The 288358-nt window shown below is 37.3% G+C and overlaps 14 protein-coding genes and 1 long non-coding RNA gene across 29 annotated transcripts in view; 8 read left to right on the top strand and 7 right to left on the bottom strand.

Moving 5' to 3' along the window:
• LOC309479120 overlaps nt 1–176 on the top strand; it is a 1182-nt gene extending 1006 nt beyond the window's left edge. The window contains exon 4 of the long non-coding RNA XR_014199164.1: nt 1–176. This exon is cut by the window's left edge and continues 50 nt beyond it. This is a non-coding gene — a long non-coding RNA (uncharacterized lncRNA).
• A 1219-nt stretch (nt 177–1395) lies between these two features.
• On the bottom strand, nt 1396–8946 carry LOC309478971 (uncharacterized protein). Its single transcript, XM_082142817.1, has 3 exons — nt 8841–8946; nt 2055–8312; nt 1396–1526 (listed from the first exon to the last, which is right to left on the bottom strand). The coding sequence occupies exon 2, from the start codon at nt 8123–8125 to the stop codon at nt 2336–2338; it is 5790 nt and encodes a 1929-aa protein (XP_081998943.1). The 5' UTR covers nt 8126–8312; nt 8841–8946; the 3' UTR covers nt 1396–1526; nt 2055–2335.
• A 3068-nt stretch (nt 8947–12014) lies between these two features.
• Nucleotides 12015–30336, top strand: spdya (speedy/RINGO cell cycle regulator family member A). 4 transcript variants are annotated; one of them, XM_082143115.1, is made up of 16 exons: nt 12015–12153; nt 12291–12400; nt 12530–12616; nt 12973–14436; nt 14888–14979; nt 24952–25023; nt 25327–26101; nt 26209–26321; nt 26399–26482; nt 26571–27446; nt 27717–27960; nt 28108–28166; nt 28295–28380; nt 29225–29396; nt 29494–29779; nt 29963–30336. In XM_082143115.1, exons 11-16 carry the CDS (start codon nt 27756–27758, stop codon nt 30022–30024), a joined length of 870 nt encoding a protein of 289 aa, XP_081999241.1. In that variant the 5' UTR covers nt 12015–12153; nt 12291–12400; nt 12530–12616; nt 12973–14436; nt 14888–14979; nt 24952–25023; nt 25327–26101; nt 26209–26321; nt 26399–26482; nt 26571–27446; nt 27717–27755; the 3' UTR covers nt 30025–30336. The 4 variants fall into 4 exon arrangements, with proteins under 4 accessions (XP_081999241.1, XP_081999240.1, XP_081999242.1 ...); XM_082143114.1 differs by having other exon boundaries at nt 27563–27960; XM_082143116.1 differs by having other exon boundaries at nt 13328–14436; nt 26571–27960.
• A 139-nt stretch (nt 30337–30475) lies between these two features.
• trmt61b (tRNA methyltransferase 61B) lies at nt 30476–33944 on the bottom strand. The gene is made up of 7 exons (XM_082143097.1): nt 32879–33944; nt 32211–32313; nt 31874–32064; nt 31691–31782; nt 30949–31136; nt 30736–30819; nt 30476–30596 (listed from the first exon to the last, which is right to left on the bottom strand). The coding sequence occupies exons 1-7, from the start codon at nt 33545–33547 to the stop codon at nt 30562–30564; spliced, it is 1362 nt and encodes a 453-aa protein (XP_081999223.1). The 5' UTR covers nt 33548–33944; the 3' UTR covers nt 30476–30561.
• Nucleotides 33945–35236: 1292 nt separating this feature from the next.
• wdr43 (WD repeat domain 43) lies at nt 35237–49132 on the top strand. The gene is made up of 18 exons (XM_082143092.1): nt 35237–35484; nt 37354–37488; nt 39430–39551; nt 39673–39793; nt 39879–39997; nt 42956–43058; nt 43140–43204; nt 43294–43456; nt 43538–43624; nt 45702–45827; nt 45914–46057; nt 46168–46254; nt 46376–46407; nt 46490–46553; nt 46713–46826; nt 46931–46997; nt 48115–48173; nt 48258–49132. The coding sequence occupies exons 1-18, from the start codon at nt 35284–35286 to the stop codon at nt 48402–48404; spliced, it is 1956 nt and encodes a 651-aa protein (XP_081999218.1). The 5' UTR covers nt 35237–35283; the 3' UTR covers nt 48405–49132.
• Nucleotides 49133–53037: 3905 nt separating this feature from the next.
• On the top strand, nt 53038–56690 carry gjb10 (gap junction protein beta 10). The gene is made up of 2 exons (XM_082143119.1): nt 53038–53193; nt 54056–56690. The coding sequence occupies exon 2, from the start codon at nt 54100–54102 to the stop codon at nt 54898–54900; it is 801 nt and encodes a 266-aa protein (XP_081999245.1). The 5' UTR covers nt 53038–53193; nt 54056–54099; the 3' UTR covers nt 54901–56690.
• A 2010-nt stretch (nt 56691–58700) lies between these two features.
• gjb3 (gap junction protein beta 3) lies at nt 58701–62344 on the top strand. Of its 3 annotated transcripts, none has more exons than XM_082143112.1 (2): nt 58701–58885; nt 60343–62344. In XM_082143112.1, exon 2 carries the CDS (start codon nt 60403–60405, stop codon nt 61333–61335), a length of 933 nt encoding a protein of 310 aa, XP_081999238.1. In that variant the 5' UTR covers nt 58701–58885; nt 60343–60402; the 3' UTR covers nt 61336–62344. The 3 variants fall into 3 exon arrangements, with proteins under 3 accessions (XP_081999238.1, XP_081999237.1, XP_081999236.1); XM_082143111.1 differs by having other exon boundaries at nt 60339–62344; XM_082143110.1 differs by having other exon boundaries at nt 58702–58901; nt 60349–62344.
• On the bottom strand, nt 62166–71604 carry hmgcl (3-hydroxy-3-methylglutaryl-CoA lyase). 2 transcript variants are annotated; one of them, XM_082143107.1, is made up of 8 exons: nt 71450–71604; nt 71264–71347; nt 70775–70882; nt 70535–70630; nt 69816–69964; nt 69425–69677; nt 67650–67775; nt 62166–64793 (listed from the first exon to the last, which is right to left on the bottom strand). In XM_082143107.1, the coding sequence occupies exons 1-8, from the start codon at nt 71546–71548 to the stop codon at nt 64692–64694; spliced, it is 1017 nt and encodes a 338-aa protein (XP_081999233.1). In that variant the 5' UTR covers nt 71549–71604; the 3' UTR covers nt 62166–64691. The 2 variants fall into 2 exon arrangements, with proteins under 2 accessions (XP_081999233.1, XP_081999234.1); XM_082143108.1 differs by lacking the exons at nt 62166–64793; nt 67650–67775 and adding an exon at nt 68569–69253.
• A 514-nt stretch (nt 71605–72118) lies between these two features.
• zbtb8a (zinc finger and BTB domain containing 8A) lies at nt 72119–76407 on the bottom strand. Its single transcript, XM_082143093.1, has 4 exons — nt 75975–76407; nt 74190–75013; nt 73207–73376; nt 72119–72936 (listed from the first exon to the last, which is right to left on the bottom strand). Exons 1-4 carry the CDS (start codon nt 76265–76267, stop codon nt 72613–72615), a joined length of 1611 nt encoding a protein of 536 aa, XP_081999219.1. The 5' UTR covers nt 76268–76407; the 3' UTR covers nt 72119–72612.
• Nucleotides 76408–76474: 67 nt separating this feature from the next.
• gale (UDP-galactose-4-epimerase) lies at nt 76475–82040 on the bottom strand. 2 transcript variants are annotated; one of them, XM_082143105.1, is made up of 11 exons: nt 81884–82040; nt 81337–81466; nt 80830–80945; nt 78984–79097; nt 78623–78799; nt 78438–78551; nt 78290–78356; nt 77350–77435; nt 77183–77260; nt 76910–77024; nt 76475–76816 (listed from the first exon to the last, which is right to left on the bottom strand). In XM_082143105.1, the coding sequence occupies exons 1-11, from the start codon at nt 81884–81886 to the stop codon at nt 76752–76754; spliced, it is 1065 nt and encodes a 354-aa protein (XP_081999231.1). In that variant the 5' UTR covers nt 81887–82040; the 3' UTR covers nt 76475–76751. The 2 variants fall into 2 exon arrangements, with proteins under 2 accessions (XP_081999231.1, XP_081999232.1); XM_082143106.1 differs by having other exon boundaries at nt 80830–80942.
• Nucleotides 82041–82737: 697 nt separating this feature from the next.
• LOC309479168 (cytospin-A) lies at nt 82738–98388 on the bottom strand. The gene is made up of 12 exons (XM_082143096.1): nt 98131–98388; nt 96323–96383; nt 94511–94873; nt 93324–93397; nt 88051–88430; nt 86752–86836; nt 86599–86656; nt 86384–86462; nt 86169–86274; nt 84836–84952; nt 84689–84748; nt 82738–84216 (listed from the first exon to the last, which is right to left on the bottom strand). Exons 2-12 carry the CDS (start codon nt 96360–96362, stop codon nt 84127–84129), a joined length of 1452 nt encoding a protein of 483 aa, XP_081999222.1. The 5' UTR covers nt 96363–96383; nt 98131–98388; the 3' UTR covers nt 82738–84126.
• A 3713-nt stretch (nt 98389–102101) lies between these two features.
• On the bottom strand, nt 102102–108945 carry erich1 (glutamate rich 1). The gene is made up of 6 exons (XM_082143113.1): nt 108684–108945; nt 108424–108549; nt 107411–107551; nt 105726–106091; nt 104658–104849; nt 102102–103235 (listed from the first exon to the last, which is right to left on the bottom strand). The coding sequence occupies exons 1-6, from the start codon at nt 108700–108702 to the stop codon at nt 103156–103158; spliced, it is 924 nt and encodes a 307-aa protein (XP_081999239.1). The 5' UTR covers nt 108703–108945; the 3' UTR covers nt 102102–103155.
• Nucleotides 108946–109045: 100 nt separating this feature from the next.
• Nucleotides 109046–265854, top strand: dlgap2a (discs, large homolog-associated protein 2a). 3 transcript variants are annotated; one of them, XM_082143082.1, is made up of 16 exons: nt 109046–109154; nt 123564–123618; nt 188067–188099; nt 221898–223042; nt 235345–235538; nt 241222–241290; nt 241939–242098; nt 242901–243120; nt 251167–251226; nt 253208–253357; nt 254616–254854; nt 260524–260609; nt 260752–261206; nt 262533–262624; nt 263774–263926; nt 265531–265854. In XM_082143082.1, exons 1-16 carry the CDS (start codon nt 109137–109139, stop codon nt 265729–265731), a joined length of 3330 nt encoding a protein of 1109 aa, XP_081999208.1. In that variant the 5' UTR covers nt 109046–109136; the 3' UTR covers nt 265732–265854. The 3 variants fall into 3 exon arrangements, with proteins under 3 accessions (XP_081999208.1, XP_081999209.1, XP_081999210.1); XM_082143083.1 differs by lacking the exons at nt 109046–109154; nt 123564–123618 and adding an exon at nt 153074–153348; XM_082143084.1 differs by lacking the exons at nt 109046–109154; nt 123564–123618; nt 188067–188099 and adding an exon at nt 153074–153348.
• A 4143-nt stretch (nt 265855–269997) lies between these two features.
• Nucleotides 269998–274455, top strand: cln8 (CLN8 transmembrane ER and ERGIC protein). 2 transcript variants are annotated; one of them, XM_082142627.1, is made up of 4 exons: nt 269998–270172; nt 270532–270699; nt 270823–271182; nt 272346–274455. In XM_082142627.1, the coding sequence occupies exons 2-4, from the start codon at nt 270562–270564 to the stop codon at nt 272664–272666; spliced, it is 819 nt and encodes a 272-aa protein (XP_081998753.1). In that variant the 5' UTR covers nt 269998–270172; nt 270532–270561; the 3' UTR covers nt 272667–274455. The 2 variants fall into 2 exon arrangements, with proteins under 2 accessions (XP_081998753.1, XP_081998752.1); XM_082142626.1 differs by having other exon boundaries at nt 270477–270699.
• A 1945-nt stretch (nt 274456–276400) lies between these two features.
• The window catches only part of arhgef10 (Rho guanine nucleotide exchange factor (GEF) 10), a 48671-nt gene continuing 36713 nt past the window's right edge, over nt 276401–288358 (top strand). For 2 of the 5 annotated variants that reach the window (XM_082143080.1, XM_082143079.1), the window contains exons 1-2: nt 276401–276566; nt 285328–285431. In XM_082143080.1, the coding sequence (XP_081999206.1) occupies nt 285395–285431 (37 nt within the window). In that variant the 5' untranslated portion in view covers nt 276401–276566; nt 285328–285394. Of the gene's footprint in view, nt 276567–280317; nt 280338–285327; nt 285432–288358 lie in introns of those variants that run through there. The other 3 variants (XM_082143081.1, XM_082143077.1, XM_082143078.1) reach the window with 2 other exon arrangements.

Here is a 288358-nt window from a genome sequence, read left to right as displayed (position 1 = left end):
ACCTGGTTGTACAAAATTTGTGCGAAAATATAAAATTAAACTGATCAACGCGCTGATCTCCGGAGGCAATGAACGAACAATCTGTATCAAATTAAATTTGTGCAAACCGATGTACATGCAAACTATGTGAATCCTTCAAGCTTAGATTTGAATCCGTGTTATTATTTCTAACACGATTGAACATTTAAAAATGTAGTTCTGCTTCAAAAAAACTTTATGGCAATAAAGTTATATGTTTTCAGTTTTCTTGGGATAACCAAGATTGTACTCTACAGGTTATTTTTGCAGCAAATATCAAACCATTTACTTTATGACAGACTAAGAACGCTCCCAGATTATTCTGCCTATGTTGCATAGGCTACTTTTCCTTGCAGGATTAACATTTATATGCTTTTGAAAACTATGTCCCCAACACTTGCGGCCAAAGTGTGTCTGAAGCATTTTAATATAACAAAATAATATAATATATTATTTTATATAATATAACTAACATAACATTTTAATATAATATAACAAAAAGTGTAATGAAACTGTCTATAAACTCTTGACTTTCGAGTAATAAGGTGAAGTAATCAAGAAATCCAGATTTGCTTTTACCTGTTTTGCTAAATTATACATATTACTGTATGTTACCATGTATACATCATGATACGTATAAATATGATAACAAATTGTAGAAAAATTATATAATGATGATATAACCCTAACCCTGATATAAAGATCCTCCAGCCGTGATTAAAGCATATTCAAAGACATTGTCTGGAGTCTGTCTAATTATTGCTGCAGCAGGCTAGGCATATCACACTGTTAAAAATAAAGGTTCTAAAAAAAGAAGTGTATTTTGCAGCAATGCCACAGAAGAACCATTTGTTTCTTAGTGTGAAAAACATTTTTTAAATCTAAAGAACCTTTTTCCAGTTTAAAGAACTTTTTGTGGAATGGAAATGTTCCATGGATGTTAAAGGGATAGTTCGCCCAAAAAGAAAAATTCTGTCATCAATTTCTCACCCTCTTGTTCCAAACCTGTAAGACTTTTGTTCATCATAAGAACACAAATGAAAATGTTTTTAATGAAATCTGAGAGCTTTCTGTCCCTAGACAGCTACGCAACTACTATGAACTACCACTTTGACGCTTCAAAAAAGTTCATAAAGAGATCTTAAAACTAATTTATATCAATCGAGCGGTTTGTCCAAATTTTCTAAAGAGACATTATCTCTTTATTTGATGAATTTAGGCTTTTTATTCACATATACGATCTCTTACTAAACTTTTTGAAGCATCAAAGTGGTACAGTAGTTGCATGAGGGTGAGTAAATGATAGAATTTTTGGGGGAACAATCCTTTGAAGGTTCTTCATGGAACCATCAATGCCAATAAAGAACCTTTGTTTTGTTGATGGGAAAGGACTGTATAATTTGACTGGTCTTTAAAAGGTTGTGGCCACCAAGGGGCATCGATTAGAATGCAGACAAGATGTTCCGTTGAGGTGTTTTATTGAAATAAAAGTTTAAATGTGTGTGGTTCTGAAACAGAGATACAGGCATAAATCAGTAAATGTAGACACTCTATATAAATGGCAAATAGTTATTACAGGCCTAGCAGGTATATAATAAAACAAACACAATTAAGAGATTAAATTATAGTTTTGTTATGTATGACTTAAATGCTGTGTTATAATAAATGCTTATTACTAAGCACATACATACTTATAAATTTAGTAGTACACTATATCTCTGTTCAAAGATTAATTTGCTGCACATTAACTGCAACAATATACGTAGGCCTACAACATACTAAATTCAGCTGAACATATAATAATTATGAGCTGCAGAATTACTCCTTAAATAAACAACATTACACATTGTGCAATAACAACAAACATTATTTCAATTGAGACACATAAGGCTTGCAGAGCAACATCTCCATTAATTAACAGCGTTCTCAATTAAACACACGAGCAGTGCGAAGCTCCGCCATTATACAACAACGAGCAGCAACATGTCACGACATTATTGTGAGGTAAAAACAACAACAAACTTCAGTATACTTACTGGTAGTTGCACGCACACAATACTAGGAACTTGAGTAAATAAGTACAGCAACACTAGCTTATATTATCTATATAAAAATAAATATAAACTACACAGTCTTTCAACGCCAGCGCTCTCTTCCAAACGTTCCGAAACTGAAACTTAAACTGTCTGCTCCCGCGAGCCGCAGAGCGCAGTGACGCTCCTGATTGGCTGATTCTCAAGCAGACAGTTTTATCTGCCTGAAAAAGGTCGTCCTTCGTCACAGCCGCCCCCAAATTTGTTACACTATATTTGCCACTCTAAGAAGGACTGACCGTATCAGTGTCTGGTATGGCAGGCAGAGCTACAAGGCGAGCGACAGGCCTCGTGTAGATTTTGTCCTTAACTTTGACTACTGCAGTCCTGACTCTCCCATCAGTTCCTGGAATAACCTCAGTGACATGACCTAAAGGCCACTGCGCTCTTGGTAACTGTGGGTCCACCACCATCACTATGGTTCCAGTTTGCAGCTGTGCAGGGTCCTTGTGCCACTTGGAGCGGGTCTGAAGAGTCGGGAGGTAGTGTCGTATAAAGTGGGACCAAAACTGGTCAGCCAGCACCTGAGTATGTCTCCAGCGGCGGCGACTCAGGAGCTCAGACTCAGCATACACAGCCTGTGGTAAAGAGGGGTCGAGCCGCCCCATGAGGAGCAAGTTGGGGGTCACCGGGTCAGCATCAGCCACATCTGTTGACACGTAACCCAGTGGTTTGGAGTTTAAAATCCCCTCCACTTCAATAAGTACTGTCCGCAGGACCTCTTCGGGGACAGTCTGTGATTGGATGGTGGCATACAGTGCAGCTTTAACAGACCTCACTTCCCTTTCCCAGACTCCTCCAAAGTGTGGTGCGCTTGGAGGGTTAAACTGAAACCTAATCTGGTGTTTAGCCAGATGAGCCTGGAGTGTGGGGTGTAATGACCTGAAGGCCTCCTGGAGTTCTCTTTCACCTCCCTTAAAATTAGTGCCGTGGTCGGACCGGAGCTCTGCTGGCTTACCCCTTCGTGCAATGAAGCGGCGGAGGGCCATCAGAAAGGAATCCGAGTCCATACTGGACAGAACATCCACGTGCACAGCGCGCGTCGTCAGGCATTTAAATAGTATGCCCCATCTCTTCTCATGGCGACGGCCAACCTTCACTGTGAAAGGCCCGAAACAGTCCATGCCCGTAGAGAAGAACGGGGGCTTCAGCAGCCGTAGTCTGGACTGTGGGAGGTCTGCCATCTTGGGCACTACTGGAGATGCTCTCCATCTCTGGCAGTCCGGACAGGAGTGCTGGTGGCGCTTAACAGCTTCACGGCCATGCAGAATCCAGTATTTTCGCCGCAGCTCTGCAAAAAGGCGCTCTGATCCTGGATGGCAAAGGCTCTTGTCCATGTCTTGGATGATGAGCTGGGTCACTTTATGCCGATGGTCCAGGACCACTGGGTGAATAGAATCGGGCTCTAACTGGTCACTGCGGCGGAGCCTTCCTCCAACCCGGATGAGTCTCACAGTCTTGTCATACTCTGGCGCTAGGGAGATCAGCCTACTGGTGGCAGCTACTGGCTTACCGGTACTCAAGAGGCTAAACTCCTCAGCAAAGCTGTCCTGCTGGGCTCGTCTCAATACTTCTCTCTCTGCTTCTCGATAGTCATCAGCAGAAAGACTGACAGGGCTCCCTGATGACACAGGGCTGGATTGTGCAACCGCCTCTGTCAGCGCTCTGAACGAGGAAAACTGATCAACATTTGGTAGCAGAGAAGTCTGTATGCTTGTAGTGAGACAACAGATAGTGGGTTTTCGCAGCTCAGCAGAATTCTCTGTCACCTCTGTGGCTGGCTGTGTAGGCCAGACTTCAGGCGACTGTTGTAGGAAAGCAGGGCCCTGACTCCATCTGTTCTTACCAGCCAGTTCCAGCAGTGTTTTTCCCCGTGTTATATCATCAGCTGGGTTGTTGACAGAATCCACATATCTCCAGGCCTGGACCTCAGTCAGCTCCTGGATTTCAGCTATCCGTGTTCCCACGAATACCTTGTACCGACAGGAGTCGGACTGAAGCCATGTAAGTACTGTTGTGGAGTCTGTCCAGCATATAACATTGCGGATATTCACAGTCAGCTCTCTTTGAAGTAGTGCAGCTAACTGTGCAGCTGTCAGGGCAGCACACAGTTCTAGTCTTGGTATTGATTGCTGCTTCTTCGGGGCCACTCTGGATCTAGCAGCCAAGAATGACACTTCCACACGGCCGTGTGAGCTCTCCGTCCGCAGATAGGCCACCGAGCCATATGCCTTCTCTGACGCATCAGCAAAGATGTGTAGGTCTCTCTGGAGGTTTGAAGTGTTCATCTCAGGGCTCACGTAGCATCGAGGCAGTAGAATCTGGGAGAGATGCTGCAATTCTTCCTCCCACGTCAGCCATGGCTGCAGCACATCCTCAGGCAGTGATGGGTCATCCCAGTCTCTCTGTTTGTCCCACAAGTGCTGCACCAGGACCTTGGCCCGCGTAGTGAAGGGGACTATAAATCCCAGGGGGTCGAACAGGCGTGCCAGGACTCTGTATATATTTCGCATGGTGGGTGTGGGTTGGTCCAGCATACGGTATTTATACCTTAAGGTATCTGAATTGCAGAGCCAGCGGAGTCCCAGGGCGAGCTCCTGTGGGTCAGTGCCTGACTCGTTGAGCCACAACTCACTGCTCTCAGATCTTGCTTCTTTGGGCAGGTGGCTGATGACCTCAGGGTTGTTACTGGCCCACTGGCGTAACTCAAATCCACCTGTAGCCAACAGTGAGGTCAGTTTGTCGACCAGGTGATGGGCTTCTTCAACAGATGGGAGGCTTTGCAGACAGTTATCCACATAAAAGGATCGTTCTATCGACACTCGAACATCTTCACCTGGCTGACTGTGGTCAAACACATGTTTCTGCAGTGCGAAAGTTGCACAGCAGGGGCTACATGTGGTGCCAAATGGAAGGACTTGCCATGTGTAGATGCTGGGTGGTTCCTCTGTATTCAGGTCTCGCCACAAGAAGCGCAGCAAGGGCTTGTCCTCTGGGAGCAGCCTCACCTGATGAAACATGCCTTTGATATCACTGCTGACAGCAATTGCATGTTCTCTGAATCGCAGCAGTACACCCAGTAGACTGGAACTTAAGGTGGGCCCAGGCAACAGCAGCTCATTGAGGTTTTTTCCCTTATACATGAAGGAACAGTTGAACACAATCCTGTTCTTTCCGTTATGGCTCACCATGTGATGTGGGATGAACCAGGACTCGGCTGCTTTGCTCAGCTCCTCTTCTGACACTTTAACTGCATAGCCCGCCTTTTCCAGCTTTCCAATCTCTGCACAGTATGCGGCTGCTCTTTGAGGGTCTCGCAGCAGGCGCCTCTCTGTACTGCGGAGATTAGCTAGCACAGCCTCCTTAGGTGCCTGAAGCTGTGGCATGTTCTTCACCCTGAGGAGGGGGGTAGCGTAGCGCTGAATTCCATCAACCTCTACTCGTGTGGTCTTCGCCTCCAACAGGCGGACTGCTTCCTGATCCTGCCTGGAGCGTGTGACAAGCTTTTCACTCCTGTAGGGCAGAACATCCAGCTGCCACAATCTCTCTACACTCTGTAGAAGCTCGTTAGTGGGTGAGAGGGTGGAGACGTGCAGGCACTGTTGTGATGTTACCTGCTGCTTGCTGTACCTGGTCGGCCCCTGAAGTGTCCATCCCAACTTTGTCTTCACTGCGGCTGGTCCCCCGTGGGGTCCCAAACGCACAGGCTCCACTGGAGTGATTAAGTGGGTATAATCTGACCCGATTAACAGCAGGGGTTGCACTCTGTTAATCGTCTGGAGAGGGAGGCCTCTTAAATGTTTGTGCTTCCTCTGAAGTGCCTCCATTGAGTAAGTGTGCTCAGCCAAACCCAGTTGATCAGCAGTGAATGCTCTGTATATCTTGAAGGACTTCTTTGGATGGTCTACTGGGGAGATGGAGAACGACACTGCAGTGCCATGCAGAACCCTGATGTCCTGCCGAACAGTTCTGAGGATCAGATTTTCCGGCTCACCGGTAAGTTTAAGGCTCTGCGCTGCTGCAGGGAGGAGAATGGTCCGCTCCGATCCATCGTCAAGGATGGCATATGTCTCCAAAGTGTGTTCCCCGTTACGCAGCAGCACTTTACTCACTTTCAGTAAGACCTGACTGCATCCAGCCCGCCTGTCCATGTACAAAACTTCATTAGTTGTGCTGATGAGGCAGGATGTATCCTCAGCTGCAGGTTTTATATTCACTGCAGGTTTTATATTCACTTCATGCAAAGCTTGCAGGTGTCTCCCCTTACACTTGTGACATGTAATTTTCAGGCGGCACTGTGCAGCCTGGTGTGTGCGACCGCATCGCCAGCACCTCTTGTTGGTCTTGATCCACGCTGTTATCTGTTCAACTGTAAGCTGTGCAAAGTTTCCACACTTATCTAGGAAGTGTTGCGTGTTAGAGCAGTAAGGGCAGTATGCTGTCCTGTCTGGCTGCTTAGTGCTAGATGAGGCCTTCTCTACTGTCGGTGTGCTATCAGGTTGGTCTGTGATGTGCATGATGTTGGTATTCTTGCCACTCTTAGCGTCGCGACGGCGCTCTATCCTGGGTCCTGCTCTGCTCTTGTTTTCACCGGTTAGAGGCTCATACACTGTCTCTTGCATCTTCAGCTCGTAGTCAAGCCAGTCAGAAAAGTGCAATAGGCTTGGGATTGTGACACGCATTGGGTACAGGAACCTCTTAAATTCAGCCCGTATATCATGAGGCAGTTTGGACATCAGCCGTGTCACATGTGAACCACAGTGAAGCTCAGTCTTTCCACTGTCTCCAAGCTGGTCTAACATTGCCACGAGTGCTCTCACTTTCAGAGCGAATCGCTTAAACCCACTGGAGTCACCACGTGCAATATTAGGGGCCTCCATTAGATCAGCTATTTTCCTGAGAGCTAGCTGGTGAGGCTGTCCATAATGCTCAATTAGGCTGGTCATAGTGTCAGTGTAGGGCTGCAGTGAGTTAGTGTATGAGTCCGCTATTAGAAGAGCCTCCTCATACTTCAGGTGATCCACCAGGATCTGGTATTTGAAGCGCTCTGTAGCGTCCACAGGCAGTAGGTTCTCTAGAGCGACCTTAAGCCTGGCAAACTCTCTCGGATCCCCTTTGGTGAATGCAGGGATTGTGGGTTTAGGCCCGCGGTACACTGTCTCATGGTGGTGGGAGGGTCGCAGCTCTTCGGGCAGTGACTCACATCTTTGTGGGGTGTAGGGTACACAGTACTTTGGTGTCTGTACCCCGGGCACTGGATGATGGAGCTCAGGGTGACTGGGCGACTCTTGCTGACGTGTCATCCTAATGTCTCTCAGTGCTGTTATGAGCTCTGCCATAAGGTCCTGTGATGGTGGCTGATAAACTTTGTCTGCTACTGGGGGTGGTGGCGGTGGCCAGTCGTCATCATCCGTAGGCAGAGTGTGACCACCAACTTGCACAGGTGGCGGGATTGGCATGGTTTGGTAAGCACTGCCATCCTGCTCTTTGTTATGCTGCTGTTGGGGGGGGGCTGGTGTAGGGAAAGGAGAAAGGGCTGTCTGTCGCAGTGCTGGTAGGTCTGGAAGGGAAGTACGGGCATCAAGTCGCCTGTGCATATCCATCACCTGTTGCTGCAGCCTTTGATTATCTTCCCTCAGCTTATAAAGAGCTTCAAGGACCTCAGGCGCTGTTTCTGGGGCAGGCCTCGATCGGGCAGAGGCAGGCGTACTCTGAAAGAGGGGTTCTGTATACTCAAACTGGCGTGGATAGACAGCCTCTGCTCCCCGCATGACACTCCCATCCTCATGCAGCAGTGGTGGTGTGAGAGGCGTCATCCTGGCGTGTCTCTCTGGGAATCTCACCATGCTGTCGTAGGGCTGCTGTTGCTCTGACAGGTTAGCCGATTGATGAGGCAAACGAGAGGGCGGCTGCAATGCTTGGAGGGGGATGTCATAGTCTTCCATCCAGGCTGGTCGCCGGGTCTCTCGGCGGGATCGGGCATCTACTGGTCGTGTATACTGATCCGAGAACATCTCTAAACAATCCCACGGTGACCACGCGGATCCGGCTCGAAGGACCAAATGTTTTGTTGATGGGAAAGGACTGTATAATTTGACTGGTCTTTAAAAGGTTGTGGCCACCAAGGGGCATCGATTAGAATGCAGACAAGATGTTCCGTTGAGGTGTTTTATTGAAATAAAAGTTTAAATGTGTGTGGTTCTGAAACAGAGATACAGGCATAAATCAGTAAATGTAGACACTCTATATAAATGGCAAATAGTTATTACAGGCCTAGCAGGTATATAATAAAACAAACACAATTAAGAGATTAAATTATAGTTTTGTTATGTATGACTTAAATGCTGTGTTATAATAAATGCTTATTACTAAGCACATACATACTTATAAATTTAGTAGTACACTATATCTCTGTTCAAAGATTAATTTGCTGCACATTAACTGCAACAATATACGTAGGCCTACAACATACTAAATTCAGCTGAACATATAATAATTATGAGCTGCAGAATTACTCCTTAAATAAACAACATTACACATTGTGCAATAACAACAAACATTATTTCAATTGAGACACATAAGGCTTGCAGAGCAACATCTCCATTAATTAACAGCGTTCTCAATTAAACACACGAGCAGTGCGAAGCTCCGCCATTATACAACAACGAGCAGCAACATGTCACGACATTATTGTGAGGTAAAAACAACAACAAACTTCAGTATACTTACTGGTAGTTGCACGCACACAATACTAGGAACTTGAGTAAATAAGTACAGCAACACTAGCTTATATTATCTATATAAAAATAAATATAAACTACACAGTCTTTCAACGCCAGCGCTCTCTTCCAAACGTTCCGAAACTGAAACTTAAACTGTCTGCTCCCGCGAGCCGCAGAGCGCAGTGACGCTCCTGATTGGCTGATTCTCAAGCAGACAGTTTTATCTGCCTGAAAAAGGTCGTCCTTCGTCACAACCTTTATTTTCAAGAGTGTACGTCTATAAGTGATAGTGGCGCCCTAGAGATCTTATTCCCAAGTGATAGTGTTTAAAAAGGACGAGACGTCGTCCAACTCGAACATGTATTACTATAGGTGGTTGTCCTGTATCCTCAATTAACAAGCTACAATTAGTCCAAAATGCAGCTGCTAGAGTTCTTACCAGGTCAAGAAAATATGATCATATAACACCAATTTGATCATTTTTACACTGGTTACTGGTTCCATGTTGATTACAAAGTATGCTACTGACTATATAAGGGCCTAAACTGTTCAGCTCCTGTGTATTTAACCAAACTTCTATCATCCTACAATCCATCACGCTCTTTAAGATCACAAAACGTCTAGGTTACAACTGAGAACAGGGAACGAGACACTGCGTCGATGGGGGACGCCCTCCATGTGAACCGGTGTCTGAAAAGTTATCCAATCACGGCAATCGAATTTGACAGGTGACAGCCTATGATGTCACTACTAGTGCGACCCGGAAGTATAAAAGGGGCGCCTAGAGAACATGTCATCCTCTTTTTGTCTGAAGGGACTGTTCAGCAGGCATCCCCAAGGCATGGCTAACGACGCAGTGTCTCGATCCCCGTTCTCAGGGAACAGAGGTTACAGTCATAACCTATACGTTCCCTTTCGAAAGGGAACTCGCACTGCATCGATGACGCTATTGGGGAAAGAAGTACGTATAACTATGCCACTATGCTGAGGGGAGTGCATGCCAATTATGGCTCATGACAAAATGTCAGAACTGGCAGTTTCAACCTGAAGCGCCAAGAAAACACTCCCCCTTCGGGTCACATACAGGCTGTCAGTGACATTATTCCCTACGGTCACTGCCCAAGCTATAGCCTCAAAGAGGCCTCCGAACAATGGAAGGCCTACCAAGGCCGCTCAAAGGAAATGGAGGCCTCAGCTATGAGGCCAACGACATTTTCACCTTATGACTTGAAATTCAAGGGGCCTAGATATCCAACCTAAAAATTTGCTGGGAAATTCTAGCTACAATATACAGCTCTGAAAGCAGAGACCTCAAGATACTCTTGTAGAAAGAGCACGCCAGTACCAGGGAAAAAACTAGACCTTACAGAGATAAGCTGTAGATGATCTAAATCTAAAGAGCCTACGCTCAGATACTGAGGGGCTCGGGACAAAAAAGCTTCTAGCAGATCGTCTCCAACAAACTTCTAGTACATATGCCAAAGCCAGATATTAAGGCAGCCCTCGTGGGGATGGCACTTGAATATCCTATGTCTGAAGTCAAAAGCTGTAGTCTCTTAACAACTCTCTGAAGTGAGAGGAGACCTGCTATACAAATACAAGGTGGCTATTCAGGTGAACCAGTGAGGGCCAACGCTTGGTTGGTCGATCTGGAGCTTATACAAAGCGGTGGCCTCAGGAGACAACCCCAAATGGGAGGAAGCCATCTCATGCTGAACAAAATCAGTTTGAAGCTCACATGCACGGTGGCCTCACTAGAGAGTCCTCTATGAGATGAAGCCAACCTGTACATTTCACTGGGTGACCAAGATTGGCACCACCTACTACATAAACCTATTACTATGATATGGTATGCAAGCCTACCTATAAAAACGGGAACTTCAGGGCCCTAAATTCCTAATTTAATACCTATCAAACATACCCCTTTATACTTTCTAAACAGGGAACCGAGGTCTAGTGTTAAACAACCTCTTAATAAAGACCTACTAAGATCATCCTGCTGCTCGTAGAGCGGCAGCCTAAATGATCTATTCTTAAAATGAAGGCCTACAACCCAAAAGCTAGAAAGGCGCCACTCACTACCAAGCCCGACTTCAGACCGTCAGAAGCATTCCATTTAATTGGAAAATATCATCATCGGTCCAGGCCTCAGGCCAGATGTAGGAAACGCCTGGGGGAAAGAAAATAGTGGGGAAAGGAAGAAGAGAGGAGAGGATGGTTGTTATTCACCCTCAGAGGAAGGGGATCCTTCACTGACGCTGGGATCCCTCAGTTCCCTCTTCTTCCTTGAGTCGTGCCTTCTCTGCGACCTACTCCTTGTTGGAGGAGGAGAAGGAGCGCGAGAGGCGACGCTGAACCTCTGGCCCTGTCTACGATCCTCGAACCGGGATGGGCCAGGCCACCCTGGCTGCCTGGGCATGGATTCGGACCCCTCTGTCTCTCTCTCTCTCTTTGAAACGCCTTTGGAGACGGCTTATGGTCGAAAAATTAACATTCAAGTAACTAGAGAGTACGTCAGCTCCAGTTTGGAGTTCTGAGAAAATGGTGAATTGTTTCATGAATTGTGCATTAGCAATCCAAAAAAACCTGTACTTGCTTCTGCTGCATTTTCTCATGTGTTATTCACTTGCTAAAAGAAAAACAGTAGATAGGCCTATAGTGCCTCTCAAACAAAGCAACAAAAGATAAAGCAACCGTTTAGCACTGTGGTGTTGTGGTATTTTTTACATTTCTGTCAGCTTATTTACAGGACATGAGTAAACAGTTTTAACTCTTCAGAAGAAAAAAACTGCTAACACAGTTTCAGACAAAATAAAACAAAAATAAAATAATAATAAAAATGAAATAAAAGATATAAAAATAATAAATAATAATAATTAATAATAATAAATAATAATAAACATTGACTTCCTACTTTAAGTGCATGTTGTCTCATGTTCTTTTTATTTTCTGTATGATATTAATACTGTTGCACATGCAAGAATGTTCATCCTAATCACATTGCAGTGACTCCAATGACATGATTTTAGAAATTAGAAACCAATGTATTTAGTTGTAACAATGTCACATTTTTAGTTCTTTGACACTGGTCTGTTGTGCCTCTGCACAGTAAGAGAGAGAGAGAGAGAGAGAGAGGGAGAAAGAGAGAGAGAGAGAGAGGGGGGGGGGGGGGGGGGGGGGAGAGAGAGAGGGAGAGAGAGAGAGAGAGAGAGGCTGGTGAGAGCCTAATAAGTAAGCAAAAAGGAAAGAGAGGGAATCAGTTGCTGAATCTGATACAATGTTATCAATAGTTTATTTTGTTTTTCTGATCTCTTGCTCAGGTAAGATACATCATTTGTGATATTCCTGACAATACTGATTTGATTTGATTTACTTACTATGGGAATCACAAGACTTTATCATCATTCAGTTTATGTGAATTAAAATAATGATTTTATCATTTTCTTTTAATGGAAAGCCCTAGCAGAGAGTGAAAATGAAGCTCTTTCAGTTTGGTGGGAGCCAGAGATGCCTTCACATTCTGAAAACGTACACAGTTTGACGGACGACTATGGAAATGACTTATCAGTACGTACAACACTTTGTCATTTATACTCGTACATTACTACGGCCACTTTGCATAAGACTCACTCGTTCATGTCACTGACTTTCATTATTCTGATTTTTTTTACCTCATTCCCCATTCCTCGCATGCAGAGAAAGCGCCCGAACATCATCTTCTGTTGCGTATGCCAAGAGGCAATAAGACGAACTAAGACAGCAGTTAATCAAAAGATTACAAAGGTAATGTTCAGTTGTCTCAGAACAATTTTTTTCTTATGGCTCTAATGGCTATATAATCAATACATATAATGATGGGACACAATAGCAATTCACAAACTTTACTATAATGGAGAAAAAGCTCAAATTTAACTTCTTATTCTGGAGTAAAGTAGGCTAATTGTGATTATCCAATTTAATCAAATGAGTATTATATGAATTGTGAGAAGTAACTTCAATGTGAATTTATTCATTGACAGCTTGTGTCACACAAGGACATTTAATTAATAATGAAAAGGAATATAAGCTTTTTAGCGAACAGTTGTGTCTGTTTAATCATAAAGTTCTATTTTGTAAATTTTTTCCCTGTCATTTTACAGAAGATAAACAATGTCTGTTACAAATTCATTGAGGGTTTTCGAAAGATCTGCTTGCAGCGTGCAGGGAGATATCGGGACATCATCCTGCACAAACTCTTCCCTGGTGGGAGTGCAAGGGCCACATGTTTGAAGATAAAGTTATGCTAGTAACAACTGTGACAATGGCTGTAGAAGGGATACATTTACATTGACTGTTACTAGCTAACTTCATTGTAATCTGTTTTTAAAATGATCGAAGCTGTTTTTCATTATTTGAGAGAAAATTGTTAGTTGAGTATCAGTCCACTGCCATGTGTATTTTCAACTTGAATGTTTGCCACCTATAGGGTCTTCTGTTTTCCTTTATGCTTTTCAGAAAATCAATAAAACATGCGCTAAAAGGACTGCCCTTGTGCGTTCCTTCTGCTATTCTGTAGCCAACGGATACAAACATTCCATAATGAGGACCTTTTTTCCTGGAGGTACTCCTATAGCCACCTGCAGAGTGATGAGGTTATGTGATTACAGAGACGATAAGATCAACAAATGCAATTAAAAGTTATGTTTAATCCCTTTAAAATATAATTGTATAATATGGATGCTTATTGTACTGAAGATGCTTTTTTTGTGGATCCTGTGGTGTAAGATTGTGTTATGTTTTACATAAATTACACATTAAAAATCTAATCATTTTCATGTGACTTTCTACTTCTAGTTATTTTCTGTTGATAGTAATAAATAAATAAAAATTTGCATTAAAGTTGTTTTCTCTTCCCTTAGCAAAGACACACGAAGCAGTAATACCAATAATACCAATAATCAACCATCACAATTAATTAATGTAATGTAATCAATGTAAAATAAGCAATTCTATGAAATAAATATTTTTTTCAAAAGGTGCTTTAGACTTAAAACTTTTTGTTTGCTCCATTATTGGAGTTTATGATGCTTTATCAACCCAAGAGAGTTTTTTAGGTGCTGTAGAATAGTTTTAAAATGTTGTCAATTTAGTAGAATAGTAGAACATTATGACATAATTTATTATTATGTTAGTGAGGATTTGATAACACTGATGATTTCCATTCAATGAAAGTTAATGTAACCACAGGGCTGTCAAGCCTCAAAAATAACAAATAAAGTGAGTAAACTTTGAACACTGTTGAAGTTTAATTAGCATTGATCTATCAGGACTGCGGTTCTAGACCCATGAGTTTTAACGCAGAAACTGACTTGTAAACTTAATTCAATAATAGAGATCAGCAACGAGTAGCAACTGAATACTTTTGTTATATCATTAGAACAAATGAACGGTTGTCCAGGGTTAGAGGAGGGTTCAACTTACTTTGCTTAACACTTACGTTTAGCAGCTTTGTCTGTGTGCTCATATCAGCAAAACCAAAGAAAGAAAAAAAAAAACTAGGTTAGAGTGCTCTTATAGAACAATGTATCTAGCCTGTGTCGTTGGATCCTTCGTGATTCTCTTTGGTAAGAAATAATGTTTTAGTACTGCTTTGACTCATTTGTTTGATTTGATTACCTTGCAATGTTAAACCAGAATCGAATTTTGTCAGTTATGATTATAATAGTTATATATGAAGAGTTCAGATGCAAAAGCCTCTAAGTGCCGTCTGAAATTTTCTTCTAGAATAATAATTTTGATCAAGCTTGTATATTTAAGTTCAGTTATTTCACTTAAATGGCAATGAAAATTACCTATTAATTGTCATTTAAGTGAAATAACTGAACTTAAATATACGAGCTTGATAAAAATGATCATTCTAGAAGAAAATTTCAGATGGCACTTAGAGGCTTTTGCATCTGAACTCTTCATATATATATATATATATATATATATATATATATATATATATATATATATATATATATATATATATATATATATATATATATATATATTAAGTTATATTTTGTGCAGCTGCTACTGAAAGTTCTCCATATGAGGCCAGTCGTGAGACGGTACAGACAATCACCTTCTATGACAACAAGGAAGATTTGTGTAATGCCAAGGTAATGAAATGGATATATATAATAAAATAAATTAAAGTAAAAAAAATAAAAAAATAATAATAATCCTGTGGTGAATTTCAGAGGATTTTCTAGATAACCATCCCTTATTATTTCTCTTCCTAGATGGCCATAAAATGTTGTATATGTTTGAAAATGATAAAGACATATATACCCATTATATACGCTCTAATTAACAAGGTAAATACTACTTTTATTCCTGTTTTTCCATTTTTGTTTGTTTGTTGAAAACACAATGAATTTAAACTCATATATTCATTTAAAAAGATTTATAAATGTGATTTGCTAAGCCCTCAAGGGATATTTCTTATTAGCCATATTATGGCTACAGCTCTGTTATTTGTTTATGAAACTATTCACAGAAAATGTGAAGAAATGTATTTGTGTGTCTTACATTGTCTTACACTGATGTAAGTTTACTTTTTATTAAAACCATCTTATTTTTTGTTTTCTCTCTCAGAACGTGCGTTCTGTATGCAATGCCAACAAATTTCTCAGAATAAAATGTATAAAACTTGCCAAAAAGTTGAAAATGAAGGTCTTGAAAGTATATCTAAATCCTCTAAAGTCCTGTTTTAAGTACAAAATGTGCAAAGTAAAGGACTGAATAAACCTAAACTAACAAGTCAATCAAATATCGGCTGTTTAGAGAAGATTGTTTCCTTTGTTTTGTCAAAAGCATAAGGTAATAAAGGTTTTAAGCAGTGTGAGTTGATGATTCATTTGTTTTTTTAAATATACATCTAAAATGCAAAAAAAGGAAGCACATAAATTCACATCTGAAACACAAAAGTAATAACCTAATAATGCTGATGGTTATTTTACACTATTTGACTTATAGCGTAATCTAGCATTTAATCTGCACATCTGCTTTGATTAAGTATGTATTACTGATGGTTAGGTGATGAACTGAACAGACATACAGTGTTAGAAAATGCTGACAGGAGCTCCATTAAAACTTGACACTTTGGTCCACTGTGGTTTTGGTGCCCTGAACATCAGCACTTCAAAAGACTTGCGTAGACATTATCTTCAACGTTATACACATAACTGTGAGAAAAGAGGAGTACAGACAAACACAGAAGAGATAGTGTCAGAAGTGATAACTGAAAATCACCCAGACGTATAGAAGCCAAGCAGCTTTTTCTAAGGACAGGATCTGAAGAATCATGTCACCTGTTATTCATTTGGGACTGCTTATCATGTGCTCAGGTGAGACTGAAGGACTATATGAATTTAACTTCAAACTTCTACTGTGGCTCTTTTCATTATCTCACATTTGCTTTTACTTAATTTTTACAATCATACATATTCATTAAATCCTGCACATAAATGTTGTTGTGGCTCAGTTCTTGTTGAGTGTAGCAGCACTACTAACAAAGCACATTGGAAGAGCATGCTGGAGAGTAATGAACTGAACTTTCCTGAAGAAGACAAAAACAGTCGTGAATTAAACATAGAGGTAAACTGACGCACTATGTAATGCAATACAATAAAACAGATATAAAGTTACTAATGTTCACATTTGTTTCCTTGAAGTCTGATATGAACGTCATTACGTGCTGGGTTTGCAAGAAGTCAATTCATGAGATCAAGGGGATAATTCTGCATGAGATTAAAAAGGTAAACTAAAACTTTCTTCTACCTAAATTGATTACAGATATTTTGCTTGAAAATACCTGCCCAACCTTTAATTAAATGTGTTTTTGTTTTAGGAAATAAAGGCTGTGTGCAAAGCAATGAAAGTCCTCGAACACATCTGCAAGAAATATGCACATAAATATCAATTCCTGATATTCCACCTACTGTTTCCTGGTAATAGTGAACAAACCTGTCAGCATTTGAGCATGTGTAAATAAATGTTATTGCTCTGATATGGTAACACTTCATAATAACTTTCATTAATATATCATTAACAAGCATTATATGCTTAACAGATCATTAGTTAATATATATTCGCATAGCTAGAAATATGAGATAGGCCTACTGTGCTTGTTAATGTTTACTCATTTTTAATGAACTTATTAAACATTACATGTTGATTGATTAACATGTACATTATTTCATGTACTTGCATACAAATGTCATTAAACTTTCAAATCATTTGATCATGCACTTCAAATCAAATGCCTTTAAACTTCATTACCTAATGCACTTTTTTACATTTATGTACAAATGCAAAAAGTTGTTTGGTAGCTATGAGTGATCCAGATGTTCAACAGAAAATTGAACAATATAAAAATGACTGGTCCCATTTTAAATTAGGTGTCTTATGTACTTACGTCAATAAATAAATAAATAAATTGTTAGGTAGTACTTGTTGTGTTCATGTTCTATTGCAAAATACTCTTGCACTTATTGAGGTGTGATACGGGTAAGGTTAGGGACAGGTTTGGTATGAGTAGGTTTAAGGGTTGGTTAAGGGGTCAACAGTGTACAGGGGTCAGCTTGATTACTGTAAGGGAACACCGTTTAAACCATTTATATTACACTGTTTTGATAAATGAACAAGTATTTTCTTTAAAATGTATTTCTCCTGTTGATGTAAGATTCAAGGAATATCCTGTTTAAGGATATAGTACCATCTGTTAAGGCAATAAAACATGTTTTGCACCTAAATTACAATTACGTCGTGGTGTTATGTCTTTCACAATCATTTGGCTAAACTTAACTAACTGCCCTTTACACAAACATTGTTACAGTAGCTAAAAGTTCAATGCACATAAAGGTACTAAATGATTAATAGTAAACATTTATAAACATTTACAAATGATGAATAGTTTCAACTTTAGATTGGGTACTGCAAAAACATGAAAAATTAATGAATACATGATTTGTAAAAAATTTAATAAAAAATACACACCACAACAAATGAAGACCAAAATGTATGACCTTTACAGACTGTGGTTAAGTTATGAGTTAATGAATAATATTTAGTTCACCTCAAAATGAAAATTTCTCACCCCAGTGCCATCCAAGATGTCCATGTCTTTCTTTCTTCAGTGGAAAAGAAATTACGTTTTTTTAGGAAAACATTTCAGGATTTTTCTACACACAATGGACTTCAATGGCAACCAGAATGTTGAAGTTCAAATCAATGCAGTTTCAAAGGGCTCTGCATGATCCCTGCTGAGGAATGGGGTCTTATCTAGTGAAACGATCAGTCATTTTCCCCCCAAAAAATTAAATGTATATACTTTTTTACCACAATTGTTCATCTTGTGCTGGTCTGCAACGCGCCACACATTGCGTCATCACATTGGAAAGGTCACGAGTCACGTCATCTTATTTTCAAGTTATCTCATCATCAAGTTATTTGTCTGTGTACTCCGGTTCCAAAAGGTAGGGAAGGGCGAAAAATTCCATCTCATTTTCTCTTCCAACTTCAACATCGTCCGACATCTTTGTTTTAATTTATTATTATTATTTTCTTCTTTTTTTTTCGTGACCTTTCCAACGTTATGACGTAATACGTGGCGCATGCAGTGAACCAAAGACAGTCTCAAAAACGTGGTTTGAAATCGCTGGTGTTTCTGACGTCACAAACTACCCTTTGACCAATCACGTCAATGTGTGATCGTCAATGAGTGGATCTCTGAGCAGGGGCACGTTCAAGCTCAAACCGGTGTGCAACGTTTTGCTACAGTTTCCGGGTTGAACGATATGTTTCCTGGAAACGGTGTGCAACGGGGTTTGAGATACGTTTCCTCTTGTTTGGTGGGTGTGTCAAAAATGTCAACCCACTCAGCAGCAACATGTATGTAAACCACGCGGTATTATAGAGACAGTGGGTCCAAGTACAGTCGTACAAATGTGTCCACTGCAGCTCGGTATACGCAACAATTGAAGATATTAGAAGGCATGTTTGTCTTAAGAGTTTTATAGTAAAAATATAGCATATCAACAGTTTTAGCAATAATGATAAGCCTAATTGACAGTTCGCAAAGACCCGCCCCCTATAGTTACTGTTGCTATGTCCGACAAGCCACGCCGCTCTCACTCTACACCATGTTCTCACGCAGAGAAAAATACATCGCGGAGCAGAGAGAACACTGTCAACGTGCTGACAGAAAGGACAGACCAGGTTACTTCTTTTATATGAAACAAAGTCTCAACTTTCAAATTTTGTAATTTTTTGTTAAGAAGTTTGAACAATAAAAACCGTTTTGTGGCTCTTTAATGTGTCTGACAGATTTCTGTAGCACCTCAGTTAAAGTTGCTCATGAACCGATCATCTCTTCCCTCTAGTTCATTTTTAGCATCAAATAAACATGAATCAACATAAGAAGGAATGTTGAAAAGACGTCAGTACACTCCGTTTTTCAAGTTCAAATCCTCCAACGTTAATAACTCTCCTGACTGCTTTGTCGGACAAAAATGGTGGATTCGGCGGCTGGTGGATTATGATTGGTCAGATCGCCTGTCAATCAAACACCATGCGAAGGGTGAATACTCACAATAAAAATAATAAGGTCATATAGATCAGTGGTTCTCAATCCTGGGGACCCACAGCTCTGCACAGTTTGTATGTCTCCCTCATTTAACACACCTGATTCAGATCATCATCTCGTTAGGAAAGAGCTCTATGAACTGAACTGGGTGTGTCAGATAAAGGAGACATATAAAATGTGCAGAGCTGTGGGTCCCCAGGACCAGGATTGAGAACAACTGAATTATAGATCATAACACAGTCTCGGAGGTAAGAAGTGGATTATCCTTCACCTGAAATACGAGGCAAATGTTGGATCACAATAATTTGGAACCACAGATTCCACAAATCCCTTCACTCGATTGGGATGTTCTCTTTTATTATGGACGGCAAGGGCAGTGACTGTAACATCGAGCGTATTTTACAGTATTAAACACGTATTTATACCGGTTTCATCAGGCTGCGAAAAATTCTTCAAAAAGAACACAAAGAATGGCCTTCTCAGCTGCCATAGTTGCAACTCATGAGTCATCAGAACAGGGTGTTCAACGTACCACCGTTTCCATTTAAAAAAAATGTTGTGCAACTTTGTGTTGGGGCTGAACCATAGGGGGCTGAACGCAGCCCTGGTGTGCCAATATTATCCGTCTGCAGTCCCGGAGGCCCAAGCGGGAAGTAAGTCGACCGGAAGTTGAAGCCGGCCGCGTGCCACCATCTTGTAGCAGAACTTCACCTGCTGTTAGCATCCCATTGAATCCCATTCATTTTGGCGTCACTTTGACAGCGAATAACTTTACATCTGAGGCGTTTAAAGACTCCATTTGTCCATTATTTATTTCTAAAGAAACACAACAATGTATAAAATGCCCCATTACCTTGTAGCTTATGTTATGGCCCCGTAAAAACAGTTTTTGTAAAAGTAGGCTAACGATTGCGTCATAACCACACGACTCTCTGTCGCACAGTAGAGAGATTACCGTATTGACGGGAGGAGAAGCTCGCGGGCAATCGGGGAGATGTGGAGGCAAAATGACAAAATAATTAATCAGAATACCTAGCAAAAGTTTCTCCTGCTCCTAGCTCATGGATACCTCCTACTCACGCTCTCCGTCTCTGCAAGATTCGGAAGGGAATGATTCAGATTTCTCATGCCACAGCCACTAGAAGACAGACGGGTTGCTCACGTCACATATACGTCGTCAAGCTCAGTTTGAGTCTGCGCGTCAGGAACGGAAGTCCTAAAAAATCGCTGAAAATGGGCTTCACTTGCCTCAATTGAGTTCCAATGAGATGACTCTGTCCATTTCTTATACTGTCTATGCGGAGGCCGCATTTTCAGGACCCCATATCTAGGACCCTAGTTTGTGACAGCGCCACCTACCGAGTTGGAGAACCGCAGTCCCAGGACCCTAGTTTTAGAGGACCGAAAAAAGTGCCACCAAGGCAGTATTTCCACCCAGTTTTAACTACATTAGAGTTTTATTTAAAGTTTTATTACACCCAAATACTACTTTATTGCAACTAAACCTGGTTCCTAGGAATGTTGAAAAGATTATTGGGTCTAAGTAGCATAATATAATAACTCAAGTAAAATAAACAAGGAATCATGTTACAGTCTTTTCAGTCACTAGATCGACCACATTCAAGTACAGAGGGAAGACAAGGATGACTCTGGGGGTAGATTTAAGATTGTGTATATTTTACAAAATAATATATAACAACTGAACTTGAACACACACACAAATACAAATGTTCATGACGTGAACCACATAGACATAACTTCATGGACAACATCATCACTGACTCCTAAGAGAGAGAAAGAGAAGTGAATTAAATAAGGAACATTTAGTTGAACATGTTCTACTCTCCAATTTTAAATTTCATATTTAAAAGATTTTAGTTACCACAGAGTGCACACACATATATGACACAAAAATAATATCAATCTTCATTCCAATTAATGTTCATAATACTATTATTGCATACTGTTCAAAGATTTGGAAAAAAAATTATGTTGTGGGAACAAAGGTTCTAGAAACACTCATGTCAATAAAGCCCATCTGAACTGAGAAAAAAAATTATAATAGAGAGATGCAAGAAATCTGATTAGAAATTCCATCCATCCATCCATCCATCCATCCATCCATCCATCCATCCATCCATCCATCCATCCATCCATCCATCCATCCACATATAAATAAACATAAATTAGGCCTAAGCCTAGTACTTAACCAATTTATTTCTCTTTGGTCATTCTATTGCCTACCCTGAGCAGTGTCCTTGAAAGTACTTCATATAGAGTACAATACACAGTAAATGACAAATCTAACACATGGTATTTTAACAGTCAATTATTATGATGTCCTCTCTGTTATGTCTGTCTGACTATTAAAATGTCATGTCTCAACCAACATTATAAAGTCAATTATTATGATGTCCTCTCTGTTATGTCTGACTATTAAAATGTCATGTCTCAACCAACATTATAAAACCATGTCAAAATGAAGAGACGTACTCATAACATGTATTGTGAGTAACGTTAAACAGGCTGACTGTGAGCACGTGACAGTGAAAACATTAAGATTATTTTAACTGAATTAAAATGGAAAAACAATGAGTAATTAACAAGCTTTCAGAACAAACATGTTACAGTTTATTGTGCTGTCAACAAGTCAACACAGACTTATGCAACAGTTCCGTTAAATGAATGTGCTAACAATTCATTTTACAGCAGAGGCTAATATATGATGGCTATGTGTAAAGTTTGGGAATGTTTAGTTCAGGAAATGTGCTACCAGGATGGTGTGTCCATTAAAACACAGAGGTCCAGTACTCAGTCCATACTCATTTATTGTAACAGCTCGTGAATCAGGCCATAGAGTAGAATGGGAATCAGATTTGTATGGTTTCTATAAACAAATAAACAACAAACAGAATCTTAAATATAATTAACACCATAGAACTTCAACTAATAAATCATTAATCACATAACCCAATACTAAACAATTTAATATCAAAATAGTAAGAACTCTGAAACATAAGAATCATAATCACATAGAACATTTCAGAATTAGACCCAAACAGAATCTCAAAAATTAACATTATGAAACAAATCAAAAGAGCACAAACTTACATTGTCAGGAACACATCAACTCAACAAAGGCTCTCATTAGGAGAGAAAGAAAGGACAGTCTGCTTCCATTGCATATGGCACACACCAACACACCAAACAATAGTAATTTATCAATCATTAAGAGGAGACTTAGCTCCTCCCATGACTGCCTACGTCATGTTATCCATAGGAATTCTCAACACTATGCATGCAAGACTATTTAGCAAATCACCATCACGTTGGCTACGTTAACTTTCCAATGAAATGCATCCCAATTGTTTTTAAAGTTAAACAAATAAAAATTGATTCGCATTTGATACTCACACTCTGATTGTCATCCATCTTCGCTGGTCCTCTAATTCGGTAGGTGGCGTTGTCACTAAAAACCTAGGGTCCTAGAAATGCGGTCCTAGAACTGGGGTCCTGAAAATGCAGCCTCCGGTTTTGCAGGCAAGTGAGTGGAGGTGGGGCTAATTTGCATAGTCATAGAATTGCGTATACTAATTGAGAGTGTAGATTTATATTCAAACTATTTCAAGGCATCTAGATTTTTTTTTACAAAAAAAACAACCTTTAAATATGTAATTTTGGTGATCAAAGATGAGTTTTAAGGGATAAAATTATTGACTACAGGGGACTTTAAAATTATCTGTTAATCATTATATGTATTGATATTTAATCGTTGTGTTGCGTCTGGGTTTGTTTCATGTTTATGTTTTATGTCCTTTATTTTGTAATTCTTTGTTATGCTTCATGTTTGTCATGTGCCTCTCTTGCTCCTCACTTGCAATCATGTGATCATGTCTTGTGCTTCTCCTTCATGTGTCATGTTCTGATTGGTTGCTCTGGTCATGTGTCCTGTGTTCTTATTGGTTCATGGTTTGATTTTTCACAGGTGTACCTTGTTTAGTGATTAGTCCTTGTATATAAATAGCCCTCATGTTACCATTGTATCTTGTCTAGCTTTGTTCCCTGTTACTGATGTTGGTAAGAGTCCAGTCCATGTTTGTTTACATATTTTGTTTAATAAACTCCACATGGGTTCAGCAATTTGCCTTCAGTGACACATTGTTACCATCTGTTAAAATCATTTGTAGATAAAAAAAAAAAAAAAGTGCATGATCATATTATGAATGGAAAGTTTAATGACATTTGAAAGCATTTCAATTTACATTAAATTATGATCTGTTAATCATTATGTAAAGTTTAAGTTAATTAGTACACATTAAGAGCATTATCACATTTCTAATTATGTGAATAGATACTAACTATGATCTGTTAAGCATTATAAAATGTATAATGATTTATTCAAGTTATGATAGTGGTAAAAAAAAAATTCTATACAACTATTTTTAAATGCTGCTTTAGACTTTAAACTTGATCTTTTTTGTTTCCTCACCGTTCTTAGTCAAACAGTTGCTCTCAGGTAACTGGACATTGGAGTCTATAATGCTTTATCAGCCCTAGAGAATTTTTCAGCTGCTGTTTAGAATAGTTTAAAATGTAGTCAATTTAGTAGAAAATTCTGACATTTACAATTTATGAGATGTTAGTCAGGATCTGAACACTTCTCTTTTCCATTCAATGAATGTAAATGGTGACCAGAGGGCTGTCAAGCTTTTAAAAAAAAGAAAGAAAGAAAAATAGTAAACAGAACTTTTGGGCGTATGCTAATGTAAAACACACTTTGAACACTGTTGAAGTTTCAGAACTTGGGTAATTAGCATTGAACTATCAGGACTGCTGTTCTAGACCCATGAGGTTTAACACAGAAATTGACTTGTAAACTTAATTCAATAAGAGAGTAGCAACTGAATACTTTTGTTATATCATTAGAACAAATGAACGGTTGGTCCAGGGTTAGAGGAGGGTTCAACTTACTTTGCTTAACACTTACATTTAGCAGCTTTGTCTGTGTGCTCATATCAGCAAAACCAAGAAGAAAAACAGAGGTTAGAGTGCTCTTATAGAACAATGTATCTAGCCTGTATCGTTGGATCCTTCGTGATTCTCTTTGGTAAGACATTGGTAATGGTTTAGTACTGCTTTGACTCATTTATTGGATCTGATTCAATTCAGTGGAATGTTAAACCAGAATCGCATTTTGTAAGATTATAATGTAGTTATTATATACATTTATGACGTTGTATTTTGTGCAGCTGCTGCTGAAAGTTCTCCATATGAGGCCAGTCGTGAGACGATACAGACAATCACCTTCTATGACAACAAGGAAGATTTGTGTAATGCCAAGGTAATGAAATGGATATATAAGAATGTTGTCATCTCTCACGCTTAAATTAAAGTAAAAAATATGTACAAAATAATCCTGTGGTGAAGTTCAGAGGACATTAGTGTGGAGTATACATTCTATCAAGGATTTTCTTTAACCATCCCTTATTATTTCTCTTCCTAGGCCATAAAATGTTGTATATGTTTGAAAATGATAAAGACATATATACCCATTATAAACGCTGCAATTGACAAGGTAAATACTACTTTTATTCCTGAATCTGTTTTTCAATTTTTGTTTGTTTGTTGAAAACACAATGAATTTAAACTCATTTATTCATTTAAAAAGGAAGATATAATAATTTTTATAAATGTGATTTGCTAAGCCCTCCTGGGATATATCTTGGTATTATTAGCCATATTATGGCTACAGCTCTGTTATTTACTTTGTTTATGAAACTAGTCACAGAAAATGTGAGAATTTATTTGTGTGTCTTACATTGTCTTACACTGACGCAAGTTTACTTTTTATTAAAATCTTATTTTTTTTCCATCTTAGAAAATAAATTCCGTATGCAGTCCCAAGCTATATTTCTGGAAAATATGTAGACAACTTGGCACAATAGGGAAAAAATTGGTCATCAAAGGATATTTCCCAGGAAGTCCTCGAATGTCCTGCATTAAGTACAAAATGTGCAAAGTAAAGGATTGATTTATCCTTAACAAGTCAATCAAAACATCAGCTGTTTAGAGAAGATTGTTTCCTTTGTTTTGTCAAAAGCATTAATAAATGTTTTAAATGCAAAAGCAGTGTGAGTTGATTCATTTGGTTTTTTTAAATACAGGAAGCACATAAATTCACATCTGAAACACAAAAGTAATAATATAAAAATGCTGTAGTGAAAGTAAAAAAAGTAAAGTAAATAAGTGTAAATATTTATATTTACACTATTTTACTTATAGCGTAATATAGCATTTAATCTGCACATCTGCTTTGATTAAGTATGTATTACTGATGGTTAGGTGATGAACTGAACAGACATACAGTGTTAGAAAATGCTGACAGGAGCTCCATTAAAACTTGACACTTTGGTCCACTGTGGTTTTGGTGCCTTGAACATCAGCACTTCAAAAGACTTGCATAGACATTATCTTCAACGTTATACACATAACTGTGAGAAAAGAGGAGTACAGACAAACACAGAAGAGATAGTGTCAGAAGTGATAACTGAAAATCACCCAGACGTGTAGAAGCCAAGCAGCTTTTTCTAAGGAGAGGATCTGAAGAATCATGTCACCTGTTATTCATTTGGGACTGCTTATCATGTGCTCAGGTGAGACTGAAGGACTATATGAATTCTACTGTGGCTCTTTTCATTGTCTCACATTTGCTTTTACTTAATTTTTACAATCATATTCATTAAATGTTGTTGTGGCTCAGTTCTTGTTGAGTGTAGCAGCACTACTAACAAAGCACATTGGAAGAGCATGCTGGAGAGTAATGAACTGAACTTTCCTGAAGAAGACAAAAACAGTCGTGAATTAAACATAGAGGTAAACTGACGCACTATTTAATGCAATACAATAAAACAGATATAAAGTTACTAATGTTCACATTTGTTTCCTTGAAGTCTGATATGAACGTCATTACGTGCTGGGTTTGCAAGAAGTCAATTCATGAGATCAAGGGGATAATTCTGCATGAGATTAAAATGGTAAACTAAAACTTTGACCTAAATTGATTACAGATATTTTGCTTGAAAATACCTGCCCAAGCTTTAATTAAATGTGTTTTTGTTTTAGGAAATAAAGGCTGTGTGCAAAGCAATGAAAGTCCTCGAACACATCTGCGAGAAATATGCATATAAATATCAATTCCTGATATTCCACCTACTGTTTCCTGGTAATAGCGAACAAACCTGTCAGCATTTGAGTATGTGTAAATAAATGTTATTGATCTGACTTAATGAACATGGTAATTTTGAAATATCTGAATAAATCAAGCTATGGTCTGTTTGAGTACTGTTATTGGATATGTACTCTAATTTCCTGAGCATGTTCTACAAAAATACAGGAAATGTCTAGTGTTAGGCTAATCAAAAAAAGAAAAAGAAAAAAAAAGTGCATTATTCATAAATCATCATAAGCTAAATCTAATAGCAAATATGCAATAAATTTGTTTACTGGATCATTTGGCTACTGCTTTTCATTTGTATATTTTGTTCACTAATCACTTGAATTAGATCTTTGTTGTATTTAGTCAGTTGAGTTATCAAACTATTTCAAAACCAATTGTATAAATATATGTGCAAGTTTGTTTTTTTAAATGCAAATAAAGACTTTCCAAAATATTCCCAACTTGATCTTTTATATATCCATGTAAGTGTTCTGATCTCTGATTGAAGAATATTTGACCATGTGACTGCTGACATGATTCCCGCGCTGCCCCAAGGAAGAGCAGGTGCACGTGCGCGCTCGCGCGAATAGCGTATCTTCCATTTTGAAATATTTATTAAATGTTTATTTAGTTTTAATTTACCTTTAGAAAAAATATTATTAATGCTAAACACAACAGCAAAAATTGAATCTGACCTATTCCAGTAGTCTATCGAAACACATACCTGAGAGCGCGTGGCACCATGCGCGTGCCATTACTGAGCCGCGGTTTTTTAAACTGAGGTAAATCTGGTTAACAATTGAAAACTCGCTTATATAAAATACATCATTTAAACATTTGTATTTATATTTTAGTCCGATAGTAATGGTGAGAAATCCTTTTTCTTATCTTTCTTTAGGTGATAGATTTCAAGACGCCACTTTAAATTGTATATGTAGCAAAAGTCTGTGATTAACTTATAAACAAACAGGAATTCAATAAATAACGAAATACACTTGCCATTCATACTAAAATAAACATCGAATAATCATATAATGATACTATTTACACAGTGGCAGTTCTGTAATATCGGCTGATTTAATAATTGAAACATGATTAAACTGAGCCGACCATGGGCCGAAACCGCCCCATCTGGACCTACTCACAGCCTGCAGATCCGGCGAGGCCCGCGGAGAACGAGGCCGACCCCAACGGGTCGGAACCAGCCGGAGTCTTCATCTCAGCAGCCTCGCAGGAAGACCGGCCCGACCCTGCTGATCCAGAGGCAGGAGATGGCCGCCTTCTTCAGACTGTTCGGTGGGTTCAGGAATCCTTCTGAACAAAATTAAACCTCTGTGTTACACTGGTCACTTTTATATCAGGTTTATTACCAGTTTAAATCAAGATATAACTTATATATATAATTCCGTGGAATAATAACGCTTTGATTTGCTGTCTGCTCAGATGATGATCTAATACAGGACTTTCTGTGGATGGACTGCTGCTGCAAACTTACGGACAAGGTAGCAAGACGTATTTTGGTGTATTTATTAATATTGAGTGGTTTATAGATTGTTCTCGTTGTTGAATTTAGAAAATTGTATATATTCAGCTGTCTAAACCCAGTTGTGTATGTCTTTATCTATTATAGTATTTGTTGGCTATGACATTTGTGTACTTCAGGAGGGCTCGTTTCAGTCTCACTGAACACAACAGAATGAACTTCTTCCTTGCCCTGTGAGTTGATCATTATGTGCATGTTCTGTACACTGTAAAAAATATCCTGTTAAATTTATCATAAAAAAATAGCAGCTGTGGTTGTTAGAAATTCTCTGTAAAAATACAGTGACAGTGTTTTACAGGATGCATGCATATTTTACAACCTATCACCATTTTATTTTATTTTATAGAATGTTAATAGGCCTATACCTATTTTGAACTACCCAAATCTGCATTTTACCTTAAAGTGTTCTGATAACCACCATAATAACAACAATGTGTGTACAATTGAAAGCCACATGATGAATCAGAGTTCATTGTAAGTGTCCATAAAACATGGTCAAAACTCATTAGATGGTGCACAGGGTCAGACAAAACAGTCAGGCTAACACTTAAAATAATAATGCAAAAAAATATTAACTAAATAACACAAAATGTAGCATAGAAACACCCTAATACATTCCAGATAACAAAAATTGGAGGAGACAAAACTTAAAAAAATTATGTGATGTCATACAGGGACTTCTGGGAATGCCTTTTACTGTTTTTAACTGTAAATTATTTGGTAATTAATTCTGCAATTCATATTTTTTACTTCCAGAGGCCAAAAATGTTTACATATGTGGTTAACCATTTACAATTTTTCATGATAAATGGTAAGGTAACTTGCAGTTAACCAACTAACAGGTTTTTACTCTAGCATTTTTCTGTATTTACAGTATGTAGGGTTGTACTTGGGCTTAGCTATGGTAAAGTTCTTCAATAGAACTGCAATATGTTATTATGAGCACAACAGAGAAGTCCTATTTATGGGTACAACCTTAATTCCTAGAGTCTGTGTGTTACATTTTTCATACTCTAGCTATCTGGCAAACACAATGGAAGAGGATGAGGAGGAGACCAAATATGAGATCTTCCCATGGGCTCTGGGAAAAAGCTGGAGGAAAAATTTCCCACGATTCCTAAAGCAAAGAGACCAACTGTGGGCACGCATAGAGTACCGAGCTGCTGTCAGCAGACGATGCTGTGAGGAGGTACGCAGCTCACTAAACATGCACTGTAAATCATTTTAGAAGTTTCTGGTTCTGAAAAATAGCTCTAAATCACTTTGTGCTTGATGCATGATTGCAGGTGATGGCTATTGTGCCATCTCATTTCATCTGGCAGCGTGAGCGTGCAGAGCATCACAGTGGTGCTCAGAGGTTGTACCAAAACTGTGAGGGGATCCACATTCCCCGCGGGCCTTCTTCTTCTCCAGAGCCTTGTTCTCTCTGTGCTAAGACCTCTGCTGTTCCTGTGCCTCGTCCATCCTCTACTGTGGCTCGTTCTTCATCTGGACCCCCGAAGACCAAATCTTCACAAAGGCCCAGTAAGATGACCAAAGCTCAGCACACCTTTAACTGCACAACTACAGCAGGTAAATGAGTGTGTGACGCCCTCTAGTGGTGTAAAGGAAATTTATGGAGTGCACCACTACTTTTTATGACAGATGGGTACTTTTACTTAGGCCACTGCAGCTGAAATTCTTTAATTTGATCTGTACTTATCCCTCTGTAGAAATATTTACAATTGGCTTTTTTTCTCTTATGCATATTTAAAGGAAGTGATGGGGTCAGCGAAATGTGTCAAGATCATTCGATGGACTGGATCAATGAGGAGTAGCTCGATTGCATAACATTAAACCGATCATATTTGCCTGTTGTCTATATCAGAGGCACTTCAGCTGTCTAAGGGGCAGAACAGAATTTCAGACTCTAAACTGATCTTAAAAGAAATGTACAGCATTGGTGTGAAAAGAGTAATGGTCGCGTATATTGTTCATATAAGATCTAAAAAATGTGTCAGAAAATCCTCTCACTATGTGAAGGTTTGTACATGTATTTTACTGTATCATAATCCTCATTACTATTTATTTATTTGTTATTGTTGTACAAAGTACTTTTCTATTTCTGTAGTGTGCACTTACTGTCAAGAGAGTCTGTGTCTTAAAGTATAACATTTGCCTGATATAAATATGAATGTGAATGAACACCTATGAAATGAATTGAGCAGATATTTAGATTCAATATATGTCTTAAATACTCAAGAGCATGAAAGAAAAATTTACAATAAAGACTTTTATTGGACAAGTTTATTGATAAAGCGTATATCTGAGACACTGCAGCTTTGTACTCTTGTATGCACATTAGTAGTGAACATCTATTTCAAGATCTTTCGTAATTTTATGAGGAAGGCTGAAAAGAAACACATTCAAAATCAGGTACATTTCAATCACATACAAAATACCTAGAGAACGTATACTACTACTATTTCTATTAAACATGCATATACAAGCTATTGGAATACACACAACAATGGAGAGCTGTAACTCACCTGAATGACCAGTCTGTTCAGGATGAGGACGTGCAATGTATGGGACATCTCCAAACGGCACCGGATCTTGACAATTCAAATCCCCTTAAACACAGACAGGTTAGCATGATTCTAACCAGGAATGATTTGTGCTGATGTTTGAAGTTTTGTGTAATACAAGCAATGCAGAATCTGTGATTTGTATGATACGAGAAAGACCATGTTATAAATCACCTGCTGTGTCTTCACTTGGTTCTGATTCATCATCTTCATGTGGAGCTTTTCGTTTGTTAAATGTTCCATCCTTTTTGAGTGACGGGCCAACAAGCCAATCCCTGTACTGAACCTCAACAATGCGTTCACACACCAGAGGAAGGGCGGAGCATCGCAGACCCTCCATCAGATCAATGACCTGTGTGATACTGGCAACAAAATCAAGAAAACATTATTGATACATTCTATACACTACTGTTCAAAATTTTGTAGTCAATAAGATTTTTTTCTTCTTATAAAGAAATTAATACTTTTATTAAGAAAGGATGCATTAAATTGATTAAAAAAAAGTTTAAAATAAATACTGTTCTTTTGAACTTTCTATATATATTTTTTTTTTTTTTTATTTGGTTTCCACAAAAATATATGGCACAACTGTTATCAAAGTGGATATAATAAGAAATGTTTCTTGAGCAGCAAATTAGAATGATTTCTGAAGTGACTGAAGACTGGAGTAATTATACTGAAAATTCAGCTTTGCCATGACAGGAATAAAGTACATTTTAAAATGTATTCAAATAGAAAACAGTTTTTAAATTGTAACAATTTCACAATAAGTTTTTACTGTACTTTGATTAAAAAGACACAGCCTTGGTGAGCATAAGAGACTTTAAAAAAATCGTATTGACCCCAACATTTTAAATGGTAGTGTACGTATAAGGTTTACATTGTTGCTTTGTGTATGCACAGAATTTTGTATTACTTTGCTTGATAAACAGCACACACCGATCCAGGATGGAGATGAGGAACCACAGCAGGTAAGGTCAAATGTGGATTAACCATATCCAGAGCGACCTAACACACAAGAAGTCTTTCATATACAGACAGCAAATTATTCTCATATTATGATAAAACATAAAACACATCACAGGGTGTGGCTCCTCACCGAGTTAAAACCCCGCCCAGCCAGAAGAGGACCGGCAGATGTGAGATCTCCATGGTGAAAGTGAACATTATCAGGCCATTCCTCCCCTCGCCGAAGACTCCACGTGGATCGCCAGCGCTTGTAGTTTAATACAGCAACTCTGTGATGGTCCTCTCTTATCTCCACACTCAAAACACTTCCTTTATAACCCACTGATGACACAAGCATAAATTAATTCCTACAGTAAGTGATATACTGTAATGCAATAGTATACCCACTTCTACAATACCCTCATAATCAGGCGACTCATTACATTGCTTTTAATGAACACTTAAAAGATGGAGGAAGACTCACACACCTGCCCTGGACAGGAAAAGGCTCATAGCACCAGATCCAGAGCCTGATTCCAGAACACAATCTCCTTCGGTCACATCCATCATTGTCAACATCGCACTGGCGTCCTGCAGAGGGAAGAGATTCGAGAGACTCTTTTGTTTTCATTGGCATAAAACTCGAAAAAAAGTAATCACATATTTTCCTTACATCTTGAATGCATGTAAACTACCTTCAAACGTTTGGGGTCTGTAAGATTTTGATTTTTTAAGTATTTTATTTGATCAAAAAACAGTAATGTCAATGATATTAAATATTACAATTTAAAATTAAAATAATTAAATTAAAATTTTCAACTGGTTTAAAATGTAATTTATTCCTGTGATAGCAAAGCTGAATTTTCAGTATCATTACTCCAGTAATAAAATCATTTTTTTTAGCAAATAATTTTTTTTAAATAACAATTTAAAAGTCTTTGTCACTATTGATCAATTTAATGTATTATTATTGAATGAACATAATGACATTAACATAAGTAAATGAACCCGATCTTACGGTAGTGTCACTGTATTTCTAAAGTTTAAATAAATAAATGACCAGATTTAATAATCGTCACATCACTGACCCGTATGCATGCAAACAATGCAGATATTACAGATTCACTGATGTGTAGATGACTGATTCATTTCTTACTTTAGGGTATGTAATAGCTGGCCCTCTCTTCATGAAGAGAGTGAACTCATCCAGGCTGGGTCGGCGAATGAGAATCGGGATTCCCATTGAAGTGCGTATGATGCTTCCATCAGGACGCCCCTCCATGTCCTCATGAGCTATGAATCCCCAGTTACTATGGAGCTTCATGCCCTCCTTTAGCTGGAACATCTTCCGAAACTCTAAACGTCTCTTTCGACTGAACTCGGCCAGTAGAGTCTCTCCGAAAAATATTTGCCTTTCCCCAGGAACACACACATGATGTGGAGCAAAAGATTGAGGTTCCTCAGTTGCCTCTTCTCGCTCCTTCCCCAGACTCTGAGTGTCATGTTCAGCCTCATTGTTTCGAGTGTCCCGTAGTTCCCAAACCTCTTGACTCAGATTGTCTTCAGGCAGCAGTTGACTGACTCTCTCCAGTGGGGACAGAGGTCGACGTCTTCCAGACAAAGAAGGTCTTCGAGGGAACGGTGGGAAAGTGGACACAGGTGCATCTGAACCCTTGTCAGAATCATTTGGGTCAGTCCCAAAGCTCCTCACGCCACAGAGAAACGGTTTAATGCGAACCACATGATGTCTATACAAACACATGACATGGACTTTGGCAAATTTACGAGTAATGAATGAGAGACCCAAATGCAATAAAACCGTCATGGTTTTGAGCTCAAGAAAGAATGACTTGAAGGGTGAAGATGGTACACTTTTGAAGGCTTAATTGGTTCTTCTTACCACACAGAGATCAGAAACATAACACAAAAGCTATTGAGCGCTTCTACACAGACCAGAATAGACGTACTGGTAGGAACTCGCAAATCATGCATTATATATTTCACTACAAATTACCTCTACACAATAACCTTTGTCAAAAAAATAAAGTAAAACTAATTTGTAGTAGATAGATCATTTCAAACGACCTGTAATAATACCTAAATAATTATCTATATAATTATTTACTGGCAGGATTCTAGCGTAAATGGCAACTTAACCTGTGTCCATTATGTTAGAAGAAAAACAATCCAGCATGATTCTCAAAGGGCGCCGCCATGATAGAAAATACGTCACTGACAGATGCAGTACCACCTGGTCACCGGTAGATGGTTTCTTGTTCAGATTTGTCTGTCATTGTTGTCCCGATTCAGTTTCCCTAATAATAAATATCTTTAAAAGATCAAATATAGCTATTTACGAGGGTTGTATGATTAGGTCAAGGGAATTATTTTCTTAAAGCCTATATAATATATATATATATAGGCCTAGTCTATGTGTATGTTTTCTTTATTATAAATCGTAATCACCTTATTAGCTACTGTTAGGTTTTTACTGTTGAAACAATACATTTCTTTATACAAAATAAATAAAAATAAACAAGTAAATGGTAACACTTTACAACAAGGTCTAATTTGTTAACTTAGTTAAATTTGTTAATGTATTGTCTAGCATTAACGAACAATGAGGAATGCATTTGATACAGGAGGCCTATTTATTAATCTTTGACAATGTTAGTTAATAAAAAATCCAGCTGGTCATTGACTGTTAATGTTAGTTCAGTACATTAACTAATGTTAACAAATACAAATTTGATTTTGAAGTTGGCTATTAATAAATGTTGAAATTAACATGAACTAAGATTAATAAATGCTGTAGACGTATTGTTAATTTTTAGTTAGTTAACTAAAGTAGTTAACTAATGTTACCTAATGAAACCTGATCGTAAAGCGTTACCAAGTAATATAAAAAAATCTTTGCAGCAACATAAACAAATTATTGTAGGCTACTCGTGTATAAACGTACATCATATTTAAATAAAACAAATTAAGTTTTTTAAAATAAAACGGTATTGTTAAATGGAACTAAAATGCACATAAATGTTAATATTGGCTATTTAAATGCTAAATATACATGAAGACACATGACCCATAATTATTTAGAATAATTACATGTACAAAATAAATGTGTAACCGTTTCCATTATATGTTACAGAATGAGAATTTTGATTAAATGTCTATTTTTTCTGTAACAGTTATATAGTTTTTATATTTAGGCTACTGTTACAGTTAGTAAATACATATAAATACAATTTAAAATGAAATATACTTAACTTAGGTACTATTTAATAAAGCGCATTAATTTCAGTTATAGAAAGCAAATTAAAATTGCATTTGATGATAACTCAAAGATAATTCTCAATTTCAACTTCCACTATAACTAAAAAATTGGAGAATGAAACTTCCGCGTCCGTCTGTGGTTGGTTAAAAACAATGCCACGCCCACAGAACCCAGGAGGGCCAATTAGCGTTTCCGTGGCGCCTGTGCAGCTGCGCATGTGCGCTTTGGAATTTTCTCTCACACGTGTTTCCCGTGAAGCAGACGGACGCACGCGGACTGGTAAGATGGCGGCGGACGGAGGCCGAGCTGCGCTACCCTGCGCCTTCAGCCCCAAATCACAACAGTTTCTCGCTCTCTGCGCACAGGACGGGAGACTACGGATTTGGAATACCGAGAGCAAAACTCTACAACAGGAATACGTGCCTTCCGCGCACCTAAGCGCAGCCTGTACCTGTGTGACATGGGGACCGTGCCGAGCAGTTCAGGTAACACACAGTGTTCGGGGTTCAGTCGGGGGATGCGGCCTGTTGTATCGCAGTGCACCGTTGCAGAGTCTTCGGGTCGCTTTGACTGTGTATTTACCCAGCATATGATCATACAACTGAACACTGATAATTTGACAATGTAATTACTGGGTGCTTTAGAGCTGCGCTCGTGGAGTGCGCTGCGCACATGTTGCGTGTGGCACATGTTCAGACGCAGGCCGCGAGACGCGCAGATCCAACATTATATTCATATATATTCTCAACATAAAACCTTTAAAATCACTACATTGATTCCAGAAGTACAGCTACATGCGCATATTGGGGCTCGTAAACATTGTTATAGTCGTCTGTTGGTTGTCTGTGGCTAATAACGAAGGCTAATAAGTTGATGTTGGCTAAAGTGATGATTCCCTGCTATTTATTTTATAACTAAAAAAAGTAATGTCAACATCTCTTTTAGTGTGTTATTTTTGTGTAGTTTCAATTATCAGTGTTGTATTTAAATGTACTTTATCAAACTAGCACATGGTCACATGGCTGCACAACCCTCACCACGTCACTTTTTCTCTTTTTGCTGTTTGTAAAGTGTCTATCAGAAACCAGTCTTTGTTACTATATATCAGTTTGACACGCGGAACGTCATAGTAGTTGATTCTAGCTAGTGTTGGAGAAAGTTGGTCATAAACATCTTTGACAAGTAACTCTTCCATTGTTACTAGTAACATATATTAAATGTTTGACTTGGAGTTCTTTTCTGTTTGTGATTCAGATATCAAACACTAACTTACTAGTACTACTCACAGGCTTACAACTGTCCTTGTAAACTCCCTTTATCATTTGTTTAGCTGTCTTTTAGATATTTATCTTCTTGTACAGCACAATGACCAACTACTGTTGCTTTTATTGTGCTATATTGATTGATTCATTGGAAGTTTGTTTTCTAATTTTGCTTTGTACCTGTGGATTTGCTATTTATTAGCTATTACAAGTATGTCAGTTGTAACTGTGCAAGTGGTTATTCCTAACTGCTCCAGTTTCCTAGTGCAAATGGATCCTAGTACTTTTATAATAGATAATAGGCAATTACTGGTAGCTAGTAGGGGTGTAACAATATATCGTGTCACAATATATCGCAATACAAAAATGCAACTATGTATCGTGGATAGTGACTATGTATTGTGTATAGTTCACCCAATATAAAAGTTAGTGTGAGGAAAAAATTCAAGTTTTCAGAGTTTTAGTGTCAATACTACATTAAACTAAAATATATAATGTTGATTATAATGTATAATAATGCAATGGGGGAATATTGTGGGTCCTGAAAATGTAAGCATATTTGTCTATAACTTATTCTGTATTTAACGCTTCAGAATAATGAATATTTTTATTCTGGTGTCACTATTGTCCTGTGCTTTGGGTTTCAGCACCAAGTCCAAGCCAATCATTTGCACCCACAATGTAATATCAAATTTAGCATTTTAATCAACAGTTAATTTTTTGTTAACCTTTTATCATGTCTTGGAGTATCGCAATAATATCGTGAGTTCAGTATCGTGATATGTATCAAATCGTGACATGAGTATCATTACACCCCTAGTAGCTAGATATCCTTTTTTAATACTTAATAAATAGTCATTATCAAAACTTAATAAATAGTTTGTCACCAGTAACAAAACATGCTAGTTTTAAGTACCAGTATTAAACTAAGTTTCTAGTGAAATTGAAATTAATGGAAATGACTGGGTAAACAATGTCCAGTAGGAAATGTTTAAATATTATTCATAATTAAATAACACATTTTTCCTGTTGGATTTCACTCAAAGGCAGAATAAATGGTAATAATTTTCTTTTTCTATGTGTGTGCTTTAGGATGTTCCACAGAGGAAGAGGAGGAAATGTGAGGCCGGGTCGGCAGTTGAGCAGACCGATCTGTTGGCTCTGGGCACTGCTGCTGGGTCTGTCCTCATCTACAGCACATTGAAGGGAGACCTGCATTGCACTCTGGTAAGAATTCACCAACAGCTGGTCCTTATGATATTTGGCCAATGCATCTCAAAGTTTTAAAGGGTTAGTTTGCCCAAAAATGAGAATTGTCATCAATTACTCACCCTCACGTCGTTCCAAACTAGGGATGTTAACGATTAATCGACGATCGATTAATTGTTAATAAATTTAATTGCTAAAACGATCGTCGATTAAGCAGGTTTGTGCGTGTGCTGCTCAACCTTGAAACATGTAAAGCAGACACGAGGAAAAATTAGCGAGTGGTACAGAGTTATGTTTGGGACCATTTTACTACTAGTTACATCTTCATCATGACTATAAGTTTGCGTTTGCATTCGCAGCCTTTTATTTCGTGTAAATGTAAGTTGTAATATTGTTTATTTTCTGTTGGCCTATCTATATCTGATATAGGATGCATTTGGTTAAGAATTAACACGGTTTAAAGAGCACCGGTGATCAGCTTCAGCGCATGCAGCTCAAACAGCAATGCAGAACTAATGACTATGATTGGGACTGTCATATTACATAACATTATAGAGAGAACAATATTGTAATAAAACATTTGGGTTATTGAATTATTTGGGTTTAGTTGCCATGTTTCTTCGCGTTGCTCCAAGAGCGCGTCCACAACGTGAGTCACATATTCTAAATAGCATGTAAATTAGGTCAAGTTCACTTGTACATTCACGTCATTTTGTGCAGATATAAATTGTAATATTATGTTTATTTTGTATGCATCTGATTAATCTCTTGTAGGATGTGTTTCTTTAAGTAATATGCTAGCAAAGGGCTTCAGTTTACCAGTGTTCATTCAGTGCGCGCAATCAAACTGCAATGCACGACTAATAATAACTGATTGGACTGTCATATTACATAACATTAATGAGAACACTATATTAATAAATAGTTGTGAATTAATTGGGTTTAGTTGCCGTTTTCAGCGCATTGTTCCAGGAAGAGCGCGTCCACAACAGGAGTACACATTCTGATAAGCACGCATCTGAGGCGGCGTTGGTGACACGTTGTATTAGTTGATATATTTGATTATTAAGTAATTTAATAAATGATCAATCACATCGACTCATTTTACAATCTTACTAGCCCTTCAGTTAGATTAAAAACCCTTCTCATTCATTTGGTGAGGAAGTGGCGTTTTGAGCAGCATTTGCAGACCCTGTCATGCTGTTGGCTATATGCAATTGCAGTATTACGGCTAACGATTAATTGATCGTTAATTTAAATGACGATCGAACATGGGAATTTGTGTAAATTGACATCCCTATTCCAAGACTTTCGTTCTTCGGAAAAAACAAATGAAGATATTTTTAATGAAGTCCGAGAGATTTGTCAATCCATTGAAAGTCTATTCAACCAAAACTTGCTTCAAATCATAAAATAAAGAAAATATGGTTGAGCTTCCGTTTGCCACATTTGAGTGCTCTATGAATTTTCGCTGATCAAAGCTTATGTGAATGAGTCTAAATTTAATCTGTTCATCATATAGGCCTAAAGCAATTGTTTCTTTAAAAGACTTGCATTAAACCACTTGATTCATATGGATTTATGTTATGTCTTTATAAATGTTTTTATGCGTCATAATTTTGGGCGAATAGACTGTCATTGGAGAGACAGAAATCTCTCAGATTTTATTAAAAATAACTTAATTTGTGTTCCAAAGATGAATGAAAGTCTTATGGGTTTGGAATGACATGAGGGTGAAAAATTTAAACAATTTTTCATTTATGGGTGAACCATCCCTTTAAGTGAAGTTTGGTGAACTACAGTGGACTTGAAAATGGCATGCAAACAGCACACGTTACTTCCACAGCTTTGTAATACCCAGGGGAGAAAGTAGTTCACCTAACTAAAAAAGACACAAATGAGTGATTTCTGTTAATTTAGCTGAAATTAAGAATGTTTAATGATGTCTTATCCTCTCAGGATGGAGAACACAGTGGACCAGTGAACAGTGTCCAGTGGCATCCAGAGGACTCTGTGTTATACAGTGGCTCAGATGACACACACATAGCCGAATGGGACCTGCAGAAAGGAAAAGTTAGTTGGTGAGTGTGTGCACTGCAGTTATTTGTGCTGGATGTTTGACCAAAATGGGTTTCCTTTGGTTTTAGTCAACGTAAAAAAATGTGTGCATCTGATTTACAAGCAAACATGTTCTGTGTTCAGCAAATGGAAGGCAGACAGATCAGCCGTCAGCAGCTTGTGTATAAGTCCAGATGGAAAGCTGCTGCTCTCGGCAGGAATGATCATCAAGATGTGGAACCTGGAGACTAAGGAAGTGTACAGGGTGAGTCTGACCTCTATGCTATAAGCAGCCACGGATAAATAAAACAGAAAAGTTTCAGATTTTTCAATACCTCCCAAATTTGCAGAAATTCACAGGTCACTCTACCATGGTAACAACTCTCTGCTTCGCCACAACACGACCCCCTGACAGCAATGGGATGTACTTTCTGTCAGGAGCTGCTCACGACAGGCTCCTGAGTGTGTGGTATGTTACACCTTTACTAGCTAACCATAGCACACAGAAATAAACCCATAATGATCACTTATGGTGGGTGTACAGTTATTACAATTTGGCCCGTAATTAGGGATGCGCCGATCCCAATACCACCATTCTTTGTCAGATCGGGTAACGGTCAGTGGTGCGTTTCCCATGCAACGACGTAACTCGCTGTTTAACTACCATAGTACGATGCATCGTTGAAGAAATCAACTAGCTAGTCACGACTGATTCTCGAAACCGTATTGTCGTAAATTGGTCGTTCAACCACGTTCCTTAATAATGTCACGCAGGTGGAGTAATAACTACTTTTAATGAATTTGTTTCAGATCGAATTAATGCTAATGTTGTGCTATAAATTACGGACATGGCATCTGAGGACTGTTTTCTAATTTTTCTCAGTTATTTTGATATATTTTCAGATTCAAGCTAGGTTCATTCTTACGTAGTAGAGCATGTTCAAAAACGTCAATTTAAATCTCTTGACAAACTAAAAGACGTAAATGACATTTGTATGTTTTCTAAATAAAAGACAAAGATTGCACTGAATGTCAGCTTGCTTACTTTGCTCAAGATATAAGGATTTGAGTCCACATGTCATGCAAACAAGAAACTATGCTTCTAACCACAGGTTGAGAGCTGTCATTCCAACCACACAACTTTGCGATGCTGTTTGCGAATGTTTGTTGGAACGATGGTTTCGGGAAACACTGACTTGTTGAACTATGCTGATAACGACGGAACTTGTGACCATAGTTGGCTAACAATGCTTTTGGGAAACGCACCCCAGATGGGACCGATCCAAATCCGTTATTGTGCGTATACTATTCTGTGTTATTGTTAAGCCTCAAAAAAGGCACAAAAACATTATAAAGCACCATCAACTTTGTTCTAAAGCAATTCCATAGTTTAATGTGACATAGAGATTAATAAAGTCGTTAAATTCAAGTTGATGTCAGTGCTTCCCTCCGCTGCGGCTGTCAGTCATTCTCCATTCAGCACTCAAACTTGCTGGAGTTTATTGCTGTTCATGTAACTTTCTCCCGGGTGTCTTTTAGATCACAACACTGGAGTATAGAGCACTTTGAATTGGTTCTTCACGCGCATAGTAACTGAAATCTAAAACTGTTAAAAGAAAAGGCTCAAACTTTTGCAATGACATAAAATACTACGCATCAATATCTCTTCCCTTTTTGCTTTGAATTTTTTAATGCGATGTGCTTCGACTCCATGTTGCTTCAATCGCATCATTATGCGCATACTTGTTTTTCATAAATGTATTTTACAACAATACAATGTAACAATACAATCTAACATTTTACCAGATTTAGTGCTACACTTATTCACTTATTGGTTTTCCATCTCACTAAATGTTTAGATTTAATACAATTATTGTGCACTCAGGATTTTTCTAGAGTAACTTTTGCTGCAGATTTTTTCACTAATATATTTTATAACAGTATTTTGTAATGGGTTATGATCATAATTTTTTTATTTGTTGTTTTTCTTTATAATAATGTTACACTAAAGACTAATTATCAGTTCAACACGGGTATAGAAATGCTTCTTTTTTTTATCACGGCTGATACTCCGAATTTTTGGTATCGGTTCTGAAAAAATGGTGGCGGTGCATCCTTACTAAATAATCGTGTTCAATTATTGTGATAGTTCACCCAAAATGTTTTATTACCCCCATCACCCTCAAGCCATCCTAAGTGATGTTCTTCTTTCAGACAAATACAATCAGTTAAAAAAAAAAAAAAACTCCTGGATAATCCAAGCTTTAAAATGCGAGTGAATGGCTGGTGAAAATTTGTAGCCCAAAAAACTGAATCCATCCATTTAAAAAAAAATACTCCCCACGGCTCTGGGGGGTTAATTAATGCCTTCTGAAGAGGAGCCATGTATTTGTAAGAAAAATACCCATATTTATAACTTTAAAATCTAAAATAACTAGCTTCCGCCAGGTGACCGTACGCATACTATGCAAGTCGACTTGCGCCACAAGAGTAACCAGTGACGCGTGTATGTTGTAGAATGTTGGAGTATTGTAAGCTTAGATGCCTGTCGCGGTTTAAACAAATAGGGCTGTGCAACAAACTGAAGCTCCTCTTCTACTATATAGAAATCCTCCGACATTTCTCTTCAAAATTTCTAATTCGTGACCGATGTCTTGTTTTGCTCTTTCCTCTGAGCTTCTAGTATTCTCTATCCAGTATATATTTAAGTGATTTAATTAATAAAAATATGCAATTAGACTTATGGCTTAAATGAACAACTACTAATCGACTAGAAAAAACTTTAGTCAGTAATTAGGACATTCTGGGTTGAGCGAGCGGCGCTCAGTGCTCCATTCCCACCATGAAATGATTATTTTGCTTGGGCAGGACTAAGTGAGCGGAGCATAATCTTCAGAAAGGCACTCTCCGCTCTGGAGGAGATTTTACCACTCTGGTGTGAGACTTGGGTGTTCTTTCTCTGTTGTCTGAGAGTTGATTGACAGCTTTTAGGTTCTTTATTAGCGTCACCCTCTGGTTAAATGAACTTTAGTCAGTAAGTAGGACATTCTGGGTTGACATTCTGGGATGACATGCGTCATCACCGCATCAGCACCGAAAACACAGGGATTTTTTAAAGACAATAATTGCACAACCAATTCGATGTTCTACAATTAAATCAACTAATCAAATATTCTAAAATCGTCACTCATCCCTAATATACACCTAGGATGGCTTCAGGGTGAGTAAATCATGGGCTAATTTTTATTTTTGGATGAACTAACCCTTTAACCAAAATAATTGTTATTTATGATTGATTTTTGCCATAATCAAGCAGCCCAAATTACAACTAAGACTGCTGGTTCATGATATTGTAAAAAAAACAAGCTCATAGAAATCTGAGGCTCAATAAACTGATGTCTGATTTAGTTCCTTCTGTGCTCCTCAGGCAGGTGAGGTCCGATGGCAAGGACAAGAACTCTGTGGTGTCATTTACTCTGACAGATGAACCCCAACACATAGATCTTCAGACATCCAGCCACAAAGAGGAGGTGAGGATTTAATGGGCTTAATCATTATCCATGATTGGAGTTATGTGCTTAGGTTTTGACTCCTCTCTGTATGTTTCTCAGGCTATGAGGTTAGCAGTGGTGTGTAAGGATGGTCAGCTTCATCTCTTTGAGCACTTTCTGAATGGGTGAGTCTGTCCATCTTCCATTTATCCATGTGAATGGTTATTCTTTAAAACAGTTCAGTGAAGCTCATATTGATATTTTTCTTCCTCAGGATATGCAAGAAGCCACTGTCACCAGTGTGCTCCCTGCAGGTGTCCACTATGAAGGGAGACTCGCCTGTGCCAGTGCCTCTGCTCGCAGCAGCTTTGTGTGCAGACAGACAGAACCTAAAGCTGGCATACGGACATCACCTGCAGCCTGTCATTGAGAAAACGGTAAGTACAGCAGAAATTGATAATTGATTTAAGTGGTTTATTCAATTGGTCAATTTTCTAACATGCCGTCTCTTCCCACAGCCATTTAACACGTCAGAAAGACATGCGTGCTTAGTCCGAGATGTACTTTCCACACTTTCTCTCTCTGTAGACATGGCTGTCTCCAAGGTAAGACCCCATATGTGCCATCAATAAATGCTGTGTTACATATTGGTCATTTGACATTCAATTTCAAACAGTATCTGCAGTGTTGCATACCATATTTGTAAAACTAATAACCCTTTAATGCGTACGATCACTAGGGATGGGGGATATATTATTGTTCTCCTCACGATAAGAATTAGTCTTCCTGCGATAATAACGATAAAGCCTTCTTGACGTATTTCTGTTTGGGACCCATTCGCAGCTCATGTGCAGAGCGAAAACAACTATGGCGGAAGGCAGACGTGAAGCTGAGGCGGAGTTTATCGCTAAATGAGGAACTACCTCTGCAATATGGAACTGGTACACATATACTTTCAATCGCCAAACACTTAATGAGCGCTTGAGTTTCGCTCTCCGTCAAGTGGTCCGTAAAGCGGTGTGAGGCGCCCGACTCGCACAAATATTGTGATCTCGTTTTAAGTCCATATTTCCCATCCCTAACGAGCACACCGGTGTGATCAGTCTTGGCTGGTCCCTGGAGTGTACGATCATCAGTGCATCATCAGATCAGTTGCTAAGTTCAAATGTGCTTTCGTACGTTGGCTGGAGCTGAGCCAGAGACTCGCTCTGCGCTTTTCATATATCACAGGTATTCAGTGTTTTCAACCACATACGGTTTATTTTTGGTTTCAGACATTTAAATACTCATAAGTACTGGCAAAACAATACATTTATAGTTTGTATAATACACACTGATGTCTATGAAAGCGACAATAATAATTCTTTCAAATATTAATTGGCGAGGTGTTTTATTCATATCAGATACACATTGATAACTATACTGTAACTATACTGATAAACTATACTGGTAACTATAATGTTTACTCTATTATTCTCCCACTTCACTTGCCACTTACTTTCATGTATTTCGGGAGAAGTGGATGAATTTGTGTTGTAAATCTGACCCATCCGATTCTCTGAATTGCGGCACAAACTAACATGGCGGTGCCCATCGCTCGTTATAGATCAACTAACATGATCATTATAAAGGTTTTTAAATGACAAAATACATTTACTTGCACGTATTTGAGAATCGGAATATCAGGTAGGTGATGAAGGTTTACAAGTTTGTGAATATTCTGAATAAAAAAGGAAAAAGGATGTACAGCGCTATTGTGGCTGCGGTGTATCTCGTGACAAGCATGACACAACGCCATGGAAATATGATGCGTTAACTGGGGGCTTAGCTAGAATATTTTAAACTTGCGTGTGAAAGGGTTAAAAACTGCTTTGTTTCTGATTCTGTATAATTACACATTCCTTTCTTTAATCTGTCTTCCTGAGATATTTGCAACATTTGTCACACTGCAGAACAAATTTAAGTGAACCGCAAAAAGAATGAAAGGTGATTTTTAAAATAGTGAAATATTTTGAACAGGGGTGTCCAAAATCGGTCCTGGAGGGCCTTAGCTCTAACTTGCCTCAACTCACCTGCCTGAAGTTTCTAGTATACCTAGAAAAACCTTGATTAGCTGGTTCAGGTGTGTTTAATTGGAGTTAAAGTTATACTTTGCTGGACAGTGCAGGACTGGACACCCCCTTGATTTAGAAGAAATGGTAACCAGTTACAGCATATGAAATGTACACTACAGTTCAAAAAGTCGACAAGATTTAAAAGAAAAGTCTCTTATACTCACTAAGGCTGCGTTTGTTTAATCAAAAATAGTTAATTTAAAATATAATAATTTTCCACAACATTCACTATTTTAATAATTTAAAAGCTGACTTTTCAGCAGCCATTACTCAAGTCCCCAGTGTCACATGATCCTTCAGAAATCTTTTTATTTAGCTGATTTGCTGCTCAAGAAACATTTCTTACTGTTATTATCAGTGTTAAAAACAGTTATTTTTGTGGATAACCTTGGAAACTGATTCATTTTTACCCAAACTTTTGACCAGAAGTGTATATGTAAAGAAAAAAAAAATTCGCATCAAATTAAGTTCATGGACAAATTATGAAATCAACTACCCATTAACACTGGTACGGTAATGGTTTAAAACGGTTTATTGACTGTGCATTAATTTGAACATCATCTTCTAGGTGAAGACACCAGTTGTTAATCAAAAGAGCAAAGTTTTAATGCCAGGACTAACAGGACACAAGGCACCAATCAAATTAACTCCCAATGAAGGAGAGAAAAGGAAAAAAGAGGCCAGTACCACAGAGGTAAGACTCCAGACAATTTTATGTAAAATGCTTAAATTATATCCCCCAAGAATTCAATTAAGGAATTTCTTTCCATCATACTCTAGTTGTCTATCGAGGAGCGGTTGGAGCAGATTGAGTTGAGTGGAGGCAGGAAGGGTGCTGCTAAAGGCTCGTCCTCCCTGCAGACGGACAGCTTTGCTGTACTGCTTGTTCAAGGCCTAGAGAGCAAAGACGAGAAGATCCTTAATGTAAGTTACACTCCTCTCGCCTCAAACATCAACAGATTGTTGTTTGTTCATAGACCCTTTGTCAATGAATGCTGTTCTTGTTCTCATTCTGATTTGATTCATTCTAACAGAAAATATTTCAAACCAAAAAAGAGATATTGATAAAGAACACTGTTTCACGGTTACCACCCCCAGCTATCCTGCCATTGCTGGAAGAGGTATGTCGACATTGTTAAATAGTATTAAGTATTTAAACAAACTACAAAAATCTTACTGACCCCAAACTTTTGATTAGTGTATATTATATACATTTAAATTATTCTATGGTTGTTTCTTTAGCTGTCCAGAAGACTGCAGGGGCATCCATTCGCGTGAGTATACTTTTACTTTTTGTTCCTTTTAAGGTTTTAAGGCATTCAACTTTTTGTAACGTGATTGTTTTACTGTGTGCAGGGCCTTGCTTATAGTTCAGTGGTTTAAGGCTGTACTTACACAACACGCATCATACTTGTCTTCGGTAAGTGCGTGTGTACATCTATACCTGTCAATAGATTTACATTATCCAGATCTTAATGTTGCACCAGTGCTTATGTATTATTCTTTTATCCACGGTAGATAATATTTCTCATTTTTTGGGGGGTTCCTCATTTGGTCTGTTCATCTTGTTTCCCCATAGCTGCCGGATCTAGTCTCTCAGTTGGGCTTGATCTACCATATGATTGAGAGCAGGGTAAAGTTATATCATCAGCTCAACAGGCTTCATGGCAAATTGTTCCTGCTTATGTCACAGGTGAGCTGGTCAAACACAAGCACCCAGAACAAATGGCTTAAAGGAATAGTTCACCTAAGAATGAAAACATAGATTTTTCTAACTTTTGCATATTTTTCCACTAGGTGGCGACAAGCAGCAGCGCTCAGAAAACTGATGTTGATCGCACAGCAAAACTGGTGTATGAAGAAGGTAATGAGCCCTTTTATTTTTTAGAAACAGTTTGTTTTTGTAGTAAAATACACTCAAATATAATAACCAATAAAATTGTAATTTAATCACTTAAGAAGTTTAAATAGTTCTTGATTAGTATTTTAATCAAGATTAATTAGAGGGTATGGATTGACATCTCTTTCCCACCGGAACACGCCCCCTCAGCTGGACTGAGTGGCAAAAGAACTGCTTTTACCGCTTGAGAACTGCTTGATTTTATAGGGGAAACAGTAAAAACGCGAGTAAAACAAACGATTATCAGTTTAAACTAAAGGTTGGACTAGATATAGTGTTCCTTACAATTTACCCAAGATCCTGTAATCCATGGATATTGCCATGCAGCCATGTGCCTGATTTCGACACCGGGGAAATAAAGCAAATTTGCCTGTGAACGCTTTATATACATATATGTAGGTCTAAATCTGGGTGATCACTTATATCAATGTTATATACATGTTGTCCAGCTCTAAAACTTGTTAGTCTTTTTTTTTGTTTTTTTTTTTGTTTGTTTAAAAGCATCCAATTATGCGGAATATACGCTTATAAATATTAAATTGAGTTGTCAATACAATATTTAAGGTATGCTTTTACCCCAATATTCAGCAAATTGACAATGCAAATCCACATTTTGCTGCCTGCGTCCAGTTGTTTCTGTGAATTGCATTGATCCATTTGCTTCTCTTTTCTGTAGCTTTCGGCAGTCTGTAAAATACCTCAGATTTTGTCTAATCTATTTAGACCGTAAATTGTCAAAGCTCTTTCCCGTTTTAGATGGGGGGTGTGTGTTTGTCGCAGCATTCACACTGAAAACCAATGCTGCTGCTCTGTCTTTTTGCCACTCAGTGGGCAAAATTGCAGTCACTCCGGCCGTCGGTGATGCGCATACCCTCTATTGAGTAGCTGACTAAAATATCTTAATATATTTGATCATTGTGTAAATGTATTCAGTTTAATCTTAATTACGTCCGTGTTCTTTTGTTGTTCTTAATTATCTTAGTGTTTATTGATGTACCCAGTTCAACTGATTTTAGCCATCAAAATGGCATTGAATATCGACATGGCAAAAATAAATATACACTTCCCATTTTTTCTACAGAGTCTTCAGATGAGGATGAAGATTCAGGAGATGAAGGGCGTCCTGAGGATGACTCTGATGTAAGATGCTCTCTCAGTTTTTCCTTCTGGGGTCTTTGGAGTGTGTCATTATGGGATTGTTCTCATGTTGACTTGTCTTTTCAGAACTGGGAGGAGGATGAGACAGCAATGGAATTGACAGAAGACAAAAAGAACCACAAAGAGGAGGATGAAGAGGAAGATATGAAAGATGAATCAAAAGCAAATGGTGATTCAGATCTGGACCCTGAAAATGAAAGCGAGGAGGAATAATACCCAAAAAAAGCACCCTTGCATTTATATATGATTTCATTTTATTTTTCATTTTGTTGAATTTTATTGTAACAAAACAAAAGGTTGTTTTATAGAATTCCGATAGCCAATGCAGCCTGGACTTGTGGTTGTCTTTCTCAGAACAGTCATGAAGGGCATGTGACCCTCACTCTGGTTGACTGACAGCTCCTCGTGCAGAGAGAGAGCACACACACACATTTGAGGTTCATTCGGGTCACTTTTCCTTTGACCTCTTACTGCCTCTGTTTTGTTGCCCAGCTACAATGGGATACTGTGGTTTCCCAAACCAAATCCCCCTCGATCCCTCTGCTCGATTGCATCCTTACAGACGTCCAATGTCCCGGTGGTCCGAGCATATGAGCTGATCATGATTATGCTCATCAACATTGTCCTCTGCTCACATCTTTGATTTATCTGTCGTCATTGCTCTCTCTGTCACAGTCATTACTCATGTTTGATTTCTGTGTCCTGTGTGTGATTTCAGATGAGGTTTTTTTACACCCTCTGCAGTCATTAACCCAGTTCTTGGTCTTGAGAACAGAAAATGTGAACCTCTCCCATTTCAACATTAATATTAAAAACAAAACCAGAGGTGTGTACGTTAATTATACAGTGGTTGCAGTTAACGTCAACCAAAACCTTTCATGCAAACAATATATCGGCGACTGTTGTACAGTTTAAATGAAATAAATACTGCTTTGTTCTCATCACTTGTTTGGATTCATTTCATCTGACATTTTCTTTCCTGGCTCTAAATGACAGCAATGATGAGAAATGTCTCAACCTGAAGACTGTCTGTATGCATGTAAATACATTTTATATATATATATAAAATGTATTTCTCTCTAGCTCTACAAAAGTAATGAGAATTTGTAAAATGTTAGACTTGGCTCTAAACTTTAAATCTGTGTTAATTGTTTTTTATAAACGCTTATTCAGTAGTTAAAAATGACTGGAAAAATGTTAAAGATGAAAATTCCTGGGTCATTAAAAGAAATTAATGGGTCAATAATGGGTTTCTATCTAGTCGGCACAAATGATTTATGGGCTTTAGGATACAGTTGCTCTTCCTAGGTGCTCTTGTATACAGGTACATCTCAAAAATTTTTGAATATTATGAAGGTCTTTTTTTTATTTTTATTTAATTATACAAGTGAAAATTTTAGATTTATTACAGGTAAAGAAAAATATTTCTAGCCTTTTTTTAATTACAGTGCACAGCTCATCAAAAATCGCAAAATATTAATGTCAATCAAAAAAGGATTTACAATACAGAAATGTTCAAGTTCTGAAAAGTATGTTAATTTATGCAATAACTGACTGAAAAGAGGACTGGACCACTAAGCAAGAGTCGAGTTTTTTCTCCTCAAGGCTGCTATCATCCCTGTTACTTGTGTACCTTTTCTCGCCACACTTCTTCCTTCCAATCAACTTTCTATGAAAAGGCAATGCTTGGCGATGACCTCCTGTGGCGGGTGTCGATGATCGTCTTCTGGACAACTGTCAGCTCAGGCACATTTACACACACCTTAATGTTTTCTCCTGACCATAGATGGCGCAAAATCTCATCTCAGCACTTTTGATGAATGGCTATGCAATTTTTTGTGTCATTGAAAAATAGGGATTTCAGTAGATGAACAATTCAGATCTTTGCTTTGACTAACACCTATATAGGTTAGTTGAGTGAAATAATTCAATTTGCATTCGGTGTTGCTATTATGACATAGTCATAGAATAATTTTACGTTCCAGATTAATTTCTATTGGTGGTATTCTACTTTATCTGTCATCGTTTATTCAATTGTTATCAACTAATTATTTTTGTCAAAATAAATTTTTAAATACAATAGTTTATTTAGTACTTTACATTATAATGACACTTTAAAAAATATAAATAAGAATTATATCAAATCTGTAAAAGTTTATCCAGGGGCTGTTTTGCCCCATCTTACCCCTCTCTTAATATTAGAAATTTTGTGCTATAACTAAATTAGCAAATGTCACAATGGCTGATATATCTAATCATACCTGTCAACATTTGGGTACCAAAATACGGGAGACCTGGGGGGGTTTCAGTTCAACCAAATGCGGTTTCATTTCATCTATACATTACACACCCCATCGCCAAATCATAGAAAAAATCAGTGAAGACAGTTGTATTCATCTTAACAATACACAAATCTATATACAGAAAAACAGATTTCTAAAATAGAGTAGGGGAGACCGGGGACAGTTGCAACACTTTTTGCATTTCTCTCAATTACTCAGAGACTATTTGGACTAGACCAACCAAATTTGTATATATTAAACTTGCATCTGTCTGCTAATTACCCATACCATTTAAAGATGATTATATATGACATATCGTTCACAGTATTTATTTGAATGGAAGAAGTCAGATGTTGCAACTGACCCCGACCCAGGGGACAGTTGCAACACAACCCAGGGACGGTTGCAACATGTTAAAAATACCTTAAATTTCATTAATTAACTTAAGCTTTTTGTCTCAATGAGCAAAGAATTCTGAAAATATTAACTGTTTTAGGCCTACTATAATATTATAGTATTATTTCAATAATATTATCGTAGCCTATTATTTATTTATTTAGTCATATTTATCAAATAACAGTTATTGAGTTTTGTTTGTTCATCTGTAGAACATAGGCCTACATAGATTCAGTGTGCAGGTGTTACAGATGCTATTCAATCTCTCCATATTTCATTGTCAGACAGGAAGAATTTAACAATTTGCAATGCAACAAACTTTTATTAAACATGCAATTTATAACATGTTGCAACCGTCCCAAACCCTATCAGCCATGACAGAACATCATATTCCTGCTAGACACACTGACTTTGACACATGCTAACCATGTCATTTAGAAGTCAACAAAACAATAATTCAAACGAAGTAAGTTTTGATTAATTCATACAAAATTTCAGTCACAGTATGACAAAAATATATCTCATGAAAAAATGTACTTTCATACTTCCAAAACAAGTTTTGTTCAATAAATGCAGCAGCAGATGTTGAATATGTCTACTGTCTTCTTGGTGGGGGGAGGGTCTAACTGTGCATGTGCAGTATGAGTGTCATCACTCTAGCTTGTTTCTGATTGGAGAAAAATGAAACCATCCCCTGTTGCAACTGTCCCCGGTCTCCCCTAGGCTACAGTTTTCAAAACTGAACAGGTGATGTTGTGTAATATTCAGTTACTGTAAGAAACTGTTCCAGCGAGTGGAGTCTTTACTGGTAGGCCTACTGAATATTACACATCACCTGTGTTAACTGGAACAGATTTTCACTGGAACTGAATATTACATCCAATGATCCAAATATTGTTATGTTGCCTAATCAATCAGGATATTGTTGTGTACTTCATCTATTGGAAGAGTATTTCACATTTTTTCACAGGAACTGAATATTACAACCAACTATTGCGAAAGAACGATTTACAAATGTATTCCCAGGAATGAGTGATGCGCTTTCCGCTTTTAAAGTTTTATAAAATAAGTAGCCTATATGGCTTGAATGGTTTAAAAGTATTAGCAAGAATAAAAGCGCATCATATAATGTAACGCCATGCAGGCAGCCAAAGGATGACAAAAAAAAAAAAAAAAACGGATGCTGCGTTAATTGCGTTAAATATTTACTTAACACGGAGTCTTTTCCCATTTCTACCAGTAACGCTTAATAGTCCAGGCAAAGTAGCGTTTTACGACAGACTAATTGTAAAATATTTTTTTTCAGCTTAGATAATTTCTATGAGGTGTCCAGAACAACATACTAAAAGTCTTAAGAAATCCTAGTTGAGGAAATATGTTAAATTCTCATCAATCTGAGATGTGTGCCATTAAGGCCAGGCAACAATACACCCCAATGGGGCTATTTTTTTTCCTTTACTCCTATCAAAATGAAACTTTACACAATGAAAGTACCCATGAAAAGTAAAAATGTAGTATTAGCCTACAAGTTTCTTGGCACACATCTTGGATTAATGAGAATTTAACATATTTCCTCAACTAGGATTTCTTAGGACTTTTAGTATGTTGTTCTGGACACCTCATAGAAATGATCTATGCTGAAAAATGCTCCAAAATGAGTTACTTTGCCTGGACTATTATTCAACTTCCCGCGTCTACTAGCTGCGCAGACATCGACGGCACAACTGGGTTGTAGGTTGCCAGGTTGAGCTCACAAATGGGTTGAAATTTGTATGATGTGTTGATTGCGCGAGTAGGATGGGTTTCATCAGAGACAATGTTTCATACAAGATCTGGCAACTGGACAACCTTGGAATAATATATTGATGTGATTATTCATATAACGACGTCTGGGCCATACAAATAACGGGAGTTATTTCCCCATCCTACCCTACTGTATGTTAAATGTTATCAAACTTAAAATGAAATATTCTAATATTTTGAGATTCGACTGTTGGCCGTATCGACATTTAAAATAAAAATGTTGCTTGAAATATTTTAGTTCACGTGTTATGATGAGTCTAGAATTTTATTAAACATATGAAATATATTATTACTTTTTCTTTAAAAAACTGATGACAAATATTTTATGAATTTTTTGAGACACATCAGTTGGTGGCGTCAAAGCGTCGCTCATGATGTTCTCCACTAGGTGGCGTCGATGTGTTCAGTCTTCATCACACGTGCCACGGTTGTGTTTGGTTTAACGCCCGCAGTTCGCCAGCCCGACCCTGTAGAACACAATCACGGCGCCTACAGTGTAGACGACTGTGAATCCTCAGACTGTAAGTATACACTAAATAATCCTCCGTTTGCTTGTTTTACTATTGCATTTGGTGTTAATATATAAAGATTATCAAGTCTCATCTACACATTCCGTAAGTTTTTTTAAACAGTCAAAAACTTTTGAAGATGGCTTTTGTAGATACATAGCCTATTTGTGAACCGAGTCGACAGTTTAAAATGTTCGGCGATTGTGCACAATATAGCTACACATCATTATAATAAGTTACCCGTCTCAATATATTTATTCCGTTTAACCGCATCCTATAAATTGGAAATAAAAAGGCATTTCTAAACTAGGCTACTTGCCTGAATAGTGAAAACACAAGGGGATTTTTTTTTTTAACCTAAATATTGTCTTAGTTATGATAAAACAATTATTAGAATAAACAATTTTTTTGATAAAAGACATAAAGCATGCAATGTTAAGTGAACTTTTTTTTGGTGGGCAAACGCTGCTTAAGTGAAAGTTTAGATAAATGCTTATTGCGCCTCCTTCATTCAGTTGTATTTAGTATCATTATATAGTAATATAAATGACTGTACATCACTAGCAATTACTTTAAAAGCTTTGAAAGCGACATAAAGTAAGTAAATGTATTAATAAGGTACTGCTTGTTATTATAAGCCTGCCTTCAAATTCAACACTCAGTTTCATACAATATAACTTGTTTACATATAACTTTCTAAAAGATTAAAGACCCCCTGCTTTAATATCAAACTTTGAATTATCACAGATGATGTGTAGATTGTAAATTGTAAATTGTAAAATGTAAATTGTAATGTGTGGTAACGGCAAGTTTCTTTGAGATGTTTTGTGTAACTCTCTCCCTTTCTCTCTCTCTCTGCACCCCTCCCTTCCAGGTGAGAGGTATTCAGGTGAGAAAACCTGATCGCTCGCAGGTGCCATGAATTGGGCTTTTCTTCAGGGTCTCCTGAGCGGGGTCAACAAGTACTCCACCGCGTTCGGTCGTGTCTGGCTGTCCATAGTCTTCCTTTTCAGGATCATGGTCTTCGTTGTTGCTGCAGAGAAGGTGTGGGGCGACGAGCAGAAAGACTTTGCGTGTAACACTGCTCAGCCTGGCTGCCACAACGTCTGCTACGACCACTTCTTCCCGGTGTCCCACATACGACTGTGGGCGCTGCAGCTCATCTTCGTCACCTGCCCGTCATTCCTCGTGGTCCTGCATGTGGCGTACCGCGACGAACGCGAACGCAAGCACCTCCTGAAATACGGTGACGACTGTCAGCGGTTGTACATCAACACCGGAAAGAAGCGCGGTGGTCTTTGGTGGACGTACGTCCTCTCGCTGGTATTTAAGATAGGAGTGGATATGACCTTCGTGTATCTGCTATATCACATCTATGAGGGCTATGACTTCCCCACTATGGTGAAGTGTTCTGAGTCTCCCTGCCCCAACGTGGTCGACTGCTTCATCTCTCGGCCCACAGAGAAACGAATATTCACCATCTTCATGGTGGTGTCAAGTCTGGTGTGCATCCTTCTCTCGCTCATCGAGACGCTCTACCTGGTGGGCAAACGCTGCTTTGAGTGTGTCCACAGGGTGCAAGGGTCACGGCAGGTAAACAAGGCAAGGTCCATTGCAAACATGAGGGGCTCAAATACCCTTTTAGAGACAAACAGCAAGAGACTGGTGAGGAATGACCAGCCAGCGCCAGCATACAGTGTGGTCATCTCATCATCCTAAAGAAAACGTGAAGATAAAATACTTTGGTCCAATGTGGGACTCCAAGAGATGGAAAATGTTCTTCACGTTCACCACAATGTGAACTCAATAGACGGTTGGCAATAGAGGAAGCTGCTTGTTGCTTACCCTATATCCACTGGATCTTTTTGCTGGAAAAAAAAAGTTGTGGCCTGCTAAACAACATTGTATATTTGAAAAGTTTATATGGGTCAAAACGCCATCATTCAGGATGTCACTGTCTTTAGTCTGACTTAAGCAAGTCAGTTCAGGGTTTTGGGTGTGGTGTGGCTTCTGTTAGGCCAAGCTCCAGAACACCAACGGGCACTTTGATCAAATAGCTAATACAAAATATTTGGTATAAGACCAGATTAATAGTAATTACTATTAATTACTACATATTTGTCAGTTTTTCAATTGACACTATCAAGCAAAACGTGACTGCAAATGATGCTAAAGCAATCTTCCGCTCACATATTTGAATAATTGTTCAATTGTACTCATTTTTGTTTTCGTGTTTTTTTGCAGGAAACAAAAAAAGGCCATTATCAATGAAAACCTGTTTCCATCTTAATATTTCTCAATTTGAACAATCTGTCATTATTTACTCACCCTCATGTCATTCTGAACCCATTTGACTTTCTTTCTTCTGTAGAATATAAAAGACTTCAGAAGGTTTAAAATGTTTTTGTCCATATAATGAAGGTACATGGCATCCCAAACCACATTTCACTCTATTGACTTCCATTATATGAACAAAAAAGGATTTTTTTTTCAAAACATCTTTTGTTTTCCACAGAAGAAAGTCAGACAGATTTAGAATGACATGGCAGTGAGTAAAATGATCACTGCATTTTTATACATTTTTTATTGAGTAATTTTTTAGTTGACTATCCCTTTGAATATCAGAATTCTTACTCACAGTGTGACTTTATTTCTTATTTTAGTTTAAACTCATCTCATAATTACCTTTTCTATTTCTTTCTTTGAGGCGGAAACAGGCTTCCATAATAATCTTCAATCGGCTTTTACTTGTAAAATGATTTTATTCTGTTGGATGTAAGAACAGCATGCAAAGATGTCTACATTTCTTCTCCATCTATTTACAGTCATCACATAAAGCACATGCTGTTAAACTCAACACATTTTTACAAATACATCCCCAAATCCATTATTTTGTAAACCTAGAAAGTGAACCCTAATTTATACTTACATTTTTATGTAAATTTGTTTGTTTACAAATTTGTGCATTTAATTTTTTATTATTACTATTCAATATTTTGTCATTTTTGCTGAGTTATTATTTTTTTGTATATTAGCTGGTGTGTGTGTGTTTATGCTAATGTGTGCATAAACTGTGGTGCTTCAACCTAATGTCTTCCAAGAATTTGCAGTATTTAAAATTTCAAGAATTTATTGATAAAGACTTTCAACACTGCCAAGATGAGCAAATTCAAAAGAGGCTGTTTAGCCTGTGTGTGTTCTTCATTCAATGATAAACATGTATCCATAAAAGTAAACATTCTCTGAGGTTCCTCTGTTTGTATGCTCACCTTTCAGGATTTTTTCCTCATTGCTGTGTTTAGAGTTGTTTACATTTGAGGTACATTAAAATCTGCTTTTTATTTTCTTACAGTCTTTTGCCCATTTAAATCAGTGATGTCTGACTTTAGAGGATGCAGATGAAAGCTGTGACTTTGCTGTTCGCAGATTTGATTTAACTTGTTCTGCATGAGAGTGTGCTGTGGAGCAAAAAAAATGGCAAGAATGAAAATACACAGAGATAAACATCATGTGCTGTGTCGACGTGACATTTCATTTTCTGCATCAAGCTGCAAAATGGCAAGACAGAATGAGAAAGAAATCTAGTTTAATTTTTAATGTACTTTCAAGGAAAGTATAATTCTTCATATATATATATATATATATATATATGTGTATATATATATATATATATGTATATATGTATATATACATTTTCAAATCTAAAGAGAAATGGCCAATTGAGAGATGGTGTGTGTGTGTATATATATATATATATATATATGTGTGTATGTATATGTATATATATATATATATATGTGTGTGTGTGTGTGTGTGTATATATATATATATATATATATATATACAGAGAAAGAGAGAGAGATTTTGTAAATGCCTGTCACACTGTGGAATAACTAACCACTTTTCGTAAATGAACCTTAAGGCCGTTTTGTAACTTGTATTTGTATTTCAACTGTATTCTTGTAACACCATTCAGTATCCACACCTTTCAGTAGATAAAATTGTCCAAAACACAAAAAAATGTCCCTCCCTTTTTCACAACCAATGTACCATTCTGTCTCTCTCTATTATTCTTGTTATCTTCATAACCCCTGTACAGTGAAAGGGTAGGGTAGATGTAGTTAACTTCATGTTGAAGCAGGTTTTGTAAGTCACATACGTTCTTAAGGCGTGGAAACCAATCCAACGAGTCTCTTTCCTTTTTTAACACAACCGACATTCCACTCCCTGTTGACTGTGCTTTTCCTTTACTTCCTCTCCATCTCTTTTCATCATCGTTAATGCTTTAATTAACAAATACCAACATTTGCTAACCATACATATTCTGTATATGCGCTTAGCAAGCTTGGTGCATGTTTAACTAATGTTTTTGGTGGTAAAAATCTAATATAGAAGTTCAATTCCGTATACAAATGCAAATCCAAATGAGGTTAATCATTTCCCCACATAAACAAGTGTAAACCAGTTTTAAAACTTTAAAACAGACCTGACCGATCTGGTTCAATGTTTCTTCTGCAATGTTTCATAATGTTTCCTCTTGCTGAACAAACAAGTTCAGACAGCTCACATGGCCTGAATTACTCAAAGCAGGCATGATTTCCTTTAATACTTTGAAAACACATTAAACAGAAGACTGGCAGTCCTGTAACAAAATCATAGATAGTTTTTTGAAAACTAAAGCTTATTTTATGCCCGAGGCAGAGAATGAATCATCATCTTGTGGATGTTTTAGCAGTGAGTCAGAGGGCTTCACACGTGTGACCGAACAGAATTTCTCTTCGCTTTGATGACAAAGAACCACAGAGACTTTTCCTGTGGAAAATTCAACTTCTGGTTTACTGGGAATCAAACCACCAGTCTTTTGTATTACCATCCCAAATCGTTAACCATTAGGCTCCCGCCACCAGCTAAACTATAACATTGATATGACCAAATGAAGGGTTTTTGCCAAGGATTTACCATAGACCTAATGCAAGAGTGGCTTGGAATACATAAACAATTATTACCCAAGACAATTAGTAGCGAATTCTCAGCACGACACTAAAAGGGTGTCTGACAAAACAATAAAAAGTCAAAAAACATCTAAAGCTATTGTTCAGGACGAGGTGTGGTCCTTTACGTGACTAGGGAGCACAGACATTCATGGACAAGTTTGAACATAGAGAAGCCTGCAGACGTTGGCAACTCCACAAACCACTAACAAGCAGTGTTTGGTTGACAGAGCTGTCCAAACAAAGGGAGTCTTATTTATTGAGCAATACGATGGAAAATGTTACTAGGCTTCACAGGCAAGGGTTTCCAATTTGTCCCACAAAACACAATGCAGTATCATCATATTAACAATAGGCTATGCAAAACAATAACAAAAACAAAAACGGTATGGTGTCATATTACCAAGTGATTTTAGACACTGTAACTTCAGAATAAGAACAACGCTCCCACATTGGACATTTAAGATCATACACGGGAATGCGTGATGGTTTTACGAGCATTTTACGCACACACACATATATTATATAGGCTATGTATTTAATTAGCATACTATATCTTTAAAGTAAGAGGTTTATGGTAGAGCTGTGTCCTCTAGTCTGGAGACTGAACTCCACCCTCAGTGAGGCGTGTTAACTAAACCAGATCCACAAGGAAGAAAGAGAGGAGAAGAGTTTAACAGCCGTTGAATTATAAGAGGACTGAAACATCCAACGTAAGTAGTAAACTTTGTTTTTGTTCAATTTGTTCAGTCGACAATCATCTGCGCTAAAAAGGTTGTCATCACTATAATTTCCGTTCATTTACCTTGATATTTATGATATTCATTTACCTCATTTCTGCTTGATCAAAGCGATTTATTTCATCTGGAATTGAAGGCAAAGTGGTTGAACTTTTTAAAAGTATAGCAATGAAACTTTCGCTTGCGATTTTAGTCGGTTGATTTTTTTTTAATGTGAAATCTATCTTTAAAAGCGCTGTTATAATGATCTTATTATAATAAAAAATGCCTACCTTTACAAAACTAAATATTGTTAAAATCAGTGTTACAAAACCGCGAATGACAATTAAAAACAGCCGACAGCCATAGCAAATAAATTCTAGACCTAAAGTAGCGAGAAAGAGAGTGGCACTGGTTATACTTTGACTACAATTTACAAACAAACAAACAAACAAACAAACAAACAACAACAATAGATAGGCTATCAGCCGCAGATTCAACACATGTGTACGTACTTAAAATATCATAAAATGTTAAAGCACATTCATTCTGTTGAGGGAAAAAATGTATGGGTCTGTCAAGTTTCAAAATAACAAAAGAGCACCATAAAAGTATCATAACTGTAGCCTATTTGGCCTTCTGAAGTCATACAATAGCATTCTGTGACTAACAGATTAAAAGACTAACAGATTAAAAATTAAGTCATTATTCACTGTTAATTCTCCTACTAGTGACCTGCTGTGATCAGATCATTGAGTCAATGAGTTGAATTCAAGAATCAAATGAGTTCAATTCATGAATGAATCATTAAGGGCCTCTTTCCCAAAATCAACACAATAATCCATTAACTAGGCTATAGCCTATAAGAGTGTCCTGGATATTCTTTTAAAAAATACCTTTGGGGGCCGTTTACAAAACACCATTCTCAATTAAAAACAGAAAAAATTGTATGTGTTTTGTCCGTTCATGTACACGGCAACTGCGTTTTGGGGGCCTGAAAATGCAAACTTTTGAAAACGGGTTTCAAAGTGCACGTTTTTTAAAGCATTACTCTGTGTAAAGTACAAAAAACACAATTTTGTGAAAATGGTGGCATCATGCGTATTACGTGTTCAGACTACAGGTGCATAGTTATTCTTTACATCGCCAACTACTGGCCTGGCATGAATAGTATAGCGTTTTTAGTTGTTTTCCCAGATCCGTGTGAATGGGGATGTTTTTGACAATGTTGTTGTCTGTACACATAAAACGCAAAGGATTTTTTTGTAAAAAAAGAGTTTTTAGGACATCATTGTCGTGCAAAAGTGCCCTTAGTGTGTTGGAATATTGGGAGGGCGAGTAGGCCTAAATGTTGACGTCATTTTAGCTTGAACTATCCCACCATATTTCTTTTTATTACAATACGTTGTTTTGAATGAGTTCACTCATTGTGATTTTATTCTATCAGACAGATTCAGTGTCGAAGAGGATCAGAGGAAAAATTCAGAGACGTGAGTGCTTTGCTCTGAGCCATGGACTGGAAGACTTTTCAAGCCCTTCTCAGTGGGGTGAATAGATACTCCACCGCGTTCGGCCGGATCTGGCTCTCTGTGGTTTTTGTGTTCAGAGTGATGGTTTACGTTGTAGCAGCTGAGAAAGTTTGGGGCGATGAGCAAAAGGACTTTGACTGCAACACCAAGCAGCCGGGCTGCTCGAACGTCTGCTACGACTACTTCTTCCCCATTTCCCACATCCGATTGTGGGCTCTGCAGCTCATCTTCGTCACTTGTCCGTCGTTGATGGTCGTCATGCACGTGAAGTACCGCGATGAGCGCGAACGCAAGTACCGTGTGAAGCATGGTGATAAAGTCAAGCTCTACGACAACACGGGGAAGAAGCACGGTGGACTGTGGTGGACGTACCTGATCAGCCTTTTTGTCAAGACCGCCATCGAGATCACCTTCTTGTACATCCTCCATCACATCTACGACAGTTTCTACCTGCCACGGCTGGTGAAGTGTAACGTCCAGCCGTGTCCCAACATTGTGGACTGTTACATTGGCCGACCCACTGAGAAAAGAGTCTTCACCTACTTCATGGTCGGAGCTTCGGCACTCTGCATAGTGCTCAGTGTCTGTGAGATCATCTATTTGATCTCCAAACGAGTCATTCGCTGTGCCAAAAAGTTTAAGAGACCCCACAGAAGTAGCACACCGCTTGATGGACGATACCGAGACGAGGACAGCAACTGCACCCTTCCTATGCATGAGTTGGACAGCAAACCCCAGTATAAGACGGAGTCTAAACCAGACTTTAAGTCTGAGTATAAACCTGGGTCTAAACCACAGTTTAAATCTGAACTCAAGCCAACATTTAAGCCAGCCTACAGGTTGAGCGTGGACATGAGAGCTTCTGCTCCAAATCTCTCAGTACCTATGTACAAGATACAGTCTGATATCCTCTAAAGAACATTTCCCTCTGCGTCAAGTATTTACAAAGTCACCCAGAGGTATAAAATAGGCTTTGAAGTTCTGGACAGTCCCAAAGTCTTTCATTGTCCATCAAGACCTTTTGAACTGCCAGTCTTGGGTGTTTGTCATTTTGCAGAAGGTTCCTGAAATTCTGTATGCCAGATACATTTCCCTTGAAAATAGCAGGGATTAAGTGTTTTGCCTATATGGCGAAGTGGGGATTAATCAGTATTGTGATTTCACTGCTACCTGGGTTCAAACCTGGAATAACTGCCTAGTTCCTGTAGCAACTGCCTAGTTCCTAGTAGCCGTTGGCAACGGCTTCGATGCCAGCTCAGATGATTGCATTATCACCATGATCTTAAGAACTAGTGCTGACGAAAGCATTCCTTTTCTTCTCATTCATTTCTTAGAAAGAACAAAGGTGAAAACTCATGAAAAAGCAAAAAGAGTCATCAAATAACCAGAAAGACATTCATGGAGAACACACCTTTCAAAACCCACCTCCGCCTTCACACGCACAAAGAATGATAGGAGGAAGAGTAGTTCCATTGTATGTGAGATGTAATGAAAATAGCTCATGGGTCATTGATTGTTTACAATGTATCGTTTCTCAATGTCCTGGATTTGTACCAAAGATCAGAATCAAGTTTCATAGTTGAAGCTGTTTTTACTATCACAGTTTCAGAGAGATCATAGTTGATGTTTATGTGCTAACACTCCTGAACTTGATCTGAACTCAAATTCTTATGCTGGAAAAATGAGTGGTATATAAAATAAACCAGTGTCTAAAGATGGACAACAATGGAAAGTTTTTCTTCTACTATTTGTTGTAAAAGACTCTGGACTAACCTCTTCTGATCTATACTTGGCAAGCATTTGTAAGAATCTGAGTTTGTTCAGACTTGCTGTTATGATCGTGTTACATATTTTAGCTGAGATGTTTCATGCTGCATACCCTGCCTTTGTATAAAAATAAAAATAAATCAATGCACTGACATATTTTATGAAATATCTTCAGGTTATTGTTTAAATAGCTTTTATGACAATATGAGATGATTTTGTAAATTGAGGAAGTTTTGAAAGTTTATTCATTTTGATGCTCTGTAAATAAAGTATATAAAAAAACCATTTTGTCACATTTTTAAAAGATTAACAGTGTGAAATTGCAATAGCTTAAATCATGAACAGACATTTGAATCAAAGAGGAAACAATAAAGGAAGTGGATAAACAACTTCAATTCACTTTCACAGAACATGAACATTGTTATTCATTATTCTTTGTCAGAAGTTGCACATTATAAAATGGGAACTCACTGTAATAGTAATACATTTATGATGATCTATTTAAAATAGCATTCAAATGTTTAGGGTCAGTAAGATAAAAAATAAAAAAATAATACTGTTATTCAGCAAAGACGCATTAAATTGATCAAACCACAATAATACATTAACTATAGCCTATGGATAGAGAAAAAAACTATACAAAATATTTCAAATAAATGCTGTTCTTTTGAACATTTTACTCATCAAAGAATCCTGAAAAATGGATCAGGGTTTCCTCTCAAATATTTTTAAAATATTATTTTCAACACCAAATCAGCATATCAGAATGATTTCTGAAAGATCATGTGACACTGAAGACTGAAGTAATGATGCTGAAAATTCAGCTTTGCATCACAGGAATAAATTACATTTTAAAATATTCAAAGCGATTTTAAATTGTAATAAAATTTCACAAAATTACTGGTTTCTGTATTTTAGTATTGACTGCTTTAAAAAAAAGTTTACTTGCTCTAAAAGTCAGAATCTTGATGGATCAAAATCACTGGAACATATAATATCTACCCAATTTATAGGTACCTTTATTATGAATGTTTGGACAAATGACAAATTTGTTTCATATAGAGAACTTTTTTTTATAAAGTCATTCTTCAGAATAATCACATGTATATGCAGCCCTCAGCCATACATTTACCAGACGCCACTTACTGATGAAAGTACAAGAACTACTTGATCAAGGTTTCACTGCTGATGAACTCATCAAACCTAAGTCCTTACATGAACTGCAAAAAATGTTTTTGAGGGTGTGTGTATGATGTCAAACAAAACGCGTAAATGTCCAAGAGTTGTTGATCCAGTTCATGAGCCTTCAACAGATAGGTACATTCTTTCCTCTTGGCAAGAAGATTCCAGTTTGTTACAATTGTAACAAGAGTTCAGCTGCCCGTCAGCCTAACCAGCAAGTTGATTCCAGTTTTTTGTTTGTCACAGTTGTAAACAGAGTTCAGCTGTCAGCCTAACCGGTTTTTTAGTCTAAAGATAAGTTTGCCACATTGCATAAGGACTCATTCACTTTTTTTATTATCTTGTCTTTAATCAATCAAATTAATTACATCAATTAAACATCATAAATTGTGGACCAAAAAATGTAATAAAATCACACAATGTCATTTAACAACACAAAGAGAAACAATAATAAGCCGTTTCACCCACAAGACATGTCTAAAAATCTACAGGCAATAAACAAGCCTGAAGAGCTTCCGCTTGATTTCTGCCTGTAACAAACACGCTGCTTTTGTAAAGGGATTTTTCTTCAAACATTTTCCTCAAACTATTCAAGTCTTTTCCTGGAGAGGAACAGAATTAATCAGTAATCAGTTATCATAATTGTGCATCAATTCCACTCCCCGAGAGTCTTTTCATTTTAATGGGTTTGTTATGACTACCAGTGTTGTAATGCATTTTACTGGTAATAACAGATACTTCCGTTTCAAAATTAGCCAAAATTGGCATTCGCAGACACATATCTGGGGATGTTAGACATAAAACCATGTGTGACGCCTCATTCCATGAGGCATTAGTTATAATACTAATCAACATTAGTAATGTGATGCAGTCTAACTATCAAGATATTTGCACCTATATGATATTCTGGAAAGTAAAATTAGATCCCTCTCTAGCATTTATTGCCTTTAGGCATCATAAATTGATCTTACTTCAGCAGTACATAAAACATTAAATTAATTTATTAGAAATAAAAACAACTCTGTATTTACTGATTGCCTGTCATCAGTTATCAAGGCACAATAGAACATTTTTGGTCTGTCTGGTTGTGAATATTAGGTGATACAAGTTCACGAGCGTCCTTTTTCACCACCAGACTAATTCCCACATTCACTATAGAGAACGGATGTGCTCATCCCTAGAGTCTAATTCCACTGTGATTAGAGATACTTATTTTAAATATGCTGTAAAATAAGAGGCTTCACTGCATACTATGGGATAACACAGTGTGACCTCCACAAGAGTGAACCCAGACTACGATCAATAAGAAGAGAAGAAAGACTTCAGAGTTTGCAGGAGGCCTGAGCAACTTTTGAATTAGTTCTTCTGTTAAGTGAATGACAGATGTATGAACCAGCGTCCAACAGTTTGGGCAAGTCCACTCCCTGAAACACAGAAACAACAACCTGAATGAGTGGTATAATTGTTTAAAAAATTTTTTTTTTTTTATCCAGAGCTTCATGTAAGCAAAGATATTTTTCTGACATATTACATTTTTTCATAACATTTCATGACAATTCTCAGTCCCCATTTTAAGCCAGATGCACACAGTACGATTTACAATAGTCCTTTATGACTGTTGCTTGTCAGACTGTATGAACATGATCCCCGCTGTAAGCCATGTCACACTGTGGGATCTCAGTTAATTAATCAATGTCAGATTGTATGGCAGTCAAGATGTGTTGAAAAGGGATGCACGCAAGAAGACTCGTAGGGGGTTTTACATCCGTGAAGTGAGCTGAATTACATGCGGGATTGAAATGTTGGCTGGCAAACAAAAAACATCTCTAGCTTTTTGATCATGGCTTCTCTTGAAAAGGTAAAAAACGAAGACGATGTGTGTGGAGCAAGTGGTGGTTTGTTGTATCACTAATTGCATCATTAGGTTCTGTGCTCCTATAGTTTTGATGGTTGTGGTAGAAATCACATTACAGGACTGTGTTTCAAATCTTCTGACACTGCAATCAAATTTCACCTCAGATGAAATTCTGGCAATGGTCATTAATCGGCTGTCGGTAAACATGTCAAAATAATTTGTAGGATTTACAAAATTTGCACAAAATCGTGGCCAAAATTGCGCAGTGTGACTGTGAACCAAAGTTCAGATTGTCATGAAGAATGTCACATGACTAATGCCAGTATGCATTGATTGGCTGCTGATTTTACAGGTCCCTAATTTTAAGGTTCTCTAAATGATTACTAAAATCAAAAGCAGAGGCAGAACAATTTGTTTAATTAATGTTTAGTTTTGTAAACTTTTTTCTTTCTGAAGCTGATAATTACCTTATACTCCTATATGGTATAACTACCAGTGATGCGCGGGTCAATGTATAAACAATCCGCACCCGACCGACGTTTTCAACTAACCCGCCCGCAACTCGGACCGCAAAAAAAAAAAGAAGAAAATATTGTACCCGACCCGCTTCCTGGCCCGCATTTTTTAAAAGTAGTAAATGCATAGCAAGAAGTACACATGACAAAGCCAGCACTTTGGTCATCATCTTTCATTATTTCGGCAAATGTCTCCCACACTTTGCTCTTTCTGTTTGTGTATTTGCGGAGCTTCCACTCCCCAGTCTTCACCTTTTCTCTTGCCGCCTCCATCTCTACCTGCAGACTGAGCTCGTGCGTCATCTTCGCGCCAGTTATTCAGCCAATAAAGTGTAGGCCTATGTATTTCATAGAAAATTGCATGTGAGCGGAGTGGAGCGGGAGCGAGCGGGAGCGAGCCTGACTCAGTCTACTGTTGATGACTGCAAGATGGATTCTATTTTCAGTCAAAACTCGGCTCAATAATGGAGTTCAAAGAGTAGGCTACTTCAAAAAGGAAAATAAGAAGTCATACAGGTGTACTATAATATAAAACTAACTATAATGTGGTAGAAGAAAACGAATGTGGAGACATCGTTTCAGTCAGTAAAGATTCATTTTGGAATCTAAAAAGACATCTCTCGAAAACATGCAGTGTGCTATGTGAACACGCTGGGAAGAAAGCAAAACGTTAGCAAATTGAATAGGCCTACGGTAACTTGTAACAAAGTGTAAATTAAATATAGCGTAATATTCAAACAATTGATACAAGCCCATTTAAATTTTAATCCTGCGCGCTGCGCAAAAGTTCAGTTATAAGAATGTTGGCCTAATAGTTAATTTAGCCTACTTTTAAACTTTTTTTTTTTTTTTTTACTTTTTTACGTTTCTTATAAAACGTTTATGTATATTTTTTTATATTTTTGTTTATATACATTTTATTTATATTATTAGGCCCATTTATTCGTTATATTTTACAACAGTTTGTGTGTAGGCTACAATGGATATACGCCCATTTCAATTTTAATCGTGCGCGTTGCGCAAAAGTTAACTTATCAAAATTCTGGCCTAATAGTAAATTTACTTTTAAAATTTTTATGTAGGCTATATTTTTGTTTATATAATTGTTATTTATATTATTAGGCCCATTTATTCGTTTAATTTTACAGGACTTTGTGTAGGCTATATTCCTTCTTACATAGGCCTAATTTTTAATTTGAAATAAAACATTTCTATTTGAAAAATGTTGTTGTTGCTCATTAGTTCTTTAGGAGGTAAGGCTGTGGTCTAAGCTACAGTGATATAGGCTACATGTAGATTTTTTTTCCTTTTTTGGAGCGAGCGGGGGGCGATTTGAGCGGAGCGGCCTGATGTAGCTTTGAGCGGGGGAGCGGAGGGGTGGACAGTTCCGTGAGCGATGAGCGGAGATTCTCACCGCTCCACTCCGCTCATATGCTCTCTAGTACTATATAAATTACAAAGGTTTAATTGGCATCTTTATTTCAAACGACCCGACCGACCGCGACCCGAATATCATTAAAAATATTTGTGGATGACTCGTAACCGCGGGTAACCGCGGGTGACCGCAGGCACCCGCTCATTTCGGATCAACCCGCGCATCACTGATAACTACTGATCAAATAAATGCAGCCTTGGTGAGCATAAGAGACTTCTTTCCAAAACATAAAATCTTACTGACCCCAAACTTTTGAAGGGTGGAGTACTTTACAGAAAGCCCCAATTAAGAAGATACACAATCATCCAGCAAAATCAGTCATTAGGTGTAACATCACCTATCAAAACCAAGTTGTTTTGGGTAGGGCTAGTAAGATGATACATTTACAGACCAGAACTTTCAAAAATAAAAATGACCCAGATGACAGAAAAATTGACAGAAAGAATAAGTACAGACACAGTCGTGTTGGACTTACAGTGTGGATTCCCAGTCCGTGCAGCATATAGACCACATCTTCAGTTGCAACATTCCCAGAAGCGCCCTGGGCATAAGGGCAGCCGCCTAGCCCTGCAACAGATGAGTCCACGACACTTACCCCATTCTAGAATAGATTGTAGGAAACAAATGTGTGTTGTATTTAAAAAGCAGTTTCTCATTTTAAGAATGTGAAAAATGACAGAATGCACGGTATGTACGCAAAGAGCAGGTCTCAATAGACAATTATAGCTGCAAGCATCGAGGACGGACCCAAGCCCTGACACCACCGTCATCCCGCACGCACGCATAATGCATTAATTATAAAAAAAAGAAAGAATAAAATGTGTTTTTTTTTATTTGTAATATTTTATTTAGAAAATAAATGGTGTATAATGAATTATTTAGAAGATACAGGACTCTTCCAGTTTCCCATTTGTCATTAATTTAATCCCTCGCCATTTCAACTTTGTTCAAGATACTGAACGATATTTGTATTTTCAGTCATCAGATTAATTTACATTGTGACTGTGTATCAGATGTAATCCACTCTGTCTGTGTCTGCAAAGGTGTGTGCCAAATGGCCCATACAGATGAATGGCCCATTCAGATGTATGGCCCATAGAAACTGATTGGTGTGAATGAATAAAAAGAATCAGCATTGCTCAGAGTGGATTAGCAAGTTAGATCGATCTCCTGTGGGAGGTCCTAACAGGTTTCTATTGTTTGTAGCCCATAGGCTATGTCTTCATGTATAAAGTTCTGTCTCACAAACAGAACTTTGGGTTAAGATTGCTGAAGGGCGACATGCTAACATTGCTGCTGAAGGACTGCTACACTACAAACCTTCAATAAATTCTTCTCCCCACAAGAACTCTGGTCAAGCTTACTTATTTTATGTAGTGGAGAAATCTAATACATTGGCGAGCCACCCAAACCACTGCTCGGCCAAATACACCAAAATCTAACAATACCCAACACACGTTCGCAATTTAGCATCTTCAATATATTGGCATCATGTTAAGAAAGTTTGGTGTAAATTGTATGAAGCCCTTTGGTGCAGTAGTTAAAAAATTAAGAGCTTGATTAAAAAAATCCACATCCAAACAAAAATATCTGACTTCCTGTTGGTCGGAGCTAATGACTGTAAATTAAAAAGTTGTCCGGCTTGGTAAGAACAATATATATACCGAGTTTAGGGACTGTAGGTAATCACAGAGGGTGATTTCAAAGCAATTTGAAAGTGACACACTTCCTCCTGCCAGTTGGTGGCACTATGACTTTGAATCACAATAGTCACATCCATGTGATCGGTCTCCTACAACGAACACACAACTGAAGTTTCATTAAAATCAATGTACGCATAAGTTATAACACATTTCCTGTTTCCTTTTTTCGCCTAACCGTTCGAGATATAAAAAAAATCAGCTAGCAATTTTGCATCAATGTCTTGGCTTCACGCTTACCAAGATTGGTGGCCATTGTATGAATCCCCTAGGAGGAGTTTATCAAATTCCAGAGCATGCGTTTTTCAAACAACCCATAATAGCCGACTTCCTGTTTGGCTGGCGTATGACTATGAGAGTGAAAGTTGCTTGGCCCGATCTATAAGTGCATGAAGTTTGGTTACTGTAGGTGAAAAGGAGTGCGCTACAGAGGGCCCAAGCCCAAAGGGGCGAATACAATAAAACAATAGAAATCTAGTAAAAAATATCAGTCATGACAGACAGACACTGGGCAATGGGCATGATTCCACACACCCTCTGACTCACTCACCTGTAATGCCACAAGTATGTTAGCAAGTGCTTGTCCATAAGTGTCATGACAATGAACTGCTAAAGCCTCCACAGGAACCTCTTTCTTCACAGCATTCAACATCGCCGACATGCCACCTGGAGTGCCTACTCCGATGGTATCGCCAAGTGAAATCTCATAGCACCCCATGGAATAGAGTCGCTTAGCAACCTCTGCCACTTTGTTTGGCGATACCTTCCCTTCATATGGACAACCGAGCACACACGACACATAGCTTGGAAAAACAGAGAAAAATAGGATTTTTCAACAATAAGAGCACAGTAATCTTAACTTTTTGCACACTTGGTTATGAAAAAAAAATAATAAAAAAATACATAAGTGAGACGAACTGTGCAATCCGCATTTGTCTTACCCTCTCACAGGAACTCCCTCTTGTTTGGCCGCTCTCATCACCTCCTCAAAGCGCACGAGACTCTCATCCACTGAACAGTTTATGTTCTTCTTGCTGAAAAGCTCAGATGCAGCACCAAATATTGCCACCTCTTTTGCACCAGCCTTCACCTGAGATAAAAGTTATATGAGATATATGAAAATGATATATATCAGAAATACAGAAGAAACTGTACACTGCAACAGTACAACCATTTAAAATCACTGTTTTCTATTTTAATACGTTTTAAAATGTAATTTATTCCTGTGAAAGCAAGGCTGAATTTTGAGCATCATTGCTCCAGTCTTTAGTGTCTCATGATCCTTCATCAATCATCCTAATGACTTTGGTGCTCAAGAAGCATTTCTTATTATTATCAATGTTGTAAACAGTTTAATGTTGTTAACAGTTTACTGATTAATATTTTTTGTAGAAACCATGATACATTTCCCCCAGGATTCTTAGAAAAACAGAAAGTTCAAAAGAACACCATTTATTTGAAATAATCTTTTTTGTAACAATGTAAAAATCTTTGCTGTCACTTTTGATCAATTTCATTCATCCTTACTGAATAAAAGTATTAATTCTGTTAAATCTAGTTTACTTCTATTTAATCTTACTGACCGAAATCTTTTTAATGATAGTATAAACATATATGTTGTAAAGCACTAGCACATGACAGTCTGCTGTTATTCACTCACTGCAGCCTGAAATCCTTTCAGATTAGGGGTTAGAACGGGGTAATTCACACCAGGTTTCTTGTGGAGACCACGCATCACTTCCTCCTGATCAGCCATCTACAAATCAAATGCAGCCAAACTTCAATGGTTACATCAAAGATCCTCTCATAATTCGCTATTTTATTGCGTTTTATGTTGTGCAGGTCTATTAATGTAATGTTTGCATGCTTCATTGGTGTGTGCTGTAGTGCTTTATCTCACCTGAGGGACCCATTTAGGTGAAACAAAACTTGTGGCCTCAATGACAGGAAGTCCCGCCTCAGAGAGCATATCAATCAGACGGATCTTCACTTCAGTGGGAACGATGGTCTGATGGACGCAGAAATTACATATCTCCTCTATTTAACATCACATGGTTCCCAGAACTTCTCACACTAATACATTTCCATGAACTTGAAAATGTTTTTAAACAAATAATTAAAAATAAATAATATAAATAATACAAATAATATTATATATATATATATATATATATATATATATATATATATATATTAAAGGGAATCAAAATGTCTATACCTAACTATACCTTTGAAATTCCATGATATTTGCAAGACTGACTTGATTTACTTTGAGACACCAGTGTTTGACAGTTGGTAAACTCAAAACAGAAGTGATAACGTTAACCACATTGCACATTGTCATGTTGGATTTTGATGCAGGCGGATTAATAAACAAAATTATCTTCACCTTCTCATTCTGGAGTCCATCTCGGGGTCCAACCTCCACAATCTTAACCCTCTCTGGGAATGACTGAGTGGCAGACACACTGACCTGTCAAATCACACACGCAAAAAAATAGACAAACATGCACACAAAAGGGCAAACACAAACCACATAACATCGTCACATTCAGAGCAGCAAATAAAAACTTACGGATCTGAGCACGACGGCGGCAAAGGAGTGCAGAGCAGGTCGGTGAACCCGACCAGAAGCGAACGAACCAGGACCAACTCTCATCATAAGCGCCGCCATCTTCACACGCCCCCATTAGCCCTGACGTCATGACGCCATATATGAATTTAGGTCTCGCGATAATTCGAGATGGTCCTCACTGCAGAACATGAAATCCACGGGGAGGAGTCGGATCTAGATCCAACTCCTCCCACCTTACATATACCTAAACCTACCCATCTCCACCCCCTGATCCCTAAACCTACCCCTAAACCTACCCATCTCCACCCCTTAATCCCTAAACCCACCCCTAAACCTACCAATCTCCACCCCTTTATCTGGATCCAACTCCGCCCCCCGGATCTCGTGTTCTGCATTGAAGTGCTACTGGATAATTCGGGATCAGATTTCGAGAGCTAAATGTTTTCTTGTTTGCCCAAAAAGTTTTTGTTACATTATAGTATAAATGTAGAATGAGAAAATTTACTGCGTTTTATTCTGGTTAAATGTAAATGATGATTCTTACACACACTGCATGTATAAAATACATTTCTTTAGTCTAAAATTAAATAATCAAAGCAAATAATTGTCATGTCAAAATAAGACAAATTGCAAAGATGATATTTCCAGAATCAAACAGAAACGCATACATTCATACATACAATATTTTATTTAGACAATGTTTAAGTTGAGCCTGTGACTGATAACAAATAACTTGTTGCGATATAAATAAATAAATGAGTCTGTTACACATTACACAAAGTAGGTCATGTGGACTCCATGCAGCATAGTATATACAATGATAAATGTAAACCTTGGCAGTATGAAAGATTGAAATCACAGAATTTTTCATTTTGAATTAAAGAAAAATCCCAGTGTGTCAGCCTTGGATCTAAATTGAATTACCACATTGCCCATAAATGCCTTTTTTGAAATAAACTAAATATACTTTAAATTACAGAAATATACTTGTACTTTTATAAAAACTTTAGATACTTAAATACTTTAGATTTGTAATGAGAAAGTATTTTTATTTGTACAAAAACGCACAATCATTTCCCTTATGAAATTAAGAGAAACATTAACGGATATTAAACTGCCAAGACGACAGCTCTTACCCATTCACCCTCACACACACAAACATATCAGCACTTTCCACTGGCTTCCTCATCACTGTCCTCCACTTCCTGGATAATGAGATCTGCTCCAGAATCTTCCGCGAGGTCATCGTCGTCCATGACCCATGTAATTTGCCTGTTGTCACTCATGTTCTCTTCCACACCCAATAACAGGCCTTCCTTCTCCTCATTTTCATCAGTTCCATCTGTGATTAACTCACTGTAGCCGCTTTCCTGAATGCAAACGTCGCACAGCCTGTATTTGCGGGTTCCCTCGCTTACCACTCTACCATTGACTTCGGTTACATGGCGTTTGCACTTCCTGCACACCAGCTTACGGGCCTGATGAATCTGTGTAACACAAGTGTTAAAAAGGAGAGTGGATGTTTAGATCTATCTATCTCACATCAATATCATTTTTCTTTTGTTTAACAGACTGAAAAACATATACAATTATATATAATCGCATCTATTACATTTGACTGAATTCAACCCTGACTTAATATGATCACGAAGGAAGTACAAGATATGATGAATTAATGACCAGCAGTAGCATATGGATGTGTACAGCCTGTGGAGGTGTTAATGAACCGGACATGTGTGAAGCTTAGTGTTTCTCACCGTCTCAAAATGGCTGCGCAGGTGTTCCAGGCGAGTGAAACGTTTGCTGCAGGCCTGACAGGGATACGGACGCTCACCTGTGTGACAGCGGAGATGACGCTTCAAGTCTGCCTTCCTCTTTACTGTGTGCGTGCAGAACGGACATTTGTAGCGCATAGAGGGAGTGGAATCTGAGAAAGAGAGAGAGAGACATTGACTGTCAGATCCCTTTCACGCATCACCACATCAAAGAACTATCTGAAAGCCTATTTAAAAAAAAATAATCATCTCTTGTTTACCCAGAAAGTCCAGAAACATTGCGTAATATAGAGATATAAAGAAAGAATCAGGGGCAAAATGTGTGATAACGGCCTAAAGGAGAAATGTTTTGCATTTTTATCTAGGCTACTGTCCAGATTTTGGCTGTTGATTAAAACCTTGAATAGCTCCTAATTACAAAACAGATTTGTGCAATATGACTTGACTCTTTCACTGTGGGAGGCAGAGAAAGTCTTGCTGGAGAACAAGAAAAACACTTTATATTTATGTAAAATAGTAAAGAATAAAACATAATTTATATATATTTTTGGGGGTTCTCTAAAATTCTTTTTTTTTTAAATGTTTTTAAAGTCTTTATGCACACCAAGACTGCATTTATTTAATCATAATAATAAAAACACAGTAAAAACAGCAATATTGTGAAATATTACAACAATTTAAAAAGTTTCACAGTTTCTATTTAAATATATCACGTGTCACGTGATCCTTCAGAAATCATTCTAATAGGCTATACTGATTCGTTGTTCAAGAAAAAATTCTTATTATTAATGCTGCAAACAGTTGTGCTGCTTAATATTTGATGAATAGAACGTTCAAACGAACAGCATTTATTTGAAATAGATTATTTTGTAACAACGTAAAAGTATTTACTGTCATGTTTGGTTAATTGAATGCATGCATCCTTGCTGAATAAAACTTCTAGACGGCAGTGTAACAGTGATTACCTTTATTGAACACCCCAACTACCCCAACAATGGACGGAAGGTTGGCGTACAGCTCGTCTGCTTTCTGCGAGCAGTGTGACACCACCCCCTGTAGGTCAATGAGAGAAGTGTCTTCTGTTACCAAGCGACTGGTGGCGGTTCTTTTCCTGCTTCCTCTTCTCCTGCGTTCCGGGAGCCCAGAGCCGTACTGCTCCTCCTCCAGGCTGGACTGCGGAGGAGAGTTCAGCTGAAGCCCTGACGGCTGCGGGCTGGTTCCGCTGAACTCTTCCTGCGGCTGTTCATCCTCTTGTTGATCCCAGAGTCTGGTCTGAGGGCTCATGCTGACGTCACACATGTTGGACTGCTCGATGACGTTCTCACGTCTGTCCTGAAGCGGACTGCTGTCCGACAGACACAAATACCGATTCTCATCGTCCTCTTTTGCACTGATCTCAAGGAAAGATTTAATGAAGGCCTTGCAGTAGGAAATTACATCGTTCATCTGCAGGTAGCTGGCGGCTGACATCACTTCTATTACATTAGAGCTGTTGAGCTCCAGCTGACCAGAGTAAATGAAGTCCAGGATGATGGCAAAGATATCAGGGCTGAAGACATCAAAAGAAGCACTTACAGACTCTAGAGTGTCTTTAGATCCCTGGGACAGCAGCATCCTGAAATATCCACTGCTGCCGTACAGGACATTACGGTGTGCACGGAAAATCTGACCCTCAACCAGCACGTTGCAGTCACAGAACAACTCCTGCTGCCTCTGCTGGTCCAGCTGTTTTAGCAAACAGCTCTGGTGAATGGCTGACATATCTGCACTGGTCCATTTGTGAACAGGTCTGAAAAAAGAAGTGAGAACTTTAATGAAATAAGAAAATAAAAAAATGTGTTTCCTAACTTCTCATTATTCAGTTTTACATTATTTCTGCAGCGTGTATGGGTGCTTTTGTGTGACGTAATGGCAGCGATTCGATTTCACAAGGAGGCAGTGAGACTCCGCCTACTGTTCTCTGATTGGACTACGCATCTGTCAATCATGTACATTCGCTGTGGAAGGGGCAACACCCGACTTTGCGCATCGGGTAACAAGGGAGAGAAGCAGGGAGAGAAAAAAAGGAGGAAATACAGAAAGAGGGAGAGAAGACGAGAAACGCGGGTTTTACACTGACGCTTAAGACATTGAAAGAATTACAATAAAGAAAAATTAGGGGACGTTCTTGCTGTTAAAAAAAAAATCTCTCCATCATTCGTCTCCCCTTGCAGCACGCGCACACTACCAAAACTGGGTTACACCGCAAGTCAAGACATAAATAAATAAATAACCAAATTAATATAAAGCCATAGAATTCGTAGCAACCGAGAAAACGCTCGACAAGTCAATTAGCTATGAGATTAAAGTGCTCTTCGCCCTTTATGTGTAAAACGCCCGCCGAATAAAATAATACCTGAGATAACGCGCACACACACGCCTGTACTTCACAAAAAGGGCATTTAAACATTAACCAGACATATCAGTTATTTCATTACGAATTAAAGCTGTCAGATAAGGGAATAGAGGCATTGGGGTGGTTTCTGACGGGAGCCCTATCGTCCGTGGAGAGCCGCCCACCGAACCGACCTCAGGCTCGATCTTAAAACGCAAAACACCCGGCTTTGCAACACCGTCGCCTTTTTTTCATATTTCGCATTACCTGAGCTCGGACGCCCCGCGGGTTGACGCTGAGCCTCGTGCTGGACCCCTTCGCCCACCCTCTTCACCCGGGCACCGTTTCCCCCAGTCTCTTTAAACATAATACTCACAGATGCCCCGCGTCACCCGCACTCCGGTACGGTCGACATGTCCCACTTTCACAAACCATCTCCATTTCTCTGTCTACTTTGGATGTATTTGTCCAGCTTTTGTTATCAGGGCGAACTGCTTTCACTTCCTGCTTTGCCCGAAAGACCGAAACCCGTTTGTGCTGGAAAAACGTTTTGCTGACGTGGGTGTCCGGAGCGCCCGGGACCGGAGAACCGCTTAAAGCACACGCGCCCCCGTACAGCAAAACCAATGCATTTACGCCTTCTGGCCTTAAAATGAATAAATGTCCCATTTTTTTTTAGCACTTATGTTGGCCCTCTCGTCTCATAGCCAGGAAACAGCGCCAGTGATTTGATAGGGGACTAGTTTAAATTTCATACACTTTGTGTTTTGTTACAAAAACCTTCCAGGTAAACCAATAACCAATCAGTTAAATGCTGAAAAAATTGCTGTAAAAATGTAACCCCCTTCCAGATAACAAGAAAAAGAGAACACCACATATGAAATCATTTTTATTATGTCAATACTGACAAGGAAGTATAAATAATTCTATATTAGATCAATGTACTTTAATACATGTGAGATTACATAAAAAAAAGAGAGACAGATGATGAATTAGATGAAATCATTTGTTTAGATTCAGGCTTCTTGTAATATAATGATTTTACATATAATTATTACAAATGAAAGAAACCATAGTCCCAGTTTGGCTTTGTTTTTTTGCTATGAGTGCAATTCCCTTATTTTCATAAGAAACAGTCTGCATTCATCCAGCTTCAAGGCAGTGCTCCATTACTGAATCCCGTGGGATTCTGGGATTGCCAACGCCATAGATCCTCACCTGTGTGATCAGATAAAAGAGTCAGATTAATCGTGAGCTGTCAGTATTTCTCACCCATCTAAATCTATGAAAATGCTTTTAGTTTACACTTACACATCCTCTCCAGGCCGTATTCAGCCTTCCAGCCCAGTTCTTTCTCCGCCAGAGTTGGATCTCCATAGCAGGAGGCCACATCCCCACTCCGCCGAGGGGCAATCTGATAGGCAATCTGGAACCAGAGGAAAAATACTACCATTGAAGGAAATATTGCAAGTTTAAACACCACATTGAGAATTTCATAAAGGTGACCTCAGGCTAAACAAATTGTATATATGCATATATAAATGGTAAATATGTGCTTTGGACCACAGCAGCTTTACCCCTCACCTTTCGACCTGAAGCTTTTTCCATGGCATTCACCATCTGTAGCACCGAGTAACCTGTACCTGTGCCAAGGTTATAAACCTTCACGGAGACCAGGACAGAAAAGTAAAACTGAGAAAAAGGGATGTGAAAAACTGAGTACATTAAAGAGGAAGAAAAAAATGTCGTACTTTACACCCAGAGCTGTCCTTCAGTTTCCTGATGGCAGCGATGTGCCCCTTTGCCAAGTCAACAACATGGATGTAGTCTCTCACACCTAGCCAGGAAGAGTAAATCAGTGTTATTGAAAAGGAACACAAAATGGGAACAAAATTAACTGAAATAAAAACATAACTAGGGGGGGGGGGGGGGAACTATAACTAAACAAAATTCATGAGTACAAACCAAACTAAAATAACATAACATGGTTTTATAACACTGTATATTATAAAACCTTTACAACCCTTCTGCATTAAACATTAAAATGCCTCCGACTGAATAGGAAAACATTAGACACTGCATAGAATTTTAACTGCATTCATTAAAATGATAAATGATACCAGTTATCACAAACTTAGACAGCACTAAAATAAAAATAAATAAAACAGAAACTCTGGAAAAAAAACTTAAATAAAACCAGTGTTATTTTATTATTTATACACTGTTAGAATAATTATTAATATTTTGAAATAGCTTTCATTTTTATATTTTACATAATTATATTTTCAGTTTTTTAACTTGAGTTAAGGTTTTAGTAATTTTCTTATGTGCTTTGTCATTTTTATTAGTTAAAAAATTTATAAAATACATTTTCTATTTCCATCTCCTAATTTTAGTTTTAGCTATTTTAGTACTTTACCTCAAACAGATTATTTCATTTAAATGGCAAAGGGAACTTTTCTAAATTAACTTTTTAGTTTAAGTTTATCTAATATTTATATTTTATTTCAGCTTTATTTCAATTAAAAATTCAATAAAACCCCCCAATGTTTAATAGTTTGTTAACATTACCAACACATATATATGAATAAAAACTAATTGATTATTCAAAAGTAATAAAACTCCAGAAATGAATAAATAAGAGACAGATGTTAAGACAAAAATAACATGCTGAAAACCATCTCTCATTACCGGTCCCATCAGGTGTGCTGTAGTCATTTCCAAACACATTCAGATGTTTTCGTCTTCCAACAGCAACCTGCCATACAAAGTGAGAAAGAACAACATCCTTTACAATGCACACAGACTCCTCTGAACCTCAAGTGCTCAGACAGGTTACCTGGGCAACATAAGGCAGAAGGTTGTTTGGGATTCCCTGAGGATCTTCACCAATCTGTCCTGAGATGTGAGCACCAATGGGATTGAAGTACCTGAGCAGCACAGCATTCCAGTCCTGCGAGACATTTGATCAGTTACACACCTGCCACACAGACACAAAAGCGTCATAACAGAGCGGTCAACTACCTTCTCTGCTGTGCACTGGTCCCTGATAATTTCCTCAATGAAGTACTTGGTCTTGCCATAGGGGTTTGTGCAGCCACCCGCTGGATGCTGCTCATCAATGGGGAGTTTCTGTGGGTCCCCGTAGACGGTGGCAGAACTGCTGAATACCAGATTACGCACCCCATGAGACTGCATCACCTGATTCAGACACACACACACAGCCACAGCCAGTAAGGCATTCCTTCAGAGCCGAAAGCACTAACATGCACAAAGAAACCCCTAACTGTACTAAATCTGGATTTCAAGAATCAGATTCACATGGACTCTCCATGCATAAAATGATCCATGCAAAGACATTTACAATTTCAGACACATTTCTTACCTCCAGCAGATTGATGGTTCCTGTGAGATTGACTCTGTAGTATTTTAAAGGCTGTTCTACTGATTCACCCACAGCTTTCAGTCCTGCAAAATGCATCACTGCATAGAAGGAGTGCTGAGACACAGAGGGCAGAGAAAACCATTAAATCATTTAACCATTAGGGGACGCTGTTTTACATTTAACCAGCTCGGTTCAGAAATTAGTAGATGGATTTGAGTCAAGAAAATGATAGTATGAAGGAAAGCACAAACACATATATAAGTGGTGTGCGCAGTGGTGTTTTAAAATGAGGCAAAGTCCTCACTTTTTTTTATATAAATCAAATGTAAATTGATGTCCCTGTTAAACTTAATTTTCCTGGTTAAATAAACGTTACATAAAAAAAGAAATAATAATTTCCGACTTGGAAACTCGTATTTTCCTACTAGGAAACTCGTATTTTCCCAATAGGAATTCTGAGTGTCCTACTGGGAAATATGAGTGTCTTAGTAGGAAATATGATTTGAGAGGGAGTTCATGACCAATTTCTTCAGCAAAGACAATAAATTATAATAATTTCCTACTAGGAAACTCGTATTTTCCTACTAGGAAATCTGAGTTTCCAACTGGGAAATCTGATTTGAGAGGGAGTTCATGTCCAATTTCAGGAGTAAAGGAAATATTATAATAATTTTCTACTGGAAACTCATATTTTCCCACTAGGAAAATCTTTTTTGCATTTTATGTATTACTCTATGTAATGTTCTATTTATTAAACCAAGAATAAATTTAATCAAGTTCGTATTTTTATGCATTTTTTACATTTATTTCAAAATAACTAAAGGCAGTAACAATTTAAACACATTTGTAAACTAATGTTCAGCTTTTCTTGTTAATAGTCAAGACCGCACAAAGACAAAACATTTCCCCAAGCTGATTGCTCACTAAAACTCCCACAGTCATCATGTTTTCAGACCATTACAAGTTTGATTTTGAGGTGACAGTCAAAAAAAGTGCCGTATTGTTTACTTTTTAATTAGTCTTCCCTATTCACCTTATTTTCCACGACAACAAGAGTGACGCCATTACGTTCGTTTTGTCATCTTACTTCCGGCTGAGAGGGACTTCAACTTCCGGCTGAAAGGACCTACGCTAGTTTCTAGATGTAATTCTATAGTTGTAACGGTAAAATATGTCAAGTATTATATGCTCAGTTAGGGGCTGCCATAACAATTGGATTAAGAGGATAGAACAATTTAACCAAGTGTTTTATTATTAAACCATATAATGTGAGCTCTGTAGATTCCCCTTAAAACTTAAAGGAATTAAGTCTTCTTGTTTGAAGGAATAGGGTCACGTCAAGTTTGCAAATGAACACCATCTTGGTTTATTACTTATGAAATTTAAATGGTGAAATGTATCTAAATGAAGTTTTTCAAAAGTTTTTCATGCACACGTGAAAACGCTAGTGTGGACGCAGAGCGTTTATAAACGAAAACGCCGTTTTCAAATGTATCCGGATTAATGTAGCCTCAATTACCCCCCATCAAACTCACTGCATGCTTTGGGGGGGGCTCCCGGTGTAACTTTACCTGCGGGTGGCGCTGTTGGACAGTGTAACTTTATAAAAATGAGTGACATTTACACTTTGTAATGTCACATTTTCCAATATTTGTGTTGTTTTATTTTTGTAATATCGGTTATTTGCTCATACAATTTTTTTGAGACACTACCTTCCCATCAGGAAACGCATATATATTATATATATATATACACAGCAGACATGTTGTGGCTCAATATATAACAGCAAAATGAAGATTAGATTTCATTATACAGGATACAAACAAGAGTAGGCATTCATTTTTACCTTTTTAAATATTTTCTCCAGTCCAGGTTTATCCAGAAGGTCCAGCTCATGGAACTCAATCTGAGTGTTCAGAAACTTCTCTATCCTCCGCAAGCTCTCTGGAACATCACCCTCTCCTCAACACAACACACATCCACAAAGAATGACGGACATTTAAAAAATACATTAGAAAATTCTGTCAGCTAACAAGAAACTGAAGTTTTGTCTTAAACCAAAATGCAGAGTAAGCAATATTATTACAAGATTTTTTATTTAAAATTCAAAATGTAATATATAAATATTTAATACTATAAATAGGAAAAACTATGTAAGTATTTAATATTATAATAAAATATTTAAATTCATACAAAAAAAAAAAAAGTTTAGTTAGTTAACTGTTACTTGATAGATTCCACACAAGGGCTCATTGTGCATGCAGGATATTTCTGACTGAGACTCTTTGTAATGCAATGTGTTCAGGATACCAACAAGGACCTTCAGTAGTGTGATTTATAGAAGTCCGTTTACCTCTGACAGCATTACTGAAATTATCGATGACCACAGGGTGATAACCAGCCTCAATGAGCTCCACAACACAGTGGCTGCCAATGTATCCACCTCCTCCTGTCACCAAGATCTTCTGACCCATGTTGAGAGCCTTCAGCACAGACAGAAAGATAGCCATACAAAGGTGAATGTAATTACTGGATCATTGTTAACAGGTATGTGGGTGTGTCCTACCTTTTCTCAACCTGTACGTGCACTACGTGGCTTTGCATTCACCAGTAGCATCCTGTTCTACTGTATTTGAATGGAGCTCTTTCATTCATCAATGGCGGTCAAATCACAACTGCATTTAAACCTCACTAATGATTCCCAAAACGTTCAAGAGATCAATTTAGTTAAAATCAGCCCGACTACACTGGTATACACTGACTGCACTGATATTAAACACAGTAAGATTTTAAATGTCACCTGACTGAAGGAAGAAAGTAAGATATCTGATATCTCAGAACAAAACAAACAATAACACAACACAACACAACAGCTCACATTTAGATCTATTTCCACTCACCATGCTGATGAATGCGGTTCAGTGAGGGTTATTGGAAAGCAGGCAGGTGACAGGCGGGAAGAGTTTACCGAGTCTGTTTGGTTTATTCATTCTTGGTTCCTGGTTTCAGGGATACGTGGAAGCGTGTGAAGCAGCTAATGCATGAGCTTCATAATTTATTTTTTAAAGTAAAAGTCTTTCATATTTTGATTAATTTGTCATTTTCAACTGCCTTTCTGTCTTTCGTTCTTTCTCAATCACTCATTCATCCATGCAGAATTTTTAGTGTTCTTCAGCAGGAGATCGGTGTCCAGTAAACCAAAACTGTAAATGCCCTCCTAAGAATGCATTATGTTCATTAAAATCCGTTCTTTGGAGAAAAAAGTAAATCAATATAAATATATTACAAAAAATATATCAAGTATCATGGAAGCCTTGAACCACAGTGTGAAAAATTTAATGTATTGTTGTGACACATTTTTATTGTTATACACTTTTTTCCCAGCTTTATTATTTTTTGTTGCATTTTTTTTCTTTGAACATTTTTTTTAATATAAAATAATTTTTTAAACAAGCAAAAACCAGGGAGAAAAGAAAAATATCAAAAAGATTGAAAAAGTAAAATACAATACAATACAATACAATACAATACAAAAAACACCAGAAATAGACTAAGGAAGGCAAAAGGATTCAGTAATATATACTGTAATATTTACTTACAGTACCAACATAAAGTAGCTACGGCTTTGATTAATCATGCGTTCTCACAATTACTTTTATTATGAAAAAAAGTTGTTTCCTCACATGATAACTATTTTCCCTTACGCACACAACTTTCATTCTGACGTGTCTGTCCAATGATCATATGTCAGTCAACTGGTTTATTCATTTATTTCAAAACAGGAAGAGTCACTTCTATCCATTAAAGACCACAGAACCAAAAATTGCATATATAGGAATATAAATATAAATAGGAACGCATTTCCAAGAGTGCCAGAGACTTGAAAAAAAAATAGAAATTTGAGACTATTGAATCTGTAAAGTGCAGTTAACCATTTATGATGATGCCTGTCCCTTTCATCCACACTTTAAATAAGGAATATTCATTCATATGTTCCTATTTTACACACATTTTCAATCATATACTTACACGCATCACTCTCAAGTTTTGCCAAGCCTCACTCCTCATTAGTCAATGAAACAAACAGTATAAATAAAAATATTTATTTATTAATGCTTGTCTTTGGAATCTTACTTTCCATTCATATCTACAAAACGCTAATGGCTGTCAGGTTATCAGTGGGTTTGGGGGCTCAAAGTCAACAGAACAGGATGATATTACAGCTACTGAACGAATCAGCGCTGTTCCTTATTCAGACTTTTAATATCACAGAGAATAAAAACATGGCACACATACAAAAGTAATGATTTTTGGGATTTGTGATTTACACCGTAGTTCATGTCGTGTTGTATCGGAATAAAAAAAAAGAGCAAAACGAGAAACTGACGATGAAACCTGCAATTCCACACAAACACCAACAGAGGGCAGAAAGTAGCAATAATAAAAACAGGACACTCCTCATCAAACTCACAAACCTTACACAAACACGCCGCTCTTCTTTGGGAGTTTTGCTCAGGACAGGAGGTCTATAATACTAGAACATCAAATAGTATTCCAGTTCATCTCAGTGGGATGAATGCAGGACCCACACAAGTATGCAACCTGCTTGTTTCCTTTTTGGGCTCTCAGTTCTAGGCACATAACTTATGAGCTAATTAATTAACTGAGAAGTAAATGCTGATTGATTGATTAATGGCACAGCAAGAAAGGACAATTCTTGTATTTTTATGGAATATTGCAGTACAATGCCGTATCCATGCACATCATTATTTATTTATTTATTTTTAATTCATGTGCACTCATAATCTAATAATCGCTCAATAACTTATAACTGCAATAGAAAATACTATTGCAACCTTTGTTTCATGCCAACTTTAAGTTCATTTGACACTTTTAAGAGCCCTTCAGTATAATACAATGAAACAAGCAATTCACTTGTTGCTTGCAATAAGTCAGAACACATGGCAGGGTTAGCGGGCCATGCTAACCAGCCAAACTCAAATACAAACCAGCAACAAAAGATGAACTTTCAGGTCTACTTTAAGGTTGTTCAAAGTTGTGCGCTCCCCTCTGAGGCCATGTTGAAATTTTGAAAGCATTTGTGATGACTGTGCAAATGATCAGTACATGTATATCCGGAGTCTCACATCTCAAAATGTCGGTAGATGCTCTCTACGTATTCCAGAACTCTGTGCCAGTCCGGTGCATCATCTTTTAGCATCTCCTCCACCGTCTGAGGAACCACAATGAAACATTATTCACAAATGAACAACCACATGAAATCCTGTTTGCATTCATGTTTGCATTATTCCAATGAATCATGTCGTTTTTTGAATCAGGCCAACCATGATTGTTAATGCATTCAGCCAGGCATTTACATTTCCAGTCAATCATCTCTGAGTAATTATCACGTTCAGGCATTCATTTCTGAGTCAATTACATATCTAATCAATCATATCTGAGTCTTTCTCATGTCTACTCAATCATGAGTCATTTTCACATCTGGCCTGACATGTTTTTCATTCTCATGTCTTGCATATTCTGAAGTCAGTATCAATATCTGACAGAATATTTTTGATTCAAGCTGGAACTAATTAATTGTGCATTTGGTTGATTGGTTTGGTGGCTGAATCAGGGTGGAGTAATTATAGGATTAAGTTATGAATTTAAATATGACAGCTTAGAAAAAAACTCAATCATCTCACCAGTGATGCAGAGATTCCAAAGCCTTCTCCAGTCTGGAATGCTAGAGTCAGGTTTTCTTTCTATGGATAAAATCATCATAAAAATCATCATAACAACCCTTTTGCTAATATGTTTGCATGCAAGCATCTGTAAGATGTGTGTATTACCTTGTTCTCTGGACTGAGTTTGTCATATGGTATGTGAGAGGGGAGGTAACTGTGGTAAATCGCACAAAAGGCCAAACCGTCCTCCCAGCAACTGCTGAAATTAGTGATCTCTATATTCTGCAGGAAAGACAGGAGGCAGCAGAATAATAGAGAGACAGGCAGATAGTTTACATCAGTCAGGACAATTTTAGACAATTTTATTGCATCTTTGTTCTGGCCAAGAACCACCCACTTAGACAGGAAGAGACTTGGGTGGCTGATATATAAAGTGACCAACCACAGTTAGTTTAGTCTTTGTTACATGCTGTTTGGTTTTATAGTGTGTATCACGATAATAGACCTGTGTAGAAAAAGTTTATTTAAACAATGGTGTGGCTGTCTTCATGAATTGGTTGTACAGAAAAAAAGATCAATAGAACTCTTCACACTCTGTGATGACAATTCCTGTCTATAATAAAAACAATAAATCCCTATTGTTTCACAATACAATTAAAAAAGGTGGCGGAAAATACATATACACTACTTTTCAAAAATGTTTTTGAAATAAGTTTCATGCTCACCGAGGATGTATTTGATCAAAAATACAGTGAAAACAGTAATATATATTTATATTATTTATTTATATTTATATTATAAAATAGAAAACAATTGAACTGTTTTCCATTTTAATATATTTTAAAATGTAATTTCTTTTTGTAATGGCAAAGCTGAATTTTGAGCATCATTACTGCAGTCTTCAGTGTCACATGATCCTTCAGAAATCATTCTAATATGCTGATTTGGTGCTCAAGAATCATTTCTTCTTATTAATATTGAAAACAGTTGTGCTGATTAATATTATTTATAAAAACTGTGATATATTTTCAAGATTCTTAAAGAACAGCATTTATTTGAAAGAAATATTTTGTATTATTATAAATATCTTTACTGTAACCTTTGATCAATTCAATTAATTTAAATAAATATATACATTTTGCTGAATAAATGTATTGTTTTGCTTTAAGAGCCTCAAACAAAATCAAAATTGCACTTTAGGAAATCCAGTGACAATTTCTTTCTTCATAGTGTTTGTTGTTTCAACCCAGTAACTTGTAAACATGACTTCCGAGGCTTTATTTTTTTGCAGGCAGACTGATAAACCCCCCAATGCAAGTCAGACAAGAGCTTTCCAGATTGAGAGAGTGCTTTTGAGTTGTGTGTACAATGTGCATCAGATGGTCAGTGAAAGCACTGTGGGTGGTCCGTGCTGTCTAAGGCTGAGACAAGGGGGTGTGTGGCCGACTGCCAAGTTTGATCGGTCAGCTATTTCGTTTAGTTTGGTTCAATTCAATACCTTGTATCCCTGAGTTCTGCCTTGACACCAGCGAAGCAGGGAGTTCCGCCTAGAACTCCCATGAAGCCTCAGCGACCTGAGTCCTGATGGGAAATCCTCCTGTGTCCTGATGGGAAAGGAGATGGATGTCAATTCTCAATTATTTGACTATCATTCCAGTGTTTCTCATGAATGAATGGTAATGAAAAAAGAGATAATGCTGGTGTTTGATTCACCTTGTCCTGTTGATCTTATTTGTCACATCTAAACCCGAAGAGTTGCATGTTTGTAGTTGTGAATTCTCCACTTTCCTGTCTGTTAGACATGCACAGACACGCACACAGGATAAATCATTTGTGTCCGTATGAGTCTGGTATGCTAGCAAAAGTACAAATAGTCAATGAAACCCAATCAACAGGATATTGTGCAAATGAAACCCCTGTTTTGATACCTTTAATGGAGCTGGTCATGTTGCTCTGTTGCTCTAAACTTAATGCTTGAGTCTTGCTCTGAGGAGTGAGCAAATATTTCAGATGTATTAATACAAAAAATCCCAAAACTGAAAATAGCAGAAAAGGGAATATGTTTTACTTTTTCTACTCACAGATTCTGTTGGCATAGCCATGGAGGGTTGGGAAGTACCATTTACAACAACATCAGGGTAATTGGAGGGCAGTCTGCACAGACTCCTGCAAAATGATGGAATGATCCATGAATGTAACATAGGTCTCTTTGACAGACTGTGGGCTGTAAACAATGAATCATTTAGAATCACTAAACAATGCTCTCAAATCAGATATGTCTGCAGCATGCATTACAGAACTGCGCACTGATTCACAGTGGAATGGAACTCACTCAATGAACAGACAAGCTTGAATAAGACTTAATCAAAACTGATTCATTGATTCAGTTGGGAAGTGAGAGAGAGCACTGTAGATTCCAAAGGTGTGAATCGATTCCACTCAGGCGAATCGACTCCATTCTAAGTTCTAACATGTTCAGACAAGACAGATCCATTACCTCGATTTAAAAACTACTACATGTTCAAAGAAAGCCTGAAGAGCTAAAATTGAGGATTTTTTTGATTCATTTTGAATTTACTTGAATCTTTTGATTCAGATCACCAACAAAGCTCGGTCAGATCCTGATTTATTCTGTGACTGTTACATCATTACATCAGTAGGTGGTGATGAGTGAGCATCTGTTTGAGTACCGAGTAATTCTTTCAATCATTCACTCAACAGATTCCTTCAAAAACACTTGGGCTGCATCCGAAATCGCATACTTTCTTGAGTAGGTACTTATTTTGAATAAGTAATTACTTCACGAATGCTTAAAAAGTATGTTCTATATAGTATGAATGTTTGTAGAATGCATGTAATCTCGCCATGTTGCCCATAACACGTGACCTACCAGCGTCAGTTGCATCGCGTCCTTGAAAGGGACTTTGGTTTGCGTCACTGCCATTTACAAATCCTCTCCCGTTGCCTCATGGGATAGTGAAGTGTTCATCATATGCACACTTCTGAATCTCGCCAGAAGAAGTAGGTCTTCCAGGTAATTTTTGCCTACTCTTTTATGACTACTGTGAATTCGAACATGCTTCTTTTGTCACATACTGTTTTTCGCCTACTATATAGTAGGGAAGTATGCGATTATTTCGGATGCAGACAGAGTCGTTCACAACCGAAACACCATACCAGCACTAATTTAAAATATAGAGGAAAAACAGCTAAAAGGTTTATTGACATTATCTAAAGACTAATGGGACCTTATTGTAAAGTCTAACCAGTTTACTTTATATTAAACTTTAATAATTCACATTTATTTGATCTCAAAAATTTAACCTTTGTGTGTTTAAGGATCACTTTTTGATCAATTTTGAACCCTCGATAATACTAACCTTGACCTCTCTGCAGTACCAGAGATGCGAATTTCTCTTTTCCTCTTAATCTCATCTGTCCACAGTTGCTCTTCGGGTCCAGTGCTCTTCTCGTAACCCTCCACTCGTCTCTCTAGGCCCCTCAGTACCGGCGCCCCCTGATGGCTGCCTGTGACCTGCTTCAATTTCTGCTGGCTCTGCTCCAGTTCAACTCTGAGGCTCTCTAATCGACTTTTGAACTCCTGGCGACCCTGTAAGGCATCGGCTAGCTGTGTGCCCATGTCCTGCATTGTTGCTCTTAAAGAACTTAGCTCTTCCTCAGATTCTGCCCTCAGTCTGTCTGAAACCACTAGCGCCACCTTCAGGTCAGCCTGGAATTGCTGCCACTCCTCACGTTCTGCCTACAGAAGGAGAAAACAGTTGTTGAGTCAAACACACACACACACACACACACACACACACACACACACACACACACACACACACACACACACACACACACACACACACACACACACACACACACACATATATAAGTTCTTCTGGATTTAGTCTGTCTCAGTTTTTTCTGTTTCTTCATGTAATCACAGACGGACTCGATGATGGTGAGATCAGATCATACCGGCTGTTGTCAGACTCCTTGTGCATACACAAATCTCACTGGATTATTACAATTAATGGCAAAAAGAATGTTTGGAAATGTAAACTGATATTTTCTACTGACACAATACAGCAAAAGATATAAATAACTGACTTAAAACCATTTGGGGGTATGCAGAGCAGTAGACTGAGGATATTAATGTTTTCCTCTTGGATTTCCTCTAGAGTAATTCAGAGTCTATGAGGTCAGAAGGTTTGTTGTGAATCTCACCGCTATGGTGATCATACTGTGCTGCTGTCCACTTCTCACTGTTTGCTAAACACACACTCACACCCAATATGCTTACATTAAACTCCGCTCTGCTCTGCCGAGGAATTTGAGACGGTCAGATCAGCAACAAATTCTACTTCAAAGATATAAAACGTGTCCTGTATTATTTACATGCAGTGGTCCAGAGCCGTGTCACATTTACACACACACACACACACACACACACACACACACACACACACACACACACACACACACACACACACACACACACACACACACACACACACACACACACACACACACACACACACACACACACACACACACAGGAATCTTACTCCGCTTGCAGCCCCGAGCATGTTCTGGCAAAAAAATGATTGCTCAATAGTCAGATGTCAAGAAATACAAGAGTGATTCCCAGGCATGATAACACATTTGTAAAAAAACTAAAATCTAAATCTATTATTTCTCTCTTTCATCATCTCTTTCATTTCTTGTCTCTCTCTCAATAGAACTGACTGAAACTCTGCCTGCTAATTGTTTTTACCTTTTTCTTTCTGCTTTATATTATTGTACAGGATTTTACAATGATGATAATCTCACTTTGATAACTTTAGTAGTCAGTAGTTTGTGTTCATTTAAGTCACTTAAATCCTCTCTGGCAGAATCAAGACAAAGTCATTTAGGACAAGAATAGGGAAAATTCATGAGAAATTATTAAAAATGACAAAAGTTATTAAGTTGAAAGGGTGGAGAACAACTATGTAGAAATGTTAAAAAAGGAGTCATGAGGCCAACTAGATGCCTGCCGATTATCAAGCATTTTTGTGGAGAAAAAAGAAAAGAAAATGCATTAAACAAATATATCAGTATGTTAACTTCAACCAAAGTTATTCAATTACATGACTCTGACTTCTATAATGATTATTTTTAATGGCATTGCAATGTTAGCGTCATAAAATATGTAAATACATTATGATACTAGCCTATATGTATGTTGGTATAGGTCAGACGTTAGTTCCTTAGCCTGAATAAGGTTGATGACCCCAGCTGCGATTAAACAAATGAAGGAGGATGGAATTAGAGTAGGAGGAGAGAGAGAGAGAGAGAGCAGGAAAAGTCTCAGGACCCTCTTCATCACTCTGAGGCCTCCAGACCCCAGCTGGAGCTGATTATAGCAAGACTTCCTCCGACACACACATGAGAGTCAATCTGATATTGAAACACATGCATTGGAGGGTATTTAGGTATTTCTATGCTGTCTGAAATGTGAAAATCATTTTTAAACTTTAAACCGACAAAGCACAATTGCCAATTGTTGACAGCACACTTTGTGAAACTTTGAGAACACACTATCTAAACAGATTTTAAAACTCTATAGGCATCATACACTTAAAGACTGAGGATCACACACTTCATCAGACTATTAAGTGGTTCAGAACACAACAAACTCACACAGAAACATGTCTGTGCCTCATTGCTAGGAGACACGTGACAATTGAAAACAATATGTGTTCTAAAATTAGCTCAAAATATCCTGGAATCAGAATCTGAAGCTAAAAATAGTCTGTGCCCATCATACACCACGCAATTTTCTGTGAAATCTGTCAACTCTAACTGGCCAAAATCTGCAGACTGCCTCTGGCTTTCAGCAACTGTATTCCAGACTGTAATGCATGGCAAATATCTGGGCAAAAGTTGTGTTTCAAAATTCCAGCCTTAAACAAAACAAGAATTTTCTGTCACAGGAGAGATTTTCATGAACTTTTCCTTTTCCTATTAGCCTGTTTAAATCCTGAAGCATTTGTTCTAAAAGGATACTTAATTTTATTGATGGATAAGGACTGAATGAAACCGCATTAACACATGTTGGCAATCACCCAACCTTGTTAAAGTCATTACATTCTGTCTTTCTCTCTCTGCTCACACTCACCATTAGGATTGTGAGTGTGGATTCCAGGCATCCCGGTACAACAGAAAATGACCCCACCTCTCTCTCTCTGGACAGTGGTGATGTTTTAGACATCAGCTCATTGACTCAGTGGGATTTCTAAGGAAGTATCACACCCATCTCAGATGAAAAGAAGTTGTTGCTCTTGTTTTGGGCTTCGCACAGTGTCTGTGGGGGTGGGTAGAGTGTGACTCTATCACCCTACTTGACAAACCCCTTGCACACTACATAATCACTACACTCAGTAATACACGCACAGAAAAGTGCCCACAGACAAGTGCGCCTAACACAATGGCCTAATACACTGTGTAAAGCTTTTCCAGCCAAACCCAAATCCAGCGTGTGACTCCTGCATTCAGAGCAGTCCATCTGGAACTGATCCGCCAGTTTCTTGTTCATAACGTGTGTGTGTGTGTGCGTGTGTGTGTGTGTGTGTGTGTGATGAGTGGTGGTGGGTTGCTCCATCCATAGTTATTGTTTCACTCTTACACACACACACACACACAGATTTTGTGCTCCCTGAGTACAGTCATTGTTAGAACACCAAATTTAACTTTTTTGCAATGTCCAGTGGGGCAAGAGAGAGCTAGTTCGGGTCAAAATGAAACTGGGAATATTACAAAGAGTGACTTATAGATCTTATGAGTGAATATGAAAGTTTGTGGTAATGTGCGACAGAGTCACTGAGTAAATGTACAGTTATGTCGTACAGCTTTTTATACGTAGTTGAGATACAGTTTTCATATGTTTCAAGTATACATGATGAACATTACATTACGCATTACAATGTGTAACCAAATATTTGAAAGATTTAATACACATTGCATGATGGAAAGACGTTGCATCCGAAATCGAATACTTCCCTACTATATAGTATGCGGAAAACAGTACGCAAGCAGAGTAGTACGTCAGAATGCATATAGTATTCGAAAAATAGTAGGCGAAAAGTCCCTGGATGACCTACTACTTCCGGCGAGAGTCTGAAGTGTGCATTCAATGAACACTTTACAATCCCATGAGGCCACGGGAGAGCATTTATGAATGGAGATGAAGGAACTGAAGGAACGCAACTGACGCTGGTAGGTCACATGATCATGACAACATGGCGGATGTAGTACGTCCGGATTACATTCAAACTACACACATTCATATTATATATAGAATGCACCTTTTTTAACAGTCGGGAAGTAAGTACAAATTTAAGACGCAGCGAAAGCCAAACTATAGTTGCATTATCAAGGTCCGTTAGTCTAACTGCAAAGACATCACAAAACATTTCTTCGGGAGAACTTCGGAAAAACGTTGCAAATTTTTTTATTTCAGACTAGCGTCAATATGACTTTTTAAAGTAAAAATGAACAGAAAATTGTGACTGACTTTCCTTATTGTGACGTATATCAGTGGCTTCTAGAACAAGATTTTATTTTATTTTTTTAAAAAGGGAATTTTTTTGGATTGTTGGTTCGGATAATAGCTGCGATCTTATGTGATTGACAGATTTCTGGAAGGGATGGATTACTGTCCCGCCCTCATGCCGGTGAATGTCATCAGAGAAGAGATGTCTTTCCAAAGGAAGAGGGAAAGTTTATTAAAGATCATGATGGCACATTAATGAAAAAGATTATGTTGAACACTGATAAATAATGTAAATTAAACACGGCATTATTCCATTAAAATCAGTTACTGCTTTAGTTACAACTGAAGTGCATGTAAGTGCACTTAGTAGTTGAGTTGCATTTTAAAGATATGTGCACTGCACTCACAGAAGGCTGGGGAGGAACACACTCACTCCGTTGTTTGGTCAGTGAGTCGTTACAAGCTGACTTCTACTGTCACAGGGGCCAAACAAAAAAGTTTTGTTCTTGCAGGAGCTGAACAGAATTCCCCACATCCCCCTCATTATGTCCTGTTCACTCCCTGTTTCCATCTGTGTCTCAAACACTCCTACTTCTTCAGGCCTGAAACCCTGTATAGCTGCTTGTGACCAGAGCACCGTTCTGTTTTTTAAATGTTGCTATAACTAACTAATAAACATTATCTTTGTTTCATATTAATGCTATAGATCAATGCTAAATCAATCTATTCAGAAATCAATGCAAGCATTCTTTTTTTCTTCTCTGCCCCTTCCTGCCTTCCTCCTTCCTGTCAAAAATAGATTTAATTTTATCTGATTCCTTAAGACTACCAGATTAGGACCATGTTAGCAGAACCATAACACAAACCACTCACAAAAACAATGTCCATTCCTCAACTAAGACAGGAAGGGAGTCATTTGTAGGATTGCATGTCCCATAAGCCTTTGCTGAAGCTGACAGGCTGTTATCAAACCCTCCCTGACCTGCCCCTCTGGGAACAATGTTACTTCCTGTTGCATTTTCCTGTCTTCAAAAGAGGGAATTTTAGAAACCAAAGTGTCAAGCAAAAACTGAGAGGACATGGATGGTACAAAAAGAAGCAAGTGTGATTCACCTGAATCTTTTCCTTACAACTTCTCAATTCCTCCTTCATCTTCTCCCTCTCCACCAGAAAACATTGTAACAGATCTGAAAAACATTTAAAAAAATGTGATTCTAAATATTTATCAAATTATAAATAATACAGGTGTTTGCTAAGAACATAATAAAGCAATAACGCACTAAACGAAGCGTGTTACTTTAGGTTTACAGCAGTGGTAAAATCACTGAAATGCATGACCTCGAACGGCTTATTGTTTTTATAAAACCACAGCAAAAGCAATATGATAAAAGTGATACAAATGTTTAATAAACATTTAATGAATTAAAATCTATAAGGGTATCAGAGGTTTTCTGCAGGACCCAGATTCAGGACAAGTGGCAACCCAAAATGATGAATGAAAATGAACAAATTAATGAATAAAAAATGTAATGAATGAATAAATAAATACTCTTTTTTTTAATGTACTGTGGGTTATATTTTCTTTTACCTTTCACAATTTTGTTCATGGTTTTCAAGAATGTCATGCAACCTATCCATGTTGGCCAAGTGACTTTAACAACAAAAGATTGGAGAATTAGATTTTTTCTCCTCTTTGTTTGTTTAATTTTTTTTAAATAAGCCAGTATAAATACACATGCTTATACGGTTAACTACATTTTATTATTTGCATTTTTGTATTGCATAATACTTTGATATAATGTATTATTATATGCGGAGACTCTGTTGGGTGTAATACATTACTACAAGTCATTAATTACTGTAATTTAATTACTTTTCCCTTAAAAAAGTAAACTATTACTCTTACATTTTCTGTAATTTAATTAGTTACTTCTGATGTAATTGGATTAAATATTGTATAAACTATAGAACAATTCTATATAGAACACAATAGTGGATTTAACATAAAAATTAAACATCTAATATTAAAATGTATGTTTTTAATTTAACCTTCTCCCATTAAATACATTTAATTTATTTGAAAGAATTAATAGGACAGTTTCATGGTCGAGGTTGATATGGGATTTAGAAAGAGTAATTAGTACAGTAATCTAATCACACTGTTGAAGATGTAATTAGTAGATAGCAATACAATTGCTTTTTAAGAGTAACTTTCCTAATACTGTGTGCAGTTCATTTAATTATGTGCATGCCCTAATTTATGAATGAATCAGTGTACATAACATGACTGTCTGACTCACCATTCAGAATGTGTGTAGATTCTTCAGTGTTGTTGAGCTGCAGTGTGTTCAAACACTCCTGGAGGAGTTTTGCGTCCACTTCTGTGTCTCCATGCACACACACACACGACGGATGAGATAACAGACTAGGTGCTTCTGTCATCTCACATTCCTCAGCCTCTTTCGCAGGCCCTGTCCTGCAGTCCAAAAGTGAATCATTCTGATTGGTGGAGATGAGTGGCGGACTGAGAGCATCTTGAGTCGTTTCTGGGGTGGCTGTGCTTGTGCAGTTGGAAATGGACACCAGCTGAGACGTTGGTGACCAAGTAGAAACAAGACTATATGGCGAGGCGGGAGGTGTTTCATACATGTCCACAGCAGTGCCTGCAGAGAGACAGAGGTGGAGCTCTCAGAATACTTTAATAAAACATTACCTGACATAATAACTTGTGTGCATAGATTAGTCTGTCACAGAAATGAAACTTTATTTCCGTTATTCATGGGATGTTCAGAATGTGGTTAATATTCATGATTTCAGGGGACAAGAATTATGTAACTACAGTACAGATTTGACAACCAAGTATAGATTTTGTCTCTTTATTTTCATAAATGACACTACTTTCACTGTTTATTTTTTCATTTTTTTTCTTGTTTTCTAGCAAAATATATCTAAAGATCCATTAAAAGAAAGATTCAAGATTTTTTTTAAATAAATGTATTTTTAAATAATAAATAAAATAAAAATAAATAAATAATAATAATCCTTTGCAAATCTTTTATATAAGAAAAATATCCATTATCGTTCTGCCCATTTTAAGTTTGTTTTCACATTATACTGTAAGTCTGTGTAAAAAGACTTTACATTTTGTATTTGTACTACAATATGATTGTCCTTATTCTTTTTTATTGCTATTCCCTTAAGCTCCGCAAAACCCATCAACAAACAAGGTTGTTTATAATTCCTGTTGTTGCAATAAAAAAGAAATACATTTATTTTCAAACTTAATTTGAAAATTTTGCCAAATATCAACTTAAATTGTTGTCAATTCTTCACAAAAAGCTTCAGAATACTTGGGACATATAGTGCACAAGTCATATGGACTAGGTTTATAAAACTTCAATTGTGCTTTTACATTGTCTTTGGTACATTATTATTAGAGGAACCAGCACACTATTCAAAGTGCTCCATGTACAAAAGTAAATATACCGTTTTGAAACGTCTTGAGTATGAGTAAATGATTTTCATTTTTATGTGAACTAATCATTTAGGAAAATTTTTCGTTTTCTAAAATAGGCAGATTTCATTATTTGCTTTTTCTGAATACAAACCAACAGGAGCAGATTAGATTGAATGTGTGTGAGTGGGTGTTCTTCATTAAAAGCCTTTGTCGTCTCCCTGGGTGGGAAAAGTTTGCTGATGCAGTAAGTCTGAGGGCTCTGGACACCACCAATAACAGGGAAGAATGTACAATACAGTATGCCAATAATGACTCGCTCTCTAATATATTTAATAACTGTCCTGCAGTTCTTTCTTTCACAATATTGGACATTCACATGCCTAGAAACTTTACACAGCACTCTTTTCTGTATTCCTTTATTTTTTGTTTCTATATCTCTCTATCTCTGCATGCTGTTATTTTATCTCTTGTGAAAAATGCCTCTGTTGGTTCTTGCCCCTATAGGGTTATTGCCTCAGATCTCAATAACACATCTAATACACCAGGATATTCAAATATGTGTGTGTGTGTGAGTGTGAGTGTGAGTGTGAGTGTGAGTGTGTGTGTGTGTGTGTGTGTGTGTGTGTGTGTATGTTTGTTGTCAAAAGCTAGTTACCTGAAGATCCATGTCGTTCTTTTCCAGAGTTATTCCCCATGTTACCAACAGCTTTTTCAGTCTAGTGAATGAGTCAAAAAATTCATTATACACATAATTGTTTTTTCTTGGTTGCACTTTATTTCAATGGTCCACTTTAGACATTCTACTTATGTAACTTTGCAACTACATGTCAACTAACTAACTAAGTATTAGTAAACTGTAGTAGACTGTTAGGTTAGGGTTAGAAATTCGGGTGAGTATGTTAAGGGTTGCCCAGGTCTGCGTAACAAAAATAGTCCAATGGCCAATCAAAAGTAGCCTTAAATTAGCCAACTGACCCTATCCCAAATAACAAAACTCAAAATATGCCACTCCCACACCTAAAACTCTATGTAATCATAAACACTGTCTGTTTTCATAAAGAAGACCAATGCCATTACCAATCAGCTAGCACAGTTGTATCAATACAAGCATTTCAGTCTAATAAACCTTTAACCCACGGCGGAAAAATCATCTTGTTTAAAAGTAGTAACCCTGGACTTGGTAACCCTGATGTAGTTACAAAACAAAGTTACTTATTATAGTCAGTAGAATGTCTGTTGGGGAGCATCAAAATAAAGTGTTAGCTGATATTATTAAGCAGAGAGTCTACTAATACTCTAATTGACTGGCAGTTGGCATGTGGTTGCAAAGTTACTTAAATAGTTAGTAGAATCTCTAAAGTAGACCATCAAAATAAAGTGTTACCCTTTTCTTTAGCACCCATTCTCACACACGTGTTCTATGTCCCATGCACTTTATTCAATTTCCAAATAACAGTGGTGCCGGCACATTCATAACAATAACTCAAAAGATATAACATTAGATTGTACATTAGTATCTCCACTCATACTCCTCTTCCAGGTCTCTGAGATATTCAGAAAACTCTTCAACAACTGGTAGAGCAATTTGAATGAGGTTTGTGGTAAAGTTTGCATGAAAATGCAAAAGCCTATTGACAGCGCTTGCTAAATAAAAGAGGTAGAGCAAATAATTAGGGAACACCATGGATTGTTGTAAGACATTTGGTTTCAATGTAATAATAAAAAAATTTATTTAAAAAAAGCATATAGAATATAAAATTTACTTAAGCGAGTAAATTTGGTTGTCATATAATATCAGGACTACTAATAAATGGCACATTTTGGTTGGTCTCTAAAGAACAGCATCTAACAATTGTTCCTCAGGTAAATTGTATTGTTTGCATAATGACTTTTTATAGACATTCAATCTGAACAATGTGAACAATGAAGGATTCTGAACTTAGCAGTCAGTGACAACCAAAACATGGAAATATATTTGCAACCATTTGTTAACAAAAATACTTTAGGCTACATAAATTACGACAATTTATTAATAGCAATACTAGGCTGCTAACAACAATAATAACGTACATTGTTTTTAATATCTAATATTTTGTAGAGTAATTAATTAATATAGTTGTATTTTTATAACAAAAAGAAAGAAAACATTAATCAATCATCGGTTTACCTTTTTGATAAATTATATGGGTTAAAACTGTTAACTTGCTACCCAATGTAACAATATCCGGCCTCTCCTACTTCAAGTTTAACGAACAAGCAACTTTAAACCAAGAGAATAATAAAGTCTATCAATAACATCTTTAAACCAAGAAAATAAACCAAGAAAATAACATAGATTACACGGACAGCGAGCATCACCATCTGGAGAAAAGGACCGCAAATCATACTTATATGAATTAATAAAATATAAAAACACCTAAACGATAGAGAAAACCATAATAATGAATCGTTTATGTTACACACCTTATTGAAGGTCTTGTGTTCACCGGGACTGACGGGGAAGTTTTACATGCTGTCGCTAGTGGAGTCGCACCTCTTCACGGACACGGACGGGAGCGGATCACGAGCAGAGAATGCAGGATGTGGGTATGAACTCTGAAGCACGGTTAAAAACGGTCCTTTTGCCCCCTCACGAGGACTGAGCAGTACTACTACTGAAAACAGCGTGAACTAGATCTAAAGCATTATGACCTTACTGTCCTCAGCTTTTGAAGGAGCGACAGCTCACAAATGAACAACTCCCGTGTAAACACCCTCCAAGTGACCGAGTTACTTTCCACCAGGAGTCACGTGCGAGTACATTCCCTCATTAACTAACATCATCGTTATTAAGGTTTTATGCTAACTCTGAGGTGTGATTTATATAGATTAACGAATACTACATTCTCATCAGGTCAGTTCACCATAACCTCTGACCTGATCCTAATTTAAAGACTTGAGCACTGAGCAACAGAATGTGGTTAATATACCGGTAGTTTAGCTTATCTGATCTACTGTAGTGTAGTAATACTGTAATGACTGCAAGGCAATAAGCTGAAGTGATTTATTAATGATTTTTTTATCACAATATAAAAAACTATAGACCATAAAAGTCAAAGGCTTTTAAATAAAAAGACTAAGAAAAATTAAGTTAGTTCTTTATTTGCATAAAATGTAAATCCATACACAGCTAAATTTACACAATGGTTTGCATTTCTTGTTTATAAGATAGACAGTTATCAGGACTGCAGCCATATAAAAACTAAAATAAGCTTACAAATATAAATACAAAACATATCAGAACAATCCTCCCAGTTGTCTGCATGTAGTTTAATATACAGGACTTTTTAATGACATTTTCTCTCTGTAAGAGTGTAGAACAGGTTAATCAGCTTCTCGCTCATTCACAGTCTCCCCTACGTTTACATCTCATTAACAAGCCCTAGTAAATAAACTCAGCGAAATAATCTTCAGGAAACGATTTAGCTTAGGAAACATCCCAGTCATAGTGGGTGATATTGTTACTGTAAATACATTTCTAAGACCAGTCATCAGGATGTCACTGACAGACATGAGTAAATTATGCCTAGTTATGTGGGATTGATTCAGCATATTAAAATTGAGTTGAATTCACAATGTCGCTAGACCAGTGACTAAGCCTAAGCATGACATCATCAAACCATATGCCTGTATTTTTACACAGATAAAAAAAAATTCAAGTAATTTTCACAAACATGTCAATTCAATGTATGACCAACAGTTGGTCATTAATACAGATCTGCTGAATCATTTGAGCAACTGTGGCCGACCTCATAAATAAACACAAACTAATCAGGGCAAACTGGCTTTCTTGTACAAAGGCACATTCCACTACTGACTAAATTATTGACTAATGCTCCATCTTACACAGTAAGACCTTGTATGGCTAAAGTTTTTCTTTATGCGGCAGTTGGTGTCTTCACAGGCTGCTCGATGCCACCTGTGGTTTTGATTGGTTGATCCTCTTCATCTTTTTTGATGGATGCCATGGCAGCCTTGGCGGGAGCCAGACGGGCTCGGGCTGATGGGGATCCTGGACTCTCAACATTAGTGGCGGGTTTGGACATCCAATGAAGGATGCGCGTGGAGGGTCGGTGGTGAATAGTGAGTTGGCGAGAGCTGTATCCGGACATTGCAAACCCCAAAGCACCCAGAACAACAGCCAACCTCGGCACTACAAGATCGTGAGCCCTGTAGATCACAGTCTGCACTGCTGATGTCTGAAAGAGAGTGCAAACACATGGTTATATTGTGTGATGAACTGACAAACATTACATTTCAGGTCACATTTAATTAGGAACACCTCAGCCTGCATAACTGAATGATGACTCTTTTCTTTTGGCTGTGAAACATTAAATGTTTGAACAATGGCCAAGTACACTTGTAAATCATAATAATTCTATAATGACCGGATTGTTACACAAATGGATTATAATTAGATCAAACAGTTCTCTAATGTAATAATTGCAGATTTAATGCTTAATTTGAGATTATAGTGATAGAAATCACACCATGTGGAATGTTATCAAAATTCTTGAATTGTAGAAAACAATTATTCACCCATTACATCAACGTCCAATCAGCTTTATGTTTAGCACTGGAGTTCTGCCCCAGTTCAGGTATAAATACATGTACAAAACTATAAACATCTACAGATTATTAATTTAGACTGTTTAGCTATTCAGTTTTTTAATCCATAACATGCACATCTGGACAGATTATTTTACTTACCTGCAAGTAGCGAATGTATCCTGAAATAGTACGTGGGAGACCAAAAAGCATGTCAAGTTAGTCACTAGGCCTCGGAGCCGTTTGTGAGCAGGACTACCTCTTCCTCTGGTTCCTTGTTTCTTTCCTTTCTGACAGGGAGTCTTCACAGAGGATAGAGCTCACTCAGGTAGGAGTGCACGTCTATCACGTCTTCCTGTGATCATAGCTTATATAGACAGTCCCCATCTGTCTGTCTCTCAATGAGATTAACAAAAGAGGCTAGCAAACACTTAGACATGCTAGCGATGACGACAGCTGCGACAGTATAGGATGCGAGGTTAAGTTGTTGTGAAGGACATCCTTGTAAAGCTTGGCACGTGTAAAGCCGGAAAGGGCTATAAAGTCTACTGACACAGGTCAGAGACGACCCAGTTATTGGAACAAAAAAAACACACAAAAAAACAAAATTCCCACAACATGACATAGAACAAACAAAAATTTTAACAAAAAACAACCAATCAGATGATATTACCATGGTACTGTATGATACCATACAGTGTATAAACACCAAGAATACCATTGTATTACAACAGTACAGACAATAGTCCTATATGTTATGCTAGTTTTTGTAGTCAAAACTACTTTTGGCATCAACCTTTCTGAGGGGTTAGGGTTATGGTAAGACATTATTTAAAGTGAATTTACACAACTGTTAAAAAGTCTGGGGTCAGACTTTTTTGAAAGTAAAACAAATAAATAAATAAATAAAAGAGTAAAAAAAGTATTTTTATTTATTTATTTGATCAATAAATCCAGTTTTCTTTTTGAATATATTTTCAAATGTATTTCATTCTTGTGATGGCAAAGCTGAATTTTCAGCATCATTACAGTCTTCAGGGTCGCATGATCTTTTAGAAATCATTCTAATATGTTGATTTGCTGTTAAATAATTTTTTTTATTGCTATTAATGTTACTATATTAAAAATAATATTTTTATTAATATTTCTATGGAAACTTATTTTTTTTAGGATTCTTTGATGAATAGAAAGTTAAAAACATTTAACAGCATTTATTTAAAATATAAATATTTTGTAACAATGTACTTTTGATACATTTAATGCATGATTAATACAAGTTTAAATTTCTTTAAAAAACTCTTACTGACCCCAAACTTTTGAATGGTGGTGCAGATTCTACAAACAAAAACAGGATGGTGTAGCAGTTTCTGCCACCATTTTGTCTTGCTTATTCACCTAGTTAAATATCGGTTTGTTGCTACACTCTGCAAAATGAACCTGTCTGGAGTTTTGCCTCAGGGTAGAGAACATAATAAACAGGGGACAGCAGAATATTGTCTTTCCCAACACAGTCCTATAGACCCTTTAGCCACACAATGTTATATCAGTCTGTGACTTGAAGGCCTCACTGGGGACCGACAAATCTTGTTCTTTATGAGAACCTGTTAAACAAACAGACCTCAGTCAGTGGCAGATCATTTAGTATGTTTAAATTAAATTGCTTTTCCGAGCATTTATGACTGGCAGATATTTGCTCCACCTCTTTGCAGGATTGCCTCTCATCTTTTGAGTGGATATGATCTATAAACCGTAAATCAATAAACTGCGATATTAAAGCTGCAGTGAGCATTTAATGTGATGATATGCTGCGCTTAGTGCTAAAACAAGATGATATTTTGTTCTTTTCAGCTGCTACAATTTCACCATCACACCTGCTGTGTCGTCCGCCTAATATTCCAGCTGGCGTAAGAAAACATTTCTCAGAGATATAGAAGGGTTATTATTTCTAAACATTGTAACCTAATGGGAAGCAATAAAAAAATAAAAAAACGTATTCTCTGTCTGCAACAACCCAGATCCATGTGATCCTATAATGGCATCAAACCCCATGCTGTGGGTTGCCTTGAGTATCTCAGATTAGCACAAACACACACATGGCTGTCTAGAGATGCTTGTTTAGTTAAAGTCATTCTTCCTTGACGTCATGGATAAGCCATTGTATCCGTATCAATGGATCTTTGTATGTCGTGCACTGCACTTAATGCAGGTAAGGTATATCAAACAATCAATGGAAACAAGGACACATTTGTTTATCTCGTGAATTGAAATAAAACTTTAATATCTTTATAGCTGCACTAAGACATTTTTCTAGTCACACTGATAGTCACAGTGGCTTGTCACATTGATGCCCCAAAGTAGCTCATTACAATGTAAAAAAAACAACCTAAATGAGGCTTTGTTTTGGGGAAATGAGCAGTCTAGTGAGTAAAAGCTTAAATGTCATGATCTAAACAGTCTCTGAGATCAGTGAGGGGCTGCTGACGTTCTGATGTTAAGGTAATTAGCTGCTAAGACGCTAAACCACGGAGTACTCATAATGAGCTGTGGAAGACCGGTGATCCAGGTCAATAATAATACTCTAGTGTTTGGATAGCTGAAACATACTTTCTGGAACAGCTGTGAGAGTGTATTTGTGTCCTATGATAAAAAAAATTAGCAGCAGAAAATGTGTAAAAAATCTTTTTCATAAGTAATTATTATTGTGAAGGCAAAATAAACTAGAATATATCATGCTGGGTCTTTAAAAGGTATGCAAATTGTTGCTGCTGCAATTTGATCCTGAGTTTCTTGAATTCCTTGACTATAAAACAGCATGACTGATGAGATATTATGAGATATTACAATCAGAGACCTGCTGGTTATTCACAGTCGCTTTCCTCTTAGGATCTGAATCTGGGGACGTCATGTCTTCTGCTCTCTCTGTATGGGCAGAATCTCTGTAAGCCAATACTCAATAAGAGCACACACCACTGAAACCTCATCTGTAAAACGAGAAAGAGAAAGATCATTTAAATGTAACATTTGCCCATATTTATGTGTGTTCTTATGTTGTTTGCTTAGGTACCATGAATTTATGTTTACTACTGTCTGGATTTGGCTGATATTTTGGCCAGAGATTAAAATCACAACAGGACCAACCTGGTCAAATAAGGGCTAAATAAAAATAAAAAGTACCGCTTTATTGAAATGCACTATTGGACCTAGATTCCCATAACATTTTTTGTTATTATGACATCTGAGGGAAAACACATATCTGCAGAGTAACATTAATGGCTTGCTGCAATTACTGGTGGAAATAATGGTGTATGGGGGAAAAACATTTTTATGTCTCCCGTGGCTGTTGTGGAGATAGAGGCTATGTTCAGGAGTCAGTGTGCGGAATGTCGTGAATCCGGTGGGTGCTTGTAGCTCCTTAGTAAAACACTGATCATCTTATTAAGGTCTAATCTGACTCCACAAACACACATACGTGAAAAGTAAGGCTAAAAAAAACACTATGGGCACATTCAATGTAAACACACAAAATTGTTATTGTTTTTTAATGCATATAAAGCCAAAAGTTTGCTAGAAAGCACTTTGTATGCTGCAGATTTTTCTTGATCGATACTTTGACATAGTATGTTGAGAATCTAACTTACTGACTGTTGCACAATATACATTGTAAGCTGCATAGTGAAAAGCATTATTTAACAATAAACATTTGAAACAGTAGTATGCTAAGTTATCGTCACATGACCTTCTTAAAGTGAGTGGCATCCCGTTAAAGTCATGCAAATAAAAGACAAAAAAAAAAATAATATATATATATAAAAAAAATATATACATCTACCATTCAAAATATTGAGGTCTGCATTCATTTGATAAAAAAAATAAAAAATAAAAAAAAAGTATTACTGTGAAATACTATTTAAAAATAAGTGTCGTCTATATTTTAAAATGTAATTTATTCCTCTGATGCCATCCCTCCAATCTTCAGTGTCACATGATCCTTCTTGAATTATTCTAATATGCTGATTTGGGGCTCAAGAATATTTATTTATTTATTATTATCATCATCAATGTAGAAAACAGTTGTGCCGCTTAATACTTTTGTGGAAACATGATACATACTTTGATGTATTTTTTTTAATATTATTTTTTTCACCAATGTAAATGTTTTTACTGTCACTTTTTAATTACTTTAAAACAAATTTTCTTTTTTATAAAAATAAATAAATAAATAAATAAATTATTTATATTTATTAGTGACCCCAAACTTTTGCATGATAGTAGCTTGTGTATTTGTGGGCATTTTTAGTCTTTTGGCAGTGAAATCAATATTCTATTGTTTGCAACTATTACTATAAAACAAAAACACACATGCTTGATGTTCAGACATGGGAGGTCCAAGCGCCCTCACTCACCTGCAGGCAATATACTTGTGTCCCTGAATTCTTGCAGCTGTGATTTTAACTGCTCTTCATTATTCACCAATAGAGTCCTGAGTCCACACAGCCTGGATATCTCAGCAGGGGGCAGCGTCCTACCAGACAGACGAGAGAACAGAGTCTCAGCTGGAGTGAGGGAGAGAGCAGGTCCACTTTCTACACAGGAGCCTGAAAAGAAGAGTAGCAATACATTATGTTAATCTCAATACTTTTACACACACACACACACACACACACACACACACACACACACACACACACACACACACACACACACACACACACACACACACACACACACTGTATCAAAAGTTTCGGATTGGTAAGATTTTTTATGTTTTTAAAAGAAGTGTCTTCTGCTCGCCAAGGCTGCATTTGTTTGATCCAAAATACAGCAAAAACAGTAATATTGTGAAATACTTTTACTTTATTTTTAATTTAAAATCATGTTTTCTACTTGAATATATTTTAAAATGGAATCTATTTCTGCGATGGCAAAGCTGAATTTTCAGTCTTCAGTTTCACATGATCCTTCATTCTTTCTAAATAATTCTAATATGCTGATTTGCAGCTCAATAAACATTTATTCATATTATCAATGTTGAAAACAGTTGTGTACATTTTCTTCAAAATTCTTTGATGAATAGAAAGTTCAAAAGAACAGCATTTATCTGATATAGAAAGCTTTTGTAACATTATAAATGTCTTTACTGTCTCTTTTGATCAATTTAATGCTTCTTTGTTGAATAAAAGTATTATAAAAGTAAAAAAAAAAAAAAACAATAATATATATATATATATATATATATATATATATATATATATAACTGATCCCAAACTTTTGAATGGAAGTGTATGTTACAAAAGCTTTCCATTTCAGAAAAAATTGTGTTCTTTTGAACTTTTGATCAAATAAATGCAACCTTGGTGAACGTCAAAGACTTCTTTTAAAAACATAGAATCTTACCAACCCCAAAATTTGGAACGGTAGTGTTTATTTGTCCTCAACATAGAAAAAAGTGATGCTCTAGTAAAATACTATACCAGAGGACTTGCGATCAGACAGGTAGATCTCCTGTGTGGTACGAAGGAAGTCGAGCACCTCCTCTGAATTTCCATGTCCACTCTGTGCGTATGTGAACTCAACAGCTCTCACATGAGGCACCAGTCCAAGAGCGATGAGTTTCTCTTTGTGCCGTTTCTTCTTCATCTTCCTCTTTCTGTTCTTGCTGAGCCGCTCTATGCTCAATGATCTTCCAGCGTCCCCTTCATCGCTGGGATGTACAGCATCTATCTGGCCCTGTACAGCACCCTCTGCTGGAGGGGTGGATACCTTGGTTGAAGTAATGGGAGACACTTTTTTCTTTCTCCTCCTTTTCCTCTTCTTATGTAACTCATGGTCATCTGCATCTGAAAGATCCAAAAATGGCTCATTGGTGAGGAGGATTATGGACTTTCTCACAGTATTAGAATTATTACAAAGGGGTTTTAAATTCGACAAGCATCGGGCTCCATTTTCTGGAAAAAGAGGTTTAATGTGACTGATTTGTCATGAACGGATTTAAATAAATACACAATAACAACTGAATGACATCAGTTACAGCCTCATTACATTTATGCTCTTGGTAGACTCTTTCAAATAAAAAGCATCCTACAAAAAAAATGTGCTCATGCTGTATAAGAGGCAATTACCAGAGTGGATAGCGCGCGCACACACACACACACACACACACACACACACACACACACACACACACACACACACACACACACACACACACACACACACACACACACACACACACACACACACACACACACACACACACACACACACACACACACACACACACACACACACACACACCTTTGCCCTTTCAGGAGTTTTCTGCAGGCTCTTCAAGCTCCTTAGGACTATACAAACACACTGAGTTGTGCTGAGCTATTGATTTTTTTCATCTGTATTCAGAGCAGAGAAACTGACCGCACATCTGAGTGACACACCGCAGGAAGCAAAGATTCAGCTCATCAGCATACAGCTCATACAATGAGACCGGTTTGCAATAAAGGAGGGATGAGGAAAGGCCTCAATAACATGGACAGTATGAGTAAGTGTGTGTGTGAGAGAGAGAGCTTGTGAACGAAGTTATTGCTGCTCTGCAGGTCTATTGAGGTCTATTCAGATCAATAGCAACAAAAAGACAGTAGGAGGAAGAAATATACAGAGCTTTTTAGTGAAAGAGGAAAGAAGAATAACATGCACACTAAGCCAAATCACAAATATGACACCTGGACTAAAAGACTCATGATGGTGGATGAGTAATGTGTAATAAAAGATGCAACAATGTCACTTCATATAGAGGAGGTCTTTGGTCTTTGCCCCACTGAATCAAACGATTTGATCATTTGGATCCACAACAGGAGTTGCAAATTAAAATAAACAGAAAAATCACCCAATATTTAAAAAACACAATTGATTAGTCTAAATAATTCAAAAGTAAAATATCAATCAGGATATCAAGATACAGCTGCAGACTGGCTAATATAATCTGCAGTGACTAATAATTATTTACAGGGATTACTAGGATCACTTCACAGCAACTAGTGATATCCATTTCATACTGGAATGTGTGACTGAAAGAGAAATCAAATAAAAGGTTAAAGAGATGGTGGTCTTAACCTAAGAGGTGTGTCATTAATCAGAATGAACATGGTTATCACCAACTCACCGACTGGGCTATTCTCAGAGTCAATGGAATCTGGATTGGAGAGTGTGACAGGATCATCCCCGCTAGTGATCAGGTAGCCTTGAGGAGGAGGAAGTACAGTGTAGAGCTTTTTTCCTGGTACAGCTGTACTTTTCTCATTACCTAAGAAAGGGAGAGAAAGAAAGGGCGAAATAGCAGTCAAGTCCCCTGTTAGTTCTCCTATTATGCTTTTTCGGATATTACCTTCCATGTAGTGTTTTATATTATATATAGCTATTTGTAAATGTAAAATGTCTGCAAATTTTCAAAGACTAAAGTGCACAAGAAATGGAAATATTGTCTCCCAAAAGAAAGAACCGATTCTGAACTGCCTGAAACAAGTCGTCAGTAATTCCAGTCTTATTTCCTGCACAAACCTATGTAGGTTTGTAACAAATTTACAAAAACTGCCTATCGTCATCATTGGCTGTCGATCAACAATGTCTACTTAAAGCCTTCAAACACAACACTGCAGTTGTAGCTGAGGCCTGGAAGAGTTTGGTTCATGTTGTCGACATGTCGCGAAGACACTGCAAAAGCAAATCCACTTTGCATGCAGTTCCAAGGATGAGGACTCAAGCTCAAATAGATATGGTACACCATTGCCATTGTTACTGTTACTGTATACAAGTGCTAATGAAGCCTCCGGAGTTGAAATTCTGATATAGTAGTAGGCCTTTTGTTTCCGCCATGCGCTTTAAGTGGTAGACCAATCACAACAAACAGGGCCATCTGACCAATCAGAGCAGAGTTGGCTCTCGGAAAGGAGTGGCTTAGAAAGATAGATTTATCTATCATTCCATCTCAGGCACTGTGATAAAAGAGGTGATGTAGCAATTTTTTTTTTGAGAAATTAACGTTTTTTTTTCTTTCTTGTCCTTAGATGCATGTAAACCTATTGTAGGAGACCTCCAAAACAAAACTAGGTACCTTTAAAATAGCATAAAAGGGGCAACATAAAAGTTTAAGGACTTAAGCATAAAGCAAACTCCAACCTGATTTTTTGGGTGGGATGTACTGAGGACTTTCCACTGGTATGCTCTGCTCCTGGGAAACAGGTTGCAGCACACTCTGCTCTTGGGATGCAGGATACAATCTTTGCAGGACCTTGGACTGGAAAACTAACACACAACACACACAAACGTTGTGTTCTTGTGTGTCAACACAATATGTCAACAATAAAAACACGTGCAGAGCACAAGTTCTGTAGCACGTGGGCACTGTCATACACTTTTATTCAATGCTCTCTTCTTACCTTCTTTTCTGACAGACATATCAGCGGCTGAGAATCATGAAGACCTTTTTTCCTCAATCGTAAACAAAATTACACTCCATTACACTTTTCTGATACGTGATAGGTGTAAACAGTGGTCAACCGTCTATTTTACACATTTAATAAGAATCCAGGATTTAACATGAAGGGAATATAAAAAAAGATATGTAAAATCGCACACATATGTCATAATAATGTAAAGAAAGTACCGTCAGGTTCTTCCCCTGTATTGTCGTATTTCCGACCTCATCATGATGGCGCCTGAACGTGCAGCGTCCTGAACTGCGCCATCCAGCGGCGTGGACAAGCGCTACATCACCTCCAGGGGACCGCCGCATCTGCACCCGCGGGGCGGTGAGCGACTGCTAAGCACATGCACTCTCAAAACTTCGCTGCATCCTCACCATGTAGCCGCAAGCTCAACGAATACCTAGAATGTCAGCGTGGAAGAAGGTACGTTGAGCAATTTCTGCATGCTTGTTTTTTTGAAAGGTGGAGAAGAAAACAAAAAAGTCCACTCTACTCTAACGAGCTTGTGTGCGGCGGCGCGCGGGATGCAGAGCTCAGCATTACATCACTTACCTGACGAGAGAAGGCGTGACATTTTCACCTGTCGGATTCAACAAATATTTTGCTTATTTAGGTTTTATTATCAATTTAATTTATCATGTTATTTTATTTTATTTTTATTCCGCCCAAGTTTGCTCAGATCGTTCATTCTTGAACATTGATATTGACTTGTAAATAACTTCCCGTTTCTGTGTAGCCTAACTGGGTGTGGGTCAACTGGAGTGCAATTTTCAGAATTGCTAATTATCCATCTTATTATGAACGTAAGCTTGAATATGTCTACCTCAAAGAACATTTTGCTAGTTCAGACTGATATGTAAACATTCACTGATATGCATTTTATAGTCACCCAATATTAGGTTACATTAACTTATAAATGTAAACTTTTTAAGAATTGGTAATTAAAACAATTAGGCCTACATTGATCTACCACTAATTTAAATATTCGGGGTGACAGTGGGACATCCCCTTTCTTAATGTTGGGAAGATATTAAATTGTAAATAGATACACTAAAGATATTCTATCACTATATTGATTAATGAGTGATATTAGAGATTTTCTGTGTAATTTATTAGAATAACATTATGTTGGGTATTTAATTGTACATGCAGATTTGCGTTATTTTTGCTTTTAGATTCCCTTTACAATCATCTAACACTCACTTAAAAGCTACACAATCCCCCAGTTTCACAGACAAAGCTTAAGCCTATAGTCCCAGACTAAATAGCATGTTTGAGCTGTTTTAACTGAAGCACTGTGTACTATCTTAAAATATGTCAGTGCCTTTGTTTTGTCTCAAGATGCACACCAGTAATGTTTTTTTCTAAGAGAAGTTTATAAAAGCTACTTAAATGTCCTAAATAAACTAAGGCGTAATCCTGGTTTAATTTAAGACCCGTCTCAATGGCAAGCCGTTTTAACATTTAATCCTTAAAACCTACTAATATCTATTTTCATGCTACTAGTACTCGCTAATTATTAGTAGCAATAGTAGTCATTTTTTAGTATCTATTCCATTAAGTACTAGTACTTATTCATTAGCTACTAGTGCTTATTTTTAGATACTAGTGCCTATTCATGAGATACTACTGCTTATTCCTTAGGTACTAGTACCTTTTTAAAGATACTACTTATTCATTAGATAGTTCTTATTTATTAGATACTAGTACTTATTCCAATAGTGTCTAGTATTTAATTATACCTAACTTGTTAAGAAAAAATAGAACTAGTGCTTATTTTTTACTTACTAGTAACATTTTAGATCAAATATATCCTTACCTTAATAGATACTAGTACTATTTAAATAATCAGTATGAAAATAATATGTTGAATATTGATGAACTAACAACATATCAAAAAGAGATGACACAGGAAATGGACTGAATTGCAGAAGGCCGTTTTTATAATAACAATATAATAATAGCCTACCTTTTTAAAGGTATTAATACTATAAATGCTAGTATCTAATAAATAGGTACTAGTATCTATTTAATAGGAACTAGTATCTAATGAACAAGTACTAGTCTCTAGTAATCGGTACTAGTATCTAAAAAATAAGTACTAGTACCTAATGAATAACTACTAGTATCTAATAAATACGTACTACTAGTCAGAACTGAATAGTTGATATCTAAATGACAGATCCCCATAGAAGTCAATGGCAAAAATTTCAAATGTGTTACTAGTAATAAAAGAATAGTTACAAGACACTATTGAAATAAGTACTAGTATCTAATGAATAAGAACTAGTATCTATTTAATAGGTACTAGTATCTAATAATAAGGACTAGTAACTAATGAATAAGTACTAGTACCAATTTAAAGTTTTAAGGATTAAATGTTAAACTGTCTTGCCATACTGTCTCTGAAACCAGGCCTAAGAATCTTTTGCACATCTCAAAATGAATATCCCTTTTCAAAACTGTAATTTTGTTGTGATACCTAAATTCACTTGTAGCGTTTAAAACAGTTCATTTTAGTTTATAATAAAAAAATGTTTTACATTTATTTATAAAAAAATAGCGTAGAATTAAATTATTGGGCATTTATCGGTTATCTGGCATAATATTATTCAATATCAGGTCATCCCTAATACAATGTTGCAAATAAGAAAAAATCCCATTTGTTGTCACCCAAAATGTCATTCACACCTCAGTCCAGTTAATTGATGCTGTTGGGATAAGGCTGTGTAGCTTTGCTTGAAAATCTTAAGGATTGAAAGAGCGCTTTCTATCCCACAGTGCAAATGTGTGTCTGTGTGTGACTGCGATTGAGCAAATTTGACAAAATACGCATCCATTATCTAAGCTGTTCTCTAAAATGACTCTAAGATGCCCATTTTAAACATATTACATAAGCCAGCAGCAGATGCAGTACAAAGCTTCCCAGATGCAGCTGTCTGTCAATGTAAGTGTGGGGTGCAGCATTCATTTGCAGTTTCAAACACCAGCTCTACAGAAATAACTCAGACGGGCAGAATCAACCTTCTCTACCTTGCACTTATGCTGATAGACAGCACATTTAACTGTGGATCTGAAGGGTTCTGTGGCCCATGCTGAGAGTTTATTAAAGCTTCTTATAGCTGCTTTACCTGTAAATATAAAAAAAAAAATCATTTATTCAGTTCAGTGACTCAGATTAGGTTGAAGACAGGTGTGGAATTTTGTTATACTTGCTATGCTATAGTTTAATATTAGTATTTGTATTATTTTTCAGCAGAATTAGAAGGTTCAGTCCGATATTGGAAGCAAATAATGTTATGTTTTCCAATTCACAGAGTATGTTTTTTCTCTCTGTAGGCTTTCAAAAGTACAGGTGTCAGTCCAACATTTATAGAGCTGCACGATTAATCGTTAAAAGATCGTGATCTCATTCCTATAGTAAATGACAACGATTCGGCTAAGGCGTAAACCTTTGACCAGTGCGATGACTGCGATCAGAGCGATTCAAATCTGCGTTGGTGCTTCCGCTGTCCCAGAGAGAGCAGTTGTCATGTATAGGTATGAAACAAACAAAATCATTCACAAACAGCTTTACAAATAAAATCACAACATCATTATTTTTTTGTTACAATAATTAAAATGATCACAGCAGTACTGGGATAAAATCGACTCAGATATAAACACTGAATACTATGATAGGAAACAAAATAGAGTAAATCGCCTTTTGAATGTAACTTGACGCTTCAAATAAAGATTGCATAAATTACATAATTTCACCAGTAGGTGGTGACAAGTGACTGTTTAAAAAATGTATTTGTCATTGAATCATTCTTTCAAGAGATTCATTCAAAAATGCTGATTCATCCAGTAATACAAGTGAAGTCCTTCTGAGTGAGTCATTGAATCATTCATTCAAACCAATAAAAAAGTAATTCAAATTATTAAAATATTTTTTACATAGAGTGCAGCAATTTACATTTTGTCAGATCTGCTAGTAAATTACATGTTATTTTGTGTAGTTTTCTATTCATAATCATTGGAGAATCATGATTTTTATTTTAACCTAAAAATCGTGATTCTCAATTTATCCAGAATCGTGCAGCTCTACTATGTATGTATAATCCTTTATGGCTCATAGAGTTTAATGTGTTTGTTTAAAAGAAAGAAAAAAAGACAAAACAGTACAGATTTATAATATGGGATATAATATAAAACAAACTGTTTTTATTAAGTGACTCTTTGAAATGCTTAATACTTTTTGGTCGATCACAACTTTCTGCGAACAGATATTTTTGTATAATGATGATGAGCACTAAACTAGATATTTTGGTGCATCCCTACTAGTTACTGTGGATGATGCAGGTTCCTCTGTTGTTCTTTTCTCATAAATATTTCGGAATTGGAGCCTTTTGAATAAAACACTCCATGGATTGCCTTTATTTTTAGCTCATATCTGGTAAAGCGTGATATGACAGGAGAACTCATGGACATCAAGCCACAAGAAGCTTTTCGTGTCTCGCATGTGTGCTTGTGTCATCAGCTTAACGGCAGCTACAGTATTATTTTTTTGACTTTTCCCATTCATAATGCAGGCATGTGTTAGTGCTTCTGTGGAAGCTCTGCTGCATGGCAAGATAAGTACAGGAAACGACCAGAGGATGGCACAAAAATTAATGAATGAAAAAAAGGAATGAATTAATGAGGCAGGGTCAGAAATATGTTTCCGTGCTGTGCAGGGACCCCAAGGTCATTAGCTTGAAAAATATACTTAACAGTGAAGAATTAGATTGACATTACCAGAATGTATGAATGCTCAATATATTTGTACCATATGAGTTAATCGTTGATGTTAGATTATTATTATTTATTTTTTTTACATAGTTTGTCATCCAACAGTCTAGTGTTGTCACGATACTAGAATTTCTAACTTCGATACGATACCTTGAAAAATATCGATATTCGATACCATTTTCGATACCACGGAGAAAAAAACTGCCATAATATTAAGGGGTATTTTTTTTTTATTTAAAGCTAAACATGAACAATGACAATGAGGGATATTTTACATGAACAAAAATGTCCTGAGGTAGTGCACTGGTTCAAAAGCATAAATGCTGGTCAATACATTAACGTTATTTGATGAACAGATTTAAACGCAAACGTGCATCACACACGAAAACAGTGCTCACTGGATCGACATGAAGTCAAGTCACCTTTATTTATATAGTGCTTTTAACAATACAGATTGTGTCAAAGCACTTAACAGTATCAAATTGGAGGATAGAGTGTCAGTAATGCATAATAATAAGATTAAACATTCAATTTTCAGTTAAAGGCATTTCATTATTGAATTCAGAGATGTCATTGTCTAGCTCAGTTTAGTTTAATTAGTATCTGTGTAATCAAATTGATGATAATCGCTAATGAAGGCAAATTGCAGAATTAAATAATAATTTTTTGAATAAAGTTAAATAAGTTAATTTACATTTGACCACAGTTAAAATATTTACTTGTCTAAGATTCCTCAGTCAGATTATATTAAATTTAAGAATTACGGTGAAAAAACGAGACGACACACACTCATAACAACAAAGGCCATTTTGGTTAATGTTTCAGAAATGTTAAAATGAGAAGAGTTACCAACCTCTCGAAATTATTTATATAGATCCGGGTGTCGGTCTTTCAGGTGCTTTGCTGTATTAGGCCCCGATCACACCTAACGCATTTTTTCAGGTTCGAACACGCACTCATCACACAGAACGAGCAGTGCGCTGCGTTTGTTATGTTGCTAGGCAACCACTGAAACAGCTGTCCTGTCAGTCAAGTAAACGTCAAATCAGCCTTTTATTAACTTTATTTACTTTCTGTTAACATTGTGGTAGTTACGGTTCGTGAAGTCGTTAAGCTCCTGGTAACCCGCGAGAGCACCACAAGTTTATCCTCCATCATCGCACTCTCCGGGCGTTCAAGCAACTAGCTTTCAGCACTAAAATGGAAGGCCCGCGAGGCGCAGCAGCGCATAAACAGCGCGTAGAACGCTCGCTGGAAACCAATTGAAACCAGGCGCCTCTCACTGCAAAAAAAACGCGTCAGGTGTGATCGACCCCATTTACTTCACTTTTGCTATTTAATCAGAGCGAATGAGACGAGTGCGTGTGTGGTGTTTGTCAACGCGCCTTTGGAGAGAAGTGAAAGTGACAGCTCGGCTAGTATCGATACTACGGGAAATTAGTATTGGTATCGTTCAGATATTTCAGTATCGATATTTATCGAAATATCGATATTTTTGACAACACTACAACAGTCACTAAAACGCTAATAATTTAATAGCATGCAAATTGTAATCGTTGAATGTAATCTTTAGCAAATCTCAAAATAAATATCCAATTTTAACACTGCACCTTATAATGTTATGATGCCTAAATTTACTTGTAGCATTTTAGTTTTTTGTGTTTCATTTATTTGCACAGAATTATGTAGATTTTTTTTAAGATGAAACGTCCTTAAGATGAAAATGATAAGGTTATCGATTTCACCCAAAATTTTTATATTAATGTATCCCTACTAGAATAGATATCAGTCCTATTTCTGACAAAGTGCTTATTTTGTGGTAAAACAGAGAATTTAAAGCTTCAATAATATCTGCGTACCAGTGTTTTTATATTGTTAACTAAAACTAATATAAATAGTTTTTGTTAATTGAAATAAAGTAAAACTAAAATACAAGATGAAAACTTAAAAATGATAAATGTTGCCATGGCCACTAAATGAAATAAAATACGTTTAAATTGAAGTACAAAAATGATTATGCAAAGAAATTGAAGCTAAATAGATTCACAAAAAAAAAAAAACTATTAACAAAATTATTACAACTTAATCTAAAGATTTTAAATTGAAATACAATAAAAGAATAATATATATATATATATATTTTTTTTTTAAGTATATAATAGTATATAAAACAAAAAATTGAATTATTATATAATTATTAAAGATAATTATTAAAAGAGTATGAAGGCAAAACAGGCTAATTTCAAAATTACTATTATTATTTTTACATTTACATGATTGGAGTCTCAGTAAACTTAGTCGAAAACTAAAAACAGTAACAGTACACAAGAGTTCTTTACAACTTCTCACCCTTTTTGTGGTTTCTCACCTTATCATCTCTGACTGTAGGTTAAAACTGTTTAGTCTCTCCGGATTTTTTGAGGGCCACAGCATGAAACATTTCTCCAGAAAACACTGTAATTAGTGCTGCTGTCTCAGAGCTCCGCCTTCCTCTGATTACTCTGGGAATTAAGAGGTGCCTGAAAAAAAAGTGAGTTCTGAAAGCCCGAGACACACACATGCACACAGAGAGTATCTGCATGTGCGGCAGAGTGTTTTTTTTTTCCTGATTGTGACAGTTGGAGCTATTTAGTAATTTAGAGAGCTGCGATTAGACACAGTGATTATATACACACTGATTAAGCACACCGTAAGTGTACACACACTGATTACACAGAGATTTCACACATTCTCTACCATGAGCCAGCTGGTGTCCTGTGTCAAGAGGGTCAGCTAGGGCAATGATTATTGTAGAGATGGATTCTCTATCACACTATATATTTCATATATTGTATGTTTGATATATTAGATAGTATCCAGATGCATGCATGTTTGTTTTATGAATGAGAAATCAAGTCAGTTACAACAGTTGAGGGTTTTTCTTCAGATTACATGCACACAAACCGCAGTGATCGTGACACTAGACACTTCATATAAATACTGTACAATTTGTATGCATAAAGTGGTAAAAAGATTATTCAGTATGATTCTTATGGGGCCTTTGCAAAGCGTTTTATCTGTCAATTTTCTTGAAGAATTTGTTAAATTATGCAGTAAAAGTGGTTAAAGACTTTGGAGACTGTGAGGCAAATGCTCCACACAGTAGTAAAAAGAGAAAAGCCTCATTTGAAAGTGTTTACAGCTGATAATATTATTTTACTATGATAATCTTTAGTTTCTCCACACGACAATGACCTGAATAAATATGTAATGAAATGACATAAAGCTAATAACATTATTTATCTTGGAGCAAATCTAGTTGTTTTAGTGACGTTCTTTGGAAATGAGGCAGAGAGTTATTAATCCACAGAATGAACTTTCATGATTTATTTAAGGATTTGGAAAAAGAATAACATACTGCTTATATCTTCTCTGATAATAGTGACCCGGCAACAATTATTACCATATTTTTGGATTATTTCCATAATATCGTTTTTTACATACAGATCCTCCATAGATTTGCAATTAAAAATGAGCGGACAGCAATAGTTACCGAGGTAGGATTGATCAGTAACGTTTTTAAGGCGGGGCTTAGGAAAGGGGTTCATTCACAATGACCTCTCATGCAGCTGGAAAAGTCCCATTTAGGGGGGATTCATGCAGACATCACAATATATATGCATGCAGACCTATCTAACATTTTGTATTGCATACCTCATACACGTAAGTGCTTTAGTATTTACAGTTGGTGTAAGCAGCATCGAAGAATAATGACATAATGACCCATAAATAGGCTACCACTGCTGTTTAACCACTTTTTTATCGCTGAGCTACAAATGGATCATTGACATTAGAAAAAAAGATACATTATTTTCTTTTCTTATTATTGAATACTTAAACTCACTCTTAGAGTCCAGAATAGATTACATCAATGACATCTGCTGACTGTCTCAAATGGTTAAATGAGTTTTAATTAGCTTTTTTTTTTGTATTTGCTGGGTGAACTCCTATGTGTTATCTTATCTGAGATGAGAGGAAAACCCTCGGGTTTATGAGTCAGTTTTCTCTCTTTTTTTGTACTCTTTTCACTTTATCCTCGTCACAGGCGACTAAGCAGAACATTGAACGTGACAGTGCACTTTAGTTTGGGCAGAAAAATGAGTTCTGGGATGCCAGCTCCTCGGTGTCAGTTCCTGTGCTCTGGGAGCTCAGGGAAGAGAGGAGGTTCATTAATTCTAAAGAAAACAGTCAATTTAATTTTGTGCAGTATGATGCCGGCGGAGGTACCCTCACGTCACCAGCCTCATTTCTTCATTACTTGGCTGTTTCTGTGAGAGCTTGATAAAGTTAACAACATCTTTGGCCTAGCTGAGATTTTCTTAATCTCAAACGAATGTTTTCAGATGTGAAATGAATGCATCACAGTTTTTATCTGAGGTGTTGAAATCAGGTTTATTAATGGAAGTGATGCGTCAGACTGGTGAGAATTTTCAATGTATTTTCATTGTTTTTGGTTGTTTTGTTCTACACTTGGATCTTTCACCTCACAAGTTGATTTTTATATTCATTTACACCTATTTCTCTTTCAAATCTCTCTCAAAACCAAAAATGATATCTTTAACATTCGGGTTGCTATTGATCGCAGTTGATCCGTGATCAGTACGGACCAGTCCCCAGGGTTCGGCACGCATGTGATTTGCGTATTAATTGCTAAGTTTAACTATAAAAGAGTGAAAGTTAATCATTTGCACATGTCTTGACAATTTACACAAGCGATTTAAGTGAAAGAGAACTCGAACACCGATTTGATTTCTCTTCAATGTCTTCTTGCGCTTGAACCGATATTTTAACATAATTTTGTGTTTGTCCGTCTCGGCAAGTATTCTCGTAAACACAGCTGGGTATGTCTTAAGGGAACATAAACAGATGAGAAAGAAATCGGATGTGTATCATTATATTGGATCCGTTCATTAGGTGATGTCATTAATGTTAATCAAACAAAACACATCTTTAAGAAAAATGTATCTATATTTAATTTATACAGTCAACACTTATTATTTTTCATTATTTTACAAAATCGCGAGGGAGAGACGCGGCAGTGAAGATGAAATGTTCAAGTAAATATATGGGAATGGGTATTCCCCGCATTATGAACGTGGCACTTGTAGGAGAGTTATTAACATTATACGCAATACCCGCAACCTCGCGGCAAATGTCAAATTTCATCTAGAACTAAATTTACTTTAACATGCTTCTTCAAATTAGAGGAAGAATTAAATGTTGACATCATGCCTGAAGGATGTCCTTTCACAGCAGGGATGATTAACAGCAGCTGGTGCCATCTACTGTGGATTTGACTTGAGTCACAAGACCGATTGCTCTCTTCATAGCTAATCACGTTGATGCATAAAAATAAAAATAAAACCAGCATGTAATGACCACAAATGGAGGGAAAATAGTGGAGTAAAAGTAGTTACCTCACTTAAAATGTACTCAAGTAAAAGTAAAGTACACAATTTTAAACTACTTATAAAAGCTAAGAGTCTTTCCTATTTAAATCAGTGCAAGGCCATGTTGGTCAATATCAGCAGGGCTCCTGTGTGTCCCTTTGCAAGGACTGGTCAGCAGTTCTCTCTGATTTTCTTTGAGTTTGATTGACAATTGTGCTTTAGTTCAGGATGCGGTTTGTGATGTCTGTTCTGTGCAGGGGAACCTTGGAATTGCTCTTGCGTGAAATTTCTCTCTCTCTCCTCTCCCTCTTGATTTCAATTTCAGTTCTCTCTCCCTCGCTCTCGGAAGGCTCATCTGAATTGTAAGCACAGGTTCCACAGCTTGATTAGCATTCTGAGGATGTAGTCTAGAGAATGCAGAATTTGGATTGAGAGCTAGAACTTTGAAGTTAAGCTGAGTCTTCTTTGAGTTCACCTGAGATTCTGTTTAACTGCATTTCAGAGTGGTGTATTGCAGGCTGTGTTTAACTCCACTTTTAGACATACACTCGCAAACTTTCCTAAGCACTTCCCCTTGGGTGAATCCCCACCGCCATTTTGAAGTGCGTTCAGTTTCGTTGTGGACGAGGGAAGTTTATTATGGCAGACCCTTCTGTTGCCTTTGGCTTGCTCAGTTGGGGATATTTTGGGGATATTTAATTTAATTTTATCAATCAATAAATTCCTCTTGAAACAAACTTTGTTGTATTATTTTAATTTAATACTGTGAAGCTGCTTTGATGCAATCTGTATTGTGAAAAGCGCTATACAAAAAATATACAAATAAACTTGACTTGACTTGACCCTTGACTCCTCGATTTTGACAGAGGGAGCAAGTCTACTCAACATGTACACTTCAGGCAGATCCATAGACCACAATGCAACATGATTGTGATGTCACAGCAGGCTGTGCTTAATTTACCCCACCCTACACAAATCCAGTGTATGATATTGGAGTTTATTTTGACATTTAACCATATTTAATACTTGTAGCTATTTTAAGCTGACTGTTTTCTTTAAAAAGTCTCACAGTTATAGTTTATTGAATTATCATTTTTGTTTGATGTCGGTGCGCAAAACGCAACGGCGCTATATGTCGGTGCTGCCCACAAGGCTATTAGCGCCAAGACGTTTGATTGTAGATGGCGGTATTTATCCAATAAAGGACTAGGAGCCTTTATTGGCTCATTAACCATTTCCACTCCCTAATATATTTATATTTATATTTACATGTTTTACTATCACATTTATATTTAGATATTATGAAATCCCTGTTATAAAATCGCAAATCAAGAAATAATTTTTTGTAAAAGTTAAGTTTTAGTTTAGTTTAGTTTACAAAGTTTCTTTGTATTTAAGTATGAAGAAAGAAAAGTCAAGAAGTCTCATGAAAAACAAAAACTTCAAATTGTGAAGAATTACAAAGAAAGCAAGTAAAGCGCTCTTTTTATAATCAATGAATCTGTTGGTCAGTTCAGTAGTATTATACTATAAAAGAACAATGGTTCATTTAATAAGAGTAGAATATAAAAAATGTTCCCTATAAAACTTAGGTTGTAGTTAAAAGTTAAAGGGATACTTCACCTCTGGAAAGATGAATGTGTATTTAAAATAGGTCATTTTTGTAGAAGAAATGTGAAATTATTTTTGAATTTGGAGCTTTCTAGACTGAGAAAAGCCAGAAAATGTATTTTTAGCTTATGTGGATGAAAGACAACAACTCCCAGAATGCACTTGCTTCGCTGCCCTAGGAGGCCACTCCCAAGCCACGCCTACCGGTAAGAGAGCGCAGTTGAAAACAACAAGTCTCCGTGATGATGACTTTGCCTGGGATTTCGAGATCGCCCAAAATGTCCGGGATTCGGCTTTTGCATTCTACAGTCGCCATTCATTATGTTTACTGTGGCGAGCAGGACGAGGCTGAGGGCCGCGGGAGAACAGCGCGAGGCTGGTGGCGTGATTACTGATGAGCCGTTCTCGTATCGCTCACAGAGGAGCGGGAATTTTCTTAGCAATGTTAAAACGCACATCAACCGGTCACTTGTTTAGCGTTCATGTAAACACTACATTCAGATTCACCAATCGGAATGAATTCAGTTCGATTGAAACAAAAGGTGTGCATGTAAACAATGAATGGCGACTGCAGAAACCAAAAGCCGAATCCCGGACATTTTGGACGATCTCAACGGCTGGACATGTCCAGGAAAAAGAGTATGGTAACCCCTACTACTCAGCTTTCTCCACAGAACAAGAGCCTGTTAGCTTAGCGTCCAAAATGACGATTTTTGCGTCATCGGAGGATTTTTTCCAGACAAAAAAGACATAAATCTCTCATCTCAGGGGGATATGAGGGTGGAAAGCACGGTAATTCGAAAATACTACAGGTTTTCTACTAATACAAAGCTTAATGCTAAATCCTGAAGTATCCCTTTAATTTTATCTGCATCTCAACTCAAGCTCAGTGCTTTACTGTCAAATGTGCATTTCCAAGAAATAAACACAAACAGTGGCAGCCAATCAGAATCCACCTGTTAAAAGAGCTCAATCATTTAAAGTGACAGGCAACAGAACTGCAGTTGTTCTTGGAGTGGGCCAGAGAATCAGAGTGAACACGTGTTTCTTGAATACAATGTGAAGGCATGAAGAAATTCAGAATAACTGAACTGAGAAAGTCCCAATTCTGGGTTATGTTTAAGATTCAGCTCAACATAGCAAATTCAGCCCCCCCTTACTCCTGACTTCAAAATCCATGATTACTGTGTGTTGCATATCCTGCAACCGATTGGTATGTGAATTGACTCTGTTCTAATCAGATTCCTCATTTAGCTTATTTCATAAACGTTAAGCCGTTTTCTGTAAGCTTCCTCTGATGAGCTAAATACAATTCATGTAAGATGGAAGACATTTATTTCGGGAATGAGGGATTGTGAAACAAACATTCTTCCCTTTTCTTTCATCTTTCTCACTGCACACACTTAATTTCATTCTCTTTCTCTCTCTCCATCACACACTATCTCTGTCACACATTCAAACAACACAAAACCCAACAGTCCTGTCTACTTGATTTGATCTCTGCCAACACAAGTGATAATTTTCCAGCTGATTGGTTAACTCACTCTTTTGTGTGCTGTGTACTGTTAGAGCATCTGAGCACCAGCAGCACCTGAATCGTCAGATGCAGTGTGAATGCGCAGCATGACCAAAAACTATTCTATTCTATTCTATTCTATTCTATTCTATTCTATTCTATTCTTTATGATGTGTTGAATATTGTTGTTGTGATTGCTGCTAATTTAATGTCAGCAAGTTAACATTTTCTAACTTATATGATTTTTTTTTTTAAATTGTGAAAATGGATTATGATACTTTATAATGCGGAGACACTTAGTATCTAACCAATTGAGCAATTAAACTCTATAGAAATGAAACCGGGCGATTGTTGTACTAGTATCTCAATGGGAACTGAGTGTGTGTCAGGCTGTCTGATAAAAAGTCTAGTGCCTGCCATTGCCACCCAGCCACTAGATGGCAGCGTCATTCCAATCTGCTTTAAGAGGGTAAATTTGTTCTGCTTGATTGCAGATATGAAATGCTGTTAAATGGAGATTGATTTATGGTTTTATATGTTAAATTCAGCATAACCATAAAATATGAGCGGCATAAATGGCTCAGAGTGTGAAGGATACTTGCACATAAAATCTGATCTAGAAACTTTTCAAAGTCGCATTCTGTGTTTCTGTTTAGAGAGCAAAATCATAAAAACAAAATCAAATACTGTTGCTCATTTTAAAACTTCCAAGCTTCATCTGAACATGATGATTATTAAACAGAATACTGTTATTTGCAGCTAACTTGAGCACTATTTAATTGTGGCCTTGAAGAGATACAAATACCATCTGAGCTTCCAGAAACACCTGGAAGTATGAAAGAAAGCTGGATTTACCTGGGAATTACTGAACAAAAGTGTGGCCGAGTTACATCTGAGTCAGCATGAATGTAAAGACCCAATTTACTGTATCCTAATCCTCTACTGTAACACACTCATCTTATGTACATGTCAAGGGTGTCGAATTGGAGCATTTTGTGTGTAGAGAGGCCTCTGTTTTCTCTCAGTGAACAAATTTGTGTTGTAATCTCCTGTTTTGGCTTCATTCTTCCCTAACATCCATGTAAAGAGATTCTTGTTATAAAACGTTTCACCCACACAGTCGTTCCTGCCTTACACACACACACACACACACACACACACACACACACACACACACACACACACACACACACACACACACACACACACACACACACACACACACACACACACACACACACACACACACACACACACACACACACACACACACACACACACACACACACACACACACACACACACACACACACACACACACACACACACACACAGCAGGGAAACCGCCACTTAATGCTTTCTAGACCTGACAGCTTCTGCCTGTAATTAATGGCTGTTGAGACTGCATGTGCCTTCATGCATGCTTGTTCTAATTTTCTTTTTTCATTTCTACGTTTCTCTCTCTCCTCCCCTGATGCCTCTATCCTTCTCCCCACCTGACAGGTGCTGCTGAGCATAGTGCAACAACACTGCTGTATCCTCCCAGACAGGAACACAGGTAAAACCACACACCTGTCATTCAAATGCAATGGTGTGTTTAGGCCCAGAGCCAGAGGCCCTTCCGCTAACGGTGTGTTGACCTAGATGCTGATCTACCAGTTTGTGTGTTAGACATGCTTGTATACGTTTTAGATTTGACGTGATTGATTGTGCAGGTAGATTTACTGAGGTACTCGCTGTGCATCTGTTCCAAAGACTCTGACTCGGCTAGTGTTGGTCTTTTGATGTAGATCCAGCTTCACATAGGGCTCAGAATAGACCACAAAAGTGTCTTTTGGGGTTTGAAAATCAACATTTGGAGCAAAACCTGGAACAAAAATTGATTTTGAGTAAAGGTTTAGTGGAGGGAAGGACCTAATTTGATGACTCGGTGTGTTTGGATTGTACCTGCTTCTTGCACTTAGTTTCATCCATTTAATTGTAACCATTTACACTAATTTTAGATAATTAAGCCCAGCATTTGTGAATGTACTTGGCAGTACAAAGCAGTAGGAGGACTGGAGGACTTTAAAAGCTAAAACTAAACGCATTTGTTATATTGTACATTGCTGTTTATCTTATAGTGAATAGACAATTAAAAATAAATTGTTAAAAAGTTATCATTATGTTTTTCCTTTAGTGGTATGCTGTTGTACACTTTTGATCTTTAAGTGTGTACTATTTTTTTCTTCTTCATTTTTCCAGTAAACATATAGATCTCAAAAAATAAACTGTCTGCACACTTAAATCCTTTAAGCAAATTTAATCACCAAGCTTTCGGTCAAACGACCATCCTCAGGGCATACAGACAATAAATGTAAACATATCGAAACTAACAATCCAGTAAACATATAGAAACTAAAATGAAAGTACATTTTCTTGAGAAGCAAAATGACATAAATTATTCCATTTTTGTTTGCAATTTGCAGAAAAGAAACTTAATTCAAAATGATCTTAAATAATTTGGATTCTCAGATAAATTTGATTATTTTATTTTTTTGTTTCAATATACATAAAACAGCACTAAAATACTGTTTAAGAAAATTATTAGTAAATTACTTGAAGTGTGTACCTTTGTGTAATGAGGGGATCTAGTGGTCTTTAGGGTGATTGTAAGTGTGTTTATGTGTTTTTAAGAGTGTGTGTAGTACAACGTTTTCTGTTGTAGTCGGGTGTGGGTTAGTCTGTAGCATTTATAATTAGTTGTATTTAAAATAAGAAGTCAATGATATGTGCCCATATATAGCTAAAGTGTACCGTGTGTGATTATAAGTAGGGTTTATTGCAGTGGAATTTTGAGTGCCAGGGAAAGAGTGTGCAGCCTCATCATAATCCACATGGCGGATGATCACATAACCGTCTCTGTTCTCCGTGTCCTGATAAATATGAAATATTCTTTTGCTCATTATGCATTCCTGTATTGTGTGTGCAGATGACTATGACAGCAAGGGCATTTGTCAAAACAAAGCTTGATAAACTAGCGTTCATAATTTTTACATAATATACCAAGTGGATTTCTCTGCTGGGGCATTTGTGCCCCTCCTTCACCATGCACCTGTAATAATACAACAGAATGAGTTTACAGACTGAACCAGAGGTGCGTGTTTTAATTAGATAATTGCAGAAGATGCCAGGTGCTGTGTTGATTAAAAAAACTATTCATGACATGTAGACCTTCAGTTTTTGCATTATAAAAGCCTATAAAATTATTCACTGTTCTGCCTCCATTAGGCATTTTCTATTAAACCATTGTGCCAAGTTTAGAAGTTGGTGGTTTTTACTCCCAGTGGATGTAGAGTCCGAATGGATTGGTGGTATTGCACCAGTGCTGTGACCATGGTTTCATCCTGTTTCTATGGAGACAATGTAGACCATGTCAGTATAGGTTTACTATCATGTTATATCCATCTGAAAGCCATTTTACCTAATGCATCTAAAGCATTCACAGGCATCGTCCAATTTACATTTTAAATTTCAGGTTTGGCCTTTGCTTCGGAGCTGATCTCAAACTCCAGGCATTGAAGGTGGCCACCACAGAACTTCCCCTCATTATGCAAATTGGTGTCACTGATTTTTTCCTCTCTCTCAGCTTTGTATAGACCTGTTGTAAGGCAGAAAGCAGCATCTGTGAGTACAAAGACACTGGCTGTGTCTTTCTCTGCGACATGAAGCGAAATGCAGATGTTTAGGCTATATGCAGCAGCTTTTGATGACGAGGAAGAAAACACACTTGCTTCTGGCAATAAGCTAACAATACAGAAATAACATGAGTTCAAGAATCAGTGAGTAAGTTTCAGTTCTAAATGTGCTGTAAAGCAGAAAATGTTTTTTTTCCCTGACAGCTAACAACAGCCACCCACACGGCTCTTCTGGTTCTGCTACAGCTGCGGGTGGCTGTGATAGTCAGCTACAGAATCATGTCATGAGGAGTGACACGTAAACACTTTACACCAGTGGCGTGTGGCGGACTTCTTAAATGAAGAGGCAAAGCCCCCTCTCTTTTTCCCCAGTGTACAGTGCAGGGTTTATTGTGCTAAAAGCTTATGGAGCACCTTATACCTTACATTTTCGTCAAGCACACAGTACTATAACATTTTATTTACAGTAAGTACATAGTATATACTATTCTGTATCAGTTCACATTGATGTCTCATCTAGTTTTGATTTAATTATAGATTTATTGATAAAAATACAGATAGCTTAAATATTGATAGTACAGCTATATAGTGTTTTTTACAAGCTTTTACCAAGCATAGCTTATATTCTGTCATCTTCCTTTTGGACCATTGCTCATAAAATCCTCATCGTACTCACGGAGGCAAACATTTCATTTTAAAATGCTTGTGTAAGAAAGACACACTAGGACCTTACTGAGAATCTAGTGAGAACAAGTGAAGCAACTAATATTTAAAAAGTGATCTATATACTATTGTCTCATATTTTATTACATTCCTTTTGTTTTATTGTTTTATTATCTTTTTCTTATCCACATTTTCCTTAGAGAAAAAACACCTGCTTTAAACACTTATTTAGTCATGGCTGTTTGACCCCATCATTGTCTCATTTGTTCTTAAAACACATTGTACGCCTGCGGCTCCTTTTGCCCTCATACTAGTAAATGATTCAAGGTGTGTCCGTGTGTGTGTGTGTGTGGGGCATACTCTGCTCTTAATAACCATGTTAATATTTCAGCATTACTTTCCACTGCTTTCACTGTTGGTGGTTTGGAAGAAGTCAAGCTAAATTTCTTGTGTATATTGAAAGAGTTTCTATCGTTAAAGGGGTAGTATAATGCTCTTTTCACAAGATGTAAAATAAGTCTCTGATGTCCCCAGAGTGTGTATGTGAAGTTTTAGCTTACAATACCCCACAGATATTTTTATATAGCATGTTAAAATGGTCCCTTTTTTAAGGGTGAGCAAAAATGCACTGTTTTTGTGCCTGTCCCTTTAAATGCAAATGAGCTGCTGCTCCCAGCACAGGGGGCGGAGCTTCAACAGCTTGTGTCCTGAAAATTTCAAAAACTTTTTTGTTTGTGTTTATATTTATGTAGCTGATGTGGAGTTAACTATCTTCCAATCATTGATTAGCATATTCTGTCATGATAATCTATAAATTGCGTTCCCGGGGGCGGAGTTTATGTAAATTTTAGGGTTAGTGATGTCACTTACCCAGGAGGAATGTTGTGTAGTCCCTACCAGCCGTTTGTTGTAGTCCTTAAAAAGCAATTTGTTTAAAAGAAAATATCTCCCTTTGCTTTGAACTTTGAGCATCATAACTTTGCAGATGTTGTTTATGCTCAAACAGAAACATTACACACTAACTAAAGTTAGAAAAGTGAAATCATAATCAACCACCCCTTTTAAAAAACTGAATTTCCCATTTGCTCTTGTGAATGACTTTCTTGTATATGCTAATGTTTTGATTAGTCTGCAGAGGTGCAAAGTTTATAAGCAAAGTTTTTTTTTGGAATTGCTGATGTTCTACAAAACTTTTTGTGTGGCCCTGCTTTGCATTCTTAGAAGAGTGTTTGTATCGATTTTTTCAGTCCCTGTAGGGGTTATGTGCACTCTCTCTCTCTCTCTCTCTCTCTCTCTCTCTCTCTCTCTCTCTCTCTTTCTCTTTCTGTCTGATATAAAGATTGTAGTCGACAGAGAAAACCCTCCCCTTGCTTCCTCTCCCCTCTATGTCATGGTCATTCAGATTTTAGGACATCAGTATGTAGTGTTTGTGTTTCATCAGCATGTAGTGGGAGTCCTGCTAATGAAAATTGCTATAGAGAAACAAATTTGTCCTGTTTATAATGGCCAAGGTCACCCCCCCCCCCCAATGCACTCAAATGCATCCAAAGGGCAGGATGATAAAATGGATATTTACAGAATATTTACATAAAAAATGAAGCAATATTGTGATTGTTTTAACGGACTTTTTATTTAGACATTCAGTTTGGATTTAGAGCATTAAAGACAATTTTCAAATACTTGTGTTGGTAGATGTTGCTGTTTGGTACTATGGCTTAATTAAAATAAATCGTCTTATAATTTTCTAAAAATCACCCACTTAAGCTTTTATGAAAGCAAATATAAATGTGATACACTAAATGTGTATATGAAGAGTTCAGATGCAAAAGCCTCTAAATGCCATCTGAAATTTTCTTATAGAATGATCATTTTTATCAAGCTTGTATATTTAAATTCAATAATTTCCCTTAAATGGCAATGAAGATTACCTATTAATTGTATTATAAGTGAAATTACTGAACTTAAATACACAAGCTTGATAAAAATGATCATTATATAAGAAAATTTCAGATGGCATTTAGAGGCTTTTGCATCTGAACTCTTCATATATATATTTCAGAGCCACTTATTTCATTGATAGTGTAAGGGTTAGTTGGTGCATATGACAAAAAGTTTAAGCCTTGTGTGTTTCAACCCTTTTTATACATTCTACATTGACATTCATGCGTGTGTAGCCTACTATACAAACATATGTTTGTGTCATTACTATCCGAATGTGAGTTGCATGATTTACAGATTTTAAGAGTTAAAATTGTACATTTTAAATGTGTATATTGTCACGAACTGCCCCGATACTTAAGGTTGAATATCCAAACGCAGCCTTATTGAAGGTAATCCATAATCATAATCCCTTAAAGCTACACTCTGTAACTTTTTAAGTTGATTCTTAGCAAAAAACACTTTGTTCTATCAAAAGTATATGTGCTCATTCATGTGTAATTACTTCCACCAACTAATAAAGTATTCTCGTAAGCGTAAAATCTGCCATTTATAATACATACGAGCGAGTCGCTCGAATGGCGGCAGCCATGTTGCGCCTCCATCTTGAAAATACATTCGCCAAAGAGGGACATACCTGGAAATTCAAGCTTCGCCTTTCGCGTTTTACACTCAGGGTGTACTCACACTAGCCAGTTTGAACCGTGCCCGAGTGCGTTTGGCCACCAAAGCGCGGTTCGTTTGACTAGTGTGAGTGCTCCGAACCGTGCCCGGGCGCGGCTCGATTAGCCGGTGTCGTGCCGAATTTCTACCCCCGCCAAATTATTACCCCCCTAGTATTGGTAGCTTTAGATTAGTTGTGGGGGAGGGGTTAGGATTAGGGGTGGGGTTAGGATTAGGCAATCAGGTACTGACTTCAACGAGGGGGGTAATAATTTGGCAGGGAGTCGAAATTCGGCACAACACCGGCCCTGGCCCGCTTGGAAGAGGTGGGCCAGAGCACGGTTCAGTTGGACTCGGGCGCGGTTCGCATGCAGTGTGAGCGCTAACCGTGCTGGACTCCATTGTGTTCAGTGAGAGCGCCGCTCTTCCTGTTTATCCCGAAACCGTCGCACCCAGTGGTGTAGTCTACGTGATACGCAGGTATACGCCGTATACCTGTAATGATAGGCATTCTAGTGAGTAAACACAAGGTGGCAGTATAGCCTTTCCTTCTGTGTGATTCTACAGGTTGTTGATAGACGAACAAGTACAGACAATGTTGTTGAACATACCATGTGGTGGCTGTTCATAAAATAAAGATAGCTTGCAGCTCACAGAAGCTAGCAGCACAAATGTTCATGCGTGACTTCTTGAATAACAGAAGGCAGAACATAACATGGTACCAGGAGTCGGGTCAAGAAAAGAACTGATGCAAGATGGACGCTGTAAAACCACCAACTCCGCTGAAAATGACGGGGAATGTGGACGCGAACTGGCGAACTTTCAAGCAACAATTTCAGCTCTACATTGCCGCGGTTGGAGTTGATCGTCGGGCGGAAGAAAGAAAAATAGCCCTTTTGCTAACCATTGCCGGAGCGGAGGCTATTGAAGTATTCAACACCTTTGTATATGAGGAACCCGACGATAAAGACAAGTTTGACGAGGTCCTAAAGAAATTTGATGAACACTGTCTTTCGAAGAAAAATGAAACTTACGAGAGATATGTATTTCGTTCTCGTCTCCAACAGTCTGGTGAGTCGTTTGATAATTATCTCACTGATCTCAAAATAAAAGCTCAGTCCTGCAACTTTGGTGATCTAAAAAACTCAATGATAAGGGATCAGATTGTATTTGGGACAAATGAAAAGAAGCTAAGAGAAAAGCTGTTGAGGGAAGCGGATCTTACACTGGAAAGTGCAATAAAAATATGTCAAGCTAATGAGCTGGCAAAGCAACACGCTCTTACTTTTCAAGCGGCGCCATATGACCAAGAAAGCGAGTCCGTGAACGTAGTGAAAATGAAAGGAAAATCACGGTTCAAGTTTAAACAAAAAGTCAAAAACAAAGACGATGATCAAACACAGTTTGACTGTAAGAAGTGTGGTGAAACGCACAGACCGAGACAATGCCCTGCATTTGGGAAAACGTGTGCAAAGTGTAAAAAGCTAAATCACTATGCGAAAATGTGTCATACCAGAAAAAAGATACACGCAGTGCAGGAAGACACAGATGACAGTGATGATTTGAGCGAGACATTTTTCATCAAAATGGTGTCGTGTGAGAAAAACTATGTGCAGCCCCAAAATGCAAGTGACACAGAGCATGCTGTACATGCAGTAAAAGATGACAAATGGACTGCACCTCTGTTAGTCAATGGGACACTAGTAACCTTCAAAATCGACACTGGAGCCAAAGCCAACTTGATTAATGAAAATGATCTGAAAGCTCTTGCGGAGATACCAAAAAGAGTTGCAGACAAAGCAATGTCATTAAAAGCATACAACAATCAGCCAATAAAAACGAAGGGTGGTTGTAAGCTCAAAGTGACTGCAAAAGGCAGACAACACAACTTGATGTTTACAATAGTGCCAAGTGGACACGAGTCGATCCTTGGAGACAAAGCATCTGAAGATCTTGGACTAGTCAAAAGGATTTACCAGATCAACAGTGACAACATAAAAATAGACAATCAAATCAAAAGGCTGTCACAAAGCGAAGGTAGTACAAGTATTGTGAACAAATATGCAACTGTCTTTAAAGGACATGGTACACTACCTTACACTTACAAAATACAGCTCAAGGAAGATGCTAAACCTGTAGTGCATGCCCCAAGGAGAGTGCCAGCACCTCTTAAAGCAGGACTTAAAAAGGAACTGAACAGAATGACACAGATGGGAGTCATCGAGCGAGTGGAAGAGCCCACAGACTGGGTTAATTCCATCACATGTGTTAAAAAAAGAAACTCCCCTGAGTTACGTGTCTGCCTAGATCCTAAAGATTTGAATGAAAATATTAAAAGAGAACATTATCAAATCCCAAAAAGAGAAGAAATTCTGAGTGACATGGCCGGTGCAAAGTACTTCAGCAAATTAGACGCCTCGCATGGATTTTGGCAGCTGAAACTGGACCCAGAAAGCAGCAGGTACACCACATTTAACACACCATTTGGGCGTTACTGTTTTCTGAGGCTTCCATTTGGCATCAAGTCAGCGCCAGAGATCTTTCACAGAGCTATGGAGTCAATCATAGAGGGTCTGGAAGGAACACGAGTGTACATTGATGACTTAGTTGTCTGGGGAAACACAAAACAACAACATGATGAGAGACTTGAGAAGCTGTTAAAGAGAGTGAAAAAGTATGGACTAAAACTTAAAAGAGAGAAATGTCTTGTTGGAGTGACAGAAATGACATTCTTAGGAGACAAGCTCACAGCAAACGGCGTGCTCCCAGACAAAACAAAAGTGCAAGCCATACTGAATATGCCAGCTCCAACTGATAAAAAAGGAGTTTTGCGAGCAATGGGGATGGTTAACTTTCTGGGTAAGTTCATTCCCAACCTCTCCTCAAAAACGAAATGCCTCAGAGAACTGCTGCATCACAACGTTGCGTTTGAGTGGACAACAAAACATGAAAAAGAATGGAAAGAACTGAAGAGAACTGTGACTGCTGAACCAGTTTTAACCTACTTTGATCCAACAAAACCAACCAAAATCTCCACTGATGCATCAAAAGACGGACTAGGGGCCGTATTGCTACAAATGAATGAAGAAAAGTGGCAACCTGTAGCATATGCATCGAGATCAATGACAGAGACTGAAAAACGCTATGCTCAGATTGAAAAGGAGACGCTGGGCCTAGTGTTTGGGTGTGGGAAATTTCACACTTATGTTTATGGACTGCCCACATTCACAGCAGAAACTGATCATAAACCACTAATATCAATCCGTAAAAAGAATCTCAATGACATGTCGCCCAGAATACAACGCATGATGATGACATTGCAGCGCTATGACTTTGACCTAATATACACGCCAGGTAAATACATAGTGCTTGCTGACACACTTTCTAGAGCACCAGAACTCAGCAGTGGCACAGCTGAGAACACCGCAGCAGAAGATGCTGAAACACACATTAATATGGTCACTGCCTCACTGCCAGCATCAGACATCATGCTGCAGCAGATTGTTAAAGAGACAGCAAAAGACTCTATGCTACACAAAGTGTCTCACTGTGTAAACAACGGCTGGTCGAAAGGAGTTTGCCCACAGTTTTTCCCGGTGCGGGCAGAGCTGTGTATGTCAAAAGGACTCCTGCTGAGAAAGAACAGGATTGTGATCCCACAGACCATGCGCAAGGACATGCTTCAGCGTCTTCATGAAGGACACCTGGGAGTGGAAAAATGTAAGAGAAGAGCACGTGAAGCCATCTACTGGCCAGGTATCAACAAAGACATAGAGGAAATGATTGAGAAATGTGACATCTGCCTCAGACACCACTACAAACAGGTCAAGGAGCCAATGCTGGTGGCCGACCTTCCCACTGCTCCTTGGCAAAAGGTGGGCACAGATTTATTTCATCTGTATGGCAAGGACTATCTTCTTGTTATAGACTATTACTCGAACTACCCTGAGATTGCGCAACTCTCCAGCACCACAGCACAGTCTGTTATAGGGCACATGAAAGGGTTCTTTGCCAGACACGGAATCCCACAATGTGTTGTGAGTGACAATGGTCCGCAGTATGACTGTGGAGAGTTTAAAGAGTTTGCGAAGCACTACGGATTCAAGCATGTTACCTCAAGCCCATTGTACCCACAAGCCAATGGTCAGGCTGAAAAGGGAGTACAAATTGTTAAGAGACTACTGAAGAAAGCCAAGGACGGTAAGACTGATCCTCACCTTGCTTTACTAAGCTACAGAGCTGCACCTCTGGAGTGTGGAGCGTCCCCTGCTGAGCTACTTATGTGTCGCAAGCTCCGCACCACACTACCGCAATTGCAACCAGGACGAGACAATAACAACTGGATTAACAACAAAAAGAGACTCAAAATCAGACAAAAAATGGCCTATGACAGAGCTACAAAAGGTCTGGAACCTCTTTGTGAAAAGGACACTGTGAGAATCGAGGGACCTAATTGCTGGGACAGAAAAGCTACCGTGCTCAGTGAAGTCGGACCTAGATCTTACGTTGTGGAAACGGAGGATGGACATAAAGTGAGGAGAAACAGGAGGAGTCTGTTAAAGACTCATGAGGACACTGACAAAGACGGTGAAGCTGAATCTGAAAAACAAAGTGATACACCAAATGCACACCAAGCTGAGCCTAATACCACAGCCTCTCAAATGACTGAACCAATCAGAAGGTCTACTAGACCTAGAAAACCACCTGAGAGACTTATTGAAAAAGTATGATGCTTTACATTGTTGTTTAGAGTAGAGTGCCTTGTTTTTGTTATTTCTTTATGAGGTACTTGTATTGTACAACATGTTGACCTTTTGCATGGTCGTAAGGTTTTATTGCAAGCAAAAGTTAAAAGTTAAGTTAAAAAAAAGAGCTGTTTAATTAACCTTTGTTTTATAACTTTGGAAAGGGGATGTAATGATAGGCATTCTAGTGAGTAAACACAAGGTGGCAGTATAGCCTTTCCTTCTGTGTGATTCTACAGGTTGTTGATAGACGAACAAGTACAGACAATGTTGTTGAACATACCATGTGGTGGCTGTTCATAAAATAAAGATAGCTTGCAGCTCACAGAAGCTAGCAGCACAAATGTTCATGCGTGACTTCTTGAATAACAGAAGGCAGAACATAACAATACCCACTAGAAAAGGCCAAGGATTTGCGTATACCCACTTAAAAAAAGCGTGAGGATACGTATCAACTTCGTTTTGTGTCAGAACTTTCACACTTTCATTCATAAATTCACCCCGTCTGTGTTTGCGAAGCGACGGATCGAATCGCGGAATCCAGTCACAAATGGAACTTGCTATATAAAGCAGAACGTCTCGGAATTAGGCTATTTTTGAATGAATAAATCAAAAGTAGCTGCTGTACAATGAATCAAATCTCGATATGGACTAGTGTCTATGAATATTAAAGCTAAAAGAGACTGCAATTGTTCTACGCGTCTCTGGGATGGAGCGCTCAGTGTATGCTCCACTACACACACACACACACACACACACACACAGAAGCACGCGTGACTCACGATCAGAGCCGCCTTAACCTAATGTTAGGCCCCGGGGCTGAGAGGTTTTGTAGGCCCCCATCCCCTCGATTTAAAGAGTCTCATTTAAAAAAAGTGTAATAGCCTATCTATAGGTAATCTACATCACAAAATGCATTAGTTTCTTTCGAGACCTACAACAGTGATTTTTTAAAATATTGTTTTTCATTTTAATATTGTTATTAACATATCACTGAGCACATAAACACAAGACACTTTATTTAACAACCACACACAGCAACTAAATTTCAACTTTATGCAAATGAGAAGCGATTTTCGCGAGCGACGACCAATAGGAAAGAAGCCTTTCAGTGGAGCTCAGCTCCCGTCACCGTCTCGAGTGAAATTGCATGTGAATCGGCAAGACCGAAGAGTTCAAGGGCGATTTCACTGTTTTATATGATTTGACTGTAACTAACCACAAACATGGATATAATAAAATGATGCATGGAAAAGAAACTGTCGACAGTCTCAGTGAGTTTAATTCATACATTTATAGTTCGAGTGTTGTAGTTTTATGATGCAAGTTTAGCACTGCTGCAGTTCATTTTACAGTGCATTATGTTGACTATTAGGGACAAGAAAATGTATTAGCCTATTTGTCAAATTCGGATGACGTTTTAGTAATTGATTACAGTATGAGTGAGTTTAATTTGTAGATTGATCGATCGTTAATCTAGTAAATGATTTAATCCCTGAACACTGCTGTGTGGTAGATATAAAAACACTCTCCCAACAGCATACTGTTTCTTTTGAGCCTAATTCCTAGTCAAATTAAAATGATATAGTTGTATAATATCACTTGTGGTGGTGTTTTGTATAGATGTGGCCAGACGAGCAGTCTCGCCTCATTCGCGCCGCGGGACCTCTAGACGCACGTAAACGCGTCTTTACAACACTGAAATCACTCGCGCCAGACGCTCTATTCGCGTTTGGTGTGAACGCACCTTAACAATAACATTAGAGCGACAGCACTACCAACGCCCACAAGCGACTAGCGACATACAGCGACAAAATCTGACAAGTTAAAACAAAATGACCTTTTCAGCTCATCATGAACCTGAACATGGGAGGCCCCTGAACTTGGGAGGCCCCTGGGCTTCAGCCCAGGTAAGCCCGTGCATTAAGGCGGCCTTGCTCACGATCGTGGTGTTTTCAGCGTTTCACTGTATTGAGACATGATGTAGGCTACACATGTGCATTTCATCGCAGAGCTGCTATGAGAGTCACTTGATGAGAATTTCACCATTTCATTTGATAAAACTATCGTCATTCATTCGTTTCATATACACACAGAAACTGTTATGTCTTTACGACAACCTGTCAAAATAAAAGTTCTGTATAACTTGAAGAAATTGGGCTGGGGGTGTTATATTAGAGTATACTCACTACAAAAAACTAGACTACACCACTGGTCGCACCATAATGAAGTAAGCGTGCTCCGGCACGAATGCTGAAACCCTATGTGAGTGCAGGCCAGAGGGGGAGTGGGGAGGGGGGACAATCGTACTCGGGCCCGGTTCATGGCAACCGTGCCTAGTGTGAGTACACCCTTAGAGTATACTCACTACAAAAAACCAGACTACACCACTGGTCGCACCATAATGAAGTAAGCGTGCTCCGGCACGAATGCTGAAACCCTATGTGAGTGCAGGCCAGAGGGGGAGTGGGGAGGGGGGACAATCGTACTCGGGCCCGGTTCATGGCAACCGTGCCTAGTGTGAGTACACCCTCAGTGTCACCGTGACGAATGCGAGGGGAGATTACTCGCGACTGCCGGCAGATTTGCAAGATTGCTGAAGATGGAGGATCACGCCTATTTTCGAGGACATGTAGCAGAGTCGCCAAGGAAGCGAAAGAGTGAATTAAAACGTCAACGCGACAGGCAAATCAGCAAGACCAAAGTCAATATTGGAGTAACTTTTCCCAGATGGAAAGAGCTCATGAGGAGCAAAGATTTTAAAAACGGACGCCAAAGTTGCCTGCTTTCTTCTCGACAGGTAATTCAGCCTATTTGTGTAAATTCGAAGTTTTATAGTTGCTTGTCTAACCATGGTTGTGCATAACGCCAGAACGACCACTAGTATAACTTGCGTTACTTTTCCTCGTGTCAATGGTGAAAAAGTATTGTTTACCTTGTAACATAAATCTGTGCTGCGACGGATCACAGGTGATGAATAATTTTAAAGGCGCAATTTTTTAAGCTATATAAAAAAAGACACTGTAAATTTTAGTTATTTTAAATTGCTTTTACTTTGTACATAATGTAACGTCTGATTATGCTGGGATAGCCGATTCCAAGGGTGACGTTTACCTCCTGACATCTGTCCTGTAGTTTTATTCATTTTAGACGTATTATTGTTATTAGACGTATTACATGTTAACTGACTAAATAACTAAATGCACTTTGTAATAGTTTTCTAAAGTAACCTCATCACTTGAAGGAACACTCATGGACGAAGTCGAACTGGAAGCCATGTTAATCTTGGAATAATACGGCCACCGTAGGAGTTAAAACGCCCTCGAAATTGAAAGGAACAGAAACTAATATTCAATGGGTAGTCATATACAATTTCACCGCTAGATGGGGGAAAATATCACACAGTGTAGCTTTAAACAAGTATAAGGTCAAAACCACGGGCATACATAAAACTTGGTCTAAGACACAGGGAACCAGGATAACACTCAGAAATGCAGTGACGCTTAACAAGATTTGTAATGAATGATAGAAAACACAGGCCCTGCGTCTCAATGTTTATACTATCCATCCTAAACAGTATGTGAGAATAAAATAAGTGTGTCCCAAAGCATAGTATGTTGAAAAGAGTATGACAGAAGTCCCTGGATGGTCTGCTCTTTTCGGTGATTTTCGAAGTGTGGATTCGTGCTCACTCTAAAGCAGGGATGGGCAACTTCGGTCCTGGAGGGCCACTGTCCTACAGAGTTTAGCTCCAACCCTGAAAAAATCACCTGCCTGTAATTTTCCAGTAATCCTGAGGACCTTGATTAGCTTGTTCAGGTGTGTTTGATTAGGGTTGAAGCTAAACTCTGTAGGACAGTGGCCCTCCAGGACCGAAGTTGCCCATCCCTGCTCTAAAGGCTAATATTGCCCACAACCCATTGCGCTTTGGAGGAGGATCTACAAACACGAGTAAAAAGTGTTAAAAAACTACAAAACATGGCGGATATGCGTGACCGACGGTGAGAGGTTTAGATAAAGGTTTGAATGACTAATCAAAGTTTAACCTGATAGAAAAATATTTATTTATTGTTATCCATGTTATATTTCATCTGCAATTACAATGTGGACTTTTATAAAGATCCGTCTGGCCATTCACTTTTAAATGCATCATTATGCAGAGTTCTCTGCATGAAAGACCTGCGACTGCAGATCAACGTGCTACTGCATTTCTCTCCGATACGGTAGGAAATGAAATGTGGAGGATTTTATCTTTGACAAGATGATTGACAGGTCGGTTTGCGTGACAGGGTGCGTATAACTAAGCGACAGAGAGCAACCGTTAAAGACGCAATTGTATGACGTGATAGTATGTCCCAAAGCTTCTCTACTCTTCTGCTACACACTCAAAAGTATGCACTTTTTCTTCACAAAAAGAGTACATACTTTTAGGGCGTAATATAAGTAGGCGAAATGAGACGCAGCATTAGTTTATATAGCCAGGATTAACAAGAAAAATGAGACACAGGTGGATCTAATCAGGCAAAATGAATCCAGGCAATGGGTTGTGGGATGTGTAGTCCATGGTGAGATAACCAAGACGGAAGGAGTGCCCTCTGGTGGAAATCAAGGACACTCCAGCTGGTGGATGTAACATGCTAAAAGTTTATTTTGTCAATTATTAGTAGTAGTACAGTAGCATATACATCACATCAATAATTAATTCAGTGTATTGTTGATGAAATGTACACTTACAAACTTACAAAAGCCGGTCTGAGTAGTTTCTGAGAAAATGAGTAAATAAAATGAAACGAGAGTGGAAAAAAGTGAAGAGTGAGGGGTGAGAAAAGGTGCATTGTCTGAGGAGTAGTTGATTCCTCTGATTTGATGGGAGGATGAGAGCATTATATTGAGGTGAAGAGGTGAAGACAGAATGGTGTGCATGAAGTGACACTCGCTATATGCAGTGAGTGGCCAGTGCTCAGCAAATGAAAGCAAACGAAAGTGTGTGTGCTTTAAAATGTGAAGTAGGCTTTCTGTGTCATCTTCTCTTGTAGACTTTTCACGATACTGGAACTTGATATGATACCATTTTTTGATACCACTGGGAAAACTGCCATGAATACCGCCATACAGATCATTTATTATTATCTCATAATTTTTTGATAGTTTGAGTAATTTGGTTGTAATAGCTTACACACAGCACAGGCTTTATTTGAATTGTAAAAGTACATTTAAAAAAAAAGACAAGTAAACAGTCAGTAATAAAATAAGGACAAATAAACAAATTGTAAACGATAGCACAAATAAATACAATAGAATAAAGAGACGAAATAAATAAACATGGCTTTAAGTTTTGTCAGGTCTAACAGTAGTTTTCAGCTAAGAAACACTACAGAAATGTAAGTAATTCAATGTAAAAATTAAATACAGATTAATGCTTACAATTAAAGTTACAAAAGTTATTCAGTCAAGAGCAGCAAATGATTTTCTCTGTCTTTTGCTCTTTGTATAACTTGACACTTTAAGAGCTACTGCACAGATCCAATATACTGTTACACAACATGCGATTTAAAAAAAAAAACTATTTACATTCCAAAACCGACTGTATTTACCTGAATACTGAATATACCCTGAATATTTTGACATAATTTTGTATGTATTTGACTGTTTAAGCGCAATAAGCCAAGAAAAAGAGGTACATTTGGCACTCGCGAGTTGTTTGAGAGGCGGCTTTATGAGAGCGCGCTAGATCAGTGGTGCGTGCGCTTTTGATGTGAGCACGAAACCTGGGGGAATGACAAAAAATTATGCGAAATACAAGCACTATTTAACCGGAGCGAATGAGACGAGTGAGTGACGGAATGCAAGTGTTCGTCAATTCTCTGTCGGAAAGAAGAGAGTGTGAGAATGCGCAGTTTGGTATCGTTGTATAAATGGAGTATTGGAACTGTTTCAGATATTTCAGTATTGATACATATCAAAATATCAATATTTTTGGACAACACTATTCTTTTGTGATGAAAATTGTATTATTCGTCTATGCATAATACACATGCAGAGAGGGGATGTGGGTGGCACTGCACACACCTACACAGAGGGGATAGGATGGTTTGCAAACATGAGGGAGAGGAGGAGATAGAATGGAAGCGGGGGAAAGGAAATGACTGTGCTGCACAGGAAATTAGATGGTGGAGAGCTTGATATGGTTCTGCTGTGTGTTTGACCTGTCTGAGTCAGCGCTCAGACCTGATCTGACCTTGAACGGCATGGCCAGAGAGCTCAGGACCCCATCACACAGCTCATCAGCACTGCTGACCCCCGAGAGCTGTTCGCCGAGGACAAGGGAAATTCTGCGGTTGCGCGTATTTACTAATCCATTATAAAGGATCACATGTTGTTGGTTTCTAGTTGGATATGTAAATCAGGGAAACATGGGACAGTCTGGGAGGTTTAGTGGTTACAGTAAGAAGTTTGATAAATGGATCAGCATGATCTGTTCATAGAACTTGAAGGTCACATCAATAAGGAAGGATGACTGATGACTAGGGGCTAGTGTGAGAATGATTTGGGTCAGTGTTGGAACTGTCACTTGCCCAACCAAGTTATTGAGTTATTTTGATTTAAACATGTCACGACACTAAATACACTACCTTTCAGAGTTTGGGGCTGAATTTATTTGATCAAATACAGTAAAAACACAAATAAGTTGCAAAATTATTACAATTTAAAATAACTGTTTTCTATTTTTTGTAAATGTCTTCAGTGTCACATGATCCTTCAGAGACATTCTATGCTGCTTTGCGGCTCTAGAAACATTTCTTATTATTATCAATGATGACAACTTTTGTGCTGTTTGAAATTGTTGTGGAAACCGTGATGCATGCTATTATTTGATTAATGGAAAATTCAAAAACACAGTATTTATTTGAAATAGAAATCTTTTGTAACATCGGCACAAAACAAAAACATACTGACAAACTTTTGAATATGTTGAACTTGGAAATGATTCTTGAAGGTTGTCTAAGGATTTGTAGCCATCATGGAGTTAATTGCTGTCACTTCTATAATTGCTTAAAAATTTTACTTAAAATCTTTGTAATTTATTACAACTTTTATTTAATAATTTATTGTATTTAATAATAATAATATAAGGAAAATATATTAAAAAAATTAAATATATATTTTTTAATTATTTAAACTATTTAAATGGTGGTGCCAGAGAGAATAATGGGAAGGAAAGAAACAATTTAAACTGCTAAACTAAACGTGCCTGCAGAAAAATATCCTTATTGTTAAGTGTTGCACAGTAAATAGTTTAATCATTTATAAACATCTTTGCCCTTTCTCTACTCTGACCAATATAAAGAAGACAAAACGAACAAATATTGCTTTGTATAATTTCTGAAAATGCATCCACCCAAACTCTTATTTCTCTCTTCCTCCTTCCCCTGAGCTTGTTGAGCAGACAGTCATGAAGACAGATGGCTGTTATTAGAAGGTGTAGGGCCTGGAGAGCGCAGGATTCCACTTCAGTCACTGCTCGCCATAGACCACTTCAGCTGCGGCCAAAACTTCAAGCAGATGCACACACACAAACACAGATGCACACACGCAGAGAGACGCATGCACCCACGCACAAAAACAAACACAGATGTGCACATATAGTTCCTTTCACCCGTACTATACAAAGGACATCTACAATTTGACTGTGATATCATGGCTTCTTCAATGTGTGAAAATACATGAGCATTTAATATGGTAAACTAAAGCTTATATAGTTTAATGGGTGAACTTTGAAATTTACACAATAATTTAAGATGAAATTAGGAGTTTAAAGTCTTGAATTCACATTTCTAACCCATTTTATATCTGTAATATCATCACCTTCCTAAAATCATTTTTTCAGATTTCTCAGAAAACAAAAAACTGAAAAATAACTTCAGAGGTTGAGTAGATTTTTGTTCTTCTTGATGCAGCTGCCATCTTGAAAAGCTTGTAAAATTGCCTAAGTCTCATTGTCTTTTGACTTAGGCATAATAAAACGGCCTAAGTCACACTCTTGACATAGGCCATTATACTACAGGGGTAGAACTGCATGATCTGTTCAACTGAGGATGCGGGCGATTTTACCAGAGGTGGCCAGCATTATGAGGAGATGACTTACGCAAAAAAAAAAAAAATCATTTTTGTCAAAAAATGACTTCGGCAATTATTTTAGGAAGGTGACGATATGACATACACTAATTTCAAAAAGTTTGCAGTCGGTAAGATTATTTTTTTGTTGAAAGAAAATTATACGTTTATTCAGCAAGGTTGTTATAAATTGGTCAAAAGTGACAGAAAAGACATTTACAATGTTACAAAAGTCTATTTCAAATAAATGCTGTTCTCTTGAATTTTCTGTTCATCAAACATTCCTGAAAAAAAGTATCATGGTTTCCAAAAAATAAAAATGTAAACAGCACAAGGGTTTTCAACACTGAAATAATAAGAAATACTTGAACCCAAAATCAGCATATTAGAATGATTTTTGAGGGATCATGTGACATGGAGACTGGAGTAATGATGCTGAAAATTCAGCTTTGCATCACAGGAATATATTTTCAAATAGATTAGAATAGAAAACAGTTATTTTAAATTATTATTATTATTTTTATATTATTATTTTAAAGTGTAATTTTACACTTCTACTGTCTACTGACTTTGTGAGCATAAGAGACTCCTTTCAAAAACGTTTAAAAATCGTACTGACCCCAAACATTTGAACTAGGTTAAATAGGCTAAATACGGTAAATTAGAGCTGCACAATTAATAAAAAAATAGAGACAAGATTATAATTGTATTATGATTGGCCAGATGTTGTGACTTTCGTCCAATAAACACTTCAAGCTAAAACTACAGTGATAGCATTATTAACAAGGCATAGAAAGTGTGTAAATAACTGTTTTGGTTTTCCTGCTGCTAAGAGGAACAATTTGAAGTTGACTGTTTGGTCACTGTCTTGAATTACTGATAAATGAAAAATTACAGGTAACAGGTTTCAGCTGAAATGTTTTATTAATTAGAATTACCGTATTAAGGGATTTCATGGAAAATAATCAACAATGTATTATTTTTGACATAACTGTCAATTTTGGTTCAATAACTACTTTAAGTGTATGTTTCTTTCCTGATGTTTCATCAGTGAGGTTAATGCATATTTTAGTTTCTTATTCTGTTAAATCAAATATGTATTAAAACAGTTTCAAACTAATAAATAATAAAGGTTTAGATATTGTTTGTATGTGTGTTTAGGCTATTTCTAAGATTAGGACATGGTGGTATCATGAATTCATCAAGCACAAATGAGCCCCTCAGAGGAATGACCTGATCTGTCTTGCTTATAGACTGCAAAATATTGGCAGCTGCCATCTCCTGTTATGGCCATTAATACCAATAGATGGTGCTGTAGACTCGTTTTACCAGTTTAATGTCAAATTACACAAAGAGGATCTGTAATGATCCATCACAGCTCTATAATTAAATCACTTTAAAGGTTTATATTTTTAATCAGGTTCTCATAGACCAAGGGCTCTCCTCTCCTCAGGGCAGCGAGGATTGTGGGAACTTGAACTGTTCTCAGGGAAAATGGGTTCTATAACAAAGTAATGGAAAGTAAGCATATTCATATAGTACAAAATGTTTCCATGCGTATATGTCCACCTTTTTAAATAATTACAATTAATTGTTCTTAAATCAACAACTAAGTCTTTACATTTTAATCGTCCCCGTTAAGACCTGTTCAGCACTCATCAAAACGGTGGATGTCTCATCCACTTTCATTCTTTTTTCCTTTTTTAATTTTTTTTTTTATAACAACTGCTTAACCTCATGTACTACTGGAAAGTCAAACCTGAATCTCTAGATAAGAACCAGCTTATAACATCACCAATCACCATGGCCATTTGTGTATCGGTTGTCATAGAAACCAAGCTTGATCTTTCAGATGCAAAGCGATATGTTACACAGGTCACCAGTGTTTTGAAACATTGTGGGTGGTGATGAAGATGACGAAGAGGGAGAGGCCGAAAGGAATCTAAGCAGGATTCCAGACTAGAAAATGATTTGGGGAGCCATTGGCTCCTATAATGTAAGCAGATCTGACATTTGAGAGCCAAATCATTTTTAGTTGACAGAATTGCTGAATAAAGATGGTTGTTCAGAAGCACATTAGTTCCTATTTGATGCTGTCATTGTAGTGATCTTGATTTTAGAAAATACATATTTATGTTTGTAATATATCACTACTGTATTTATAAATGTCACTGTGTTTTGCAAGAATGTTTGTTTCTGCCTGTCTGGAAAAAGTCTAATATTTTGTTGATTATGAATCAAATTTCACCTACCTTACAGTTTTTTTTCTCTTTGATTCAACCTTATGATTGGACCTATAAGCTAAAAGGTGACCGCTAAAAATTTGTTGTGTAATATTTGAATGCCATTTGCACCAATTTAACCATTTATTGCAACAGACCACTATTGAAAATATGTATCTTTAAATACATAATTTTGAATCGGACAGAAAAATGATTCACGATTCAGTTAGGAACTAATACTTCTAAATAATTCACTCTCTGACAGTCTAATTCAAAGCGCTAACTCATGTGCTAGTGTGAGAATGTTTTGTGACTCTTTTTGACAGAATCATTACAAAGAAATTACAGTTCATAACTAGAGTCACGAATCAAGCATCACAGCTCTGTTCTTTTTTGACACACTCTTAAAAATGCAGAAAGAACTTTTCAGTGAACAGTTAATAATAGAACCATTTTCCTCTTAGTGTGTAGAACGTTTTAATAATCTAAAGAACCTTTTCCATTATAAAGAACTTTTTGTGCAATGGAAAGGTTCCCTGGAAGTTAAAGGTTCTTCATGGAACCATAAATGCCAATAAAGAACTTTTATTGTTGTGTAAAGATGTAATAAACAGCACTTCACAAGATGATATTGGACGAAACCGCATTTAAATAAACAAAGTTGTCCAGACTACAACTTTTAAATTATTGTTGCAATTTTTTTCATTTTATTCAGTCGTGAGCCCTTCTAAGTGTGAGGATTCCTCAAAGCAATCATCTACAATTACTTTAACATAATTACTTTTTCCATTCTAGTTGACCTCTAGATAGTGAGTCAGTATGGAAATGTCTATTGTCTTCCGAGGTGACAGAAAATCAGATGGTGGTGCCAAATAAATGGAGAAGATTCTTGACTACGTTGGTTTTTTTTCTCTGTTTGAAACCATGCATGGCATGTGTAGTTCAGCGATAATCCCTGGAATCATTCAAGAGAAGCAGTAATAAGCTTGAACAAATGTAAGCAGGAAGGATCAAGACTGAGGATGTATCTTGCTTTGCATTCGAACAACGTACCTCTTTCCCAGAGCAGACTTCTGAAGGTCAATACTCTCTCTGAACTTTAGAGAGTTTGCCTCACTACAATCAAATGTCAGTCTTGTGTGGATCCTGTCCTAAAACAATATACTCAAGAACATTTTACAAGAATACACTGAAGTCACTTTAATTTTTTATCTGGGCAGACACACAAAGTGCTCTTTTCTTTTAGGAACTAGGGGTTTAGAATATGAAGTGATTTCAAAGGGGAACCTTTCAGTTGTGTGCTGATGCAATAGCGGAAACCTTATATTTTCATTTCACACTTCATGGTTTTGTTGATTTTAATGGATCCTCAGTAGGTTCCATATTCTGTAAGTTGCATAAGCTTATGTTTCAAAGGCTTCTTCATGCGTTCCGATGTTTGGGAGTTTTTCTCCATACTTAGACAACAACCAACAACAAGAGCAGTGGTTCTTAACTAGTGTGCCTCAGCAAACTTTATTTACATTGATTTAAAAAGTATTTAAATGAATTAATTACTATTAATATATAAAAACTATCACTAATCTAAATTAAAATGCTAAAAATGAACACACAAAAATAAATGTATTTCTTTTTATTTTCCCTCAATAACTATTGTTTTTATTGAACAACATACAGTTTTGGATTGCAGAACAACTTCTGGAATCACAAAATAAATCATGGTTAATTTATTTACTGTTTTAAATGAATTTAACACATTAATAGATTCAATATATCAATAAAAAAGTTTGAAAACAAGCAGCTTTGTCCTTATTAAAGCCAGCAATACTGGAAATATAATAGCATATTTGCATATATTTGTGTTTATACTTTGAATATTGTGTTGGATTACGGAGGGCTTTCAAGTCAAAAAGGCTGAGCAGCACTGAGCTAGAAGTCCTGCAGTGAACTGGAATAATATGATTCCTTAGACCTGTCGATCCCATATGCAAACACATAAAAAGATTCAAACCAGTGCCAAATAAACAAATAAACTCTCGTTTTAATGTCCCCTGTCAGGATAAACACACTAACCATAATCCATCAGGCTGTCATGGCGCCAGATGTGGGGGTAAATATCATAAAACGATGCCGTTTGCTGCATCACAGACTCCCTAATGAAGTCAGAGGAGCCATCCTGTTGGATGTTCATTAATCTTAAGCTCCCTTTGTGAGCTAAAGCCTCAAACCATCATCTGAAATCAGGATCACTGACTTTAACACAATAATTTTCATGTATTGATTTTTTTGTTGTTGTTGATGTTCATTGGGTTTTGAGATATAGCGAAGGCCTTTCAGATGTGAATGAGCTAGGTGGCCTCCTGATAGGAATTTGTGAATATGTTGGTATTCAGTATCCATTTATTTCCCGGTAATCAAACTGTGCTTGAAAGTAATTGCATTCGCTAATTTCTTGCATTGTTAACCATGAAGAAAATTTGAACGGATTTCAATTTATCCCTCTCATTAAGGTGACTTTCAACAGAGAGTGATATCTCCCTAATTAAATAAATAGATAAATAAATAAATGTGTTTAAGTAAGACTTAAAGAGAGCTTCTTTGGTTCTAATCAGTATTCGTAGCACTACAAGTGCTAAACCCGTACATATTGTGTGTGTGGGAAAACTGTTTAACTAGCCCTTGAAGTCAGATGTCGCAGTTATACATCACTGCATGTCCGCTTTGAGGCACGTGTGAATTATCCGCTTACGATGTGGTCCTGGCAGAATTGTGTTATTTGAATAGGAAAAATAATTGAAGCTGAGAGCTTCGTTGCCATTTGAAAAAGGAGAATTGTTTACAAAGCTCCTGAAAAGGTTAGGCAGATACACAAATACTGTAATAATGCGCTAGTGAGGTGAGGTGAGGTTAGAACATCGGTATTTCACGGCCTCAGGTTCATTCAGGTTTTCACAGAGGCAGGAGGAGCAGATGGTGTCCGTCCAGGATATACACGGCTAGCATGTCTTTACAGATGCATACAAGTTATTAAGCTTTAAATTTGAAACTTTAGGCTAATACACCTTGAAATTGAAACATGCCGAACTGAATTGCTACTGTCTCTGTGCTTGCTCGTTCATGTGGAGAAGTCATTCTTTCCTCTTTGTCATTGTGCCTAAGGCCTCCATTTTCTATTGTTCGTACTATTCTGTCCTCTCTGCTGGAATATCCCCTTTACGCTGCTACGCCACAAGACTGTGAGAAATGCTAGCCAACAGTAGGTTGGAAGTACAGTAAATGATCAGAGGTTTGTTTCTGGGGTCCACACTGTCACAGGAGATCGAGCCAAGAAAAAGGTTGAGTGTACAGTAGCGACTAGAAAGAGAGTGATTATCAAAGAAAGCGTAAGGGTTTTATTTTCCTAATTCATCCATTCTTCCCAATAAATTTTTTTCCCTAAAAAGTTTTTAGCTGGTATTCTTTGCCCGAGGCTTTGTTCATTCTGCACATAAATCTGATTTGTTTTTTAAAACTGATCTGTCGGACTGACTGTCAGAGCTGTTATTTTTCAATTGATGAAATCAATATCTGACACATCTAAATCAGTTTCTATATAATGATGTAAGTGTCGTCAATATGATGCTAAGAGACTTTTGCTGTTGTGGAAAAAAGGATGGAAAACTGATTTGTTTTTGCTGATGCTAATATCTATCTTGATGTGTTCTGTGTTAACCGCTCTGTTAGTTCTTGGTAAGTGCAAATTAGTACAGGGAATTTATACGGTCAGGGGGGCATAATTAATTTAGTTCATTTTAATTTTAGTTCATTGCATTCTTTTTTTAATGATTTAGTGTGTATGTATTCATACATATTTTTTGTCTGAAACTACTTGCATACTCATTCACTGTTTAGTATATTGTCACAACGTATGAGTGAATTCAGACTCAACTGTATGCACTGTCACTTTTTGTGTATGAAGTTAGTCACATCATGTCCTGAATGTTGAAAAAACTACTTGAAATCCAATCTAAACATTCAGACTGAAATGCATTTGCCAAAAAATCAAAACAAAGCCAGACTAATCAAATGTTGTCGCTGACATTTCTTACAGATTCCTGGTCATGTACTGCAATGTTCCAATTTTTGGCAGAAAATCAATGTGAAACTTTGAGCAGCTGTGCTATGCAAATGTGAAGAATTGTAGAATTCATAGAGTGACTTTGCTTTGTGAAGGTGTGTGATGTGTATTTGTCCCTTCGGGGCTTGCCACAGAAAGTGTTTCATGTGCTGGAGCTCTTGCCAGCTACAATGAGAAAAAGATAACAGACAGATTTATTGATCAATTAATTTAGATGAACTCCAGCAAAATGATTCCATGATGGATCAACAGATGTAAAGAGTTTGTGGTATGTGCCTTTAAGTTGAAGTTTGAATTCCATCTTGATTGCTAGGTTGTACAGAATTCAGATTTAAGAATTGGCTTGCTTGCTCAAGTCGACATGAGATGGAAGTTGCGATAGTCTTTTCTTCCCTATTGTGAAGTATATCCAAGTGAAATGGATTCTTTAACAAGACAAAAATGTTGGGCAGGGCTTGATTTTGTCCATCTGGAATTGATTGGGTCATTAGATCGTTGTGGTTTGCTATTGCTGTGATCATATGAGTGACAGGTTGTCCATCATTGCTTATTTTTGCTCCAGGGGATTGGGCAAAACTGACAGAACGGCAATTTCTTTAAAGGGACAATGTGTAGCTTTTTAGGTATTTTATTATCTAAAATCTATATTTTTATTCATAAATATGCCCTCAATGGTGTACAAATACCTATGCCAATGTTCAGACTAATCCTCGTAAACGAAGAATTTATTATCTTTATATACATGGGACGGGTAAGTCCACGGAGGCTTCCATGTAGTTCCGCCATCTTGAAAAACTATAATAGCAGAGAGGGACAAAAAGTACTAGGCCAACGCGTTTCCACAACGCGTTTCGTTTAGAGCCAGCGTCACGTGACTGAAGCCAGCAGAAGCGGAGGAGCAGAGAAGTGAGAGGCGCTTGTCACTGCCGCGGCAAGTTTAAAAGGCTGCACTGCACGGTTATTTATACACCGTTCATTCATACATACATATGAGTCACAGGATAAGGAGTCCTCGTCGTCGAAAAAGTCCAAAATAGATCGTAAAAGGAAACGTGACCGGAGATTACAAAAACAAGGGTTACTGTCAGGATAGCTAATGCAGGAGAAAGCTTTCAAAAGAGACCCTGAAGTTGCCTGCTTTCTTCTCGACAGGTAAGTCAATGTTACAGTCTTAATTACAAGCTTTTTTTTCATTGCTTGGTTGTGTACTTTATTATATAGACAGTCGAACATTTATAGTTAAAAGTTAAACAGGCTCTTTGATGAATAGCAGCTATTGAGTAAAGTAACGTTAGAGAAGGCTCTGATGATGATGATATCTAACAATGCACATACTTCAAAAAATATAACGAGTAAAGAAGGCATTTCTACTAATTACCATAGTTAATGTTTTTGACAGTCAGTAGTTCATACTGTAACATTCTTTTTTTCGTTGTTTCAAGTTTCAGTTTGTTTTAAATAACAAACATGTTCACCCGAAGAAAAACTCGAAGTGCTATTATAAGACATCCTGTCATAGCTTTTAGGTACATAACGGCTACCGTAGATGCAACGCGCATTTGAAAAAGTGAGGCGCTGGAGAGCATTATTCGTTTGAATGCAAAATACAATTTCACCACTAGATGGGAGAAATTCCTACACAATGTCCCTTTAAGTTTTTTCCTTCGTGTGGCCTGTGTTCATGGTCATCCAGTTTGAAATGTTGACAACAATCACAGATGTTTTTCAGATTTTCTGTCATGGCTTTCTCTCCGTATTTACGATTCTTTGCAGCCTTTAGCCACTGCCTATAAAGCATTGAATCCTTCACTGGAAACCGAAAGTAATTTACTCCCACTAAATGTTTACTCTTTGAATTCTTGCACTGGGGAACAATACAAGTCAACACCATTAAGACTAAAAGTTTGCTAAGTATTATTTCTTACTAAAGCAAGGCGGTATTTGACTCTGGTAAGCGTATCCATAGCCGACTGCTGGGAGTGGCCTTTGATGGCAACATGCCCAGTGCATTATGGGTGTTGAAGTTTTCCTTCCTATTTGGCAAAAAGGAAAACAACAGCCTTTTTTCTCTGTTTTTTCTTGTCAGGTAGCACCGATTAAATTTTTTTTCCCATCTTTTTACTGTATAGGGAGCCATGTTTTATTGAAAGCCCATTTTCCAGTGGTAAAGTACCCCTTTAAATGTTCGTAATAAACTTGCCTGTCTTTCTATAAGGCCTATTATGCCTATAAGCTTTCAAACCAAAACTTTCAAACAAGACTTTCTAGACAGTATACGAACTTTGTCGACAAACTTTCCTCTTTCTTATTAAAAATTACACTTATTCTACTCCTTTAAATTTAAGTTTGTGTTTCTATTCTGGTTCTGATTTGCTATGCCAATTCAAATACAATTCAGATTCAGGAATTGAATTAAAACATAAAAAAATTCTCAATCCACTTCTGAATTGCCCAGAGAACTGGTTGGTTGTTCTCAGAGTCTGTGAACAGAATTGGGAGGGCCATTAACTCAGCAGGGAATTGAGTTGGCAGGGTTGTTAATGCTCACCCGCTGACAGACACAGTTGCGTGCACCAACACCCTTTGATTAATAAACAATTATGCGAATGTTTTTAAGATTAAAAATCAGCTGAAAAATTGGTAAGACACTATCTTATCACTCTTCTACTAATGCTTTTCTAATGACATTTTTTTTTACTAACTGTCCTCTACCTCTCCTCTACTAACACTGGTCTACCAAACAGCTCTCCTATTCTACCTGAACTCTAATGAGCAACAAGTTACATTGAGTTCAACTTAATGCAATGATACAATTCAGTCACTTTCAATGGTAGTGAAAACTGTAGAGGTCTTGTTATCTACCTCCTGATACAGAGTTCAACAACTCCTTACTATTAATGAGTGTCGATGCTCTAAATAAATATTTCAATGCGTATTGAATAAACAAAGAAGCTGATAGAGAGCAATGATTACAATGTTATCATTGATGTATTTAATCAGTAAGTCTGCTAGTGACTCAGGGCATCTTTCTGATTTCTGAAATGCACCACATACTCAAAATAATCTACTGCTTTTCCTCCTGTTATAATTTATAGTCCCAGGATGAGTTTGGATCAGTGTGCTAAGTCAAGCCTGCAGAGAGTGCAGATTCAGATTGTAAATATGGCCTGGGTTGCTACATTTGCATGTTAACAGCACACGCTGGTCTCTTGGCCCGAGCACATGCCTGGATTGGCAGGACGTCAGTCACTTTAACTGTCACTCAATTTTAATCATGAAAGGAAGCCTTGAGGAATGTGTGTGTGTGTGTGTGTGTGTGTGTGTGTGGGGCACGTCCAGATTTTGCAGAGTTAGATGCTTTCATGGGTCAACATATTTTGTTGATCCTGGAACAACATTCCTGTCTGAAAATCATCATTGTTTTGCATTAATATTTATATTATCATCATGATAATGATGAGTGACACTGAGTGAAAATCTCAGAATCTGTATCTGGTATGTCACCTATTATCATTTAATCGACCTCCACAAAGTTAGTGATGCACGATAAATGGGGGCCATTGGTGATTTTTTTAAAATAAATAAATATATTTGATACATTTTACATGCTAATTTTCCATATTTTTACATTTTGATTATTTTGCCATCATCTAACGCTCACTTAAAGTTAATCTTTAAAAACACTAATAGTTTAATAACACTGTTAAATGTAATCTCTAGCAAATCTATCTATTTTTCATACTGTATATTATAATATTGTGATATCTAAATTCACTTTATTTTTATTTTTAAAATATGAACACAAAATAGAATTTCATTTTATGTGTTTTCTTTGAAATTTATTTAGACATAATAATAATAAATAATAAAGAATTTAATATCAAGAATTTATCGGCCATAACATGAAAATAATTATCAGCTTAAATCAGTAATCAATTACAAGCTGGTACTGAAATAATAGTATAACTATAATTTTATAAAAATGTTCTTGTTCCTCAATATAAGCAAGAACATCTGACATCTGAACATCTTCGCAAATTAAATGTCACAATTTTTTGTTAGTGGCCATGAAATAGAATGTTAAATATTTCTTGCCATGGTGTTTCTTTTTAAAGAAAATGTTCAGAACTTGAAAACTGTTTCTTTCACAATTTAAATTACATTTAGAATCTTTCATTCGAATCGACAGCCTGCATCTTCATTCACTGAGCCATAGAAAATGTGAATACACACATTAATAAATGAAAAAAAAAAATTAATTGTCTCTTCTAAAGTATCAATGCCGAGAAATACAATTGTGATTCATTGCTTAATCATTTGTATTGGCAGAGCCATAATTTATGAATTCATATCATCTTCATGCCTCTGGCCGGACTACTGTAAACTGCCCCCTTGGACACCAAATCTGGTCTAAATGCCTGTCTCCGTTCAGCTGTTTTTCCTTCATGTTCAGTGGCACAGATACAGGCTCCAACTCTTTCTCTCTTTCTCTCTTCCCTCAAAACGCCCCCTTTCCGAATGTTATCATGACACTCGACTTTAGGAAGTTGCCCATGTTTGGACTAGGATGGAAGCAATGTCACTTGTGGTTTGCTCTCAGAGGGGACGGTCACATTTAAGAACAAAAAGAAAGAGTGAGACATGTCTTGAGTGGGCATAAAATTATAGAGCTTTCTAAGAGAGAGAAAGATAGGAGGGGAGGAACCAAATCAAATTAAACGAGAACCAAAGATCCTGGCCACCATTCCTAGACTCCATCTCCAGGTTTTCATTGTGGCTGTGTTTCAGTAGATCAGTCAGAGCGTGTGTGGAGTGTGTGTGTGTGTGTGTGTGTGTGTGTGTGTCTCCTGCGTGGTGCTGCAGTAGAGAGCGCTTCGCTCAGCCAACTGCTACTTCTCCGTGGAGGGCATCGCATCCTCCCTGCCTTTTTTTTTTATTTTTCTGCACATTTTTTTAAAATCATGCTTGGAGTGCCTGAATGAAAGAGGACGGATCGAGGGGAAAGGACGACACTATGTGTGTGACAGAAGAGCCAAGCGTACTGCAGTGAGTCAAACAGAAAGAGTGAGAGCTCTCCACACCCATGACCGTGTGCCTGTCTGTGATCGAGTTGAACACAGCCAAACGGACTCATTCGTCACCTGACAGGTAGGCAGACGTGAGTCCCTTCATCTAATCTCACGTTCAGAAACCAGGACCTCCGAAACACTTGCGCTTGCTCAGAAGAGATAATCATTTGGAACAGGTTCGGGACTTGTAGGGTTGGTGGGCAGCTTGTTTGGGACGCTAGATGTTCAGAAACGGGACGTGTGGTGTGAATGACATTTATTTCAGCAGGAAGTGCTTCTTTTTTTGGTTCCCACAGGTTCCTGTCATACCCCCTTTGGTCTGAGTGTAGAATACTTGCACTTTCTGCCAGTCTTGAATGGGAAATTTTGATGCTTTTCGACTCGTGAGCCTATTCTGGGGCATTCTGGGAGTGGGTTTGGTGACTTTATATAAGCAGTTTTTGCTCGTGAAAGAGGGGCGTCCTCTACAGGGTCACGTAACAGACTCTGAGCCGTGGGTGAGGAGTTTATTCATAATATACTGGCTGCAAGACTTCATCCATGTGTGTGGGTGATTGGACTCAGGGAAGCACATCTTTGAGTTTATGTGTGTAAGTTTGTATAAATTAAGAGAGATATTTCATGAGCCGGTCTTTTTCTCCCATTACTGACACATTAAGTGGATCTATGCTAATAACCAGAGATGAACCTCACTCAAACGGGACTTTTATTGTATGTGTGTGTGCCTGTTTGTGTGTGTGTGTATGTGTGCTCCTGGCTATTGCCCTCAGAGAATTTACTGCACTTTCTGTCAATGTCCTAGCATATATATCAGCAGAGAGACAGAGAGGGAATGAAAGAGGAATCACTGCAGGTCTAAACACTTGCTCCTGCAGTGCATTCCCCCTCCTCTCCTCTCTCTTTAGGTGTCACACACACACTCACGCACCCACACACACATATATACACGCTCTGTATTCTCTGTAGTTCTGTCACTCAAACATAGATATGAGGACTGGGGAATTCAAACTTGTTTCAGTGAGAGTTGTCATATATTTGATCAAGTGGCAAAGACAGATCAATGTTTTCATTCCTGGATTACTCTGAACTGCAGTGTGTGTGTGTGTGTGTGTGTTTATAGTGATTATAGATTATTATAATATGGGGCTGTTGAATGCTTGAATCTGATTGGTTGACAAATGTTTTAAGGTGTGCAATTCTTTTTAAGGAAACGCACAGCTAAAGTAGGCAGGTCTTGACCGTATAACAGTTCCATATCACTTTTACCAAAGGCCTTTAAAGCCAACAAAAGCAAAAGAACCTCCTAAAATAGGGTATGAAATTTTCTTTGTGTTGTTTTCCAGTAAAAAAGTTTTGAAATCAAGAAAAACTTACTTTATTTAAAATTGTATTCTTTACATTTTTTATTATCTTACATTTTAAAATTACTCTTTAAAATTATTTTTTATTATTTAATTATTATTTTCTTTTTTGTTTGTTTTTGTTTTTGTTTTCTGCATTTAGTGAGCTAAAACAAGTAAGAAAAATATACTTAAATATATTAATACAATTATTATTCTAATAATCTTTGAAAACAAGTATCATCCAAGTTTCTTACACAAATTGTCATATTTTTAAACAGTTTTATCTTATTTTAAAGATGTTTAGCTAGTTATTTTTACTGGAAAACAATACAAAAATAGACTGATTAGGAAAACAAATATTTTGGTCTCACGATTTAAATACACCACTTCCACACGCTGTTTTGATGTTACCAATGTATTTAGTATACATTACAATATATATTTAGTTGTATATTTAGTAGGCTACCTAATGGCTATTAGCAGACCTTGTATACAAAATTGTCATCATATGTACACACACCCACACACACACACACACACACACACACACACACACGCACACACGTTGGGTTTCCGTGTTTTATGGGGTCATTCCATAGACATAATGATTTTTATACTGTACAAACTGTATATTCTATCCCCTAAACCTACTCATCACAGAAAACTTTCACCATTTTTACATTTTCAAATAAGTATAATTTAATACGTTTATTAATCCATTTCCGTCATGGGTACCATTGGCTGGCCGCCACAATGTAGGTGATTTCAGGTTTTACTATCCTTGTGGTAAATAGTGAATCTACCACCACAATGTAGGTTAAACAAACACACACACACACACACACACACACACACACACACACACACACACACACACACACACACACACACACACACACACACACACACACACACACACACACACACACACACACACACACACACACACACACACACACACACACACACACACACACACACACACACACACACACACACACACACACACACACACACACATAGTGTTTGTTCCCTGTCACATCCCAGTGTCCTCGAGCACATCATTATTAATGGATAAGTGTGTCTCACTCTCAGTGATGTGTCACACATCTCTAAATGAATATACATTTTTCATACTGTACAGTATAATGTTGGAATTGCTAAATTGACTTGTGGCATTTACGGTTTATTTTATTTTTAATGTTTTATTTTTAATTCATTTAGACAAAATACAGTTTTAATATCGTTCATTTACCATTTATCAGCCATAGCATGAAAATAAGAATTGGCTTATTGGTTTTGACCAGAATTGTAGTATTTGTGCATCTCTTGAATAATTACATTTAATTGTACAGAATTAAAATAAAGTTAGGATTAGTCTCTTTATGAAACTTTATGGTACTTTTTTTGCCCTTTTGGAACTCAACGGCTCAATTTCCCATTCACTTTCGTAGCAATGAGTGGCAAGTACATTCATCAACATTTTTCCTTTTACGCTCCACAGAAAAAAAGAAAGTCAAACAGGTTTGGAATGACATGAGGGTGAGTAAATGATGACAGAATGTTCATTTTTGGCTGAACTATCCCTTTAAAATCAAACGTCTAAGACAACAGAAGCACAGCAGGACGCTTTGATGGTGTAAAAGAAATACGCTCAAACACGCTCAGACTCCCGCAGACTTCTTCTACAGAAATGGTGAGAGGAGGAAGAGACTTTGACCAAAAGCAGGTGATGAGTCGAAGTTCTGACGCACACGAGAGCTGTGGGAACAGAATGTTATCTGAGAAAGCTCTTTTCGAGGCTCCGTTTAAAACACTCTTAGAATTGATGGAATCTGCCTCCTCAAGGACGTCACTCTACTGTAACTGTGCTGCGAGAAAGTGAGTTAAACTGTGAATAGCGCGAGAAAAAGAAAGAGACGGCTTGAAAGCGCGCGCAAAAGAGAGGAAGAGGGGATAGGTTAGGACAGGTCTGTCCCCCACAATGACTCAGAGATGAGAGGAATCGGGTAATCAGTTCTGTTCCTCTCAGAAATGGAAAAACACATCTCAGTTTCTTACTCTCTCTCTCTAGCGAAGATTACATTCCTGTTATTTGACGGTGCTACACAGGGCTGTGCTGCTCTTGTTGCCATGGAGATGTAGCTAGGCAGCAGAGTCTGCGATTCTCGCATGGTTCTGCATACGTGCCGAGCCGCGATGCTACTTCTTAGGACTTACCGCATACTGGTGTGTGGGTGTGTGCATGAACGGGGCAGAAGAGTGTGTTTCTCTAGATGCATGTGTGTGTGTATCAGCATGTGCTGTATGTGCATCTGAGAGATGCTGCAAGCCAAACTCTTTCTCTTCCATGCAGAGAGAAGAGGAGGTGACAGAGAGACAGAACGAAAGAGTGGGTGGGAAAGTCACACATCCTTGCGCGCATTGGAGAAGAGAGGGAGAGAGATGTGTGTGGGTGGGTGTGTGTGTGTGTGTGTGTGTGTGTGTGCAGAGACAGGAGCTTGTTTTTCTGTGTATAATCTCTCGGTCCTACGGGGCGACTAATGATGCAGGAAAATCTCTCATTCACCCTTGAGCATTAGCATAGCATTAGCTTGAAAACACTTTGACATGACCTCGCATTTCTTTTCACCCGGAAAGAAAATATTAAATAAAAAAGTAAAATACATTTTAAACTAGCAGGATGTTCCTGATTATGTAATGCCACGATGAATGCAGGTTATATTAAGTAAAAAATATTAATAGATAATATGTGATGCGCTCCATCTAAACGAGTCGTAAGTCGCAATGGGCCGTTTTTAGACACTTTTTTTTTTTTTTTTTAAGCTTTCAAACTTCAGTGAAGAGCATATCGCTAAAATTGTTAATATAATGATACATACAGTGTATGCACTTAATAATAAGTTAAATATAATGCATTTGACATAGACATAGTTATTTAATATTTACTATAATTCAAAAGTTTGGGGTCAATATTTTTTTTTTATTAATTGTAGCAGCAAAGTTACATTAAATAGATTTTTTTTTTCATTGTTAGAAAAGATTTCTAGTTCAGATAATTGCTGTTCTTATGAACTTTCTATTCCTCAAATAATCTTATTTCACGGTTTCCAAAAAATATTAAGCAGCTCTACTATTTTCACCATTGATAACAATAAGAAATGTTTCTTGAGCAGCAAATCAGCATATTAGAATGATTTCTGAAGGATCATGTGACACTGAAGACTGGAGTAATGATGCTGAAAATTCAGCTTTGCCATTATACATTTTTATACAAATAAATGGATCCTTGTTAGGTATCAGAGAGTATTAGAGACTTTCAAAAACATTAACAAATATTAACGCCCCCAAACCTTTGAACGGTAGCGCATATTTGAATAAATGTAATCCTGTCGTAGAAAATATGTCAAACAAATGAAATGTGTTTGAAATCAAGTTTTCATGGCAGTTTCCATTTAAATGATTGTATCTCGAGTCGACAAAAGAAACATAATAATTATGCCATTAGAAAACAGTGACTTTAGTTCATAAAACATGATAGATGGCTTTGGCCTCTACTGTTTTATTTTTCAGACTCTCATTGCTGCCCACCCTGAGGACCAAAGGGATATTCTCTGGCACTTATACGCCCCCCCACACTCTCTTCACCCTCTCACTGGCACACTGTGAATCCACCAGACAGCACCCAGAGAGTAAAGGATGATGGGGCACTGATGAGGGCATGCAGTGTAGTTTAGAGGAAGTTACTTTGTTGAATGTAGCAAAAATGCCATCAGCAGAACTTCAGAATCAGTATGGATTTGGGGGCTTATTTGCCCTACATTTTGTTTGTTCATGACAGAAGCACGGCTGTCGGAAAATCACTGAACTTAACATGCTGTGATATATATATTCTGATGTATTCGGAGTGCTTTTTCGACTCTCAAATGAATCTGTGTAAGAGCTCTTATTATTTTGAGTTTTTCTCTCTCTCTCTCTCTCTCACGACTCGATATTATATGCTGCTGTTGTAATTGTATAAATAGATAAAGCACATAGGTGACTGCTTTTATCCTCAGAAAGACCTTTCAGTCATTAAAACAAGCAAGCATAATACATTGTGATGTATTTCAGCTGATGCTAAAGAGCCTTTTAATCAATTTTTAGTCTAGCTTTTTGGTCATCTATGTACTAGTGTACTTCACATATTGGTATACACATTTAAAATGTACAATATTTCTGTTCCAGGAAAGAAGACCAAATAATATTGGTCACACATCCAGCACACACAGCATCTGTTTATCATCCATCCATCCATCCATCCATCCATCCATCCATCCATCCATCCATCCATCCATCCATCCATCCATCCATCCATCCATCCATCCATCCATCCATCCATCCATCCATCCATCCATCCATCCATCCATCCATCCATCCATCCATCCATCCATCCATCCATCCATCCATCCATCCATCCATCCATCCATCCATCCATCCATCCATCCATCCATAAACAAAACATTTTAAAGCCAACATTCAAGGTTAGTCCTGATAAACTTTGCTTTTCTTATTAAAAATGAGATTTTTAATTTCAAATTGTAAAGATTTTGGAAGTTTTCATTTCCATTCTACTTCCTTACATTCAAATTCCAGTCCTTTTTGCTACCTCAGTTAAAATTAAGGATGCAACATTTCTGAGCAGATGCAATATCCAATTATTCAGAAAGATATCTACTAATCTATACAGATATTTTGGTAGTAATATCTTGCTTTTGTGCTGTATGAATTATTTTTCATTTAAATTTTTGAATGCTATTTTACCATTAGCTATTGAATTTGCAATGCTTGCGCTTTAGACGATAACAATTTCTGAAAATATTACGGTTTACGGTATTACACACAATTTGATTCAATATTGTTTCTTTTTTAAACAACGTTAATAATCTCTCTAGTGTTTTTTTATAGTTAACTAACTAACTAACAAACTTTAAACACTTGATACCTTTCTTGAGGTAAATGTAACATTAAGTGACATGTACATAAGCTGTTTTATTAATGTCTTTTCATGACTGAAACACTGATTGAGTGATAACATGAGAGAGATATTTTTGTTGTACTGTATCTTTCTGATACTGATTATTGGTCGATACATCTGTGCATCCCTAGTTTAAATTAAATTCAAATTCAGGAATTGTATTGGAATTTAAAAAGATTTCTCAGTTCAATTCAGAATAGTATTTTTATTCTTAATTTCTGTTATGAAAATACCTCTCATTTGATGTATCATCCCAACTTCTTGTTTCAATAGGAAATACATCAACAAATTAAGGAAATCTGTGCTTGTCAATCGATTTCATGGGGTTTAACAAGCTCTGAGCTTAACGAGTTGATAATATACCAATTATCTGACCGTTAGCCCGCTGGCTTAGAATGCTACACTTAAATTGTTGTAATTACAGTTCACTAAAGACCGTTTTTTTTTTAATGATCTGGAGTCCATTAATAGCACACAGTATTTGGGCATACCGATGGATATAATGGTAACACTTTACACATCTTATTACACGTTACATGTAGTAGCTGTAGTAATATCAAAATCTTATGCATAATCATATGCAACTAACCTTTAACCAAACCCTAATCCTAACCCTAAAATAAGTACATATAGTTAATTACAGTATAATTACTCAGTACTTAAATGTATAATTTTACTGTAACACAGACACTTTAAAATAAAGTGTAACCGATACAACATATTTAATGGTGGAGGCCCTAACATATGTTTTATTAAGAGATACCACGCAATTGTTAGTTGAAAATCTATTTACAGTAGATAAAAAATGTTCATGGCCCCAAAGGACTCCAAACGGTCTTTAACACACAGACACTGGCTGATAATATATAAAACTTGTGAGACATATTGAAAGTGGAGTAAAACACCATATCAATAGAAGCACTGTCAAAGCAATCGATGTGGCTGTAATGGTCTTGGCCATATACTGGTAATCTGACCCTAGCCATATTGGAACCTGAGCTGCATTTTAGACCACAGTAATATACACTTCCTCCAGTATACTGAAGTGTTCAGGCACGAAAGATTGCTGTTTGACACCTCAAGAGTAAGAATAAAGTAAATGCCATCTCCCTCTCATAGTTTTTCCTGAAAATGTTCTTTGTCAAATTTAGAGTCTGGTTGTAATACAGTTTCTCTTCTGTCAGTGTAAACGCAGGCAGCAAGAAAATAGTTATTTGACATGCTTCAGAGCAAGAAAGAAAATTGTCCCACACAGTTTTGCAGACAATCATATTAGTGTGTTCATAAGTGAATCGTACATTGTTGACTACTATTTTGAAGTGATGTGTGGAGAACGGAATTGAAATGAGTAAACAAGATGGAAGAAGCTCGCTACTCCTGTCTCATGTGCTTTTTAGTGCTTATTAACTTCTGACAGATACTGCAAATTGGCATCGAGGATTAGGCATTTTTTGGTCACAAAGATAACCGTTGCTAACCTGCTTTGTCCTGGTGAGCCTGCTATGCCGTTTCATTTATTTGAAAATATTTGAAAATATTTTATTGATGCTACAGGACATGCCTGGACGAAAGATGGCGAGCTGTACTGCTTTTCTGCCTTGGCACAGAGACAACAGATTTTCTACTCATTGCCTAACATGGGTACGACGTATAAGGATGCATTGAATTCCTACTCCGTGCCAAAAGCTAACATAGTAACAAAAGCTAACAATCAGCTCCTGTTAGAGCAGCAGCATAGAAGAGAAAAGAAAAGGAAAACATAACAGAAAAAAACAAAAACACATAACTGCCCACAAAACAGTACAAAATACATCACAGGACGTAACCGTTAGTATCGTTTTTAGTTTTTTCCACCTTCCATAACCGCTTTCATGCGCCTCACGAGACCATTTTACAGCACGCTGTAGCTTTGCGAGAGCTTGTTGTTTCATGTGAATTCGCTGCCAATACTGATGAAATGATTTGCAATCAGTTAGTAGAGAACGCGCTTAGTCCACTAATACGTGAAAGACTTTTACTAGAAACTGATCTCACACTGGACAGAGCTGTTACGATAGCAAGCCAGATTGAATCTGCTACCGCTTGAATCTGCAAAGGCTTGTGATCTATTCAAAAACCCAAATTCCAATGGCTGGATGTTTGTCAGCGAACGTTTCCCTACATGACCACTAAGTTCCTGCGATGTTCTTCATCGTGGACAAAGGGACACGACTCATGGGGAGGGATCTAATATCTGCACTGCATGTGAGGACTGAAAACAATCAAGTCCTATCTCCTAATTTTCTTCCTGTGCTTGCTTCTCCTGTGCCAATCTTTCAGTTCACTGACCTCACGTGACCTCACAGCCTTTATTACTCATGGCGGACTGTTCCATTTTTCCGTGTTCCTTACAGATTCATTCTCTCTGCTTCATTGCCTGCGGCATTTCAGAAGATGATGATCATCATCCTGACTGGCTTGTCAGGGGTTGAAAATTACCTGGACGACATTATCATCGTCTGACATGACATATCATGCATGAAACAGCACTTCAAGCGGTCTTACTACGACTAAAAGCTGCTGGCTTGCAGCTCAATGAAGACAAGTGTCACTTTATGTGACAAACCAACCTGTTGTTCTTAAGTCATACTGTTTCAGCGGAGGATCTTCAAAGGCTATTTAAAATGCCCCTGCTGTTTATCTGTCAGGTTTGCCCTTACCTGCTTCTCCTGCAGATAATGCTGTAGCTCCAGTTCCTGTTGATGAGGAGTCTGTTGCTTTTCTATCTGCTGCCTGTAATTCTCTGTCTTCTGCTGATGCTACATGTGCTTCTTGTCCTGCTCTAACCAAACTTTGTACACAGATTTCTAATGGTTGGCCTCCTTCACCCAAGGGACTGGACGTTGAGATGTTGCCATGCTATAAACTGCGACTAGAACTGTCTGCGAAGGACAACTTTATCGTCCGAGGCTCATGGCTGGTTGCACTTGCTGCTCTTCAATCTGTGCTGGTCTCCATGTGCACGAAGGACATCAGGGAGAGGTGAGAACCAAACCACGCCTTTGTGATCTCTATCGGAGGCCAGTGATGGATACTCAGGTTCTTGATGTTGTACGTTCCTCTCTTTACTACCCTACATCTAATGGTGCTGTAGAGAGGTTCAACTCTGTGCTCAAGCACACTGTCCAAATGGCCATCCAGCAACAAAAGCCATGGAAACCTGTGGTAACTAACTTTTTGCAGGTGTACTGTGCCACTCCACATGCTGCAACTGGTACTTCACCCTTTCAGCTCCTGTATGGCAGGCAAATGTGCACAAGGCTGACTATTTTGCCATCTGCTCCTGTGCACCCGCCAACTGACATGACTGTTTGCCGAAGGGTTACGCAGCTGCAACACAAAATGAACAAATACACCGATGCCAAGCGCACTGCTCGCACTCTTTGTTTCCATGAGGGGGATAAAGTGAGGGTATGGAAACCGTTGCATGTTCCTAAGTGACACAGATAGTTTACTGATCTTTTTCCGGGTTGCCAAAAGACTGAGTGTGGGTACATGCATTCTTAGTGATGGAAAGACATGGAATGCTTTCCATCTCACTGCGTTTTCATGCACACCAACAACTCCGGCTGAGAACACTGCTCACTACACATTAGTTTTATCAGATTTATTAAAGACAGATACACTGTACCGATTCTTTCCGAAAACAGCCGAGCTCCTGGAGGCTTGCTGTAGGCGGAGCTAAAGAGTCACACACTATCCCTGGATAACTTTTGATTCACTATACGTTCGTGTTGTTTACATTATATGCACTTACGTGCCAATTGCCAACAAAACACAGACATTTGACGTTACTTACCGTCTGCAATTCCGACTCATGACCGTGACCTTTTATCGCTCCATCTTTCAGTTTCAAATGATCTGCAAATCCACACTTGCACAACTCCATTGCTGCCCTGGAAAAACTAACTGTATCCACTGTTCCCCTAATGCTGGGTTCTTTGGGAAGCCGAACAAGGTTATCTTTCCCTCACAACCAAAAACACACTGATTTCGTGGTCTAAAAACAAAAGGACAGCGCTGCCGACGGCTTCCGTAACCCGAACAAAGCACGTTCGGCTCTAACACTCTCTCTCCTCTCCACCTATATGTGGTGTGAGGTGAGCGCACTGGCGCCGTTGTACTGTGGCTACCGTCGCATCATCCAAGTGGATGCTGCACACTGGTGGTGGTTGAGGAGAGATCCCCTGACATGATTGTACAGTGCTTTGGGTATACAGGAGTACATATGAAAGCGATGTATATAAATGCCTCATTCATTCATTCATTCATTCTAGTGACTCTTGCTCTCGCTCTGGTTGATGTGTGCATGTGCTCTTCCAGGGGAAGTGCCCAAACAAGGAATTCCACCCTTTAAGACGTCATACAGGGCCATACTCGGGGGAAAAAACGTTCCGAAACTTATATGAATCCTGAAGGAGTGTATTTGGCTCTTTAAATAAGTCATAATGCATGAAATAGCATTATACATCCCCTTTAAAAGAGGGGAAAATGTTGTATTCGTAAGTGAATTGTACATTTTTGACTACTATTTTGAAGTAGGCTATTGTGTGGTGTTAGATGCATGGAGTGAAATGAGTAAACAAGATGGATGAAGTTCGCTACTCCTGTCTCTTGTGCTTTATTGCTGTTTACTAACTCCTGACAGACACCACACATATCCTTTATCCAATAAAGGCTGCAGGAGCCCAACTAAACTGAGGTATAGTCCTTTTTTTAAATTAGTCAAACTGACAAATCTATTTTGCTTAAATATTTACGTAGTTTTCCCGCACATTGGGGGATATTTTGGTCTTTCTCTGTAATTACCGCTTTTCCCAAGGCAGTTATTCTCATGACTAATTATTCTGTTCTCGCATGTCATCTGTCTCAGGGCATCTAAAATTTGATTCTGCTCTGATTTGTTTTTCAGAGACAACACATGCCTCAACAGCTACGATAGATTTACTCTCACTGGGTCTCATTCACTAAATGTGCATATGAGTGTATTTTTGCGGAAGACCTTGTGCGAATGCTGTCAGAATCATGACTCATCTGTAAGTTTGCACTTTACTTAACATTTAAGTTACAAGTACTTTATTAAGTTTTCCCTATAACTTGCACTTTATTTTGAAGGGATTTGAATAATAAATCTTGAAGAAATTTAATTTGTAATATTATTTCACAATATTACTCTTTTTAAAATTATTCTTAAAATTAAATTAAGCTCACGCTTGGTGAGCGTGAGACTTTTGATCTTACCTCTTATCAACCCCTAAAATGTAGAGCCAGCCAACTAAAACCGCAAACAATTTAATTTAATGTATTTAGCAGAAATATATGCTATTATAATGACACATTTTTTTTTTTTTTTTACTGAATAATTAAGTGACTCTACAATATATCTTTTCTCAAAAATGATGTCCTTTACAGCTCAATCTGGGATGGGACAGCGCTCACTTGTACTCCAGGCATATGTAAAGAGTGTTCGCTGGGGCACGGAGTGTAAAGATTTTATTTTAAGAGTGATGAATGACTGTACAGGTTGTGCTGAAAGCTCTTATGGGCAGATATAGAAGAATTTGGCCACGTATTATGCAAATTAACCACAGCCGCGTGCTCCATCATTTAGAATAATTCGGGTTAATCAACATTTGAATAAATCTATGTGTATTATCAATACATTTGTGTGATTTATGTGTATACACTCCTGTTCTAGTATACATTTTGTGTGAGAACCGTTTCTGTGCACATAAACATGAAATGTTTTGTTTTATTTTTTATTACAGTTATTGAGAACTGCTGTCTCTTTCTTAATCCAGGCACGCTATGACAGTTTACAAATTCGTCTTCATCTGAGAAGTCATCATCCTCATCCCAGTTATTATCGTCACACACAGACACTTTTGAACCAGTGTTATGTATTTGTGAGCTAAGAGTTTAACAGCATAAATATATAAATGTATCTCCTTGTGAAAGTCAGGAGGACAAGCAAGTTGGCTCGCATTCTGGCATCTCACTCCGAGCTCCCCTCACTGAGATAGTTTGTGACGGCTGCCAGATGCATGCTGGGAAATAAGAGGCTGAGTGGTTTGCCGCGTGGGGCAGCAGCAGCACAGTGAGAGCCACATGGCCATGTTTATGAAACAGGCAAATACTAACGGACGCAGAGAAGCAGCAGCTTGCAGCCTTCCAGAGAGCACATACACACCCACACAGTTACGCTGAAGACTGATAAATTGAGACATTTATTAGGGCTCTGGGGCTGTGCTGGATGACAGCTTTCTGTTGACCTTGCAAGGGCCAAATAGATCATGTTAGATCCTCGGGAATGCATGATAGAGTGATTAACTCTTTAGTTTAGTGCATGTGTCATTTGTAACACTGCTGATTATGCCAATAAATCAGCCTGAGCTGTTCAGAAATGCTTCAGTTCAGATAAGGTTTCAGCTAACGGTTGACGGTGTCTTGGATGCTAGTGGATTGAAGTCATTTCTGATTATCAAATCAAGCTTATTTTGACCTCTTTTCAGATGCTGATTTTATTGATGTGTGTGTGACCCGGCTGTGGGCCGTTCTGTCTTCTGGATGGTTGTGTGACTCTAGGGAAAAGTTTGCACTGGTAACAGGCACAATAGGATGTTGATATAATCTGACACGCTTCTCCTCCATGTCCCTTCAAATGAGGGGGAAAAATATCTCACTGCTTTCAGCTCTGTTGAAGATAAACGTGTCACAACTTAAGGAAGTTCTTGCATTGAGAGAAAACTTGTTTTCTTGTTGTTTTTTGCAAAACAATCTGCAAAAGGCAATTCAGCACGTAGCATTTGTAATTTAAAAACCACTAATTTTGTGACACATCCCACCTCTCCTCTAATCTCCTTCTCTGTCAAAAACAGGAATGATGGATTTGCTGTGCTCTGGTTACATTTCAGAACACTAATCAGACAATGACAGTTAAAAGCAGGCTTACATTTTCAAGTTGAACTTACTGACCTACTAAAATAGCCTACTTATGGGTCTGCCAAATTCCTCTAACAGCACTGCAATTTTCTCACTGCTGTGTACATAATGATATTCCGTGATATGATAACTCTGTCTTAGTACTTCACTTGTATACAGTAGTTTTGGTTGAATTTTTTGATGTAAAATATATTGTCACCATATTAGCAAATCTAAAACATAATGATCATTTTCATGTACATTATAATATGATGCCTAAATTGAAAATAATTATGATCTTTTTGATGTAAGCCATTTTTACATCTCTGTGTCTAATTTATATAGAAAGGAGGTGTATTTTTTTTTTAAAGATTGTTGGTAACTTAATTTACTATATATTATTAATTATCTGAAATACCTTAATTGCAGCAACTAAATAAAATTGTGAAAATTCCCAGCTTTGTTTTTAACTACTTGTACTTCTTTCTTGTGCTTCACTTTGATAAGAAAGCATCTACCATGAACATAAATTTAATTTGTGAACATGAAAGGCAGAAGACAGCCAGGCAGATGAGTTTACAAGTTTTTAGCCTTTACAGTTTTATGCCTTCCATAACATGTGGCCACTGGGAGGGTGGCATGAGCTCCCCGAGGAGCTGTTTGAGCTGATATGAGTTTGGTGCAGTGAGGAACCTCCTTGGAGTCTTAATTGAGAATGTAAGAACGCCACTCTGAAAAAATGCTGCGTCAGTCGTTGCAGGAAGAACCAGCTGAAACAACGTTCATAACAGATGTGTGAAACTGCATAGTCTTTATAATCAACAAAGCAGTTTCATCCAAAATTTTGTGATATTTCATATAGTATAATGTTTGATATTAAGTAAATTGACGATATTATCTTCCATCAATACTGAAATGTGTAGAACAAGGAACTTTTTCTCTGTATGTACAAAGAGAGCTTGGACTACATTATATTTTGGTTCCATATTGGTTATAGCCTATATTTATTTTATCTATCTATCTCTGTCTGTCTGTTGGTCTATCAGATCATATGGAATATTTAAATATTCACACCACGTTTTTTTCCATTTAGATTAAATTTGCCATCATCTAACGCTCACTTAGATGAAAACACATACTTTTATATGTAATATTTAGCAACTATTAAAATTTTTTGGTTTTATATTTAAATTATTTATCAAAATTATAGAATTTTAATATCAGCCATTTATTAGTTATTGGTCATAGCAAGAAAATAATTATCGGAATTGTAATATCAGCGCATCCCTACCTATAAAACTAATATAATCAAAAGATGAGATGAGTCTAAGAACCATTATTATGATTTTACTAGTGATTCTGTAAAACTGTGATGGAAACATGTCACTGTTTGGGGCCCCTGGATGTCAATAATCCTGTTCTGCTCTTTTTTTAAAGTAGTTTGATATGACTATATAATTTCATATTTTTTTTATCCTTTCAAATGGAAAATTAATATCAGTGACCAGGCTCAAACTGCACCACATGCTCTTTGAAAAGATACCTTGACTCCATTTGTTTTCTTATCCACTCCCACTGAGAAGGGCTTTAAATCATGTTATGACCAAGTGATATGGTCTGCAGAAAGCCATAGTTGTCATAGTTGAATCAGGCTTCAAGAAAAGCTTTTGATGCTCGGGCCAGAGTAAATGATGAAGAAACCCCCTTTTAATGAATCCAGCTGAAGCTGAATGGAGTGCTGTTGTAAGGAACAGATGCTAGGCTTGTGTGCTGCCGCATGGCTGTTAGCACTAATCATGGCAGAGCAAAGACTGCTAATCTCTCCATGTCCTCTTGGATGTGTCTGAGCACACACAGATGCTGCCTGTTCTACCAGAACCACTGCAGGACCCAGGCTAATGGATGCTGTTACACTTAACAGGTTTCCAGCTAATATCATTGCACAGTGGTAGATCAGAAAGTTTTTACGGCATTGTTTTTGGTGAGGTTCTTTTATATGTGTCACAAGTATAATGCATGCTTAATCTGTTACATTATGTTACATTATGTAAATAATTCTGACTATTATCAAGGGAATAGTTCGCCCAGAAATGAAAATTTCGTTATTCACTCACGACCTCATGTTGTTCCACAACCGCTGTTATGTTTTCCATTGAACACACTCCAGGTAGAAATGCTTAGAATTGTTGAAATTGCATGCGGCTCTTGACATACAAGAACAGTTCATAGTGACCAGAGGCTGACAAGCTCCAAAAAAGGACTAAAAAAAACACAGTATAACAGCACCGTACAAATTCAAATCTAAAGTCGCTACTTTTATCAAACTTGTATAGTGTTTTTTCCCCCCCCGTTTTTTTCCCGGGCTTGACAGTTCTGATCACATAGAAATGTGATTCTATGGAAAGAACTTCACAATAATAAAAAAAAAAAAAAAAAAAGTATGTTCTATGTATAGGAAATTGTAAGAGAGGACAGGAAATAATGGGGAGAAAATTAGGGATCGAGATCATGAATTTTGAAAAGAACATTGAATGTTCTTTCAATGTTCTTTTTTTAATGGTGAAAAGAAGCCATTTGTGTGTGGCTTTCTTTTCAACATTTAAAAAATGGGCTTCTTTTCAACATTAAAAAAGTATATACATTGCACCTGTGCAACATTCATGTATATATCCACATACTGTATATTTATTTATTTTTCTTATACTGTATATATTTCTGTGAGCCACCAGTCAATATGCTGTATGTACTGTACTTATGCACTTGGGCTTGTTAGAAAGCATATACGTAGGTATTTGATCTTTACATACCCACACGTGTGTTTAAGCAGGCGGGTGGATTAAGGTCAACTAGAGGAATGTATGGCTCACTGCACTTGAGTAGCTTTGTATCCACACAGGGCTCACTGATATCAGCCTGTTGAACATCTGTACCGACAGCGGGAGACACCCACAACACAGAGCTGTGTGTGCGCTGGGTTTGGAGCTCTCTCAGTGCTAGTGCACAACTCTTTTGTAATATGTCCAGTACCATGTGGGCCCGATTTATTAAAGCATTCAGTGTTAGCGTTGCAAACTTTAATTTGAAACAAAAAAGGTATTTGGAATATCGGACAAAAAGACAAAGGTACAAGACCGTGGGTACTTATCAATATTCAAATGGATCCTTCCTTGTTTCCTCGTTCCTCCGTCCTCCAGCCTGGGATTCGGAAACCGATCAAAGTAAGCCATCTTGAAGGACATATCAATTCTTTAGTTGCACCTTGATGAGGAACGAGGAGTGAGGAAGCTTCCAGAGGAGCTATAAGCAAGGATGCAAGGGTCCTATAGCGAAATCTTTCTTGTCGAAAAAGCTGACGCATGTATAAATTCTCCTTCCCTTCACATCTGTCACAATAATTAAAAAAAAATCTATTTTTTACATTTGAAATTTAAATAAACCATACATCTCAAATATTTCAACAGGGCATCCTGCTTTATTAATACTGAACTTTTAAAACAGGGACAAGTGACGCTTGAGTGATCAAGAATATTTCAATGTTCCAATAAGCTTTCCTTCAATTCTACCATTCTCATTTCCTTTCCTTGCATCCTGTCATCGCATCCTAAGGGGGTTGGAGTTAGGAAGCAAGGAATCACATAAGAAATGAGAATTAAAGGCTTTAATGAGGGACAGAACCACAATCCCACAAAGCATTGGGAATAACACCATTTAATAAAAAAAACAAATCACAATTTATGTTTATTGCAAAATATGCATATAAATGCTAAATATGCTTACATAGCACGAGGAGTGCTTCATGGGAGTGGACGGGCACTAACATTTATTTTGACAATTTTTGCTTCTTTTAATTCTGGTGGAGACTTCTTTGCTGAATCATGGGTAGTGTAGTTTTTCACCAGGACTTCACTGTTCAGCAGAGGTGGAAGTAACGAATTACAACTACTCACGTTACTGTAATTAAGTCGTTTTTTTGGGTACTTGTACTTTTTTGAGTATATTTTTAAATCTGTAATTTTACTTGTACTCAAGTACATATTAAGCTAAGTAATCTACTTCGCTACTTGTAAAATCACATTTCGTTACTGAGTACAATTTTAATTGATATTCAAATCTTTGAATGGCATTTCGGTAGCCAATAAAAATATTCGATCGTAAACGGACCAATAAAACCCCTGATATTTGGATTGAATGAAAGCCGCCGCAGTCGCAGCAGGTTTTGAAGAGCTGATCATGAAGGAGGTGAGGAGCTCAGAGTGATTAATGGCTGGACTGAAAGTTTGGAACAACAAACTACATAGTAGTACTGTCAAAATATCTATATTTTGATACATATCAATACTGAAATATCTATCAATACTCATTTTGGCCTATACACCAATACGATACCAGCTGCGTGTTCTCATTCTCTCATCTCAACGACAGCGAGTTTGACACACCCGCCTCCCCTCAGCGCGGGATTGCAGGTAGGCCTATTACGCATAATTTTATTAATACCTGCAAGTTTCTATGGCATATTTTAATGGCAAATGTCACGAACAATATTATAACGCAAGGGCACATTCATGTAATCGCAGAAAACTGGACGCGAGCTCTCAAATGTAGGCTACGAATGAACTGGACTCGGATATTGAGTGTGCGCTCTCGGACTGTGTGTCATATCATGTGTAATCGCGAATCTCTCCAAGTGGTTCTCACTGCAGACTCAAATGACGTCCAGCTCCAATCTCTCCATGCTCTTGAATTAAACGCTGTCAAAAGTTATGAAAAATCTAGTCTTTTTGCAAATTAAATTCAGTTTGAATTGAAATCAAGCTTCCTCGTGCTGTGTGTGAGCTATTGCAACAGTTCACGTTACCCTATTGTAAAGACAAATACACTGAGTGAGTAAATATTAGATTATTGTAATGGTTATTGATCAATGTTTAAATATGTAAACAAAAGCCTGAATTAAAATCTCTCCTTATAAAGTGGACCTGTCTCTTCAGAAGACTTGAATTAAACTTTTCCATTCAAATAGATTACTGTTACAATGAGTGTTGTGCTTTTCAATGCTTGAAAATAATGATTGCCTTGACAAAATGGATGGACAAAAATGTAGATATTAAAATATTTAGTATGTAGTAGTTTTCCCGATGGTATTAAAAATTATAGGCTAGGCCTACTGAATATTGACATATTTCAAGGTGTCATATTGAAGTTAGAAATTCCAGTATCCACTAATTAATGTCCTTCGACAATAAGGTAAAAATGTGTTAAAAGTAGCTATTTTCTACATAAATCTATGATTTGGTTGTATATTTTTATTGGTAATGCATTAACTATCGCCAGCTAAAAAGTAATTAGTAACTAGTACTCCGAGTAGTTTTTGAGAAGAGTAATTTGTACTTTTACTTAATTACTTTTTTGACACCAGTACTTTTACTTGTAATTGAGTATTATTTCAGCAATGTAACGGTACTTGTACTTGAGTACAAATTTTCAGTACTCTTTCCACCTCTGCTGTTCAGCATGATTATTTAAAAGTGAAGCTTAAATAATGTGGGCTGATGGCTTCAACAAAACCATATACTTTTGATTACCAACCTCAGAGCTCGCAGAAGGTCTGGCTTTAAAGGTTTATAAGTTATTGTAAAAAATCAAGTCCCCTATGGAGAAAATAAATGGGATTTTTACTTCTGGAATCCAACTTTGTTACATTCACATTCCAAATCAAGATGTGAAAAAGAGTCAATTCTTCCATTCTGAATTTTGCACAACCCTGCAGATTGGGCCGTACTAACAAGCCAAACCTTGGGTCTAAATAGATAGTCTGAAATTGTCTGAAAACCAGTGTGACAGCTCTGGATCGGTGTTTCTGATTGGTTTACATTTTTGATTCATTGCCATGCCTTCATCAATAATGTTTTACTCAGAACAGTTTGAGCCAAACAGCTGTGCATATACTACAGTATATTGTATGTATATACAGTATCCTTAAATGTGCAATATACATTGAGCTTATCTTTCTCGCACAGTATACCAGATAAAACCATCTCCTTTCCTGGCAAATCCCTCCTTGAAGCTTCTCCAGCTTTGCTGCACTGTGGATCTCTGCTGAATTGTGTGATGGAGCTGTAAAGTGCTGTGCAAATCCAGTTGCCGCTGGCTGTTAGCTGAACTTCACTTTAATGTTTCTTGTAATGGCAGCCTAACACAGGTTGAATTTAACCTCTGGCTCAGGTCCAGCTCCCTCAGGCATGAAGATGTTTGGCACAAACAGTGATCTGAGAAGATGAAGAGATCTTTTATTAAACATGCAGGATTCAGATCAGGTCTGCGAGGCTTCTTTTGAGGAATTAGCATATAGCATTTGTGTGTTATCATATTAAATTAGCATATGCAATGGGAGATGCTTAACATTCAGGAACACCTCAGCTCTGAACATCACCATGGCAACTAGATCAGAAACGTTCATCTTAACACTTTTTTTGTTGGTTTATTGTGTTTGCATCTTGACCCATTCATGTGAAAGGTAAGCACTTGCACAAACATACTTTCAGGTTACACCTCGTTCTTCGCCTGAGGTAATGAGACACAGTTCCCCTCACCTACGAATGACTTAAGGACTTCCATAAGCTGTACGCATTGGTCTGAATGGCAAACTGTGTTGGCGTTGGTTGCTAGGCTACTAAGGACTGAGAGAGTCTCAGATGGCTGTTCTACCCTTGTTTAACATAGAGTCTGTTATTAGGTGAGAGAGCACTTTAGAGCTCTTTATTGACGCCCTGCTAAATTCGAATGACATCCGAAGCTCAGGTTCTTGTCTATGGAGTCAATATAATGCCACATAGTTTTGCAAAAGAATAAAGTATCGCAAAAGAAAATAAAGTTTTGCAAAACAAAAATAAAGTATTGAGCAAAAAAAAAAAAAAATTTTGCAAACAAAAATAAAGAATTGCAAAATGAAATAAAGTACTGCAAAAAGAAAGATATAATTAATTGCAAAAATCAATGACAGCTGTAATCCTATTTTTTCTCTGCAACATATTTTCCATACTCGCACTTACTAAGTTATTTGCAACGCTGCTTTTATTCTGCGTTTCAGTCAAGACTGTGTGCTCGCAATACCGTTTTTCCTTTGCGCTTCACTTTTCTCTGTGTTTCTCTTCATGGCTCTGTTGGGGGTGGAGTCAAGAAACCCTGCGAAGCCACGTCATCATCAGGAGACGCAGATCGCAACAGTTCAAGTCACCATGGCAGAGCAGAGGCATGCAGGTGGATTCCAGGTATGTACAGTTGATTGTTTCCCTTTATTTCACTAACATTAAAATGTGCATATTGTTTTTTTTTTTACTAAATGCGAGTAGTATTAACGGCGTTTGCCAAAGTTTAAGAAGTTAGGGATCAGTTAAGCGGTCGTGAAAACATGTTGGAAAAAGTTTGCATCTGCTAGATATCCGCTTTTATGCTGTTGATTGATTACTTTGTTTACTTTTATTGGTTATGATATTCTTACACTACAAAGTCCCTATAGGAGGTCCCTTCACTCCAAATTGTACTTCAAGGGCAGTTATGGGTACACTGTTGTTTTCCACTTGCCTCTCCACTGTTTTTTAAGTTGGATAGTTCATTAAGGAGTCCGTCTGGGATTGTAATTTGATTATGGATGGATGTAATGAAAAGAAGTTCATGACTGCATATAAATTGCAAGTAATCTAAGTCCAGCGGCTGGCGACTCGCTGCACATTGGAGTTTGGAGAGCAGTCTCTCCATTACCATTCGCCCCAATTCAACCCTGGTGGCATCATTGTGCACACCGACCTACAAAATAACAGTGTCTTCAATTAGTTATGAAATGTATATGTGGCGATACACGGAGGGATTGAAGATTGACAGCTAGCGACTACGCCACCCTGGAATCTTGCCAGGGACAATACTAAATTAAATGTGCTATTAAGGCAACACAGGTTAGTTCACAGTGAATCGGCGGGAGACGTGGACACAGAAAAATATAAATTTTATTAAAGATAAGAAGAGACTATAAAAAAGCTCAAAGAACAAGCCATCAATAACATTTAATGTAGACAACAACAATTACACCATTTAACAAAATACACCAAGAGCGATCTGAGTAGTCAGCAGCATCTGAGTTCAGGATAAAGGAGCCGAGACGTGACAGCAGGGAATAAAGGGCACAATAAGGCCTTCACGGCAAGTCACCATTCCCGTACACCTGTGCATGACAAAGCACTCGTGATGAAAAGACCGCCACCAGCAATTAAACTTTGGCAAACGCCGTTAATACTACTCGCATTTAGTTTAAAAAAACAAAACAATGCACGTTTTAATGTTTGTGAAATAAAGGGAAACAATCAACTGTACATACCTGGAATCCACCTGCATGCCTCTGCTCTGCCATGGTGACTTGAACTGTTGCGATCTGCGTCTCCTGATGATGATGTGGCTTTGCGGGGTTTTTTGACTCCACCCCCACGTTAAAAAAGCGCCATGAAGAGAAACACTTTGAAGAGAAAAATATTTTTGTTTTGCAAAACTTTATTTTCTTTTGCGATACTTTATTCTTATGGAAAACTATATGGCATTATATTGACTCCATACTTGTTCAGATGAGTTCTGAACATAGACAGAGAACAAAATTCAAGCATAAGGCTGATCAATTGAGATTTGTGAGGAGAACGCACACAGCATCCCCCATCATCTGCCTCTGGCCTGTTTTCTGGAAACTTGTGATGCCTGTGATGTTTTCTTGCTTAAAAGCTGCAGAAAGGCTCAGTGGAGGGTGCAATTAGTGATGGTTGAGAGTTCTCAAAAAATAAAATAATAAAACTCCCCTGAGAACAAATACAAACCTGCAAGTACTGTGTACAATTCCACATGCATTTATATGCAGTTAAAGGAATGGTTCACTCAAAACTGAAAAACATCCCATAATTTTCTCACCCTCAAGTCATCCTAGGTGTATATGACTTTCTTCTTTCAGCCGAACACAATCAGATTCCCAGCTCTGTAATGGCACTGAATAGAATCGAGTTTTTAAAGCTCCAAAAAGCGCATCCATCCATCATAAAAAAAATTATTCTGAAGCAAAGCGATGTGTTTCTGTAAGAAAAAAATATCCATATTTAAAACTTTATAAACTATAATCACTGGCTTCCGGCAATAGCCGTCCGCGCGTTCAGGAGAGAGTTAAGTTCTGGCGGAAGGGTGACCTCTGACCCGACGTATATGTATAACGATTGTGTTCGGCTGAGAGAAGAAAGTCATAAACATCTAGGTTGACTTGAGGGTGAGTAAATTATGGGATAATTTTCATTTTTGACTGAACTATTCCTTTAACAGTGAACTAACTTGCTGACATTATATTAAAGGGTTCAGCCAACATTTCTGTCATTCTTTCACAAGAGAATTAAAAAAAAATTCACATACATATTTTCCATACTATGACAGTTCGTAGTGTCTATGGGCTGTCAAGCTCCAAAAAAAAAACCCTATAAAAGTACCATATGATTCATGTTTTATTTGAAATATTTTAAGCCATATGATACTGTAGCTTTAAGTGAGGAACAGATATTTCACTGACAATTTTCTCCATTTGCAATTTTTTTCAAAATGCTTTATGTGTAACATAACAGCATAAGCCTACTAGCTTGGAATGACATGAAGGTGAGAACATTTAAACTTTTCCATTAAACTGTTCCATTAAATAGCTGAGAATGAGATTGATAACTTTAGACATTTTATTCTGATATTGATTTTGTTTAATACATTTTCTCTACTAGAATCATGCTAACAGTTTCTTCATTTTCTGTAGTTCTCCATTCAGATTGTCATTGGTACAGTGTTGATGCATGTAGGAGTTGTTGCTTGGCAACTGAACATCACTAAACAATTATGTTTGATTCACAGTTTCTTCAATGGCTTTCCTTTCGTTTACAATGAATAAATAGTGAGGGAACGTTCAGATCAGTTTAGATATTGGGGTTTTAGACACACATTCTCTCTCTCAGCAAATAATACGAATTATTTATGACATCTTTGGATGTGATTATTTTTTCCAAGCAGCAATTACAGTTCAAAACTGAAAGTGGGTCAGTCTAAAATGATGCTGTAAGTTTGGGTGGACGCAGGCTTCACATCTGGTGCCCGCTGTTCTCTCTTTCTGACACAGTCAGGGGTAGCAGGTGCATTAGCTGAAAGTCTAGTGCGTTCTGCCAATTAATCATTACTGCGAGTCTTTGAATGAGTGGACAGCGTTTGGAGAGGGAAAGTATGTGAGCAGATGGAGGATTGTTTTTTGACTTTTTCATGAAGAAATCCTGCTGTTAATGCTGCCTTAACAGAGGTGCTGCATATTTAATGGAGGTAATTGACATTTTTGGGACGTTTCTTTGCATTCTTCTTTAGGGCACATAAAATTTGTAAGAAACGAGGTACAGTCTTAACTGTATGCTATCCCACTTATTACATACTGTAGCTGCTTATAATACATACATGGATATGAAATATTGATTTAAGCCAAAATTATTTTGTATTACTTGTAAGACTAAACAGTCCATAACAATGTAACAGTAATTAAATGAATACTTTTTTCACCAAAGATGCATTAACCCTCTAGTACTGTTCACTTGTCAGTCAAAAATGACTGATTTTTTATTTTATTTCAATGAAATGATTGTACTAGGCTATATTTAGTTTGATAATGTTTTTTATTTAATATTTTGTATTTTTAGCAGATTTTATGGTACTAAAGTACATTTATGCTGTAGTTATAATAAGGTCACCTGATGGAGTTTTAGGACACCATTAGGTCACTTGATGAAGTTTTTCGGTTCCTTGCCACTGTTGCCTTTGGCTTGCTCAGTTGGGGATATTTTGGGGATATTTAATTTAATTTTATCAATCAATAAATTCCTCTTGAAACAAACTTTGTTGTATTATTTTAATTTAATACTGTGAAGCTGCTTTGATACAATCTGTATTGTGAAAAGCGCTATACAAATAAACTTGACTTGACTTGACTTGACTTATAATCCATTTATTCACTTTTTGAGGATGGACATGGAATTCCCAACACATTTATTGTTATTAAAAATATATATTTAAAATTTGTATATGAAAGATATATTTTCCGAAACACGTTTTACTCTAAACCTGTGAGAAAATCAAAGCCATAAATCTAAACAAGCTGTTTTCCAAATTTGAGCTTGATATCTCATATATAAATTTGCTTTCAGTAAGAATAAGTTTATGCGCAGTGCCAAACGTTTCCAATAGATGAAATTCACCCCCATTCATTTCCAATGCGGTCATTTTTTGATGCGAACAATACAAGTGTGACTATTTTTTTCAGGACCATTTACCCTTTTTGAATCATGTCCATGATTTTTATGTGTGAACACAAGTGCCAAAACCTTTACCAAGTCTCGTACCATTCCGAAAAAAGTAAAACATTTTTAACAGCACCAGAGGGTTAAATTGATCAAAAGACATGTATAATGATACAAACATTTCTATTTCAAATTAATGTCTTTTTGAACTTTGAAAAAAAATTGTATCACAGTTTCCAGCACAACTGTTTTCTGTATTGATAATAAGAAATGTTTCTTGCGCACCAAATCAGTAAATTACAATGATTTCTGAAGGATCATGTGACACTGAAGACTATAGTAATAATTGTAGTAAACATTTTACAACATTACTGTTGTTTTTAATCATAAATAAATAAATGCAGTCTTGTTGAGTATAAGAGACTTCTTTCTTAAACATTTAAAAAAATCTATACTGGCCCCAAATGTTTGAACGGTAGTGTATTATTATTAATCTGCAATAAGTTACACAATCTACTTTGATGTTTAAGTCATTTCAACTTAATATACATTAAACTGACTTAAAAACGGAGTTAAATCTTGTAGGCTATAACTTATATAAAAAGTTTTTTTACAGTGTACTTTTTCCATGGACTATCTAACATATTTAGCTATATTGTAACTTTTTCCTTTATTTTAAGCTCTTATCCAGCTCTTTGTATCTCATATCAGTTCCTTGTTCCTCCGATCAATGTTTTCAGTTTTTGGACTGGGGATTCCTTAGCTTCCATTTAAGGTTTTATTCTCAACAAATATTTAAATTAATATTGTTCATAATACAGCACTAAAATCCTTTTTACTACAGTAAGTTATTTTGAGTCATCATAAGATGCCTCTGATTCCATTGAAAAGAAATGAAGTATGTGAAAGCAGCATTTGTTTGTTGTACAGTATATACAGTATACAGCAAGTAAAGTATATATCTTAGCGATCATAATGAAAAATAACCATGAATGAATTTATTTAGCAATAGTGACAGACTGACTGCATTATCCCACATATACATGGCTACTTAACAAGTAATAACTGCAGGAACAGGAAGGGAATAAGACCTCTCAATTTTCTAATCATCCTTCCATCTTTCTCTCATTTTCTTTTTCACCCTGTTTCATTTTATATCTACCACACAGTCACAAGCACACACGAGTCCAGAGCAGGAAGATGTGTGTCTTTATTCCTCTGGAGTGTTCCCGTAACTTTAGGGTTCGGGGAAGAACAGCACCCTCGTTCCTGTCAGATTTCTCCCGGGCCTGTCTCATAATCACCAGCAACTTATTAAATAAATGACAGGCATTAAGCCGGCACACACACACGCCTGCAGCTGTCTGAGTGTGTGACTGGACCAGAACTCCAGCTCAGAACACTAAGGGGGGAATGAGAGACTGATAGCAGGTTTGACAGTAAGTCACATTTCACTGTGCACAAACATCTGCTCTCTCTCTCTCTGTCTCTCTCTACTAATGAAACCATACTAGGGAATCATATAAACGCCAGTCTTAGCTAACTGTCTGTCTGAGATTGCAGAAGTCCCTGTATCCATGGCAGCAGTTGATTTGCCAGGCTGTGCTCTTGCTGTACATTCTGTTAGTAATGTCTCACCTGTAAAGAACATCTGATGCAACACCAGCAGCTCAAGGAGGCACTGCACAGATGGCATTCCTCATTGTCATTATCTGTTAGGCTTTTCACTCACCACTTTGACTCATTGCGAGTTAAGCCCAGTCGGTTACATGTGACATTTAGATGTCAGTAGAGTGCCTATATTTTGGGGAATCATAATCAAGTTGGTTTGTACCAGCCATCGATAGCATACAGTATGTTATTTTACGTTATATGTAATGGTGTATTTGTTTTGCAATTGACTTCGTTTTTGGGGCAAATAAATAAAAAACAGTAAGTTTTTCTTTTCTTTTAGAAAACTTTTATGGATAGTTCATCTGAAAATGAAAATGCTTTCATCGTTTATTCACCCTCATGTTGTTCCACGATGAGCTGTTAACTTCAAAATTGCAGTGAGTTACTGAGTCAAACTCAAGAACTTGGTTTGGTGAATCAGATCAAATGATTAATTGAAAAGATCTGACTCAATTTTTTTACGTTAGTTGATTTAAAAAAATATATCTCATGGATACCTTTGCATTAAAAAGATCGGCCAGTATATTTCTCAGAATCAACATGAGGGTGAGTAAACAATGAGAGGATATTCTCCATCATTCCGAGTCAAAGGGATAATTCACCCAAAACTGAAAATTTTGCAATTATTTACTCATTCTTGCGTCATTTCAAGCCTGTTTTCATTTCTATCTTTTGTAAAATGTAAAATTTCCCTAAAGAATATTTAGGGGAAAATCTTCCAATACAATGGACAAAAATGTTGTTTTGGATCCCACTGTCTTCCAGTTGAAACATTCTTCAAAATATCTTTATTTTTTATTTTTGGGTGAACTATCCTTTTAGAAAAATACAAATTATGGAATAATTTATAGAGATTTCAGTTTTCAATAAAAAAAAAAGCCTAACTTGCCGTTAATTACAATGGATTATAATATTGTTGGACTCATTAAAATAATTTAGTCATTAATTCTCCTTCATGTCTTTACAATAGCACCACTGATTGACTGATAAATGCAAGGAGCCAGTTTGGAAATAATCTCGAAACAAGAAATCTCCTTTCCAGATGTTCATATAGCATTATGAACTATGTCACTTTGTCATTGCCATCAGCACTGAATGTTCACAGTTCAGAGGAGAGCACTGCAATGACCCTTCATGTCAACCCAAACTCTCTCACTCTCCTCCTCCTCATCTGTCATCTCTCTCTTCCTGTCTTTGAGGTCTGTACAGACCTAGTCCTGCACTTGACGCCTCAGTGAGCCTATTCATGAAAACAGAGAGAAAGAATGAAAGAGAGAGGGAGCAAGGAAGTAAAGAAGAAAGGGGTGAAATAGAGATAGTGAGAAAAATGATAGAAAGGGAAGGCCACAGGAAGAGAAGAGAGGAGGAGTGCAGTGAGAGAACATCATTAAGGGCTGTGGAAAGGAGAGGCCGCAGAACAAACGCTTCATGAAAGATTCTCTTATAATACATGAGGGTGTTCATCCGTGAAGAATTTCATCAGTCCTCCAAGCTCAGAGAATTTCTCAGGACTACAGCTGCACTTCATTTACTCACCACACAATAGGGCTGCACGGTTAATCAATAAATAAACGAGATTACGATTACAGCTGATATAGGTTACTAATTGATAAAAGTGTTGATTACAGCAATCCATTTCGGTCTACTCCTAAGTTTTATATTTATCTATTTTCATGATTCTTTTATAATGTAAATGCAAGTGGCATTTTCTATTTAATTGCATCCGAAGTCGCATTCTCTCTGAAGAGGTACTTCTTTTGAATAAGTACTTAATTTGCAACTGTTATTAACTATGATCTATACAGTATGGCACGAATGTGTATGTAATAAGAATATTCTGTTGATTATTTAGATTTTTCTTAACACATTACACGTTTCATGTTTTTTCTAAAGTTTGGCTTTTTTGGGGGAAACTCACTCACTAAATATGCTTATTTTACTCTTTTGGATTATCACATTTTTTGCAATATTACAATACTATATTGCCTACAGCGTCAGTTGCTTCACTGCCATTCAGTTGGACAGTATTCTCCATTGAATGCAGAATCTCTTCAGAGGTATAGGTTGTAGGTAATACGGGTTTTGCTTACTGTTTTATGAATACTGTGAATTTGGACATACTTACTTTTTGCATATACTGTTTTTCGTAATCCGGGTACTTTTTGCCTATACTTTTTTATGAATACTGTGAATTTGGACAAACTACTATTTATACATACTGTTTTTCGCCAGTGCTGGGTAGAATACACATTGTAATCGGTTACTGATTCCAAATGACGTGACAAAAATTGTATTTAGTAACAATCCATTACATTACACATTTTTATTGGTTTAATATTATTATTGACCTAACTTATTCAATTAAAATCTCAGGGGTACTTCAAGTAAATGTATTAGGTCAAAGAAGTTCAGCTGACAAAAATGTATTTGTACATTTTAAAGTGTTTGAAATACAAAAGCCTTCTAAAGAAAGCAATACAAGGTTAAATGACTCACAGAGTGATAACTCAAATGATAATTCATATGTTCATCAGGAGTTGATTAGATATGCAATGTTAAGAAAACACTTCTTAAAAGTGAAATGATTTCAGTAAATCCAGTGATCAAATACTGTGTGGGTCTCAGTTTTTAGTGACAGACACATGACTAGTGGCTGGTCTGTGTGTGCAATTCCACAAACCTGGAAGACCTTCTGAACACATACAAGTAGTAGACTTAAAAAAAAAAGGAAAATCTAAAAGATAAAAAAGAAGTAGTAGGGGGAATCTTGTGAGAAGAATAACAGGTAATCATGCAATCAATAAAAAAGTAACTGTAGTCAAGTATTTTAAAATGTAATATAATTACAAGTACTATTTTTTTTTTTTTATCTGATTACGGAACCCAGATTACATGTAATCAGTTACTATATGGTACAGAAGTATGCATATTTGTTTATATGCAGCTTCTATAATGATAATTACGGCAACCGATCAAAGAGAATTTTTCTAAGGAGGTTAGTTCAAGTCGATATGTTATAGCAACTTACCTGATAACATATTCTGTTTAAAGGCACAGACATTTTAATGCATCTATAATACAGTACCATGGTATTCTTTTGAAGTACCTTTGCATATCATGGTATATTAAATCAATCATTAATCAGTCGGCATTAAAGTATAGGAGTGCAATGTACAATGGTACTATGACAATACATTTTTGTAAGAGGCATTTTTAATGTTTTCCTTTTCAGGCATTTACATTTCTGCCAATCTCAGGCTTGTTACAATATCAAAGAGGTTTGATGGAAAACAGGTCCATTACAAAACAGCTTTTAAAGAAATGTGGAGAATCTTCAGCATCATCTAAAACAACATTTACTTTGCTGGATACCCTTCAAATTAGATTAAATGGAGATTGGGGTAAATGCTGGAAGCTTTTAAACTAATTCAAATACCCAAATGCATGAGACCTGTATGGTAGATAACAACACTTGATTATGTTTACATTCAGGGTACACAAAAGGTCACATGCAGAGGAACAATAACTGTTTTCCTGTCTGTGTGTGCTCTTCTGTGTATTATGTGATCTTTCCAAGTTTATTTTAAGATGCTGGATGTTAATTTATGACAAGTCTGTTCTGTGCCTCTGAGAGCGTGGAAAAAAATATAAAAGAACAAAAAATAATCAACAGTCTAACACCCTTCCTTCACACTTTCAAAATACACACGCTCACACTTCTCAATTTTAGAACTTTAGTAGTTCTGTCTTCTGTGAGAGGTAATGATTTTGTTCTGTACTTGTCGCACCTTGTTTTAAGGCAAATGGTTAATGGAAAAGAGGAACAGCCCAGTCAAGAACCCATGTCTTGCTCTAGTGTAAGAGATGAGGTTCATACTTTATTTTGTCTCTCTCACGGCCTCGTCCTGCTCGCCACAACACTTTACCCAATCTCTCTAGTTTTCAATGTTAATGTATCTGTTATTTTGGTCCTTTTTTCCCGGAATGTCATGAATATTGTTACCACAGTGTCATTATTATCACACCTGTTTCATCACATTTGTTTTTCTTTGTGTGGTTTATCTCATTTGTTATAATTTTTTTATCTGTTTTTTATTTATTTGATTATTTTACATTGGTTTATGGTCTGTTGTATTATTAGAGCGTTAATAAATAGAGTAACTGAAACGATGTATTGTGTTTAACAGCTTTCTGTGATGTTAATGACATAAAAAAAGGGGATTAAAATGGCATGTTGCTTTGTCTTCCTAATGCATAGCTAACATTACACATATCCTAAATAAACACAAAATTGCATAATATGGAGGAGGGTAATTAGCTCCTGAGAAACGCGGTAGCTGTTGATAATACTGAAGGAGCTTGTATATGTATACAGTGATAGGCGTCGTATTCCTATAGGTAGACGTGGATCAGCTGAGAGTCAGCTGATGCGAGCTTGACTAACATGACCTGCCAGAACTGACGCTACGCTTGATAAAAAGAAAAATATTGAATAATAGTTATAATTTATTTGATTAAATGTATTTGATTAAATTCCTATTAAAATGTTATACAATAAAAAACAACAACAAAAAAACAACCTCTGAGACAAAGTTTGTGAAGAAACACATACAGTATTTACAGTATTTTCTTAAGGATAAAATTATGCCATAAAAATCTGAAAAAGTACCATTTGAATGCACAAAAAACAAGGTTTTTAACTAATTTGCTTATTAGTAGATTCATAATTTTCAGCTGTTAATCTGCTAAGAGCAGCTTAGTAACGATGAAAGAGATAACTTTGCATGCATGGGAAAAAAAGATAAGCTCTGTTAAAACACTGTTAAAGGCTAAGAGCAGATGTACAGATTTTCCAGCTTCGCCCTCTTGAAGAAACTGGCAAGTCCTCTGTCTGGAGCTCTAGTGGTGTAATGATATGACAGAATGTCCCTTGTTGTGTCAATTAGTTGATAGCTTTATCAAAACTGCTCTCTCGATTTTTCTAAATGTAGTCCCATACTGAGCTTGGCCTTATTGAACACTGGGTCTTCTGAAATCGAACTGTATTGTCAGGTGCCTTGAATGATTTACTCTGGCAGACTAGTAGCAGATAATGGCACCACTGGGATCCTTAATGTTGGGTCTTCATGCTGATTTAGAATATTTTGCCCCAGAGGAAATACTGAGGTAAATATGAGATGTTTGTTCTTCCGAGTCTGCAGCTTAGAGCAGAAATGCAGGTGTACTTTAAAATTTAAACTTTGCAGTAAGGGATAATGCAGCTGATGATTGCGAAATAAACCTAGACAGGGTTAATTAATTTGGGATTAAATTAATTGATCATGTGAGATGAAAGAAAGGGTGGCATATAACTAGATACATTAACACTGTAGATTACAGTAAGTGACTTTCTGCAGGTTACGTTCAAAACACTTGATTCATTCAGAAACAAAACAAGTTATGAGTGAGTCGTTGACTTATTCACTCAACCGATTCATGCAACAACGCTGATTCATTCAAGAGTCACTGGGTGCATCCAAAAATTGCATACTTCCCTACTACTGTTTTAGTAGGCGAAAAACAGTAGGCCGATGTGACAAAAGAAGTATTCACAGTCCTCATAAAAGAATAGGCAAAAATACCCGGATGACCTACTACTACTGGCGAGATTCAAAAAGATTCAAATGAAAATGATAACATGGTGAATGTTGTATGTCCAGACTACAGTACATTCATACTACACACATTCCTTCTATATAGAACATACTTTTTTTTGTGGTAGTGAAGTAATGACAAAACAAGTACTTACTCAAGAGAGTATGCGATTTTGGACGCAGCCACTGAATGGATTTATTCAGGAACAAAACACCACTGTGCTGTTTGATGTGCGACTGTTAATTTCACCGTGGCTATGTTTAGAACTTTTATTGCTGCCAGAGCAAAATTTGACACGGTAATGGCAATATTTTGTCTAAAAAGTATTAAAGTAAAAAAAATCGTTAATACACGTGCTATTAGTCTGAATGCTGTATATTCTCTCATCCTTTTGCACACTTGGTATGTTGTTATCTGTTTTACTCTTGGGGAACGAGAGCTCTTACAAGCAGAGTGCTTATGATAGACTGAGTGCTAACAGTCTTCATAAAGTCTGATGCTATCTGAAAGTACAGAAGTGCTTTGTCAGCTCCTGCAGGAGCAGTTAGCCAAGCACAAGAGGGATTATTTTGGAGTGCAGAAACTGAAATCAATAGTAATCTAAATAGAGTAACAGGCGTACGTATGTGCGTTTCTGTGTGTTTACACAAGCCAGGAAGCTTGTCAATATATTGTATCTGCACTGATCATCTTTGAACTGACCTCTATTAACTATAGGCTGACTCGTTTATCTCTGTACATGATTCTGCTCATGTTAATCAATTTGTTTCTCATGACCTCATCAAATGAGATTTGGAGTTCACAAAAAATAGTATTTAGAATCGTTCTATAATGATATAATCGGGCATTAACACTCCGTCTCCTCACAGAGCCAAAGAAAAGCCTCTGTGTGCCTGTGAAAAAAGACCAGAACAGAAAAGCTAATTATCACCACTGACACTCCCACTTATAACACTACGCCAACTAAAGCAGAGAGTGTGAGCTCACAAGGCTAATATGCAAATACTGGTGTTAATTATGGAATGCTTCATTGTGGAATGAACTGAAACGCTAAGCCAGTTCGCGCATGTTATTTTGGCGTCCAATTCTAGCTACTGTTAAGTCCTAATTAAACTTCTTTCAAAATGTGGAGGAGTAACACGGCAAATAGGGTGAAGTCAGGTTGAGTGGAACACTTTTTGCCATTGAGATGACTGGGAAAAAGTGTCCCAATCAACCTGAATTCACCCCTATGTGGTGTCACTGTATAGACTGAGGTTGTATTGGTTCACTTTCAGAGAGGGAGTTTAATAACTTCAGGAATTAAAAGCTCCAGTCATCATGCCAATAAAGGCCCAGAAAGGAATAAATGGATTTTCACTGCATTGGCCAAAGTAATTTTTGGGCATTTGTGTTTGGAATGATACTAAATCATGTCCCCAGTTAAGGCATCATTTATGACGTTTGGACTGGATTGTATATATTTGGAGTCTGCCAGAAACACAAGTCACTTGATGAGAAGATTGGTCTGTTGAGTTTGTTGCCTGTTCACATCTCTCAACATGATTATGAACAAATGTCAGTTGTTTCTTAATTAACGGCATGGGAATATGGCTTAAATAGACTATAGAATGAATACTAATCATATACTCACTGAATCATCCATTCAACACAGCAGAATGACTATTTAAATCTCTGCTGTAGCGCCGCAAGGTCTTTTATACTATAGTGGTTCTTTTTAATTTAATTGAGAGGCTACATGACAGAATTTGTATAGTGTTACATTTTTTATGGCATACTCTTTTGAAGAGCCCATGTTTTACAGATGAATAGAGTTGTTTTCTTGAAAAAAAAAAAAAAAGTATTTTATATATTTAGCTAAGAATCTTAAACATTTTTAAGAAAAGACTGTAATGTTATTTGGATATATTGTAAATTGCATGCATTTATATTGGAGTTTTGCTTTAGTTATGTTTTGTTTGCATTTCAGCTGCAAAAATGTGTTTGTGTGTGTAAGCCTGTGTATTTAGTGTTCAGAAAGTAGATTGTAATTGAACCCAAAAGTATTTGTTTGTGATTTTGCACATTGAGGCCACAGATATAATGATTATGGAGTACAAAATATTTTACCAAAATACTTTACTGGTAAGAGAATACATTTAAGAATGCAGACTGATTTAACAGTAGGGAAATCCTGAGATTTCCTAACGCAGAGACTAACTGATTTTTTAATGGAATAATGCTTAATTACTGTATGAATAATTGGGTGTTTGTTTATTATTTCAGCTATGGGCACTTAAAACAGTCTTGGTAAACACACATTTTCTCTCTCTAGTTTTATTTATTTTGTCCACTGAAATACAGTATATGCATGCAGTTATGTGCATATACTATACCGTACATATTTATTTTCTTCACTTGGTCTCAAATCTCACACTAACTTACTAATTAATTTTTTTTATTAAAAGTGATTATTTTACTGTTCAAATTATCATAGTTTTAATCATTTATATTTTTATGATATTTGGACATTCATAAAACTTCAAAAATATGCATTTATTTATACAGTAATTTGGGTTATGCATTTAATTTATATGAAGATATGATATCAGATTCCGAGTGTGCTCTATATTGCTAATGGTTTAAATTTAAAACCAAGCTCTAAAAATAAATCAACCCCTTGGATACTTTAAAAGTGCCTAGTCGAAGACACCCAATCATGAAAAATGTCATTTTAAGGGTTTTAAATGTTCAACAAGGAGATTGTCCTCACACTATAATGCCATCAACATATCACTCTGGGTATGTAAGAGTTTGCACAAAGTTCACTCTCTCTCTCTTTTTTTTATTTTTTATTCTGTAGAGTCACAGTGCACATTGTGTGGTGAGACCGAAGGTGAGTGTGTTCCTCATCTCCAGAACTGTGTGTGTGGTAGTTAACACTTAACCCAGACTGTGTTTGTGGGCTCTAATGGCACGGTGGGGAGTTCAGAAAGCACATGCACTTTTTATGCTTAAATGCTTAAATTCATCATGATGCTGAGCCGCTGGCGGTCAATTGTGTTGTGATTCCTCGCTGCTTGCATCATCACAGCTGGCTGTGCTTCAGTAGAAACGAGGCTGTGTCTCTCTCTGCTTCACCGCTGCTAACGTGACTGATTCACAAACAAATTGAACAGAAGACCTGCTAATCTGCTTTCATTTACTCATCACTTTCCTTTCTTTCTTTCTTTTTCAATTTTTTTTATATCATCCTGTGCTTCCCTTTGATCTGACCTGAGGTTCCTTATCCAGACTTTGTGTTTTGCATGTTGTTTTAATGTGAATTAGTGCTGGATTTGTTTTAGTGATTGAGGTGTTGAAACATGACAGTGATTATGCTTTTGCTGTGTTAGGCTTCACTAAGAGTAATATTTCTTTACTCACCATATTCCACACAGATTTATCTGCTATACATTGTCATAGGCCTACATATTTATCTGGTAAGATCAGACACAGTGCTAAAAAATTTTTTTTTTTTAAACGATTAATGGTTTTCTTTTTTCGATCATGGATGGTGAATTAATGCACTTCTCGAATCACGAATCACGGTACATAGCAAAAGTTGTTTATTGGAAATTAATATAAAACATTTCACTTTCTCACATTTTAGCTTTTGAGAGAATAAGCTTTTTAAAGGTTTTACCAGTTTGCAGTGCTTATAGCCATTTCAAAGATGAAAATGGCAAAAAGAAAGAGAAAAAAACGAGTATTTTGTTCTTTGCGGTCTATAGGCTATGATATGATCTATCGCGGTTATAATGTGAGCAAAATAATGATTATCAGTTTAACCGACAGACCGTAAAGATTTAACCATTATCGTTCAGCCCTACCCCAAGTTCATCCGTCAAATCTTCATGAAGCGACAGCAGCTTTTATATCCGGGTGGAGAACAGAACATTTGAGTCGTGTGTAGAACACAAAACTGACGGGAGCAGCTCCTGTGTATAACAGTAACTGGATCTAAAACCTTATGATGACACACAGCTCATTTCGCCATCGCTGGAAGTTACCGAAATCACACATTAAAAAATACCCTGGTAATCCAGAGTTCTCGCGAGAGCACAAGTTGAATTTGCTCAGCGAGTTACTCTGGTGTCGAGTAATGATGCTCATTAAATATGCCCCTCGATCTGAGCTGCACCAATCACATCGGGTTATCTGATATAGGCGGGCCAGAGGCGAGCTAAACAGATGACGACAGCGCTGTGACGGCGAAGTCATTAGTAAACATTGCAAGATGGCTATGGATGAATACCAATTGTTTGAAACGGCTTTGCCCGCTACAATGAGCGAGTTAGACTTGGCTTTTTATCTAAAAGAGGAACAGAAGATGCCGCTTGAATCGTTCCTTTGCAAGAAGGACGTTTTGCTGTTTTGCCGACCGGATACGGTAAGAGTATAATCTACCAGTTAACTCCGCTGGTAGCTAAGCGTATGGGGTTTATTGTTGTGATTGGTCGTAGTGTTATCCAATTGCGTGCAGAGAGATTTTCAAATGCATGCTTGGTGCCGCCCCTCGAGCTGGGCGATTTTCATTAGTCGACGCCAGACCATTAATCTTTTAAATTTAGGTCTGGATTTCCAGGCTAACGAAAATATGCAACACACGGTGTTTGTGCAGCGTAAAAAAGTAACGTCATAGCATAAACTCCCACTGTATAGTTGTCCAGTCTGGTTCCGTTCATACAGCGCGGGTTTTCTAAGACAAGAAAAGACTTTTAATCTCATAATTGAAATAATAATAATAATAATAATTCTCAGAATTGCGAGATAAATTCGCAAGTGCGAGAAAGAAAGTCAGGATCGCAAGATATAAACTAGCTATTAAACAAATGTTCAGTTAGTTTAATTTAGGCGACATGGAATTTACATTCATTACACTTTTAGTTTGCATTCATCAGTTTCCTGTCTCGTTTGTTCTCAGTTTCCCGCCACTAGTTTGTGTCCTTGGTTACTCATTTAATTAGTCATTCTGTTCAGCTGTGTCCTTATTAGTTCCCTTTGTTTGTTCCTTGTATTTAAGTATTCTTGTTTCTTTTGTGTTTTGTCCAGTCTCGTGACTCTCATCTATGTACAGACCTTATGTAGCCCCGCCCCTTTTCAACGCTGCACTTGTTTGTATTTCCACTGCAATCTTATGCATTAATAAATAAACTGCTCATTTTAAAATCTTCCCGGTCTACTGATATTTGTTAAGACATCTTCTTCAAACATTACAGTGCTCCTGATAACTTTCCTTAACTCTACAAAAAGTAAATCCACTTCATCAGCTAATTCCTCAGCGATGCCATAGAAATACAAAGCTACCTCAAAAACGGAAGTTCACTGACAATATACTAAAGATGGCTGCACGCTTGTTTCTCTGGTCTTATCATGCAATTGACTTCGCATTGACATTAACTTGCCATTGCTAGCTTTATAACTCACAATTGCAAGTTTATATCATGCAGTTGTGAGAAAAAAAAGTCAGAATTGCGAGATGTAAACTTCCAGTTGTGAGAAAAAACGTCTGAATTGTGAGATAAAAGCGCTTTTTACAATACATATTGTTTCAAAGCAGCTTTACAGTGAAAGTTTTTTTTTTTTACAAACAAAGTTTGTTTCTAGAAGAAAATAGTGTCATAGTCCAGCTTAAAGGACAAGTTCGGTATTTTACACTTAAAGCCCTGTTTTCAGATCATTTCTGATGAAATAGAACGGTTAAGATAGAAATTTGGACACATGCTGCTGGCCCGAGAATTTTCGGTTTCTGTGGTAGCAATGCAGGCCTTTTTTATTTTTTAATCAGTGGCGGAAGCAAACTTCCATAATTTGGCTAATAATAATAATAGTAATACATTTTATTTGTAATGCACCTTTTCATTTGCTCTTTACAAAAATAGGCAAAATTATATAATATGACATAACAACAAAGACTGAAAAAATATTTTCTAATAAGAAAAAGTTTTGGTTACACTTTAGTTTAATGTCCAAATCTCACTAGTTGCTTATTAGCATGCATATTGGCTGTTTATTGCTAATTAAGCACATAATTCCTTATTCTGCATGACCATATTCTACATCTACATTTTACCCGACACCTAAACTTAACAACTCCCTTACTGACTATTAATAAGAGGAGTTTATTGAGGCAAAAGTAATAGTTAATAGTGAGAATTAAACTACTGTAAAGTGTGACCAAAGTGTTTTTACTTAAAAAAACTGCTAAGAAACATGGACAGCCATTTACAAGTAAATTATGTGGCTTCAGCTCAGTAAATAAAGTATACAGTGTCGGAGTTGGAAATGGGGCTTGGCCCCATTGAAAATGTATCAGTATTTTATAAATTCTTTTGTTGACCTGATATGGTTTTAAATAAAGGGCACCAATATAATTAAACCTGATAATAAACTGCATTTAAATTGCATTTTCCTACCTATATTTTTACTAAAACATTTTAATGTGTAGTTTTGTTATGAATGTAGTCAAGTTATGTTGTAGTTTTATATATCATTACTATAAAGTCATAATACATATATTGTGAATATTTGCCCTTAACAGCCTCTCAAGAAAGAGGGAGGGAAAGTGTAAAAGATGATATTGAAGAAGAGTTGGATAATTATTCTAAAAGCATATAGAGAATGAGATACAGGATGACAGTTTGCCAAGCTAGAGGCAACAACATCTTAATCCAAACAGTCATCAAAACCTGCTTTTTATCCAAGTGGCAGCAGAGACGTTTTGGAGGCATAGAGCCTGCGTTGGTCAGAGTTAAACAGCTGGAAGAAATCTATAACTGCAGAAGTATGTGCTATGTTCAGTAGTACGTTATCACAATTTTGCATATTTTGGTTCCTGAACAAACCAGTCAACAGTATTAACATTTAGCTCTATACTGTATCTTACATTCTGGTGAGCATTGGCACATATTAAGCATAAAGGTTGACGTTAAAGGGATAGCTTAGGCCCTATTTCACCCAAAAATGAAAATTCTATTATTACTCACCCTCATGTCGTTCCAAACCCGTAAGACATTCGTTCATCTTCATCAAAAAAACAGTAATATTGAATATTAATACAATTTATCATTTCTACTTTCTATTTATATATTTTATCAAATGAAATTTGTTCCTGTGATGGCGAAGAAATAGCTACTGAAAATTGCTACTGAAAAATGTCCTTCAGAGATCATTCTGATATACTGATTTAGTGCTTAAAAAAACATTTCTTATTATCAATGATGAAAAGCTGACATATACTTCTCTGAAACAGAAGCGTTGAGGATCCAAATGCAGTATTTATTAAAAGGGTAATGCACAATTGTAATCCAAAAAACAGGCAAAGGTCAAAACACAGGCAAACAACAAGGGAACTCCAGCTGGGGATCGTGACAAAAGCGTCTTCTGCCTAATCTTTTTGTGTAAACTGCGATACTGTACTTTTTTTTAGGATTCTTTGATTTATAAAACGTTTCAAAGAACAGCATTTATTTGAAATTTTTTAACATTTGTAATATAATTTGTCTTTGCTATCACTTGACCGATTTAGTATCGATACAAAGGCTGGTATTGTATCACAGCCAATGTTTTGCTATCGATCCAACCTTAATCTGGGTCAAACTGTATCCGTTTTCTTTGTGCCATTTGTTCATCCAGTTATGCAGCAAATATAAACCAACCCAGCCTCATTATGTAGTCAAAACATTATAGTTGACAACACCACAGACATTTTCATATTTATTTAGTAATATCAATCGAAAGTATACAGAGCCTATGACTTTATTGTTTCTGCATTAAATTGCACACCACAATCCAATTAGAACGACAGACTCTGATTACATTTTCATCCCTCATTCCTGAACACTCTCTTGTATATAACCTTGTTGAATTTGAACGTGAACTTGAACATTAGAAGTGCTGTGCTGTTGAATGATCAAGGTTAGTTCATCGTAGTTCATTCAGCATTACTGTTACCAGAGTGCTTTCTGATAAACTGCAGAGAGCAATCAGAAAGGAAATTAAACCTGCTACATAATAATTAAATATTCAAATGAACATGTTTCTGGTTCTCGCTGTAGTTATTTAATGTTCTCTGATGGAAATTGTTTTCCTTTGTTACATGACAGTGATAAAATACAGTATGAGAGAGAAGCATCAGCTAATGTCTGTATGGAAAATTTTTATTCACTTCACTGAGCATCATGTTTGAAATCGATTCACAAGAGTCCAACTAGATTTCACAGATCCTTCTGCTTGAGTGATTTTAGAATATTGAGAAGCAAGTACGCAGAAGGAGGGGTTGTGTGGCTTCGTGGGTTTGTGTGCGTGTGAGAGAGAGCTCAATTAAAGCCATAAAGATTCCCTTTTCCTCTTATTTTTTTCTTATTTTTAATTTATGAGATCTTTAAGTGTCTCATCACTTTGCTTTTTTGTTGTGCTGGCAGAATTCTTGCCCGCTGTGTTGCCAGGGGAGACGTGTGTCTTCACTGTAAACAAGGTTTTTATCCTGACCCAGCTCCAGAGCTGGTTCACACTCTCTGTGCGCGTGAACCACAGGGCCCTTTATTGAATTTATTGGCAGGAAAACAAGATGGCACTCAAGACTTGACACTAACTTCTTCCCGATATGGACTTTTCTGTCTTTAAAAAAAGGACATACAGTCATTTTCCAGCAGGATTTGCACCTGCCCACACTGCCAAAATAACCCAAAACCTGGTTCAATGACCATGGTATCACTGTGTGATTACTGTGTGATTTCATGTAATATTCAAATTTTTTGAAATCCTGTTTTCGTGGGTTTTAATGAGCTGGAAGCCCAAATTATGTACAAATAAACAACTAAATACTTGAAATCGTTTAAGTTGTGGGCCCTGAATCTATAATCTATGGAAGTTTAACGTTTTTAATGGAATTATGGAAATAAACTTTTCCATGATATTCAAATTTTTTGGAAGGGGTCTGTATTTTGTTCAATTGTGTACTTATATTATCACAAATGTTTCCAACAATGTTTAAATCCAGATAAATTCACAATTTTAACTAGTGTAACGGCCCATGTCATTGCGTCGCTTGTCAATGACGTCAGATCTGCGTTTCCCTCAATTTCCAGTCCTACTTCCGTAAAAACCATTAAAACACCAGAGATGCTTTAATATATTATGGGCCCTATCTTGCACCCAGCGCAATTGACTTTAGTATCATTCCTATTTTGCACCCGATGCACAGCGGACTTTTCCCTCCACAGACGCACGTCGGTAAATTAGGAAATGAACTTCCGCTCCCGGGGGCGATTCAGCGAAAAGAGGCGGCGTGTTCCGGCGCAAACATTCCCTGGTGCTATTTTGCAGTTTCAGAAAACAATTCCGCCACAGACCAGGAAAAACTTCTTTATTCAGATGCTATTTTAAGGGCGCATGCTTGGCCATAATGTAGCGTGTGCACAACGCTCATACACTTTGCTTCTCTCATCTACACAGACGCAGCAATTGCCATTTTTACAAACCATACATAATTACAAGAAAAAATATTCCACACGAGGGAAATAATTGTGGTGTCCATGAAGATTTGAAAAAATAAGCATAAATCTAGCTTACACATTTACCCAAATTTTTATACGCCTGTTTAACCGAAGCTTATTTGGGTGGGTTTCTCCCATGCTCATACAATGTCACTTCTCTGTCTTTTATGGCCCTGACGAGAATGTCGGTCTCCTCGGCTGTGAACTGCTCCTGGCACGCGCCTGGCAAATCCGTCGTTATAATAGTAATCCGCCATGGAACAAGTGCGCCTGCTTTTAAAGGGAATGTGAGATGACGCTGTGATTGGTTTATTGCACGTTACACCCAAACCACACCTATGAGTAATGTAGCTACTTCAGACCAACCCATTTTAGATTTGCGTCAGGTGCAAGAGTCATTTATCCCGCCGGTATAATAGCAACAGCGCCCGAGATCCACCCACAAAGTTACTTGCGTTTACCGTTTGATACTTGCGTTTCAGATCGTTAAAATAGGGCCCTATGTGTTTTATTAGACAGGTAAGTAACTGTTTGGATACCTTTATCGACAGAAATCTAATCATTGTTATATACTAGCGCAACATGGTTAGTCTTATTGTTTGAATCTCTTGTTTTCTTTTATTTACTGCGAGTAACATGTATGTACCATGCCTAAGATAACATGGCATAATCAAAAAGAGCTAGTAACAGTAATACCGCATTTTCTCCACCGTACAATATATTTTAAAATGATCTGCACCCCAATTAGCAACACAAGTCATCCATCTTTTATTAATATGATATTCTATCGATCTAGCTTACTGCAATGTGCGAAAAGTGTATCATACCACCAGCCACCGAGCTTATGCACAGAGTAACGTTATAACATAACTTTCAACACACTCTAATGTATTTTAGTATTATTCTTTTGACCAAGTAAAACAGTGCTGTGTTACCCCACAATTTTAATTTGTCTAATAAATTGACCTGTATTTCAGCACTCGTGGCTATTTCATTAGAATGAGTTAAAATAATGTGAATTTAAGTGATCAAACGTAACTGGAACAAAGTTCAAGTTCAGGGAAGAAGGAGGCAGCATTCTGCATTAAACATTAAACATAACTTTAATTGCAATAGACATAAACAACATATCAAAAGCATACAACTACGGCATATAAGCATAATAAAAACAGCAACGTAAAATGTCCCATACCTGGTCCTCTCTCGACCCTTCACTGCCATCATTCCTTCTTATATCCTTCTGGAGCTCCTCCATGGGACTCGAGGCTGACATGTCACGCAGGTGTCTCTCATTAGCATTCGCTCCACCGGCCAAGTTCCACTCTCGGCCCGTCCTACTTCATACAACAGTATGGTAATAAAACTTGAATACATTAGCTCATCCATGAACATGATTTCTGCCTTGAGTCCCGTCAGATTGCTTTTTATTGACAATGGAGGTTCATGATTCCATGCTCATTCATGGCGTCATCAAGCTAAACCTTTGTTATTGTTTTGAATAAGCGACCTCTAGCGGCGAAACTTACATATTCCATAATGTGTGAGTCTTTAAATCATTGGCTCATGCGATTTGTACAAAAAACATTTATTCATTCAGGAATGAAACATGTGACTGTTTTAATACATGGCCTATGACAGATTTTACAGATTTAGTTTTAATTAATTTGTTTCAATTCATTTCTATGAATTAAACAGCTTGTAAACACGCTATCACTAGAAAAGATTGAAATAACCCATTAAACATTAAAAAGAATCTTAAATAGAACCTTTTTGCCATAAAGGCTTCTTTAAAATGTATAGGTTTGTATATACAATAGAACCTAACTGATCCTTTTTTTCTGAGAGTGTAGACTGTCAAATGTCCAGTGTTCTTCAGTGGACAGTAGGCAGTAATGGACATTAGTGTCTTGTCATAACTCTGTGAAACCCCATAAACCCCAGTGATGAGGATAAAATCTGGCATTCTCGTTAGTCATCATGCAGACAGTAATAAGGAGGCAGATAGTGGTCTGGTTTCTGCCCTGTCCTCACATGATATCTAAGCAAGTCCCACCAGTCTTTTCTTGCCCCACAGCTGTCTGTAATGGTATTATGCACTAATGCACAGTCCCTCTGTGGGGAGATACATCAACTCACACTGAATTGGGCAGCATAGATTTTTAATTTTAAAAATCCATTTACATTGATTAGAGGGGAGATGGACAAGATGTCTGCCAAATACCAACTGGGGACTAAAATCAAGTTCAGGGATACATCTGACCATAAACTCATGTGCTCATAGAGTGAGTTTTGTCTTATAGGCCAGTTTTATAGCTTTTACAGCAAACCTTGACTTTTACTAATCTATTTAAGAGGTTTATGTTCTGTACCAGCTTTTAACTGCATAGTGCTTTGTCTCTGGGAAATCTCTCAATCTCTGCACTCCTGTTGAGCAGTCTTACTGATCCATGTAAAATCAAGTAGACAATGAGTAAAAATATGAATAATGGATTTATTTAAAAGATTTGAAGGAATGTTTGGCAAATTACATGCAGAAAATCTGAAATGTATAGATATTATAGTATGCAAAGTGAGTGCAGTATATGAAATATAACATGATATATAGAGTTTAGATGCACCTGATAAATGCTGTTGCTACCATCAAAACAATATATGATGAGAAGGTGTGATCGCTTACATTTCTTTCTGTTTGTTTAGAATAGTCCTTAATATCTGCATTGATGCATGAATGTCACAGCATGACTGTGTAAGGTCAGAGAGAGAGATGTGTTTGAATATCAATTTTAATATTGTTCAATGTGCATACAGTACACAAAGTATGTAATATTGTATTGTAGGTTCACCTTATGTGCAACTTGCATTCATTTCCTGCAGTTTTAAAGTCAGAAAGTTCCCATGCATTACACAAAGAGAATGAAAATGAGAAGATTGGAGTATCTCTGGAATAGGGATGTGAATTCAGTAGCGGTAGAGAACATTCACAGATCATTAAAGGTGCAAAACAGAGCTGAGTAGAAGCAAAGTCACCTCTGTAAAATGTCACTGAAAGTCTCTCTTCGCTGAAAAAGGTATATGTAATGCACTGCAGCCACTCTGACCTCTTGTTTTGAGCACATTATTTACTTTTTTAAAACTGCTAAACGGAATTTTTTTTTGTTCGTTTGAATTGACAACACATTTACATTTATGTTCTTAATAGGACTGGCTTGTTAAATGTACTGCTTCGATCCATTAATGCATTATTACACCCCTAAATGTTACCTTAGCTTTCATGCTTTATGTCACACTGTCTGAACTGCAGAACTGTGCTAAATAGCAGCACAATGTAGTCAGGTGCCGAAATGTGCATAATATTATCAGGCTATTTTACATTTGTGGTACTTTTTTGTACTAGTATTCCGCAAGACCTATTACCATACATCAATTTTGTTTTTGTTTTTCTGGACAAAATAAATGCTATAAACGACATAGCTTAAGCAAATATATTTTTTGAAAATATAGTTTGTTTAAAACTTCAAATGCCAAAATATAATCTCATTTCCAGAAACATTGGGACATTTTGTAAAATGCAATAAAATCAATAATGTGGTATTTGTTAACCTTTATTTAAAGGGGTGGTATAATGCCCTTTTCACAAGATGTAAATTATGTCTTTGATGTCCCCAGAGTGTGTATGTGAAGTTTTAGCTCAAAATTCCCCACAGATATTTTTATATATCATGTTAAAGTTGTCACTTTTTGAGGGTGGGCAAAAACGCACTGTTTTGTGTCTGTTCCTTTAAATGCAAATGAGCTGCTGCTCCCGGCACAGAGGGTGGACATGCACTGAAAATTTCAAAAACTTTTAGCCTTTTATGTTCAAACTGGAGTCAGATGATGTCAACAGAGTCAATGATGGAGAGACTCAAGAAGAAGTGACAACATGTAGAATGCAACAGGACATTTCTGAATGGTTAGTTGATGAATTTATGTAGCTGATCTGTTCTAGTCATCGATTAGCATATTCTGTCTTGATAATCTATAAATCTTGTTCAGGGGGCGGGGTTTATGTAAATTCTAGGGTTGATGATGTCACTAACCCGGGAGGAATGTTGTGTAGTCCCTACCAGTCCTTAAAAAAATCTTTTTTTAGATTTTTGCCCTCCCTTTGCTTTGAACTTTGAGCATTGTAACTTTGCAGATGTTGTTTATGCTCAAACAGCAACATTACACACTAACTAAAGTTAGAAAAGTGAAATCATAATCAACCACCCCTTTAACTGACAAAAGTACAAAGAAAAATGTCTATTGTCAACTTAATTGTACTCAATCAACTTATTTGTATTTTGTAAATATAAACACGTTTTGATGGCTGCAACACAGTCCAAAAAAGTTGGGACAGAGGCAAAATAAAAGTGAAAAGATCTGCAGAATAACCAAGTTAAACTGTTTTGAAACAGTCCACAATTGCAGGTGAATTGTTAATGGGTGAGGGTATCGTGTTTGGGTATAAAAGGAGCATTCACCAATGGCTCAGTCTTTACAAGCAAAGATGGTTCACTGATCACCAATTTGTGCCAAATGTCATAAGAGAATTGTCAAACAATTCAAAAATCACATTTCTCAATGCAAGACTGCAAAGTATTTAGGTCTTTATTTCACCATTTACCATACATAATACTGTGAAAAGATTCAGGGAATCTAGAGAAATCTTAGTCTGTGTAGGGCAAGGCAGGAGACCTCTGTTGAATGTGTGTGACCTTCAAGCCCTTAGACGGCATTGCATGAGAAACCATCATGCTACTATGTTAAATATAGCCTCATGGGCTCGGGAGTTCTTTGGAAAACCGTTGTTACTTAACACAGTCTGCCGCTGCATCAAGATATGCAACTTGAATCTCTGTTACGCAAGGAGAGGGCTATACATCAATTCTATGCAGAGATGTCACCAAGTTCACTGGGCCCAAGCTCATCTCAGATGGTCTAAAATATATTGGAAATGTGTTCTGTGGTCAGAGGAGCCCACATTTCAGCTTGTTTTTGGAAAAAACGGTCATCGAGTTCTCAGTCATAAAGACGAGGACCATCTAGACTTTCATCAGTGACAGGTGCAAAAGCTGTCATGGTATGGGGGTGCATCAGTGCAAGCGGTATGGGTGACTTGCATATGTGTGAAGGTACCACGGACGTGGAGACGTATATTGGAATTGTACAGAGATATATACTGCCATCCAGTGTTGTGCCTGAACGCGTTCATTGAACGATAGTTCATGAACTCGTTCATATTTTGGGCGAACGTGAACTGAACGTACTCTATTACTGCCTGATGAACGTTACTGTGAACTCGTTCATTCTGGTGGCTGTGAACGGCACGCTCTCTCAGTTTAACTTCGTTCATAATGGTGCAAGATTTCTATAGAAATGTATTTGTCCCGTTCCGTTCGGAACCTCCGTTGTCCCGTTTATTGACGCTGATCTAACCACTGATGTATGACTGAATCTGATACAACAGCAACACTTGATCACGACACCGGTCATCATCCAATCTCAGTCCACACTCACGCGCACCAGACCATACGAATAACAAACTCTAAATTGAGAATTAATTATTATTTTGGGACAAATCATTGTTTGATTTGCGCACAGAATCCTCCGCTGTCTGGTCGCTTCGATCCGGACTCGCGCTACCGGCAAATCCCTTTCACTGTCCGACTGGGTTTTGATTTCGGCAAATCAGTTTTGACGAATTCAAACAACGTGATTATTGTGAGTCCAACATACATCCAGCCACGCAAGAAAGCATGAAATCGTCCTGAGGGAATAATATACTGATGTGATTTGCTGGCCAAGAAACATTTCTGATTATTATTAATAATAAAAAAAAATGATGAATGATGAATAATGAAATAAATGAATAAAAGGTTCAAAGTAAATTTATCCGAAATAAAAAAAAAACGTAACATTATAAATGTACTTGCTGAATAAAAGTAGGCTATTCATTTCTTTAATTTCTTTAAAAGTAGGCTAGTGTATAATTACAAAAGCTTTCTATTTCAGATTGAAATACTATTATTTTGAACTATGGTTTGTGTGTAATATGACTTTAATCAAAACAAATGTGTTGTCTGAAAACCTTTTAAACACATACGAACCTGAAATGACATAGGCCTACTGTGTTATGTTGGCCTAGCCTATAGCCTACAAATATTTTGAGTGTCCCTCATTTTCCTGTAAAGAACCATGCACGATTGTCCCGCATTTGTTTAGTTGGCAACCCTACCCTCAATGCTATGTAAACCCTGGTTGGATAAGGATTTTAAAATTGGATATGAAGATGAAATCTGACGCATAGTTTCAGTGTTAAAACTGATAACATAATTGCTGTCTGTGGTTTTATATGGGCTGTGGCAATAATTTTGAAAAATAATAGCTCGCAGCAACATATGGAAAAAAAGAACTGAACTAGTTCATTTTTTGAAACTGTGAACTTTAGTTCAAAATGTTTAAGTTTGAACAATGAACTGAACTAGTTCATTTTAAAATTTGTGAACGGAACTTTGAACTAGTTCATGTAGAAAGTGAACTTTCCCAACACTGCTGCCATCAAGATTACATCTTGCCTGGGAAGGAAGACAATGCCAGGCCTCATTCTGCACAAGCTACAACAGAGGGGTTTCTTAGACAATCTACACAATAGAGTGGATGTGCTTGAATGGCCAGCCTGCAGTCCAGATCTGTCGGTTATTGAAAATGTACTGTTTGGCCCATCATGAAAAGGAGAATCAGACAACGATGACCTGACCACAGACTGTTGAGCAGCTGTCTTGTATCAGGCATGATTGGGCAAAAATGCAACTTGCAAAACTGCAAGAATTACAGTAGTATCGTCAGTTTTCAAATGATTAAAAAGTGAAAATAAAAGGAAAGGTGTTGTGACAAAGTGGTAAACATGCCTCTGTCCCAACCTTTTTGGAGTGTTTTGTAGCCATTTAAGTCAAATTTTTTTTATATTTGCAAAATACAATTAAGTTGGTCAGTGAAAATATTGAAAATCTTTTGTTTGTACTTTTGTCAGTTAAATAACGTTAAAATAAAATGAACAAATCACAGAATCTTGATTTTATTGCATTTTACAAAATGGCCCAACTCTTCTGGAAACGGTATTGTATATTACAAAATCTACATCAAGGGACAATAATTAAAATTGTAGTTTTTTAAAGTTTTTTTCCAATACATTTTGTTCAGTTTAAATTAAAAAATTTTTAATATATATATATAAAATTGCCCAAATATAAGGAAATTTACACAAATAAAACTAATCAAAAACATATTTATTTTATATTATTAAATATATATATTTAATATATTAGCAATATATATATTTTTGTCCATTTTTGTTTGAAAATATAGTTTTTTGTCATAAAGGACAATAAAGTGCACATATTATTTCAGTTGCAATTCCCTAATCTCAGCATCTGACCGTCTGATACATACTGTACACACAAAAGGTAAAATCTCAATATACAATTCGATTGGCTGGCTTTACACAGTTTTCGGTTCTCAGGGTAATATTTATTTTGAACCTGACTTTATGCTGAATTGGCAGATAGAGTTAAGAGAGAGAGTTAAGCTTGGCCTCTAAAGCAAGAACTTGCTCAAATCCTGATATGAGTTGAAGTCAAAAATGTGTAAGTATATGCGTCTGCTAGTTGTATTCACCGTGGCAGAGTTCCTACAGCAGTCTGAGATGCCAGTGGCTTGTGCATGCGACATCAACCATGCTTTGCTTTCACTTGCTTCAAGCTCTCTCTATTTCCTTGAGATTTGATTTAGTTTTTTGCCCACCGGTACTCCATTGCCATTGAAACTTATGAAGGCTGAAGGCCACCCACATGTACCTTATACACCAAGGGATTGTCAGTTGTCTTGTTCAGGGATGCCCTCATGAAACCTCTAAGATCAGAGCTTGCGCTCTTTGGGAAGCGTTGTATTAGATAAGTGCAACAAGGGATTCTCAATACATTATTGGCAGTTATTTTAGAGATTTTGTTTTTGGAGATGTAATCTTTAGCAAATGAATATCCATTTTCCATACTGTATATTATAATACTGTGATGCCTAAATTCACTTGAACAGTAACATTTGTTTTTATTATTATTATTACTTTTTTTTTTTTTTTTGGCAAAGTAGAAAGTATAATTGGTTTTGGGACAGAATTTGAATATTGGTGCATCTTTAAACAAATTTTATATAATTTTCAAATATTAACTGTTCATGACTTGTTTAGCTTTTTTACAGAGAAGTACATATGCTAAATCTTGAAGGAATAAGGAGAAATATTTTCTTCCTATAAGTGTTGTAAAGAAATCGATATTTCGATATGTATCGATACGAAAATATTTGAAACGTTCCAATACTCCTTTCTGCAGTATCAATACACCGTTACTGCGCGTTCACTCTCACTTCTCTCCGATGACGAATTGACACACAACCGTCTCCTGTCACTTTACGGTTTTAATTCATAGAATTTACGCACCGTCACTCGTATAATTTGCTCCAATTGAATCATTCCCGCAAGTTTCGCCCTCACACCAAAAGCGCGCGCTCCAATGAACTATAAGTGGTGCTCACAGCCGCCTCTCAAACAGCTCGCGAGTATCATATTGACTTATTTTTTGTGGCCAAATGCGCTTAAACGGTCAAATACACACAAAATTATGTCAGAAAGCCTGTCTTGCAGAGTATTCAGGTATATACAGTCGGTTTTGTAACATTCCATTGGATCCGTGCTTAAGCTCTTAAAGCCTAATAATCCTGCTGCTGTCTGTCCTGTTAATCAGAGAACAAAAGACAAAAGAAAGTCACTCTTTACTCTTGACGTAATAACTCTTGTAACTTTAATTGTAAGCATTAATCTGTATTTTTTTTATTAGTTTTATTTCTGTAGTATTTCTTACATGAAACTACTGTTAGACTCACCTGAAAAACTGATGTGAAAATATGTCTTTCATTTGACTCTTTATTCTATTTTATTTATTTGTGCTATCATTTGCAATTTGTTTAATATTCTTATTTTACTACTGTCTGTTTAGTTGTAAATTTAGTTCAATGATTCAAATAAAGCCTCACTGTTCTGTGTGTAAGCTGTTTGTTGCAACAAAATTACCCAAATTATCAAAAACATTATGAGATAACAACAAATTTTATATATGTGAGAATATATGGCAGTTTTCCCCGTAGTATCGAAAATGGTATCGAATAATGATCTTTTTCAAGGTATCGTATCGTAGTTGGGCATTCCAGTATCGTGACAACACTACTTCATATGATGCATTTTTCTCTGTCAGAGAGAGGAGACGTTCTCTGATGCTATCACTGACCTTTCCAGTTGTGCCGTCTAATGGGTTTTAACCAGATTTGGGCCGTACTAGCCAGACAGCTGTTTTTCCTCAGTGCTGCTCCTATAATTGAATCTATCCAGCTCTGTACTCTGCTGAGACATATCTGTCCCACACGGTGAGACGAAGATTACACATGCATCTCAAACATCGATCTCTCAACCCCTCCGCTGCTGGTTGACATGCCTGCATGAATGGATTGAGGTTTGCTTTTGAGGCCAACTGAAGGTGACGTGTTGTAGAGAGAAAGTTGATGCTATCTCGGTTCTAAGAGTCATGCAGCATCAATGGTTCTGAAACATTCACTGCTCAAATTTTTTAATATTTAAGTTTTATTTAGTATACAAGGATAAACATTGTTTATGGGTGGAATTTTACAAGATGCAACACCAGTGTTGTGCGCATATATATATAAATTAAATATAAATTAAAAATAACTATTAAAACTATACTTTCTATAAATTAAACATTTGTTTATATGTATGTGTGTGTGTGTGGTTATTTTTGTAGTTCACACTTACATATACTGTAATCAGTACAAAATATGCGTATTTGGATAGGAATAATCGAGAGTGAGGAGTTGGGGTGGAAAAACTGTCATGGAACAGAGCTGTGTCGGCTCTATATATAAGCCTCCTCTCGCACTGATTGGCTAGATAATCTGAACGTGCTCCTCCCGAACTTTGTTAATAGAACATCATTATAAGCTCACATAAACATGTTTACTTTCCCCTTAAGGGTTTTCTACTGGTGTAATTTTCAGAGCTGTAGAGATGAAGTCTTGGGATTGGATCATGGCAGTTCTGGGATCCCCAATGCAATCAGTGCAGAGGTGCCGCTGTGACAAATGTCACACAAGGGCCACCATCCAAATGACATTTGTTGCCCACAAAGGAGCGAAGCCTGATGGGACATGTTTTAAATGTTGACAGCAGGTTAAAGACCCTTGAGTATAGCGGTCAACATTAAAAAATCTGTTTGGCGAATAGCACTGGCTCTAACTTGCAAGACAGAAGCAGTGATTTTTGATTTAGCCTTAATTGGATACACATTTTATTCTTCTTTGCAGTGACATTTTTTTTTCCCTTTTTTCCTATATAACTAAGTGTTATTTAAAAAATAATAGTCCTTTAAAAAAATGTCTAAAATGATGTACTCTCTCTCACATGAGATTATGACTCCTGTCATATCAGTAAACTAATATATTTTAGATGGAGGGGGTCGCCTAATGGAGGCCGTCATGTTGAGATCATGACCAGCTGAATACTTCTCATTTTATCTGAATAAACCCCGTTATTGATCACTTTTGCTCATGGAGTGAACTTGTCATTGCTGACTGCAAATAGCATATTCTTTATTGTCAATCATGTTCATCAAGGAGAGAAAGGGAGGCGGAAAAATGATCTCAGTTAATTAATGTGTAAAATGACTAATGGCCATACACAATTAAAATGGCATAAGGACGTTCTTGAAACCCATAATCAGTTTATTTTTGGTGTTTGTTATGTTTTTCTATAGCTTGACAAAACCAGTTGACAAAATGGGGGTGGAAAAAACATCTGCTGTTTTTTTGTATTTCCTGAGAACTTGCACAATTCTACATGAATGACTTGTTTGTTTTTGAATTAATCTGTTGAATTAAATATATGTTTGAAATTACATACACACAGCTGTTGATGGGCACAGGAACCTTGTGCTTTTACTGGGATCACACAGTCCTACTTTAGATATTCACATATGGAGAGCCAATTCCTTTAATAAGTCCAGGCTGCAGGGCAAACTCATACAGTTAGCTCATACAGGCCTCCATCAAGTACTACAACAATGATTTCAGCTCCAGGGGCAACTTTAGTGGCATGCTCAAAATTCATAACTCTTAATAACTTTTGCCTATATCACTTATTTTAGTGATTGAATGATGTGGGTTTTCATAGTGCAGAATAAATATACATATACACACACAACCATTCAAAAGTTTGGTGTCAGTAAATTCAAAAAAAAAAAAAAATATATATATATATATATATTATTATATTTAAATACATATTTATATCAAATATTTAGAATGGGCACATTCAATTTCAACATTGATAATAATAAGAAATGTTTCTTGAGCATCAAATCAGCATACTAGAATGATTTCTGAAGGATCATGTGACACTGAAGATTGGAGTAATATTATAAGATACCTTATTGTACCTTATCGGCATGCTTATATTGTACTTAATTTGTTGGAGAGTTTTGGAAATAGTTGGGACATGTGAAAACTGTTGCATAGGTTTATTTGAGCGATGATGTCCAACAGTCTGCACTCACCATACAGACTTTTATGCCCATGCATCACTTCTTCTTGTCTTGGAGTAAACTTTGTTTTTTAATTTCTCTTGAGAGACATACAGTATACACGTCTCGACAATTGGGTGCACACAGAACCAATTTTGACCTGTCATTTCTAAACATATAGTTATATAGTTATTTCAACCCTTACCAGAGACATGTAGGGAAGAGAAGTGCAGTAGGTGGGTACATACACTGTATAACAAAATCCGTTGTTTTTATTAAATAAAAAATAAAAATAAAATAAAACTGGCAGCTGTGGTTGCCAGAATAATTCTGTATAAATAAATCTGTAAAATAAAAAACTAATTAAACTGTAACTTACAAAAAAAACCCACACATTTTGAATGGGTAAATCCAACAGTCTTTTCTGCTGAATTAAAAAGCCCACATTGTGAATAAAATCTGTTTTACTTATACCGACATGACATCTAGGCTACCATTATAATACTGATAATACTGATGGTAAAGAGAAAACCACATGATGAATTAATGTTCATCACAAGTAGCATTTCCAGAAGTTGAGTTTAATACTAATATATAATATATAGAAGATTTGCTAGATATAGATATAGATCGTTTTAGATCGATCGAAGATCGATATACACTCACCTAAAGGATTATTAGGAACACCATACTAATACTGTGTTTGACCCCCTTTCGCCTTCAGAACTGCCTTAATTCTACGTGGCATTGATTCAACAAGGTGCTGAAAGCATTCTTTAGAAATGTTGGCCCATATTGATAGGATAGCATCTTGCAGTTGATGGAGATTTGTGGGATGTACATCCAGGGCACGAAGCTCCCGTTCCACCACATCCCAAAGATGCTCTATTGGGTTGAGATCTGGTGACTGTGGGGGCCATTTTAGTACAGTGAACTCATTGTCATGTTCAAGAAACCAATTTGAAATTATTCGAGCTTTGTGACATGGTGCATTATCCTGCTGGAAGTAGCCATCAGAGGATGGGTACATGGTGGTCATAAAGGGATGGACATGATCAGAAACAATGCTCAGGTAGGCCGTGGCATTTAAACGATGCCCAATTGGCACTAAGGGGCCTAAAGTGTGCCAAGAAAACATCCCCCACACCATTACACCACCACCACCAGCCTGCACAGTGGTAACAAGGCATGATGGATCCATGTTCTCATTCTGTTTACGCCAAATTCTGACTCTACCATCTGAATGTCTCAACAGAAATCGAGACTCATCAGACCAGGCAACATTTTTCCAGTCTTCAACTGTCCAATTTTGGTGAGCTTGTGCATATTGTAGCCTCTTTTTCCTATTTGTAGTGGAGATGAGTGGTACCCGGTGGGGTCTTCTGCTGTTGTAGCCCATCCGCCTCAAGGTTGTGCGTGTTGTGGCTTCACAAATGCTTTGCTGCATACCTCGGTTGTAACGAGTGGTTATTTCAGTCAAAGTTGCTCTTCTATCAGCTTGAATCAGTCGGCCCATTCTCCTCTGACCTCTAGCATCAACAAGGCATTTTCGCCCACAGGACTGCCGCATACTGGATGTTTTTCCCTTTTCACACCATTCTTTGTAAACCCTAGAAATGGTTGTGCGTGAAAATCCCAGTAACTGAGCAGATTGTGAAATACTCAAACCGGCCCGTCTGGCACCAACAACCATGCCACGCTCAAAATTACTTAAATCACCTTTCTTTCCCATTCTGACATTCAGTTTGGAGTTCAGGAGATTGTCTTGACCAGGACCACACCCCTAAATGCATTGAAGCAACTTACATGTGATTGGTTGATTAGATAATTGCATTAATGAGAAATTGAACAGGTGTTCCTAATAATCCTTTAGGTGAGTGTAGATTGCTGTAGAAAATATAGATATATTCATAATATATATGAAGATTTGGTAAAGAGAAATCCACATGATGAATTAATGTTCATCACAAGTAGCATTTCCAGAAGCTGAATTTAATACTAATAAAAAAAATATAAAAGCTGCACACTGTGCACAGTCATGCACACAGAAACAAAACGTCATCCTGAAAACACACACAAGACACTCAAAACATTGCAATCAACATTAATTAAACAACATTATAATATGTAACAAAACCCTAATGTACCTTACTGATTAGAAAAAACTAAGAAACATAATTATAAAATCAAAAAATGTGAAAGATCACACTGGAAATTTGTGTGGGAAAAGATTTGTTCCTTTAACAGTATTTTATTGTAAAATTGCATGAAATGTAAGTTTAGATCTATTACATTTTTTCCCCATATAGTATAGGAACTTACTATTTTACCAATTAAAAGGTTTTTACTGTCACATTTTTACAGTCTTGTACAGTTAAAATTACAATCTTTTTTTTTTTTTTTTACATTGCCAAGAGGTTCTTAAAAACACACACATTTCTATGGCTTTGAAGTTAAAGATGTAGGCATATAAATCAAAGGTTGTAGGTTCAGTCCCCATAAGGGGAGATTCATAAGATACTGTACCACCACTGTGCCCCTAAGCAAGGCAGTTAACCTCTGGTTGCTCCAAGAGGACCGGCTCTGTATTACAGGCGGACTAAGTCACTTGGATAAAAGGAAAAATACTTCTCATTGCTCATAAAGGTCACTGCTCTTTATCCTGATCTCTCTATCTTTCAGCTAGTTTCTTTTCTAGTCTCTAGTTCTCCAGAGCCTCAATAATTGGTAGTCAAATTAAAATGATTCTCATTAAGAAATGCATGGATGCACAATATATCAGTGATTAACAGCCATTCGTTTTTTTATTTATTTACTGGTGTTGGTAGATATTATATATTTAATTGTGCATGCTTATTTTCTCTATTTTTACATTTAGATCAAATTTCATGTCATCTGACACTTTTAAAGTTAATCTTTAAAAACACATAATTTTGATTAGTAATCTTTAGCAAATCTCAAAATAAATATCAATTTTTCATGTTGTATTTAATAATGCTGTGATGCATAAATTCACATGTAGCATTCAACACAATTGATTTTTGTTTAGTTTTTTGTGTTTAATTTTTTATTTAATTACCAAAATAGTCAAATGTTTTAATGTCAGCCATTTAACTGGCCATTGGCCATAACATGACAATAATTATCAGCTTTTCGGTGTTGACCAGAATTATTAGTTGATTAGTACCTACATGCATCTGCATCTGCACCTGCATTTTCTTTTTTTCCCCTTTTCAAATTGCTCCAGTTATCTGCATGCTCAGACTCACATTTTAAAACTTAAAGGGAAGGGAGGGAACAAAGAAAGTCGGTTTGTACTTTCCTGGTTATTTGTTATGTTTTACATTTTTATTCACTATTTGTTGGTCCTTTTTATACAAAATAAGTGGTAAAAAGCACTCTCAGAAAAAAAGGTACAAAAGCTGTCACTGTGGCGGTACCTTTTCAAAAGGTACACTTTTTAGGGATAATCCACGTTTTATTTTATCATCCGTGTTCTAAGATATTTAACAGTCATCTGAACTGGACTTCAATGCTTTTAAATTTCGCACTTGTGAGTTTATCAGTGTGTATTTGAGTTCCCCCTTTATTTGACCTCTTCATTTTGCTTTTAGCGTTTTGCTGTCAGCCAGGCGATTATCAAAGACTAAGTGTGCTGAGCACAGAAAATGTCCAGCGGTAACAACAGACCAGACCCTTCAGTGTGTGTGTGAGACATGTAAAGCTTTATTTGTGTGTGTGTATGTGTGTGTGTTCATTGCCTGATACAAAGGTCCTTAGTGTGTGTCATGTGACCTCAACCACAGGCCATCTATGAGAGATTAAGTCATCAGCAGGAACACACACAGTCAATAAATAAAACCAGAAACTGTACACAATCAATATTTGCACAGCCAATACAATCATATGCTTCTTATGGAGGAAGATGAAGCAATGTTTTATTGTCTGTATGGGCTCAAATGCTGTAGTTTGATTTGTTAGCAACCATTTCTTCCTCTTATGGCATCTGCATCCATTCTGTCTGCACTATCAGGGCTTCACAGATTCAGGGCTTTCCATTTATGAGGCTCTATGTTTGATAAGAGAGCTGCCCTGAGCGGGTGAGCTGTAGCGGGTCTGTCTCTCACTGCTGCCAGTGTTCACCCAGATTCATCCAGCATCAAATATGACAGGCCAAACATAATTAAGTATTAAATTGCATTAGATTGACTGTGGAGGGAATCGTGCTTAATATATTTTCTGGTAATTCAAGTACACCACCAGTAATTTGTAATAAATGTTTCTCTGGTACTACATCCTTAAATCTGTTCCTGTATACCAGCAGTTTTGACGAATGAGATGTTCTTGAGTAGCATCTAGTAATCAGATCTATCTGAAAATATATAACTTTTAAGTTAAATACATTTATTTTTTCTTAGCTTTTAAATGTGTAAATTGATTTCTAGTCATTAGTTATAATTATATAAAATGTCATCCTGGGGTGCGTTTCCCAAAAGCATCATTTAGCCAACTATGTTCGGAAGTTCCGTCATTATCAACATAGTTCAACGAGTCAGTGTTTCCCGAAACCATCGTTCTAACGAACATTCGCAAACAGCATCGCAAAGTTGTGTAGTTGGAACGACAGCTCTCCACCTGTGGTTAGAAGCATAGTTTCTAGTTTGCATGACATGTGGACTAAATAAATCCTTATCTTGAGCAAAATAAGCAAGCTGACATTCAGTACAACCTGTGTCTTTTATTTAGAATACATACAAATGTCATTTACGTCTTTTAGTTTAAGAGATTTAAAGCACCGTTTTTGAAGAGTGCGCATGTGCGAACGTGCTCTAGGCTATTAGGCCTATGTAAGAACGAGCCTATGATTGAATCTGGAAATAAAGCAAAATAACTGAGAAAAATGTGAAATAGTCCTCAGATGCCATGTCTGTAATTTATAGCAAAACATCTAGCGTTAATTCGATCTCAAACAGATTCATTAAAAGAAGTTATTACTCCACCACGAGCACTACGTCATAAAATAACGTGGTTGAACGACCACTTTGCGACCAATACGGTTTTGGGAAACAGTCATGACTAGCTAGTTGATTTCTTCAAAATGGTAGTTTGGTAGTTGGTAGTTAATGGTAGCTATGGTAGTTAAGCGGCGAGTTACGTCGTTGTTCTGGAAACGCACCCCTGTAGCCTATGACTTTTGAAAGTGGATGGATGCGTTGGTAGATAGGCCCTAGATAAAATTCGGGGGTCTGTAAGAATGTTTCATGTTTTTCAGTCTCTTGCTCACCAAGACTGCATTTATTTGATCAAAAATACTGTAAAAATGATAAAATTGTGAAATATTCTTATATATATTTAAAAATGTCTTTTATTCCTGTGATGGATAGATAGAAAGTTCAGAAGACCAGAATCAATTTGAAATAGAAATCTTTTGTAAAATTATAAATGTCTTTACTGTCACTTTTGATCAATTGAATGCGTCCTTGCCGAATAAAAGTAGTCATTTCTTTCGAAAAATGTCTTACTGAACCCAAACTTTTGAACAGTAGTACAGATGGATGGAAGGATGGATAGATCGATAGATCTACACGCCCAGCTAAAACAAAAAAATCTAGTAAAGGACAGTAACAACTTTGAAGGGCAATCATAATTTGACAGGAAGTGAGGTCATCATCAGACTCCCAGTTGGCCTTGGTGTTACAAATGCAAATGAGGGTGAAAAAAGACATCAGAGAGACTTCAATCAGCCTGGTAGAAGGCAGCAGATGTTTTGTAATTACTAAACTCACCCTAAATCAGAAGAGATGCAAATGTGTGATGCTGCCTCATTATAGTGACTCTCATTCTGTGAGAGAATGCTCTCATCAGCCTTTACCTTTCATTTGGCCTTCATTCGAACTGATAGCTAATGACAGAGTGCACAGGACAAATGCATGTCTGCATTGAGTATCATGAGTGGAGGCGTCTAGAGTCATGGTCACTCAAGCATGTCAATTATCAACTGAACCACACTAAATTTATAATACAGGGTCTTTACCCTTGTCAAGCTTTTCAAGGATCCCTTGGTGAGAAGAGCCAAAGAGCAGTGACCCTCATTACATATTGTGTGAAATTGAGTGTTGCATTTTAAGCCTGGCCTATAATAACACAAATAAAGTACCATATTAATGTATTCACACACTTATATTATTTATACTGCTATGCCATTAAAATAATTATTAGTGATGTAGAGAGTCATATACTTGCACTTGCTTAAAGGTGCATTATGCCAGATTTTCAGTTACTGTTTGTAAGTGCGAAGTGAGAAGTGCAAGCCTTCTCCCCTGATCAGTTGCATAGCAGAACCTGATTTCAACAAGTGCAACATGTTCCTGGATCAACATCGTTGTTGATCCTGGAACAACATTCCAATCAACCAATCAGATTTGAGGGACAAGTTTACAGTTTATGTCAAGTTTAGGCTTACAACCAGGGTCAACTGCCGTGTTAATCACCTATCATTTCCCTCTGATTTTAGGGATAACTTATGGGTAGGGTTAGGTTTAGGGGTAGGGATATGGTTAGGATTACATCTTCGGACAGGAACGTTGTTCCAGGACCAACAAAATATGTTGACCCAGGAAAGCATCTAACTCGTCAAAATCAGGACGCAGCCCAAACGACTTAAACTACCGGCGATGAGTGATAAGCAAATTTGCAAAGTTTTTTATATTGTGTTTATCATGCATAAATAGCATTTTTTTTGTGTAGCTATATCAAATAACAATTACGCTAATAGTTTGATGACTAATGATTGTTATGAGGCAGTCCAGAAATTACAGAAAGGAGGATCTAAATGCAGTGACTTTCCCCGCCATTGACATAATTTTCCAGCTTTCCGTGTTTTCACTGTTATACGGTAGGGGGGCACTATGACACATCTTCTGAAAGAGTACTGAATCTCCTGATTAAAACACATGCAAAGAAGATGCAGAAACGAGCGTTATCCTATGTAATCATAAGCATATATAAAATAATGCAATCATCAACATTAAACAGCATATAAATCAAAACTGCGTAATGTTACTGAATGAAATGTCGACCCAGGATTAGCTACAGGACTGTGTAAGCATTAGGGGGAGTTGATGGACTCGATCTACTCCGTCTACATTTTGATCATCGTTCTGTATCCGATCTAGATATAGTCTTTGACAAAAACACGATTTTCTCTGCTTTTTTGCTCAAAACGTTGCTTTTTATGAAACCCACATTCAAGTGTTGATAAAAAGAATGGATGATGCTAGAATAAAACAGTTTTTTTGTTTAAAAGCTGAGGGTCTGTTCTTTCTTTTGATATATTGCATGTTCAGATATTCATTTAACAAAATTTTCTGGTGGCCATGAAATTATTGTGAAAATGATCAAAAATGGTCAATATAAAAACGTAATTACAATGCCTAGTAATCTGTCGAGTTACAGATAGCAGTCAACAAAGCAATAGAAACATTAGCGAACTGTTTTTGTGTTGAGGCACGATGACTTTTAGAGGTGCTTCCAGACGAAAAAGTCTCACCCTCGCCTGCGCCATGCGTCGTTATTCGCTGGGGCTACACATCCACTGCAGCTCAGAAACATCCCGAACACAGGAATAAAAGAAGAAAATAAGAACATACAGGAACAGGGCAGTGTCTCTGTAGACACAAACACCACCACACACTTCTAGTGGACCATGAGGCATTATTTTGTATGAGTCTATACTTTATTTGAAAATTAAATTAATATTGTATTTAATAATGCATTTATAATGCATTTGTTTAGCTTAATATTGGATTTTTTACCCTCTGCAGTACCACAGACAGACCCCTTAGGGGTTGTAAAACTTGGTTGCACTATTGTACGTGCACTTTCAATGTATACTTACAGTGTACTTACCCACAAAAGTACTGAGTAATGTAAGGTAACTACATGGGTTAAGTTAAGGTTTAGGGGTAGGTTCAGGTTTAGTATCACGTTCAGTTAGTGTCATTACTACAGTAAGTACATATTATGTTAATGCAAAATGGGACTGTAAAATAAAGTGCTACCGAAAACTTTGTTAAAGACTTATCTTATAAGAAGTTGTAGAAATATTGTCACTGAAGCTGAGCAAAAGTGGATTCTGCTCTTATCTTCAGCCCCCTTAAAAATACTGTGAAACTGTTGTTGTAGAGCAAGAAGTACAATGTTATGACAGCTTCCTCTGAAAGAAGCACAACATACTCAGATAAAACCAGTACATTAGCTTCAGAGAGTGTGTGCAACACGGATAAATGTGTGTGTGTGCATCTGAGTGTGTGTTTTAATAAATAATGAATTAAAGATTCATTTTAAAGAGAAGCGTCATAAGGTTGCCCCAAAGTGCTTAGTGAATCATCAGTTCTGGGTTATGGTGGTTGTTTTTACCCTTTGGGAGCCTTTATGAAAAGGTTGCTGGATCTAGAAATCTAAAATTACACAGATAAATTCAGTTTGTGCACTGACAGTCCTTTGCTTGACACAGCTTAGATCAAGAAGAGTTTGCGTTCTGTGTTTGTTGTGTGCAGCAGAGTCTCTTTGCTTTTGTAAGTTTAGTATTTATTTGTTTTTGCCATGATTGGTTTAATGTGTAAATTCTCTTTGTTGTGATTGGTTTAGTGTGTCCTGAGGTTAAGGTCAATTGTGTTGCCTTGATCTCTGTGTCAGTAAACAGGCAGTAAAATAGACACGGCACTTAATCTAACAAGATTTCACATTTCCTCCAGGTACAAATATAAACTCTATTATAGTGTGCTTGTGTGTGTGTTTACTTTTTACTGGTTGCTTATGTGTACCCTTGTTTGTTGGTATGCATGTTGTTTGCTTGCTTACCTTTGTTTATGCGTCTGTATTTGTATCTTCTTTTTAAACTGACATTCATTCAGAGGTACCATTTGTTTTGATTGCAACTTAATAATTTTTAATTGTAGTGTAGGCATTTTGTAGGTATTTAGATATTTTGAGATGTCAGATCATCTGAGTGAGACCAGGGATGTTGATCATCTCTGCTTGATCTCTTATTAGTTTGGTTATAGATATTAGATGCATTACAAAGATTTCACAGTGCATTGTTCTCATTGAACTCTAAATGATTACAATAGAGCTTTTAAAGTACAGTAGTTGCAGTGGTTGTTATGAAATCAAGCTTAAATGGTGGGGTGCTGTCCATGGTCCTGGAAATGTATAGCAAGCTGCTTTTACACAGCTTTAAAGGAGCCGTATGTAAGATTGTGGCCAAAACTGGTACTGCAATCACTTTCAAATTACTGTAGAGCGGTGTATCCCCTCCCCCTCTCCCCTGACTCGAGGTTGCCAGATAGGCTGCAGGATCCAGCACGAACGTTTGTAGCTGCAGCTGTGGTAACTAGAGCTGAGCTGGCAACCCGGATGCCGAAACAGTACTGACTTCGTGATTGGTAGATAGCCGGAGGGTGGAGCTTCAGGCCAAAACACAAGATGACAACATCAACATCAGTTGAGGGCTGCAACTTCACTTTTTAAATGACAATATCCTGGCCGGACTACTGTTGTCAGTGATATAAGTATTTGAAATGAACATGATTTCTTAATGTCTAGTGACATATCAGGGCCATTTTATGATTCATTGAAATACATTTCTTACATACAGCTCCTTTAAGTTTCAAGAATGTACATTATTTTCTTACAAGTTTTAGATATGTTTGCAATTTAAGTGGTGGATTTCCATGCCAATTAATATTGAGAATGAAGTCATAACTAGTTGGATCTGGTTTGGGGCACGTGGTACGCCTGATATATGATGGTTACTTGGTGAAATCCTTAGGGACATCCCCAACTGTGATGCTAGTGATGTGATTGTTAGCTTTTTTTAATGTGATATGGTAAATAACTTTGCTGAAGAGCTGAGATAAGCAGTATTTGCAAGTTTTTGACTTTTTAGGTTTAAAAATGTGAAATATTGTACAGTAGGTGCATGGATCTGTAAAACATCCCTCTTTTGGGTTCTGACTTCACTACCTTTGTATCATTAATACTTAATGAATTGATGGCATTTCTGCAAAGATCTGAAACCGTTTCTGTCACATGACACAGCTGAAGACACTTTATGTACTGGTTACTGTGGCAACTGCAAATTTTTTTGTGCAGTTTTCTTTTTTTTACCTTTAAAGATTTGCCTGGGAGTCTGCCTTTGAATGTCACATAAATTAGTTACTCCTGAATGATTTCCTATAGCAAACTGTTCTGTGTTCTTTTCATGTATTTCTGTGTTTGCATTGTGTGGACCCACCAGCTACGGGTTTAGCGTCATGATATGAAACACATTTCACCTCACAGAATTTTACAAAGACACATTTTAATGTTTTTCAGTATTTATTCAGCAACTGAATAACAGTCCTAATTAAAAGTATATTTTATTCATTTTAATTAAGGCTGTTAATCGATTAAAATGAATCAAAATAATTGCATAATTTGCTGATTTGCTTACTTGTTAATCTCAAATAACTGCATATGTCAGTACCCAGCAGTCACTAATGTTGACAGAAATCAGCTTTCATTGAAAACGATTGACTTCTTGTTGCTTTGTCACTGAAAATCAGTATCAGTGTAACTGAGTGAGCATTGATTTGTTAATTTTTACAAATGGTGCTTTCAAATTTTCTAGAATTTTTATAGTCCATAAACCTGTCTATTTGCCAAATATTTGTCTTTAGTCTGCTGTAATTGGCATGTTTTACCACGCTGAGCAGAACCAGGCACAGATAATAGCCCTCGTCACAGTAATGCTAATTCACTCCTTAACGATAAGCATTTAACAGGAACTCACTGGGCTTATCAGACTCTAGGAATCTCTCACTCTCCTGGGCAGGAGAGAATGATGTCCTTGCTCTCTAAAAGTGAGTTCATATGAAGTGAGATTGTTTGAGACGCAAGAAAAGGACTGCTGTGGCAATCACTTTTGAGGGGGGTGATTAATTGGAGGATTAATTGTCAAGCTGGAACAACGTAGGACATTGTGGGAACATTCTGCTTAATGAAGCATGTTGGAGTGACAAAAGAGAGATATCTCCTGCATTCATATGGTTTCTTACACATAATTATTCTGCCTCTTAAGATACCTAATTTTAGGCAAATTCTAAAGCAGCATTGCATGTAATCCCAGAATGCATTGTAATAAGGTCTGAGATGATGGCAGACATAAATATATATAATCTTACATATAAACCTTTTTCTTTTCAACACAAAAAAAGACATATATATTTTTTTTTAATTCTGGAAAAGTTTGTCAAAAATGTAGTAAAAAATATTACTTTACACAATACTTTGTGTGATGTATTTTTATGCTCATGTTATTACTTATGCTGCTAACATCAAAATCCATTTAAATCAGTTGTGAGTCTAGTGGGTTCACTTATGAGGATCCTTTATGGCAAGAATGGTCCCTATGTAGTCTATAGGGAGCTCACTTGTTTTGTCAGGGCTGTTGTCGTGGCTGTGCGGTTTTAACAGTTCCATCAGGTCCTTTCTCTAGTGTTAATGTGGTGGATGGATCATTTATCTTCACTAGCGCTGCTGTAGCGACAGAGTCAGCAAAATAAAGCTTCTACCTGCTGCCCCCTGCAGAGAGACAAGAGAAAGAGAAAGAGGGAGAGATGTGAAGGCGCCTGTGGCTGATTGCACTCATGCTGTTAGTAAGCAGGATGCTGCAGTAAGCCGTATTTATTCAGCAGGGACCGTCCAGGGTAAGAATACTGAAATCATGAGATGAGGTGACAGGAAATGCTTGAGGCTGTAGAGCACCGGCGAGCAGTGCCATAACACTCACACAAACATCTAGAGCCTCTGATGACCTCCTCTGAACCCGTACTGAGATCAAGAGCCCTCTCCAGCCATCACAGGAAGGCCCATATCAGAATACATGGGCAAGAATAAGGCCTTATTTTCTAAGTTTTCAACAGTTAACCTGGTAAATACCCTGTTGTTTCATTTATACAATTGGAAATCGAGAACTGGTTCTTACTCACCAAGCAACAAACATGCAGCATGAGCCCTGTAGTCCGATTCACGAATGAATGATTCTTTCGAGCCAGTTCCTCTTAACGAATCGGTCAGATTGGTTCACGAATAAGTCAGTGATGAGTCAGAACTCTGCTCACTCACTCAGGGTTACTACATTAACAGTCTACTTTTGGTCATATGTGACTTGACTTACAGTAAACCAAGTAACTTACTGTTATGTTGCTCTTTAAGTTTGTGAGAGTTAAATCTGTGTTTTGTTGTAATAGATGTGTAGATGTAGGTTGTTATAGATTATTTACATTTAGTTAACCAGGCAATTAATACACACAGATACAAACACATACTATATATACATATATATCGGATATGTACCATAACCGTAATGTTTCATCTCTGGAGGCACTGTAAATACTACTGTAACTACGCTAACTATTATGTCAGTTTTGCCCAAATCCGAACCACCGTCACATGTGCAACATTTCACAATATATATATTTTTTATTTTATACCTCTCTTACATTCTTAGGAAGTCCATGCAATGATGTGTTTCAAAAACAGCATTTCCTCGACAGCCTTACAGCTACACCTTTATTTAGCTGTCATATGGTTCAGAGTTCATTTTTTTACTGAATTACAGTTTTTGATCATCACCATGTTTGAGATTTGTGTGTTGAGGTAGGCTATATGTGCTTGCTTCTTATTGCAACTTATGCAATTTATTTGCCTGCAGAATGAAATGGGTAAAATGTATTCCTCTAGTTTAAGAGGCAAATGATGTTCATATTGTGTAGCTAACCTTGAAAATAAAACACGGCGATGAAAAAACAATGATTATAGCTGCATGCATTGCTAAACATTTTTAGGTGCCTTGACAAGAAGTTTTAAGATCAATAATTTCATGAACAAACGTTTTAAAGTTGACTTTAACTGGAGCTAATTAGTTTGTTAGAAATAACTTAAAAAGTTGAATGCAATAGGTTGCCTTATTTTTTTAAGTTATCTCAACTATTATTATTTTTTTACAGTAAATAGTCAATAGGCGGTAATGTATTATGCAAAATGGGTTACATGGTGACGTAGCTACATTATGGAAATAATAGCAGGGCTACAAATGAGGCGTTCAAGGCAGGTTTTTTTTTTTGTTGTTGTTGGAGAGATTCACTCCCTTTGGCATGGACTTTGTGCTTTGTTAATTTCAGTCTGCAATCTGTGCTTCTCTGTTGTTGTCTCCAGATATTTCACTGTAGTTGTGTTGGATTTGGATGAAGGAGAAATAACCAACAACAGGCTGCTGCAAGACTATTACATCTCCAATGAGACCAGAACCATTCTGGTCCTGTCAGTTTTATCTGTCCCCTCAGATTCAGAAATGTAACAGTGTGGTTTATTACAGAGCCTTCTGGGAGTTAAGGACACAGTCGCATTGCTTCGATTTTCTGATGAACAAATCTGATTCCTTGAAGGTTCTTTGCTTTTAACCTTTGGAAGAACGTAATCAAGCGGCTGTATTGGCTGGTGTTTACAGATGTTGATCCAAATAGAACGTTTTTTTCTGGCTTTGCTTTAATGCGATTCTCTGTGTTGTTCAGCCTCTCACAAAGTTTAATTTTAATGAAGTGCCTCTTTGTGATTCGCTATCACTCTAGAATATTCTTTCACACACTCAGAATAAACAAACTTGACATTCTCCTTCAGGTCCTCTTCAATCAAGATGGACTTGGGCATCATTATGGTGTGTGCTGACCTGAGCTAAAGATCTCCTTATGGGTCAGTACTCTGTTTGTGCTCTAATTAAACACAAGGGAGAATTTTTGAATTGGTTGCTTTCCAAATTCACACCAAGATGTTTTTGCTTTTGTCTTGGACCCAGTTTCTTGCTGCCAGTGTGAATCAGATATGCGTACATTCTTCTTTTCTGGAGTCTGTGTGTTTGTTAGAAATACACTATTCAAATGTTTGGAGTTGGTACGTTTTTTTTTCCCAGGATTATATGTTTTTATGTGATTATATGGTGAATATAATTTTTTGTATCATTATGAATGTCTTTTACTTCAATTTTGATCAATTTAAAGCATTCTTGCTGAATAAAAGTGTTATTTCTTTAAACTTTTAAAAGGTAGTGTATTCTTGTTTCAAGAGAGATGTAAGTGAACACTCAGTAATTTTGTGTTGCACTGGCCGATATTGCAGCTGTCTTGGGCATGTACTGACCCTGAAATCTTTCAGCTATCGATTCCATTGTAGAAATTCAGTTTATAATCAGCTACAGTATGATTAATTTATGTTGTGTGAGTGAAGTTATTGAGATAAAGTGAGTAATATTCAGTTGGCCATGGCACAACCCACATGAATGTAACGCTAAAAATTAAGGGAAATAATCTTCTGTCTGACTATGTACTGACCATGATACTGTTACCATGTTTGACTCTTGTGGTCATTAAGAAGTCTGTACCAGCTTGTAACACTTAATAGAACATTACCAGGGATAATTTGGCTCGCTTTGTTTTGTTTTTAAACAGCTTTAATACCTATGTAGATCAAATAGGAGGTTAAATGCATTACATAAGCATACTTGCACATAATGTGAATATTTGCCAAATTATGTTTTTTCACTCTGATACAAAATAAAACTTTAAAATTGTTAAAAATATCCCAGAGATTCAAACAGAATGAATTTAAGAAGTAAAACTAATTAAACCTGACATGTTCTGTGACAGTATTTTTTTCCTCATCAATTGCAAAATGACCTTTATTTTAATATGCATTACCCTGTATTTTCACCACATGAAAATTCCCATTAATCACCTGTGTGAAATGACATATGATCCAGCAGCATGAAATAGTCGTGTCAGAAAGGGCAAATGGCTGGATGTGAAAAACAGCATCTCTGAGCCTTAGCTCTGATGAAGATAGCGGCAAGCTGCCCATATGTGACTGTGATGAAAGATCACAGTGAATGTGGTTTTAATCTCTGAGCAATGTCTCTCAAGGACAACCGCTGAAGCACCTCAAAGTGCTCCCTCTCTCTCCAGAGCCGGCTTTGACGGATGGCCCAGCGGTTCTGAAATGATAGGCTATTATTTTACTTTGCATTGGATAAATGGCAAGGCTTGCAACTCTGTCCTTGTAAGGCCTGGCAGTACCAGATGGGGAGGATCGGCGGAGGGCTATGGGATGTGCTTTTGTCCAGACAACTTGATTTCATTCCATTCATTCAAGTGTTGGGTTTTCCATGACTGTACAGAGGTTCAAGAGGATCTCTTGAATTCAGGAAAACTCAGTGATTTATAAATCCGCTTTTTTGAATCCCACCACACTGTTTTGCAAAAATCTATTAGTGCTTCCTACATGCCCATGGGGAAATGTCCCGGAATTTAGTTTGCAGAAAGGTTGAACAAGTTCTAAACTGATGCTGAATGCCACACTCACTCACTCTCTCTTATCTTTTCCTCTCTTTGTCTTTCATAGATCAGCTAGATTCATGGTCTCCACCGCCGTACTTCGATGAAGACAGCTACCCCTCCCCTCCTAGGAATATGAAAGGTTTATCAAGCGGCCGTCCTCAGCTCACCTTCACATCAGGACACACCTGTGGGCTGCCAGACTGCGATCAGTCCCTTGATCACTTGCAGCATGTCGGCCCCGACCCTCGCTCTCCCTACCTGCTCAGTCCGACCGAGAGCTTCCCTCTGGATCCGCACCGCTGCTCGCCCCGCAGCTCCATCCACTCAGAGTGCATGGTGATGCCCGTTTCCATGGCATCTGACCACGTTTCCAGCAGCACCTTTCCCAGAATGCACTACAGTTCACACCACGACGGCTCGCGGGATGACGGCTCCACTTCTCACGGTGGCAACGGCGGTGGAGGGGTCGGTGTCAGTGTTGGCGGCGGTGGGGGCGGCGGGTCCGGGAAGATGAACCGTATTCCCGCGAACCTCCTCGACCAATTTGAGAAGCAGTTGCCGATTCATAGAGACGGTTTCCACACGCTGCAGTACCAGCGCACGTCCGCCACCACCACGAGCAGCGAGCAGCGCAACGAGAGTCCTGGGCGCATCCGCCACCTGGTGCACTCCGTCCAGAAGCTCTTCACCAAATCCCACTCGCTCGAGGGGTCATCTAAGATGAATGGCACCAAGGGAGACTCTCGCTCAGACAGCGGACATCACCACCACCACCATCACGGACATCACCATGGAAATCACAAACACAGCAAACGGAGTAAGAGCAAGGAACGCAAGTCAGACTCCAAGCAACGCTCAGGGATAGCTGGCTGGTGGAGTTCTGATGACAACTTGGACAGCGACAGCACCTACCGGACTCCCAGCATCATGAGTCGGCACCACGGAGATCATATTACTCACTGTTATCCAGACCATGGGCACTTTGGCGACCTTTCTCTCAAGACCTCCAAAAGCAACAACGACGTAAAATGTTCGGCATGCGAGAGTATCGCTATGGCCCCGGAGGGCAAATTTATGAAGCGCAGCTCTTGGTCAACGCTAACCGTCAGCCAGGCTAAAGAAGCCTATCGCAAATCTTCCCTAAACTTAGAGAAACCGACCATGCCTCAAGATCTGAAGTCCTCCATGAGGCCTTGTCATTATTTGCAGGTGAGATCTCTTTCATGGAGATGTGACTGCTGGTGAGGACATTGGTTCTCAACCATGGGACCTCAGCAAACTTCCAAGGGGGCCTCAATAAATTTTAATTAAAGTAAACTACAACAACTAAAACGCAAGGCATTTCTTATTTTAAATTCACCTCCACAAAAACTTTTTTTCCTTGAAGAACCAGGATTCCCAAAATCTAGAAAAACCTGGACATACTGAATGAGGTAGCCTAATTATAAAAGAGTGATTCTAAACCTAGAAAAATCTCCATGGCCATTTTTATTTATGAGCATACATGTTTGCCAAGTACAAACATATTTTATTTTGTGATAAAAAAAATGTGTCCTTAATTTTTATTCAGAAAAAAATGATAAACACCTAGAAGAATCATGGAAACACCTGGAAGAAGCATTTGAATATTGAAGTGAACAATAGGGTCCCCTTGGAGTATGAGAACCACTGCTCTAAGATCAGTTTCAGTGTTTGCATCTGTGTGGGGAGTAATGCTATTCGTTTTTAAAACGAACCTCTGTGTGGCTGCTTTCTGATCCATGGCTTATTGGTGCCTGTAGATTGTTGTTTAGCATTCAGAGGGTTCCCAGCAGAGTCAAAAGTAATAGTCCACTGAAAGGGTTGTTACATAGATGGGAATATGTTTGTTTTCGCTGATGGAGAATATAGCCTGATTGAAGTGTATGTATGTGTGTGTGTGTGTGTGTGTGTGTGTGTGTGTGTGTGTGTTGTTGTTGTTGTTGTTGTTGTTAGGTGCTAATGTGCTAAATTGAGAGGCAGATTTATTGGTCTTTTCACTCTGAATAGACCAGTTTGTTCCTGTTGTTTATGTACAGAATTATTGCAAACAATGAGTCATATTGATTAGCATTGATCTTTCTGTGCAAATGCGTGATTTTCCGAATGCATCACATTTCGTCGGGATTCATTATTCATGGTGCTGTCAGACCACTGTAAATAGCTTCTTGCTGTTTTCTAGTTCATTTGTTCAATTAGGCCTGTTTATCCTATGTATGGATGCTGGATTGTCACAGGTTAGCATTGTAGCAAAATGCAATCCGTTTCCAAAATTGCTGAAATGAATCACATATCTGTCACAGCAGAGTACAGCTACTATGCGAATACTTCTGGAAATTGCTTGTCCATTATTGTGTTTTAGTACATGCCCATGCTGTTTTAATAGTACTAGATCTACTTTAAAGGTACACTGTAGGAATTTCTCCCATCTAGCGGTGAAATTGTATTTTGCATTCAAACGAATAGTGCTCTCTAGCGCCTCACTTTTTCAAATGCGTGTTGCAACTACGGTAGCCGTTATGTACCAAGAAGCTATGACAACATATCTTCCAATAGCATTTCATCGAGTTTAACTATACATGTTCTACTGTTATGCTGCCTATATAATGAATTACACAACCAAGCAATGAAAAAAAGCTTGTAATTTAGACTGTAACATTGACTTACCTGTTGAGAAGAAAGCAGGCAACTTCAGCATCTCTTTCAAAGTCTTTCTCCTTCATTAGCTCTTTCCACCTGGGAAAAGCTATCCTGATATTTACCCTCGCTTTTTTAATTCGCCGGTCACATTTCCTTTCAAATTAAATGTTTTGCTTTTTTGGCGACGAGGATTCCTTCTCCTGTGGCTCAAAATAACTATGGTCCAGCCATTCAAATTTGCCGGGGCAGTGACAAGCGCCTCTCACTGATCTCCTTGTCCGTTTCAGCTGGTTTCAGTCACGCTGGCTCTGAACAAAAACGCGTTGAGGTAGGCTAGTGCTTTTTGTCCCTCTCTGCTATCATAGTTTTTCAAGATGGCGGAATGACATGGAAGCCTCCATGGACTCACCCATCCCATGTAAATGAAGATAAGAAATTCTTCTCTTACGAGGATAAGTCAGATAAATCAGGTAATTTTACACCAATGAGGACATATTTATGAATAAAGACATTGATTTTAGCTAATAAAATACTTAAAAAACGACACAGTGTACCTTTAAAGAGGACAGTGATAATGCTTTAGTAGTTAATTCATCTCATGTTAGAATTTGACTTGTTTCAGCCTCACTTTAAATTAGGATAATGCTTTATTCTTATTCTGAACTGGTTCCATTTTTTTTTAAGTTGACAGTAAAATGAAAATTCACTCTATTTTCTAAACTCATGACATTGACCTAATTGTGAACGATTAATTCATGCATGATGATTTTTTTTTTGACCTTGTAATTTTAAATCAATTTGAAATGACAGTCTTTTTGTCCGGTGTTGTATGCCGGACTTGGTTGTGTTAATGGTTCTCTCACATGCCAAATTCATGCCATGTTCTGCCAAAGCTGACAGAATCTACTGTCCAAAATATTGGATTCCTTAACAAATTACTCTTATACAGTATGTGCCAGTTCCTTTTAGTGGATCAAAAACATACAGCACAACCAATGAAGTCTGATTTCTAAACTAATGATTCTAATGAGTTATTTTTAGTGAGTTTAAAACATACCGAACAACCAGTATAATTCAGAGTCTGAAATTAATCTGAGTGATTTTTTATTTTTTTTATTTTTAAATGAATTAATTTTATCAATAGTATTCTTAAATTCGAAATATTAATGAATTAATAACAGTGTGTTTTCAAAATCTTTAGTATTGTAGTCTAATATAGTTAAGATTGATTATTGGATTGCATTTATGCAACCTTTGAAAAGACTGTGAAAAGTCATCAAAAAGTCTTTGCAAACATATTTTGGGACTGAAACAGGATGCATTTAAAGGCCCAGCATTTGCCTTTAGCTGGTGAAGATAGTTGACCGATATAGATTTATGTAACCAGGTTGAGAGACCAGCATCCAAAACACAACATATGCTGGTCTGTCAGAACTAGTTAGTGTTGCAGGGGTCTGACTCAAGCAGTTAGATCAGCAGGAACAATGAAAAACCCTCAGTAAACATCTGCTGACACAGCAGAATCTACCAGTCCTGGACTTATGCAATAGCACAGCAGAAGCAGTGAGGCTTATGGCCCCATTGAGATAATTAATGAATGGATGGATCTGAGTGTTTCCTCAGGGAAAGAAAGAATCCAGAGTTCCCAGAAAGAACCTAAATCAATATTTTTAGTCTTACGTTTTGGAGGCTTGTGGAGATGTAATTCAGGTCCCATTGAGTAAACTTAGACAACTCTGAGTCTATATCCTATGCATTTTTGTCAACAATGGCAGTGACAGAAGATTAATGTGCCTGATATTATCCTGAAGTGAATCTGCTACTTTTATGCTGATACTTTCATTGGTCAGTGAGGTTAATAGTTGTGTAGGTTGTGATGGTAAAAAACAGAAAGTCTGTTGATTAGTGTGCAGAAATTGTGCCCACCCTTCATCTGGATATATACTTCTTGTGTCCATATGTCTAAATCCAATTTGTCAATACCATTTTGGTTAAGATTGTTATGGAGATGGTTGATTTATTGACAGCAACCTTCATATAAAGACAAAATTGTACCTTTACAGGTCACACAATATGCAAAATGCTCAAAACAAGACACATTTTTCTTTTAGCCAAGTGGAAAACTTTCATCATTCATTTTTCAAAAAAGCTAATTGGTTTTCATCAGTAATCACTCCTAATTCTAATTTCAGCTCAAATGCTTCTGTGACAAAAATGTGGACTTTCACTGAGGGATGAAAACAACTCTTCCCATCTGTCTTTCTTAGCACACCAATTAGCTTAAGTGTGTTTGTATTTCAAATATGCCGAAATGGATTAAACATCCGCCTGCAGAAAGGGGACAGAAACCATCCAGCAGTCAATGACTGTGATGCATCTCTGGGTCAGGCGTTTAATAGTTTCTCTCGACCCCAACAAAAATAGCCTGCACCGTCTATCACGCTGGTGCTATTTTTGGCTGCTGTTATCGATGCAGCCAGCTGTGACGCAAACTCTCCGGGAGGGACGTTCGCCCCTTCACTCTGATAGCCCTGTGTCCTGAACACTGCCAGCCGAACGATAGCAGTAAAGCAGCTATTTTTGGTGTGTGTTTCATCATGGATTGCATGTCGTGAGTAGATTCAATCATTAGCTGAGATTGTGATTTGGATAAAAATCAATGCTAAATTGCTTATGAGAGGACTTTTGGCAAGGGTTTCCTCCACGTTTCAACACTTCTTACATAAATCATCAATCATGTTATGAGGAGGACAGCAGTTCATTGTGGACAGAATCCTCGCTGGATAGCAGTTCCAGTTGCGCTCTGTTTGAATGTTATGAACATTCACACTGGCCCCTAAAATTAAGTGGGTTCACGTAGATTTTGAATGTAACTACCTAACATCCTATTTATATTTATATCAAGTATCTTAAAAAAATTAAGTTGCTTGATTATTGTTGGTTAAAAAAGTGTTTTTCCTTAGATCATTTGACAGATCTGCACCACCTCTTTCAAGCTTAATCAGAATCGGATTATTCCCTAATGAGGTGTTTACATTAAGGCTTTTCATTCCCTATGAACTCTCAGTCGGATTACAAACGGATTATTAAGATGCATGTAAGCGTAGCAACTGATTTCACTGTTAGTAGTGTTAATTTTAAATATTTCAGTATGACTTTTATGGTGATAATCAGCTACCACCATGTTGATATCCTTAGCTCTGTGTCCTAATAAAACTGTAATAATGACCCATTCATATATACTGCATACTCTTAAGTCACATTGTTGTTAATTAGCACAACTGTTTTCAACATTGATACCAATAAGAAATAAGTTATTTTAAATTGTAATGATATTTCACAATATTACTGTTTTTACTGTTTTTTTTATCAAATAAAGACTTCTTCCAAAAACATGAAAAAATCTTACTGACCACAAACTTTTATATTATTATATTAATAATATTAATAATATATTATTAATATTATATTAATATTCAAGTTGCTGTAATATTGGTTGCTAGTAAGTGTTTCTAATTCTGGATTCCTTAACATTGTTGTTTGGCTGTGTAACTGGCAATAACTTTTGAAAACCACAAATTAGATGGATTGCTTAAAAAAAAAAAAACTAAAATAAGCATTCACAATGATAATGTGTTTTTATATAAATTGCAGCAGTGCACAATAGCCTACATCATATCTTGAATATAAAGAACTAACTTGAAACAACAATAATTCTGACATGGTTTTTCACATGTCATTTTTGATTGTATTCCTGTATGTGGAAACATTGTAAATTATGTAAAACATTGAAATTGCTCATAATAACATAAGGGGCGTGTCTAGAGGGGTAGCACGGGGTGACACTGGGTGACACTGGCCCCTCTGGAATATGATTTATGACTTTTCTCCAAATTCACCGTGAAAACTCGTTGGCTGCATGCTGCGAGAAAGGGAAAAAGTCTTTGAATCTTCCTTATGACCTTTCAAGTCCTTTGTGACGAGAATACACCTTTATCTGAGCATACATAATGTCCATGCTTGCCGTTTGCTTGCATGAACTATGAATCTGACGTGAAGTTCGCATTTGCGCATAAACTTGAACTAAGACTTGCAGCGTCTAATCGCAAACTCTTTAAAACTTTGACACATAGTTTACTCTTCTCATTATGATTCCACCTTGTTCCATCACTCTGTATTCTTCAACTGCCTCTAAAGAAGAGAGGATTGTATTTTAATAGATTTTCTGATAGGTCAGTAGAGGTGAATCTAATAACCAATTAATAAGACAGCAGGAGCCAAAAAGCGCACACACACACACACACACACACACAGAGAGACTCAAAGAGACTGTCTCGACAACAACTCAATAAATTGTGAGAGTCAGACAACTAAAGAGGTCAGGAAAAGCTGGAGTGTGTTTATGTGTGTGTGTGTGTGTGTGTGTGTGTGTGTGTGTGTGTGTGTGTGTGTGTGTGTGTGTGTGTGTGTGTGTAGATGGGTTAGGGAATGTTGGTGACAGCAGATGCTATTTGTGTTGCTGTTTGTCCTCTAAATGAGCTTAAACGTGTTTGATCTTTCAGACAAGATAATCAGATACACTTGTTCAAAAAACAAACACGTAAACAAACACGTAAATTAGCTTTAATATTGAACTTGTTGAAATGGCTTAAACTGAATTAGAGCAAAAAAGGAATTCAATCCCATGTATTGACATTCAGTGCTTGTTGTTTCACCACTGCAGTATTTTGTATTTTGTGATTTAAATGTCTTATAAGGGAAATATTATTGTAGTATGAGTTTGTGGTCAGTCATTTTTTTTAATGTTTTTGAAATAAGTTTCTTATGCTGCTTTTATTTGGTAAAAAATGTGATCATCTGTTTTCTATTTAAATATAATTTAAAATGTAATTTATTCCTGTGATGGCAAAGCTGAACTACTCCAGTCTTCTGTGTCTCATGATCTTTCATATCATTTTAATAATTTCTGCTGCTTTGTTGTTCAAGAAACATTTATTTGATTGGAGAAATTTTTTTAAAAAAAAATCTTTTTTTTTAAACAATTTAAATGACTTTACTGTTTCCTTTGGTTAATGTGTCCTTGCTGACTAAAAGTATACATTTATAAAAAAAAAAAAATTAAAAAAACTTACTGACCACAGTAGTATATATACTGGAGTATCTTCAAATAATAATAACAAATTATAATATGCAGTTTTTTCCTGGAAATTCAGTAGTATTTAGTATTTATGTAATCCAGTAAATTAAGTAGGCTACTTTACAAATTAAACGTAATCTTTTTACATTTTTCTTTTTATTTGGGTCTTGATATATATTAAGAATAATTATACGTTTAATCATAACAAATTCATAATCTTAATCTTAAACAAATGAAGTCATCTGGTTTCAGTGTAGCAATATCTTAAAATTATATAATAATAGCATTAATAATAAAAACTAATTTTTTTCTGTCACATGGTACAAGTCATACGCAGGTCTGTATGGTCATACGTAGGGCTGTACTTTAACTTTGAACTTTTTTTGCATATAGCATTGGTGCTACAGAAAAAGTTTTGTAGCACAGGCCACACAATTGTAGCACAATTATAAAATGTTTATTACCATCTCTGAAAGCAACCACAAGTAGTGCAGTTCATCATATGAACAGGCATGTGACTGACAAAGGACAATGTTCCATACAGGGCACAACAAATACGAACCTTAACAAGAAATATCTTCAGACAAACATTTTGTTACTATAGACTACTGTCTGCAGGAACATAACACATCTTGCTTAACATTAAGTAAAAAATATTATTGGCCAATATCAATAATCACTATCCAAAAAATACATCCATCCGTTTTGGTTGAGCACTTTAAATACCTCTTCATTAGAAAGGTCTATTGTTTTATTATAAATTATAATGACAAAAATCTGTGATAGCAATTTCTTAATTTTTGAGAGGAAAGTATCCACTGAGAGAAAAAAACTCCTGTTCTCTATAAATAGTGTGAATGTGAGCAGTCTGTTTCTTTCATACTGGTAGCCGAAGGACGCCCTTGCGTCCACAAGTGAGACTCATAGAAGTCATAAAACGTATGACGTTTCAGGAAACCCCTTAAATGGACAAAGGCATCCAAATATCGCTGTAGCAGAATAAAACGCAGATAAAGACATTTTGACTGATGAAACATGAAGACAATAAACATACGATTGCAACAATATATGGTTTATCTGTGTTGTTTTAGACATCTCTGGTATTTTCATAAGAATAAAGTATATTTATAATGCAATCAACCTAGACTTCATCACTGTGACTTCATCACTTCATCCTCATTCTATGATATGAAGCCATGTCAGATCAAAAAAGGAAGTTATTTCAAACACTCGACGTTATGAAGTGAGTTTGCAGTAAAAACATGTAAAAAAAAGTACAAAAACTTTTGTTGGAAAACAGTTTTTGTACAAGTATCAGTTTGGAAAGATGTTTTGAATCTGTACATTTGCTTTTCAAATGCATGTGTGACACAAACTTGTAGAGAAGGAGCAGCATTTACATGAAACAATCAATCTGCCCTGACCAGTACTGCACTTCACCATGAAACACGCTGTGCATATATTTAATCAAAAATCACTGCCTTTGCAATTCCATGATAACACTCCAAATCGCTATTTCGGTTAATCGTGCACACAAACGAGCACACAACAAATGGCTCTGTCTCACATACATGCAAAACTGTATCGTACGCATGCTGCTGTGGCAAATTTATTCATCGCATTTTTTCATGGCACGTGCGACATAGCCTATATGTCACACTGTTTACAGCCCTGGTCATACAGGCCATCCATACTGGGGGAGCGGGACTCAAATCTCAGTGATTTATCAAGAGTTTTACACCACAGATTGTGTCTGTCCTCTGGCGTTTTTGGTTAATTAAATGTCTAAAAATATCAATCTCCTTCAAGACTTAATTAACCTAAAGACTTCTATGGATTATGTGTGTGGGTGTGTGTACAAGGGTGTCTGTGACATTTACTAATTTTCATTGACTCCTGGATCAGAATAATTCTTCTTGCAGAATGCTAAAGACCACAAGGCCATTGAAATGTGCCCCTGTGACCAGGACGAGAGGCTGGCTGATAAACAAAAGGTTTTGGTAAAAGGACACACAGTCACAGAGTTAATAAAGCTGTTTTATTTTAAATGTCATACAGTTGTAATCAAAATTATTCAACCCCTATTGCAAATCAGTTCTATTGGCAACATTTTCAGACTTTCAGCTGTTTGCAATAAACAAATCAAACAAAAGTAATGGAAATAGCTTGACACAACAAATGTTTCAAGTGGTTTCCCCAAATTCAACTGAAAATGCAACTTTTAATGACTTCTGCAGCCCTCAAAAGAGCACAAATCCTCAAAACAGGTGTTGTCTCAAGGGCTTCATTAATTGCACCAGGTGTGCTCGAGCTAGAACACATGAAATATCTGAACTGGTTAGGTTTGTTGAGTGTCACGTTTGACTGCATGTTAGAAATATGGCCAGAAGTCAAAAGAATGGTCCAAAAAGTTAAGAGAAGATATCATCGCCTTTCAGAAACAAGGAACAGGATACAAAAAGATAGCAAAGGCACTAAATGTTCCTAGAGACAACGTTGGAAGCATTGTTTGCAAGTTCAAAGTTTAAGCAAAAGTGGTAACACTTCCTGGATGGGGTAGAAAAAGGAAGCTATCAACTGCTGCAACCAGTTTTCTGAGAAGGCAGGTTCAGAAAAACCCTTGAGTGACTCCAAAAGACCTGCGGCAAGACTTGGTGGCAACAGGCACTGAGGTTTCAGCTTACACAGTAAGGCGCGTACTAAACGCATGTCATAACTCCAAGACGTGCACCACTACTGACCCAAAAGCTGACACTAGAAAGTCGGCTCCAATTTGCTCAAAATCATATAAATAATACACATAAGTTTTGGGATTCTGTGATCTGTGGAGCGATGAAACAAAACTGGAACGTTTCGTCCCTATGGATCAGTGGTATGTCTGGAGGAAGAAGAATGAAGCATATGCTGAAAAGAACACTGTCTACAGTTAAGCATGGTGGGGCTCAGTGATGCTCTGTGGCTGCTTTGCATCCTCTGGCACTGGAAACCTGCAGTATGTGGAAGGCAAGATGGATTCATTGAAGTAGTCATAACAACAAAAGGGTGTTCTACTAAGTACTAAAGATGCTTGCCATGAAGGGGTTGAATAATTTTGAGACTGCAGAAGTCATTAAAAGTGGCATTTTCAATTGAATTTGGGGAAACCACTTGAAACATTTGTTGTGTTGAGCTATTTTGATTTGTTCATTGCAAACAGCTATTTTGATTTGTTCATTGCAAACAGCTGAAAGTCTGTACATTTTGCCAATAAACCTGATTTGCAATGGGAGTTGAATGATTTTGATTACAACTGTATACTGTGGTTCACTTGATTCAAATCGTAAATGAAATGTGTTGCATTCACTAACAATTGTGTGCTTTGAAGCACTATTTTTTTTTATGTTAAAATAATTATCTATAATTGTCATTTACTCACCCTCATGTCATACCAAACTTGTTTGACTTTCTTTCTGTAGTAGAAAATACAAATTTTAAGAATTGTGCTTGTCGACCAAAATTTAAGTCAATAATAATCATCACCTCCAGTGAGCTGTTAACCACTGTGACCAGATCAGTGATTCAGTAAACTTTTTAAAAATGTTTTTGAAAGACTCTTATGCTGCATTTATTTGATTGTATACAGTAAAAACAGTAATATTGTGAAATACAGTATTATAACAATTTAAAATAACTGTTTTCTATCTGAATATATATATTTGTTTACATTTATTCATGTAATGACAAAGGTTTATTTTCAGCATCATTAATCCAGTCATTCTAATATGCTGATTTGTTGCTCAAAAAACATTTCTTATTATTATTAATGTTGTAAACAGTTCAGGATTATTTGATGAAAGTTCAAAAGAACAGCACCTAAAAAAAAAAAAGTATTGTAAAAAGGTATGTTGATAAGGGAAGAAGGAGGTGGGAACCGGCAAACATTTCACATACTTTAATTAATTCCAAAATAAACAAACAACAAAATGAAAGTAAAAGCGATAGCCCCTCAGGGACGACTGCTGCACACACATAAACAAAACGTAATGTAAAGTCCAGGCCTGGTCCTCTTTCGTCCTTCACTGTCGACGGCCCTCCTTTTATGCTTCCGTAGCTCCTCTGTGAGAGATACGAGGAAGGTGCGGTGCGCAGGTGACGCTCATTATCAGTCACGCCACCTGCCTTGCTTGTCACAAGTATTAATTTCTTCTTTTTTTTTAAATCTTACCCCAAACTTTTGAATAGTATAAATTGTTTGAACTTTTATGAATGTTCCAAGAAGATCTTCATTGAATAGCAAATTAAATTTAAGATTGCTTTTTATTCAAACCTATAGAATTACTTGGAATGTCATATGGATCACTTTTATGGTGATTTTGAGTTCCTTTTGAAAGCTTTGAAATCTCCGGTCTCCGTTCAATGTAGTGACATGGAAAAGAGTGACCAGCACAGTTCTTCCAGATCCTCCTTTTATGTTCCACTGAAAAAAGAGTTTTGAACAACAGGAGTAAAAACTATTGCTGTTAGAGCACTGTAGAGTTCTTCTGTCACTATTTTATAATGAATTCATCTCTTGGCCTATAAAAATGTGGAGATGTGTTGTTCTAAGAGGATGTTTTCAGAGTACTAATGTAAAGTAGTGTTATGAAGGTTATGAGGATGAGAACGGTTGCTAGGTGACAAAATTGTTCTCTGCTAGTGTGAAAGAATGACACATCCTAAATGTGTCAGTGCCTTGTTTCTGACATGTGATCGTTCAGTCACTTATCAGATCTCAATGAGACATTGTCCATTCACAAGAAGAGAGATCATGACAACAATGGTAATATTACTCAGTCACTGTCCACATGTAAAGATAGTCTGTGATAAGTGGTTTCTGTGAAGATGTTCTTGGGGAAAGTGCCAAGAATTAAATGTCAGCCAGTATAGGTGATGGATAACAGTCGTGACAATGTCACCATGTTAGCGGTGTTGGCAATGAATTGTGTTGGACTCTGTTTTAATGAGCATCCGGCCGTTTACTGCATACGCTGTTCTTATTTTCTTGGTCTTGCTGACTGCTTCGTAAACAGACATATCTACTTTTTAAGATGCTCCATTTTCACTTAAAGTTCTCAGAACCAACTCTGGGCTGTGGGCAAAGGGAAAGTCAAACAGGCTGGGGTCGAAATCCAGATCAGTCCATCAGCATATATATTATCCAATCGTGAGGCGAGAGTCGAGGTCAGACGAACAGAGAGATCAAACAAGAGGCCTATCCGAGCTCACAGTTTAGATCAGGCTGATAATCAGAATGGCAAGACAGTCCAAGCAGACAAGCAGTGTACTGATAACCCAGACTCCAAAACCAGAAGAACCAGGTCTAATGGTCAAAACCAGGAGAACTGTCCAAGACCAGAGATTTCCAGGAGGCAAACAGGCTAATTGCAGAATGCGATCAGCTGAGCACGGTCACATGCGGAAGAGACAGAAATAAAACGAGAAAAGAGAACAAAAAGAGCGATCAAACCCGAGCCTTGACAGAAAAGGGTCAAAAACAAAAAGGTTTTTTTTCTTAACAAATAGTAGGTGAACAGAGGTACTAGGGAACAGATTTTCTAACAACTCTATCTTTCTTATCCTTCTGTCCAACATGCAGTATTTTTTGACAATATGTATTTATGTGGGGTAGGTGTGTCTATGCTTTAATAACTTATGATTATATATCTGTTATATGAAAACAGTATGTGTGTACGCACAGGTCCCTCAGGATGAATGGGGAGGGAGAGATGAGGAGATCCCATGCAGAAGGATGCGGAGCAGCAGTTATGTTAAAGCCATGGGCGATCAGGACAGCGGAGACTCTGACGGCAGCCCTAAAAACTCCCCGCAGAAAAGCGTGCGACCCGACGCGCTCGTCAAATCCGTGCTGCAGAGACAACTTTCAGACCAGAGGTAGGAACTTTGATCAGCCCATGAATCTCATTAGAAAGCCCATCTAATCAGAGATTAGAGTGATTAATGCACAAAGTCATAAAGCAGGAAACAGGCATGCAATCATTAACCAGTTATTTATCCCCAATCACAGAGGCCCACATTCTGCGACATGTGAGATCCTTTTTGTTGAATATGCAAATGAGTTTTTATGAGCCATCATGAAAGATTTGCAGTCACATCACAGATTGAACATTATAGACTCTCTCGGTATGAAAACGGGACAGGCTGGTTTACCTCTTGAAACCGGCATTTAGCAATACCGGTACATTTGAGTGAAAAATTGAAGCAATTAAGATGACAAACACGCATATAATCATATAAGCTGCTGAAAGTGATTCAGTACACACTGACACCTGCTGCAACTGAACTCTCTGCATCTGCGTTCTTCATATCAAAAAGCAATCCTGTTTATTATAGAAAGCAAGTGTGAGTCAGACATCTCTGACTAAGTCAAGAGCCTTCTACAGTCTGCTGGTCATGTCAGGCACTGAATATTGAATGCCAGATGCTAAATATACATCATAAATAAGCTAAACTTTCAGGAATATCTGCGAACAAAAAAAGTCACATTCTTTTGGTTTCACGTGTATACATTTCAAGCACACTAAGAAGTTAAAGTTTTGAATATTTTTATCCTAGTTTTTGTAAACATTCCAGATATTGTACCATTTTCTGCCAGCATTGAATTTGGGATATTCCTGTTACACTGCACTCGCTCTCTCGCACAATACCACCTGGTGCCTTTGTTCTCCCCCAGACGTGAGGATTATTTTCTGCTCTGTATTACAGGGGCTGTACACCATTATGCAGAGCTCTGAAACATGATGTTATAAATTTGGCAAGACTGCCTCTCTCAAAGTACATCTAATGAAAGAGAGTGTAGCACATCAAATGAGCTCTTCCCTTGAGTAGGTGCATGGAACAGTGCATTCATCATGTATTATGGAACAGTGCATTCATCATGTTTCATGAAAAAGTATATTTATACAGTATTAAGATTGTAAGGTGGCAGGGATTCCACATAAAGATGTGTCCCATTATTTCTAGCTACACTGTAAGTTAGCGTCACATTCAGGTAAGAAATTATTAGCACTGGCTACTTTTAAGAATTTCACAGTCCCTTTAATAAAAGTAGACCTCATTCATTCTCCAGAGAGTTGTTTTTTGTTGCCATTTTTAGAAAAGAAGCAATTCATATCTTTATGGGTAAGATGATTAGATCTAAGTATAAAAAGTGTTAAAATCTGTCTTAAAGTCCCCCAATAATTTGATCCCTTAAAACTCATCTTTGATCGTCAAAATTACAAAAAGTTTACAAAAGTTTTTTCCTTGAAAAAAAATTCTTCATGCCTTAAAATAGCTTGAATGTACCTCTACACCCTTGCCTCATTTAGTTTACACGGTTCTATGGATATGCAAATTAGCCTCACCTCCACTCACTCGCACCAGTTCAGAGATCTACTCATTGACGATCACACGTTGACCTGATTGGTAACAAGGTAGTTTGTGACGTCAGAAACATCAGCAATTTCAAAACTGTGTTTTTGAGACTGTCTTTGGTTCACTGCAGTTTTAAGGAGAAAATACTCAGAATGGTGTTGACATGAATTTGCACATGGTTTGTCTTAAAGCTTATTTAAAACACCACATAGACATATAAACAACATTAAAAGCTGGATTTTTACCACAGGGGGACTTTAAGTACGTGACTGTGATTTATGTTTAAACGTGTTGAAATTAATCTCTACCAAGAAGAATATATTTATCTGTAAAACTTTCTTCATGCGCAGCAGAAAGCCAACCCAGTCAACCATTTAATCTCACAGTGATCTCACCATGAGCTCCCAGGATACTGATGTGGTCACAATGTGAGGTCACAGCCCACTCACTATATGCTCAAACTGTGAACTTACGGGATACACGCAAACTGTGATCACAATGTGAGTTCACAGTGCACTCATGCTGTGAACTCACCATATGAGACCACTGTGATATCATTGTGTTAAACTCTCATTCTGTTAGTTTAGTATGAGTTCACTGTGATCTAAAATGAATGCTCATTCCTTTTGGAGATCCTTTGGTCCACGTCTCAGCAGTCACTCAAGAAATGATTCTGCACAAACAAACTAAATGTTAGGCCGTGTTCTGGCACTTATTGTCTATCCAAACTGAGCTATTGAATCTAGAGGAAATGAGTCACCCACTGTTGCTTTCTGTTATGAAAATCAGACTTGAGAAGACAAGCTTAAGATTCAACAGGCCATCTGATCAGCTCCAAACAACATGTGCAGGATGATGTTGTAGGCCAGCAATCTGCCTAAATATGCTCTTGTTGATCTTCCATCTTGTGTGATGCATGCTTAAGCATTTCTGATTGCCCTTACTGATTTTAGATTACTGATACGCTGGACTCAATGGCTGCGTCCGAATACAGTGGTAGGACGGCAATAAGACAGGTCTGAATTCAGTGATTGCTCTACTCAAAGTATCCTGTCTACTGAGATACCTTTATCTAATGGATTTTTGAAAACAGCATAGATGAATAATTTTCTGCCTTTGATATCCCACAATCCTGAGCATTCAATCCCGTGACAGTTCAGCTAAAAAATAAATATGGCATCTGACAATATGCGGTTGGTGGTCAGTTTGTGTAAATGAACATTTTGTACCAATATTTGTCCCACTTTTGATGTAATTTCTTGCGTGAAATTACTGTTATAGTAATTAAATATTCGCTTAGTTATCACCAAAGCTCTCTCTATTTTGTTGTAGATCATTAAAACTTTACGCTGTCTCTGAAGTTTGTCTGAAATCAGTTTTGTGAAGTATCTTCATGCGCAAACGCTGCCTTCATAGTCATGCCTGATTAAGGCAGCAAGGCAAATCAGCCGCCTAAGCTTTCGGAAGCAGCAAATGTCTCTGTTTCAAAACCTTGCACTTAAAGAAATTAATAGTTTTATTCAACAAGGACATATTACATTGCTCAGAAGGGACAGTAAAGACTTTTGCATTCTTACATGAAAAATTATGTTTCTAAAAAATGCTGTTTTTCTGAACTTTCTATTCATCAAAGAATCCTTAATTTAAATAATAGTGGTGTTCACAAAATATTAGGCAGCACAACTGTTTTCAACATTAATAATAAAAAAAACTTTGAGCACTTATTCAGAATATTAGAATCATTTCTGAAGGATCAAGTGACAAAGGCATTAATAATGTCTAAGTTAATACTTGTTCAAAACAATCACTTTAGCAAAGTTTGTACTATTTTTGGTTTATTTTGATAAATAAAATAATTCATTTTTGTACAAAAAATATACTGTCATTAAAATAAGTTCATTTAAAATAATACAGAAACAAAATTATTTAAAAAAAAAGATTCTGAAAGCATTCTCTCAATAATTTAATAAAGCTTTACAGTAGTAGAAAATACAGATGATATTTTATTCACATGAAATGATTAATATCATATTTTTAAATACTATGATTTCATTATAAATATGGTGATTATCTCTAAGGTAGACACCCAATTTGATATATATTTACCATCTGAATCTTACCATGTTATGTCAACCAAAGGAAAAGTCAGGCAGCTATTTATTATCATATTAATTATCGTGCTTTTAGCCCCAACAGCAGGGGTGCCTTTTACCCCAAATACCATACTTTTACATATCCTTCCATTATTGAAAAACTGTTGCTTTAATTACCTAAAAAAACAAAAAAACATTAACAAGATATAGACAATATTTTTTAGCACTTCTCATTTGTTACATAAATCTTTTAAAAACATTTTTTAAAAACATCAAATATTAGATCAAATTAGCGCACAATCAACTTTGCATTGCTGTTAGCGATCGCGTCAAGAATCAGCCAAATTAAAGAAAAAATCAAAAGCGGTTGGTACTGAGAAGTACTAAAAGTACAAAATGTACAAAAGAAAAGTACTGAGCAGAATTTAAAAGAGGTTTGGGGTTTAAAAGAGAATAAAGTCAAATGTGCTTTTTACCCCGTTGTGCCTTTAGCCCTGTTGTACCCTATATATATTTACCCAATATTGTCTCTGTTATGTTATTAATTATAGTAAACACATAAATAAAAGTCGGAACACCACGGCTCCAAAAATATACAGAGTCTGTCAATATATTTCTATATTTTTGGAGCCTTGATTTGCCCATTGATTTGACTTTATTAATTTTTTTATGTTTTTAATTATAAAAATTGCATTTATAATTTGTTTTTGTTTTTCCATTTTAAAAGGTATAAAATGTTGCAATATCTTTAGCCAATCCTTTTAGAACAACTTTGCAGTCTTACAAACAGTAAAATGCTGGAGGTTGGCTCACTATGTTTTAGAACAGATCGAATGCTACATTTTCCACTAAGGAAAGAACAGCAGTACATTCTGATGGAACAGTGCAGATTTGGCAGGGCAAGGGATATCATGATGCAGTGACAACATATCAAAGCATGCTAAGCTTTTAGAGTGCATGCAAGCTGATCACTTAAAACAGCATCATTTATCTCTGCGTGGCCGAGACCCGCTGTTGGAAATCCCCAGAGAATATAGGAAGACTGTAAGAGGGTGCTGACGACACACAGCTAGCAGAAGCTCAGCAAAATGAAAAGATACACTGAGCTCATCACCAATCAGTGTTAAGATCATCAGTTCAATACAGCACTGTAAAGTGCAGTGGTCTCGAATGGCACCATGAAATGAGTGCAACCCACTCATAACTGCTTTAGAGTCCTTTGCAATCTCCCAGTATATTTGTAATATGCTTAGATTTTTAACAACCTGCTGGGAACATTGAGAAAAGTTCATTGTGTTGGCAAATTAATGCATCGTTTTCCTCTTCTTTTTAAAAAAAGATTCAAAATAACTTAATACGTGATACAGCTCTAATGAAACTCCCTGCAGAGATGAGCTTACACATGCTGAACATCTGCCCTCTGCAGTTTAACTGTGGAGGTTCAAAGTGTGTTGTAGTTACAGCATGAGGCAGAGCCTTAGAAATGTCCCCCGCAGCAGCAGAGAAGGACTCACACCGTGCAAACCGAGGGGGACACATTGATTGTATTGATTTTTAGAGCTCCGAGCTCAAGCATCACCAACAGCAGCGTCAAATCCGTCCCTGCGTCCTGAAGAGTCTCTTCACGCTCTGTAACTTCATCAGCAAACACTCCAACCATCTTTTCTTACTAAGATCTCAGATTCGAATGAGCCTTGGTTTTGTCAGTTGGCTCTCCAGCAACTAAACAATAGCTGAATGGTAATCATTTGAGCTTTGCTTGTGTGGTCTGTTTCTTACTTGTCCAGCAGAATCTCACAGCAGAAATGTCACCACGATCTACACTGAGGGTTCAGGAATGTGTTTGTGTGCACATTTCTGCAGATCTCAGGAGATTGGAGTTGAGAGAGAGTGGGAGAAAGTGTGATTATATTCCTAGAGGGGAATAGCTGCAGTGTGAATTGTGCAGGAAAGATTATTTAACTAATCCCAAACTCCGACAGACACAACCAGAGTTTGAAACTATTTTATTAACTGTTACTTTCACCATTTAGATTTTCTAATCAACTTGTTGGTGTGTCATTCAATCCTTCTTTCAACCCTTAAAAGTCTTTCACCTCTGTTCACAGCTCGTACCGTTTGGACAAGTCAAGCCGGGACATGGTCAAATACCTCACCAATATCACCGCAGATTTAAGGTGAATATGAGCAGACACACACTTAGCTGCTCAAAACTTGCAAAGGTAGTGTAGACTTTGATGCATGCTTAGACAATAAAAGTCATTATATAAAAGTTATTCAGTAAAGACAACTCAAAACTAATTTTATAACTCTTTATACAATCTCTTTAAAGGTATTTTGAGTAACTTTTGTGAAATAGCATTACTCTTTTTTTCCTTTCCTCTGTCTTTCTCTTTTGGGGAGTCATGTGATGTTGTATTTTTTCTTGGTAGTATTGAGTATTGCACAGGTACAGTGGCTCATTAAGTAGCCTCTAATTTGCATTGTGCTTAATTTTCCGGCATTGATTGGATGCTTCAGCACAGCCAATCGAAATGCCATTTTTAGTTTGCATTGAATCAGAAAGAGAGGATGGCTGTAAATGAAATAGATAAATTATGTAAAAGTTGTTACATGATCCTTTATGTATTAATCCTTAGTTGTTATTAGATGATAAGATAGGTAGATGGATGGATAGATAGATAGATAGATAGATAGATAGATAGATAGATAGATAGATAGATAGATAGATAGATAGATAGATAGATAGAGTATATAATTCACTTTCTTTTTTATTACCTTCTCTTCCTTTCATTGTCATCTTCACTGCATGTCTCACTGTATAGTCAAAGCTACCATCTTCAGACCTCTAGGGAAATCCATCCCAGCATCACACTGGAACCATCTCCCAACTACAACTCGCCGAAGTTCCGCTCCAGGAACCAGAGCTACATGAGAGCGGTCAGCACCCTGAGCCAGGCCAGTTGCGTCAGCCAAGTCAGCCAGGTGAGAATCACATCTGCTCGGCTTCACATAGCTTAAAGTAATCTAGGGTTTTTCACACTCGTCAACAGTGCAGAAAAATACAACACTTACGGAGGATTTAGGCCCCATTTTCCCATTTATATACAATATAGTGTTATCGTGTTTGTCTGTTTCTAAATAGCCAGATTTATCAGCCTCTAACATCTAAATCTCTCTGAAAGTAAAGTAATGTGGGTTGTATTGATTTGTCTTGAGGTCTTACAACATGGTTTTTATTTCTTCGGACCCTCATTTTGCACACACGCTCGCTCGCTCTGGATTTCTAAGCACCATCAGTGGCTTGCTGTGGTCATTAGAGGATAATTCCCTTTCAATGGAACTTGATGGCAATCTTGGATTTTAGAGATTGCTAAATGGGAATCTGATGGCTAGTAAGAATCCTATCAGGCAAGTTCAGCTTGACTAGATATATCGCTTTATCACAAAGATGCTCATCTCAGATTTTTCAAGTCGATCTAACCAGTTATTGCTCAGGAATGGGAAGGATTTAAAGAAAGCATTTCATTTCCTCCGTCTTCTGCAGGAAGACTTAATGTTTGATCTGCAGAGATTCTGCCGTGACAATATCACAATTTTTATCTCACGTACTGTACAGTCCTGTGTAGATAAGATTAGACTGAACACTGGGACTGAGGGATAAACATAGGCCTAACAGCAAATAAAGCCATGAAAATGGAAGAAAGCAGCCAGATGAAAAAAGTAAGGGTGGATGGTTAGAAGAAACATGCTGAGATATATTGACTCGGTTTTTCTGTTTCTGCAGGTGAGCGAGACCGAGGTTAATGGACAGTTTGAGTCGGTGTGTGAATCCGTGTTCAGCGAGGTGGAGTCTCAGGCAATGGATGCTTTGGACTTGCCGGGCTGTTTCAGGACACGCAGCCACAGTTACCTGCGAGCCATCCAGGCTGGATTCTCACAGGACGATGACTGCGTCCCCTCCATGACATCATCAACTGTAACCTCCACCATCAGGTCGACCACAGGTAAGTGGGCTTTCCTTGTGGATAACCATGCACACTTTTGTCTGGTCTCGGCTTGTGTTTGTCTCAAAGCAGGAGTTGTGGCAGTAGCAGTATTCCAGATAACTTACTTACTGTATTCAGTGACTTAGGTTTGCCTTTAACAATACAAAAATAGTTCAAAAGCTGTGAATGATATATATATATATATATATATATATATATATATATTACAATTGACGGTTCTTTTGCTATTTACAATTTGACTCACATGTCCTATTAAAGTTAATGGCCAACTGATAAGTAACTTTTTACATATTTACTGATTTTACATAGTCTGATTCTGATCTTAAAAGCTTTAAGGCATACCTGAATCAGTTTTTATGAATACAGTTTCTGGTAATACAATTGTAACCTTCAAAACGATGAATGAGCAATTTAATTAAGAAAATGTCAGTTTGAAAACAAAAGTGCTTAGCTCAGTGATTACATAATTTCATGAATTTCATGAATATAAAATTTGCATGACTTAATTATTAAGAGCGTAAATGTTGAACCCTATGAAAGCATTGAAGAGTATGGTGTTTCCCAGTTAGATTCAGATCAGTGGAAAAGCTGTTCAAATGGTTATTTCTGAATGAATGCATCGTTTTACATGTAGCATGGCATGCATGCATGTGAACTGCTTACTGCAGAGTGATTGTTTTGTGTAAGGCTTCAAAACCCAGAGGTAAGTGCTGGTGTGCCTCAGAGCATAAGAATATGAACCCTATTGAATTCAATCCCCAAATATTGTGGCAAAAAATAAAATGGTGAAAAGTGAAACATCCAATTTTTTTTTTTGTAATATTGTGTCCAAATTAAGATATGACCTTTTTTATTCTTCCACTGTGTGTTTTGTCTCTCAAGATTTTCAATTTGGATCTCTACCTTGTCCTATTTTCTGCCTCAGTTGACTCTTGGCTAACAGACAGGGAGGGGGTGAAAAACAATGATGGAGACACAAGGTGGTGTGTATTGCGATCCCAAAATGTTTCTCAGTCGGATGATTGTCACTCTGTGGGCTTTCTGTTTCTCACTCTCGCACATCTCCTAGTCTCTACCTCTCTCTCTCTCTTTCCCTCTCACTTTCTCTTCCGGCTGTGGAAGCTGGTTTTAAACGTATCAGTTTTGAGTTCTCTCTCCTACAGGGTCCGCAACTGAAGCCGTGCTTGAGCGTTTGAGTTTTCAGGCGGTTTAAGGGTCAGTGGTGAAACAAGCCTCCTAAATAAATATAATTAAGTGTTATTGTGAATTAAGGCCAAAACATTTTGACAGAAAATATGTAGTAAATATGCTCTGGCGTTTTTTTTGCACTGCCTTCTCACTGAAATATGCTTGCAGTATAACGAGCAATATTGGCTTTCTCACAAAGGGAATCTCTTTAAAAACACTTGATTTTGAGCTTAATTTGACTAAATCCATTATAGTAAGTCTCATATATATTTTGCAACAGTGACTGGGCAAGGAATATTTCAAAGAATACAATCACTGATCACAAAAATTGCATGTGTTAAACTATTGATAAAGCAATGAGCTAATTTTTTGTTTGAATTTGGCTGTTTGTGTGTCGAGGTACCGGTTGAAGACAATGATTCCCCCAGTAAAGACCTGGTCATTGGACCGCTCATGTTCAATAGGGTTCATACCTGCTTTGTTGAGACACACACACACAAAAAAAAAGAAACGGAAAGCTTTTGCTCGCAATTGCCTCCTTTCAAGGCACAAAGCACAGACCTGCTCTGTCAGAGGGACCTGGTAATGCTCTATGAGATGCCGTTGTTATTATCCCCTGCAGGTGTCCTCAGGCTTCAGTTCTCTGTTTTGTGCTTTGAGAGATGAATATGCAAATAACGTATGGAGTGAGAAGGCAGAGTAATAACAGAGCTGTGAGTCAAAATGGGATCTATTTGCTAGCGTGATCACAATAACTCACAATAACTAGCTCCCGTCACCTAAAAACAGGGAGTTGAGATTGCGTTTGTTGCATACTGAGCAAACCTCAAAACAATTTGTACAATTTTACAAAGCCCTTCCATTTAAAGTGTGTACATACTTCTCTTTTTCTTATAAATAATTAATTCCCATATCCCTGCAATGGACTGTTAACATTTTTATCTGACCTGTGTGATAACATCATTCACACAAAAAAGATTTAACCCTGATCTGGCCTGAAACTGATTTTGGCTCACACATGTTTGGTTGAACTCTAAATGGAGCCTGCAAACAGCACAAATCCCCAGCTGGCCTCACCACTGGGCACATTATATACACTGGCATTTTTATATTTTTCTTCCAGAGGGAAATGATGTGCTGGAGGGCACTGGTTTGCTTAATGAGGACAATTTACTCAGCGAGGGGCCAGACTTAACCTCCATGGCCTGTGGGGATACAGGCTTCCGTGGGAGAGGAGATGAATCCAGCACCCTTTATGGTAATAGCTCACCCACCACGTCTCCCTCGTTACCCCCGCTGAAAACGAGTGCACCCATCAGGCCGCGCCCTGTTCAGTCAAGTGTCCAGGAGACGGCAGATCTAGCCCTGGCCATCAGCCAGCAGTGGAGGGATGATGTGTCAGCCATGCGTAAGGAGTTAGCCGATCTCAGAAAGGATCTGTGCACAGAGCTCAGAGCCTTTAACATGAACTTTTCCACCTTTACGCAACATTACAGCACCTGGTCACCGAGCTGGGTAAGAGAAACCCAGACAGCTGCTCCTCAAGTGTCTGTCAGCACCCAGGCAGGAAGCAAGACACTGGTGCGACAGAACACGGCAGACGCAGCGGTTAACTGCCCCTCACCAGTTGATCCCGATGTTTTTTCCATGTCTCCCTCAGAACCTGCAGATAAAAATGTCCTGCACATCTCGGCCTCTTCACCATTTTTTCAAACTGACCCCAACTCTGAATTAGCAGAGATTGATGACCCTACTTTTGCTAATCTTACCCCTCCAGATCCTGTTGATGTGGCGTCACTTTGTTGGCCTGATATAGATTCGGACTCAATGACTCCTCCAGATCCCCCAGAACCAGTGCCAGAGGTAGAACCGTATTGCTTTACGAAGTCATCAACTCCTGAGCATGTGGAATCCATTGTTTTAGACTTCACAAACGTAGAACTAGTGAACCTGGCCAGTTTGCAGTGGCCTAAACTGGATCCGGATGATATTGGCTCTCCCCCCCAAGAATCTCTTGATCGGCCCTCTCAAGAATCTCCGGAACAACCTGGTCCATATACAATGGACCTTGGTAGCACGTCTACACAGGAACAGTCAGTTCTAGAATCCATGCAACCATTATTGTTGAGTCATACAGACGAAGAACCTATGGACTTCACATCACTAGAATTGGACTCTGTTGTCCTGAGTCCAATGACCCCAGATTCTATGAATCTTCATGACTTAAAATGGCCAAGTTTAGAATCTCTTGAGCTCAATGTTTCTGGCTCTCAAAGCCCAGGTCCTGTAGATCTGGCTCTGCCAAATCCTCCAACCCCAGAAACTGTCTATGAATATTCCTGTGAGTCTACAGAACAAGAACCACCCTTTCCAGAACTACTGGACACCATTTATCTCCAACCTGCCACTCCAGAGCCTGAATCCCGAACAGAGTCTGACATATCAAACCCAACAAGTCCTGAACCTCATTTTCCTACTTGTCAAAAGCCAGCTGCACATGAACTAGACACTCAGGCTCTTGTTTTGTGGTCCAAAAAGGAAACATTCATGGTTTTTGCTGAAGAAGGTAGTGCCATTAACATCCCAGAGTCCTGCTCTGAAGAAGAAGAAGGCCAGAATGTTGATTCTCCTTACCCAATGATACATTTCCCAATACATCCAGACACTGTGGAATCAGCTCACCTGGAGTCTGAGACTCTCTACTCTGCCGTTCTGTGCTCAGTTGAGTCAGATACGTTTGATCCCGAAGTCACTAGCATGGATGAACCAACGTCCCATGAGCTGAATCCACCTGGACTTGCTACCATAGACCCAGCGACTGTGCACCCCTTCAATTTATCCCTGTTGGAGCTCCAGTCAGCTTTAGACGTATCTAAGAGCGAAACAAGTGATAATGGGTCACCAAAGGGAACAGCAGCCATAAGCAGCCCTTCTCATTCACTATCCGGTAGGGATTTCCTATGGATTCGATGGCAGCGGAAAGCACGTGGCCGGCAGCCAATGTCACGGAGTGCCAGTATGGAAATTTACCACAAGAAATACTCAAACAATTCAGTGATGTCTTATATGTCACTGTCACTCTGAGCTCACCAAAAAGTGCATGGAGCTACACGGGGTGTGCAATAGAAAATCATATATAATATTTATAGACAGAATATAAGACTGTTAGGTTATGTAGCAAGATGTTTACAGGTCTGTCTCCCCCAATTTGTGTTTGATTATATAAGAGAGAATGCGAAGTAGAGAGTGTTAAAAGGGAAAAAGTAGAAGGGATAAGACATTGTTACAATTAAGGCATGGATGAAGTCATGAGAGGGGTTGTAGCTAAAATATGTCTGATGACAGCAGTGGGACTGCATTAGTGTACTTCAGATATTCAGCACCTATTTATACTGCAAAACTGGTGAGTCACCTTGAACTTCACTCCTCTCCAGGGACACTCTCTGGCTTTACAGAGACTGAAATGTATTTTAGTAAATACTGTGATTGTTTTTTGGCAGAGAACGAAGATTTCCAGTCAAGACTCTCTCTCCAATGAACTTTAGAAATACAGAGTAAACTGTAAAATAAATCTCTGTATGAACTGGTCCCGGTTAAACCAGAAATTTGTTCCTTGGTCATGCTCTGAGAGGATGGGGGGGTAGGGAGAATACTTTTTCAGATGGAACAAAGAGTATAAAGTGGATGTCGACCAAAGACCTGAAACAACTGCATATCGCTTGTATACATCTTAAGGATTTTAATAATCTTTTTTTTCTCTGAATGTAATATAGTGGTTGTTTCTCTGGTATGAATGATGGCATCCTTTATTCCATTTTACTCAATGTCTTCAGAGCCAAAGTCTCACTGTTAAAGTGGAGGACAGATTAGTACTGTGAAATTTTCAAAGATACAACGTCTATGTTACGAAACTCTGTGAAAGTGACTACTGTTTCTTTTCTTTTTTTTTGTTCTTTTTTTTTTGCTCAAATCTTATAGAGATCTGGTGGGGAAATAGGACATGTTGAATGTGATATTTTTGGATTCTGGGTATATTCATAATATGTGGAAATATATCAGATATTAAATGGATATTTCTTAAGGTGAATTACATTTAAGGAATTTGGTTACTGATGTTTGACGCTCTGTTAATCTGCTGGGATTACATGAACATGGGATGTGTAATGGGATATAGATCTGCAGACCACAAAATTGCATATGGGTAAGGAATGAAGACCTGTGGTATAAACACGCACTTTGAGGTAACTGGTATACTTGTACAGTTAGTTGTAACCTTTTAAACAAAATTAATTATCTTACAAATCGATGCTAATCTTGCAAATCCACACCTATTATTATAAATGAGATACAAAATACTGTGCATCCTTATTATTTCCACATATAATATATTCCCCAGTGATTCCGTGTATTATTTTAAATGTACAGCCTATTGTATCCAGTGATCTTTCCTGCAAATATGAATAACATGACACACGCAGCTCTCATTAACTGCTATGAGAGCTCCCCATCTTCAAAACAAGATGCCAGTTTATTTGTGCCGATATGGTGACTGAAGCTATTAATGTCAAATCAGCAGTCTGTTTGTATTATTAAGAATATTATGTACATGTATGCGAGGGAATATCAGGGTACTAAAGAAAATACAAAAGGCAATCTCTAACAATTAAGATTTGGTTTGTATCGACAAATGTAATGCAATGACCTTGTATCTGACAATCAGAGGAAATTTTGAAACCGGATACAGTGATAAACTATTAGCATTCTAATTATTAGCAACAGTTTACATCTAATTAGTATGACAGAGTCATACTAAAACTGAAGTAGTTCTTGAAGTAGTTAATGTAGTTGAGATTGCAGTTTTACATTATTAGTAGTAGTGAAAAGTATTTTTTAATCAAGTGGTTGTAGCTAATGCATCTAATTATGTTTAGATTTATTTGCTTGTTTATTTATTTAAAGCCTGGACTTTCAGGGCTCTCTGCTTTTTTGTTAGTCAGCCAGCCAACTGACAGACATTTACAGTGAGTTTTGAGAACAGTGCAAATATTGGGTGGTTTTAAAAGCTTATAAAGACTTTAAATGTGTTTCCCTACAAATTAAATTTGGCATCATATCTTTAATCTGTAAATATTCAATGTTAGAATGGAAATCTTGGCTAATTCCCAGTTCGCATACCACAACTATGTATACAGTATGGTCATAAAATGGTCTTAATACAGCATCAAAGAGTCATTACAAACGGCGACCACGATTTTCTTGTGTAGCGCAAGAGGTTGTGGGAAATATTAACCTACAAAGCACAGGCAGATGCATATTTTGAACATTCACTAGAAATAGTATGCAATTTTGTGATTCAGTGGACACTAATCTTTATCTTATATACTATATCATACAATTAGCATGCGCATTGGGATTTAGCCATTGCTAACAGGTCTTCCTTTATTCATACCGGAGCTCTCAGGCCTTATTTTAAGCATTGTCCACACATTGCCCTCTGCTGTGCTGGAGAGCTATTTCTTAAGTAATAAAAGTGGGTTTTACATGCATATCTAGAACAGACCCACAGGTGCTTAAAGTGCAGGACAAAACTGACTGTAGCAAAACAAATAAACACATTAAGATGCTCATTGGTCCCATCCCCACTATATTAAGTCATTGCAAGTCTTTTCAGTGGGTTGGAAATACCTGACAGAGCCTTATGGGTCATTTAAGTGTAGTAAAAGCAGTGTTTCTTTGAGGGGTTTCCTGGTACTGCACATTTCATTGGCTGCTTGTGCATTGTGTGCCTTGTCTGGCTCATGAATGTGGGCTTTTAACCACCCAGCCTCAATATTGTTGTGCCACTGTGATTTTTTTTTTCTCTCTCTTTCCTAATGGCTTCAAAATTTCAGAATGAAACCACCTGGACTTTAAGGTTTCGAATATTAACCACAGAGATCTTGAAGCCTGAAAAACCATGTGAAAACGAGCCTCTTTATCTCTCTGTATCTTCACTTCTGTCAGCTGATTGTTGGTTTTTCTGAGATCAACTTAAATGTCTGCAATCATGATGATCTGTAACTAAGTGAATGTTATTAATTTCATTAAATAATAAAACAAGAACTTTTACATCAGAACATCAACTGTTTTAGGCCGTTGCATAGTGGACTCTGAACCAGGGGTGTTTTTAAACACTTTGTTGTAAGCTACAGTACCTCTCTCTGCTCAGTTCTCACATGTACGCATCCTTTTGTTTGTAAGCCTTATTATACTACTTGATCTGATGTAATAATAATATTAATTTCCTATAATAAAGGCCCTACAGGTAGACAAGTTTATAGCTGATCAAATTACCACAAGCAGTAACACTTTAGATGTAATTGCAAATCATTCAATGTGACATTACACAAAAGAACAAGTGATCAGAAGGTTCTGGAAGCAGCACTGAACTCATGCAGTTTTCATGAGATTGCAGCATTCAGTTTCAACATTATGATTTCATTTCTAAACTTTTTAGCTTTCTGACTAAAACACAGATGTTTAGTTTAGGTTGAGTGATTTTTATTTTTTTATTTTTTTGTGTGGTTTTGGGTCTGATGTATGTGGTCTCTTAAATACACAGTGGAAGATTTTTTTATTGTTATTATTATTATTCAAAAGATGATCACTTTTCATCAGGTGTTTTGTTATTAATTTTTATTTTCTAACTGTAAACTACCTGTTTACCTGTCAATCCCATGATGCAAAATTCAGTTTTGATGTATGTGTACTGAGCTCAAAATGTTGTATGTATGTATGTACTGTATGTTTGTGTCTGTATGTCTGTGTGTGAGTGTGGTCTGGCTTCAAAAGGTTTATGTGTATGTTTGCTTATAGGAATTCAGTTCCATCTCCCTTCTTCAGGCAGTGTGGACCGTCCTTCCCAACAGCCACCAGGTACAGACACCACTCATCTTTACATTATAGCTTTAACTCAGCATAATTCATCCTTCAATAGGGTTCATGTTCAAGTACCTGCATCAACTTAATCAAATACTGTATATCATTGTGCCTATTCTGAATTTTAAAACAGCCTTTGTTTAAGAGTTAAAAGCCACAAACCAAACTAACCAGCTAAGAGGTGAATCACAGCATTACAAACGTAAATTTGAAGCAAAAATTAAATAAATAAAAAGTCTTTAATGAGGGAAAGACTTATAATCCCATGAATTATTATGAATGATATAATCAAAGTAAAAACCATGGATAAATATAAAAACTTTTGATTTAAAGATGTTGATTATAAAGATAGACTATGCCATTCATGGTGCCAAAATAATTAGTCAAAATAATTCTTGGGAGTGTTCCCACACACTTCCATGAAGAATTATTTTGGCAAGATTTGTTGTTCTCTGATTGGTGGAAAATTTCTGGTGGATTTTCTTGCAGGATCATGGGTTATATCGCTTTTCACCAGGAATCATTTAATAATCAATCAATTATTTTATTTATTTATTGCGGACTGATGGCTTCAAAACAAAAACAAAAAATCCACTGTCCAAAAAAATGTTTACTTCCGGGACCCGACTTTTGCACTCTCCAGACTATTGATAAGAATGTTCAGCATTCATATTCTAACTGACAGTGATGTCACTGTGGTATTTGGATACTGAATTGTGATTGGTCAGGTCTCCCTTGCCTAAATTTCACCATTTACAGCTGTCTAATGATTCTTGAGTGCATCAAACTTAAAACAAGATGAGTGTCACTAACTTTAACACTGTTCTTTTGCAACCTTGTAATCACTAGTTTAGTCAGTGTGAAGCACTCTCACAAACTCGTTCTCTCTCATTTCCCCCTTCCTCCCTTCCTCTCTCTTCGTAACGATGAAAGCACGGTGTCATCACTCTTAGCTCATTTGATAAAACAGGCGGCACAGAGAGAGTTATGAGTCCCTGTTGCGTTATTTGTTTGGCTGTAACATCTATTTTTGTACCAGTGCTGCTGAATCACTCCGCTCTCTCCTTCTCCTTTCTCATTCATTCTCGGCCCTTCACTCTCTCTCTCTCTCTCTCTCTCTCTCTCTCTCTCTCTCTCTCTCTCTCTCTCTCTCGCTCCCTCGCTCTCTCTCTCTCTCTCACTCCCTCTCTCTCTCTCTCTCTCTCTCTCGCTCCCTCGCTCTCTCTTCCACTACCACTTTTTTATACGATCCATCTTTCTCTTTCAATCTCTCCTTATCTCTCTTTCATTCAAGCAGTCTTTCTGATTCAGTTGTTCACATGACCTTTCTGTGACTTTTTAAAGCTGGCTGATGTGATGAGACGTGGTTTAGCAGGGTTTAATACATTTTGTTCAGGATTCTTTGATGAATACATTTTAAATGTCTTTTCTGTCAATTTATTTTTTTTAAAAGAAAGAAAGGAAAACAAAAACAGACTGACCCCAAACTTTTGAATGGTTGTGCATATTTCACTTTCTCCTCGAAACACTTAACTCAATTAGAGGACGCATCCAAATCCAAGATCCATTTATCTGCCTGGTCCAGCTGTGTGGATTAGAGCAGAAAAAGATTTGTGGATAACCTTTTGCTCATCAGAACGCATGGCAGGGTTCACAGTCTGTTTACAAGAGTAATCAGAGTGCCATTTCTCACTGTTTTTCTCCCTTATTAATGAAGAGGGAGTTTTTGTTATAATTATGTATATATATAACTAGCTATAATTACGTCGGTAGACTCATTTATGACACATTTTGAATGAGTTATCAGCGCTAAAGATTTTTGTACTACAATATGTTCAATATTCAGAATAGTTGCCGATTAATTTGGTGTTGGCCGTTTCTTAAAGTTTTACATTTGGTCTACCTCCGATCTTGAATATTTGGTACCATCATGTTGATATACAGGAGATATTTGACTTTAAACCTCTCCCTCTAACAGCGGTCACCTACACACCCAGTACACCCACCTATAAGAGGACCCCTCCACCCGTGCCCCCTCGTTCCACCTCGAAACCCCTCATCTCCATCACAGCGCAGAGCAGCACAGAGTCCACGCAGGATGCCTACCACGAGGGACAGCTGGCCAGAGGTGGACAGTGCTATTGTAGTATTATTTATTAGCTTTTTATTATTTTATTATAAGCTTTAATGTAAATTTTTTGTAATTTTGTTGTGTGATTTTATGTTTTTTCTATTCATTTTATAAAAATCTTACATAGCTTTACATTTTTTTAAATTTATTTATTTTTGTAATTTTAGTACTTCAACTTAAATTTATTTTTTAAGTTTACGTTTTTCATCTAATATTTTATTTTAGCTTTATTTCAGTTACCCGAATACAAATTTTAATAGTTTTAGTTTTAGTTTACAATAACAACTCTGTATTATAACAACTAAATACTACATGCGTTTACCATACTTCTGACTATGCAAACAATGAGGGAACGTCCAGGTTTAATACCAACCTGGCATGAAACTCTAGATGGCGCAGGCTGATAGGTCCTTAACTAATTTGGTAGGGATCACATCATTATCTACATAGCGCAGCTGATTGGTTGCTGTTGCATCAGCGGCCAATGAGCTGCGGCACAACATTCATATACGGGTAGTGTTTGCAAGTCTGCAGCGTGCTTTCAGAAACCCTCCACCTTCCCCAGCTCCACCTGTATAGATCTGCTGCGGTGGTTATTTATTGTATGTTACATGTGCAGCTGCAGCATGTCTTACATGCTCACAAAGCAGCATGTTTGTGAAAGTTTTGGCAGTAGCAAGTCTCAGTACTTCCTCTGTGTGGCAGATCTATACCGCCAAGACCAAATACATTTACATTACCATATCCATTACCATTACCATGCCAATCTCTCTGAGAGTTGCCATGATAGAAATACAAGTTAAGCTCAATCGACAGCATTTGTGGTGTAATGTTGATCACCACACAAAATAATTCCACCCACCCCTTGCTTTAAAAAAAACAAAAAACATGGCTATAGTTGATTATAGTGAGGCATTTGTAATATATAAAGCAAAAAGGAAAATTTGGGGAAACTGTGAAGCTTTATCATTTAATAAAAGCACTTACATTAAAATTTGAGCTGTAATGTTCTTATCATTTTAGGTTTTTAGCCTTTATGTTGTCCAGGTAACGAAGTTGTAAAATTTAACGTAAAGGCTAGTAAGCGATTTCCTTCATACTAAAATCACGTTGATACGCAATAAAGGTATAATTTTTTTCACTAATATATTTCTTTCATTTTTAAGGAAATTTCCTTTAAATCTGAACATTGCATCATTCACAACCTCACTGTCTCTTTATATGTCCTCATCTTCTCTTTATGCTTATCCCACAGGCCTCTGGGGTTCTGATGGGTTGAGTCTGAGTTTGGGTCGAGCACTTTATAACTCCACTGACAGTCTGGACAGCGCCAAGGCCGTCACTATTGCCATGGAAGCGGCTGCCATGGCGATGGCAGGAAAGAGACACCCCTCCACAGACAGCCACAGCTCAGTAATGACCTGTGATAAAGCTGTGCTGGTGTCCAGGGCGGAAGAGTACCTAAAAACACCAAGGTCTTCAATAGGAATACAGGTGAAGTGTGAAGATCCTGCATCAAAAAAAAGAAGACATTTTCAAAATATCTTCTTTTGTGTTCCACAGAAGAAAGTAAAACTGTGTCTACACTGGACACGACAAAGCGACTGTTTCAAATCCATTTGTCCTTCCTATGAGAAGTATTGCAAGTGCTTGGGGTACGTCATAAATAGAACGAGGCATCAGTTTACTGTCGGGGATTTGTCGGGGAATCAGGAATGTTGTCCAGTGTAGACAACATCACTGATTATAACGGATTCGATAGTCTTTTGTAACGTCGCATTGTGCCGCTCACGTCCGGAGTAGACACGGTGTCATATAGATTTGGAACTTTCATTTTTCATTGAAATTATCATTTTTGAGTGAAATATATATATATATATACAGTGTTTATATATTATATACATTATAAAAGCTTTATCTTTTCCCTGTTTAATATTCAGACAACCACAGGTAAGCCATTCATAGGTTAATTTCATTGAGAAGTCTTTAGGTGGTCTTGAAACAATTCTTTCAGTTTTTCAGTTTTGGGGGCGGGGCTCCCCGTTTTGTTGACCAATGGTAAATGGAGGGTGTTTGGAAAACACTGTTTGCAGACAGTCATTGTTTTTTGTTTGTTTCTTTTTTGCAGTTCTTCTCAGTGACTTCAGCTTTAACTGGTCTGAATAGAAAGCTGCCTTTTCTTACCACTTCTCTGCTGTTTTGAGCCCCCGTCTGTCTGTTGTGAGCAAAATATTCTTGAATGTGCTGACTAATGATAAATGTAACCCACAAGCACTCATGCAAACTGAATCTTACCTAACCAAAGCAATGTAGGTTATTTTGAAGTCCAAACACTGAAGTGTATACAAACCCATACACCTCCAGTCTGTGTTGTCATGCTAAAAATAGCTTCCTGTGAGTCATCATACCGCAATCCATTAATTAACATTCAACTCAGGCTTCACTGAATGGGCTCTCCCTCTCTCTTCTTCCCTTAATCTCCCTATTTCCCCATCTCTATCTCTTTCGTCCTCCCTCCCTTTCTCTCTTGCTGTCTCTCGCCAGCAGTTATCTGACTTTGCCTTGTGAATATCTGTGTTGAGATCATGTCCTAATAATGTTAAATGGGTTTGCCTCCCTCAGCCCTTTGGTGCATCTGTTCTCCATTCATTGTCCACACTGCCCCCTAGAGGTTATGCGTAGAGGGAGCACAATTAACTGCCAATAGGGGTGAATTGAGTCCATAAATATTTATTACCGAGCATGAAACAGAATTTTGCATTATTATTTTTATAATAAAATGTGTTTGCCCGCCAGACTGCAATTATTTAGCAGTTTTCCTTGCATATACAGCACAAGTCTCTGTCACTCACTGCACAAGATGAGCCCGTCTCTGTTGTTCAATGGCCCTGTCCCAAATGGAACACTAAGCCCTCGCGATCTTCCTTCGAGTCCACACTTTCGAAGTCTGCGGGTTTCGTTGGCTCTAGAAAAGTGCGTATCGAAGGCGCATATTGGCAAAGGGAGCGCTCGAAAGCACCCCTCTGAAACCTAAAATGACAAACGGGACACCCTACAGTCTTGTGGACTTAAAGTACATGCATACGTGACGGCCATTGTAAGTTCACAAAACCGCAAGTGCACATGAAGTGTGCTATTTGGGACAGGGCAATTGAAACAAAATCTGTTACAAAAACAGCTGTTTTGCCAGCTTAATTTGAGGAATATCCCACATAGTTCTGGAGAACAACTAAGTACATTTATAGTTGTTGTTTTTAGCAGTTTCTCACCATGAAAATAGTTAAATTACAAAACTAAAAACTTATGTTGGTAAATTTTCTACTATGGTAAAAGCGATTGAAAGATTTCGAGAGTCACAACAGATTGACTTTATTAGTTTACATGTCTTTGATTTGAGTTGATTTAATACGTCTGGATTTAATCATGCATCATGTTGCATTTTCTAATAAAGTGACCAGCCTGTGGTTTATTTACCTTTTTTTTCTTCTCCAAAACCAATCTTTAATTAAACATGGCACTTGCCAAGCTTTAAACTTGAATCCTGTTTATGTTGGGAGTACACTGGTCAATATGCTCTATTAAACTGCACGTCATATAAGTGAGAATGTGATGTGTGTAATTTGACATTCTATCTTAATGTATGGAGACAAATCTAAGTAAGCATTCATCGGATGATTTCTGTGGAGACTGTAAACACAGTGTCTCTATGGCACTTTTGACTTGACGTAGTAAAATTTGATCAACCAATGGTGTGATTTTGGGGTATGATACCTGTTTAGTTGAACGACGCGTGATAGACTGGTGTAGAATTTAGAAATACCACACTAAACATCAATATTATGTGAATATTTTTCAGATTGTGCAGAGAGGAAAGTCTTGGTGTATCCTTTCTGGTAGATGCAGAGGGGTTGTAGTTTGTGAGCTGTGTTGGATTGTGTCATGAAAGTGGTCAGATCGACAGGAAAAGAAAAGCAAGCTGACGTCAGTTGTCATCTCCCTTTTTTATCCTGCCTGACTGAAACTCATTTCCCCGGCCAGTCTACTGATGATAATCCACTATTTCCTGGTTCCTAGTTTGAAATCATTCCTTCCTAGCTGGAAATCATTCAATTTATTCAAAATTCACTTTGCGTTGACTCATTCCTGTCGTTTAGTAAAGGAATATATCACCCAATAATGAATATTGAGCCATTATTTACTCAGCCTCTTGTCACAACAAATCCATACTTTTACTTTTTGGTGGAGCATCAAAAGTAAATCGCTTTTTTGTACATTAACTTTTGATGAAAATAGCCTTTAGATTTTGTCCAATTGTCTTCAACATATTAATTCATTTTAGGCCGTTTTATTCTGACAAAAATGGTATCTAATTATACAGTAGTTGACTATTTAATGAATGAGGCATTTAAATAGCACTTTACTGTTCACCCAAAGCATTTTACAGTCAAATGAGGGTGTCTCTCCTCAACCACCACCAGTGTGTAGCATCCACTTGGATGATGCGACGGCAGCCACAGAACAACAGCGCCAGTGCGCCAGGATACTTGGCCAGGACACCGGGGTTTCACCCCTACTCTTTACGAGAAGTGCCATAGGATTTTTAATGACCACAGAGAGCCAGGACCTGGGTTTAATGTCTCTTCCGTAGGACTGTGCTTGGTACAGTATAGTGTCCCCGGCACCCCCTGCTGGCCTCACTAACACCTCCTCCAGGGTCAACCCATGGAGCAACTGCCTCCATCCAATCAACAACTGATGGATTATTATTAAAATTTTTTTGATAAGCCGTTTTACTCAGATCTACATCACAATATGGATGAAAAGATCTGTTGCTACTTCTGTCTTTTTGACAACATTCAAAAAACAGCTGAAAACCAATCTCTTCCGTGAGCACTTAACCTTATAGAAAAAAGAAAAAAAAAAAGAAAAAAAAATTCCTTTCCCTTCGAAACACCACTTATCAGGCTTATGCTACTCTGAATAATACCTGAACTTCGTATTTTGAGCACTTTATGATGACTCGCTGAATTTAGTCCTAATTTGTAAGTCGCCTTGGATAAAGGCGTCTGCTAAATGACTAAATGTAAATGTAAATGTTCTGTTACATCGCAACTTTACTTATTTATCGACAAGATTAACACTGATTCCAAGTCACCTGAATTGCTTTCTTGTCATTTTCTTCCTCACATAAAGTTATCAAATGACTTCAGAAGACTTTGAATATAGTGCATGAGTCATATGAACTGCTTTTATGGTGCTTTTTTTATCCTTTTTTACTTTGACACTGACAGCCCCTGGTTACTGTCAACCCTTTGCACCTTTACCACACAAGTTTTGAGATTTGTTTAAATGTGACACAATGAATGAAGTGACACTCCAGAGTGCTGCAGTCCAAAATACAGTTTTGTATCTATGAAGCAACCGAGACCACAGTGTGCTCTACCTCACACATTATCAAACAGTGGAGGGAAGCACTGCTCACCTAGCCGTAATCCCTATGGAGTGAATTGTGTCTGAAGAAACCTCATACCCTGACCCTCGTTCTTTCATGCCTGACAGTCTGACTCACTCAAACAGAATTCCTGTGCTCAGCCTTCCTGCTTTTTGACGTTCTCAGTGGTCAGACCGTTAGATCAGGGACAGCTGATTTGTCTGATCTGTGATGTGAATCATCTTGTTCTCTGATTGTGAGGTCACCCTTCCCTTCCTGTCCTTCTCCAGCGCTTGTGTGAGTCACACTTTCTTCAGATGGTCTGATGTTCTTAGTAGTGACAGACACTTCTAAGCAACAGACATCTTTTTTTGATATACCTGAAAGATTGACCTTCAGTTTGTTATTACAGTTATTCAAGTTATTACAGAATGTCTTTTTAGCTAATTAAATGTATTTACCATCTCAGGAATGTATTATAATGGCCTACAGATCATTTTAATTGTCATTTAGTGATAATTGTTAGAAATAACTGCTTAATTATTTAAAATAAAATCAATAATACATACTACTGTTCAAATGTTTGGGGTTGGTAAGAGTGTTTCTTCTGCTCACCAAAGGCTGCATTTGGTCAAAATACAGTAAAAATCATAACATTGTGAAATATTACAATTTTAAAATAACGAGCTGAATTTCAGCATCATTACTCAAGGCTTCAGTGTCACATGATCTTTCAGAAATCATTCTAATATGCTGATTTGGTGCTTAAGAAACATTTCTTATGATCAGTGTCGAAAACAGTTGTGCTGCTTAATATTTTTGTAAACGTTTTTTGTGAAAAACATGATACAGTCATATTCTTTTATGAATAGAAAGTTCTAAAGAACAGCATTTATTTGAAATTGGCCTTTTTTTTGTATCAATTCAAAAGTCTTTAGTCTCAGTTTAATGCATTATTACATAGGCAATATATAGTGTACTGTAAATGTATATGTACACACATACAGACACAATTATTTAAAATATTCTGTCTGTGCTGCTGTTTGGACCTACGGTTCACTTGACTAAACAACTCTCACTCCAAAACAGTCACTCTAAGTTTCTCAAGAGTTTAATGCATTTCTCATAGTTTATTACCTCCTGGCTTGAGTTTCCACCAGCTTCCTCAGTGGCTCTTGACTGGGCATGGGGCATTTTTTTGTACTTGAAAGAGAATTTTTCACTAAATCAATGTTTAAAACCTTCTTATTTATTATGCCAGATTACATAATGAATACAATTATTTAAAAATGAGCCTCTCCTACTCTTTTTGAAATGTTTGGATAGCACATTATGCATTATTTATTGAGTTACTTGTGGACTTGAAACTATGTGGGTGTGCAGTTTTTATCTCTAAGTTTCTGTAGACTCAGCCTGGTATATCACACTGAGCTGTTATTTTTTTTGCATTAGCAGGTTGCACTGGTTCGTGACTTGGGACTGAACTTACAATTTTATGATCAGTGGCTACCCCATTCATGTGCACATACAATGGGATGCAAAAGTCTGACACTAAATTATAAATACAGAGTTAAAAATTTGATGTAAACTTTGAAATACTAGTTTGAGGATTTAATATTCTGCACAATTTATAGATCACAATAGTAATGCTTATCAAATCATTTGTGATGAAGCATTATAAGTATGAACATGGTCAATAATCATCAGTTAAAGGTCTGTTTTGTCATTGTAGGTGGAAGCAGCGACTGATTCTGAGTGTGAAAGCAAAGGCTCTCGAGAGTATCAGTCTGTTGGGATTCAAGTGGAAGACGAGAGACGGTAAATACAGAGCACATCTGTTTTATCTCTATGTCTGAACGGTTTGTGAGGTGCGAACCGCTGAAGTACTAGCTGAGTGTGAAATGTTGTTGTCTCTGAGTGTGAAATACTGTCTCATTTGAGATCTTTCTCTCTTATACAGACAGGGCCGATTTAAGCGGTCCAACAGTGTCACCGCCGCCGTTCAGGCTGATCTGGAGTTGGAGGGTTTTCCTTTAATGGAGGATAAAGGTCTTCAGTTTGGCGGAGGTTTCCAGCGTCACAGCGAGCCCAGCACCCCTACGCAGTACGGCGCCGTACGGACCGTCCGCACTCAGGGTCTCTTCAGCTACCGTGAGGACTACCGCACCCCCACGGAGCCTCCGAGTCCCCAGCGTAGCCCCGAGCCCTGGCTGGAGCCCTCGCCACGGGAACCTGTCGCCACCGTGGCGGTTACAGTGACGCCGCCCCAACCTTCTGATTCAGGAAGAGCATCGCCCTCATGCAGGAGGGACGGAAGCTGGTTCATGCAGCTGCTGCACACGGAGACGAAAAAGATGGAGGGGTGGTGCAAAGAGCTGGAGGGAGAGGCGGAAGAGAACGATATGTCAGAAGAAAGTGAGTTAACAGAGCCCCGATTTTATGAGCCGTTAATTCTTTATATTATAATATTTTTTTGTTGGAGAGTTTGGCTCCAGGTTTCAAAGTGTCAGGTATGAATCCAAAGAAGTGTCACATTTAACCATGAAACGTTTTTGCAGAGCTCCAGGTTATTAGAGCCTCACACTGAGAGTGCTGCCATGTGAGCAATTATTTCTGTCAACATCTGTCAAGTTTCCATGGCAAAGAGCTCAGAGCAGCGCTGAGACTCTGAACAACAGACTGAGAGAGACAATGCACAGAAATCAATGCGTAAGAATGGATTGGAGTATGAGTGTGAAAGTGTGAATCACCTGTGTTGTGGAGTTCATGAGAGTATTTACATACTTTCAGATTCTTGAATTTGAAGAAGAGCTTGCTTCTTGGCAGTCACAATTACTACACACTGCATCTGTCATGTTCCCATTGTACTTTGACCCTGTTGAAAAAGCTGGTTTACTGATCTCAGATGGTTTAACATGGCTTTCCAGTTTGCGTTTTGCTGGTCGGCCAACTGGTCTCCCAGCCTGACCAGCTGAAAAGTACCCAAGACTGCGAGACCAGCTAACACCAACAAACTAGGTTAAGCTGGTTTAAAATCCATGAAGACCATTTAATTGGGTGTTAAGTACAATTTCTCCATAAGCAACAACTTTCTTGTTACCTACAGCACTTACACTTGAAAACAGCTAATGTAGTACACTGTCTTTCAGAAGTTTGTGGTCAGTTTTTGTCAACCAAGATTGGCTTATTTTGTAAAAAAATATATGTTAAAAACATTTTTAATATAAAAACTATTTTAATATAGTTTAAAATGTAATTTATTCCTTTGATGGCAAAGCTGAATTTTCAGCATCATTACTCAAATCATTCTAATATGCTGATTTGGTGCTCGAGAAACATTTCAGTTGTGCTGCTTAATATTTTATGTAAACCATGATTAAAAAAAATGTAGGACTCAGAAGAACAGCATTTATTTGAAATAGAAATCTTTTATAACACTATAAATGTCTTTACTGTCAATTTTATCAATTTAATGCATCCCTGCTAAATACAAGTATTATCTAAAAGTATTATCTATCAAATCTTACTGACCCCTAACTTTTGAACAGTTGTGTACTTTTTGCCTACATGAATACTTACAGATTTCGCATTTTCTGCTTTCTAGCAGAAACATATGCATGATCATGTGCAAGTTCGCTGGTAGACACTTTATGAAATCTATTAACTGTATAAATGTGTGAGATTTTCAATAGCTCTCATGATTATTAAATATTTATCTCTCTTTCCCTGTTTGTGCATTAGTCCTGGGGAAGATCCGGAGTGCTGTAGGAAGCGCACAGCTCTTGATGTCCCAGAAATTCCAGCAATTTTATTGGCTTTGCCAGCAGAACCTAGTAAGTAACATCAGTGCACATATGCCAATTTGTACATGAGTTTGTGTTCTATTTATGTTATTGTGCTGCGCTTTGTACTCACGGCAGCTCTTCCCACGACACACCACTGCACTTCCACGGGGGCTGTCTGTGCTGGAGTAATTGTGGTGTACTTGACGGCCTTTTGTTCTGCTGTCATATTTATTAGATATGATACACAGCAGCACATCAGCTGATCTGAGCCAGGCATGCAGAGAACATAAATGACCAAGTACTGTGGCATACAAAGTAGAGCAATGTTTTAGAAAACAACCTAAATTCTCCTGAATAAAATACTCTATTCAGTGGCATACACTCACAGTGGTTGATTAGGCCACATACAGATTTATGAAATAACAACAAATAATAAAAAATGTAGTCATTGCATCAAATAAAAATGGTAACACTTCAGCTTGACTTCAAGCTCTTACAGTTTTCAGCCCTGAAATCTGTACACATTATAAAGCTGTGCAATCTGTGGAGGATTAGATGTGCCACTTAAAAGTAATGGAAACACTTTACAAAGATTATGGAACACATATTCACTATTTTCCTTCAATAAACTTATAATAGTTTGATAGTAAGTAAGGTAGATGCTGTAGTGGTTGTTTAGGTATGGGGTAGGTTTAAGGGATCTAAAATATGGTCATGCAGAATGAGGCATTAATATATGCTTTATAAGTACTAATAAACAGCCAATATACAAGTAATATGCATGCTAATAAGCAACTAGTGATCTAAAGTGTAACAAATTTAAATGAAGAAATCTATTATCAATGCATTTAATTGCAAATAAAAATGTAAATAATTAAATTAGCATGTTCAATTTTTAAAAATTCATATTAAAAATAAAATTTCACAAAACAGTACATAATAATTTGATAAATGCCATGTTTAAATGGCATTAATAAAGCATTTAAATTAGTTTTCTTTATGTATTTGCCAAATGCTTTTGTTTATACATTTATAACTTGAGTTTAAAAAACAAAAATGTCATTATGCAGTTCACTCATGCAAACTCCATCAGCAAATGGAGAAGGAAAAGTATTTGGTAATTTTTTAATTAGAAAAAGTATGTTTCAGTTTATTATTATTTATTATTATTATATGTTTGTCAACTTTTTGTTGCAGGACCCCAGTGCCATGCCTCGGCCCACCTCTCAGGACCTGGCCGGGTTCTGGGACCTGCTGCAGCTCTCCATCGATGATGTTACCTCCAAATTCAATGAGCTGCAGAAGATCAAGTCCAACGATTGGAGGCTTATTGAGAGTCCTGTGAAGAAGGTGAGAACTGATTGGTTAAAGGACTTTTGATGGTCATCAAACCTAATTTCATGCTTCTGATTGGACTGATAAAAAAATTTTTATTGGCACATATACTACTGTTCAAAAATTTGGGGTCAGTAAGATTTTTTTATACATTAATTATGTTACAAAAAATCTATCTCAAGATGCTGTTTTTTTTTTTTTTTAGCTTTCTAGTCATCAAAGAATCTTGAGTTTTTTAAATCACAGTTTCCAAAAAAATATAGGGGTAATTCACCCTAAAATTAGAATGAAGTCATAATTTACTCACTCTAGTGTTGTTTAAGTGCAGTATGATGTTCTTTCTTTTTCAGAACACAATACGAGAAATTAAAAAACAATGTTCCACTCACAATCGTCCATATAATGGCTGTGAATAGCGACCAGCATCAAGCTTTTAAAAAAGACACAAAAGTATCACAAAATGGTCCGATGCTACACGTCTCATATATTCCAAATGTTCTAAGGGGTATATGATTGTAACGCTATATTAAAGTCCAATGAAGATGAAGATGATCAGGGTTAAAAATTAAAGTGAATATTTATTAAATAAAACTGTATGCTGTATTATGCATCCCAGACAAGTAATTGGCAATGTAATTTTGTTAAGAAAGACTACGCGACCACGCACATACGTATTCAAATGCGCCATCACCACTTTCACAGATTCACGTTTTTGAAGTTTACACAGAGATGATAACGCTATTGCTTTCAAAACTGGTTTTCAAAAATGTGCACTTTAAATCCTATTTCAAAGTTTGTGCTCTCAGGCCATCAAAACGCCATTGTCGCGTAAATGAACGGCCAGAATGCATTAAAAGGTTTCTGTTTTTAGTCTTCTGTGAACGGCTATGCGTTCGTTAGACTCTATTAGCACTACAGTCAAAACCCGGAAGAACAATTCACCCCTGGTCACCTAAAAATGTTCCAATGGGTTTTTCAATTTATGAGTAAAATAAGGTCTATGGTGAACATAACTTGACGATACTGATGCTCTAAAACGTAAATTACACACACCCATATTGAAAACACAAATTTTGAAGTTGTAATGTTTATTAAAAATAAATTAAAAATTCTAATAGGTAACTAGATAAGAGGAAACTGGCGAATTAGTATTCCAGGTTTTGAAGTCATCCCTGCGGCACTCTATTAACTACCATTGTATGGACGAGTGTGAGAAGGAAATTTTAAAAAAAATCTCATTTTGTGGTCTGAAAAATAAATAAAGGAATATGGCATTAGAACAACACCAGGGTGAGTAAATGATGACTTAATTTTCATTTTAGGGTGAACTATCCCTTTAAGGAGTGCAACTGTTTTCAGTAATTCAGCTTTGCCATCATAGGAATAGATTACATTTTAAAATATATTAAAATAGAAAACAGTTGTTTTAAAGGGTAAAACCCCCCCGCAATATTTCAGTTTGCAGTCTTGGTGCAAACTTTTGAACAGTAGTGTATAGTTTATTAATTCAATCAAATATGTAATGTATCTATATCTCTAGTCTGCTGCAGATATTACCTGACACACATTTATTTGTACATTCATATCTTGTGTTCGGATATTATTTGTTGTTGTTCCAGCTCCCGCCGCCAGTACCAAAGAAGACATTGCGTAAGAGTGTGACGAGGGAAAAATCTTTGGATCTCCCTGATCGTCAGAGACTGGAGGCACGACGGCGCCTAATGGCGGCCAAACGCGCTGCTTCATTCCGCCAAAACTCAGCATCAGAGCGGGCCGACAGCATCGAGATCTATATACCGGAGGCCCAAACACGGCTCTGAGAGTCACAGGGAACACCTTTATAATACCATCATCATCATTCTCAGTAACAGAGCCAGTTCGAACTATCACAATACATTCATCAAGCGAATCAAAAGAAACAAGGGTTTCGTACCTGTCAAAAGTGTCAAAAGGGTTTTGTAACTTGTTTCAGAACTGCCTAAAACATCCATGTGAAGTTTATCCTGTTTAGGGAAACATACTTCACCAAAATAAACATATTGCACAACATATCGCAATTGTAGACCCACGTGAAAATGACATTGCTTGATAAAGCAAAACTTTAGATTTAAGCTTTAATCACAGCGGAATATCAAGTCCAATCTGATGATCCCTTTGTCTTTATGACATCCATTTAGCACTTTCAAAATGGAAAAAATTGCATTTTTATGCCTCAAATCTAAACTATTTATTTATTTTCATTAAATGAAGAAACCTGAAGAAAAGTCTTTAGGTCCGGTTCCATCTGGTTCCATCCATTCAAGTTTTGTAGCTTTATATTTCCATGGTTACATTTCATTTCTCTCTCTCTCTCTTTATCTTTTTTTTTCTTTTCTTTTTTCTCTCTTCCCAGTGAAGTTCATAGTATTTTTCTCATGAACTCTCTTGTGAGCATTTATGTAAGTGCCAGTGCTGAAATACCTCAATCATACATTTTAGACTGAAGCCGTAGGCCAGAGCGGACAGTCACAATCACAGCCTTTTAAAAAACATTGTTGGTCACACTGTTATGGGCAAACTTAAATCTCAGCCTGAGGGTTTACACTGTCAGAGAGATTAGAGATTCGTTTTTATTATTCTCCTACTTACTGATATATAATATACAGCTGTCACACTACTACATATTTGATGTTTATGGTTTATGTCATTCTAGAGGAATTACTGTAGGATTTTGGGTGCAATTGCTTAAACCCTAAATTCAACAATGTAAAGGTTCAAAAATGCATTTTTGCACTTTCTTCTTCTAAATGTATGTTTGTATGTATTTCCAAGGGAAATGAAGTTCTAAAAGATATTGTTGCAGTTGAATTGCAAGGTTTTGTGAGACTATCGATTTATCGTTTCAGGTCTCTGAATGTTTTCATGCCTCACATGGTCATTCATCAGTTTGCATTTATTTTTACTGAACCATTTTTCTCTCCATATGCTGTTATCAAGCATCTGACCCATGTTCTGCGCAAAAAAAAACTAAAAAAACTTCTTTTTATGTTCTTTCTGTATGTCTTGACAGAGAATCAATGATTCTGTCTCGGTTGAAGGAGATGTCGGGTGTTCCCATAATTATCTAGATGGCTTGGCGGTTGGTGATATATGTTTTATCTATTAGACTGCCTGCGGTCCAAATACCACACATCTGTGAGAGTGTGCAGAATGATAAGTTCAATTTAACCCTATAATCAAAGTAGAACTGTTCTTGAGTCTATTTGATGGCATTTGTCCGAACAGGTGACTTCAGTACACAGGAGGATGGTTGATTATATTGGATGATCAAAACCGAAGGTCGATGCTGCTTTGGATTGTTATACAATCATTGAATTTGTTTTAAAATGTAGGTTTCATTCAGAATATATCACTAAAGATACCCACTTTCTGTTCCTGAGATTTTAGTTTCTGCTTAAACATCCAGCAGTTCAGCTGTAACACTTTTTTTTTAATTGCCATATTTTATCCACAACATATCATTACAGATATGGACTGTCTATCAAGCACGGTCACATTTCATTTCAAATGTCAAACTGTTTCCCCCACTTTCTGTGGTTTTTGCCTTGGCGTCATAAAAGGCGAAGAGGCCAAAGATTAGAGGAGATTAGTTTGATAAATTCCACACGAATTCCTTGTAGCTTTATATTCTCAATTTCCTTCACGAGATGACCTTGAGAAGAGCTTTCCTTTAGGAGCAAATATTTTCTTTTAATTTCTCTGCGCTCTGTACTTTTCTGCTTATTTCAAACACAATTACAGCATTTCATCCAAGAGAGGCTTGTAATCGAGGAAGATGACTTCACGTTAGAGGAAATTTTGGAAGTATTTTCTTGAAACGTGAGCCAAAACACAACGTTTAAGTTGTAAATTGCATCTAAAGTCACGATACAGTGTACTAGCTCTCATTTTACACCAACAAAAGTTTTGATTGATTATTTTGCTAGTCATTATTTGAAACAAGTTCTGGGCAAATTACGGTGTGACTCGTGGCCCTCAGCGTTTACAGAAATCCAAAGGTCATTGCTGACGCTTTCCTGGCCTTACAAACTAGTCAAGACTGTTGAAATACACTCTAAACTGATGGGTTACACTTTAAAATAAGGTCTCATTTGTTAACATTAGTTAATGCATTAACTAACAATGAGCAATATATTTTGCAGCATTTATTAATCTTTGTTAAAGTTTGCTTAAGATATAGTTGGTCATTGTTTGTTCATCCTGATTATATGATATTTAATTTTTCATTATGGCGAAGTGAATGGATTCTGAGATGATTATTTTAAATCATGTTTTATGGTACTTTTCTTTTTTTCTCTGTATCATGAGTAATTATGGTTGATTATCCGGTCCTGCAGTGTGGCAGCTGTCCTTTCTGATTAACCTGCTCAATTATCAATATGCAAACATGCCAGTAATGCAGGCAGTGTTTATATGCCAAATATGCTTATGTGCCACATGTTAGAACAGCTTCTGCTGTTTATAGATCCTCACACACACACACCATCTTCCCCATGTTTCATCATGACAGTCTGAAAGCGTTATGGTGAGCTGACCTTTAATAAACCTCCTGGAAGAATAAAATGCTCACTTCCCGACCTTTTAAAGTGGAGTCAATTATCAAATGTTGATTTGTTTGTATGATGGCCATATTTTCCTCAACAGGGTTGCACTGGGTGGTCATCTTGTTTAACCTCATGTACATTTACGCTACTCATTTGTACATTTGCTTCATTTATTTCCATCTAAATCATACAGTATGTCAGTATTTATCAAAAAGAAATGATTCATTCAAAATGATTTACCCTCCGAACCACAGTATTTGAAAAACAGCCAACGGGCCTTTGGTACCGGCGCGGACTGAGATGCCCCAGTTCTTGGTTTCTTCTTCTTGGGACTGGACTAATCCTGGATCTCAGAATGTGAAAAGATTATAAAATCTTAGTGAAAATAATAAATGAAAAAGGTAGTTGTTTAGCTGAGAATATTTTAATTTATTAAACTGTATATCATATCTATATGAAGGGTGAATATAATACCAAATATTCATTATTTGTACAGAATTATATAAATAGTTATATATATATATATATAATATAAATACATAATTGATCCTTTGTTGAAGCAAAACTTTTTTTCTGCTCTTCCTTGAGTTGAGTTTCTTTGGGTGGCATGCACCATTCTGATGCTGAATGTGGGTTTTTCTGCTTCATTGCTTTTCCAAATCCCTTTTTTGAATGTTGTTTATTGTTACATTTATCAGTTTATTTTATTTTGTATGTATTCATGAAATGTTTAAATTGTGTTATTAATTTGTGTTACGAATTTGACTTTTTGTTCTTGGTCATCTGGATTATTTGTGTTTCTTTTCATGACTTGATTATTGCTATGATCATACATTGTAAATAATTCAGTCATTAAATTTTTGAAGGAAATGAGTTATGTGGATTGTCTTGAATTAACTGAATTACTTTAACACAACAAAACATTATCAACACAATGATTTTAACTTTTCCTAACAGAATTGTCTCAGAGTTGTTTTATTGCCGGTTTTGACAAAACATAAAAATTATCTCAAATTGAAACCCTGATCTGAGTAAAAATAAATAAATAAATAAAAATCTAATCTGACTAAACACATTAACTAAATAAGTTCAAAGCAATATATCCATCAAAGAGATTTGCAATACAGCACTACACAATTTCCACCGTAATTTTTTTTACTTAATAAAATTAAATATCGAAATATTAATTTGAATGTATTAACTATATACTATAATATATGTAGATATATTTAAAAATGGGGAAAGTATTTCAACTTAAAGTGAATTCAATATAATGAAATCAAAATGAAACATACGTAAGTGACACTTTAATTTAACATTTATTAATTTAATGTTTCTGGAAGAAAATAAATCCTTGAATGTTTATGGGTAGCCTAATTCATAATGGAAAATAAAATAAATTATGAAAAATCGCACTTAATTCTATTTCTGCCTTTTCCTTCCAGCAGACGGCGACAGAGCAGCGTTTATAGTCATGTGACTAGATGGTGTCCGTCACGTGATGTCTGTCGGTCTATGGGGCATTTGAATGTGAAGAAGCAGACAGTGTGGGAGAACGCCGGTGAAGGAATGTGAGCAATGTTATTGTCGAGCTCGTGTCAAAAGAAAACATTATTAGTTTAACTCTTTCATACGCAGGAAAGAATGAGTTTCTTGGCCATTATTTCGTCTACAAGAGGTAAGAACAAAGACAACACACTTTTAAAAACAACAGACTAAGCAGAAACTTGTAACGTCGAAAAGATGTTTAGTTAGTAACGTTAAATGAGCTGTAGAAAGCATAACGTTACATCTGAGAGCAGACTGAACATATGAATGATGTTTAGTCTCCACCATCTACTTTTTACTCCACATGGTGTTTAAGGTCAAGATTCGGTTCCATACGGCAGTAAAGGGCAGAGCATTTTCTGTTAGTGAGTAATGCAGATAAATGGGACAGAGGGTGTGTCTGTATAATGTAATTATTGTTTTTCTCTTTCTAGACTAGTAATTGGTTCCATAGGAACTGACTGTGAAATCTGAGCAATGTCTTCCCAGCCCGATAACTTAATACTGTCCTCGGGTCACATGGACTACTCCTCCATGGACATTCGACTGAAAGTCATCTGCCTGAGCTTCATCTTCTACACCTTCATCTTCATCCTCTGTCACATCCTGTCTAAACTGCTGTTTTGCACTTACCGCTCATTGTCAGCCAAAGAAAAGGTGCCCATTAATATGTTAATGTAATGGTTGGCTTTTCATAAAAGATTCAGTTTTTGTTGATAATATGATATTCTGCCATTTGGATTATTTTCCTAACATTACAATCTTTATCTTTGCTTCAAGGTCTTCTGGGATCTAGCTGCGACACGGGCTGTGTTTGGCATCCAAAGCATGGTGGCAGGGCTTCGAGCGCTCATGGAGGACTCCGCTGTCTTTTCTGATAAGATTCTCGGACAGGAGGACTGGTCATGGTTCAACGTGCTGTCCGCTACTGGCTTTTTTCTGTTTGAAAATGTGGCCCTTCATGGGTCAAGCGCGGTGTTCCGGTCCTTCGATCTGTCGTTAGCGGTGCACCACTTCTTTGCCCTGTCAGGGTTTGTTGGGGCGGTTGTGTGGGACAGGCTGGGTCATTTCTTGCCTATGGTAACCCTGCTGATGGAGATGAGCACACCCTTCACCTGCATCTCCTGGATGCTGCTTAAGGTGAGACGCAACAGTCAAGAGAAAATGTTTTTTCTTGAAAACTTAATCAGTTTGTGAGATTTAGTGCAGTTTGTTAATTGATAATGTTTGTGCAGGGAACATTTTTGTGAGCAAAGGAGCAAATAAACTGTTTGTCTGAAGACTGTAGTGATCTTATGAAACGCCTCTGCTTTCTCACCTGTTGTGCAGTTTCACTTCTATTTTGGTCCGGGGCGAAACATGTTTTTCTTCCTCTACTCAACAATTTATAATGCTTGGTCGCTGAGAACACTTTTATAGTTCTGCAATATTTGTACACTGTTCTTAGAAAGAGGAACTTTTTCTTTTTTGCTGATAAGTTTTAGCCAGTTAAGGTGTTGTAGGTGCTAGACAAGGGATGGGCAACTTCGGTCCTGCAGAGTTTAACTCCAACCCTAATCAAACACCTGAACAAGCTAATCAATGTCTTCAGGAAAGCTGTGACGGTGTGAACAGCTGTGAACTTATCGCCTTGCAGAGTCTTGCAAAGACGGCGAAGAAGTTAAAAGAAAATTGACTTTTAAAGAAAAAATGTCTAGACCTAGTCTCTGGACTCGTAACATAAATATGCATTGCATTCTCTTCATTGGCGCAAGGGATAGTATATTATCTATACGTTTTCTTTTTCAAGTCAACTATTGTCTTGATGGATCAACAGTTTGAAGACACTCTTGCTGAGTGACTTAAAGGGATAGTTCACCCAAAAAAGAAAATTCAGTCATTTACTTACCTTCGTGTTGTTATTAATTTGTATGAGTTTCTGTGGATTAAAAAAGAAAAGAAAAATAATAATAATTTAAAAATCCATACAATAAAAGTTGTTTTGGACCCTATTGACTTTCATTGTATGGACAAAAATGTATGAAACTTTCTACAAAATATCTTCTTTTGTGTTCCACAAAAGAAAGAAAGGCATACAGGTTTGAGGGTGAGGGTGAGTAAATGATGACAATTTTAATTATGGATGAACTACACCGTTTAATTGTTCTGTCATTTGCTTTTTATTTTTGGAGATTATTAGAGCTCAGTTATTCAGATATTCCCCCTGTGAAGCTAATTATGAATAAACCACATTTGAATTAATAAGACCCTGTTTTGAACTTGGTTATAAATGAATTCTCACATTCCTTCTCTTCTTTGCTAAGGCGGGCTGGTCCAGAACTCTGTTCTGGAAAGCTAACCAGTGGATAATGATTCACATGTTCCACTGCCGGATGGTTCTGTCCTACTACATGTGGTTGGTATGTTGGAATCACTGGGAGGAGATGAACACACACATCCCTCTGTTTCAGAGATTTCAGTTCTTCATAGGCCTCTTCCTGCTCACGTTCTTCCTCAACCCCATTTGGATGCATAAGAAAACCCTGCAGCTTCTCAAACCTGTGGACTGGAACTTTGACAACATGCCCACACCAGAGAACAGACCAATCCAAGACCAGGCACGACACAAACCCCATGCCAGCTGATTACTGCCAAGATCAAGGCCTTATGGAAAATACAGTCTGAGGAAGACTGCAGCTATAAACGTATAAACGAGATATTAGGCAATTTTGTGCAGTTGTGTTGCTTTTAGTGTGTATTGTTTGAAGGTTTGTTTAAGAGCTTTAGGTTTAGCACTAACTACTACAACTTACAACTACACTAACCACTACAACGTGAGCACACAGATTGCACGGTTGGTAAAGTTTCTATATTTAAAGGATTAGTTCACCCAAAAATGAAAATTCTGTCATCTTTATATCAACGTCATGTCGTTCCAAACCTGGATGACTTGCTTTCTTCTGTGGAACTCTTTTTGTCTGTACAATGAAAGTCAATGGACCTCAAGTGGACTTTTATTTTATGGACCAAAAAGCCTTGTGTCATGTCATCTTTTGTGTTTTACAGAACAAAGAAAGTCATACAGGTTTGTAACAACATGAAGGTGAGTAAATCATGACAATTAAAATTGGATTATTTTTTTTAATTAATTTATTATTAACTATTTAAAAAGCTTTTAAAAAAAGTATTACAATTCTGATGCATGTTTCAGGGAGACTTCTGTGGGCCTGTAAATATCATGAGATCCGTTTCATGCAACTTGTTTCATGCAACTTACTTCCTGTTTGCGTTGAGTTGGGAGTCCTGAAAAAGCCTTTTACTGTACATGTGTTTGAGTGTTTTGGGAGGGGCTGTTTGAGTCTCTTATCTCTTTGTACATTGGCAGTAGGTGCAGTACAGGAGAGTGTTGTGTTGTAACGTATTTGTTACTCCCAGAAATTCATTGTCTTGAAGAAAATCGTAACTGCATCATGACCAAACATGATCTGTCAACTCAACCACTCTCTACTTCACTAAACGTCACTCAGTATCTGCTTTGGAAACTTCAGTTCAAAGCCATCAGACCTTTTTTTTGTTTTTTTGTTTTTCTAAGGATTTTTCTTTCAGAGGGTGCATTGGTGTCGTTCAATGGCTGTAGGCTGCGTTTAGTGAGCATTTGTGGATGTTTGACTAAACTCTTTGTGTTCTCCATAAATAGGGTTTGTTCTGACTGACTGAATTATCTTTGAAGGAAGGAATGTGTGTGTACGTGCGTACCAGGGAAGGATAAGGGATGGAAAAGAGTTGTTTTATTTCATTTTGAGGACTAGATATTGATATAGAGTTCCTCAGTGCATATGTTTTTGGTTAAACTTGATACTTCCTTTTTTGTCATTTTTTGTTTCTTTAGAAGGCGCTTAAGAGCAAAAAAAGATTTCACATAAAAAAAAATCACATTAATGGCATACAGCATATTTCAAGCAAATACAACAGACGAGGCAAAACATGATAGTGTCAAATGTATGTGCATGTATACATACAATGCTACTGCCGGATATGAATGAAGGAAAAAAACAGTACTTGACCTCTGTATCAGCTCAGGGTGTTGTGAGGATTCATGAATTCACAATGCATACCAAAGTCATGCTTAATTATTTATATGTAAATTCCTGTTACATTTCATAGTTAATTTCAAATTCTAAGTTTCAACAATATTAAACTGTAACAACAAACTACTGCCTGTGTTTCCACAATTGACTATAGTATGTTGACTGGAAATCTGTTGTATATTTAAATATTAATCAGTGTTATATTGGGTGCTATTTCTGTTGAAATGCATTTGTTTTGATTAAAATATAGGTTTAAAATTCAAGATTCAAAGCTCATAAGCTGTTGATGCTCTTAGGATTTATTGTTTAAAAAAAGGAGAACTAATAAAAGTTTAACCCCAAAATATGTTTGTTTGTTTTCTCACTATAGAAACTTTTTGTCGCCTTGCAGAAGTGTGGTCCATTTTAAAACTTTACAGTTCAATGCAGCAGGTGCGACTCGATTGCACTTACCAACTTTAGACGTGAATGATCCAGTGTTTTATCAGCTGTACAATTAATTATCAAAGATACCAATAGTTTTGGATTCCATTTCATTAGTGTGAATCAAGGGTGACTGGGACAGAATTTCCGTCTTGTTTAAGGCTTCTTTTACATTTCTGTAAAACTGAAGATGCTACCTATCCATTTGACCAGGAAACCAGTTATTATAATGAAAGGATGTGTGACATACACTTTTATGTAAACTGAGCCAAAATTGGATGCCCTTATTTGTGTGACATCATGTAGGTGGACGGGCAGGCATCAAACAGGACGTTGACCCTGAAATGCATGAAGTAAGGAAAATGACAGAAAGCTTTTGCTAGTTTTCATAATACGGTCACAAACCTTTTTAGTTCCATCGACCAAACTGGTTATTTTTGTTGCTGTAGTGCATCATATTCATGTTTCCATCAAATGTTTGTGTCAAATAGTTATGACCATTTTATGACCTTATGAAAACTAGCAAACTCTTGTCATTTTTGTGTGTGTGTGTGAGTCATTGTCACTTGATGCTTTTCAGGGTCAATGTCCTGTTTCAAAGTCCAATCACCCTTAAAGGGATAGTTCACCCCCAAAAAAGAAAGAAAATTCTGTCATCATTTACTCACCCTCAAGTTGTTCCAAACCTGTTTGAGTTTCTTTCCTCTGCTGAACACAAAATACATTTTCAAGAATGGGCAACCAAAGAGTTGTGGTGGGGCACCATTGACTTCCATAGTATGATTTTTTTTTTTGATTTTTTAAAATAGGCTACTATGGAAGTCAATGGTGCCCCACAACAGTTTGGTTACAAACATTCTTCAAAATATCTTCCTGTGTTCGAGCAGAACAAAGACATTTATACAGGTTTGGAACAAGTTGAGGGTGAATAAATGATTTTTTATTTATGAGTGAACTATCCCTTTAATTCGGCTACTTGTGTCAAAACATTGTTATTTTTTTAAACTTTCAAATTGTTCGTTTTGTTCAAATGATTATTGTTTTTTACTACATAAATTATTATTATTATTATTATTATTATTACTATTATTACTATTATCAGCAGAACTATAGGCTAGCCAACAAATATACCTAGGAAACAATACCGAATTAGGATCAGCAATTTAATGCAAATTTTAACGTAAAAATAATGAGTGGTAAACACTGATCCCAACTCGGCACTAACTAAAGTTTGAAAGCATACAGCAGTTTGTGTGTGACCACTAGGCTGCAGTACAGCACCGCAAAAACACTGCAAATATTTGCCAAACTGTATTATGTAACTTTGGACATTTGTGAAAGGGATCTACTAGCACGAAAATATTTTTTTGCCAACAAATTATTTAAAAAAATTGTGTGATTTCGGAGCTAGAGCAAGATAACCGAATAATATTATACTACTGAATGAAACAACTTAGTGTGTTTTTGTATTTAGAGTCGTTTCACAACCTACTTCAAAATAATCATGATTTGATTATAATTTTTTTTTCATTAGGCGCTAGGAAAACAAGTAATTATGTGAAATGCGGTGATCCTGCATTTAATCTGTGTTTATTTCACCTATTTATTACAACAAGCACTGTAAGAATTTTCTTTCTTTTTTCAAATGCGTTCATTTATTTATACTAATTCATGTGGGACTCTGGATGTGAGTGAAGCAGAAGGTGCAGCGGAGCGGTTCAGTTCACACGCATCACGTGACACACATTGGAACGCGTGTGTCCATCCACACGGAGAAACGCAAGAAATTTGACTGACGTGTCTTGAAACCAATGAGAGACCGGGCAACAAAAGGCTCCACCAATGAGGACGGAGTGGAGGGCGGAGACATGGAGCGGTTGGCTCGCGTTTGGGAAAAGCAGTGGAAAAGTTGCCTACTGTCTTTAAAAATGATACAGTGAATATTTACGAAGTTGGGTCTGTTCTGCAACTTACCGGTGTTGCGCACCATAGACGGGATTTAAACTGAATTTACTTCAAAGATCCATAAATATGGTGAGTAGGTAAAGCATGCGTATGGAATTTCCAAACACTTCTACTGAAAGTCTGTTATGTGTGAAATAAGTTTGTAATTTGTAACGCGTAAATTCAGCGTGATGCTGATTTACCTTGTGCAGATTTCACCCTGCAATGAAACTTATTGTCTGAGCGCTGTCGCAGTGATCAGATCTTTTTCATAACATAGACTGAGAAGTGTTCAACATCTGCGCCTGATGGGGCGGCTGCGCTTTTCCTGTTGGATTCCGCTTTACGTGGCAAGTGACAACTCCGCACAGTCATGTTAGATTATATTAAAAATCTATACAATTCAGTAAACATCGAGCTTTCACAAGAACCGCCTGATACCTGGTGATCGTGTAATCTAATCTAAAACGTGTTGTACAGTGATGCTGATGCACGTTCAAAGACATCTTGGAAATATCAGTGAATTATAAAATTGTGATTTACAAGCCTGGAAAAGTTAGGAAAGAAATATTCTAATGTGGTCTTGGATTCGTTTAATGAATCGTTCCAGTTATGACCTAGTAATGGCTCGTTCTGGTGATTTAAAGGTGCACAACATTTAAAAAAAAATGTTTTCTTACTTATTAAAAAGTTTAAAAATTAACCAAACTTTTGAGAAATGTTACTAATATGATTTACACTCATGTAAGATGAAGACTCCAATCATATCAGGCTTCTAGAAATTTTAATTTTAATTTTGAATGGAGGGGGTTCCTCCTCTTGGTCCCCGAAATGTTGACATCACATACAGTAACCCGTCCTGTCATGTAATTGACGGAATGTCTGAAATAATACTTCTATATTTACTTTATAGAAATCATTTGAACAGAATGAGTCCAAATGTCCGAACAAGACACCCGCTGGAGCGATGAAACAATTTCAAACAAACCATATAAAGATCTGTTATAAACCAATGACATCTATTATATGGATGTGTGCAGTAAAAAAGAAAATGCAGATGAAATGAAAAAAAAAAAAAAAAAAAATAGTACACACACACACTAGATGCATCCACACTAATGGATGCTGATACTGGGATAAATTAGAACCTGTCAAATGTAGACGACAAACTTACTGAGTGTACCGTTCTTTTAAAGAAATAATTGGAAAAAATCTGAAAAAATCTTGGAAATTAATTGCTCAAAAAAAACCTGCTAGAATACAACAATCAATTTACTTTTCCAAAAATAAAAATGAATACCACAGATGCGTATCATAGTGTTTTTCAGTATGAAAACATAAATTCAGTTTGACTACTCATTCTTGACATTTTTGGAAGCTTTCGTCCTTCACAATATAGGCATTCTTTACTAGAGCGTGCCTGTTGGAGAGAAGGTTGCCGAACAGTTCCCAAGTAAAGGGCCTTTCTAAAGATCTGAGCTCTCATGCACACAGTGTGTTATTCAGTTCAGAGCTTCATACCTCCCATTAAACATGGATCAAATGTTTGGAAACATTTAAGGAATGCTCTTTTTAATTAGTCAAACTTTTCCACTTCCTCTCAGTTTTATGGCATCATTTCCTTCCCTGGGAGCTGCAGTGCTTTCAGGAATCTGAGGCCCTCTGGCCTTTTCCTAGATGAGTGTGTGTGATACGGGGGAAGAGCCCTCTCATGTGCGACTGCATTGTTTGGCTCCATGCTTGTCCGACTCACTTTGCATCAGAGCGCAGGAGAGGACAGGATTTGCTCAGATTGCAGGCAATTTGCTTAGCAAATAGCCACACCACTGGAGCAGGGGGCTTCTCCTCCCACAGTGATCTGCTCCGTAAATAAAGACTGTGGATTACAAGCTTTGTTTTCAAGCTTGCTGAACATTGGTTCAATCCACATCCAAACGAACATTTGTTTGCAGCCAATCAACATTTCTTTGAGTTGTTCTCTAGTAGTGCTTACACATGTGCAGAGGTTGATAAGTGTGCTCTTTAGGAACGAATGAGTGGCACGGCTTTCCTTCAGGAATCTGCAAGGAAAATGGAATTTATGATGGGGGGACTTGAAACAGTGGGAGAAGGAGAGAGAAATTAGAGGAAAAAAACTCTTACAGTAGATTGCTTCATATTCATTGGGTTGTTTTAACAGAGTCAGGGCAGATGGTGTTTTGTTGGGTGATCTAACATTGTGGTCAAGCAGTACACTTGGGATCCATGTTTGTTAATTGTTAGATCTCCCGTGTCCATCTATGTGCTCGTGTGTTCTGTGAAGGATTACTGAAATCCGCTGAGAAACCACAGAGATGCCAAACATGCCAGGAGGGATGCAGCTTCTCAAAGTTCATTCAGTTAAGCACTACGGACTTGCCTTCTCTGAAACTTTTAAAGGGATAGTTCTCAAAAATAAAAATTCTATCATCATTTACTTACTCTCATGTTGTTCCAAACCTGTATGACTTTCTTATTTTGTGGAATATAAGATATTTAGAAGATTTTTTTTTTTTTTTTCATATAATGAAAGTCAGTGGAGCCCAAAACAGCCCTGAATTCCACTGACTTTCATTCTATAAAAAAACTGAGAAACTTTTCTAAATATCTTCTTTTGTGTTCCACAGAAGTCATACAGTTTTGGAATGACTTGATGATGAGTAAATAATGATACATAAAAGATGTATGTGAACTTAGAATCTAGAATCGAATTATTTAGCCTTCATATCTGATTTGCAGTTCTTTTGTTCTTTTGCATGGTGATGCAGATAACAGTATATCATGGATGTGTAATGTTAGACTTCATCAAACTTAAAGGGATATTTCACCCAAAAATGAAAATTCTGTCATAATTTACTCACCCTCATGTTGTTCCAAACCTGGTGTGTGTTTCCCAAAAGCATTGTTAACCAACTATGATCGCAATTTCCATTGAACTCTATTGGTAACGACAGAACTTGTGACCATATTGTTGGCTTTGTGAAACGCATCCCTGTATGAGTTTCTTCTGTTGAACACAAAATAAGATATTTTGAAGAATGTTGGTAACCAGACAGTTGATGGTAGCCATTGACTTCCGTAGTATATATTTTTTTCCTACTGTGGAAGTCAATGGCTACCGTCAACTGTCTGGTTACCAACATTCTTCAAAATATTGTTTTCATTTGTGAAAATTTTTGAGTGAACTATCCCTTTAATTTCTCGCCTCCTCATCCTCTGTTTTTTTAAATGTCTAACCCAGCAGGATTTTAGACTGGCTTTGACCTGCCTGTGTGTGTGTGTTCTCATTGGGTGTGTTTGCTTGAGGTCGCATAGTTTGCTTTACAGGTCCGTATTTAACACATTTCAAGCTGGTTTATAGGAGAAAATAGATGGATGGCATGTGGCGTTTGCTCTTCCAGGTCATTATTTAGTGGTTTGTAAAGTGTACTTCTGTCAGGAATTCTAACTGTGAATTAAACTTTTGACCCTGAACAGCAGTCTAGACATATTTGCAGACTCAATGGTAAGACTTTAAGGCATTTATTGTGATGATGTGTTATGTGAGATGTTAACATACCATTGGCAGTCATTCCTTAAAGTTCACATGAAATGGAAATTCATTCTATTTTCTACATGCATGTTTTTGATCTTATTGTTTACATTCATCCGTGTATGTTTCCTTTTTTATTTATTTTTTGATCCCGTAATTTTGTTTATTATTTATTTTTGGCCTTTTTCCTTTATTGGATAGAGGAGACCGGAAGCAATGGGAGGAGAGAGGGGAACAGGATTGGGAAAAGACCTTGAGTCAGGACTCAAACTCTTTCGGTGACTTCTCTCTGGTCCAATCAACAATTGATGGTTTGAACCACATCCCGCCCTAACATTTTTTTTTTTTTTTTTTTATAATCCATTTAATAGGCTATATGGTACGTCACAATGCAGAATAAAATAGCTCCTGCTACTTTCACTACATAGAGATTTTAAGGATCAGTTGTTTGCTTATGTTAAAGTTCACCCCAAAAACCCAAATTCCTTCATTATTCGCTCACCTTTATGTTGTGGTATAACTTTCTTTTTTCCGTAAAAACAAAAGAACATTATGCAAAAGTTGTTCTTTTGGGTCTGATCTTAGTTCACAAAATCGCTCTGAATCATTAGTACACAAATCCAGTTCCCTTGTTCCCATTGCAGCGGTTCCCAGTTCTGCAAGAATTGGAAACTGTCCATACTGGACGTGGCAAACCGACCGTTGCAAATTAATTTGTCCTTCCTGTCAGAAGTAACACGGCGCTCCTTGGAGTACGTCAGAAAAGAACGGAGCATCAGTTCACTGTCAGGAATTTGTCCTGTCATGTTGCGTAATTTCGCATCCAGTGTGGATGGCATTACTGATTATAATGGGTTCTATTATATTTACTTGCGTCGTGTCATGCAGCTCACGTCTGGTGTAGGAGAAGATTATCAGTGAACGATGACTTAAAAATGTCTGTTGTCCTCTTTGACTTTGTTTACTCTGTATGAACTAAATTTGTGTGGCATGATAAGATGAATTCTGATGGTTTTGGACTCACACATTCCATAGATTTGTGTAAAAAATGAAGGTAAATGTGCGCAATGAGGCATATCGGTGTGTATTACACTAACAAACTGACTTCGTTCTCTCAGACATGTCTGAAGTGATTCAGGAAGCAGCAGACTGGCAGAAGCCCTGAAGCCACATTTCAACAGCAGGGTTTTTTCCCTTGCCCTGCACAATTACACACCCTGAAGTCAAGCTCAAACTAAACATTGATCAGCTCATCATGGTCAATGCTGACACTCCCAACTCTCTGGATGTTTCATGCACATTGCACAAGCCCAGTAAACACAATTGATCTTTTGCGTTTTGTAAAAACATTTTCAGGGTAATATTGAAAGTAAAAATTCAGACAATTATTAATATAATTGTAATTAAAATATCCTTATGATTCCTATAATGAACGCTGTTTGAGTGTCTATAGTTTTCACACCAGCGGTGTGGTTGTGAATTTGTTTAGTAGTGTGGTCTGCAAAATTTACTATCTGTTGTGTCATCAGAACAGAGAAATAAAGCTTGAGACTGTCATGTAGGATTGAATTTATCTCCCATCACAGCCTTTTCCTAAGCCACAGACCTCTGAAACTTGTCATTTAAAGCTCCCTCTTGTTAACTACCTGTCATTTAAGTGATATATTGTCATGGTGTCATAATGCTCTGAAGGCAAATGTGATTTGTTATGGTTGATCCATAAATTAGTGTTTCTGCACACACGGCTCTGATTCTTGTGTTGTTCTGCACAGGTGTGTTGTTATTTCAAGCTTCGCACATTCTGTCATAGCTCTGTTTCCTGTTGGTTGTGTGTGCGTGGTCCAGGTAAACCCTGTGTTGTGGGGCGTAATACCTGAAATGTTGGCCTTGGAGAAATTGTTTGCTCTATGAGGAAAACAGCTTATAAATACTAAATGTTATTTTTATTTTTATGTAAAAATGCAGAACGTTTTCTGTGAGGGTTGTGTTTAGGGTTAGGGAATAGAATATACAGTTTGTACAGTATAAAAATAAATATGTTTATGTATATGTTTAAAACATGAAAACCCAGTTTTTGTGTGTCTGTGTGTGTTTGCTCGCTTCCCTCAAAATACAGTTGATCAGGAATTGTTTCACACGCATTTATGTAGTCATATTATGATCACGTTATATTATACTATACATTTCTATAGTTTTAATAAGAAGGTAATACAATTATGAATGCTACAGGTCACTATTAAAAAAAACAATTCTTTTTTTATTGTTTTTCCTTATTTAGAATATTTTTTTTTTTTCAAGAATACATTCTATAAATGTCAAAATGTCTATAAAGATAAGTTTTGTCAGATCTAAGTATTTGATATCAGGGGACAAATTTTTAACACTACAGAGTTTTTATCAAACTCTTAGATGGTTGAAATAGTAGTTGCTAACAAGTTAACATGCAGAATACTTGGTCCTTGACTTAATTTTTTATTGTCTGTCTGATTTTCCCACTCCAAGTTTGGCAGACATCTGTTCTTATCTCTTTTCTTCGTTGTTATGGCATATGGAGTCTGTGGGGTGAGAGAGAAAAAGATAAGCTTCAAAGAGTGTGTAGACTAAACAAGCATTCACCATCCTGGCTTTTTTCCCCGCTCATTGACAGACTGTGTCATGAGGATATGCTGTTATAGTGCACAAGTTCTGGAAGTAAAAAATGACATAGAGAAAATTACTTTCATAACCTTGAGTTACAATGGGTTCTCAGTTTAATACATGGTATATGCCACTGTATTGAAGCCGTGTGTGTGTGTGTATTTGTACAACTATCTTTGTGAGGACCAGTTTGAGTTTTAGACCATTGGAGTGAGGACATTTTGGCCGGTCCTCACTTTCTGAGAGCCCTTTAAAAGCCTGTTTGAGGGTCAAGACTTTGTTTTAGGGATAAGGTTATAATTAGGTTAAGGGAAGGGTCAGGGTTCGGGTTAGGCACTTAGTTGTGATAGGTAAGGTTAGGGTAAGCGGCTAGAGATTGCATTGTGTCAATGAATGTCCTCATAAAGATAGATGTACAAGAATGTGTGTGTGTGTGTGTGTGTGTGTGTGTGTGTGTGTGTGTGTGTGTGTGTGTGTGTGTGTGTGTGTGTGTGTGTGTGTGTGTGTGTGTACTACAGTTCAAAAGTTGGTAGGTAAGTAGTCTTTTATGCTCAAGGCAGCATACAGTAATATAAAAAATGTATGATTGCAAAGCTGAATTTTCAGCATCATTACTCCAGTCTTCAGTGTGACATGATTCTTCAGAAATCATTCTAATATGCTGATTTGCTCAAGAATAAGAACAATTCTTCTTAATATCAAAGTTGAAATCTTTTTGCTTGTTAATATTTTTTGTGTGAAACTGTGATTTGGTTTGATTTGATTTGGGCTGTCACTTGTAGTTTTGCTGTCATTCCAAATGATTACAATGACTGTCAGCAAAACAGATTTTCTTCTCGTCATGTTTGTTAGTGACTCGTGAGTCTTTATGTGTAGAAAGTACCGTGATAACGAGAGAACAGCTTGCGTGTCTGTGCCAGGATCTTATTGTGTGATAATAGTCATGCGTCAGTCGGTCCGCCTCGTCTCTCGCTGACCTTCATTGTCGCACACACACACATGAGCCTCATGAGAAACTCCTCTATTCCACAGAATGACTTCACTGTTCCACTGACACTCGTCTGAAAACACAGCTGAGAGGAAAGCACTGTTGCGTGTGTGTGTGTGTGTGTGTGTGTGAGAGAGAGAGAGAGAGAGAGAGAGCTGCAGAAAAAGATAAAGAGTTTTTCTATCCCTCCCTGCCACAGATTGTCCGGAGTCACTCATGTCTGTGCATGTGCGTGCGTTTCCAGTTTGGATGTAATAAGTGGGCCAACAGTGACGAACTGTCACTCCAATGTCATGGTACACTTGATTACATATCTGACTTTGATATACTCTGCCGCTTGCTGACAGGGTGGGGAGAAATTTTTAGCCCAGTATGTTCTGGTGGTGTAGTGTTCTGCAATGATAACAGAAGTCATATCAGTGCAAATTGAAAAAACAGAGGCCAGATTCTGAGTGATTGTGGACTGAAGGTTAAGCTTATGAGAGTCATCAGGGTTGAATAAGACTGCGGTAAGTCAGAGCAGATGTGATGGTTTGGTGAATTGTGAGGAGATTGAGATGATTTGCTCCGAGTTATCAGCACAGTTAAGATCAAATTCATTTAATAAAACTATTTAAATTTGGTAGGTATGCTAATTTTGTATTTATAAACTTAAAGCTGAGTTTTTGTTAACTTGGACATTTAAAGCTGATGCGTGTGTAATTGTGCACCAAAAAAAAAATTAAAAAAAATTCCTGTTTCCATTCAGGTTTCCCCAAACACTCTAGGGTTAAAGTTATTGTTTAGTAAAACAGATAGTCCCGCCCCTAACTGACACCATTGGTTGACCCATTGTTTCTGTGTCGGGATGAGTCTTTTATTATTTGTTTTAATGTTTGTGATTTTTATTTTATTTATTTTTTATTAAAATTCATTTTTATATTTTTGAGAGGCATAAAATGTCACGGAAGTAAAAGTGTCCTGATATAACAAAGAAGAAAAAAGCCTCTTTAAAAGAAGAAAATTATTCAAAAGAAAGCCTTAAAATTGCAGTGAAATGGAAGTAAGGGCAGATATTTTTCAACACTTCAGTATTGTGACACACATCCCTAGTGTAACAGATTATCTGTGTTACTTGGTTCTGTCTATCGCTTGTTAATTGGATTTTGATGTGAGCATTGCACTCAAAAACAAATACAAACTTACAGTCAGTTCACCCATCATTTTTGGCTGAACTATCCCTTTAAGAACAAATTCAATTAGGCAGAGAGTTTTCATGAGAAGTTCAAATGTGCGTAAAAATGCGAAGTGTACCCAATTATTAGTGAATGATTCCCAGTGTCTCCCATTTATAATGTTTATATAAATTTAAATATTCAAAGAAATCATATGATCAACTTTCATGGTGCTTTTTCTGTCCTTTTGGAGCTTGATGGCCCCTGATCATCACAATTACTGCCATTGTATGCAAAGTGCTGCATAACGATTATTTAAAAAATGTAACTTTTGTGTTCCTGGAAAATACAACATCATATGAGTTTGTAACAAACATGAGGAGGATGGGTAAATAATAGCATAATTGTCATTTTGGATGAGCTATTGCTTTAAGCTATGAGGTCATTCTTGTGTGTGTGTGTGTTTGTGTGTGTGGGTGAACTCTGTCTCTGTGGCTAACCGCTGTCTCTCTGTTCCTGTAGGTTTGTTAAAGTTGGCGAAGGATCTCTCCCTGATCATCAGTGTGTGTCTCAGAAGAGCGTGTTCAGCATGGACGTGGAGGATTTCCCCCCTCCTCCACCAGACCGTAAGCGGATCCGTCCTCTCACAGCTCTCAGCACACAGACTGTTTACTTTGACAAGAGGACAGCGTGTTTCTGGCACAAAAATGTGAATGCCAATTTTTGTCAAAGCATCTAAAAGCAGCAGGGGTTTTACTGACGAGTATCATGGTCATATTCACTCTCACTGTGTCGAATGCACAGGAATGTCATGCTTATAGGAGCCTGAAGGGTAGAGAGGAGAGGAGAGGAGAAGAGAATGAACAGTGTAAACACATTCCATGGCTCAGCCACTAAGAAGCGTGTGGGTTGAAGAGTGGAGGAACGCCAGAACGAATGCAGGGGAGGTGAAAAAAAGCAGCCAGAAAACAGAGACCGTGTCTTGATGCAGAGAGAATGACAGAAGAGCAAAATATTAGTTTAACTAATTAAAGTAGTGCTGTTATTAAAGGGATTGTTGAAATTTTTTGTAATTTGCTCCCTCGTGTCATTCCAGATCTGTATGTCTTCGTACATACCTATTCACAACTTGTACACTTTGATTCTATGAGGTCATTTTCGTTGTGCAATAGTCTACACACATTGATGAGAGGAAGTTTGATTTTAAACTTTGAATTTAAATGATTTATATTTACTAAAAATGATAATGAATGAACTAAATATGTATTCGGTCTTTAAAGACTTGTTTAAATGATAAAAATTCTTATTTGCTAAATGCCGACAGTATATGAGGAAGTATTAGACCATTTAATTTCTCTATTTTTTAAAGTTTTGTCTAATCATTTATAGGAAGAGAATGGAGGTCCTGTGCGTCTGCATTCTCAACGCTGTCTATCGATAAATTAAGAAAGCCAATATTTCCATAAAATGTGATATATCTGTCTGCCGCTATTCAGTATAACGGTTTAAAACCATAAGCCCTTTTAACCATAAAAGGTTAATTTTTGTCAGCAGATCTTTTCCAAAACAGCAAATGAATAATCTGCATCGTAAGGAATGAGACCCATTTGAGTCGATAAGCTAATGTTAAAGTTTAAACTAAAACTGCACACATTCCACATTATTTTAAAGCTCTTACTGCATGAATATTCACCGGCGGTCATGTTTTTGGGAATATACGGAAACTCCCTCGTGCTTGATCTCTCTCTTACTCCATTCATTAACACTGAGAGCTGATAAAGCCACTTTCAAATCTCTCTGTTCATGCCTCAGTGATTCTTTCTCACACTAGTGTTTTTTCCCCATTACACAGTTAAAAGGCTAGTTCACCCAAAAATGAAAATTCTGTCATTAATTACTCACCCTCATGTCTTTCCAGACTCGTAAGACCTTTGTTCATCTTCAGAACATAAATTAAGATATTTTTGATGAAATCCGAGAGCTTTCTGCGCCCTCCATAGACAGCAACACAACGACCACTTTCAAGGCCCAGAAAGGTAGTAAAGACATTGTTAAAATAGTCCATGTGACTCCAGTGGTTCAATCTTAATGTTACGAAGCAACGAGAATATGCAAGAATTTCTTCTCTTCATAACAATAAGGTTATATCACTGGAGTCACAAGGACCAAAGGTCTTATGAGTTTGGAACGACATGAGGGTGAGTAATTAATGACAGAATTTTCATTTTGGGGTGAACTAACCCTTTAAGTCCAAAAGAAGAAAGCTAACTCATCTGAAGTCCCTCCCCCTTTCCTAAACTCTTAACCTTTGACCTTTCCTCTCAGGGATTTAAAGATGTGGCTATGGCCTGCTCTGACCTGTACTCCCAAACCAGGTGCTCAGCGTCGTACTGTAATGTGCGATACTTGGGGGGGGTCAAAGGTCGTAGTTTTGATGCGGTTTTAACATTGAGTCAGATTGTTTAGTTGTAAATTGTTCATTCACGTTACTGAATGTCATGTTAATGGGTACATGGAGATTGTTTTTGTTTGCATGCCGACTGTCATGTGTAACTGTAAGGCATGCAGGGACGGCGCTCCTACTAGCTCACACTGAATAAAGATGACATCTCATCTGTCAACAAGTAACAGTGGTAAACCAAACTACTTTAAGATGGGTTCACACTGTACAGTTTTATTGTCCTTTAAAATTGTTGCTTGTCAGATTGTACGATATGATTCCCGTGAGATCATGGGTGGAAGCAAGTGTGCATTTCCACAATTTTTTTTGTTTTAGGATATTGTGTAGAATTAAACCAGATCAAATTTTATGTGATATAATATAATAAAATATTATTTTATGTAACATGTACTGATAAAAAGTTTGGTGTCTAAGTAAAAAAAAATTTATTATATTTTTTTTAAGAAGCTAACCAAGGCTAATTTTATTTGATTAAAAATACACTAAAAACAGTAAATGTTATGAAATAATATATTCTTACAATTTAAAATAAGTGTTTTCTTTTTGTTTCTATCATCAGTGTCACATGATCGCTCAGAAATGTTTTGGTACATTATAAATGTCTTTACTGTCACTTTTGATCAATTTAATGTGTCCTTGCTAAGTAAAAGTAATTTCTTAAAAATTAACTGACACCAAACTTTAGAATGGTAGTGTACACAACAATATAATGTAATAATGTAAAATGTAACACTTTAAACAACACAAATATTGAAAAGAAACTCTCCTTATCAAAACATGAGCTCCTGAAAAAACATTATAAAGAGCAATAACTAATGTAAAATAAGTTTTTATCTGAAATGTTTTATTGCATTATGGAAAGAGAAATTGTGCTCCACAAAGTTGTTCTCAGAAGATGGCAATAAAGCGAGACGTGTGCACCTGGCTTTAAGTGGCTTAGAATGAGAAATGCTTAGCTTATGGAAGTCAGCGAAGGAAATTGGTCTGTCGGTTGTTTTTAGACTTTGCAGCCTGAAGTGGAAGGACGACATGTTTTCACTATGTTTGGAATCTCTGCTATTCCAGTGAACAAACTCTTACCAGCGCGTCACG

The sequence above is a fragment of the Leuciscus leuciscus genome, assembly GCF_965113295.1.
Source record: "Leuciscus leuciscus genome assembly, chromosome: 17".
In the NCBI taxonomy this organism is placed as follows: domain Eukaryota; kingdom Metazoa; phylum Chordata; class Actinopteri; order Cypriniformes; family Leuciscidae; genus Leuciscus; species Leuciscus leuciscus.
The sequence above is the reverse complement of the archived record's forward strand: the minus strand, read 5'-3'. Positions and strand labels throughout refer to the sequence as shown.

What these genes read in the sequence shown, in the direction of transcription:
- LOC309478971 (XM_082142817.1), bottom strand. Translation starts at nt 8,125, where the DNA reads ATGTTCTCGGATCAGTATACACGACCAGTAGATGCCCGATCCCGCCGA.
- spdya (XM_082143116.1), top strand. Translation starts at nt 27,756, where the DNA reads ATGATTAAACTGAGCCGACCATGGGCCGAAACCGCCCCATCTGGACCT. An exon ending in GCAGACGATGCTGTGAGGAG is followed by an intron (nt 29,397 to 29,493) that starts GTACGCAGCTCA and finishes GCATGATTGCAG; the next exon opens with GTGATGGCTATTGTGCCATC. An exon ending in TAACTGCACAACTACAGCAG is followed by an intron (nt 29,780 to 29,962) that starts GTAAATGAGTGT and finishes GCATATTTAAAG; the next exon opens with GAAGTGATGGGGTCAGCGAA.
- trmt61b (XM_082143097.1), bottom strand. Translation starts at nt 33,547, where the DNA reads ATGACGGTTTTATTGCATTTGGGTCTCTCATTCATTACTCGTAAATTT. An exon ending in CAGCTATTACATACCCTAAA is followed by an intron (nt 32,314 to 32,878) that starts GTAAGAAATGAA and finishes TTCCCTCTGCAG; the next exon opens with GACGCCAGTGCGATGTTGAC. An exon ending in ACCAAGTGAAGACACAGCAG is followed by an intron (nt 30,820 to 30,948) that starts GTGATTTATAAC and finishes TCTGTGTTTAAG; the next exon opens with GGGATTTGAATTGTCAAGAT.
- wdr43 (XM_082143092.1), top strand. Translation starts at nt 35,284, where the DNA reads ATGGCGGCGGACGGAGGCCGAGCTGCGCTACCCTGCGCCTTCAGCCCC. An exon ending in CAGAAAGGAAAAGTTAGTTG is followed by an intron (nt 39,552 to 39,672) that starts GTGAGTGTGTGC and finishes TTCTGTGTTCAG; the next exon opens with CAAATGGAAGGCAGACAGAT. An exon ending in ACGCATCATACTTGTCTTCG is followed by an intron (nt 46,554 to 46,712) that starts GTAAGTGCGTGT and finishes GTTTCCCCATAG; the next exon opens with CTGCCGGATCTAGTCTCTCA.
- gjb10 (XM_082143119.1), top strand. Translation starts at nt 54,100, where the DNA reads ATGAATTGGGCTTTTCTTCAGGGTCTCCTGAGCGGGGTCAACAAGTAC.
- gjb3 (XM_082143112.1), top strand. Translation starts at nt 60,403, where the DNA reads ATGGACTGGAAGACTTTTCAAGCCCTTCTCAGTGGGGTGAATAGATAC.
- hmgcl (XM_082143107.1), bottom strand. Translation starts at nt 71,548, where the DNA reads ATGGCGGCGCTTATGATGAGAGTTGGTCCTGGTTCGTTCGCTTCTGGT. An exon ending in TGAAAGGATTTCAGGCTGCA is followed by an intron (nt 69,965 to 70,534) that starts GTGAGTGAATAA and finishes CTTTTATCTCAG; the next exon opens with GTGAAGGCTGGTGCAAAAGA. An exon ending in GAGGGAGTTCCTGTGAGAGG is followed by an intron (nt 69,678 to 69,815) that starts GTAAGACAAATG and finishes TGTTTTTCCAAG; the next exon opens with CTATGTGTCGTGTGTGCTCG.
- zbtb8a (XM_082143093.1), bottom strand. Translation starts at nt 76,267, where the DNA reads ATGGGACATTTATTCATTTTAAGGCCAGAAGGCGTAAATGCATTGGTT. An exon ending in GCGGGTGACGCGGGGCATCT is followed by an intron (nt 75,014 to 75,974) that starts GTGAGTATTATG and finishes TTCTTTTTTCAG; the next exon opens with ACCTGTTCACAAATGGACCA. An exon ending in AGTTGGGGTGTTCAATAAAG is followed by an intron (nt 73,377 to 74,189) that starts GTAATCACTGTT and finishes TCTCTTTCTCAG; the next exon opens with ATTCCACTCCCTCTATGCGC.
- gale (XM_082143105.1), bottom strand. An exon ending in TTTCAGTAATGCTGTCAGAG is followed by an intron (nt 80,946 to 81,336) that starts GTAAACGGACTT and finishes TGTTGTGTTGAG; the next exon opens with GAGAGGGTGATGTTCCAGAG. An exon ending in GAACCATCAATCTGCTGGAG is followed by an intron (nt 78,800 to 78,983) that starts GTAAGAAATGTG and finishes TGTCTGAATCAG; the next exon opens with GTGATGCAGTCTCATGGGGT.
- LOC309479168 (XM_082143096.1), bottom strand. Translation starts at nt 96,362, where the DNA reads ATGGGGAATAACTCTGGAAAAGAACGACATGGATCTTCAG. An exon ending in AATAAGATCAACAGGACAAG is followed by an intron (nt 86,275 to 86,383) that starts GTGAATCAAACA and finishes CTTTCCCATCAG; the next exon opens with GACACAGGAGGATTTCCCAT. An exon ending in TTGGAATCTCTGCATCACTG is followed by an intron (nt 84,217 to 84,688) that starts GTGAGATGATTG and finishes GTGGTTCCTCAG; the next exon opens with ACGGTGGAGGAGATGCTAAA.
- erich1 (XM_082143113.1), bottom strand. An exon ending in CTCTGAGAATAGCCCAGTCG is followed by an intron (nt 106,092 to 107,410) that starts GTGAGTTGGTGA and finishes TGGATCTTTCAG; the next exon opens with ATGCAGATGACCATGAGTTA. An exon ending in CACAAGTATATTGCCTGCAG is followed by an intron (nt 103,236 to 104,657) that starts GTGAGTGAGGGC and finishes CTCGTTTTACAG; the next exon opens with ATGAGGTTTCAGTGGTGTGT.
- dlgap2a (XM_082143082.1), top strand. An exon ending in ATTGTGTGGTGAGACCGAAG is followed by an intron (nt 188,100 to 221,897) that starts GTGAGTGTGTTC and finishes TGTCTTTCATAG; the next exon opens with ATCAGCTAGATTCATGGTCT. An exon ending in CACCATCAGGTCGACCACAG is followed by an intron (nt 243,121 to 251,166) that starts GTAAGTGGGCTT and finishes GTTTGCTTATAG; the next exon opens with GAATTCAGTTCCATCTCCCT.
- cln8 (XM_082142626.1), top strand. Translation starts at nt 270,520, where the DNA reads ATGTCTTCCCAGCCCGATAACTTAATACTGTCCTCGGGTCACATGGAC. An exon ending in CATTGTCAGCCAAAGAAAAG is followed by an intron (nt 270,700 to 270,822) that starts GTGCCCATTAAT and finishes CTTTGCTTCAAG; the next exon opens with GTCTTCTGGGATCTAGCTGC. An exon ending in TCTCCTGGATGCTGCTTAAG is followed by an intron (nt 271,183 to 272,345) that starts GTGAGACGCAAC and finishes TTCTTTGCTAAG; the next exon opens with GCGGGCTGGTCCAGAACTCT.